The 286,333-nt window shown below is 48.5% G+C and overlaps 3 protein-coding genes, 1 long non-coding RNA gene and 2 other non-coding genes across 9 annotated transcripts; 3 read left to right on the forward strand and 3 right to left on the reverse strand.

Annotated features, from left to right (window-relative positions):
* Nucleotides 1–1,195: 1,195 nt before the first annotated feature.
* Nucleotides 1,196–38,155, reverse strand: FLT3 (fms related receptor tyrosine kinase 3). The gene is given in 34 exon segments (XM_029048530.2): nucleotides 1,196–1,228; nucleotides 1,396–1,452; nucleotides 1,455–1,502; nucleotides 2,190–2,287; nucleotides 2,385–2,457; nucleotides 2,459–2,496; nucleotides 3,362–3,377; nucleotides 3,379–3,432; nucleotides 3,434–3,469; nucleotides 3,471–3,488; nucleotides 4,224–4,250; nucleotides 4,252–4,340; nucleotides 6,417–6,535; nucleotides 7,988–8,141; nucleotides 10,508–10,618; nucleotides 11,548–11,560; nucleotides 11,562–11,612; nucleotides 11,614–11,655; nucleotides 12,899–12,940; nucleotides 12,942–13,031; nucleotides 13,104–13,178; nucleotides 13,180–13,229; nucleotides 14,481–14,662; nucleotides 15,843–15,951; nucleotides 16,379–16,482; nucleotides 23,197–23,365; nucleotides 24,567–24,720; nucleotides 24,816–24,955; nucleotides 26,139–26,266; nucleotides 28,283–28,400; nucleotides 29,316–29,431; nucleotides 31,671–31,882; nucleotides 32,330–32,454; nucleotides 38,016–38,155. Coding segments are annotated over 34 exon segments (2,940 nt in total). The 5' UTR covers nucleotides 38,065–38,155.
* A 14,475-nt stretch (nucleotides 38,156–52,630) lies between these two features.
* Nucleotides 52,631–126,612, forward strand: PAN3 (poly(A) specific ribonuclease subunit PAN3). Of its 3 annotated transcripts, none has more exons than XM_029048465.2 (19): nucleotides 52,631–53,289; nucleotides 61,466–61,587; nucleotides 64,037–64,103; nucleotides 65,344–65,414; nucleotides 75,564–75,725; nucleotides 84,837–84,987; nucleotides 99,928–100,175; nucleotides 101,815–101,919; nucleotides 103,042–103,099; nucleotides 104,800–104,961; nucleotides 105,257–105,373; nucleotides 105,468–105,569; nucleotides 111,269–111,434; nucleotides 111,773–111,860; nucleotides 114,526–114,665; nucleotides 115,820–115,949; nucleotides 118,048–118,145; nucleotides 118,802–118,866; nucleotides 120,834–120,919. In XM_029048465.2, the coding sequence occupies exons 1-18, from the start codon at nucleotides 53,043–53,045 to the stop codon at nucleotides 118,833–118,835; spliced, it is 2,268 nt and encodes a 755-aa protein (XP_028904298.1). In that variant the 5' UTR covers nucleotides 52,631–53,042; the 3' UTR covers nucleotides 118,836–118,866; nucleotides 120,834–120,919. The 3 variants fall into 3 exon arrangements, with proteins under 3 accessions (XP_028904298.1, XP_028904299.1, XP_028904297.1); XM_029048464.2 differs by lacking the exon at nucleotides 118,048–118,145 and adding an exon at nucleotides 123,343–126,612 and having other exon boundaries at nucleotides 52,635–53,289; nucleotides 120,834–120,972; XM_029048466.2 differs by lacking the exons at nucleotides 118,048–118,145; nucleotides 118,802–118,866; nucleotides 120,834–120,919 and adding an exon at nucleotides 116,868–118,041 and having other exon boundaries at nucleotides 52,632–53,289.
* On the forward strand, nucleotides 80,250–80,351 carry MIR1374 (microRNA mir-1374). The gene has a single exon (NR_034779.1). It is a non-coding gene; the product is annotated as a microRNA mir-1374 (primary transcript).
* A 1,853-nt stretch (nucleotides 126,613–128,465) lies between the features above and the next one.
* On the reverse strand, nucleotides 128,466–221,521 carry FLT1 (fms related receptor tyrosine kinase 1). Of its 2 annotated transcripts, XM_007664112.2 has the most exons (30): nucleotides 221,157–221,521; nucleotides 201,679–201,775; nucleotides 200,764–200,990; nucleotides 189,435–189,559; nucleotides 187,758–187,920; nucleotides 187,531–187,667; nucleotides 185,805–185,979; nucleotides 183,821–183,938; nucleotides 181,414–181,583; nucleotides 181,007–181,166; nucleotides 164,086–164,200; nucleotides 162,109–162,217; nucleotides 158,738–159,046; nucleotides 154,453–154,599; nucleotides 148,321–148,452; nucleotides 144,315–144,421; nucleotides 142,665–142,800; nucleotides 140,773–140,877; nucleotides 137,420–137,533; nucleotides 135,300–135,388; nucleotides 134,279–134,465; nucleotides 133,820–133,917; nucleotides 132,845–132,967; nucleotides 132,443–132,554; nucleotides 132,061–132,160; nucleotides 131,816–131,921; nucleotides 131,527–131,669; nucleotides 130,495–130,579; nucleotides 130,003–130,097; nucleotides 128,466–129,665 (listed from the first exon to the last, which is right to left on the reverse strand). In XM_007664112.2, the coding sequence occupies exons 1-30, from the start codon at nucleotides 221,218–221,220 to the stop codon at nucleotides 129,491–129,493; spliced, it is 4,023 nt and encodes a 1,340-aa protein (XP_007662302.2). In that variant the 5' UTR covers nucleotides 221,221–221,521; the 3' UTR covers nucleotides 128,466–129,490. The 2 variants fall into 2 exon arrangements, with proteins under 2 accessions (XP_007662302.2, XP_028903763.1); XM_029047930.1 differs by lacking the exons at nucleotides 128,466–129,665; nucleotides 130,003–130,097; nucleotides 130,495–130,579; ... (12 more) ...; nucleotides 148,321–148,452; nucleotides 154,453–154,599 and adding an exon at nucleotides 155,486–158,570.
* On the forward strand, nucleotides 162,213–174,027 carry LOC114805834. The gene is made up of 3 exons (XR_003753873.1): nucleotides 162,213–162,299; nucleotides 167,567–167,733; nucleotides 172,862–174,027. It is a non-coding gene; the product is annotated as an uncharacterized LOC114805834 (long non-coding RNA).
* LOC114805939 lies at nucleotides 205,507–205,644 on the reverse strand. The gene has a single exon (XR_003754071.1). It is a non-coding gene; the product is annotated as a small nucleolar RNA SNORA7 (small nucleolar RNA).
* Nucleotides 221,522–286,333: the final 64,812 nt, after the last annotated feature.

The raw sequence follows: 286,333 nt of genomic DNA on the forward strand, positions 1-286,333 counted from the left end.
AGTCGAAGTTCCGCGGGAATCAGCAGGAGCTTGCTGAGCAGACACGGCCGTCCGGAGAGAAGGAGACTCCTAGTCTGTGATTTCGGGCAACCCATCCGAGGACAAGCATTTTATTTGAAAGTACAATTAAAATTTACGATTTTCTCTCCCCTACCACCCAAAGTGCGCTCAGAGGATGGCTAAAACCCTGCCACAACCCAAAAAGGCAATTTACAGTAAAACATGGCTCAAAACCACGTTAGCTTCCAACTAAAGCGCCTGTGACTTTGAGTATTTACAAGCTGGAAAGTCTTTCTGGTGAGATTTCCCCCCTCATCTGTGTGAGAGAGATCTCCGGCTGCAGGTGCCCGTGGTGGGAGACTTCGTTCATTGACGTCGAACTCCAGGCTTGTGAGCAGTGGACAGTGAACTTACAAAGATTTCCTTCAACAGTTGGCGGAAATTCCCAATTAGGAGCAGCTGCAAATCTCTTCCCTTTTAGGGATGACATGGATGATTCTCTGGCACCAGCCTGGGCCATCCGTTTCGCTCTCTGTGAAGCTTCACCCCGAGGCTGGAGAGAGGCAGGGGCCAGATGGCCTGTTTTGGTAGCCACAAGTTTGTTTAGAAATGCAGCTGTCCATGTTTTGGTACACCTGCGTGTGGAGGCGGGAGAAGGAACAGCGATCATTTTAGCTTTGTCAATCCTGTACCATGAACTCCTGGGAGTCTGGCTCCCTTCCAGAACTGGAATGCCCCCCCATCCGTCCCCGGGGCCCTGGGGAAGCCTAAGGGGAGGAGTCACAACCATCTATGGTGGGTGCAAGGGTCTGGGACTCCTTGAGGCTCCGCCACACCAGTCTGTCAGAGGGCCTCACTCATAATTCCCTGGGACACTTGGTTCTGGTGAACGTTAAGGGGCCGGTCTGGTCCTCCTGTTGCCGATGGCAGCGGGTTCCCCCATTTCTGCTCTGAATGAGGAAATTTTCTGCATAGGCAGACCCAGCCTCAGATTTGTAGCAGCGAGTGCATCTGGGACTAGTTTGCAGCCTTTGGCCCAGTTCCCCGGCAAACAGGGCACGGGCCTGGGGAACCCTTTAGTAACCCTTATTTAATTGACCCCCAAGGATGGCTCCTCCCTGCCCATGAAACATCCCGATTCAGAGAGGTTAAGTGACTTGCCCAAAGTCATCCAGCAAACCAGGAGCCCTTGGCCCTAGACCTCGTAGCGGGGATACGCACAGAGTTTCTGAAAAGGGATGGGAATGCAGCTCAATATAGATTTATTGGCCGCCTCTCCCCATTTCCTAGCCTGAGTACTCCAAAAGGGGAGGGGGCTGCGGCACTGGCTTAGGCTGGGAAGGGGGATGGTGGGACAAGATGGGACCAGGGGACCATCTTCTGGCACAGACTTACCTCTGCTTCTGCATTTGCCAGCTGGCAGCCCCAGAAAGGAGGTCAGTTGGGAAAAGGCGTGGTCGCTTACTGGAGTCAGATGCCCAGCAGGCCTGCATGACAGGTACCTGAAGAAACGGGGGTCACAAGGTGGAGCGAGGTGAGTGAGGCTTAGGATGATTCTAGGTCTGTCTCCCTCAATAGAGGGACAAGCTTCTTTGGCCAGGATCGTGGTCTCATGCCCCTGTTTAAACTCTCCAAGCATTTGGTGCAGTGTACTGCTCAATAAACACCGCTTGTACTCCTAGTACCTACCAATAATGGAGTTAGTCACTTTCGAGGACTGGATCGGAGAAATGGCTGAGGCGAGGCAGGGAAGGGATTCATTTGTAATTTTTGTCTTTTGAAGGGAAATCACCTGGTATGCTGCATTATACTGGGGTGGCCCCCAAAACAAAGATGGAAATGATGATGGTGATGGCATTTAAGTGTTTACTATGTGCTAAGCACTGAACTAAGTGCTGGGCTAGATACAAGATAATCAGGTTTTACCCAGTCCCTGCCCCACATGGGGTTAACAGTCTAAGTGGGAGGGAGAACAGGCATTGCAGCCCTTTTTTCAGGGAGGAAACTGAGGCACCAAGAAGTTCAAGGCCATAGAGCAGGTAAGTGGTGGAGCCGGGATTAGAACCAAGGTCCTCTGACTCCCCAGGCCTATGCTCTATCCATTGGGCCACACTGCTTCCTCTTGGGATATTTGCTGAGACACCATGGGTCACAGAGCACTTACAAATCCTCCTTTTAATCACTCACACATCTCCTGTGGCATAGAAGGGTGGGTCCATCTGAAATCCCACTCTGAATGACCTGTAGAAGCTCGTATCCACTTGGATGCCGGGGTAGGGATTGACACCTGGAAAATATTTGGGGAGTCAGGAACGAGAGCAGCCCAGTAGGGAGCCCAGTGGAGCCCTGGAAATTCTTGGCCCAGGGGGTGGAGTCCGACATACCGAGAGAGAATATTTCCCACAGTAGTATTCCAAAAGACCAGACATCGCTCTTGATTGTGTAGATCCCTTCAAAACAGGCTTTCCGGGGCCATCCACTTCACCGTAAACGAGCCTGCGTGATGCCAAAGAGAAGAGTCCGAATGGTGACTTTCATCTGTAATATGGGGCCACTGATCTTAGTGATGGCATTATTAGGAGTTTACTCTGGAATAATAACTATAACTGGGGTATTTATTAAGTGCGTACCATGTGCCAAGCCATGGTTCTAAGCCCGGGGTAGACCTGAGATAATCAGGTCAGACACAGTCTCTGACCAGATGGGGCTCACAGTCAAAATAAGGAGGGAGAAGAGGAATGGAACCTCCATTTTACAGATGAGAAAACTGAGGCAGAGAGAAGTTAAGTGACTTGTCAAGGTCACACAGCAGGCAGGTGTGGCAGAGTCAGGATGAGAATCCTGGTCTTCTGACTTCTGGGCCCACGTCCTTTCCTCTTGGTGTATATCTTACATACTCTATTATAAAGCATTAACTCATATACTTAGTCCTTTTTCCTTCTTCTGCCTGTTTGTAAATTAATAATTGGAGCATTTGTTAACGTGCTTTTTTTGTGGCCAATCACTGAACTACTCTAGTACTGCCAATGTCTCTATCCCCTGCTGGACTACAAGCTCCCAGAGGGCAGGGGTTGTATCTACTAAACTCTATTTTACTGTCCCAAATGCATAGTATAGTGCTCTGGTACATAACAGGTGCTCGGAAATACCACTGATTCACTGGGCCAAATACCATCCAAGCCTGGGCAGTAAAAAAAGATAATGAGATTGGACAGTCCCCATCTCACATGGGGTTCAGAGGGAAGGATTACCCTTTTAGTTTACCCCCCATTTTACAGGTGAGGAAACTGAGGCCCACAGCTTGTAGAGTGCCCTGGCAGTAAACAAAGCTATAGACTTGTCCAAGAAGGGCCCGACTCACAATTGCCTCTGACCACAATAGTTGGAATCATTCAGGATGTCCCTGGCCAGGCCAAAGTCACATATCTTCACCAACTTTCCCATGTGTCACGAGGATGTTCCTGGCGGCAAAGGTCTCGGTGGACACACTGGAGAGAGAGAACGAATGTTATCCGGGGCACGATACATTGCCTCAGGGATTTGTCAGGGCTGATTGAGGTTAGGAACAATGAGAGATGAGAGAGGCCCATCAATCCTGTTGGTTTTTCTGATTTTAGCTTTAATAAAGCACATCTCCTCCAAGAGGCCTTCTTCGACTAAACCCTCATTTCCTCTTTTCCCATTCCCTTCTGCGTTGCTCTTGCACTTGGATTTGCACCCTTTATTCACCCCTTTCCTCAGTCCCACAGCACTTTCGTACATAACTTTAGTTTGTGTATTTACTTATTAATTTTTTTTACTTATATTGATGTCTCCACTCTAGACTGTAAAGCTTGTTGTGGGCAGGGTACGTTTCTACAAGTTCTGTTATACTGTACTCTCCCAAGCACTTAGTACTGTGCTCTGCACAAAGTAAATACAATTGACTGATTTTCTAGTTGTCCTAATGGTATTTATTGAGCACCCAGTGGATGCTCAATAAATATTGTTTTGACTACTACTGTTAAGGTCACTGTTCTAGACCGCTGAATGATAATAATGAGATGAAGATGGTTAATCTCAGATTAGGCATCTATGGTTAGGAACCAGAAGATTCAAGCAGTTTTCTGAATGATTGAGAGAGAAGAGATTAGATTTCGGGAGCTCCAGAAGTGTCAGAGCCAGTTTCTCTGTCAGAATCATTTTTCTCCTGGGTCGATTTCTCTCTCGCCGAGGGAACGTACCAACTTCAATTCGAGAAATTCCATTCCTCTTGGCAACTTGGTACGAGAAACAGAGAAGATCTTCATACGTAAGCACGTTGAAATCTTCCTCCCTCGTCCTGCTTTTTTCTGTTTTCACTAGTCAGGGATCTCCTGGAAAATACAAACAGCAGGCCGGGCCCATAACGTGGTCTGGAGGCGGGGGCAAGAGGGCGTGGGGGTCTGAGATCTCACTATATGTGTGGTGAGATGTTCCCTTTCCTCCTGCTGGGCCCTTCAACTTTTAGCAGTATCATCCCGCTCCTAGAGGCATTCAGCCCAAGTTTCCCCTGTCCTCTACACCCTCCTCACCTGCACTACTGCACCTTTTGGATATCAGGAAATAGTTATTGTGGTATTCATTAAGTGCTTACACTGTGTCGAGCACTATATTAAGCACTGGGCTAGATACACAATAAGCGGATAGAACGTTTAGGGAACATTAATTTGACAAGAAGTGACTGTCCAGGTGAAATGTGATTGTTACTTTAAGTGCTAACTCTTGTCCACCTTCCCTTTTCCTTCTTCCTCCTCTCTGTAACTTACTTCGGTGTCTGTCTCCCCTACTAGACTATAATAATACTAGTAGTACTTATTAAGCACATACTCTGTGCCAAGCACTGTTCTAAGCACTGGGTTAGATATAAATAAATCAGATTGTAAGCTGTACCTGTCCCAAATGAAGCTCAAAGTCTTAATCCCCATTTTATAGATGAGGCAAATGAGGCACAGAGAAGTGAAGTGACTTGCCCAAGGTCACACAGCAGACAACTGGTGGATCAGGATTAGAACCCAGGGTCCTTCTGACTCCAGGATCATGCTCTATCCACTAGACCACACTGACTTAGGGATCATGTCTTCAAACTCTGTTGTTCTCTTTCAAACGTTTAGTACAGTGCCCTGCAATTGGCAATTCAACTATCAATCGAAGGTATTTATTGAGGGCTTTCTGTGTGCAAAGCACTGTACTAAGCGCTTGGGAGAGTACAATATAACAACAAACACATTCCTGCCCACAGTGAGCTCACAGTCTAGATGGGGAGACAGACATTAATATAAATAGACAAATCAATTACAGGTATATACAGATATCTGTATATGTATATATATATGTGTGTGTGCTATAGCACTGGTTCTCCTCAGCGTAAGCCTTGTCAGGAATGTAACCTCCATGTATGTAGGCTAAGAATGGACTAGCCTTTGAATGTGGAGCAGATAACATGGGCAAGCTATTTTAGCTTGCGAAAATGAAGCATCTTGGTGTCCTTGAGGTAGTTACTTCCTAAACTGAATGAATGAACTGTGATAAGAAACTTTCCTACGCTCTTTCCAGGCCCTCGGTCTTCAAATCACCCTCAGAACCAGTGTGCTCTCGGGAACTTCAAGTCTGGTCCCTACCAGGATCCATGGGCTGCATTTACATGGGGCAGAATCAGTGTGGCTTTGCAAAGAATCCACGTACACTGCTCTCTCATACCGTGGGGGCTTGGGGAAGTACAGCCCACCGTGGCAATCTTTCAGGACCTCCCGGGGATTGAGAAGAATGCTGCTGGCTTCGCCCCCAGAGGAGGCGGGGACTTGAGACTGTGGGACCCACTCCCGGTGGGCCTCCCGACTGGCCTGACCACCTGTTACTCATGGCCTTCTTGGCCTCTGTCCTAGAGAGGCAACTGTTACTTCCTGTCATCCTCCCAGCATTAGGACTCCCTGTTCCATCTCAAGCCAGACTAGCTTGGGCCTAGGAAGTTGCTTGCAGGACAAAAGCAGCAGCTGGGGACGGGCTGAGGTGTGGACGTCATTCCACAGCCTACTGGAAAAAGCTCGGGCCTGGGAGTTAGAGGACCTCGGACCTGGGAGTTAGAGGACCTGAGTTTTAATTCCACCTCCAATACTTGCCTGCTGTATGACCTTGGGCAAGTCACTTAAGTCTCTGGGCCTCAGTTTCCTCATCTGTAAAATGGTAATTCAATAGCTGTTTTTCCTCCTCCTCAGACTTAGCTCTTTGCAGGACAGGGACAACATCCAATCCAATTACCTTGTATCTTCTTCAGTGCTTAGAATAGTGTTTGGCACAAAGTAAGCGCTGAGCAAATGCCACTGTGCAGTGGAGGCCAGCAGGACTACATGATTATAGCATTATGGGACACAGTTATAGTATTATTACGTATCACCTTCAATCCTCAACCGCTATTTGTGAGACACCCACAACTGCCCTTTTACCTTCAGAATAAAATGGAATCCCATCGATCAAATCAAAATTGCCATTCATCGGAACATCTTCAAAGTCATGGGTGCTGCGGAAAGAAACAGACTAGCATTAGCATCTAGTTTCCTCTTCCTTTTACCGGAGGGTTTTCTGAATCTCGATCACACGGGACTTGAGAGCTAATGACCTGCACTGGAGGTGGGTTGTGGGGCTGGAGGTTTGTCCTGTGCTCATAGGAGCTGCTGCTGATGAGGTGTGCTTTGTTCAATCATATTTATTGAGCACTTACTGTGTGCAGAGCTATGTACTAAGCGCTTGAGAGAGTACAATATAACAATAAGCAGACATCCTCCCTGCCCACAACAAGCTTAAAGTCTAAAGGTCTGTAAATTGGTACCTCTCCAATCCCAGCAAGAGACAGCCTGTCAAGGTCTTGGTTAAACTTAGACTGGGGAGAGTTTGCTTAAGGGTTTGAGAAGAAGATAGTCAAAAAGTCACAACTGCTCCAGTTCCAGAAAGAGTTCACTCATCATCCAAAGTTCTCATTACATCCAAGAAATTTGCTTCAACGCTTCATTCTCCTTACGTCATCCCTGGGAGTCGATAATGGAATCTCCCTTGTCAAGTTTCTGCATCACCTTTCATTTGGATTCCTCTATTCACCCCTCCCTCAGCTCCACAGCACTATGTACATATCTATAATTTATTTATTTACATTCATGTGCATCTCCCCCTCTAGACTATAAACTCGCTGTGGGCAGGGAACGTGTCTACCAACTCTGTTATATTGCATTTTCCCAAGCGCTTACTACAGTGCTCAGCTCAACGGTAAGCGCTCAGTAAATATGACTGATTGATGATTGGTAGGCAAGTCTCAGATCTGAAACTTCAGGCCTGAGAACCTGCGCAGAGAAGCAGTAATAGTTTTAAGAGTTTACTTTGCGCAAAGCACTGAGAAAGAAGCACATGGATAAAAGGAGATGATTTCAGCGGTAGAGGGTGGCACGGCGTCACTCAATCTGTGTTTCCTGCCCTTTGTGTTCTCGCTGGGGTCCAGAGTGCAACAAGCAAGTAGGTGGGCAGGGATCTTCGCCATCTTCGCCCATGTTAGCCAGTTCCGGTCAGAACTGGATCTAGAACCCAGGGCACTTAATTCCCAGAGCAGGGCTGCTCCCGGGAGACAGATAGGTGAAAGGTATCAAGCAACAGTTCTAATTGAGAGCCTTGCAGCGCGGAACACTGTACTAAGTGCTTGGGAGAGTGCTGTAGATGCACTAGGCAAGATGCCTGTCCTCAAGGAGGTTTACCCTCTAGGCAGGTGACTCCAATTTCACAGATGGACACATGGGCATGGGTGACCTTTTCAGGGAGCCTGGGGCAGACCCCGAGATTGAAACCAAGACTTTTTCTTTTCAGCCCAAGATTGTTTTTTCATTTAGGTGGGAGAAGGCTCCCCCAGAGTCCATGAAGGAAAGGCATTTTGTGGACAGAAGTAATCACTCATCCTTTGCGGGTTTGTGAAACATCTCCAGTGTTTTACCTGGTGTTTGAATGTAAGTGGAGGCGGGGGTAAAAACTGAAATTGTGTTGCTTGAAGATCTCTGTCCAGGTCCTGTGAAATTTTTCTCTTTTGCTTCTTAAGTAGTTTAGAAGATCACCATAGCAACAATATTCAAATATTAAGTAAATAGGTCCTGAAAAAAGTTACAGTTTTAGTTACAGAGGACATCATTTGCCCTAGGCATACTAAAAATGTGGACTACTGACAACATCCTGCAATAACAACAACGATGGTGGAATTTATTAAGCACCTAATAGGTGTCAGGCGTTGGATAGAAACAAGATAATCGGATTGGACACAGTCCTTGGTCCACAATCCAAGATAAAGGGAGAGCAGGGATCTTATCCCCATTTTACAGATGAGTAAACAGGGGCACAGAGAGGTTTGGTGACTAGGTCACCCAGCAGGCTAGTGGGAAAGCTGGGACCAGAACCTGGGTCTTCTATCAACCTCCTGTTCTGTCCCTTGGGCCCCGTTGCTTATGGAGAGCTAACTTCTCCCCAGGAGCTGTCCTTCCTGGGCCTGCCTAGATCGCAGCAAAACACACTGAGAAACAGAAGAGGAAAGCGAACCTCCTCTCCCCCATATCCTCTCCTTTCCATACCCTCTCCCTGCCATTCCCTCTCCTTCCCATCCTGCACTCCTTTTTTTTTTTAAAAAAAAATAGTATTTGATAAGCACTTACTATATGCCAGGCACTATACTAAGCACTGGGATAGATACACGCTAATCAGATTGTTCTGCATGGGGCTCAGAGTCTTAATCCCCATTTTACAGATGATGGAATTGAGGCACAGAGAAGTGAAATGATTTGCTCAAGATCGCACAGCAGACAGATGGCAGAATCGCGATTAGAACCCAGGTCTTTCTGACTCCCAGGCTCATGCTCTATCCACTAGGCTATGCTGCTTCTCCTCTCTCTTCCCTCCCAGGGTGTCTCTGCCTGATTAGGCCATAAGAAACTGTCTACCAACTCTGTTGTACTGTATTCTCCCAAGCGCTTAGTACAATGCTCTGCACCCAGTGAGCGCTCAATAAATACCACTGAAGATGGTAAGTGCTGGCCACCACTCTGGGAACTGTCTTGCCTAGCGACACCACCAGATGGGGTGGTGGGCCTTTAGGGGACGCCCACGGTGTCCAACCCTGCAGGGTACAACGAGACCCAAGTTCCCTTCTCCATGAATCCACAGGGGCATCTAGGGTGGCCACTGACAGCACTCAAGTGCAGCATTGTCTAAGGAAAGACCATGGACCTGGGACTCAAGAGACCGAGGTTCTAATATTGGTCCACCATTTGTCTATCGTGTGACTTCTCTGTGTTTCAGTTTCCTGGACTGTTGAAATGTGGACAAGATCCCTGTTTTCCTTCTTCCCTTAGAGTGTGAGCCCCATGTGGGAAAGGGGAGGCACCTGTACGTTTCTGCTCTAGCTAATGAAGTGCTTCCGTTTCATTTAATTACATTCTGTTAGTGTCCTTAAAGTGAAGATATTTCACATTGGTAACATCAAGGGATAATTATAGGAATAATCTGACTCCGCCTACTCCCTCTTAGAATTTACCTGAAGCATCACCTCTCTCTTTCCATTATGGCCTAAGGTGGATTTAGCCTTTTCAAATATTAAGTGGGCACAAGAACCTAAATAGCATCCTAGATTGAAGGCCAGTCCATCCTGCCCAGCATTCCACCTCTGATGGTTCCCCCAGGGAGATGGTGGCCAGTGCCCGTCATCTCCAGCTTCATGGGTAGCCACAGACTTACTTCCCTAACTTTTCCCCAAAAACAAGTCCTCCGGATGTTATACCTCACCCGGACCCTCTAAATTCCTCCTGAGCTCTCACCTTTCTCCCTGATAATCCATGACAGACCAGGAGTACCACCACCCCCATGGGACTGTCAGCAAGAGGACCCCCACAGCTCTTTGGACAAGGTGGGTTGCCTTCTCTACCCAGCTTATTGGCAAAACCCAAAATAATTTAGACTTAAGGGCTTCTGATTCTATATCAATGCCAGACAAGGGACAGACCAGCAGAAAATCTGATTGTCTGGCATAAAACTGGACAGATGGTCACTATAGTTATGGATCTATGGTTTGGAATTTAGAAGTCTTCTCGAATCCATTGCAATTTCGTGCAGGCACTACTTTTTGCTTCTCATCACTGGTGAAGCTGAGGCTCTTATGTTTGTCTTACTCTACCACCTCCAGCCTTCTGTGGCTCCCAGGATTTGGTCACCAACAATTCGGTGTCTGTTTTGGCTATTTGCTTCAGGATTCTGAGGTCTTCTCTAGGTCTCCTCTCAATCTTCGTCTCTGGGGACTGGAAACCCCTAATCCTCTTGCCTCTCCTTGTTGTAGCCCTTGGCTATCTGGGCGACCTGGCTCTGCCCCTTTCCTAGTGCCGCTACGTCCTTCCCGACCCATGGAAACTGGCATTTGGGTGGCATTTCTCCAGCTGATATTATCTAGAAGCATCCGTGCCGGGGGCTGCTTGATTACCTGAGAGGGTACAGGCCCCCAGGAGATTCACGATGTTCTCGTGGCTGCCAATGTGGGTCATCATTTTGAGCTCCGACATGAGAGCTTCTTTCTCTGAACTGTCTGGCTTTTCTGTGGATGAAAGAATGGCAAACACAGTGGGGGAATTTTAAAATCTCAATATGTATTGCGTGTATGAAATTGTATGTTCCTTGAGGGCAGGGATTGTGTCTTTTTCCCTAAGCATTTAGTACAATGCTCTGCACACAGTAAGGCTGCTATAAATATCATCCTCAGCACTTATGAACGTGGTGTTTTTATCAATTAGCTCTCTCATCCTGATACATTTGTGTATACTCTTATATCACAAGAGTGAGGCAGGATAGAACAAGAGAGGTGGTGGGGAGGAGTCCAATCAATTCATCTTCCTTGATGAGCCTGGCATCAGACCCAACTGGGGAGGAATCAAATAGCCCAGAGGTTATATGTTCAGACTCAGGACAATGGGGAGGGAAACTGGGAACGAGCTCCTTGGTTTCTGCTGGAGCAACTGACACAGGGAACCAGAGCCAGGCTTGAACCTGGAAAGCTTTTAGGGCAGGGGGCCACCTAAGAACCAGAAGACTAAGCAATATGGGAGAATCACCCAGACATTCAATCAGTCCATGGTATATACCTATTCTGGACAGAGGAGAGCAAATTATTAAAATGCTGGGAAGGGTACAACAGGAACAAGACAACAGGGAGTTTGGACTTCAAATCACTTACAGCTAGGAGCAAGAAGAGACTGGAAAAGATGTATTTGTGGAGAAGTGCTATAAATAGCAGGGTATGGAAGTGCTATAAGGGGCTTGTGAGTGCACAAGGGCTGTGGAAAAAGTTGGTAGCATTTAATCTAGAGAGAAGAAAAATTAATCGGGGAAGGCCTCGTGAAGTGGCAGGATTTCATAAGGGCTTACAAGCTGGGGAGGACAGTGGCCTGGATGGTTATTGAAGAGGGAAGGGGTTCCTGGGGGGGAAAGGGCAGAGAAAGCAACAACCATTGCTGGCTTTCCCCATACCTTTCAGCATTTTGGACGGCCACCTGGATCGAGACTCCCGTTTTGCTGATTCCATATGCTGTAGCGGTTTACCACTTTGCCAAAGGCGCCAGAGCCAAGCACTCGCCCTGGAAGGCAAACAATAGCAGGTGATCCTTCAGTTTTGTTAGAGCAGAAGCTTTCATGGGCAGCGGAATGGGTCTCCTACTTCTGCCGTTACTTTCCCAAACACTTAGTACAGTGCACCTCATTCAATGGGCACTCATAAGTACCATTACTATTGTTAGTCAGTGAGTCGGTCAGTCAATCGCATTTATTGAGCACTTACTGTGGGCAGAGCAATGTACTTGGTGCTTGGGAGAGTACAGTCTAACAATATAAAAGACGCGTTCCCTGCCGCCCATCGAGTTTAGAGTCAAGAGGGGGAGATAGACATTAACATAAATAAATAAATTACAAAGATAGAATAAATTACAATCATATAAATAAATTTACAGATAGAATATTACAGATTTACTAATTCTAGTGACTCCTACATCTTACTACGACTTCTGCTCCCTTACAACTAGTACATTTATTTCTACTCCTAATGCTGTTACTCTAACAGTTATTATTAATATAATAACGACGGCATCTGTTAAGTGCTTAACTATGTGCGAAGCACTGTTCTAAGTGCTGAGGGGGATACAAGGTGATCAGGTTGTCCACGTGGGTGGTCACAGTCTTAATCCCCATTTTACAGATGAGGAACTGAGGCACAGAGAAGTGAAGTGACTTGCCCAAAGTCACACAGCTGACAAGTGGCGGAGCCGGGATTAAAATGTAAACCCGTCAATGGGCAGGGATTGTCTCTATCTGTTTGCCGAATTGTACATTCCAAGCGCTTAGGTACAGTGCTCTGCACATAGTAAGCTCTCAGTAAATACTATTGAATGAATGAATTAGAACCCATTACTCTGACTCCTAAACCTGGGCTCTTTCCACTGAAGCCATTATTACTGCTGCAGCTACAGCTATTAAATATTAACTACTACCTTGCTTCTTTTTATGGCATTTTTTTAATTGCTTATTATGTGCCATACACTGTACTAAGCACTGGGGGAGATACAAGCTAATCAGGCTGGACAAAGTCCCTGCCCCCACGTGGGACTCACAGTCTTAATCCCATTTTTAAACTGAGGTATCTGAGGCACAGAGAAAGGTCACAGAGAAAGAGAAATGGCCGAGTCAGGATTACTATATATATCTTACTATTACTAAACTATTATATCTATATTACTATTATGCTGCTGCTATTTCTTATTACTGTTGCTAACAACTATTGTGGCCAGAGGATAATATAACTGATTGATTTACACCAGGTTTGTCTCACAAATTCCAAATTTTCTCTCGGGAATTCCCACTTGAGGTCATAATTCGAACTCCCTGAAGTCAATGTAGAAATATTCATTATCCTCAGGGCCCGTCATCTGAATCATCTGCAGTTGGCTCTCATATCTAAATTGCTTCAGAGACGGAAAGGTGAGTTAGTTCAAGAAGTTGAGGTTTTGTAAAACAGGGAAGGCAAGACCCAGCACGGACTTTGGTTTTTTACCTTTTTTGAATTTGTGAGAGATTACTAGCAGTAAAACAGCTATAAATGGAAGACAAAAATCCAATTGTTGCATAGAATGAGATATTGTCTTGGATGACAGAAATAGCTTCTGCAATAAAAAATGTATTACAAGGAATCAATCAGAACTTTGTTCAAATTAGCTATAACACCAGCATATTCAAGCTAACATCCCCGTTGTTTAGATTCCCACAAACATCCAAAGTGCAGTTATGTCCCCACTCCAAAACCAGGACAGTGTTTCTATAAGAGACAGACTTGAAGTCTTTTTTCCCCCCAACTATCTGAAAATGCACCCAGTTCTGCCAGAATGGGTGTCTCCTCTGCATTTGGATGGAAGATTCACCTGACAACGCGAGTCTATCTGAATTTAGTGTGCAGTGGGGTCGAGAGGAACAGTTATGAGCATACACGTGGGGTGAGTCTGTGTGTGGTATGCACATGCCCATGGTTTCGCTCATTTATTGTGCCGAGCTCACTGGGGACCTGTTGTCTGAGGTGTCAGGGGATTGGGGATTCTAAGATGGGTGGGTTGTGCTCTTAAAATGGTCCCATGAGGTAAAGGGGGTTCTTTTGCCTCTGAAACAGATGTGGGGTAGATGCGGGCCTGATTCCAGACAGGAAAGAGGAGGGAGTGAAGCAAGATTTAGCCTTCTCTCTTCTTTCCAGAGAACTTGTGTCACTGTGATCATTACTTCTCTCATCACTGGCCTTAGGTCTCCACCACTGAGCTCATGATAATAATTCCTTACATCCACACTGCATTTTTGTTTGCTTTTATAAAGTGCTTTCACTCAGTTAGTTCACTTTATCCTCACAGCATCCCTGAAAGGTAGGGAGAGGCCAGGTTTAGTATTATCATTCCATTTTCCTAATGAGTTGAGACCCAGAGGGATCGAATGACTTAGCTAAGGCCATACAGCAGGCCAGTGGCAAAGTGGGGATTACAGTCTGGTCTCCTGACTCGCAGGCCCATGACCTTTCTCTTGGACCACCAAGCTGTTCCCAGGGTTTCCTATGCAGCCCCCTGGGTCTCACAAGCAGCAGTATCTGGGCAGCCCAGAGGAAGTAGAGGACTGAGGATTGGTTCAGTTGACCTCTCCAGGAGGTTGTCTGATGATTAATTCAGGGACCTTTGGGCCTGAACTTTAGGGAACTTTTCGAGGAATTTTCACGACTAATTCAGGGGATTTTGGCCAAATTTCAGGGAGAATTTTGGGCCCAAATTATGCAAACCCAGTCCCTGATTTCTCCTGTCTTGGGCTCAAACGTGAGTCAGTGACCCAGCTTATCTGGGGACCAATTCGCAATGGCTCTTTGTCACAACTAGGCTAGGTGGTACCTGGGGAGTTGAGAAACCTTTGGCAGGATGAGCCGACAGAATTGTAGGCACAGCACTCGAACCAGAATCCTCTCTCCCGTTGGCTCATGTTCATCGTGCTGCCCGACGCCCAGGGTCCCAGTGCCGGACTGCCCCCTCTGGATCTCTCCTTCCAAACCCTGTCAGTGGTTTCTTCCGTGCAGCTGGAAAGCAATGACACATCAAAGACTGGACCAACCCGAGAGTCCCGGTGGATACAGTTGGGCCAAAGAGGTCAGCAAAAAGGCCAGTTCCAAAGCTCCAGGAGTAATCTCCGGTGGGGATTAGGGACTATGTGGACAAGACCTTGGGGTGACCGAAAGGTGCCTACTTGCCCAGCTTTATACTGTGGGGATGCTCCCGTTTTCAGCCGTTCTGTCCCCTGGCCAGAATCCCTGTCACCCGCCGCCTCGTCTCCTGTTTTATTATTCATATTAAAGTCTGTCTTGCCCTCTAGACTGTGTCTGTTATATTGTTGTATTGTACTCTCCCAAGTGATTAGTACAATGCTCTGCACACAGTAAGTGCTCAATAAAAACGATGGACTGACTAATGGTGGCTGGGAAATGGCACCTGGGTTAATGAGGCCCCCCCCATAGTAGGGACACTTAGCAGCTGTGGAGCGGGAGAGGGAGCAGTCTAGGGTCTCCCCTAGCGCAATGCTCTAGGTCTGGATCGACTTGGTCACAGTTGGGCAACACAAGTGCCTAAATCAGATTTCAGATTCTCGAAGTTTCTGGATTCAAATACTAGAATACAAAAGTAGGGCTGTGTTGGAAGATTCTTAAAGATTTATCACATACCTGGACACACATGCACTCACAGGGAGAGGGAAGAGAGAGGGGAGAACAGAAAGAGGGCAGAGAAAAAGGAGAGAGACCAGGGTGGTATGGGACCAAGAGGATTTATTCCCTTGAACTACCTATTTTTGGTCCCTCAGCCTGCACTAGCTACTGAAGGATATGGTTAACAATTCACTCCTACAATCCCGGTGACTTTAACGCTGTCTGTTTTAGGATAGAAAGCAGCCTCAATCTCAGGGAGCAAAGTCAAAGCTCAGTAGAGATCCCAGTTTGCCAAAGGAATAGAAGGAATGTGAGCTGGGATTGGTTTTCTCCATTTCCCCCACCCACAGGAGAAACATTTCCCCATCAGTGGCCTAGTCTTTGGAACCAGAAAGACCCTCATCTACTCAGTCACCTGAGGACGCGTCTATGAGACATTACAGGCTGATGTTAACCTTTCTGTTTCGTGAACCGTTAAGCCATTGGCCACTCAAACGCACGCTACCGTTAGAATCAGTTCCTTCGCCACAAGAGATGAAAACATCTTTACTGTATTTACTTGGGAGAGTCCTCTGAGCATTTCTTCCAGACCCAAGATGGTGATGGGTAGCCGCTGGAGAAGCAGGAGACCTGGGTGGCTGATACTTGCATTGTTACCTGTGGTTTTCCTGTACACACACACACAAGCTCATTAGTACAGGCATTATTAGGACAGCCGTGGTATTTTTCCGGGGTATATACTAGAGCCCAATTCGAGCATTTGCCTGCTTTGTGACCTTGGGCAACCCACTTCACTTCTCTGTGCCTCAGTTTCCTCTACTGTAAAATGGGGGTTAGGTCCTTTTTCTCCCTCCCCAACAGACTTGTGAGCCCCACGAAGGACAAGGATTGTGTCTGATCTGATTGCACTAAATTTACCCTAGCGCTTAGTGTTGTGTGTAGCCTGTGGTAAGTGCTTAACTATCACAATTATTATTATGATTATAAACTTGTTTATACCCCAAATCAGCACTCTTGCATATCTAGCTATTCAGTTGTACCTTGAATGGATGCTTAATTAATAATAATAGTACCAATGACACAATTTCAACTTACTTCTCACAGACAGCGTAAATATTTTCGTGAAATGTGCATCACCGTTTTCGGCACGGAATATGTACTCTCCTGGCTGATACTTATGATCGCAAAATCGAGATACGCTGTTGGGAAAAATGTGGGATTTTTTTAAGATTTAGATTGTTGTCACTGCTGCTTTCATCTCTGGCTTCCTGCTCTGGTCATTCAGCTTCCTTGACATTTAGTGTGTGTGACTTGTCATTCACTGGGAGGTTACAGATTTTGCCTTTTATGACTCTTTCCAGGCAGAAATAAAGAGACAGACAGGGTCAGCGTCAGATTTTTGGCTGTCCCAAGAACTTGCCTTTGTGGGCAGGTCAATCTGGTATATTGGACTCTCCCAAGCAGGTACACTGCCCCGATACTGAATTTTTCTGGCATTCTTCTACCAGAGCAACTGCATTGACTCCCCAGGTTCTCTAGCTCCATCCGGGGTTTTCACGTGGCTGTCCAGGAACTGGCTGGGGTTTTCAGAGCTTCAAAGTTTCCCTGGGTTTCTAAGTCTGGTATGCTGGTGGGCATGACACGGGTAGTTGGGAGGTTTGAGTTTAGGAAATGACACCTTGGTGACTAAGACAATGTATTCTTTCAACCACTCTCAAGAGGGTTCTGCTCTCTTCCCCCTCCCCAAAGCCCCCATTCCCGTTAAGAGGACAGGCTAGTTTCACTTTTCATTTGGTGATCAGAGTAGGGGTGGGCAGGTCAGGATCTCCCCAGAGGCTGTGTCACACAGGGAAGGCTCTGCAGAGAGGGAATTTTTCCGTAGAGAACCTTGCTTAGGACTAAACCTGCTCAAAGCCCTCTGGAAACCAAGCACCGAGCGAACGTCCCCACTGAGTCATGGCCAAGTTCTGGGCAGTGCGAGCCTGAGGTCCCGTCTCTGAGCTGGGCACGTGTCATCCGCTCATCCCCCTGATAGGAAATGTTTGGGGTTGTTTACCCTGACCCTGACTCTCCTCCTGAGGCCTCACTTGCTTCAGGACGGGAGCCCGAGTCGGGCAGGAAGGCAGTGGAGCCTGGCAGGGTCCTGATGCTGGGATGGATGGATGGTTGCTAGCAACAGGGAATCAGCATGGCCAACTGGATATATGGGCTTGGGAGTCAGGAGGACCTGCGTTCTAATCCCGCTCCGCCACTTGTCTGCTGTGTGACCTTGGGCAAGCAGCGTGGCTCAGTGGAAAGAGCACGGGCTTGGGAGTCAGAGGTCATGGGTTCGAATTCCTACTCAGTTGTGTGACTGTGGGCAAGCCACTTAACTTCTCTGTGCCTCAGTTACCTCATCTGTAAAATGGGGATGAAGACTGTGAGCCTCATGTGGGACAACCCGATTACCCTGTATCTACCCCAGCGCTTAGAACAGTGCTCTGCACATAGTAAGCGCTTAACAAATACCAACATTATTAATTTCTCTGAGCCTCAGTTACCTCATCTGTAAAATGGGGATTAAGACTGTGAGCCCCATGAGGGACAGGGACTGTGTCCAACTTGATTAGTTTGTATCTACCCTAGCACTTAGAATAGTAAGCACTTAATGAATACCATTATTATTATTAGTAGTAGTAGTACTAGTAGTAGTAAGAGCCCGGGCTTGAGAGTCAGAAGCCATGGGTTTGAATCCCAGCTCTGCCGCTTGTCAGCTGTGTGACTGTGGGCAAGTCACTTGACTTCTCTGTGCCTCAGTTACCTCATCTGTAAAATAGGGATTAACTGTGAGCCTCACGTGGGACAACCTGATTACCCTGTATCTACCCCAGTGCTTAGAACAGTGCTCTGCACATAGTAAGCGCTTAACAAATACCAACATTATTATTATTATTATTAATAGTAGCAATAATAACAACTCTGATATTTGTTAAATATTCACTAGGTGCCAAGCATTGTACTAAGCACTGGGGTATTTTTCCCTCATTTTTGCCTACTGTGTGACCCTGGGCAAGACACTTAACTTTTCTGTGCCCCTGTTTCCTCAACTGTAAAATGGGGATAAAATCCCTGCTTTCTTTTCTACCTGGACAGTCTGCCCTGTGTGGGATCTGATTATCTCATATCCAGCCCAGCACAAGGTACATAGTAAGCGCTTAATAACTACCGCTGTATTATTATTGCTATTATTATATTGAAGATGGATTAGGATTCCAGCACCAGTGAGTTAAGGTGCTTCCAGGAGCTGGCTCAGTCGGTGAGGCTTGCTGGCAGGCTGAATTAGATCTTTTCCCAACTCTCCTTTGGTCTAGGAGAAGTTTGGGATCTGAGGACTTTTTTTTTCTCTTCCTCTCTGTTGTAGTTTATCCACTTTGTAAGCAGGGCCTAGTTCTTTAATTTCATTTCACCAAAGAGGAAGGAGAAGTGGGGTCTGATACCCGGTTTCACCACTGAAAATGGAGGTTACCAAAGTCGACTGTCGTAGGTGAACTGAAATTCCCATATGCCAAGGGGCAGTGTTTCCTTGGGCCCACTGCTCTGTACCAACTTAGAAACATTTGGGGATTCCAAACATAAAAATGAGGTGACTCCTCACTGGGCGGCCTCTCTGGGATTCCACTAAGCATTTAGACACAGAATCACTGATCCCTCTAGACTGTAAGCTTGTTGTGGGCTGGGAACATGCCTACCAACTCTATTACACTGTACTCTCTCAAGCACTTAGTAGGGTGCTCTGCACACAGTGAATGCTCAGTATAAATTTGATTGATCTTCCCAGGCCAGCATCGGCTAAATCCAAAGCCGCTTAAATCCTAAAGTCAGACAGGACCAAGCTCATTCAGATCTCTCCTCCGGAGACCTATGTTCTGAGCGTTCAAGAGCTGACATTGGCTACAGTAAGTGGGGTGTGAGGAAAATGGGGAGAGACAGTCAGAGTAGAGTGTCTCCTTTAGAGAGACAGCATGGCCTAGGGGAAAGAAAGAGGAGATGGGAGTCAGAAGACGTGGGTTCGAGTCCTGGTTCTGCCAATGACCTACTGAGTGACTTGGGGAAAGTCACCTAGCCTTTCCGTGCCTCCGTTTACTTATCTGCAAAATGGGGAATTCAGCCCCTGTGCTTACTCCATCCCAGTAAGTACAGCAAATGTGCTTAATAAATACCTTAATTAATATCGTTATAGCTATTAGTCGACAGAAAATTTCCTGAGAGCCACTTGACAATGGAAACATGCTTTTCTGGGAATTCTCTAGGAAAGGTCTGCGTCATCATGACCAGATTTAGAGTTCAGTTCTGAGTTTTTGGGACGACTCTCAGGCTGAAAAGAAAGCGGGTGGGGAGATTATAACAATAATATAATATTCAAGTGGTCCTTCAGAGAAATAACTGATCTTTTCAAACATCACAAACATAAATATATCATTGTCTTGAAGCTTAGAGGAATTTAAATTAGAAAATTGCAAAAAAATCAGGAAAGACGTAGCATTTTGCCTTTATGGTTATTGACTCACTCATAATAAGGAAGTGAAAACTGAAGATGTTTTAGGTATTAAAGGTTGAGTTTTTTCATCAACAAAGAGCAGAAGACACGGGGTCTGAAAATGACTGATATAATGTTCTTTTTATAGAGGAACTATACTTTGGGTAGGTGTGGTGCAAAGACAGAGTAAATCGGATCAAAGACATCTATGCCTCAGCTTGCAGTAATCCCACTGAAGATGAAAGAATTAATCAAGCAATAGCTGAAACTCATTTAAGCAACTGCCTCCCCTGCTAGACTGTAAGCTCCTTGAGGGCAAGAATTGTGTCTTTTAACTTTTTTGCACTCTTGCAACTAAGAGAAGAGTAATTAGGAGTGGTGAACCCATTTCTTATTAACCTGAGCGCTGAACAGGCCTATCAATGGTAGGTTTAAAGTTTTGAACCTAAAGGTTCACTTTGAGGGGGCAAAATGGAAGATGGGAGGAGAGCAATCAAAAGACTATGGAAGATTGCGAAAATAAAGACCCAGAATGAAAGGTTAGAGGAGCTTCGAGAACAGAATGCTGAAGGGAAAGTCAATAACGATCTCCAAGCCTGCAAAGGGTGAACTGATGGCTCCCTTTATTTCTTAGAGGTCAACTAGACTCCATCTTGTCCGAGGTCAGAGTTGGGGAAGATAAGCTTAAAATACACTGTGAGGGACTTTGGCGAAGATGTAGGCAGGAATGTCTTCCTCACAGGATAAACCTTGAAGTGGTTATTAACGGAGGCTGCAGTTCCTGGCAGAGAGAAGGTGTCTTAAAATGGTTTTCCTCCTGTCTGCCGGGAGTTATGTGGGGTTCTTGCTGGAGATCTGAGCTCTTGAATGCTCAGAATATCGGTCTTCGGAGGAGAGATCTGAATGAGCTTGGTCTTGTCTGACTTTAGGATTTAAACAGCTTTTGATGGCCTGGGAGGATCATTTGGAACTGGAGATGGACTCTCTAGCTGCCTTTCAGATTATGATTCTATGTAAAGGAAAAACACCCATAAAAGTTTAAGAATTTTTGGAAGGTATCTGGACCAACAATAAGAATTTCTCAGGTATCTTAAAATGTAAAGTGCAATGAAAAATGTCTTTCAAGTCTCTGCATAAGGATTAAGGTTGAAGGTTAGAAAAAAGATTAATCCTGTGGAGAAGGAAAAAAAACGCAACTTGGAAAGAAGGTATAATTTCATCAAACTTAACTGAAGAGGCATATTGAAGGTCATATGTAGCAAAGCCCAAACAGCATATTTAGAGGAAGTAACTGACCAAATTGAAGAAGTGAATCTTGAACACAAGCCTGAGTAAAAGTTTTTATATACTCTATTTTCAGTAGTTTTGATGGTGACAGTGGTGGTTGTTCAGGACTCTGACCACAATAATGGATTTTTCACAGACTTTCCTCTTCTCTCACTCCCTTCTGCATCATCCTGACTTGCTCCCTTTATTCATCCTCCTAGCCCCACAGCATTTATGCACAATCTGTAATTTAGGCATTTATATTAATGTCTGTCTCCCCCTCTAGACGGGGAGCTAGTTGTGGGCAGGGAAGGTGTCTATTTATTGTTATATTGTACTCTCCAAGTGATCAGTATAGTGCTCTGCTCACGGTGAGCGCTCAGTAAATATAATTGACTGATTGACAGACTGAGGGATTCTCAGAGAACCATCCACAGACACAGACTATGAGATGGGATAATGCAGAAACAAAATCCCTGAAGCAGACAGGCTTCACTTCCTGGGATAAGGACAGTTTTAGGCAGTTCCAGCAAGTTGAGAAGCCACTAGGCTTGCTGATTTGGTGAGACTGCTTGAATGACGTTTGGCCGGCTGTTCAAAAGTGGGTTCGGGGTGCAATGAAGGGTTAAGGGAAAGTAGGACTTTTAAAATGCTATTCCAGTTTTGTCTTTTTTTTGGGAGGGGGGCTGGGGGCCGTAGTCATGTACTGCCTAGTACTTTATTCCTTTTTAAAGAAGAGGAAGGAAAAGTTGAGTTTGATGTAAAGTTTAACCACTGATAACTGTAGTAAATACACAGCGAGTTTTGAACTTGAACAAAGCCCCTTGAAGATTATGCACGTCAATTCCTGGAGCTGTTACCCAGTCTCCTGGGGAGGCGTTTTTCAAAGGCAATCTCAGAATTCAACTGAATAGAAGTTGGCTAGCAAAAGAATTAATAGTAGCAACAGCCAAAGGGATAATACTGTGGGGGACAGCAAATACAGAACTTTTCCAAGAGGCAGGTGAAGAGGAAATGAGTGAAGGATTAGAGTTTTTAAAAAGTGCCTTTTTATGCTTTTTCCTTGCTTTGGAAATTGTAGGAAGTCCATGCCTTTGACTTTTGAGTGGGAAAGCTAAATGGGCAATCACTCCTTAGATTCTTGACTCAGAAGAAATGGAATAACATCCAGGACATTTTGCCGGAAAAATATGGACCCTCATCTGCTAACTGATCAGAGGGAAATTCAATAATGATAAATGTGGTATTTGTTAAATGCTTTCTGTGCACCAAGCACTGAGGTATATATAATATGATCATGTTCCTATCCCATACGGCTCATAGTCAGTGGAGGGCAGAAAGGGAGAACAGGTATTTCATGCCTATTTTACTGAAGAGGAAACTGACGCACAGAGAAGTTGAGTGACTTGCCCAAGGAAACACAGCAGACAAGTGGAGGAGCCAGGATTAAAGCCAGGTCTCTGACTCCCAGACCTGTGCTCTTTCCACTATGCCATCTCAGGGCATCCACTGCATAAATATTGTTTTGATCCCGAGTACTAGATTTATTTTGGAGAGAGGGTCAAAAATAGACGTTTTCCCTGGAGAAATCCATCCTGAAATGTCCTTATCCCGTTAGACTTGGCCAGAGCCTTCCCTGATGACTAAGTTTCATTTAACTCATATTTTTTGTGGTACATATTATAGCATAGGTGTCTGCTCCAAGGGGGTAAGAGAGGGGCAGTGGTCCTCTCAGCTGTGTAACTGGACTCCTGGCAGCCTTGCTCACCCCAGGGCTCTGACAAGACCTGAAAGTTTCCAGTCAGCGTTGAAAAGACCCAAATGGTCGCTCTTTGGCCTGTTGGCGCTTTGAAGCTATCTCCTCCCTAGTCCCTTTTCCCCCTCTAAAATCCCTGCCCTCTCTCTTTCCCCCAACTCACATAAAACTTTGGCACCTGTGTGGGACAAGATCTGTGATTTGCCCATATAGCTATAGCTGATATTCGCACATCTTACGTGTAAGCACTTTTTATGCTTTAATTTCCAATTAATAATTAACTGATAAAAACTGAACTTGATGTTATAAATTCAAAGCCACCAAGGAAACAGCACTGTAACGGACATCATAACAGTAAGTTGTGCATTATCTTACCTGTATCCATCTTCAAGGTTACTGTTTTTGCAAGGCAGTGATATTTGAGAAAATGTCCATGTGCAGCTAATTTGTGGGTATGCTCTAAGTTTGACTGCAAAGCAAAATTCTTCATTCAGATCAATTTCATAGTCTTCTTTCGTATTGGATGCATTTATGAATCCTTTTTCTGTAAAGACATATTAAGGAATTTAGGGTAAAGCTGTATTCAATTATATTGCAAATTAGATCACTAAAAGATACTTGGCAAGTCAGATGTGTCATTCCAAAACGAAATTCTGTTTTCCCTTCGATGACCCATTATATATTTTTTTATCACTTCAGATTGCCTAGGGAAATAGTCACATTCCCTGACTTGTAAGATTCAGGCATTTTTACTGAGGTTGAAGGTTCATCTGATCTGAAATTCCCCAGGTGAAATCTGATCCTACTGGGACAAAACTGGGGCCCCAAATTTTGCCCTTTGAGTGTCAAGGTTGCGCTCCCAGGTATCTCTGTGGTTCCTTGTTGAAGTGCTCACTGGGAGAGATGGTCAAAAATGATTTACGCATAGTTCTAAATGGCTCCCAGGGCCTGCCTTCACCCCAAACTGCCAATACTCTAAAGCAGGCCACTAACCCCTTTCCATCTTTTGCTCCTAGCTGGCCCTTCCTGCCTCACCCTTCCTACCATATTTCTCCCTTTCCCCATTCCTTCCTGATCCCACTCCTCACTTCCCCCATTCCTCCCTGTCTCATTTCATCCTTCCTCATTCCCTCCTTTTTCCTTTTTGGCTCCCCATTCCCCAGCCTGAGTTCCAACTTCAATTTAGGTCTAATTGCCTCTCTCGTGAGATTGAAATCTCCTCCAACACCAGGACCACTTCTCTGGAATGGTCCCCAAGCTTCTGGCACAGTGCTCTGCACACGGTCCACACTCAATAAAAACTGTTGCTACAGCAGTGAGGCCCCCTTACACCCTAACGTGGGTTCTAATCCTGGCTCTGACGCATGACTGCTGTGTAACCTTGGGCAAGTGACTTCTCTGGGCCTCGGTTACCTCATTTGTAAAATGAGGATTACTACTGTGAGCTCCATGTGGAACAGGGACTGTGTCCAACCTGATTAACTTGTACCTACCCCAGTACTTAGAACTGCGCTTGGCACATAGTAAGCACTTAAGCACCATAATGATTACTATTGTTAACCCCTGCAGTAAAATGGTCCCACCTTAGACAGCACCATGTTTCTTGACAAATTTCTTCAGTTCCTGCCCATTTCACCACTTAGCCTAGCCCACCTGGAGACCTGACAGATTGGCAGTGTTCTCAGTGGCAGCACTCGTTTCTACATGCAAAAATTGCACTGAACTGTGTTGGCAACATGGATTACCCAAGACTGTAACCAAAGCTGTTTTGCTGGTATCCTCTGAGGAAGAACAAGTATAATGTCCAGCATCACTTCTTCCCACTGATGAGACAAAGGCGAACATAATCCGTGCCATATTTCTGTTGCTTTGATACCCACTAATCTCAAAGTAGCTGCCCTAAATTGAAACAAAACACAAATTTTGCATTTAGTGCATTTGAGTCATTCACTGCCAGCAGTTATTATGTCCCATAGACAGACACCTGGCATTACCTCTTGTAATTCTTTATTTTCCACCTTCCACGTGAGTCCAAACCGATGGTTTTTATGAACAGCTTTGCATCTTATCAGCAGCGGCTCCCCGATTTTAAGAAAGAATTGTGGTAGGGGTGCTTGTGGTGCTTTATTTAGATCTACAAAGTGAAGAAAGCCAACAATGAAAAAATATCCTCCTGATAAGTCAAAACCTGGAACACTCTAAAGAAGAGCAAATCTTGAGTGCCCTATCACAATGAATCCACAGCTTGCTTTTGGTTCCGAGACCATGGAAATCTTTTTTTAAAATAGAAAACTACATCCCGTAATTTGTACAGCAAATACTCTTGTAGCTATCTCTTGATTATCTGGGTACTAAGGTGCAAAAGCCTTCAGAATCTGGATATTTTCGGTCCACACTCTGAAATCCTCCCCCACTCCTAGAGCTCTGGACTTGGGGTGGGGGAATAGGTTATTTTTAGCCCTCTAGCAGCTAAAGCCCAGGGCTCCAGGGATGCCTTGGCTCCATCTGGATTTTTGGGATGAGGTCCAGGGATCCTGAATTAGAAATGAGAGTCAGGTATTCCCTTCCTTATTTATGGTATTTGTTAAATGTTTACTATGTGTTTTTCTTTTTGCAATTATTATTACTATTACATTTGATAAGTGCTTACTATGTGTTGAGAATTGTTCTAAGCACTGGGGTAGATACAATTTAAACAGGTTGGACAAAATACATTAAACACTATTCTAAGCACTGGGATAGGTACAAGTCAAATAGGTTATTCATAGTCCCCGTCCCACAAGGGGCTCACAGTCTAAGGAGGAGGGAGAACAGGTATCTCTATTTTACAGTTGAGGAAACTAGGGCATAGAGAAGTTAAGTGACTTGCCCAAGGTCACAAAGCAAGCAAATGGAAGATCCAGAATTAAAACCCGGGTCCTTCTGACTCCCAGCATTTCAACTCCCCCCAGGCCCATGTGCCTGAACACCCCTCCCCAAAAGTGGAGAATTAGGACTAGGAGTGTTTCTTAGCCAGAATTTTATGTTCCCTTTCCTCCAAATTGTAAGTGATAACAAATTCCCCTGCTCTGTGATCTTGGGTGAATCACTTTTCTGGGCCTCGGTTTTGTCATCTGAAAACTGGGAATTCAATGTCTGTTTCCCCTCCCCCTTAGACTGTGAGCTTCTTGTAGGACAGGGGCCATGTGTGGCCTGATTATCTTGTACATACCCCAGCACTTAGTACATAATAGTAAGAGCTTAATGAATACCACCATTATTAATTTTATTGTCATAAACCTGACCAGGAATAAAAAGGAATTTCAATTTACCGTTACCTAGTGTAAAGAGCTTGGTACACTCCCGGCCCAATTCATTCCTCGCACAACACCAGATGTCTGTTCCTAATAATTCATGCTGTACCTTTTCCTCTCTCTTCATGCTGGCGAGACTTGTCTTCCTGCAGCTACATTTGAAAAACAAAGCTCAGTGAATGTTCAAGAATAAAGAAATGGGAATTAAAGGCCTTAAAGCAATAATGTAAAGGAGTGGAGACTGTAGAACTAAGAACAAGTCAGTTGAAGAAGACAGACCCTAGAGAAGTCAGAAATGAAGCCTCAGTTGTATTTAGACATACTCTTTTTTATGATTGGAGTATCGTCTCTTTCAAATGACGGTCGTGGCAGTGGCAGGAGTGGGAGGTAGGAGGGTAGGAGGTCATGACCACTTGGCCTTGTGGAAAAAGCCCAGGGTTGGGACTCAGGAGACCTAGTTTCAATCCTGGCTCCACCTCTTGCCTGCTGGGTGAGCTGGAGCAAGTCACTGAATTTTTCTGTGTCTCGCTTTCCTCATCTGTAAAATGGGGATTCAACATCTCTTCTTCCTCCCCTTTGGACAGTGAGCACCATGTGGGGCAGAAACTGCATCTGATCTGGTTAAATACAATATAAGGCTTAGCCCAGTGTTTAGCACATTATAGAAGTTAAATAAATACCACAATTATTATTAAAATGACAACAGCAGGAGGAGTTGTGGCTGGCGGAGCAGGAAAAGCTGCTAGAGACAACCTTCCCAGAGGACTCAGAGAAGGAGGGAGGGTAGATGGGAGGGCAGACTGGCCCACAGGCCAGTGAAGGACAGTGAGAAGTCTGGCTATGTTGGTCTCTGTCAGAGGCCACTAGCCCCACTAGTCCCCAATTTCTTGGAAGGGGTAGGTGGCCAGGAGGGATGGATGCACATAGTGGATTGATTAATTGACTGATCGATCCTACTGGGTCACAGGTTCTATGTTGGGGGCTGGAACTCTGCTGAGCAATTGGGGAACATTCACCCAACGGGACGAGCCTGTCAGGATACAGCCCTATGTCGTGTTGGGAGAAATGGTCGTGTGCATGTGCGTGGAGGTGTTGGAAGGAATGGTTGTACAACATGTGCATGGGAGAAGCAGCATGGCTTCGTGAATAGAGCATGGGCCTGGGAGGCAGGAGGTTATGTGTTCTAAATCCCGGCTCTGTCACATATCTGCTGTGTGGCATATCTGCTGTGTGGCCTTGGGTAAGTTACTTAACTTCTCTGGGCCTCAGTTACCTCATCTGTAAAATGGGGATTAAGAGTTTGAACCCTATGTGGGAAAAGGACGGTGTCCAACCTAACTTGTATCTACCCCAGTGCTTAGAACAGTGCTCAGCACATAGGGCTTAACAGGTACCATTATTATCAGGTGAGTCCTACAGTTTGAACTTACCTTAGTGCAGAGTTTTGCAAGAAAGGTACGCCTTTGTTGTTGGAGAACTGGGTGTCTTTTGCATAAGCAGGGGAGGGAGAAGGGAGGAGGAGCATGCAGGCGAATTATGTGTTGTCTGCTGTTTACTAAGTCCAACTTTATTCTAAAATATGAGCTTTTGAAGGACGAGTGAAGTCAGGCAAGAGAACATGTGTGCCCAAAAGCAGAGAGAGCAAGAAAACTGAACAGCAATGAACCGCACATTACAACCCCTTTGCCCCATTCAATCCCTCCTGCGTGAACTTATATGACTTTTTCACCAATATGTAATGAGCCCTTACCAAATGAAAATGAAAGAATAACTCAGCACTGTAGAAACAAAGATACTGTCAATGTTCCAACCTGTTCAGTGTAAGCTCTTTGTGGGCAGGGATCTACCAACCTTTTTGTGTTGTCCTCTCCCTAGTGCTTAGTAAAGTGCTCTGCACACAGTAAGTGTTCAATAAATACCATTGATTGATTGATAGTAATATAGCGCAAAACTTGGCACGTAGTAAGTGCTGAATAACTGCTTTAATAAGAAAAAGGAAAAAGAGAGAAAGGAGACTCTCTGGAAAGCTATTTCATGACAAAGCTGGGCCTTCTTCAACTGAATTACCACTAAGTACCAAACTGACCCCCTTGGCCCAGAGGCCTGCACCCAGTTTGGAGACGGGACCCCATTGAGGCATGGGACGTGGGAAACGTGGGAGGCGGTACCTCTCGCTGAGGGTCCGGCAAAACAGCCATTCCATCACGGGCTCAGGGAAGCTATCAGACACACAATCCACTGAATCCTGGTCTTCGAGTTTCCTGAAGTAGGGCTTCCTTAAGGTTCCTATTTGAAGAAATCGAGAGATAGCAGTAATAGTAAGCGTATTTTTTAAGCATCTACTGTGTGCAGAGCCGTATACTAAGCACTGGGAAGGACCACCCGGGTGAGAACTAGACATCATCCGTGGCCTCCAAGTATAAGAATAAGATTGGGGAGGCAGTGGGGTCAGAGACACAAGACCGTCTTACTCTGAAACTGCAAAGGATTTGAATGAGCATACCCTAGTGGAAAGAGCACGGGCCTGGAAGTCAGAGGTTGTGGGTTCCAATCCCGACTCCGCCACATGTCTGCGTGTAACCTTGGGCATGTCACAACTTCCCTGGGCCTCAGTTACCACATCTGTAAAATGGGGATTAAGACTGTGAGGCGCATGTGAGACAGGGACTGTGTCTGACCTGATTACCTGGTATCTACCCCAGTGCTTAGAACATATTTGGCATACGGTAAGCACTTAACAAATACCACAGTTATTATTAAATACACAAGCCAAACACAAGCACTGGCCCACGTACAATAACTTCCGGGGGCTGGCCAAAGTCGTACTCACAGTTTATAGGGACAGCTTACTGTGGCATTTATGAAATGCTTACCAGACACCAAGCACTGTGCTAAATGCTAAAACAGATATTGAGACAATCAGACCTAACACAGTCCCTGTCCCCCACAGGACTTTAAGAGGAAGGATCCTCTCCCCATTGCTTGGAAGAGGGAGCTGAAGCCCAGAAGGATTTGGTGACCTGCCCAAGGTCATGCAGCAGGCCAGGGATGAAGCTGGGACTAGAACTCTTTCCACTGAGCCATGTTGCTAGGAGCTCAGAGGGCATCACCAATGCATCCCCACTGAAGAAAAATAAGCGACAATGGCAATATGGGTCCCGTCCACGTCACACGCTGATGCAGACGCCCCATTGGACTTACGTTTTACATTCACTGCAAACAGGACTGTGCAATTCATCGTTCCACTGTGAATTGAGAGGAGGTATTCTCCGGCTTGGGTTTCTGTCATTTTCGAAATGACCAGAGAAAGAACAGTCCTGTAAAACAGGAAACAAAACTTTTTATTTTGGCAACTACGAAACTGACAGAAGAGACCACCGCTCCACACAAAATCAGAGATCTGTTGGCCTCGTCTTGGTATTCACCTGTAACTGCTATGGCAGGGAGTCTGACCCTGCCCAGGTGATCCCACCCGAAGCTCCCGCTACCAGAGGGTTCCTTCTGGGAAGACACAATCTCAACCATGGGAAACCTGTGGCTGGGTCATAATAATAATTACAGTGTTTACGAGGCATTAGCCAGGTGCTAAGGCTAAGCAGATCGGGCCCAGCTCCTGTTCTACAAAAGGATCACCCATCTGAGAGGCAGAGAGAGCGGGGAGCTTCTCCTCATTTTCCAGATGAGGAAACTGAGGCCCAGAAAGATTAAGTAACTCGCTCCAAGTTTGCACAGCAGGACAGGGCAGAGTTGGAAGTAGTTCCTGAATCTCCTGATTCCAGTTCCATGAATCTTAGGTGCCTCCATATTCATGGGCTGCGGCCAGGGAAATCTCACTTTGGTTCAAATGAAAAAAGATCCCAGCTTATTTTATACTGAAGAATTGTGACAAAAGTCCATCATGTCATTTCCCCTCCCTCACAGAGGACCTAATGTTCACAGGGAGAGAGCACTGCAGTTCACAGTCTATGGTCACAGAAGGAGAGCACTGTGCAGATGAGTATCATCTTCAGAGTCACATGCCCAGCCCGCGTATTCCGTTCCTCTAGTGTCAGCTTACTCACCGTGCCCTGATCTTGACTATCTCACCACTGACCCCTTTCCCACGTCCTCCCCCTAGCCTGGAACTCCCTCTCCACTCCATATATGCCAGACCACCTCATGTCCCACCTCCAAAGCATTATTGAGGTCACATCTCCTCCAAGAGGCCTTCCCTGATTAAGCCCTCTTTTTCCTGGTTCACTCTCCCATTGGGATCTGCGTCCTTTGGACATTTGCTATTTGCCCCAACCCCACAGCACTTGTTTGTGTATCTTTAAATTATATATTTTAAATTATTTATTCATATTAACATCTGATTCCCCCTCTAGACTGTAACCTCATTATGGGCAGGGAATGGGTCTGCTTCTTTGTTGTATTGTACTCTCCCAAGTGCTTAGTACAATACTCTGCATAAAATAAGTGCTCAATATATATCATTGATTGATTGATGCCATGGGCCTTGCCCCAAAGTTTGCAGGACTGGGTTCTGGCTGAAAACATCGGTAGAGAGGTTGGGACAGGTAAATTATTGAGTGGTCCCCTGTAGATTTTAAGCTCCACGTGGGGGAGGGATAGCATTTACCAACTCTGTTATATTGTACTTTTCCAAGTGCTTAGTACATTGTTCTGCACACAGTAAGTGCTCAATAAATAACACTGACTGATTAGTCCATGGTGGGATAGAGGGAAAGGTAGGGATGTAGAGGGAAAGGCTAAGAATATTTGGAACACCAAGCCTTCTAAATAGCTAAGATGGACATACAGGAAGCCATCACTCCACCGTTCATCCAAATATCTTGTTTCCATGGAGATGCAGCACTGGATTGGATGGAGCATTGGTACGACCTCGTAAAGGCCTTGCTGATGGTTTTGTGTCCACTCTGGGTGCCTGATGGGCAGACAGCATTTTGGGTGAAGCCCGGGGGAATCTCACTACAGTCAAAAGAGTTCAGGAAACGCGTCCGCCACTCTAGCGCTTAATGCATACATTATTATAAAAGTTAATATCTGTAAAGTGTATGTTTGCCCAAATAGCTCTGTTCATCAGGTTGAGGTGCAAAGAAGAGAGCCAGAGTTCCTTACAGAAAGGACTAATGCAACTATCAATCAATCAATGGTATTTACTGAGGGCTTACTGTGTGTAAAGCATTGTTCTAAGCGTTTGGAAGAGTAAAATACCCCGGAATTGGTAGACATGTTTCCTGCCCACAAGAAGCTTGCGGTCTAGAAGGGGAATCGAAGGAAAAACACTTTCTAGTATTTAATCACAGCAAAATAATATTGAGGTTTAAAAGTAAAATATTCAATCTTCCCCATACAGTTTCGACAGTATTTTACCAGTTCATTCACTCCCGTATTTTTCCAGGAACTACATTCATTCATAGCGGTTTGTTTTCATCCCAGTTACAATAGCCAGTGCAGAAAGATGAGAAATTTGAAAATTTGAAATTTGAAAGGTAAGCTCTCTTTTCCTAGCAAGAAAGAGTTTTTTTCCTGAGAATTATTTTTCCTAGTTACCTGTTTTCGGAGTCAAAATCAGGTTGGCAGTCAATGGAATTGTGTCTCGAGATCCAACGGCATGAAACATTTCCCAGAAAGCTCAGTGTCACTTGCAGAGTTGCAGTGGCAAAAATACTAATTTCCACTGGTTTAATAGCTTGGTAGGCCACTGCTGAACCTCGGTGTTTCAGAGAGCAGCCAAGATCTTCCACCGACACTCCATCCGACACCTGCCCCGTAGCAAAAACATCAGAATAAAAAATATGGCTGACTTCTTTTGAGCAAATTACCCAGTTCTTTTCCTGCAAAACACAGCCCTATTTTGAAAGTGGAATATTTAAAGCAGCGGGGTCTAGCGAAAAGAACGCAGGACTTGAAGTCAGGGGACCCAGGTTCTAGCCCCGTCTTCGCCACTTGCCTGCTGTGTGACCCTGGGCAAGTCACTTAACTGCTCTGTGCCTCAGTTTCCTCATCTTTAAAATGGCGAAGACTGTGAAAGCAAGAGGAAGGGAACATGGATCCATAGGGAGTGGCATAAACACATGAGGTGAAATAACTGAATAGAAGATTCAGAGAAAATATGAAGGCACAGAGAGAAAGTACACTTAGTCTAGTTAGTTGATTTAAGATTATCAGAAACAATTTGTGTCCATAATTATGCTTTTGGCATCGTTTACCATAGGTGATGTTGACGATATCCATGTTGACGAATTGTTGATTTTGGAGGCAAGTAAAACACACCTAATTCCCAATGGATCTTGGTTTGTCATGGAACCAACAGTCACTGCTGAAATGACCACAGCTGTAAAACAAAATTCACAAAATCCTGTGTGTGGCTTCCTGAAGAAAGTACCCATTGACTTTTCATTGTAACACACTATAAAAAAACATGGAATACTTTCCAGGTGGTCAAACCCTTTAGCACAACTCCTTAGGAAAAATGTTATGATCCTAACATCTAGGGGCAAAAGGATACATTCACTGAGGTTGCACGAATCTATTTTACTGTAATAATAATAATGATAATGGTATTGGTTAAGTGCTTACTACGTGCCAGGCACTGAACTAAGCTTTGGGGTGGATACAAGTGAATCAGGTTGGAACCAGGCCCGTCCCACATGCAGTCTTAATCCCCATTTTACAGATGAGGGAAAGTGAGGCATAGAGCAGTTAAGTGACTTTGTTACTCTGAAATTACCCTCTCTGTTAGGAAATAGGAGATATTGGGGCTCTCCATGGTGTTGCTTCCTGAGTGCTTGAAGGACACTGGAAAACCATTTCAATTACTACCATTACTAAGGATAACTTTGATGCTTGCTCAGTGCTTATCATGTGCCAAGCACTGTGCTGAACACCAGATTAGATATAAGGTAATCAGATCAGACACCACCCCTATCCTACAAGGGTTTCACAAAGTAAGATGAAGAAAGAGCGGTTATCCCCACTGTACAGGTGAGGCACCTGAGGCCCAGAGAGGTGAAGTGATGAGCCTAAAGACACACAACAGGCCAGTGACCGAGTTGGGACTAGAACCTGGGTCTCCTGTCAATCAATGAATCAATCAGTCCTAATGACCCCCAATCCCACGCTGTTTCCACAAGACCAAACTGCCTCCCTCCACTGCTTGATAAAGATCTTATTATCTGTTTTACTAATGAGGAAACAGATGCCCGGATTAACTCAAATCAACTGGCAGAGTATTTGAAAAGTGTCAAACGGGTCTCTTACTATAGCCAAGAAATATAAACCCAAGTAGCTATATTAATCAGTCTAATCTAATCTAATTCATTCAATCATATTTACTGGGCGCTTACTGTGTGCAAAGCACTGTACAAGCACTTGGGAGAGTACAATACGACAACAATCAGACACATTCCTGCCCACAATGAGTTCACAGTCTAATCTAGTCTAATCTAGATTCTGGATTAGAGTCTGTAAACTCATTCTGGGCAGGGAACGTGTCGATCAACTCTGTTTTACTGAACTCTCCCAAGTGCTTGGTACAGTGCCTTGCACACAGTAAGCACTCAATAAATAGGACTGATTGATCGATCACTCGGTGGCATTTCCTGAGGGCCTAACTGCGGGCAGAGTGCTGAGCTACGTGGCTCAGTAGAAAGAGCCCGGGTTTGGGAGTCAGAGGTCATGGGTTCGAATGCGACTCTGCCACTTGTGAACTGTGTGACTGTGGGCAAGACACTTCACTTCTCTGTGCCTCAGTTACCTCATCTGTAAAATGGGGATGAAGACGGTGAGCCTCACGTGGGACAATCTGATTACCCTGTATCTACCCCAGCGCTTAGAACAGTGCTCTGCACATAGTAAGTGCTTAACAAATACCAACATTATTATTATAATTATTAACTAAATTATTGGGAGAAAACAATAGAGTTAGTAGAGATGCCTGTCCTCCAGTAATCTCCAATCTAGTGAAGGAGGAAGACAATGAAACGACTGAGAGTCAGGATGCAGAATAATAACTCTGTATTTGTTAAGTGCTTACTATGTGCCAAGCATTGGTAGAAAGGTACCCAAGGGAAGACAGAAATGGAAATATTTACGAGCAGAAGAAGACTAGGGCCCTCTGCTGGCAGGTGACGTGACTAAATCTCCACTTTTAGACGAGTTTGGCATTTTATGGAGGTTTTGTCTAGTGCAGTAATATCACTAATAATGTTGGTATTTGTTAAGCGTTTACTATCTGCGGAGCACTGTTCTAAGCGCTGGGGTAGATACAGGGTAATCAGGTTGTCCCACATGAGGCTCACGGTCTTATTCCCCATTTTACGGATGAGGGAACTGAGGCACGGAGAAGTTAAGTGACTTGCCCACAGTCACACAGCTGACAAGTGGCAGAGCTGGGATTCGAACCTATTACCTCTGACTCCCAAGCCCGGGCTCTTTTCACTGAGGCATGCTGTTGGTATTTGTTAAGCGTTTACTAAGTGCGGAGCACTGTTCTAAGCGCTGGGGTAGATACAGGGTAAGCAGGTTGTCCCACATGAGGCTCATGGTCAATTCCCAATTTACAGATGAGGTAACTGAAGTACAGAGAAGTTAAGTGACTTGCCCAAAGTCACACAGCTGACAAGTGGCTACTAGTAATATATTTCTGATATTTGTTAAGCACTTAATATGTCACCCAGCAGGCAACTGGTAGAAGGGGGATTAGAACCCAAGCCTCAGGCATAAAACTTTGTTAAAGAACGAGGATGCGAGAAATGCAGAATAAGAATGGATGGGCCTGTTCCTAGGCTATTTTCAATAGGTTCCTGCCAGGAATGGAATGATTTCATTTCACTGGAAGAGCTTTTTTAAAAGATATTTGTTAAGCGCTTACTATGTGGCAAACACTGTTCTAAGCCCTGGGGTAGATACATATTAATTTGGTTCTTCTTCTTCCTTCTCTATAGTATTTGTAAAGCACTCACTATGTGCGAGGTACTGTACTAAGCCCTGGGGTAGATACAAGGATAATTGGGTTGGACACAGTCCCTGTTCCTCATAGGGCTCACAGTCTTAATCCCCATTTTACAGATGAGGTAACTGAGGCACAGAGAAGTTAACTGACTTGCCCGAGGTCACATAGTAGATAAGCAGCAGAGCCAGGATTAGAACTCACAGGCTCATACGCTATCCACTAGGAAATGCTGCTTCTGTAAAGAAAGAAGATGATAGAGATGGGCTGCAGTGGAGTTCAGTGAGAGCTGCCTCTGACCCTGAAATGAACTAATTTTTAAATCTTGCTGACGGAGGGCCAGGGTGGAAAAATTACATTTCATTGGCCAGGGTCCCATCTGATTATCCTGAAGCTCCCACCAGTGCTTAGCCAACTGCTTGGCACATAGTGCTTAAGAAATATCATGATAAATTGACAATTTGTACTCCAAAAAATTTTTTTTGGCCTGGAAAATTCTAGAAATAATGAAGAGTTGTTGAAAGACTGTAAACTCCTCTAGTCTGTATATTCCTCGTGGGCAGGTATCACGTCCACCAACTGTGTTATAGTATACACTCCCAAGCTCTCAGTATAGTTCTCTGCGCACAGCAAGTACTCAGTGAATGCATTTGATTGATTGAAGTGGCTCTTTGAAAAAAAGTATATTCTTTGTTTAATCAGAATTCTTTCCTAACCCGAAATAACCCCATCGCCCCATTACCTGTGTTTTTTTAAATATCTGTTAAGTGCTTACTATGCATCAAGCACTGTTGTAGGCGCTAGTTAATAAATCCTTCCACCTATACAGCAATTCTGGGGGAAAGACATGGCATACTGGTGAAGATTCGCATTCAGTTTATGAAATTAAAATCACCGCTCCATCTCTCCAGAAAAAAATAAGGAGGCTCAAGACACACACACACAAATATCTATAACTATCTATCCTTGGAAATACCAGGGTAGCGGTTAGATGTCAGAACCAACTTGCAATTATTCCAGTAACATGGCTTGTTCCTCTCCCTTGGCTTTCTCCTTTAGTCAACTTTGATTTCCAAGTAAAGGGGGTGGGAGAGGAGGAAAGGGGGGCTGAAACGTGGTAGCAATGCGTGTAATTCCAGGGGGTCCCGATCTAAGAGCCCCCTACCAACATGCGGATGTCGCGATAAACTACCCATTGGGTTGGGAGATATTGTTCTTTCCAGGACATTTTCAGGTCTGCGCGCACATTCTGTCCTTGTCCGTTCAATGAAAGTGTTTTTATCGATCCCCCCTCTTAGAAAGCTTCTTTCTTTGCAGGGTTCAAGGCCAAGAGAAGGGGTGGGGGGTTGGGCACCTGTGTCTCCCTCCCCCCACCCCATAATTATGCGTGCTGGGAGACACAGGAGAGGAGTGGGGTGAACCCGTGCGGAATCGCATGTCCCCCTGAATAATAAATAAAAAAAGGCATTTTGAAGCGCTATTATAGCCAGGCACACAAGCGCACACAAGCAAATCGGGGCCACCAGTCCCTGCCCATGTGGGGCCCCAGACTCAATCCCCATTTCCAGAAAGGTGACAGGCCTTGAAAAGTGAAGACTTTCCAAGTCTCACAACAGACAGTGGCGGAGTCGGGATTAGAACCCATGACTCACTCCCAGGACGGGGCTCTAGGCCATGCTACTTCTCTGAAGACGATCCGGGGAGAAATTCCCGCAAGAGGGATTGGGGGGGGCAGGATTTTAAGGCCGGGGGTCTCAGAGGACTGGCTGGAGCGAGGGAGCTCACCGAGGGGCTCTCGCTTTTTCCTTTTTTTCCGTGGGAGGGGATCTCTAGGATGGGAAGGGGGGCGTCAGCAGGGTGGCATGGGGCGGGGAGTGGGTTCATGGATGAGGGCTTTAACGGGCCGGTCCAGGGGCTGGGGAGGGGGCTTTTCAGGGAAGGGTCTCAGGGGGCTGGCCGGGAAACTGGACGGAAATGGTCGCGGGAGGAACCGGGATGGGAAATCATTCCCAAGGGAGAGGCGCGCAGGAGAGAGAGAAAGAATGGAAAAGAGAAAGGAGGAGAAGGGAAGCGGACAAAAAGTGACTTGGAGAGGGGGAGGAAAAAGTGGGAGAGGGGCAAAGGGAAGTCGGGGAGACAAGGGGAGAGGTGAAAAGGGAGAGGGGAGAGGAGAAGGAGAGAGTGGAGAAAAAAGAGGAGTTAAAAGGGAGGGAGAGAGGGAAAAAGGAGTGGGGTGGGAAAAAAGAGGGAGTGGGGGGGGGAAAAAGAGGGAGTGGGTGGGGAAAAAGAGGGAGTTGGGGAGGAGAAAAGAGGGAGTGGAGAGGGGAAAAAGAGGGCGTGGGGGGAAGAGGGAGTGGGGGAGAGGAAAAGAAGGAGTGGGGTGGGGGGGAAAAAGAGGGAGTGGAGAGGGGAAAAAGAAGGAGAGGGGTGAGGAAAAAGAGGGAGTCGGGGAGGAGAAAAAGGGAGTGGGAGAGGGGAATAAAGGAGTGGGGTCGGGAAAGGAGAGTGGGGTGGGGAAAAAGAGTGGGGAGGGGAAAAAGAGGGATTGGAGAGGGATAAAGGAGTGGGGTTGGGAAAAGAGAGTGGGGTGGGGAAAAAGAGTGGGGAGGGGAAAAAGAGGGATTGGAGAGGGATAAAGGAGTGGGGGTTGGGAAAAGAGAGTGGGGCGGAAAAAGAGGGAGTGGAGGGAAAAGAGGGAGTGGAGAGAAGAAAAAGAGGGAGTGGAGGAGGAAAAAGAGGGAGTGGAGAGGGAAAAAGAGGGAGTGGAGAGAAGAACAAGAGGGACTGGAGAGGGGAAAAAGCAGGACTGGGAGGGGGAAAAGAGGGAGTGGGGAGGGAAAAAGAGGAGTGGAGAGGAGAGGAGAAAGGAAGGAGGTGGGAGGCAGGCGGGGCTGCGGAGGGAGGGCAGAGCTGAAGGGTGGGGGTCCGGGGGTCCCGGGCCTTACCGAGCAGCCGGTGGTGGGCGGCGGCGGGGGGCGGCCGGGACGCCCCCATGGGTGCGGGGCCGCGGGTGGCCCAGGCCTCTGGCCCGCAGCCCAGCGCAGTCCCCGCTCAGACTGGGCGCGGCCCGCGCTGCAGGTGGCTCTCTTAAGGCGCGCGTCACCGACCGCAAGACTCCAACGGGTGCGAGGAAATAAAAGAAGAAGGAGGCCAGAAAGAAAAAGAAGAAGAAGGAGGAGAAAAGAAAAAGAAGAAGAATCAACTCCCACCCACTGGGGGGGGGGGGGGGGGCGGCGCGGCCTCGTGCTCCAAGCCCCTGCCCGAAGTGAACATAATAATAATTACCATTATATGGTATGTATTATTTCTTAATGATTCGCATCGATCGTATTTATTGAGCGCTTGTGTGCAGAGCACTGTACAAATAATAATAATAGCATGTGTTCATCTCTTACTGTGTCTCAGTGAAACAGCCGGGTTTGGGGAGTCAGAGGTTATGGGTTCGATCCCGGCTCTGTGCTTGGCAGCTGTGTGATCATAATAATTCATTCAGTCGTATTTACTGAGCGCTTATTGTGTGCAGAACACTGTACTAATAATAACTGTGTGATTGTGGGCAAGTCACTTAACTTCTCTGTGCCTCGGTTACCTCATCTGTAAAATGGGGATGAAGACTGTGAGCCTCACGTGGGACACCTGATTCCCTGTGTCTACCCCAGCGCTTAGAACAGTGCTCTGCACATAGTAAGCGCTTAACAAATACCAACATATTATTATTATTGATAATAGCATTTGTTAATCTCTTACTGTGTGCAGAGCACTGAACTAATTAATAATAATGGGATTTGTTAAGCGCTTATTTTGCGCGCAAACTCTGTTAATGTTGGTATTTGTTAAGCGCTTATTATGTGCCAAGCACTGTTCTAAAGCGCTGGTGGAGATACAAGGTCATCAGGTTGTCCCACGTAGGGCTCCCAGTCTTCACCCCCATTTTACAGATGAGGGAACTGAGGCACAGAGAAGTAAGTGACTTGCCCACGGTCACCCAGCTGACAAGCGGCGGAGCCGGGATTAGAACCCAGGACCTCTGACTGCCAAGCCCGGGCTCTTTCCACTGAGCCACACTGCTTCTAAGCGCTGGGAAAGATACAAGGACTGGGAGTCGGAAGAACCTGGGTTCTGAGGTCGACTCTGCCTCTTGTAACAGTAATAATAGTTGTGGTATTTGTTCAGCGTTTACTGTGGGCCACGCACTGGTCTAAAACGCTGGGGTAGTTACAAGATAATAATAATAATGTTGGTATTTGTTAAGCGCTTACTAGGTGCAGAGCACTGTTCTAAGCGCTGGGGTGGATACAGGGTAATCAGGTTGTCCCCCATGGGGCTCCCAGTTAATCCCCATTTTACAGATGAGGGAACTGAGGCCCAGAGAAGTTAAGTGACTTGCCCACAGTCACCCAGCTGACAAGTGGGCGAGTGGGGATTCGAACCCATGACCTCTGACTCCCAAGCCAGGGCTCTTTCCACTGAGCCACGTCCCACGTAGGGCGCACAGTCTTCACCCTCATTTTACAGATGAGGAAACTGAGGCGCAGAGAGGTTAAGTGGCTTGCCCAAGGTCACAGAGCAGACACGCAGCGAAGCAAGCGCTTACTATGTGCCAAGCACTGTTCTATGCGCTGAGAGAACCTAATAATAATCCCTTTTATTACCAAAGCGCCTTATTTTTTACTCTGCGCAACACTCGCGCGGGTTGGGTTCAGGTTTCCCTTCAAATTTATAGCTGGGGAAATTGAGGCATGGGGAGGTGAAGTGACTTGCCCAAAGCCACGGAGGGAACAGCTGTCGGAGCAGAAGTGGGATTCGAACCCGGAACCTCCGGCGTTCAGGCCCGCGGTTCTTTCACCGCTGCTTCCCATCGGATCCGCATCCCCGAAGGCCGAGGGGGACAAACCTGAATCCGCGTCCCTGGAGAGAAGCAGCATGGCCTAATGGTTAGAGCACAGGCCTGGGAGTCAGAAGGTAATGTTGGTATTTGTTAAGCGCTTACTACGTGCAGAGCACTGTTCTAAGCGCTGAATACATTTTGGTATTTGTTAAGCGCTTACTATGTGCAAAGCACTGTTCTAAGCACTGGGGGGGGGGGGATGCCAGGTGATGAGGTTGCCCCATGTGGGGCTCACAGTCTTCATCCCCATTTGACAGATGAGGTAACTGAGGCTCAGAGAAGTTAAGTGACTTACCCAAAGTCACACAGCTGACAAGTGGCAGAGCAGGGATTAGAACCCATGACCTCTGACTCTCAAGGCCGAGCTCTTTCTACTGAGCCACGCTGCTTCTCAAGGTATTGGGTTCTAATCCCGACTCCGCCACTTGTCAGCTGGGTGATCTTGGCCAAGTCATTCACTTCTCTGGGCCTCAATTCCCTCACCTGTAAAATGGGAATTAAAACTGTGAGAAAATGGAGATTAAGACTGTGAGCCCCATGTGGGACAGGGACTGCATCCAACCCGATTATCATCTATCTTCTCCAGCGCTTAGAACAGTGCCTGGCACATAGTAAGCGCTTAGCAAATACCATAATTATTATTATTAATATCGGATCCGCAGCCAGGACCTCAGCGCTCGCTCGCTGCCTTCGGGGAGAGAGCAGAAGTGGATCTGGGGATAATAATAATTCAATCGTATTTACTGAGCGCTCACTGCGTGCAAAGCTCTGTACTAAGCGCTTGGGAGAGTACAATATACAACAAATAGACACATCCCTTGCCCAAAACGATCTCACAGTTTAGGGGTGAGACTGACATTAATATAAATAGCAGATATAGTCAATCGTATTTAATAATAATTATGGTGTTTAAGCCGCTTACTAGGTGCCCAAGCACTGTTCTAACCGCTGGGGTAGATACAAGGTAATCAAGTCATCCCACGTGGGGCTCAACAGTCTTAATCCCCATTTTACAGATGAGGTAGTTGAGGCACAGAGAAGTTAGGTTGGCTTGCCACAGCCCAGAGCAGACTGTGGTCGGCATTAGAACCACGTCCTCTGACTGCCAAGCCTGTGCTCTTTCCACTAAGCACGCTGCTTCTCACTGTGCTTCTCACGTCTATTTATTGAGCGCTAACTGTGTGCAAAGCACTTGGAGAGTATAACACAACAACCGACACATTCCCTGCCCATGAAGATAATAATAGTAATATTAAAGTGATTTATAAGCCAAGCACTGTGCTAAGAGCTGGGGTAAATACAATGCTCTTGAACACAGTCCCTGTCCACCGGCTCATTATCTAGGGTGGGGAAAGAGAAGAATGGGTATTTTATCCCCCATCTAAAAGAGGGGTGTCCTCATCCAGTGACACCTTCACCGTACTCTGTGGTACTCTCTCAAGAGCTTATTACGGAGCTCTGCAAAGAGTAGGGGTTCAATTAATTTTTTAATGGTATTTACTGAGCACTTACTGTGTGTAGCACACTGTACTAAGCGCTTGGAAGAGTAAAATGTAGTAGGATTGGTTGTCATGTTCCCTGTCCGCAAGGGTGCTTAAAGTTTGGAGCGAGAGATGGACATTAAAATAAATTGCAGATATGTTTGTAAAGTGTTTTTGGGTGACTATCAAGTGCTTAAAAGATACAGATTCAAGTGTACAGGTGATGGAGAGGGGAAAGTGAGTCAGGATTAGTTTGAGGAGACATCAATCGATCAATTATATTTACTGAGTGCTTTCTGTGTGCAGAATACTGTGCTAAGTGCTTGGGGAAGCATAACAGATGTTCTCTGCCAACAATGAGCTTCCAGTCTAGAGGGGGAATGATTTTAGTCGCGCTAAAATTAATTAATCATTGATTGCTTGCTTGCATTGCAGTATGATGCTGGTAACTAGGAGGCTGGGGTTTTGGTTTCAGCTCTGCCACTGGCCTGATCTTGGGTAAGTCACCTAACCTTTCTGGCCCTCAGTTTCCTCACCTGAAAATGGGGAGAATATGCCTCCTCAATCTCTTATGCGACCGGGACGGTGTCTGATCTGATTACCGTACATCTACCCTGGTGCTTAGGATAGTTCTTGGCATATAGTAAGTGTATAATTGATGATGGTGAAGAACCAAGGGATCACAGTCAGCAGAACATAGTTGTTAAATTTATGAGCATCCAAGTTTTCAGGAAGAGAAGCCCCGGAATGGTTTTCCAGAAGAAGCCAATGTGAAGGGATTTAAGAAGAGAGAAGCTGCTAAAGGACAAGAGAAGGAGTGCCGGATGGGAGGGAAGACAGCAGGAGAGGAGATGGTGGGAGACAGCAGGCCAATAATACTAATTTATAATAATGATATTAATTAAATATTTACTATATGCCCAGCACTGCACTAAGTGCAGGGTGGATACAAGATAATCAGGCTTGAGGACAGGTTCAGGGGAGACAATTCCATCAATCAATGGCATTCACTGAGAATTTACGGTGTACTCTTGGGAGAGTACAATAAAGCAGAATTGGTAGATATGTTCCCTTCCCAAACGATTTTAGTCTAGAGGAACTGTAAAGCAGAAGATAGGAGAGAAGACTGCTGCACTGTTTGCACTGGTACTGCTTTAATTGTCTAGAAAAACTTTATTTTTCTTATGGAATTTCTTAAGCACTTACTATGTGGCAGGCACTGTTCTAAGTGCTGGGGTAGGTAGAATGTGATCAGGTTGGACATAGGTCCATGTCCCACAAGGCACTCACAGTCTTACTCCCCATTTTACAGATGAGGTAACTGAGGCACAGTGACCTCCATCTTGGTTATTTGGTTATTGCCTTTTGTCCTGTGCACGAAACAGGCATCTGCACCGTGCTCTGCACCCAGGTGAGTGCTCAATAAAGATCACGGATTGACGGATTGATTGATCTGTTGACTTGAAGCACAGCTCAGAGCGACTGCAGAGTTGAATCGCTATATCTGTAAGAACACTTCTTCCCCCACAACTTCTCTCTCCCCCACTCCCCTTTGCTCCAGACCCTTTCCCCTACTTCCTTCCTTCCCGAACACCTTCTTCCTTCCCCTTCCTTTCCCCGACTTCCCTTTCTTCCCTCTTCCTCCTCTAGACTGTAATCTCAATGTGGGCAAGGAAAGTGTTTACCAACTCCATCATACTGTACTCTCAAATGTTTAGTGCTGTGCTCTGTACAGTGAGTGCTCAATAAATACAATCTATTGGTTGATTCCTTCACCTCCCTCTCACCTTATCTCTCCTCTCCAATAAATCCTGCTCACACACACCCAAATCCACACTGATTCATCCGTGCATCCGTGCATTCACTCGGTTGCTCAGGGAACACAGTAGACGGAGGTAAGCGTGACCGTGACTGCACGCCAGACCTTAGGATAACGCAAGTGGAAGACAGTGGGATGGGTGAATGTGGGAATGGGGAAGGAACTGGGGGAAATATCCTTCTTTCATCACGCTGCTCCTGACTTTCGTTTCCTCAGCCCATCTTGTGAGTAGAGCAGCTCCAAAAGGTGGTAGGGGAATGCTGCATTCCAACTGCAAAACATGATTTTTATATCATTGTATTTTATTTATATTAATGTCCGTCTCCCTCTCTAGACTGTAAGCTAGTTGTGAGTAGGGAATGTGTCTGCTTATTGTTAACAGACACATATAAGCATTCTAAAGGGTGCAAATCTAAGCGCAAGGGCGATACAGAAGAGGGTGGGAGAAGAAGAAATGAAAGCTTAGTCGGTGAAGGCCTCTTGGAGGAGACGTGCTTTTAATAAGACAAAAGAGAGAAGACCTGAACCCTGCCCACATGGAGCTTGATGGGGAAGGGTGAGTCAATCCATCAACATCGCCTGGACATCTGCCATGTTCAGGGAATGACGCACCCAGTTCTCCTAAAATGAGAAGCAGCGTGGCTCAGTGGAAGAGCACGGGCTTTGGAGTCAGGGCTCATGAGTTCGAATCCCAGCTCTGCCACTTGTCGGCTGTGTGACTGTGGGCAAGTCACTTAACTTCTCTGTGCCTCAGTTCCCTCATCTGTAAAATGGGGATTAAGACTGTGAGCCCCACGTGGGACAACCTGATTCCCCTATGTCTACCCCAGCGCTTAGAACAGTGCTCGGCACATAGTAAGCACTTAACAAATACCAACATTATTATTATTATTATTAAAATCCAGGGATTCATCGCATTTTCACAAAACCCTTCCTTAAGGAAAGCCCACGCCGTTGTCTTCAAGCTGATCCAAGTCACGAAGAGAAGTACACCGTGCCTTCCGACACCACATCAGGTTACATTCAGGCAGGTCAGGACTGCTGGATGAACCGCCCGTGATTCCTGACACCGAAATAGTAGAACTGAATGAGAGTGTAAGTGTCCCAGAAACCCTCGAGAGAGCAGAATTGTCAATGGTTACCGAAGCAGCGCCAAGCAGGGACTGGCTCCCGACCATTGCTGCCTATAAGGGGACTTCAAGAAACTGCACATCTGGGATCTCATCTATAATATTGTTTTGTAGAATTTAAGGAGACTGTGGAATTTATTAGATTATCCTTGTGATCTCAATGGTATTTATTGAGCGCTTACTACGTGAACAGCACTGTTCTAAGTGCTTGGGAGCGTACACTACCAGAGAATTAGCAAAAACATTCCCTGCCCATAATGAGTTTACAGTCTAGAGGGGGAGACAGAGATTAATATGAATAATTTGTAATAAATCACTTAAAGATATGTACGCAAGTGCTGTGGGGTTGGGGATGGGGTGAATATCAAACACCCAAAGTCACAGATCCAAGTGCATAGATGACGCAGAAGGGAGAGCGAGCTGGTGGAAAAGAGGGCTTACTCAGTGAAGGCCTCATGGAAAAGATGTGACCTTAATTGTGCTTTGACGGTGGAGAGAGTGGTGGTCTGGCATATATGTTCCGGGAGGGAATTCCAGGCTGGGGGAGGATGTGGGAAAGGGGTCGTTGGGGAGATAGATGAGATTGGGGCACAGTGAGTAAACTGGAGCCAGAAGAGTTGAGTGTGCGGGCTGGGTTGTAGTAGATTAGTGAGGTGAGGTAGGATGGGGTGAGGTGATTGAGTGCTTTAAGTAGGCTATCCAAGATGGAATATTTTCTGATGAGATTTTTTAAACTTTCTGAGTCATAAAAGAGTCCCACAAAATTCTCTGATGATATAGACTAAGTTGGATGTGTTTGCTGATATCTGGGAATTTAAAGTTCTCGAAGAGTTCCGCGCAGTGCGATTCAGAATCAACCATAAATTAACCCAGGGATTTCCTTAAAATCCCTTGACCTCGAGTCCTACTAAGTTTAGTAAAAAAGTGCCATGTCTTGCTTTCTTTTTCTTAGTAATACCAAAGCACTGCATTCTCATGGCCCTCAACATCATTGTCTAACTATACTCCTTTTCCAGTTGGGTTCATTCACTTTTGATTCTCTATTGTGTTGCCATGAGAAGCAGAATGGAAGGTGAAGTTTTAAATATGAACTTGGTTTTTCACTACAGAAGGCTGGGCATTGCAGGTAGGAAATTTTTTTTTCAGAAAATGGTAAACAAGAGCTATTTCTGGGCACCTGATGGTGATGTTCAGGAGGGAAGTACAAAATGTACATCTCATGAGTTACTTAAATTACTTGACAAAGCTACAGCTATTTCTGTCCTTGTGGTGTTGGGGGCAAGCAGGGAGGGAGGGCAAAAACAGAATTAGCTTTTTCGTAACTGATTACGATCAGTTCTTCATTGTTGGAGAGAAGCAGGGGTGGAGGCTCTTCTCTGCTTGTCTTTGATGGTGAAGGCCTTCAGGCGATTTATCTTGGAAATAGAGAGTTTGGGCGGTTGGAGAGAGGGAGGGAGCGACCGTTATTGGGGGGATTAAGGGTTGAGTGGGCGATGAGTTTCAGGAACAGCCTATTTTTCATTTATGGTTCTGATTTCAGGACCCTGAAACCCCGGCTACTCCCAAAGGGGGGAGTGTCGTCATCTTAGACCACGGCCCAAGCTCTGTGTCAGCCCTGCTCTCTGCCTCATTTCCAGCCTCTCTGCTGGCCCGGTCGATAGGACACGATTTTTTCCCTCCCTGCAAACTGCACTTTCACCAGATTTCGCTCTATTTATTTTGTAAACTGGAGCCCTTTACTTCTTAGCCTACCCAATCAATAGTAGCAACTGAGCACCTACTGTGTGTAGAGCACTGCTGTAAGCACTTGGGAGGATACGTTGGAGGCAAACGCCCAGTCCATTCGCTCAAGGAATTTACAATCTGAGTAGTTATAGCTCTTTGTGGGCAGGGAATGTGTCACCTCTTTACTGTGCATTTATTAAGTGCCTAGAACACTTCATGGGCCTGAGAGTCAGAAGGACCTGGGTTCTAATCCCGGCTCTGCCACATTTCTGCTCTGTGGCCTTGGGCAAGTCACTTTACTTCTCTGTGCCACAGTTTAAAAAAATAGGAATTAAGATTGTGAGCCCCATGTAGAACATGGACTGTGTCCAACCTGATTAGCTTGTATCTACCCCAGTGCTTAACATATACCTGGTACATAGTAGGTTAACAAATACCATTAAAAAATGGGTGCCCAATAAATACTGCTACTGCTAATAATAATAATAATGATAGCTGTGGCATTTGATAAGCACCTACTTTGGGCCACACATTGTTCTAAGTGCTAGGGAATAAACAATACAGTCAGAGCGGACACAGTCCCTGTGCCAAATGCGGTTCATTCATTCATTTATTCATTCAATCGTATTTTTTGACCTCTTACTGTGTGCAGAGCACTGTCCTAAGCGCTTGGAATGTACAATTCGGCACAATCTTAGGGATCCCAAAAGCTGGGGTTTTCATTTCGATTACTATAGCAGTTACTATTATCTACACTATTCTTCCTCCTGGGGAGACAAGACACAGAATTATTCACAGATAGGAGAAAAAGAGAACGTTAAGATGGATAAATGAATAAAAGTGTTCATTTATCCATGCTGCTTAAGCAGTGTGACCTAGTTGAAAGTGCCCAGGCTTGGGAGTCTGAGAACCTGGGTTCTATTCCTGGCTCCACCATTTGGCTGCTGTGTGACCTCAGGCAAGTCACATAACTTCTCCGTGCCTCCTTTACCTCATCTGTAAAATGGGGATTAAGACTGTAAGCCACACGAGAAACATGGACTGTATCCAACCTGATTAGCTTGTATCCATTCCAGCACTTAGTACAGTGTTTGGCATGTAGAAAGCACTTAATACCATTATTATTATCATTAACAGTGTATTTGCGGATTTCAAAAAGACTTTGAAGATGATAAAAAAAACCCCCAACAACCAAGACTTGGAAAATCCTGAAAGATCTGATGTATTGAGATTTCTCCTCCAGGGCTATAAAAATAGAGCTCCGGGGTTATAATGTATCGTTCATGTCTGTGTTCCATGCCTGCTATTTGGCTCGAGTCATTCTAATGACTCCAGTAAGTCATGTTTAAGCGTGTAACTGGACTAAACCAGTCAGGCCATGAAAGCCTCTTCATTTCACGTTGCTCCCTGTAAACTAGTCTTTGTGGTTTTTCTGTATGCAGGGTCCTAATGATACCTATGAAATCTCCGAGTTCATTCAATAAGGAATTAGCACCCAGGCAATTGTCGGCTTGTTACATTACCCATATGATTGGTCTGTAGTCTCTAGTGAGGTCTCAGTACGGAGTGGTTGAAGAGTTTTGCGCTAGTCTTCCCAAAGACCAAGGGCTCCAGCTTCTGAAGATTTACCAGCTTTCTGCCCAGGCTTCCCAACATAAGAGCATCCCAACCAAGCCCTTCTGCACCGCCAGGCCTGGCAAGCGAGCCACAGGATGGATTTGCGGTAAAAGGAGAGGCCAGAGGCAGGATAGAACTCATTTACCTCTCCCACAGTCCTTGTAATTTTCTGGTACTTATGACGCACTTGCTTAGAGCTCAGAAGATCATGAAGTCAGAGAGAGACCTGGTTCCACACAAAGCTCACAGCCTGAGAAAGGAAGGCAAGGATCTTATTGTACTTTCCCAAGTGCTTAGTACAGTGCTCTGCACCCAGTCAGTGCTCAATAAATACGACTGAATGAATGAACCTCCATTTTAAAGATGAGGAAACTGAGGCTCAGAGAGGTTTAAGTGACTTGCATTCATTCCACCTGGGAAGATTAGGCACTGAATTGTGTTGCCTTTGGAAGGATGAATCCTAGACTGTTAGACAATTTTTTCTGCTCCTCTTTTCCAATTTTATGCAGTCACAATCAATTAGCTATTTATCCTACTCAGGGTACTAATGGCTAACTAAACTAACTCTAACATGAGTAATTGTCCTACATCTGTTTTTAATTCCTTAGATCACCCTTTAAATGGCCAGGGCCCATTAGGCAGCGACTTCATGCTGGTTTTAAGAGTGATTCCACTTTGTCTAATTTCAATCTTGGGGATGACTCCAGATTCCTGAGCAACATACATTGGTATTGTTGGGCCATAGAACTTTTACACCTTTAGTTTAGAGACCTATACGCTTACCAGCAGAAAGAAGCAGCGTGGCCTACTCAATAGAGCGAAAGGGCTGGGAGTCAGAAGGACCTGGGTTCTAATCCCAGCTCCATCAGTTGTCTGGTCTGATGACCTTGGCCAAGTCATTTACCTTCTCTGGGCTTCAGTTACCTCATCTGTAAAATGAGGATTAAGACTGTGAGCCCCACGTGCTTGACACGTAGTAAACACTTAAGAAATACCATCATTATTATTATTATTATTACCAGTAACCCAACCTGACGGCTCAGAGAATGTGTGTTGGGATGTGGGTATGAGGCAGAGGCAGGCGGGGACTGTGTCTGTTTATTGTTGCACTGTACTCTCTCAAGCGCTCAGTACAATGCTGTGCACATAATAAGCCCTCAATAAATACTACTGAATGAATGAGTGAGTCTGCTGCCTTGAGTGAACGAGTAGCCAATAGCACCGCCTCTGCCAGGGTGGCTGGTCCTGTGCCTCGGCTCATCAGGAAGCCACAGCCTCTGCCCCCAGGGAGGCCAGTAGGTTGGGCAGTTGGCCTGTGTACTGAAGAAATGGGCGGGTGGTACCAGAAGCAGCTACCCTGGCGACCCTGCTGCAGAGATCTGTAATTATTGCAGTTTCCCCGACGCAAACCACAACTCAACGGTACCGAACCTGCAAAGAGAGTCTACTTATGGGGCCCAACCTGCCCCGCTGTAGGTGCAGGGACAGGGATGAGGGGATGGGATGCAGGGGCTCATTACACAACCCTTATAGGCCTCACACTCTTAACAGGGACCCGATATCTCATTATGGATGGAGCAAACGGAGCCTGAAAGAGTGACTTGATTAAGGCCTGGGAGTTTTTATTGTATGTGTCTCAGTTGCACAAAAACGGTATTTGCCTTTAACCTTTTTCATGAGGATATTTTAAGGATGATGGAGGTGATGTCTTTGAAACACTCTGATCACCTGCAAAGAAAGGGGATAAATTTAAGCGTAAGAACTATTAGTAGTGGGATCCAAAACTAATAATGAACTAGTACAGCCTAAAGAACAGGTGCTGTCATTGGAAGAGTTCAATCACTGCTGTTTTTGTCTTCTGATCAAAGCAAATAAATACATTTTAGAAAAGCTTTTAGCTCCCTTTCTAACGAAAGGGTTGAATGACTTCAGGCCAAACTGAAGCATTAGGTGCTGCAAATGGCAAACATCCCAGTAACAAAGGGAAGTGACTCCACTCTTTACTTCTATTGTATGTTCCCAAGTACTTAGCATGGTGCTCTACACACATTAGGAGCTCAATAAATGCTGTTGAAGATGCTGAGCTGTGTGGTAGATCTCAGTCACACATAAACATTTTCATCCCCACCTGCACACGAGGGTAAAAATGATCAATCGATAGTATTTACTGGGCATTTACCATGGCCAGAACACTGTACTAAGCGCTTGAGAGTACAACAGAGTTGGTAGACACATCCCCTGCCTGCAACGAGCTTAATGTCTATTGGGATCAACATCAAAGCCACCAAAGAGGGATCGAAATGATCTCAATACAAAGCGGGGTTACACCCATAAAGGCAAGCCCCTAAGAGTTACAAACAACCTTAATAATAGTATTTATTAAGTGCTTATTCTGTACTGTACTCAGCGCTGAACTTTGGACAACTGCCATTTCTTTCTGCAATGGGAAACCCGAGCTTTAAAATGTTAGATTCAAGGAACATCTCTAAGTTTTTCTAAAGTTGGAAATGAACACAAGACGATTTTCACTTTCTGGACTGAATAACCCTCCTCCTTCACCCACCCAAACCACCCTCCCAAATTCTTCTGAGCTGCCCGAATGAAGGGCTAATTATCTATTTCGACAACAAGGAGAGAACTAGGGATTAATTTTTTTTCGGCTGCCTTTCATAACTAAAGTCTTGCAGGGCTGCACGGCCATCGCAGAGATGCCAGTAGCCGGCACAGGTGTCCCCACGGTCAGACGTCCTCGGCTTGAGGTTTTGGGAATAATAATAATGAAGATGATGGTATTTGTTAAGCGCTTACTTACTTGCCAAGCCCTGTTTTAAGCGCTGGGGGAGATTCGATGTCATCAGGTTGCACCGGGTGGAACTCACAGTCTTACTCTCCGTTTTACAGATGAGGTCACTGAGGCACAGAGAAGTTAAGTGACTTGTCCAGAGTCACACAGCTGACAGCTGGAAGAGGTCCAGAAGTTGAGAGCACTCAGTCCCGTGACCCAGTTCCCTCTCATTCCTAGAGTTTTCTTCTCATTTTCATTTTCCTTTCCTTTCACATGGGAAGGAGGAGCCAGGACCAGTCAAACCAGGATTTCGGCCGGCTCAGTTTTTCCGGTACCCGCCCAGTGCGGTCGCAATGGGAAAATGAGATTTTAATTCATTGTCCTTTTACCTTCTAAACGACAAGGGGTTTGAGGGGGCACCGTCCCGGTGGACGGTGAAATCATCAATGAAGGGGGACCCCCTCCCGCCTCATCGCCACGGTGCAGCGTGGCTTAGTGGAAAGATCACGGGCCTGGGAGTCAGAGGTCATGGGTTCTAATCCCGATTCGGCCATTTATCAGCTCTGGGCAAGTCACTTAACTTCTCTGGGCCTCAGTTACTTCATCTGTAAAAGGGGTATCAAGGCTGTGAGCCCCAAGTGGGACAACCTGATAACCTTGTATCTACCCCAGTGCTTAGAACAGTGCTTGGCACATAGTAAGCGCTTAACAAATGCCATCATTATTATTATTATTCTCTGTGCCTCAGTTACCTCATCTAAAATGGGGATGAAGCCTGTGAGCCCTACGTGGGACAACCTGATGACCTTGTATCTACCCCAGCACTTAGAACCGTGCTGGGCACATAGTAAGTGCTTAACTAATACCATTATTATTATTATTATTATTATTATTATTATTATTCTCTGTGCCTCAGTTCCCTCATCTGTAAAATGGGGATGAAGCCTGTGAGCCCCCCGTGGGACAACCTGATGACCTTGGATCTCCCCCCGTGCTTAGAACAGAGCTGGGCACATAGTAAGCACATAACAAATACCATCATTATTATTATTATTGTCTGGGCCTCAGTGACCTCATCTGTAAAATGGGGATGAAGACTGTGAGGCCCCTGTGGGACAACCTGGTGACCTTGGATCTCCCCCAGCCCTTAGAACAGTCCTGGGCACATAGTAGGTGCTTAAGGAACACATAGTAAGGGCTTAACAAGTAAGCGCTTTAGAAACACATAGTAAGAGCTTAGGAGCAGCGTGGCTCAGTGGAAAGAGCCCAGGCTGGGGAGTCAGAGGTCATGGGTTCGAATGATTAGACTGTAAGCCCGTCAAACGGCAGGGACTGTCTCTATCTGTTGCCGACTTGTTCATCCCAAGCGCTTAGTACAGTGCTCTGCACATAGTAAGCGCTCAATAAATACTATTGAATGAATGAATGAATGAATCACTTGTCAGCTGTGTGACTGTGGGCAAGTCACTTCACTTCTCTGGGCCTCAGTTCCCTCATCTGTCAAATGGGGATGAAAACGGTGCGCCTCACGTGGGACAATCTGATGACCCTGTATCTCCCCCAGTGCTTAGAACGGGGCTCTGCACATAGGAAGCGCTTAACCAACTCCAACATTATTATTATCATTATTAAACCCCCTTAGAGAAGCAGCGTGGCTGAGTGGAAAAGAGCCCGGGCTTGGGAGTCACAGGTCATGGGTTCGACTCCCTTCTCTGCCACTTGCCAGCTGTGTGGCTGTGGGCAAGTCACTTCACTTCTCTGGGCCTCAGTTCCCTCCTCTGTCAAATGGGGATTAACGGTGACCCTCCTCTGTAAAATGGGGGGTGAAGAGTGAGCCTCACGAGGGAGAACCTGATGACCCTGTATCTCCCCCAGCGCTTAGAACGGGGCTCTGCACTGAGCAAGCGCTTAACCCATCATTATCACGATTAAACACCATTGAGAAATAAAGGCTTGACCAATATTAGTGTTATTATTGTTCTTTTTATTGGGGGGGGGGGTCGACATGGGGGCTGACAGGGCCTGAGGGAGGCGCGGGGAAACTCTTGCTCACCCCACCCCTCTTCCCAGAAGCCCGCGCGGCGCGCAGGCGCAGAGCCGAGCGGGCCGCCGAGGAAGGGGCCAAAATGGAATAAACAAGCCGGGCCGGGCTTGAGGCGTCAGGGGGAGGGGGGGGAAAGGGAGAATTTAAAAATAAACAACCCCGGCCGGCTCGAGGCAAGTCCCCCTCCCCGGCACCGTCCTCCCAACGCTCGCAAGGGGCCCTTTAAGGGCGGGCGAAGGAGGGAGGGAGGCTTCCCTCCCCCTGGCTTGGCCATCACCTCCTCCATTCTCACGCCAGGACCGGCCAGGACCGGCCAGGACCGGCCCCGCCCGCTCCCGACGCTTTCTTCTTCTTCTTCTTCTCTTTTTTTTCTTCTTCTTCTTCTTCTTCTTTCTCCCCTCCCGCCCCGTCCTCTCCCCTCCCTTCGTCTATGGTGTCGCCGTCGTCCGTTGCTCAGGCGGAAGACGAGGCCGCAGCGCTGCCATGAACAGCGGCGGCCTCCCGCCCCCCGCCTCGTCCTCGTCCTCCGGTGCGGCGGCCCTGAAGCTGAAGTTCTGCCGCTACTACGCCAAGGATAAGACCTGCTTCTACGGGGAGGAGTGTCAGTTCCTCCACGAAGACCCGGCGGCCGGGCCGGGGCTGGGCCTGGGCCTGCACGGCAGCGGGGCGGCGGCGGTGGCGGGGCCGCCGGGGTCCAAGAAGGCGGAGCTGGACGGGCTCCGGCTGACGAGTGAGTCGCGGGGAGGGGGCTGCACCGTTTGCCGGCCTGCGGGGCTGCGGGGAGGAGAAAGGGGCCCGGGGTCCTCTCCCCACAACCCCCAGCCTGGAGGCATGCACGGTTTGCAGGCGGGGCTGGGGGAGGGAGGAAGGGGCCTGGGGATTGCCCCCCCATGTCCCCCAGACCCCACCTTTGGACCGGGAGGGCTGCACGGTTTGCAGGCAGGGCTGGGGGAGGGAGGGAGGGACCTGGGGATTGCCCCCCATGCCCCCTAGACCCCACCTTTGGACCGGGAGGGATGCACGGTTTGCAGGCAGGGCTGGGGGAGGGAGGGAGGGATCTGGGGATTGCCCCCCATGCCCCCCAGACCCCACCTTTGGACTGGCAGGGATGCACGGTTTGCAGGCAGAGCTGGGGATTGCCCCCCATGCCCCCCAAACCCCACCTTTGGACCGGGAGGGATGCACGGTTTGCAGGCAGGGCTGGGGGAGGGAGGAAGGGACCTGGGGATTGCCCCCCCCCATGCCCCCCCAAACCCCATCTTTGGACCGGGAGGGATGCACGGTTTGCAGGCAGGCAAGGCTGGGGCATGAGGAAGAGGAAGAGGTCTGGGTGTTGCCCCCCCCCCACCCCCAAACCCCAGCCTTGGATCGGGAAGGATGCAGTGTTTGCAGACAGGCAAGGCTGGGGATGGTGGTGAGGGAGGGGCCTGGGGATTGCTCCCACCCCCACCCCGCCATGCCCCAAAACCCCAGTCTTGGATCAGGAGGGATGCAGGGTTTGTAGGCAGGCAAGGCTGGGGGGTGAGGAAGTGGCCTGCGAATTGCCCCCCATGCCCCAAACACCTAGTCTGGGGCTGAGAGGAATGCAGAGTTTGGAGTCAAGCAAGGCTGGGGGGTGAGGAAGTGGACTGGGGATTTCCCCTATGCCCCAAATCCCCAGACTTGGACCAGGAGGGATGTACGGTTTGCAGGCAGGCAAGACTTGGGGGTGAGGAAGTGGCCTGGGGATTCCCCCTATGCCCCAAATCCCCAGACTTAGACCAGGAGGGATGCACGGTTTGCAGGCAGGCAAGACTTGGGGGTGAGGAAGTGGCCTGGGGATTCCCCCTATGTCCCAAATTCCCAGACTTGGACCAGGAGGGTTGCACGGTTTGCAGGCAGGCAAGGCTGAGGGGTGAGGAAGTGGCCTGGGGATTCCCCCTATGCCCTAAATCCCCAGCCTTGGACTGGGGGGGATGCAGGGTTTGCAGGCAGTCAGGGCTGGGGGGGGTGAGGAAGAGGTCTGGGCATTGCCCCCCGCCCCCCCCCCCCATGCCCCCAAATCCCAGCCTTGGACCGGAAGGGTTGCAGGGTTTGCAGGCAGGCAAGGCTGGGGGTGGTGAGGAGAGGACCTGGGGAGTATCGCTCCCCAATTCGAAACCCCCAGCCTCGGGCTGCGAGGGATGCACGGTTTGCAGGCAGACAGGGCTGGGGGATGAGGAAGGGACCTGGGGATTCCCCGCACCACGCCCCCCAAACCCCCAACCTCGGGCCGTGAAGGAGGGTAGGGTTTGCAGGCCCGAGCGGCTGGGGGCGAGGAAGGGGTCTGGAGGTGATCCTGGACGAAGGGGCGGCCAGGAGGAGGGGGCTGGGATTTGGGGGTTGCCTTACCCCCCCCCCCCGGATTGGGACAGGAGGGGCCGAGCCGGGCTTCCTAGCACGTACGTGGGCGGCAGAGGCTTCTGTCACGTCGAGGAAGGCTTGGTTTCCTGTGTGAGGATGTGTTTGCACACGTGTGTGTTTGTGTGTGTGTGCCGCAGATAGCCCCCCCCCCCCCAGCTTCGCCTCTCATGTGGCGAGTCCAGCTGTCAGATCAGTGACATCAGAGGGGTCAAAAATACTTTTACTGGAACCTGTACAACGGGGGCACTTGTCATCGCCCCCCACCTCCCTGGATGCACTTTTCCGGAACCTGCAGTCTCTCTCGGTTTGGGTCCAGCAAGTGTCTTCTGGCTTGGATGTTGTGCTGTCAGCTCTGCGTCCGGCAGACACTGCAGTCGGAGGTAGCCTGCCTCTTCCTCCCTGGAAACTGCCCCGAGGGAAGAGTTGTCATTCTGAGGCCGTATTGCATCTCATAATTCGGACGTTGCCTATTCAGATGTCACGGCTTCTTGGGGTGCTTAAGTTTCGTGTACGTGAACTTGCACGCTAGGGCAGCTGCTTTCTTGTAAAAGAACGCTGTGTGCTTCAACATGCCCTGTCTCTTCTCTTCTGATAGCAAATGCTATCTCCCAAGAGATTTATTAAAGACAAAAAACAAAACTGGCAGTGTGTGCATAATGAAGAGGGCTCGGTGGGAGGTGTTTTAAGAAGTTGGCGTTTTGTAACTCACAAGCTACAACTTGTACTTCTTTTGCACAACTTCTCGTGAAGCCGAATCTCCAAAATCTCAATTCTGTGGCCTTTGGTTTGTCTTTGGGAAGCAAATATGCATCATCAAAATAAACTCTCAAAACGTGAGTGGCAAATACAAGGCGAAGACTATAGAGTAGCATTGAAAGAGGGCAGAACCACCGGCCGGTGAAGCCCATCGGTTTAGTTCTGCCGTCGGCGGCAAGCGAAACGCACAACTTTAGGACATCATTTATGCCAGGGTGACAGTTAAAAACTTTGTGATGAGGCGAGTGACGGTGGTAGGCATTATTGTCCACTTCAGGCTCACCAGCTGCACATGGCTTGCACAAGAGCCAATTTTTATCCCCCAAGGCGTTTCAAAATCTTACCTTCTTTTCTGTAGGGTTTAGAAATCGTCTTGGAATGTGTGGCAACTTAGAGATGTAGTTTAGGTTGTTAAAACGAGCATAAATTGTTGCCATCTTTAAAAAGGGAAGCATTCTTGAATATAGTAACGACAGGTCAGTAAACTTAGTATGGCTATCTAAGGAGATGCTAGAACAAATTACTAAATCCATGTGCCACCCCTTGGAAGAGTGAAAAACGTGCTGCAGGTAACCCACGTGACTTTGAGACAGGTTTCTTTAATGTTTCTGGGCGCAGATTGGGTAGCGGAGGGCAAACAAGGGGAAAGATCTATCCAGAGCCTTTTGATTTTTAGTTAGTAGTCTCAACAAGCAAAAGAAATGCCACTCCTGGGTGACACGTACCCAGCTAGCCCCAAATTTTGTTTTCTATAGCGGCAACAGGAGGCTTGAGAGAACAACATGATGCCTGCCCTCCTTGACATCCATCCTAATGGTTAGGTGTGTTTCACTTAAATCCCCTGACTTTCTCTGGACAGTCTGTCAGTGGTATTTCTTGTGCAGAGCGCTGTACTAAGCGTTGGGACAGATACAGTAGCGTGGCGCAGTGGAAAGAGCATGGGCTTTGGAGTCAGGGCTCATGAGTTCGAATCCCAGCTCTGCCACTTGTCAGCTGTGTGACTGTGGGCGAGTCACTTAACTTCTCTGTGCCTCAGTTCCCTCATCTGTAAAATGGGGATTAAGACTGTGAGCCCCACGTGGGACAACCTGATTCCCCTGTGTTTACCCCAGTGCTTAGAACAGTGCTCTGCACATAGTAAGCGCTTAACAAATACCAACATACAGTACAACAGAGTTGGAAGACACATTCTCTGTCCTCATTGAGCTGAAGGTCTAGGAGGGGAGATGGGCATTAATGTAAATAATAAATACTATCGTCAGCTTGTCCAAAAACTACAGCCAAATTGTCAGATACGTTTACCTGCATCTACTTAACATTTTCAGCCTGCACAACTTTTTGTAGTTACAGATTCCATAGAGAATCAATCAGTGGCATTTATTGAGTGCCCACTGGGTGCCAGGCAGTGTAGTAAGCACTGGGGAGAGGGCATCAGGAGCAAGACAAGTTGCCTGCCCTCAAGGAGTTTACAATCCTCACCTTCAGTGTAAAGTACTATTTTTTGTTTCCTTGGATCTTACCGTCTCTGAGTTACAGTGTCTTGCTGCTTTTTCCTGGTGGTGTGGGATATGGTGAATGCCCATCTGGTGTTTTCCCCTAACCGTGTCATCCTTTAACTCACGCCATCCCCTGGCCTTCATCTTTCCCGGCCGACGAGTACTAGCATGGCTCATTGGAAAGAGCACGGGCTTTGGAGTCAGAGGTCATGAGTTCGAATCCCAGCTCGGCCACGTGTCAGCTGTGTGACAGTGGGCAAGTCACTTCACTTCTCTGTGCCTCAGTTCCCTCATCTGTAAAGTGGGGATTAAGACTGTGAGCCCCACGTGGGACAACCTGATTCCCCTGTGTCTACCCCGGCGCTTAGAACAGTGCTCTGCACATAGTAAGCGCTTAACAAATACCAACATTATTATTATTATTACTAATGTCGGTCCAATCCCTCTATCACTTTGGCTGCCCTCCTTCATGTGTTTCTCCAGCTCTCCTCTGGCCTCCCTAGGATGAGAAGACCAGAACATTTGTTCAGGGCCGAACCCGTTTGTATCTTTTTGGCCTTACCATCCTGTGCTGTTCCTGACACCGGCTTGATTGGCTCACCCACGGGTAGCTGTCTGTGTGCCTGGTGACAGGGAGTGGCGGCCTGTACTCGATCGCCTCCAGGCAGGGGTGGTCACCATCATCTTGGTAGTCCTTGGGTACGGGAACAGTGCCCGGGATTTTATTTTGTTGGTTTAGGGAAAGGGGAAAAGGAAAAAAAAAATCTACAGTTGCTTAAGGATTTCCCCATGTATTTTTATTTTTAATTTTTGCCGTAGGGGAAATTACCCCCAAAACAACTGAAATTCTATTAAAAAAATGAAACAAGGAAAGCTGTGGCTCTTCTTCTGCCTCCTCACCATACTCTGTGGGGACGGTGGTGTTCAGGCAGCTCCTCCCCGGGAAAGGAAAGAGAATAAACCACTTCTCCTGGGCAGTGAATTTTCAGGGATTCTTTATCATTGGCTCAGATTCAAATTGAGAGCTGTTTTGAATGACATCACATCGCGTGGCCTAGTGGATAGAGCCCGGGCTTGGGAGGTAGGAGGACCTGGATTCCAGTCCTGGCTCTGCCGCTCGACTGCTGGTGACCTTGGGCAAGTCACTTGGCTTCACTTCAGTGTCCCCTAAAATGGGGATTAAGGCTGAGCCCCAAGTGGGAGAGGGACTAAGTCCAACCCAATTGTCTTGTATTCATTCATTTGACCGTATTTACTGAGCGCTTACTATGTGCAGAGCACTGTCCTAAGCGCTTGGAAAGTACAACTCGGCAACAAAGTAGAAACAATCCCTACCCAACAACAGGCTCACAGTCTTGTATCTTCCCCAGCATTTAGTACAGTGCTTGGCCAATAGTGCTTAGTAAATACCATCATTATTATTATTAGGAGCTCATGAGTCTAGAGGGGGAGATAGACATCTCCCCCAAGGATTGGCCAAGATTGGATCTCCTCGCTACCTTTCCTCACTACCTTTATTGTGTCTGGATAAAAGATTTCCTAGTGTGTGCTCATCACGTTTGCACTAGTTACTGAAGTGGACAGGGCTGCCAGCCCTTTAAAGGCAAGAGCAAAATCCAGAGTGATGGAGAGAATGGGGAAGAAGCGTGTGGGGGTTTTTTTTTGTTCCATACGAAGATATTTTCGAGGAGGGGCAAGTGGAAATTGCGACGTAAAGGGGTAAGAACAATCAACACGGTCCCAGAAGGAGAGATATTAGCTGGGCGTGGGAACAGCAGAAAAGTCTGGGGGTCAGAGTTGACCAGAAGCTGAGTGTGAGTCAGTAGGGTAGGGTTGTTATTAAGGGCTTGTGAAAACAGGAGTGTTACCCACAGGAGTCATCCAGGCCTAATCCTTTCCCTAGGATTTAACAATGTTTTTGGTCACCACACTTTAAAAAGGATATAGAGCGACTGGAGGGGGTTTAAAAAAGAGGCGTTAAAGGGTTGGAAAGTAGATCCTGTGAGGAAAGAATGAAGAAACTGGAGTTGGATGACCTAATAAATGTCTTCAGACGGGCTTGGGGTTTTTATGGAGGGGATGCTAATAATAATTATAATAACTATAATAATAGTACTTTACTATGTGCCAAGCATTGTTCTAAGCCCCGGGGTAGATACAAGTCATTCAGGCCAGACACAGTCCCTGTCCCACATGGGGCTCACGATCTAAGTAGGAGGAAGTAGGTTCGACTTCCCATGTTATGAGGTAACTGAGGCACAGTGAAGTGAAGCGACTTGCCCAAGGTCACACAGCAGACACATGGCCGATCTGAGATTAGAACCCGGGTCCTCTGACTCCCGGGCCCGTGCTCTTTCTACTGAACCCCGCTCCTTCTCTGCCGATTAGTTGGTCTCCATAGCCCCAGAGGGCCGACATAGGTTTAAATGAAAGCAGGGGAGATATCGGTTGGGCACAAAGAGGAACTTGACCATTAAGTGGTGAAACACTGAGATGGGTCACCAAAAGAGATTGTGGAATCTCTATCCCCTGAGAACTCGGAAGCCACTAGACAGTTTTGGGGAATGCTTATTAGAGGAGGTGATATTTTAAGGGGGTTTTGAAAGTGGGAAGGGTTGAATCAGCAGATGAGAACTGGGAGAGGGAGTTTCAGATAGGGAACAGCGTAAGCAAGGGGCTGGAGCTAAATCACGTTCTTGTCTAACGGGGCGGTCTGAGGAGTGTCTGAACCAGGGTGACAGAATTAGTCGTGGGGCTCTATCCAAGAAGATGACGGATGGTAGTCCCCATAGATGAGGGCCAAGAATGAACAAATAAAAATAAACCCCCCTCCAAAAAAAAAAGCCCCCAACATTTTTTTTTGGGGGGGGGGGTCTCTGACTAGTAGATTTCTGAAGTTTATGCCCTTGTTCTTTCTCTAATTGAACCTGTTCTGGTGTTTGCTTGTCTCCCCATTTAGATTGTAAGTTCCTCAAGGTCCAGGAGCCCTGCCTCTGTGGCTTTAGTTAATTTCTTCAGCCCTTAATTCCGTGCCGTACCCACAGAAGATGCTCAGTGGTGTTGGCCTCAACTAATAGTGTTAGCTGCTGAGCAGAAATCAGGGAACACAAAATTTGTGACCCAGTTTTCTCCCAACTCTGAAAAACCCACATCATGCTCTCCTTAGGTCAGGGATGGCAAATTGGATGGGCCAGCTCCTCCACTAAAGAGTGGATCAGAGGAGGTCAAACCACAGAAAACCAATTAGCCCAGTCCTAAGAAATTTTAGTAAAAATGAATATATGTGGAAGACAGTTTCACTCCACTACTTTGGTCAGATAAATGAGATGGGAAAGACAGGGACACTAACTGTGTATCTGTTCACTGGCCCTTCCAAAATAAATCCCTGGGCCAGCTGGAGACAACCCACGTTTGCTTCTTCAATTTTATTGGTAGTTGTTTACCTTGTGGGTTAACTAGGGCAAAATGGAAGTGCTGGAAATTCATGGTTGTTTTAAGTTCTAAAGCTTCGCTTTTAATTTAGTTAGCTAAAACAATGCTAAACCTCTTCCCAACGACCAGTTCATCTGTTCAAAGTCTGAATCTTCACATAGGCTTTTGAGAATGTTTTCCAAAAAATTTGGTTCCTTTTGAAGAATCCACGACAGTGAGGAGGCTGTTCTAAACCAGATTTGATGTATGCATACCAAACAACTTTATATCCTGAGATCGATTAGAAAAGAATTCTCAGCAAAGATGCCGTAAAATACACCCACTTCAGTATTTTATTCATAAATGAGGGAGCAGTTAATTTGGCCTTTTTTTCTGTAAAAGTTTGATTCTGTAATTTTGTATTGGTAATCTTTGAATTAACCTTGAATGTTCATGGATTTTCTTCTGGAGGAGATAGCCGAAGTGTCTTGATCCTGTTCCTTAGATGCCTCTTAAGCTCATTATGGGCAGGGAATGTCTACTAATTTCTCTTGTACTCTCCCAAGCTTTTAGAACAGCGTTCTGCACATAAGTAAGCACTCAGTAAATACTGTTGATTGATAAGCTGCTTGTACAAGACACAAAAATGTGTATAAGGTACCATTTCAATGCTGGATAACTGGCAACGTATCGAGACCGAACCGTCTCGAGCTGCAGGTTATTCACGTCTAGGTGTAGGTATGAATAATGCTCCCCATCAGTCGAAATGCCTCACGATCACTTATTGCGGTCTTGGGGAAGAAGCAGCAAGTTGTCAATAAGTACAAACATAAAACTAGAAATTAAATTTCCTTCTTCCAGTTCCTGGAGTAGACGGAGGTGCGTTAGCGGATAGCAGTCTCACCGATTCGTACTTCAGCACCAGCTTTATTGGAGTCAATGGATTTGGAAGTCCTGCAGAAGCCAAGTATCCCATGATGCAGGTAACATAATTCGTGTTTGGTCCAACCACCAAAGCTTATTGAGTACCCCCTGCCTGGAGCTTGAGAAAGTTGTAACCACAGAAATAATAACGATGATGGCATTTAAGTGCTTGCTATGTGTCAAGCACTGTTCTAAGTGCTGGGCTAGATAATCAGGGTGGACATAGTCTTCATCCCCATTTTCCAGATGAGGTAACTGAGGCAGAGAAAAGTGAAATGACTTGCCCAAGGTCACACAGCAGACAAGTGGCGGAGCTGGGATTAGAACCCAGCTCCTTCTGACTCCCAGGCCCGTGCTCTATTCACTAGGCCATATTGCAAAGTAGTCTTCCTGCAACATGTCTCATGTTTTCTTGGGTCCTCTTTTATTTCTACCCACCAATGTAATAATATGAGTTACCACACATTAGTCTAAGTTTAACAGTGCAAAGCATACAGTTGAGAGGCAACATGGTCTAGTGGAATGGGGAGTCAGAGGACTCAGGTTCTAATTCTACCCCTGCCACTGACCTGCTGGGTGACCTTGAGCAAGTCACTTAACTTCTTGGGACCTCAGTTTCTTCATTTGTAAAATAGGGATAAAATACCTGCTTTCACTTTTTCTCCAATTCTGAACCCTGATCTGATGATCACCTTGTAGCATAGGGCTTTGACGCAGAGAAAGCCCTTAAATGCCATTAAAACCCCCCAGAAAACTCAGTGTGTATAGGATATAGTCATCAAAATCGAGGATGTTGTTGGAATCTGGTGTGTATTAAGGCTTTTGTGTTAGTTAATAGAACTTCTCTCCTCTGGTGCTGTCAATACTTTGTGAAGCCTCCCCTGAATTAGTCTCTTTACCTAATGTTATATTAAATACGAGAAGCAGCATGGCCTAGTGGAAAGAACACAGGCCTGGGAATCAAAGGCCCTGGATTCTAATGCTGGCCCCGCCTCTTGTCTGTTGTGTGGTCTTGTGCAAGTCACTTCATTTCCCTGTGCCTCAGTTACCTCAGCTGTAAAATAGGGATTAAGAATATGAACCTCATGTGGGACATGGACTACGTCCATGTAAGTACCCCAGCACTTAGTATAGTGCCTGGCACATAGTAAGCGCTTATTTTAAAAAAAGGAGGAATTTTCAGAGGTGCACATATTCAGGGAGCAGCTATTGCAGAAGAGTAACCTGTGCGTATTAAGATGCACTGTCTTTTCTAACATCGATTTGAATAGCCATGCCTTGATCATCAACAGTCTCAGGCTTGTCTTGTAACCTCGCATGTTCTGTAGTGCAGTTGTCCCAAAAATGCTGATTTCATGTCTCCTACTTCTAAAGTTAGCAGATTGATTTCTGAGTTGAAGTAAAGGCTTCTCATTATTATTATTATTAGTAATAGTAGTAATACTAATTGTGGTCCTAAATGCTTGCCATGTGCTAAGCACTGTAGTAAGCTCCGGGGTGGAGATACAAGATAATCATTTTGGACACAGTCCCTGTCTTACATGGGGGTCACAGTCTAAATGGGAAAACAATTTTGAACCCTACAAAACTGAGGCACAGTTAAATGACTTGCCCAAGGGCATATAGCAAGCAAGTAGTGGAGCCGGGATTAGAATCCAAATTATTTTACTCCCAGGCTTGTGCTGTTTCCGGGAGGCCACAATGCCTCTCCTTCCACCTAAATAAATTTAATTTACGGGAACCCAATTGGGAAATATCCTGATTTTAAAAGAAGAAAACTGGCAGTCTGAGACTAGAAACAAAAGATGTTTAGGGGATATTTCAAATGCCATAATTTAAGGAATCTTCGGAAAAATCTTACGGCTTTATTCTCCCCCTCTTAAGTGACTGAGAAGAAATAGTATCCAACTCTTTAAAAAAAAAACAACCAGACAAAAAACAACACAGCAGTCTGATTTCAGTTTTTATGCCATGTTCTTGGAGATGGATGTCATGGCTTGTGATAAATAAAGAACCTTGGTGGTGTCCTTTGTGTTTTCTTGAATCATTACAGGAGTTTAAATTTTTTTTTTTTAAATGTGGGTAGTCTGAAGATATTTTAAAAACGTTCCATATTGCTAAGGTTGAAATCTGAAAGTTTATACTAAGGGAAGTATTTGATGCTTTCTTGGAGAGTTTCTACGAAGCAGTGTTTATTAGTGTTTTTCTCACTGTTGCAAAAGAATGTGCAACCACAGATGGGGCTGAGAATATACCGGGTTCTCTGGTAGTTAACATGCTTCAACGTGATGCTAAGCACAATATTCTTTGCACATGAATTATTTTATTCATGCAGAATAGTTTACAGCTGCAAATACACGAATAAGCATGCAAAAATCTCCAACTCCCACGGGACTTTTCGTTTTACTTGAATTGTGATATTCCTTTCTATCAGTCTCTTCAATCCTCATCTCCGAGTCCCTACTGTCTTTGCCTAACACATGCCCTCTTTATACTCTTGCTTTCTAGAGGATGACTAATAGCAGCAGTTCCCCAAGCCTTCTTAATGACAGTGCCAAGTCATATGCAAGCCATGGTAAGAGCCTCCCGCCCACATTCGAGTAATGTATATTTGATGGGAACTTAAACTTCTTTGAAAGGATGGTCATTGGTGAGTGAAATAATTTTAGGAGTGTCGTTAGTGAAGCAGACCTGTGTTAAAAGTTCATTTCAGTGGTGTTTGCTATAGAAAGTCAATGGTTCTTTCCAAATCCCTAAATCATAACAAACCTTACCATTTTTTTCCCAATACAAATTGGAGCGAACTCCAAATACTGAGTAAATTAAGTGAGAATAGCCTAATTAACTATGGGATATTTTATCAGATCCCAGGTACATGGCTTAAGTTTTACTTTTTGTTTCTTCCAAGAATTAGTGGTATCGAGATCTTGTGAAATCGAGTCATGTTTAAACTTTAAAAATATGTGCCTTTACTTGAAATGTAAACTCACAGTGCCTCTCATTTTCTCTCCTTTTTTTCCTTAGTCATGAGTGTTTTATTCTCTTTGTATTAATAATTTAACATTTCTAAAAGTAACTCTTAGTATGAGAAATGGAGATTAAGATTGCAGTTTTCTGAAACTTCTGTCCCCAGAAAAGTAGAAGTTTGCAACAGTCTAACGAATTCCTGTTTTCTGAGTTTTGTGGCATCCAATTTTTGGCCTTCCTGGGAATCCGATGGTTCGGACATTCTGGGCGAGCAGATCCCAGGGATTGGGAGCGAGCACGTATCATTCCCTGAAGTATTCTCTCCTGACCTTCTGGCAGAAATACCAAATTTTTGGTGGGCTCCAATAGGAGCTAAAGTAGATGCCTTCAGGAAAGGTATGGAGTTCTACATATTGAGGAGATGTGTGCAGAAATTGAGATGAATAAGATGTGTAATCATATGACACTCACTTTAATAGAAAGTATGTCCAACAACCTTACAGAGAAGCTGTCGTCTCCTTGCCTTCTCTTTCCATCAGCTCCCCTAGACCTTTACCATTACCTGTTCATTTGAACGGCTGTGATATCTGTTGGTAACACTTGAGTGTTCTACACAAACCATAAAACTAAAATGTGCTTGACATACCATATTTTCCCAAGTGTTTGCATACTTAGTTTTATGTTCTAAATTGGAGAAACTTTTAAATTTGTGGTGAGTGAACCCCAGGGAGACATTTTAAAGTACCGCTTTCCCAAATTGTCAAACCATACTTTATTGACCACTGGGGTGTATGTAAATGGCCCTGTAAAAACAGAAGAAAGATACCTTCCTATCCCTTGTTTTTCAGATCCTCTAAGTTCACCTGCTTCGTCCTTATTTAATGACTTTGGGGCCCTCAGCATCTCTCAGAGGAGGAAGGTAGGTGACTCTTAGCTCTCTGCCCAGATAAGTAGAATTGAAATCTTCCAGAGAAGTGGTGGATTTTGAAACTTGGTAGTCAAATCTGAAATGCCCTGAAGAGAAATGTACAGCGGCATTCATTCAAAGGGGGATGGGCTTTTTCGTGAACATCATTCTTCTTCTTGCCTCTCCTCTTTCTCTTTCTTCCACCACATAATCTATTCTGTGTGTTGAATTTCTTTTTTACATCTTTGTGAGGAACAGATAGAATTAGAATGTAGGACTGAGCATCGATTACTTTTTAGCTGCCATTTAGCCTATCTCTTACCTCTTCAAGTCCTTCAGGGTAATATTTAAATTTATATCATGAAGGATCGACTTTATGCAGAAGATGTGACCTAGTCTTAGTGCAGACATGAATGTATCTCTTCAGTGTTTTTGACGGGTAGTTTTGTCTGAGTTTCAGAGATCCTGCTCCAGTTCTTAAAAGTCCCAGGGTTCTGATACCAAAAGGTGATTCCTGAGTCTTAAGCTTTCATGGTAGCAAAGTAATCTGTGGGTCTTTTTTTTTTGTTTCCTTGAAAGAGAATCTTTTGAACAATCAATTTGATCACCTTAAACAACTTTTCTCATGAACTAAGAACATTCAATTTAATCTAAAATAGTTAAAGCAGCTGAAAATAGCATAAGGAACTTTATTGACTTCTTGCCACCTCTTTGAAGATTGATTTGAAATTCCCCAAAATTATTTTGTCCCTGTGAAATTATAAAGTTAGTTAGGAAAACACTAAGTACATTTCGGTGAACAAGAAACCACAGTTTTAGTTTATCTGGTTGTATTAAATTTTAGCTAAAACTAGTCTAATTGAAATCATACATCCTTTTTGATTTTTAACAAGGAAAGCTCCTTAAGTGTACCTTAAGGATCTGTGTAAACTTCCAAATCTTCATATAAGCTTATAATAAGCTTATTTTTGAAATCCCATTTCAGGCCCATTTGAATCCTAGCCTTGCAACTTGCATTATCCCTTTTCTTTAGCTCTTGGAGAATATCAGAGTCTGTGCTATCTTGGTACAGTGACCTACATTTTTCTCACTCTAGAAAAGAAACCTACAGCCAATAGCAAATGTAAAGAGATTTGCTAACTTGATGCTGGATCTTGCTGTTTGGCTCGAGATATCCAGGTGCAGCTTACTAGAATTTACTCCTCCATCTGCTCAGATCCCAGGCTTGGGGAAGGGTTTGGCGGAGAGAGGACTGGTGTGCGGTGGGTAGTAATCAGCGCTTGGGGTAGAACTGGATGCTAAGGGAGATGGGCAGGTGATTTTTTCGAGAATTAGGTCCTGGAGATTTTATTGCTGCTGGAGGGCTGATCCAGTAATATGTCTTCAAATTTAAATTTCCTCTCCTGGAGGTCTGCTGAGACTGTCAGGGGAAAGAGCCGTCCTAGCAACTTTCCGTGGAGGTGGGGCAGAGGAGGGAAGCTTACACTTGCTACAATAGATAGATACCTAGACTTTGTGGGTGTGTATATTTATTCTTCCTACTTGAAATGGCCACTGACTGGAAGACTGTGTATTTATTTGTGTATTTAGCTGAAAAGACCCCTCAGGACCCACACTTCCAAACCCACCCATCCCCACGCCAAGATTATCCTTTGCTCTCTGCCTTGTTTGTTTGCTTGAGGCCAGTTTTGCTCTCGGTTCTTTGCTCCGTGGTCGTCTTGAAGCTTCTGCTCAGATTCAGCTGCTGCTTTCTTTGTCGTCTCAGGTCGGACTGTCTAACCAAAGTTGTCTCCCAGTTTTCAGCTCAGATGCAGTATTGTCTGCTGAGGCTTTGTTTTACTGTATTTTTTCTGTCGCCCATGCTTTTGGTGACCAGTTTCGGGCCACTGCAGTGCAGCCATTTGAATATCCTCTGATCATCCATTCTCCTCTCCAGCCCTTTTGACTCTACTGAGACCAACGTAACTTCAGTGCCGGGAGATTGACTGTGGTTCTAAGGCCACAGTCTGTTACATGGTCTTGCAAAGGTGTGCTGGCTTTCTCAGTTTTATTTTTTTAACTTTCTCGTCCATGTCTATTTTGAGGTTGAGCTCCGCATGCAATGCCAACGCAGATCTTGGGGTACGTGTAGGTTGTCCCTGTGTTGCTTTCTTCACCTGCATGTCATTTAGGTTGTCCCTCTAGTCACCTGTATACTGCAGTTCTTGAATAGCCATCTCCAGTGTTTGGATGATGCTTGTAGTCTGCGGACTTAGAAGAATTTCCCAGAGGGACAGAAGCATAGTCTAATGCTGACGCCTAGGTTCTTTGTTTTGGCCCGTAGCGTGGCTTCCTAGAATAAGCTGAACAGAACCCCGCCCCCAACACATCCCTGCTTTTGCCCTGTGGACGACGGGGAGTAGATGAGACACACAGGCAGTGGTGTTGCGGTGATGGGCCCTCTCGGAGTTCAGAACACGTGAGGGCAGTCTGCAAAAGCTGTAGCGAGATCTTGGTGCAACTTTCTCTGCTCCTTCTGTACCCGATGAACAGTCACATCCGTCTGCCCCACAGTGTGGCCCAGAAGAGCGTGGTCCGTGATAGTCCCAGTAGCTGTAAGTCCCAATAGCAACTCCATAAGGACTTGGATTAAGATCTTGTCAGCAATGGAGTAGCCAGTAGCCTTGCTAGTTGCTGCAATCTGAAGTCTCACCTTTCTTCTTGAAGACAGTGATCAAGAAGATCTTGCGGCGCATCCTCTGTTCTGTTAAGGAAAAGCTTGTGTAAGTGTTTTGAGCAGTGTGTCCCTCCACGTCTCTCGGCCACCGTGGGGAAGCTATCGGGGCTTGATGTTTTTGTCGTTTTTCATGGCTTCTGACAGCCGGGATGACTTCCTCAGAGCTGGGACAAGTGCCAGATCTTTGCCTCTTGGTAGGTTTTCTATGTTTTTTGCCAGACCTTATTATCTTCAATAGTAGAGGTGGGTGGAGGAGAATTTTGAAAGGTTATTGCCACCTCTACAGGATTCCTTCTTCGTCAGTGATGAGGCTGGAGCCACTGTAATTTTTCAGAGGTGCCGTGGTAGTTTGTGGAGGCCCATGCAACCAAGTTGAACGATGTATAAAAGTTCTTGGTTTGGCGGATTGCATAACCTCGAGATTCTTTTCCTTTGGCAACCCACCTCCTGATGGTCATGTCCCCTCCCTTGAGTTGCACATCACTGTATAGTTTTCTGTAAACTGATGGCTGAACCGAGAAATCCTTCAAAGTGACATTGGGGCAGTGTGTTTGCTAGCATAAAGATAGATGGGCTTTTCATTTTGTTCCTTCTGGAATCTTCTCTTTTTGTCCGGGTCGGGTGCTGGAGGAATTCCTGTCGAACAACCAGGAACCCTGTTGACTCTTAGTGTCTCTTTTACGTTCCCTGCCAACAAGGAAAGAGTCTCCAAAGGATGGAAAACTTTTATAACTTTAGGTAATTCCAGATATATTAGTACAAGTCAAGCTTTGAAGGGAGATTTTTCAATTTAAGATAGAGGAAGTGAGAAGACTGCAAACTCGTTCTGTGGGAGAGCATGCTGTTCTTTAAAATGAGGTTTGCAAGTACCGTATTTATGCTACACGTCAGAGGGCACCAAGGAGTCTCCCCTGTGGAGTTGTCCTGGAGTTTTTACTGAAGTCTGGGGCTGTGTGTGGACTTGAAGGGAGCAGATTCTGCCAGGAAACATGAGCTAGGCCACAGTAGTTTGTGAGACCAGCTCTGTAGTGTTTTCACACCTGGAATATTAGTCCTGGAAGAGGAAGGCCAGGCTGGGCTATGCCTCCAAAGTCGCCTGGATGGGCAGTGTTTTCTCTTTTTATCTGCAGTGGTTTTCCATCCACTGGGAGCCGCAGGTGGTTGCCAACGGTGACCTGACTAGTGGCCAAAAAGTCACCTGTGCCTACCAAGCTGCAGTCGTTCATTTAAATAGTCACCATTTGGTAAGGTGAAGTACTACTATTAATTGTTATATTTAAGTGCACACCACGTGCCAAGAACTGTACTAAGCCCTGGGGTAGATATAAGATAATCAGCCTCTGCTTGGGTTCACAGTCTAAGCAGAAGTGAGAACAGGTATGGAGGCCTCATTTTGCAGGTGAGGGAACTGAGGTTCAGAGAAGTTAAGTGACTTGCCCAAGATTGCCCATTAGATAAAGTCAGTTAGATAAAGTCAGAATTAGAACCCAGGTCCTCTGACTCCCAGGCCCTTGCTCTCTCCTCTAGGCCTTACTGCTTCCATGAAATAGTGTTTTATATAGCTTTAGGACAAAGTTATAGGTAAAAATCTCCTTAAAAGATGAGCTTGACTAAAAACATTTAACATGACATGTTCTCTTAAAGTAGAAGCAAACACAGATCCCCAAGGAAATGTTAGGCTCATATAAAATATCAAAAGGTTTTAACATCTTTTGTAATGAAAAGCCCAGAGATGAGGGGTCAGTTTTGGGTTGTAGGCAGGCCAGGATTCAGGAACTTTGAGAATACTTTGTTCTTTAATGTGGAAGTTGTACTGTATGGAAACAATTGATAAAAGCTAGCAGGGTCCCACTCTAATGGTGAGAAGTGGCTTGAGTTGATTCGGGGTTGTCACAATTGCATTAAAAACGGGTCCTTTGCTTGAAGACAAAGCCCCGGCTATAATTTGTTTTCTAAAGTTATCATAATTCTCAAGTGTCTGTTTATTTTTCCGTATGGTATTTATGCACTTTGTGCCAGGCACAGACCTATTCCCTGGGATAGATACAGACTACTACAGTCCATGTCCCACATGGAGCTCATAGTCTTAATCCTCATTTTACAGATGAGGGAACGGAGGCCCAGAGAAGGGAAGTGACTTGCCCAAGCTCACACTGCAGACAAGTGGCGGAGCCGGGATTAGAATCCAGGCCCTTCTGACTCCCAGGCCCATGCTCTGTCCACTAGGCCTCGCTGCTTCTCTATATGAATTATAAAAGACCATTTTCTCCTAGATGGCATTTCATCTTCTAGTCTTGGTCTATCTTTCTCTGTCCTGCGAATTAGATTCGGGGTTGTCCCCAGGCGCGAATCACTTTCCATTTGCACCAACTAATTTCACGTCCCTTTCTCTGATGTGGAATTGCCCACAGAAATGTCTCAATTCCCCTGATTCCGTGGTATTCCCACCCATAAACTGGCTGCATTTACTTCCAGTACAAAACCACTCACGGAAAGTGGCGGTTGTGGTTCCTGTAGATAAGGAATAGAACTAGAGTCACCTTGTATCAGGTGTCTCCGTTTTAGTCCAGACGTGAGTTTTGCTTAGAGTAAAATGAAGTTTTTTAAAACTGTAATAATAATAATAATTGTGGTACTTGTTCATTAAGCTCTTACTATGTGCCAGGCACTATACTAAGCGCTGGGGCAGATCCAAGGTAATCAAATCTGTGACCCACACGGAGTTCAAAGTCTCAGTGGGGAGAGAGAGAGAGAAAACAAGTATTTAATCCTCCTTTTACAGATGAGGAAATAATAATAATAATAATGTTGGTATTTGTTAAGCGCTTACTATGTGCCGAGCACTGTTCTAAGCGCTGGGGTAGACACAAGGGAATCAGGTTGTCCCACGTGGGGCTCACAGTCTTAATCCCCATTTTACAGATGAGGGAACTGAGGCACCGAGAAGTTAAGTGACTTGCCTAAAGTCACACAGCTGACAAGTGGCAGAGCCGGGGTTCGAACCCATGACCTCTCACTCCAAAGCCCGTGCTGCAGCAGGCAGTATGTACGGCTAAGTTACCTCATTCATTATTATCAATCGTGCTTCAAAACACTGATTTGGAGGACTTGCGTTCTGATGTATCAGAAATTCATTGGTATTCACAGCACCTTGAAGATAAGAAGAGCGTAATTTCATGTCCAAGTCTAACTATGTGATTATATAGTTTTCTACTTTGCACGATGACTGCAACGTGACTTATTACTGTTGAGAACAGGGGAGGCTCTTTTAATTTCGTTACCCAAATGAAAGATGGTAGGGAAATAGAGATCTCATCTGCGTGAAGACGTCTGAGTTGGTTCTTTGCAAACATTTAGCTCTCCAACTGGTTTTGCTAAATATCTGAAAGCTTAAGAAGTAATATTAGACATTTAAATCCTTTTCTAATGATCAGCACTGGAGAAAAACTTCCTGGTATTTCAGAAAAGAATGCAGTTTTTTGAGATTATTTTTTCCTCCTTTTTTATCCTTAAAAATGAGATATGATGTGGTTCTTTTCTTTAATCAAGTAATAGTATTGAGCACGCAGAGTGTGCAGAGCACTGTACTCAGCTTTTGGGAAAATACAGTAGAATCATTAGACTGGATACCTGCCCTAAAGGATTTTACACTCTAGCCGAAGATTGTAAGACCCTAAAATTACATCAGAAAGGGATGAGAATGATGAGAGAGCAGATATGAAGGGAGAGGTTTTGGGAGTTCACACCTGATGGTTTTGATGTTTGTCAATAAATAAATTGTCAAAGGGGTGAGAAGGGAGAGGCATTGTAATCGGCATGGCCAATTTTGCTACTGATCTATCAAGTTTCTTTGAAAGCCAAATTTAAAAAATATAGTCTGTAAAGTGTGTATGTGTGTGTATATTTTATATATACGTGCATGTGTGTGTGAATATAATTTTGTGTATGTGTGTAAAGAAGCAGTCTGGCTTAATGGCAAGAGCTCGGGCTTGAGAGTCAGAGGTTGTGGGTTCTAATCCCGGCTCTGCCACTTATCAGCTGCGTGATTTTGAGCAAGTCACTTCACTTCTCCGTGCCTCAGTTACCTCATCTGTAAAATGAAGATTAAGACTGTGAACCCCACGTGGGACAACCTGATTACCTTGTATCTACCCCAGCGCTCAGAGCAGTCCTTGGCAAATAGTAAACGTTTAACAAATGCCATCAATATTATTATTACATATAAATATAATTGACTTTAAAGCAGAATATATTTGTCACATCTCCTCTGAGTCCTTCCCTGAATAAGCCCTCTTTTGCCCTACTCCCTCTCCCTTCCATGTTTCCTTTGCACTTAAATCTGCACCCTTTAAGCCTACGATATCTGCCCACAGCACTTATGAATTTATATATGTATATATATGCCTGTCTCCCCTGGTAGACTAAGCTCTTATGTATGGGGAACATGTCTACCACCTCTGTTGTATTGTACTCTCTCGAGCACTTAGTACAGTGCTCTGCACAGAGTAAACACTCAGTAAATATCATTGATTGGTTATTGTTTAACCAAAGTTGAAACATAGTTTGGCCTTGATGGGGGAGAAAAATGGTAATTTTTTTATTTAAAATTCCTCCACTGAGGTTTTTTTAGGGATTATTCAAATTTCCAGAAATACTCACAGTAAGGCTCATACTTTTTAACATCGCTTTGTTGTTAGAGTAATTGTTGGCGTACCTTGATTCTAAAGCGAGAACCTCTACTAAGTTTAGTGACGTAAAAAGTTAACTTAAAATATCATAATCAGTAAGTCCTCATGTTGTATGCTGATAATGTTGCACTAAGCTACGCTAATGGTGGCTGTTAGAGAAGCACCGTGGCTTAGTGGAAAGAGCACTGGTTTGGGAGTCAGAGATCATGAATTCTAATCCTGGCTCTGCCACTTGTCAGCTGTGTGTCTTTGGGCAAGTCACTTAATTTCCCTGTGTGTCAGTTACCTCATCTGTAAAATGGGGATTAAGTCTGTGAGCCCCACGTGGGACAGCCTGATCACCTTGTATCTATCCCAGCGCTTTGAACAGTGCTCGGCACATAGTAAGCACTTTAGAAATACCATCATTATTATTATTATTATTATTATTATGCTAAAATGTTCAGGCTGGGAGAGGCAACAGATGGCTTATTTATTTAGTTTTTCTCCACTTGTATTTAATCTAGCAGAACTGGATTCAGTTCCTAGCCTCTCCTTCCCTTAAGGAAGGACATAACCTTAGGGTCCTTTGCCAGCCACACTGGATTGGAACTTGGTTATGAGGAGGCTTGGTAGAAGGTGCTTGGTCAGCTACAGTAGAGTGGACGGGCCAGTGGTATCCAGTGGAACACAGTGACGGGTGGGTTACGGATAGGGCACAACTCCACATTACAACCATAAAAGCTCAATGCAAATGTGCCTTTTCCTCAGTGGGAGAATTGGGTTCCTTAATTAGCATTAGGTTAGGTTATCATTCCCAATCCCTTCTGTGCAGCTTGTACTGTGTCATGAGTTACAGATGCAGAGCTCTGTTGCCAGTAACTCCCAAGTTCCTACTTTGGAGTAAGGTCACTCCAAGCTACCTCTATCCCTTAGTATTTAAATGCTCACTATAGAGAGACCACTGACCTACGTCCTTGGGAGAATACAAAGAAAAAAAAAAGACATGGTCCCTGCCTTCAAGGAACTCAATTTTGTTGCCTTTCAGGATATAGAATCCACTTCGGATAGTCCCACTTCTTTCGCCTGCTTGGGATTCTGCATTTTCAGACCTTTGTTCATCTTGTTCTGAGCTGCTACAGAGCAGCATATTTTCTGGCTGTCGGCTCCAGTAGCCAAGAGGAGTTGGCCTAGACAGCACTTTTTCGGTACTTTTTCGGCCTTAAAGTAGAGTATTCTAGCAGACACTGCCTCAGTGAAAAAATCCTTTTTACTAGAATAGCACTCCTGAAGGCCTTTTCTCCCTTGTTCCAAGGTTGACGTGGTTAAATGAAACAAATTTGAAGCCAGTCATCTGAGTCTAGCCTTAAGCTGATTGTTTCTCTTGATGAGCGCCAAGACTATGACTTCCATTTTTGTTATAATCCATCCTTGAGGCTTTGTGTTAACAGGAAGTCCTTTAGTGCCAAGGTAGGGAGTCTTAAAGCCTCGCTCCTGTCTGAAAAGGCACTCGATGCAGGATCCGGTTGATACCACCAACTCTGATGAGGAGTTTCTTTTCTTGTTGTGTATTTTATGACTGAGAAGGTACTTCTGCTCTGGAACTAGGGAAATGAAGCCTTTGCAGAAAAGGCATCCTCATTATATAGATCCTGGCCTCAGATAAATTAGGGACAGTGAAAGAATAAGCATTTAATCCACGGTGAAAGCTTGGTGGCCTCACCCACACTAAGCAGGGTACGACCTGCCGAACTCCCCCCACCATACACACCCACCCTGCCGATATCACAACCTAAGAGAATGCAAACCCCTCTCACTTGCAATCAAGCAGGTGGCTGAACGCCTTCCCAAGCAGCTTTCCAGGAAAACCTTTCCCCAAAGTGCCACATTTACTGCTGTTGGTAAAAAAAAAATCACTATTCCAATTAAGAATATTTATAGATCTTGATGGTGGTAACCAATCATCCCAGGATTAAATATGCACAGGCTGAATTACCATCATTCTCCCCGAAGGGAGCGAGTAGCTTTAGTAATTTTTGCTCGAAAAATTTCCAAGTGGAACAGCGTGGAAGGTTTGGATTACTTTCTGTGTAATCTCTGAAATCCTTTTAATTTTCTTTAATTTTCTTTAAAATCATGCTCTTAAGGGCCTTCTTAAAAGGTGAGGTTCAGTTCTCTTTACCTTGTTGCTTGACTTAGAGAACCATATCACTGCCTGGCTCACCGTGGCCTTAAATTCATTTGGATCTGACTCTCTATCCAGAAGCCATGACCTCTTAATTATGTGACATTCCCTTCTCCCACACGAAGTGGTTGAAGGTATATAGGCCCGGGAGGGGTGGTGGAAGAGCTGGTAGGTTGGAAATTATTGCACTTTTACTTTGTACTTATTCCACCAGAACCATTTCTGCTTAATGGGTTGAGAAAAGGTAAATGTTAGGGGAGAAATTTTCACCCAGCATTTACCGTGCACACTGCCTCTCAGCGACCGAGTCGAAGTACAAAGTTGAGGTCTGACATTCATTTACAAAGTTTTCCTTAATATAGCTCAGATGCGCTTCACAGTGTGATTGTTCAGACCGTCGGTCAGGATCGGCAGATGGTGGGGCTGGGGCTGGGGGAGAGAAGCAAAAGGGGAGGAAATGGTTTCAAGGAATTTTACTTGCAAATTGTTTCCTATTCCACCAATCCAGATGTCCTCTAATGCTAGGTATTTTAGCTTAGCCGAAGACGGAGGGATGTTAGGAGTGGCCTGGTTTTTCTCCTTCTTTTTCGTAGCCAAGGAAGTATCGACTGGGGATGCTGGAGGAGAGGCTAGTTCCGGTGGGATCAAAGACACGAAAATCAAAGAACCCTATTGGCTCCCTGGCTGACAGGTGTAAATCAGGAGTACCCATCAATATGGTTTGGTGGAACAGAGTCACAGAAAACAATTTACAGGTAAAATTAATTTTTCTAGTTGCTTTTTGAAAAGTTATGATCTTGGCTGCCTCTTTTGTGTATATAGCTTCTGGAAATTGTTAGTTGACAAAGGAGGGTGGATTGGGGCCAAATTTTTCATCAATAAATAAAGCCTAGGGGAAAACTAGCCAAAATGGTTTGACAGTTTATTATTATTTGCTCTTTCTTTGTAGGTTATGCCTTTCTTCTGTGTCTGTTCCTGTTTTTTCTTGTTGGATTTTTGTTCAAGCCCAATTAGAATTATTTCTAATATGCTGAGTGAATAATATTTAACTAATAGAAAATCCTTAGATTTTTACCACTAACTTTTAACATTAATTGCAGCAACTGTATTAATAGAACATATTGCGTAGACAGCTGAAAATATCAGGATGTTTCTCAACATTGTACGAATGTTTATGCACCAACTGATATTTTGTTCATTCTGATAAGCTAGGAGGTCCACAAAGCTATGTATTTTAGATGATTGAATTACATTGGATTTTTTTTTGAGGATGTTAGAGTTGACGGTTTTATTGAGTTGTCTCTGGTTTTCCATGGTGTTTGAGAGAAGTGATGTAGCTGCATTTTGAAATGTTTTCTGTTTATTAAATATCCAATGAAGGACTTCTCAGTTGTCCTAAAAGGAAAAGGATACTAAGCATTGTTTTCTTTGAGCCAAAAATAAAACAAACAAAACCCAAGCTCTGCTGTCAGTGTCGACCCAGTGCTGACTCACTTTGCTCCCCCCCGAAACACCTGCCTGCTTAGAATAATTACCAACAACACTGCCTGTACTTGCAGGCTTTAAATATTGGATACAGTTGGCCCCTGATTCTACTTTGGAGATGTGAACATTTTCTAGAAAAAGTTTTGAGTGGTGCTATTTTCAGTGTATTTAAGGTTTGCACAAACACTGTTTCTCATCTGCCAAATGGAAGTCCAAGGGCTAGAATTATGGCAGCGTAGCTGAGTAATCCCCCAGAGGGGACAGCCATTGTATTTCTACCAAAGTGGTGGAAAATGACAGTGACTTCCTGGTGGTAGGTGCCTCAAAATTCTGCCTTCTCTATTCCCCCCTTCCCCCCTCGGACTTGAGTAGAATATCTATTTCATTACTTTTTTCTTAGAAAACATTGGCAGGGATTAGCATCTTGGACACTGTTGGGGCTGTTCTCTCAGTCGTCATCTTCAACTGCTCTGTGTATTGAGTACTTTTCTGGGCATGGTACCGAATTGGATATGTTATGGAGTGTGAAGAAAGTTTGGAGTCCAGGGCCTTTCACTCAGATGGCAACTCAGGGGTGCGCATTCTGAATTGGAGGAAGCCTCAATCATTTTTTTCCATCCTCCCACTGGAGGTTTCATATTATCCTGTGTTCCAGCTTCTCCTGCTGAATTGATATAAATGACTAAAGGCTAGTTGGAGTGTTAATTTTGCTGGCTTTGGCTTACCTAATTAAGATAAATAAAGGAGGTTTTTTTCCTTCTTTCGTGGATTTCTACTATGCTATCCTGAATTAGCTGACTGCTTTCTACTTCTAACCTGCCTGTAGAGTAAATTGCAATTCAATTAAATTCACATTGCGATTAAAATATTAAAATTTGTGTCACTGGGGTGCAACGGGCATTGGTCTCCATAAATGGTAGCAAGGGGCCCGGGGGAAGAAAGAGAGAGAGAACGAAACACAGAGCTCCAGAAAGAGCTGAAATTCAGTGGCTGCTGCCTCTGGCCCTGTCTTGCCCAACTGCCTTTGGTTCCTGCTGGTCTTCCCCAACCACAGGGCTGGGAAGAGGGAGAGTCGTGGGGAAGCCAGGGCCAGCTGTGAGGGCATCCAGTGGTCACTGGCCAATGAAATGGCACAACGTGCCTTTGGCCAGCCATCAGCCCATACAGGGGAGAAAAGAAAATGTAACGTTCAGATGTGAATAGAGAAGGACGATTCTTGGGGATTATAGAGCAGATTTTGCATGCAGTCCTTAATTTTAAGATGTTTCAAGGGACTATGAATGGCACTTGGGCTGTTACATTTGCACCCTGTTTCTGTTTGCAGCACGTTGGTTTTTTGACTTTACAACATCTTTTACAGCGCAGGCATCAGGGTGAGGACAATCGGGAAACTATCAGGGAAGCCACGGGGGGGCAGAGAAACCATCTGAAAAGCTGTGGGGTGTGGGAGGAGGAAAGTAGAGAGGGTGAGAAGGAAGAGAGTCACCACAGAGTTGACACATCCATTTTCCTTCCGACGGAATAGAACTTGGCCATTCTATTGTGAACCTCTGTGATTCATTTATAAATAAATGTAGCTGTTTTATCTGTAATTGCCCGAGAGCCCAGTTCTGGGTAGTTTTGGTTAAAATAGGAAATCTGACCTTGATTCAGGAACCAATCTGTCAGTTGACTGATAGCATTTCATAGATAGTTGCTGGCCTCCCGAATCATTCAGGAGCTCCACTGACTCCTTCTCCAATGCTGTTTTCATTCTGTTGAAATATTCCCCAGTGTAGTTTGAGGGGAAGAGAGAAAAATACAAGTGATCTAGATTCTCAGGTTTGGCTCGGTTCCATAAAGAATTTTTGTAATCTTCTATGGGGTTTGTGATAAAGGTCTCAAAAACAAATTTGGCTTCCACCACGTAATATGAATTGGGCCGTCCCCCCGCCTAGTTTTAGTTAGCAAGCAACCTAGAGGACCTACATTCTAGAGCATTTCTGTGGCCGTTATATTGGGCGATGCTGTGTGACCTTGGGCAAGTCATTTAATTTATCTATGCCTTAGTTTCCTCAACTGTAAAATGGGGATTAATACCTATTCTTCCTCCTACTTGGACTGGGAGCCCCATGCAGGACAGGATGGTGTCTGATCTAATTAACTTGTACCTACCCCAGCGCTTAGAATGAAGTTTGGCACAATAGCAAGCACTTAAGAAATACCATGAAAAATGGATAAACAAAATCTAGAGATAATTCCAAAGCCAATTTGGGACACTATTTTCAGTCATCACCTTCTCTTCCTCCACTGACTTTTTACCAGAGTGCTATTGAAGTCAAAATGGACAGGTTTGAGTTTCATTTCATTTCTCCTGTCGACCTTTTGTTCGAGATATGAAGTCACCCAGCATCTGAACAATCAAGAGGAGACTATTCTGACTAATTGACTTCACATGTACGTATTCCTCACTTAAGATAATTTTTTTTTCCATAAAATCGAACAGCTCCAAGTCAATTTTACGGAGCCTTAAGATATACTCTGTGGGACTAGTGAAGAGGTGATTGGCTGCCTTGGAGGAAAGCCTACAATTTTGCTTACCAATCAATGGTATTTATTGAGCGCTTAGTACTAAGCACCTGGTAGAGTATACTAAAGACGGTGGACAACAATCCTGTCCACAAGAGCTTACAGTCTGTTATTAAGGAGAGGAAAAACTTAAGTGGGTGAAATAATTCCTACTCCATCACAGTTGCCAGTGACTTCTGGCGATGAAGAAGTCACCCCTGTGACTGAACGGCAAAGCATTAGCTTCAACATCCTCCCGACTCTCCCTAGCTTCTTTGCTAGTCTTCCCTGTACCTTGAATCTGGAAAGGGGCAGGAGATGGGACAAAATGGTGGCTCCCCCATCTCTCCCTTCCAGCTGAATCTGTGGCCCAGGGACCAGTGGGGTTCCAGTGGCCAGGGAGACTACTCTTGGCTCTGGCACCCATGAGGATGAGCTTCCCGGAATCTTTGTGCATCTTCCCCACCTGGAGCTGCCACCTTGCCACTGTGGCTTGGGTAGGGAAGTTGGGCCACTCGGGGCTGTTCATCCTAAGGGGTGAAGTGGCAACTACTCAGCAGGGAGGCTAAGTTAATTCATTGAGTGCTTTCTGCGTTCAGAGCACTAGGCTAAGCGCTTAGGAAGTACAGTAAGAGTAAGCTGATCTTAAGTGACCTCTTACCTTCCCTCCCTCTCTTCCTTTTCTCCTCTCTCTCAGTTTCTTTTTTCTTTTATTTTCCTCTCCCTCTCTCATCTGCTTTCGTCCCTTGTTTTGCCCCCTCTCCTTCTCTCTCACCCTTTTTGTTCTACCCCAAATTCACTTCTATACATTCAAAATGACAAGTTGGTCCCAGCCATAGATCTGAAATCCTGTGATATCTCCATCAGTGTTAGCCTATGGTGGAGGGGTATGTAGTTCCTGGTTGAACTTCAGGCTCCAACTCTGTCAACTTCTCGTGGTAGAATTTAAGTTGAACTCCTAAAGTCTGAAGATTTCAAATCTGGTGTTTGCAGTTAAGGATTTCTTTTTTCTCCATTAATGGCTCCAACCTTTGGAATTTGAATTGTTTTAGTAGGAATTCTGAGTGAGAAAACTGTTCAGATTTCACTGTGTGTGTATTAAAGATGCAGCTTGCCTGCTCATATTTATAGGTGGATTGAACTGTTTTTGAGATTAATTGTTTCTTGTTTTGTTGAATGCAGTAAACCTTGCTTCTGCCATGGATTTGGGTGTAGTGTGGGACTGACTCTGACTCCTAAAGAGTTGGAGGTGCCTGAGTGGTCAGCCTGTTTCCTGGGGCTTCCCTGTTGCTGCTTCCAGTTTGGGTCACCATGGGAGTTCCAGGGATCGTGCTGCCCCCCTGGGTCCTGGTCTTGGGGTGCCACACGCCACGACGAGGCCAGAAGTAAACTGGAAGTGGGCACCATAGGTGTGCCAAAGACCCGCACTGCTTCCCCCTCCGCCTGTGCCTCTCCCATCATCTTAGGTGGCAGAGGAGAATGCTGGGGAGTGCTCAGGATGGTGGGCACACCCACGGTGGCACTAAAGGTTTACCTCTGGGTTGGCAGCCCTGCATCATCCCAGAGGCAAGCACCCGAGAAGGAGCAGGTAAGTGTCAGGAATTGTGGGGACCCATGCCATTTTCCTCTTGGGCTAGGGGTGCTGGTTGGAGCCCAAGACCAGAACCCAGAAGGCAGCAGGTAAGCACGACGTCACAGAGGTTCTCATAGGTTTCCAGTGAGGACAGAGGTCCACAAAGATTGCTTTCCCTCAAGCGGATGGTAGAGGTGAGAGACAAAATGGAATTATACCTCTCTCTGCACCAAGTGATCGTCTGACTGCCTACCCATCGTCCCTAGGCTTTTTGCAACCATCAGTTTATTTTTGTAGTCATCAGTACCAGCTAGTTTTAAAAAAAAAAATCCATTGTAGTTCAAGCCTACATTTCAGTTCTAAATTCTGGTCGAAGTAATTTTTTTTTTCCCTTGGGAGTTTGTGTTGAAACTCAAGTGTTTTCGGCCACCTCCTTACATTTTTTCAGGATTACTCTAACCCCCTTTCTATTTAAATTTACACAATCTCTACCGATGACTTTAAACTGTTTAACGTTCAATCGGAGGTGCTAGTAATGGACTCCAAGTTTTGGTCTTTATCTCATACCAGGTCCCCAACAGGACAACCTGCCTCTTAATTTTTCTTCAAGTATCTTTGAAAGTTAACTCTTTTTTTCCCCATAGGCAACATTCACATGTTTAATTGCCTAGAGTGAAGGCACCAGGGAAATTTTTATAAATCCATTGGTCTCCACTTGCCTCTCTAGAATACTCAGTACCCAGGCTATTCAAATGTCAAGGTACCTATACGTTGCCCTGCTTGTTCCAAACCCTTCTGGATAGAGTTCATTCCAATCACAAGGTCAGACTCCTACCTGCAGTCCAACTTTTTCAAGCCCCTGGCCATCCCTAGCCAGAGTCTGATTTGGGCCTCTGGACAATTCCTCAGGGAAACCAAGCACCTCTCCCCCTTCTCCCCTCCCTCCACTTTCATTTATCAATTCATTAATTGTTTCAAATACTGTCAAGCCGTCAAAGATTACTTGCTGCCCTGGGATCAATCATATTCATTGAACACTTACTATGTGCAGAGGACTATTTTAAGCACTTGGGAGAGCACAACAGAATTAGGAGACATATTCCCTGTCCACAATGGATTTACACTCTAGAAGGGGAGGCAGACAATGTGAAATAAAAATGTAATCTGCAAAAATCCTTCCACCTCCTTCTTGTCCTTTGTGCTCATTTCTCTGCCTTCTCCTGGCCTAGATTACTACTGTGGAGTGTAATGTGAAGTTAGGATTATAGGTGCCAACTCTGAAGGAGAAGTGAGAGGTAGTTAGTTCCCCTCCCCTTTAGGATTGGGGCTAAAGGACCAAAGTCATTAGCTTGCCCCGCACAGATCTGGGGGTCGAGCTGGCAGCCGTAGCTCACGTTCCTTGCCGGCTTGTTGGGGGAAGGGGTGGTGGCCCTCTGAAGGAGACCCTCCAGAATGGAGATTCCACTTCTAGTTCAGGCCTAGACACGACAAGCCTGGGAGCGCTTTCCTTCCCCAGCTGTGGCTGGAATGGAAGAGAGCCCAGTTGCAGAAGGGCAGGGCTCCTGGGCCCTTCCCTAGCCACAGGGAAAATAGGGCTTTCAGGGCTCCGCTGGGTGTGTCAGTTTCCCCACATCTCTGGCTGCTGTCCATCATCCTCATCATCATTGGCACCATCAGCAACATTTATTGGGATCCTGTTGGATGAAGAGAGCAGTCTCTTGGGGGTGGGGGGGTGGGGGCAAACAAAAGAACTCTTATGTGATACCCGCTCTTGAAGAGCACACTGATTAGGCCAGTGGTCTCCAGGGGTGCCTATTTGGATCTGGGAACAAATCTCTGCCTTTCCCCTGGAAGACCCATCCCAACTCCATCCCCACACTTAATAGTAAAAGTCTGCACCATTAATTGAGGTGATAAATTCCAGGTGTTTTCCTAATTGGGTTTGGTCAGGTGACCACACTATCCTGGTCAAAAATGACCAGGGAGCCTCTGAGAACAGCACGTAGTCCTTTGGTAGCTAGATCTCCTGTGGAATCTAATTCTCCACTTTTTGGACAAAGTGGACTGTAAAATTATTGTCAGAATCACTGCCGCCTCTGGAAACCATTCAGGTTATACCATTAAGGTCATTTTTTCTGAGCAAGGTGGCTATCCCTATCCAATGAGTAACATCAAATCACTCCACTTCTGGTTAAAAGAAATAACAGTCCCGAACTTTGGATATAGAAGAAGTATGGTTGGTGCCCTTTAGATATTCATAGTCTGGGTACAGGTAATTTTGTGGTATGTAGTTGATTTCAGGGTCCCTGTTCATTGGCCTGAACTGTTTTTGAACCAGTAAATTGATTTGTGTCTTTGCAATTGGGCATTTAAGAATGGTTTTGGTGTTGCCTGCTCTGGATATGGAGCCTACAGCGAGGCTTCCTTCTGGAACTCCTAGGTTATACTAACAGTATCCAGATTTGGGGTGCTTTTCATCTTATCTAACCTCCTTTAGTTTCACATCTTTATTTTTTGTCTAATTACTCAGTTAGAGACATGACTTGTGCTGTTAGAGGAAAAACTTTTTTGAGGGCCAAACTTACGGATTTCTTCGAATTGGACCCTTTTTGTTTTTGATTTGAGTTTGCTAACCTTCCCATTAGTTATTTTGCTGCCATCAACTTTTGAATGCAAAGTTTGTCCAAATGCAACATTCTGAAATATTCCCTGGTGGTTTTATTCTATTTTTAATGGTTTTCTTAACTAGTTGTTGCTTTTCATTAGCTAATTGCCTTTCTGGCAAAGCTTGGTTTGTTATAAGCTTAACTTGGTGTCCTTCGTACACAATTTTTGAAGAGATCGGTGATAATGAGGTCCTTTTCCTTCAGATTTTTAAATGTTTGAGCTCACGGAGTTCATTTCCATGTTTTTATTTTTGTTTTCTGGGCCTCATCTCCACCCCAGTGAAAAGCATTAATTTAGTCACAGGGTCTTGATATGCCTCATCCTTTGCCAGCTGAACAGATGGACCCTCTTCCAGTAGCTTGTAGTCCATTTTAGATGCAAACGTGGACATGGCGAAAGAAATATAATAATGGTGACATTGAAGCTCTTCCTGTTGGCCAAAAACTGTACTAAGTGCTGGGGTTGGGTACAGGCCCTGTCCCACATGGGGCTCATTGTCTAAGCCTAAGAAATGATTCAGATAGTAATAAAAAAACAAGCGATGGGCTTTATTGCCCGGGTGAATTCTTTTCTGTCCTAATCCAGTGTTTTGAACCCTTCCCTCTCCTTGGATTGGGGGGTGTTGGCTGGGGTGGGAGGGCTCCATTCTCTGTAAAACCTGGGTTAAAGCTCCCTCTAGAGAATGCCTGCAATCTGGCCGCCGATGCACACGCGTGTGCCGTGTACATTCCAGCAGATACTCATTGTCATATGGACAGTCCTTAAAGCCCCCCCAGCCCCGTAAGCATCCTGTCCAGAATGCTTAGTGAAAGCAGTTGACACGGCAAGACGGGGTGAACTTCCATTACCCCCGATTGCCCAGAGGCTCAGTGGCAATTCTCTATCACGTTTTAGCAGAGTTGTCTCAGGGCAGTATTTCTTCACAAAGCCTCACCATAGAGGTATAAATGTTATTTCCACAGTTCGCATTTTTTTAAAGTTATTTGAATGAGTGCTTTAAGCTGATTTTTTTCCCCGCTGTATCCACATTCGCCACCCATTGTTTCTTTTTTGAAAATAGTTTTTTCTCATTTCAATGCCACTTAACATGACTTCCTACTATTAGGAAAAGGACTTACTGGGTGAAGGTAAATCATTCAAGTTTATGAAAGCCGAGAACCAGAAAGGGAACAAGTAAGTAGCTTTGGAACAAAGGCAGACATGACCTTTAAATTTGAAACTTTTGTACTCAGTTTTGAGGTAGTTTCAAGCACCCTGTTCTCTAAAGTGTTTTAGTTTAGCAATGACTATTACTTAGCAAGTGGCTAAGTGACAAATGGCTCATAGTCTTGAGGTGCAAATTCTCCAAATGGAACACTTAAACTCTTACAAATTGAAGTGTAATTTGTACAGTTTTTTGAAAGGAGTCTTTTTTTTTGAAAGGAGTGTGGTAAATTTATTAATAAGCTAAGAAGCAGGGTTTTTTTCCAGCTATCAATGAAAAATAGAAAAATAAATCTTTAATACAACTGAAACATCTCTGGAATAATGCCTATGAAAGTATTCATCTCTTCAGACTTAAAGTGTTAACCTGTTATATTTGATTTTCAAATAGACACCAAATCCTACTGCAAGCGAGTTTATTCCTAAGGGAGGATCAACCTCCAGGCTGAGTAACGTGTCCCAATCCAATATGTCTGCCTTCTCTCAAGCCTTGTTCTCTCACCCATCCATGGGAGGCCCTGCTACTGCTGGATTAGCACCAGGTAAGTTAAGACTGATTATTTGCAGTGAGCTCCAGATGTGAAAATTGCAAGCGCTCTATACTTCCAACTCATCCGATCAAGAGTAAAATGGTGCAGTGTTTGAATATTCTTTGGATTTTCCTTTCTGAAGTTTGTATACTAGGAAAGTAAATACTTCAGAATGCAAAGGTGTCAAAATTTGGTTGACTTCCAAAATGTACATGCACCTTCCAGAAGGAAATAAATACCACTCTAGCACAGTGATTTGAGCTCGAAAGAAAAGTCTTAATTTACCTGTGTTTTAGTATTGTTATGTCATTTCGTCATAGCTTCAAGTTTGGTATTCATAGTAGACCAGTTGTTTTAGCCCATTTGTACTAAAGGAGGAAACAAAATGCTTGTCCATTGATTCCGGTCATTTAAAAATATTATTTTATGGTTAAGATAATTTACTGATTGTGTTTAATTAAAAAAAATGTAGAAAATAGAGATCTGGATGTAATATATTATTGTTTCTGGAGAGGATTGATTCATACCAAACAATAGGACCTTTAACTTTTGAAAATAACTACATTTTGAATAACAGGATGGGACCGAAGGAAAAAAATATTTTTATTCTAAATGCAGGAGCAACTTCAGCAATTTTACCAGAAAAATCTGTATTTAAAAGACTATTATGGATGTAAAAGATTCAACAATTATGAAAGGTTTTTGACTGAGAGAAATGATAAACGATACTTTAAAATTAGATTAGAAGCCCAGTGAACTTGTGTGTGGCTTTTAGGTTTGTCTCCCCACCATGTTTCCCTCTTCCCCCTTGTGGGGAAAGTGAATTAAAATGCTATTTTCAGTAGGGAGTTGAGATGGAGGACTTTTCCCCCTCTCCCATCCCCCTCTTCGCTTGGGAGAAAAGCATTGTCTGGTTGGGCAGCCCCTGAAGGAGGAAAGGTGAGGCAGGAACCAACGAGTGCTCCCTCCCCATTCTGCAACATCTGGCAGCGATGATTTGAAATGTTTTGCCATCTGCTTAACTGTCCCCGGGGAGTCAGGGGAAGGCACCGCAGGGTTCAGCGGGGGCAGGGATGATTTAAGCAGCGCAGTAGCCCGTCCACATCTGTGCTCTCTTCAGATCATCCCTGGAGGATGGCCGGAGGTGCTGGAAAGGGGCCTCCAGGCCTTGGGCCAATGGCACTTGGAGGGAACCTGCAACTTGGTGAGAGGAAACAGTGTCGTCCAAGGGAGAATTTCATACATAGGGAAAATAAATTGGGCGGTGGATGCTGTTTAGTTTACGCCTTCATTTTAAGGAACGACTGAAGGACTACCTTAGACACTTGGGAGCCATTTCCTTTGGCAGAAGCAAGGCTGTCTAGTGATAATCCACTGGCAACCATCGGGGATGATGGAAGGAAGTGGCCAGGTACCTGGATTATTGTAGCATGAGAGGCCCAGGACAGGCAGGAGAACTTTCCCAGGGGCTGGGCCTCTCTATGGCCTAAATCTCAGTGGGGCAAGAGGAGATGAATCTCCCCCTTAGGGAGGAGCAACCCCTAGTGGATTTCCTACCACAGGAGGAGCTGAAACCAGCCCTGTCAGGAAGAAATCATTCCTTAAAGAAGAGGAAGAAAACAATGGCTTGAAAACAAAATTAGGCCGAGGGTGGTGGGGAGCGGCGGCAGCAGAAAGGAGCCCCAGAGTCTTATAATGGAACTAAATACACCAGATGGGTTTGTGTTTTTCTGAATTTTATAGGTTCTCGGGTTCCCTAGTGCTTCATTCACTTGGCCTAGTGGAGGGAGCACTGGGAGTTGGAGTGCTAATCCCGACTCTACAACGTGTCTGCTGTGTGACCTTGGGCAAGTCACTTCACTTCTCTGTGCCTCAGTTACCTCATCTGTAAAAAGGGATTAAGACTGTGAGCCCTATGTGGGACAGGAACTGTGTCTAACTCGATTATCTTGTACCTTCATTAGCACCCAGTGTCTGGCACATAGTAAGTACTTAACAAATACCATTATTATTATTATTATTATTATTATTCAGTTAGTGGTATTTATTGAGCACGTACTGTACACAGAACACCAAAGCATTGGGGCAAGTGCAATTAAAGTTGGTAGACACAATCCCTGTCCACAAGGAGTTTATAGTCTACAGTCATGGATAGTCATCAGTCAGTCATTTATTGAGCATTTACTGCATGCAGAGCAGTGTACTAAGCACTTGGGAGAGTACAATTATAAGAGTAAAATAGTTGGTAGACACGTTCCCTGCCCTCAACGAGTAGAGGGGGTGGGTCTAGATCCCATGTGGGTCATGGACTGGAAATCTCATTAGGCTGTTCCAGCACCTACTGCTGTACTCAAACTCCATGTTGAAAAGTTTCATTGGATTGGTCTAGTTTTGTTGTTAAACCGTTGGTCTCCCTCACGTGCCTGGCTTCTTATTGGTAAACTTTTTCTGGGTTTCAGGTAGATGTGGCTTTTAAAGAAATTTTAAAATATTTGGATGAAGATGATTCCACAATATTGCTTTCACTGTAAATAATATGAGATTGATCCTAGGAAAATACAAGTCATTAAAACCTATGGGAAGGAATGATATTGGTAGAATGGAAAAAAAAGTGAGGAAAATGAACCCATAAAATTGTGATGGAAAAAAAAAATTAGAAAATGTGTGAGATTTTTATAGGGCTTCCTGATTAAAACATTGGTAGATTCTTTTTGTAGAGAAATAACTGAATGAAGGGTTTTACTGTCGGGTAGTACTAAAATTACTAACTTGATAGAATTCTACAAAAAATCCAAGTAGATTGTATTTTAAGAAGGAATTCTGCCAGAGAATTAAATTTGGAAAGTGTTTTATTTGGTTATTTTAATTTGAATGGAATCCAAGCCATAAATTTTCCTGTGTCAGTCAGTTGTATTTATTGAGTGCTGACTGTATGCAGAGGACTTACCTAATGTGGAATCAAAGGAAAGAAATGTTACAAAAATGGGTCAGTACAGTTATGTTTAGAGATGGCTAGAAAGAGTACACTGGATTGTGAGATGTTGCTTCCCCAGGCCAAAAGAAAAATGGGTTTGTTAATTTTTGAGTATTACATTTTGAAAAGTTAAATATCTTGCATAGTGTATTTATTACCATTGAACTTATTAATTGAATTTAATTGAGAGGTTCGAATATGCTGTTACTTTTTATTTTGTCCCTATTGCTTAAGATATAAATGTTTTGACCCTTAAAATGTACTTTCATATTAATAATTGTGATATTTAAATGCTTACTATGTACCATATAGTATGTAAAGGGCTGGGGTAAATGCAAGATATCACAAGGCATAATCTCTGCCATGCCTGGAACTCAACAGTCTGTGTAGGAACCAAACCCCCATTTTACAGATGAGGATACTGAGGCACAGGAGAATTAAGTGACTTGCCCAAGGACACACAATAGGTAAATAGTGGATTTGGGATTAGAACCCAGATCCACTGATATCCAAGCCCAAGCTCTTCCTACTAGACCAGTCTGTTCCTTATTAAATGTTTGCAGTGATGTCCTTAATACACTAAAATGGAGTTTTCACCCTAAATCAAGTCAATGTCAGCAAAATTGAAGTTTTTAAAAATAATTTAATTTTCAGAAACCACATTTGTTTAGAAATGAAGCATGTCAGTTTTTCATTCTTTTTTATCACTTCTCTTTTTACATGTACCTTGAAACTTGGACCATGAAAACTCTGTAAGAAGTGAAAGTTTAACTTTTAATGCTTGGTTATGAATTGATTGTATCTACTGTGAAAAGGAGTTTTACAGTTACAGGTGTGAACAAAATGCCCCATAAAGTAGCCAGCCTTTTCCATCCCTGTGAATTTTGTCCTAATTCATGCATTTTTTTAAATGCAGGAATTCTCAGCGTAGAGCTTGTTGAAATTTTCTGTACATTTTTGTGGGGGTTTTTTGGTTGTTTACAGGAAAAACTTGGCTTTTTAATATTGTCACTTCTACAGAAAGAACAGATACAGGTCAAGCAAAGTTTTTTGGTGGAAAATGTACCTGTTGACACTTCAATCTCAACATCTAGCCTCCTTTTTCCTCTAATATTTCTTGCCATAGGGAAATCAACATCTTTATTAGATCTCCAGAAAAGTGAATGTGGATTAAGTGGGGTTGAGCAGAAATGCATTATCTTTCAATACTGAAGTGGACCTAGTTGTGCAAAAGCACTATTGAGTATTGTTTTTTGAACCCAAGTTGCAGATATTTTTAATTGTTTTGACAATAAGCCTAGTTTTTTGTATGTTCTTAGGTTCAGCAAACAGTTGTGATGTAATAACTAAAATAATTTATGAGAAGTGGAAATAGGAACATACATTTAGGGTGGTGTTTCGAAACTTTACTGGATAATACTGAGAGAACCCTGCATTTCTATTTTAATGGAAATGTACCAGATCAGTAAAGTTCAGAACTTCCACCTTTTAGTACCTACTCCAACATGAGATATTTTAAAATAGAAATTTGTAGAGTCACCTACTACCTTATAGTCTGTAATTTGTATATACACTCACATGTAGTTCACCTCAGGCATCATAAAGTTCTTATAAGTATTCTCATTTATTCTTGTTGAATCCATATGAAACAGTTGGATAGCTGTCTTTTAGAGGGGGACTTCAGTGCAGAACTATTAAATGACATCATTTAAAATTGCATCTCTAATAGGTGAACCAGTGAAGTCAGGTCTTTGTCATTTCATTACTTTTAGACCACAGTAATAAGTGCCGTTGATAACGTCTGAAGACTCCGAGTGCCTTAGTTTCAAGAGCTGAGATAATGAAAATCGGATCGAATTAAATCTGAAACTATTTTGCCAGTTGTAACTACAGTTTAATTTAGGGGAAAATATTCTTTAGGGTGTATAGAAATTAAGATCTTGCTAGTATTTGTTTAATTTTTAAAAACAAACTTTCTATGAGTACCAGCAGATCATTTTACTGTGGGTTAAATGGTCTGCTTGGTAGGTGCAAAAATCACCATTGAATGGAATGGGCCATTTGATACCCTGGCTCTTAGCAGCTCAGATTCCTGCTTGGCCTGGGACCTATTGCCTCTTCCCCCGCCCCCCACCAAATCTAAGCAGTTTCTTGTGAGCTCAGATGTCTGCAAGCATTCTTTCTTCTTCCCTGCTCAGATTTCTGCTCGGGTTCAAGTCAGGGAGCTTCTTTACAGCCTCTCAGTAGCTCCTATGTCAGGGGAGTTTGTGCTGACCAGTGATCTCTCTGTCTGCTACTGGGGCTCTAGTTCTGCAAGGCTTAGCAGCTGACAGAGGGAGGGGGCGATACTGGGAATGTGAAACACAGTAGGTGTCCTTGGGAAGGAGGCCCGGACTTCGCTCTGGCATTAGTCCATCCCAGATGGTACTCCCTAATGTTATAGTCCTGGGATTCCAAGACCTGGTTTCTGTAGCACTGCCTGAGGCAGTACTAATGTTAGTTCCTGGGTTTTTCCCTCAAAAAACCTGCATCCTCTGGATTGTCTTGGGGCCTCTCGGTCATCGCAAGGAAGCAGTTCTAGACCACGGCTCACTTTCTGGGCTTTCATTTTGGCTAAAGCACAGGGAAGAACTTCTTGGACATTAGAGCGACTCTTCTCAATGGTCCCTTGGGACTCGGTCCAAACCTGAGCATCTCCCAGTGCGAAGTCCCCGCGAGTATCCCCATTGGGGCTCCGAGGAGGAGATTTTAGAGGATCCTTGTTTAGCCCAGACCACTCTAGACTGTCCCAAAGAAGTTCAGAGCTGATTTCATTGGTTCCCTTTCATCCTGGGTCCTCTCCTAAGGCAACTCAAGGGATGGTGAACTGGATTGCCAAGGCTTCTGAGTGACACTTCTGCTTCCTCAGCCTTTGCTCTTTGGTAGCACTCAAGTCTCTTTGGAGGCCCCTGGGTCTCAGAACATCACACACTGGAACCTTGCTCAGATTTTGGGGGAGATGCCAAAAGAGGGATGAGGGATTAAGGGAGAGGAGAGAAAAGAGAAATGGGGAGTGGGAAGGAAAGAGAGACACAGTTTGGGAGACTTGGCTCCATTTCCTTGTGCTGCTTATGTAGAGCGGCCTCGTCCAGGTCGTTACACCAGATTCTTTCCTCTCCTCTGTAAGGGCCCCAGAAAGATGATTCCAACTGCCGTTGTTACTGTTGCGGCAGAGGTGTCTTGCCCCGCCACCTTGGGCAGAAGCAGGACATGCGGTGTTGGGTCCAAACCCCCCAAAGCCATCTTATCTAAGGTGGGACCACCTGACCCCTTTACCCCCCAAATAGATCAATTACTGGAATGCTTATCACTTGGTTACTTCTGCTGATAAAGTGGAAAGGACTGCCTTAATCCTGGGGCAAAGAGAGAGCAAATTTTCATTTCAGCTTATTGTTTCTAGCTCTTCCCCTAGTAAATAGGAGTTTGGCCCAATCTGCCATCCCCTGTTCACCTTCTGTTGGCTTTAGCAGTGCCAAGACTGAAAGGCAAGAAGCAGGAGAAAAGGAAGGAAGCTCAAGCCCTTTGTTAAACCACAAACTGGAAGTGAGCTCTGGCATAAGGAGGAGTTCCCTTAGAAGTTGTACCAGAAGTCTGTTAATAGGGCACATTCACTTTGATAAAGTAACCTTTCAGTTTGAAGAAATCACTTTTCATTACCAAGAATCCTTTCGGTTATGGAATAGTTAGATCTGCAATTAATGAGGCTAAAAGGATCGATGTTCACGAAACCTAGAAATGTGTTGCCTGGTGTGATCACCTTTGTAATCATTAAGGTGGTGTAATGTTTTTTTTCTTTGAGTGTGAACTTAAAGCAGAAAAATTTCTTTCATTTTGATATCTTCAAAGTCAATGTCAGATTCTGTAGCTTTTGAACTCCTTTTGAAAATGTATGAATCAGGGGAGCGTTTTGGTAGCTCTTAAAATTTTATTGATCCAGGTGGCCCTTCTAGGAGCAAACTGAGTTCATGAGGTTTTGCATTTAATTGCAGCTGTTGTCAAAAGCAGATGGGTTGAGTCAGACCATAATGACAATTGGACTGGTGAGCTGCCTCTCTCTTACTTTCTAGAGGCATTTTGATGATGCTATTGTGATGGTTTTGTGGATTTGGTTTATTTTTGTTTATATATAGAGTTGGTTTCCTGTAAGATGTTCCTTAGAATGGACCAAGAGCTAGGGTAACTCCAGAAAACAAGATAGTTTCTGGCCCCCAGATTGGACTTCACCTAGAAGTAGGGAAACAGCTTCCGAATTTGGATAGCGTTAGGGATCCTTTGGGCCTCAGGTTTGCAGTTTCTGCCCTTGTTCCCCTTCCTTCCAGGCCAAGTGCGAAACAAAAATTTCTACTGAAGTGGGTTCCTAAATTAGTTCCCAAAGAGTTAGATTTTATTTTGTCCATTAACCATATATAAGGGAGAAATCCAAACTCCTGAAACTCATTGTTTAATTAACCCTCCTCTCCCTCCTCCCCACCACTAATGGTAGTCGTTAGTGCTTACGGTGTTCCAGACACTGTACTAAGCACTGGGGTAGGATAATCAGATAATCAAGTTGGACATAGGCCCTCCTACATGAAGGTCACAATCTTAATTCCCTTGTTTTGGTTAAAAAGTCAGTTGCTTCTTTCCAAATATAGAAGAATGCAAACTGTGTGAGTTTTCCTCACTTTACTGTCAGGAGCGATCTAACTATTGGTGGATTTTAAATTTGAGCATCTCAATTTCTTTGCAATAAAGTAACTAGAGTTCAGCATATTTTCATCATCACCCTCCTCAGCCTCACTACTTTATTGAGGACCCACCCGGCCCTGCCTTTTAAGAGCTTACATTGAAATATCTCTGATTTTCTTCATATTCTAAAAGGGAAGATTGGAATTTGGGGTTCATTTACAGCCCTCTAAAGTTTTCCTTTGGGTTTTAGGGACATCCATTTTAATAAATACTTGAAGAAAAATTTTGCCATTACAGAGAAATAGATGGGGGGTTGGGGGACACCTATATCTACAACCTCAGACCCCATTGGGGTTTGCTTCAGTAAATTTTCAGATATTCAGCCTTGCTCTAATCAATACTGTATTTAAACCAACAAGTCATGTAGCCTTTTCATTTTACTGTTTGCTATTTCTCTATTTCCCGTATTGCTATTTAAAGTAATTCCTTCCTTACTTTCAGTTTATGAATGCATATTTCTTGGTCTTTGATTATGCACACACCTGATTTTTGGTACACTATACACGTCCTCTTTCAAAGGAGAATTCTTGAGAGGGAACCTTATTATACCGTGTTCACTTTCTTGAAATAATTTTAGAATTAATTGTTGCAGTGGTTTTTCTGGCCTAAAATAATTGTCCCTAAAAGGGCAGATAACTTTGTAAAACAAAATATAAGGCATTATAAGTAGTACTCTTAGCCCCATTTTCACTGCTGTTATCCATTCTGTGGGATTTGGTTTCAGTAGATGAAGTTTCTTCATTCCAGGTGTTTCTGATCATTAAAATCTTAAATCACTGAAGCTTCCACTTCTTCCTGCCGAAGACAGAACCGAAGGTGCTTCTGAAAAGATCTCTGATGATGGATTGACCGACGTGGAGGCGGGGGCTGCTTACACACCCGTCGGGTGAATCCAATGGCTGTGAGGGCTGGAGAGTGCTTCAGAGGGGCAACCCGGGCCAATGGTCCTCAAAAACTTTCAGACCAGAGCATTTCCGGTGGATGATCTCTAGTGGGAAAAGAGTACCTTGGCGAGGCTGTTGCTCAAGACTGCCTCTCAAACTGGCTCCCCACTGCCTTCCTCAGAGTTCTGATTTAGAATAAGGATGCACGGAGTAGCCCTGTTGAAAATGAGGACACTTCAAGGGATCTACCTGTGGCAAATTGGCTTGGGCAAGAGTCTGGGAGCCAGGAATGTCAGGAGTGGATGGGGTTGTCACAAGAGGTGCAGAAGCTGGACATTTCCCTTCTGGATACGGAAGAAGTTGTGGAGCGGGGATCCATCTTCCCAATGGCTGTGAGGCTGCAGACCACCAGTGACGTTTGGATGCACTTGGAGGAAACGTTCATCCGGTCCGTCTTCTGTGATCCCAAACTGTATACCAATGTTAAGTCAGGAAAAGCATATGTTGAGGAACTGCCGGGGCAGAGCACTGTCCTAAACATTTAGGAACACACAGTAGGACCTATTGACTAGGTGTCAGAGAAGGAGGGCCTGGTTGTGTTTCCCTTTGTGAGGAATGCCGGACTTAGTGGGACATGGCTCGCGATGCGGTCAGTGAAATTTACACAGTAGATGTTTAAATGGCCACTTAAACTGGTCTTGGATTTAGGAAATGATGGATATGGTGTATCCGAAAGGTGTTTCAGGAGAGAAGGGAAACATCTGAATGAGGGAGATCGTATTGCAGAAAGAACGAATACAGTTTATTGGGGCTCTTCCCAATTCACCAAGGAAATGGGATATCTTGTTTCAGGCGTGGCAGTTTCATTCATCCGGATAGCAACTTCTGTAACATTTGGCAAGGCCGATGTGGCATTTCAAACTTCTGCAAAGAGCTGTCAGCAGTCCTTCCCGGAGAAGTTGTCCTTGCTAATTCTGGCTCTTCTAAGAACCGCATGTCTTTCCGGGCGGAATTTTACTCCTCAAGTGTGAAGCTAAAGACTTCCTGGGAGCCTGTGGAACGGGGAGCCTTCCAGTAGCCCTGTGCCATAGTCAGACATTTAAAATCAACTTGATGATTGACCATGAATGAGCTATCTGAGAACCATTTTCTGAAGTTGTTAATCATAGATGGCTTTGGAAACCAGCTGCCTGCCTTGGGGGTGTTGTGGAGGATATTTTCTGCCCCCCCTAGGGTTTTATGACTTCTTGCGTAAGTGTTTTCTTGGTGCTGTTTTTGTGCATAAGCATTTCTTTTGTGACTGGGTGTTTGATGAATGTTTGAAACTAATTTTTGGTCTGTGAGTGCCTTCGGTTAATATTCCTTCTGCTGGAACTATATCCACATGTTGTTTCTTCCTCAGCAACTGAAAGACAGTAGTTGAGTTTTCTGATGGATACCTTGCTTCTTAATAGTGAAGCTGTTTAGTAATTTTGATGTGTCTGAAAGTCAAGGTTTTTGAGCAAGTTTTGGCTTCTGCAGCAGTTATCTAAGATTGGCTGCTGACGTGGGGGGGGGGCGGCGGGGGGAATAAAGGAACAAGAGTCAGGTGTGCCTCGATCCTTTCCACTTGGGTGATGCAGCATCTCATTAACAGTAGGTATTTCTGATTTTTGTTGGTTGTTTTCTTTAGGAAACAAGCTACCCTCTGAGTCAGCACTGGACTTGAAGATAAATCCTCCAATTCATGAGGCTTGCTGATTGGACTAAAGGACCGATAGTTTGGGGCAGCGTTGGACAGCTCTATGAGGGGTCTGTGCTTAAACAAAGGGATTGCTGTGTGTCCAGCTACTTCAAGTCCCCTTTTTGCCCAAGGGATTGCTGTTGTGAAAACAGGGATTGTTTTGGAAAGAAAAATCAGCTATGGCAACCAAGATGGGCAGAAACGCAGTATCCGCTTTATCACTGGAGTTCACAGCTGTCTCTTGAATTTTGTAGTTTTTCTCTAATATGTCATTGCATGTGTGTACGTCTAGAGGTTGGAATAGGGATTTGCAGGCTTACTTAAGGAATTCAAGTTATCATTTCTTTATGAAGCACTGATAAACAGTCCTTCAGTCAAGAACGCTTAGTGTCTGATGCTAGCCTGTGACTAACTATGCATTTTTAGCTTAAAGCTGCATAGACCTGTTATGTTCCTAAGTCAGATGACAGAATCAAGCATTGTAGTGAGTGACAGTCTCAAAGTGTGCATGGTTAGACATGAAGCTAGTAGGAGTAATGTGTCCATTATGGCCACGTCGCTGTGGGAACTAGACTCCCAAACCTGCTCATCCCTGGTGGCTCTGTGGCCTCTCAGCTCCTTGAAGCCTGTCCTTTCACCCCTGACCCCAGATGAAAAGTTGGCACCTTTGTTTCAGCTGTTCTTCACCTCTTCTGAGGACAGAAGGAAGTGGGCAGAAGCGGTAACATGAGGGCCCTGGATTCTCTCTAAAGGGGGAATTTCCTGGCAGTGAGTGATACTTGGCCTAGTAGTCCCGCTTGCTGTCCTGTGGGATGTTGTGACTAAAACAAAGACTGTTTTGTGTTAGTCCCCCAGGTCCCTTCCAGTCTTAGGATGCTATGAGCAAAGGTCTCAAGGTTTATGAACATTTTTGAGCTCAGATTTAACCATTGAAAACTTGAAAAAGCGATTTTCAAATGAATAAAGTTTTACCCAGTTATATTGCAAATGTTTTTGCACCGAGCTATTGGGTATTGTCTAGGATTTAAGCTACCTAAATAAGAAGAGGCCCAAGCTTAGAGTCTGAAATGGTTTGTTTGGACAGGAGAAAATCAGACCGTGAACAAATATATCTTGGTTAACAAAGGAAACACTTAAGCCTGTGAGAGGTCCTGACATCGCACATGCCTTAGCAGGAAATGCCATGGCGTGATGACATCATTCGCCTACCATTTTGCCCAAGTCAGTCCAACTCTTTAGCTCTTGTCTGAGATACCCTGACCTTCCCAACTGCTCCAGAGCATTTGTGCACCCCTCCCAGGTCTGTATAAACGTGGGCACGAGTTCAAGCTGCTGCAGAGGGAGGCCGAATGCTGAACATTAAAATCACAGACATCCAAATGCCCAGTACCAGAGGCGAACTAAATAGGGGCAGACCAACTGAAAACAGGACTTCTGTTATATAAAACCTCACGTGGCATCCTGGTTCTGCCTATCCTCTATCTTTTGGTGTTTGCTGCCGTCCGATAGTCATCAAAGTGACCATCCAAATGATCACTTCAGCCCAATTAGAAACAGAAGGAGTTTTGGGGGAGGGGAAAGAGATTAGGTTGCCATTTTGGAAAAGGTTTATCTGCACAGCTGATTTAAAGACGTATCAAGAAACATTTCAGATACTGGAATAGGAGTGGTTAGCAGAATCTTTTTCTTCCTGTTAGATTTCAGTCTCTTGACTCCAACTTCTGGTCACTTGCTGGAGTAAGGATAGCATGTATACAGCCCTGTAAAAGCTGCCATTCACATTGATTCAGTGATTTTTTTTTCCTTTCATAGACAATGTCTAGTTTTTAGCAGAAACCCAGAGGAAGTACAACTGTAACTCTCCTTAAGGCCTTCCCCTCCTTGCCTCCCTTGCACCTCCCAGTGGTATTTAAGGGTTTACTGTGTGCCAGGCACTATACTAAGCGCTGTGTAGATACAAGATAATTAGGGGGGGATGTGGTTCTTCTCCCACATGGGACTCCAAGTCAGCTGAGCGTGCCATTTAGAAGCTGTGGTCATTGAAGGGAATGTTTTTCTCGGTTAAGGAATTTTGGAAAGAAGCACTTCGCAATTCTTGTACACGACATTCCTTTGTGTTTATGGCCATTTTCCAGCAGATACTTTTTTCTTGTTTTTGGAACTCTTCTTATTTTACGTTTTTCTTCATGAAGGTAGTTTTAGCTTCCCTCAGATCAGAGTGTAAGAATTTTTGAATACCGGCATATCATTTCACCACTCCAGGTAGAGTTCCTTGTATATAGTAAAATAAAGCTTTACTTAACTCATGAGGTATGAGAGGTTTTTTTACTGTGCTTTTTATAGAGTTTGTTAGGCACTTACTATGTGTCAAACAGTTTTAAGTTCTGGGATAGGTACATGGTTGGACACAGACTGTGAACCCCATATAGGCCAGGGACTAAGAAAGAGAGGGAACAGGTATCTCTATTCAACAGTTGAGGAAACTGAAGTTAAGTGGTCACATAGCAAGCAATTGACAGAGCTGGGATTAGAACCCAGGTCTTTTGACTCTCAGGCCCTTTCTCTCTCCACTAGGCCATGCTCCCTCTTGTCTGTTAGCAATCTGGCAACCCTATGGTTTGTTAGTTGGAGGCCCAGGTGTGGTGGTGGTTTTTAAACGGCCAATTTCTGTCAGTGGTGTGATTGTCCTGCAGGGCTCGGGGAGATGGTGGCCATACTGTCCTGGCAGCAAAGATCCTGGCATGGGAAAGGCAGGGAAAGTTGGCAGTGCTGCTTTGGAGGCTTGGGTTTGTGGTTGGGGCAGGGGGCCAGGCTCCAGCAAACTCCCTCCCGAAAGGAGGGACGGATCTGGGGTGTAGGAACGAGGAGAGGTGGGGTGCTGTCGAGGGGACCGTACCCCTCTGGGAAATGTGGATGCATATCTCTGACTTTCCTCAACAACTCTCCCCGATCCCTAGACCAAGAATTTGGATGTAAAACTTTGTGCAGGTACTTTGGCTGTAATTATTTGTGTGTTCACTTTGAGTTTCTTGGTGGGTTTTGTTATACCCACCTTTATCTTTTACCTTTCCCCACATTGTAAGCTCTTTGAGGGCAGGGACTGTGTCCTCATTTTGATCTCTTTACATGCCTAGTCTACTCCCCAACCCACCGTAGGGGCTCAGCAAATGTTCTCATTTATTCACTAGTGGGTATTCTGATTTAGTTTTTGTGGTCCTTGGTTGTTCTTTTTTTTCCTGTACTTTCAAATACTATTCAAGATCTTTATTTTTCAGAAGGAAAAAAAGGCAGTTTTACTTGTGTAGTAACATCAAATTGGGCACTTAAATGTTTAGACTTTGTTTACCAGTAGTCCTTTGACAGTCCTGCGCATGGAGAAAAAGCCTTTGTCCAGGAAACTCAGGATGCATTAAGCTGTCTAATCTTTCAGCCTGTCTTTGGAATATGAATATGTGATGACTGCTCTTCATCTTATAGGGGAGACTTAAGTGCTCCCCATGGGCCTAGTAGAGGCTTGGTAGGTTGTGAAGTTTGGAGTCGAATTTAGAGAGAGAGCATGATTCAGTATGCAGAGGACGAGGTTACGACACAAATTCTGATATCAACTTTCTGCTGATATAGGTGGCCACTCGAAAGTTATGTTTTTCAGTGTGAGAGATTTACTCTGTTAAAATGTGTCCAGGAGTCAGGGCAGAGGTTATTGAGATGCATTAAAAATAACATCAAGCCCATTTGAAAATGTGTAGGCGTTACAGGGATATTAAATGATGGATCAATAGAGTATTCACCCAGCCATAATTCTTGCTGTAGAAATGGAATCAATCTGCATGTTCTGAAATGTTAATCACAAAAATTCAACTGTTCCTTAGGTTTACAATTGCTTTCCTGGCTCTTTCCCTCATGGCAACCATGCTTAAATGAGAAATGCCATACCCAGTGAAACCCATGATCCATCCAGCCCAGGGCTCCGTCTCTGACAGTGGCGGTAGGAAATGCTTAGTCTTGTGGAAGCCTTGAATTTCAGGTATCAGTAGGGTAGCCGTAATCAGCTAAATTATTATTTTGTTGAAATAAGAAAACCTTCAATAAACACCTGGAATGTATTGAATTGAGAAGTTTAAGAATTTTGGTGAAATTTGGATGTTAATTGCTGGCACGATTAAATGCGTTTAGATGATTTCTTAACTCAAAATATAACATTAAAAACTGCAAATAATGCATATTTCTAATTCCTCCATAAATTAATTGGTGACATTGTTTCTGAAATTTGCTTGGAAGCATTAAACACAGACTTAATATGGAGGGGACTTTTACATTCAGTATCAACTAATTTCTTTGGTAATTGTTGGCCGTTTCAGGAGAAGGAGTTGGCTTTTAATCCAGAGGAAATTTTAAATCCATTTTTGCTGTATAAGACTTCTGCAGTTGATAAAATAATATGTAAATTCTATTTCAATCTGTCAATTTTCAGTGTAGCATATCAGGATTGCTGAAGAGATTGCTTTTGAAGTCATTTTGTGTTGGCTTTCGCTTGTCGGTTGACACCGCGTTTACGAAGTAGGCGATGACATTTAAAAGAAAATAATCTCTGTCATTTTCTTCAGGAATGTCACTGTCTGCCGGGTCTTCCCCCCTTCATTCGCCGAAAATTACCCCTCACACGTCTCCCGCACCTCGAAGGAGAAGTCATACTCCCAACCCAGCAAATTATCTGGTGCCTTCTAGTGCCTCTACGCCCGTGAATAACCCTGTCACGCAAGCCCCGTCTCCTGGCCAGGTGATCCAGAAGGAAACGGTGGGCGGAACGACGTACTTCTACACTGACACAACTCCGGCACCTGTCACAGGAATGGTGTGTGAATGTTGGGATGGGTTGCCGGTCACTGAGTCGTTTTTGCCTGTGCCTGGGAGCATCCCTTCCCTGTACCTCTTCCAAAAAAAAAAAGGCTCCAAGCCCTCATCACGGTCCCTTCCTTGTATCCCTTATTTTTATTTTGGGATACTCTGATGGACCTGGAGGGAAATGATCCAAGTTAATAAAGATCTATTTTTCACCAAGGATCCTTTTGAAATGAAATTTCCCGATTCACTTGGGACAAATGGAAAAGGCCCCAGTCCTTTTTTCCAAGTCATTAGGAAATGGTACTTCACTCCTTTTGGCATTCCTTACCCTCCCAGGTACTTCCATTTTTCATTGTCATACTTTCTTGAAGTTGGATCATGACCGATGAACACATCCTATTCTAGGATTTCACCTTTCCTATTTAGCCCGCTTCTCCCAGTTCTCCTGTAACATTCGCATTTTTGCGGTACTCCATGTTAAGGAAACTCATGTTAAGGAGATAGTCTCCTTATCTGACAGCGCATCTCCCTGTACCCAGACAGACTCACATCTCCATGTTTGATACTTGCTCCGTAGCTCTTGTGTACGTGTCCTTTATTCTGCTGCTTCTCGTATGTATATTTGATTTTAGTGCCTGCTTCCCCCACTAGACTGTAAGTTTCTCTAGGACAGGGGATCATGTCCACCAACTTTGATGTTCTGTGAACTCCCAAGCACTGAATACAGTGCTCTGCACCAGTAAGCACTCACTAAATACCACTGATTGACTGGAAGAACGTTCCCTGGGACTGTGGTTGTGTTCTAGCCAAAATGCACGGTAAAAACGCATATTTAAGCAGTCCTGACTGAACTGTATTATCCCTAGTTACGTCAACGTTGTAAGTTCCACAAGATTTTAATTTTTTAACATGAGAAAAACAGGTGGCAGTGGAGTAATACTCATGTTGCATTTCATTGGAATTTGGCTTTTATAGTGATGCTTTGATACTCAAAGATGTGTTGTCAGACATTACAAACAAAAATAGATCCCATTCTCAGATGGTTGTGATCTTTTTAATGACTGAAGTCAGTGTTATTTCTTATGGAGAATAATTAAAGGTAGTGAAGTTTTCAGGAAAGCTTTTTTTTTAATCATTAAGATCTCTTTAAAAGACTTAAATATTAACCCAAAACTAACAGAGGACAACCCAAACTTGCTACTGCTTTGTTGCCCCAATGTAAAAATCTCTTGTATTTTTTGAAACTGGCCACTTTGGATAAGTATTAGAATATTTGATGCACATCAGTGGTTTATCTTCCAATGAGCTTTGTGTAGCAGTTCTTCCACAGACTCATTGTTTTGGTCAGTTTTATTGAAACCTAAAAACTTCATGCCCATTTAAAAAAGCCAAACACGGGTTCACATCTTAGATTTTTGATATTTTGATGTTGATATTGTGGTTAAAGTGATCATTTACATATGAAAGCAAGTGATTATTTCTTCTAGGGATTTTAAATAATTTCCATTGTGGACCTAACAACATGCTTATCCAAAAATGACATTTAAGCATTTGATAACAAAGAACAGTGCCTGGCACATAGTAGAGCCTAACAAATACTATTATAACTGTAAGAGATTGATCATAACCTTTTTTTTCCTATCTCATAGGTATTTCCAAATTATCATATTTACCCCCCAACTGCACCTCATGTTGCCTACATGCAACCAAAAGCAAATGCACCTTCCTTCTTTATGGCTGATGAACTCAGACAGGTATGCCTTTATAATTGAATATATAAAACTGCTTTGTTTTTCTAAGAGAAACAGAACTGAAGAGCAGAAGCAGGTATTAGAAACAGTCACGTTCCTCTCTTTCGTCTCACAGAAATCAGTACCAGAGATTAAAACTTCTTGTAACAGGTCTTTTTGTGTGTGAACACTAGGGAGGTAAAGATGAAGCCATGGTGGTTTATATTGGGCTGTAGGTTGGAAATTCCTAGTTCTTGGTTTGTGCACAAAATAGACATTCAATAAGTGTGAGTGGCTTTGAAGGAGAATCTGTTACATTCTGTGTCCATGAAAATAGTCATTCCTTTGTCCTGACCTCTGCCAGTTAGCTGAGCATCCACCAATGGAGGAGGAGGAAAGGTGCGACTCAGAGTCAGTAGAACTTGTATTTGGATTGTTTTGGTATTAGTGATGATGCTTTGTGGAAAGAGCTCAGGCCTGGGAGCAGAGGACCTGGGTTCTAATCCCAGCTCTTCCACTTTTGTGCTGTGTGACCTTGGGCAAGTCACTCAGCTTTTCTGTGCCTCAGCTTCCTCATGTATAAAATGGGGATGAAATAGAAACAAAAACAAACCACCACACCCCCTTGCCTGGTGTATAAAACCTTGGGAAGCAGTACGGCCTAGTGGAAAGAGGCCAAGCCTGGGAGTCAGAGGACCTGGGTTCTAATCCTGGCTCTGCCACTTGTCTGCTGTGGGACCTTGGACAAGTCACTCAAATTCTCTATATTTCAGTTACCTCATCTGTAAAATGGGGATTGAGACTGTGAGCCCTATAAGGGACAGGAACCGTGACCAACCCAATTATTTTGTGTCTCTTGCAGTGCTTAGTAAAGGACTTGGCACATAGTAAGCACTTGACAAGTAACCATAAGAAACAAAAAGCCAAAAAAAAGGGCTGTGTGTTTTTGAATGAGGTTCATTCTCTAGGCTCTACCCTGAACTGGTCACTGGATGATAGATGGAAGAGATCCTAGCTCAGTGAAAAGTTAGTGGTTAGCATAATAACGAGAGACCATGAAGCTGAGACAAATATTTTTTCTCAAACCAACAGGTGGAAAAGTAGAAATTTGGTTCTGTTGTAAATGTGCCTGTTCCTTTTCCCTAGGAACTGATCAACAGGCATTTAATAACCATGGCTCAAATTGATCAAGCAGACATCCCAGGTAAGAATATGATTGAATCAGTTTTTTTTTCATGTACCAGATTTCTATAACTGTATAAGTTTTTTTTAAGTATTAATTAAAATCACTAAAGTCAGATTTGCTCCTTTTTGTCTTTATAGCAATTACTACAGTGAAATTCTGCTTTAACATTTTTCTGAGGCCTGGAATAAATGTAAATAGTGGAGCATGTAAGATATCAAGATAGTGCTTGTCCTAAAGAGAGAGAAGGATTCTGGCTTCTTTTTTAATTTTGTAAAAAACCTTGATTCTTTAGAAGTTGATGGAGCATACTCCGTATGGAGGCCTAAAAAAAAATTGGGCAAGGCTGGGGAGAGAGTTTGTCACAGCCCCGGAAAAAAAAAATTCCAAATTCGATAGGTTCTCTTTTGTATTGTGTTCTCCCAAGTGCTTAGTATGGTGCTCGACAGACAGTAAAGGACTCCAGTACACTCCACTGGTTGACTGATAGTCGCCCTTTTTAACAGCCTCATTTTTTGCACTCTGTCATTTGGGTACTGTATAAATTTTTGGGAAATGTTCAATCCATAATTTCTGCCTCCATAGAAGTGATTCCACAGAATAGGGCTATTCTAAAACAAGTTTTCAGTACTGAGAGACAATCCGGGTAGCCTGTTCTCTCCTGGTATGATGAATTTCATTGGCATTTCTTACATTTACATTTTAGAAATGCTGTTAGTACATGAAACTACGCTAAGGGATGCGGAATTTTAGCTTTATTACCAAGACAGCTGTTCATAATTCAGGGCGCCCGTAACTTATTGCCAAGTGTAAACTGAGGACAGAGATTTGAAGTCGAAACTCTCACATATATCTGGAAGCAGGAAAAAAAAATACTGCACCACCAGACAGTGTTGAGCTCTTTTATTTATTTTTTTTGTCAAGGGCTCTCCCCATCCAGTGTAGCAGGGTCTGTCCTTTGGACCAGAAGATGTCATTGATGGTGAAATTCACCCTTGGGTGTGGGGTGACTGAAAAGTCTAATGCAGACTGCCCTATATGTGCTCCCAGACTGTCCTAGCTCCAAGCTGAGGTCCAATAATAGGTCCAGGGTCTGAGTCTAGGGACACTGGTGAGCTAGCAGCCCAGGGAAGGACCTTCTGGTTGAGGACTGCCAAAGGTCTACGAGGTCTTATTATGTATAATAAAATGCCCTGAGTGCTTTTTCGAAGCACCAGGAAGGACTGCTTGCATCAGGCATCACCGGTTTCACTAGAGGTTATCTTTGGAAAGGTTTAAATAACACTATTCTTGTTAGACAGTCATGTCTGTCAAAATTGTTCCTTTTTCATACATAGATTTAAAAAGCCCGCTCTCAAGTATCTGGCTAGTTTTTGCGCCAATACTTTTGTGTCCGATTAATGCTAATTAGGGCTTTTTGCAGTGACTTATTTAAGAATGGGGAAGATTCAGTGGATGTGGCTTGTAATCACTGTGCCCTGCCTCTGAAGGATGTGGAGTTTGTTATTTTTCAACTTTGGCACCGTACGTGTGTTGTCGAGCAAATACGAACCGACACAGACGATGCAGATGTTTGTGGATCTTAATTCTGACCTAAACTGTACAGTCTGTTTGACAGTTCAGTGATATGTAGTTAAAATATTTCTCTTCTACTACTGCTGCACTGTTTTTGTGAATGCCATATGCCAACTCACTGTCTTTTTGTTTATAAATTGCTGTAGCCGTCCCTGCAGAAGTTGACAGCTATCACAGCCTTTTCCCTTTGGAACCACTGCCGCCACCCAACCGGATACAGAAATCAAGTAACTTTGGGTACATTACATCATGCTACAAAGCTGTAAATAGCAAAGATGATTTGCCATATTGCCTTCGGAGGATACATGGTACGGGAACTCAACTTTCCTCTTTTCCACCTTCCGTGAAATGTAATAATACTGAGAGCCTGAAGAACCATTTGAATTTTTCTAACTCAAAATCTGATTTTCATTTAAAACGAAGTGGAATAGTGGAGCAGAAATTCCTCACTGGGAAGTGAGTAAAGTAAGAGAATGAAGCTTGACTTTTATTTAGAGGTTGCAAGAAACCCGACCGAACCAACCCACACAATTCTATTAAACAAAGAGTTACTGCCACAGCAAAGAGCTTGCTTTTTTTTTTCCTTTTTTTTCCTTTTGACAGGTTTTCGGCTTGTTAACACAAAATGTATGGTGTTGGTTGATATGTGGAAAAAAATTCAGCACTCGAACATTGTAACATTGCGTGAGGTGTTTACCACTAAAGCATTTGGAGAACATTGTAAGTAATTCAGCATTAAACTCCGGGCGGTAATTTCACTGTGAGCTTTGAGCTAACTCTGTAACAGGTTGTATGTTTCTGTGCTCCTTTTAAGCTCTTGTGTTTGCCTACGATTTCCATGCTGGAGGAGAAACTATGATGAGCAGACACTTTAATGACCCCAGTGCTGATGCCTATTTCACCAAGAGGAAGTGGGGTAAGGAAAATATAAATCAATCAGTGGTATTTATTGAGCGCTTACTATGTGCAAAACACTGTGCTAAAGCTTGGAAGAATACACAGAGTAAGCAGCACACCCGTTCCCTGCTCTTATGGAGTTTACAGTCTAGAAGGGGAGACAAACATTAATATAAATAAACTGCAAATATGTATTTAAGTGCTGTGGGACTGAGGGTGAAAGCAACTCTATTCTAGAAATTTCTTGTTTTGGGTAGCTGTTGAGGGCATGTTTAACTGCAATCAAGGAAGCCTGCCCGGAAGTGATCCCATTTCATTTGTCTAGGAAGTAGCTAAAGAATATAGGATAGGGAGCAAAAAATTATAATAATTTTCCCCTGCTAGGATCCCACCTCAGTAGATATTCCAGGCTAGATGGGGAGCAGAAGATCTTCAAATATTTTCCAGCTTCCCTCCCTACCCCACCACACTTTTTTAGCCCCCCCCCCCACCTTTCCAGGACTTTTTATTCTTTCCCTCTTCCAGTCCCTACAGCAGATTGGGAGGATAGTCAGTGGAATTTACTGAGCACATATTGAGTGCTGGGCACTCTGTTAAGGCTGTGCTCCTCTTCACTGGACACTGTGGCAGGTCTGTTTAGAAGAGATTTTTCATAAGAATGGGCAGTTGAGGGTTCTAAAAAAACCTAAATCATATTTGTTCTTATGTTTTTCTAAACTTAATAAAGTTATTATCTTGAGAGCGGACGGGAAGTAGGAAAGTTGGATAAATTCTGAATGAGAGAACGAATAGTTGATGTGAAGCAAATTGAGCCTTTGATTCATATTTCTTGTCAGAAAATTGTTCCTGCCATAGAACTTCTTCTCCTGTGGTTGGGATTACCACTTTCCCTGAGGATAGAGCAACACAAAAACTCTTCAGGCTAGTTGGGCCGTGTCACTTTTAGTGGTGGGATCCATCAAAATAAGTAAGGCTCCTTGTTTAACCCAACCTCTTCAATTGTGGGATCTGTGCTGTTGTCCATTTTAGCTTGAGAGAACAGCAGAAAATTGGTGGTGGTGGGGGAAGGGGAGTGGGACAGGCTTGAATCCTATTTTAATAGGAACAAGGGTTATTTTGAGACCTTGCAAAATAGTTTGGCTTTTAAAGATTCTGGGCTCACATTAAATGATGCTGACCTTCTAGATTTTCTGGAGGCAACATGTAAGGGAGCTCCTATTTTTGACTCTTCGTTAGTTAATTTTTCTGGATTTTGGCAGTTGAAAAAAGAAAATTGTGGTTTCATGGCTGTTTCATATATTTTGGGTCACGCAGTGTGGTCACTAAATTTTTTTCCATTTTGCAGTGTCATCTGCAGACACTGCTCCAGAATTTTGTTGTAGGGGATGTGGTGTAAAGCTTTTCCTTGACAAATGAATGTAGTTGCAGTAACTCGAGTTATTTTGGTTTGGAACACCTGTGAAATGGCTGTCAACTTCCTTATTTTATAGAAGGCTGTTATCTTTATGAATTATCTGATTTCTGTTGATGCTAAGGACAAGCTGATGTGTGGAATAATTCCAGTCTTCACAGGATTCTTCTCTAGTCTGGTTTTGTAATTGAAAGCTTTAGCAGGAATCATTTTACTAGATTTAATCAAAACAGGAGCAGTTAAAATGGTCTAGCTCCTCCTTTGACACAACTGCTAATAAAAATTTGGCTTGAGTATTTTTAGAATCGGAAGAGTTTTGCTAGGTTATATGATAGTGGTATTTGCTAAGCTCTTACTATGTGCCAAGCACTGTCATACATGCCGGGATAGATACAAGATGATCAGGTTGGATACAATCCCCGTCCCACCTAGAGCTCACATTCTTAAATGAGAGGGAGAACAGGTGTTGAACTTCCATTTTACAGATGAGGAAACCGAGGCACAGAGAAGTTAAGGAGTTTGCACATAGGCAAGTGGCAGAGCCAGGAATGGTAATAATAATAATCATATATGTTGAGTACTTACTATGTGTCAAGCACTGTACTATGTGTCAAGTGCTGGAGTAGATACAAAATGATCAAGTCCCACATAGGGCTCACACTCTGAGAAGGAGGGAGAATAGGCATAGCATCACATTTTGCAGATGAGACAACTGAGGCACCGAGAAGTTAAAGCCCAAAGTCACATAGCAGGTATATGGCGTAGCCGGGATTAGAACCCAGGTCCTCCGACTCCCAGGCTCAGGCTCTTTCCACCAGGCCATGCTGCTTCTCCAATGATTCAAGATGGGCATGGATAAAATTTGTGTTGGGAGAATAGTGATCTGTAGTTAAATTGAAAATATTTTTCAGGGCTGTAATGTATAAGCAATGGGCATAAGTTCTCCCAGTGACCAGTCCTACAATGAAGTTATTTGAAGTCTGTCAACAAGTTTCTAATACTATATTAAGTTTCCTTTGGCAGGAAAGACTAATGCAGTTGAGAGAGAGAGAGACATTCCTCCACTCAAAAAGAAATGGCACAGTCCGGCTGAGTTGCTCTTTGGCTAGTAGGCCTTTCTGGGCGGCAGTGGTCCCAGCTGATAAGTGTGGAGGTGATCTGACAATAATAATAATAATGATGATGGTATTTCCTAAGCACTTACTATGTGCCAAGCACTGTTCTAAGCCTTGAGGTAATTACAAGATTATCAGGTTGTCCCACGTGAGGCGCACAGTCTTAATCCCCATTTTACAGATGAGGTAACTGAGGCACGGAGGAGTTAAGCGACTTGCCCCAAGTCACACAAGCTGATGAGTGGAGGAGCCGGGATTAGAACCCACAACCTCTGACTCCCAAGCCTGTGCTCTTGCCACTAAGCCACGCTGTAGTTGTAAGGGTTAAGACAAACTCCAGTTATACGGCCACTCCTGATGTGAAGATACCCTGAAAAACCCCTGATGGCTGGGGTGAGGCCATCGTGTCGTCACCACCGCTGCTGCTGAGGGCTAGGAGGGGCACAGGTATTCTAAGAGCTCTGGGGTTGGTGTCCGGGGGGCACGCCTGGAGGGGCAGGGTTTGAGATGTTTGGGGATGGGGAAGGGGGGAGGGTGAAATGACACATCCTCTCCCTGCCCTGTAAATTGAGAAGGCAGTTGCCCCCATGGAAGAGTGGCTCAGGCAGCACACCCCATCCCTTCACCTAAACACTCTGTCTTCCCCGTTTGGATGCCCCATTTTTACGGAGGAAGAGAACGGGGAGCCTGCCCAAGTTGTAAATCGTAAGTGGCAAGAGTCAGTGCAATCTTGAAGCAGGATGCAATATTTAGTCCTTTATTTTCTCTTCTCCCTAACAAGCTGGCATCTTCATTATTTAGCAGAAATTTTGGTGTTAGGTGACCTGGATTCTAGTATTTTTGTTTGTTGTCTTTAAATGGTATTTGTTAAGCGCGTACTATGTGCCAGGCACTGTATTATGTGCTGGGGTAAATACAAGCTAATCAGGTTGGACACAGCTCAAATCCCACATGGAGGTCTTAATTCCCATTTTACAAATGAGGGAATTGTAACTTCTTTGGGTCTCATGACTTGCCCAAGCCAGAATTAGAACCCAGATCCTCTGACTTCCAGGCTCGTGCCCTATCCAGTAGGCCAAGCTGCTATTCTGATTCTCTAGCAACCTGCTATTTTGGCGGTGTTTGAGCTGCAGGTCCCTGGGCCTGATTGCTTTTGAATCTTCTCTAGTTGCACCAGCAACAATAAATAACCAAGAGCAATGCCTCTCAATGTTTTTAAAGCTAAAGATAGAGTACTACTTTTTTTAAAACAAAATCCTCCTGTTTTTGACATTTGGTTTTCAGCTTGGGTCCACTTCCTCAATTTCTAAGTGATTTACACCCCTAGTGTGGGTTGTTGCCTGCTTTTCATTTTATTGTCTTCCTAGGTAGGTTTTAGGAGTCCACTGATTAAGAGTAGTATATCATCGCCAGTGGCAAAACTGGGGATCGTTTTTCATGGGGCTCTAGTGGGAAGATTACCCAGTCTGTCCACCAGTGGCAACCGCTGCTCTCCGTTGTCCCGGGCTAATAATGTTCCAACCCAAATGGGTCCCAAGGTAGTAGACAAATGATTGTAGAAGTGAATCGGAAGCCAGGTTGGTTCACCTGGATAACCCAACCCAATTGTATTTTGGGTTTTGCTGCCTTGGAAAGGCATGGTCACACCAGCTGAACACTCCTGTGAGCGACTGTGTAATTGCTGTTATTGCTTATCACTTCTATTTGGGATCTAGCTCTTTTACCCATTGGATGGATGGCATTTTGTGCCACTTGTGTGGGCTCTCGTCGGAGTCTCTCATTCGGGCATATATTGTCCAGTCATGTTTGGCCCCGCAAAACATCCAAGCCATGAGTTTGGCAGGTCAGGGGATGGACCCAATAAAGATCTTATTGAGTGGCCTAAACCTCCCTGTCATACATAGCTCTGAACTTGGCTCATTAGGAGCACCACTCTACTCCGTAGTTTTATTGCTGCAAGTGCGCGGTACAGGGCTCATCACAAAGCAGGCACTCAATAGATGATATGGTTTGACTGATTTCCATTCACTCCTAAGACCGTTGTTTTGCCGTCCCCACACTTTCCTCTTGCTGCTACTTCCCCAAGTGGGAGCTCTCTCAGTTTATTTTTGACTCTTCTTTATTCCTTTCCCTGTAGACCAGGGGTGGACCAGCTAGTTAATGTCAGACCACTTCTGGGGCTGGAAATGGCTGTGTGGCCAGATGCCTTAAGATTAAAAGACGTTCCACCGCTCTTCACTGACGTTCCACAGCGTGGCTTAGTGGAAGGAGCATGGGCTTGGGAGTCAGAGGACTTGGGATCTAAATCGGCTCCGCTACTTGTCTGCTGTGTGACCCTGGGCGAGCCACTTAACTTTTCGATGCCCCAGTTACCTCATCTGTAAAATGGGGATTAAGACCGTGAGCCATGTGGGACAACCTGATTACCTTGTATCTACCCCAGTGCTTAGAACAGTCGATAAGGATAAGAATAATAGCTGGTAGGATTGTCCAGATAGTCTCTACTTCTTGAGCATCTATAGTATTTGTAGGGGTTATTTTTGTAGTAAGTATTGTTGAGTGCTTGGCACATAGTAAGCACTTAAATACCATAATTATTATTATTATCCTTTGGACTATCCAGCCCCAACAGAATCACACCAAGTAGCAGCCGTTCTATATGACATTGTCCTCCCATTTTTGCCAGTCAGTGTCCAGTAAAATATCTTTAAATGGTAATGTCCTACTTTATAAGCTAAATCTTTCCATCCTCTCCTCTCTCTACCACCCTGAAAAAAAGAATCCCTTCAGGTGGGTTGTTAAAAGGTCTTCCTGCGAGTATGAAAGGAACCCAGCAGGGTAGTGAGTTCGGATGAGGAAACCGACACAGAGAAAAGTTAAGTGACTTGGCCAAGGTGACACAGGCAAACTGGGGAGCCAGACTAGAATCCACACCCCAATTAGAATACAAAGCCATACTACTTTTCACTTTTTGGATTAATTTGTTCCTAAATCTTTGTTCAATTCCTCATTATTTACAATTTTTTTTCTAGTTCCAAAAAGTAACTGTTCAGGAGTGAGATCTGTGACACAGGCATTGACTTTTAACGAGGAACTGCTACTGTATTCTAGCTGAAACTATAGGCATATCGTTAGCTTGAAAAAACATGTTTATGCATATATATATATATATGTATATTTTTTTCTTTTTAGGGCAGCATGACGGGCCGTTACCTCGACAGCACGCTGGTTTGTTGCCGGAGTCTCTCATTTGGGCGTATATTGTCCAGCTGAGTTCAGCCCTGCGAACCGTCCACACTGCAGGCTTGGCATGTCGGGTGATGGACCCAACGAAGATCTTGGTAACTGGCAAAACGAGGTAATGGTGCTCTTTGTGGCTTAGTTTATTCTGCCCTTCAGAACACCAGTCAGAATAAGTGGGGAATCAAATGATGCATAATCTACCCTATCAAGACGTAGAGTGGGTTTCCCAGCTGCTGCTGCTTCTAGCGTGCAGAAAAAGAAAATTGAATTTGATCTCGGCTAGATGATGTAGCTCATCATTCCTTAGTAGCTTTGTAAATAGTACTGCTTAGTTGCAGCCTATGAAAGTGATTCTAACCCAAGTAGACAACTCAGAAGAGAAAATGTGAAGTTTCTTGAGTTTTTGACAAAAGATTGATTATCTCCTTTCTCTAAATATGTTTCTCCCTGTAGGTTACGAGTAAACTGTGTTGGTGTTTTTGATGTTTTAACATTTGATAGCAGTCAGAATAATCCACTGGCACTAATGGCTCAATTTCAGGTAAGCATAATTAAGGGGATTTCATGCCATTTTATACGGTTTATTTTGGATTTTTTTCTGCAAAGAAGGTTCATGTTATTTAATACTCCAACTTTACTGAGTAATTCATCACCTATTTTAAGAGCTCACAAATTTAGGGCGGTTAACACCTTAACAGTTCTCCTCTACCCCTGCCTCCCCCAACCCAAAGCTCCCCGTATGTTCTCCTCAAAGATGTAAAATTAATCCCATTTCAGCTGGTTACATATGAAGACTTGTTTTGCTAAAAGTTGGTATGATGAGGGGGCAGTCTCTCAACTGGAGATCACGTGTCCATTCCTTGTAGTACAATCAAGCATCTGTCTCCAGTTTCTCTCTTTCTCTCTCAGTCAGTGTGAGAAAGGGAATGAAACAAAAAGGAGGGCAGAGGAAGAAAGTGATTTCTAACCTCAGACTAGCTGACGAGTTCACTTTCCTTCCTCATCCATTGATGCACAGGAAGTATAAGATGGCAGGAACAATCAGTCAGTGCTGATGATGCAAATTGCCCTAAAGTTGATTTCTTCAGCAGTCAAAGGTTTAGCAGTTTCAGAAGTGTTTGTGTGTGTGTGTGCGTGTGTGTGTATGTGATTGTGTGATTTTTTTGGATCCTCCAACTTCTAGAATAAGCAGGTAGGAAAAGATTATAGACGTCCTAGAAAGGGGGAGTGTGGTAGAGCAAGAGAGGATTCTTGAGAAAGGAATGCATTGTTTCTTGCAGTCTATTTTTCATAGTCTGTTTCAGACACGTGAATAGAGACTGACTTACAGTATAATGGACATAAGTAGAGCCATAGATAGAATCAGAAAAAGAAATCAAGAATTGAAAACCAGGAAGAAACTGAAAATGAGTTGGGGGGAATTCCTCCAGAATACAACAAATGGGGGGAAAAAAACAGACAGAGGTAAGAAGCAGAACAACAAATGAGACTCATCTAGCGTGAAAAGAAATGTTGCGCTATCCTAAATGTTAAGTATTTTCATTCAAAATAAAGGTAATGAAAAATAAGCAGAATTCACCTTTTTTAATAATAATAATAATGTTGGTATTTGTTAAGCGCTTACTATGTGCAGAGCACTGTTCTAAGTGCTGGGGTAAACACAGGGGAATCAGGTTGTCCCACGTGGGGCTCACAGTCTTAATCCCCATTTTTACAGATGAGGGAACTGAGGTACAGAGAAGTTAAGTGACTCGCCCACAGTCACACAGCTGACAAGTGGCAGAGCTGGGATTCGAACTCATGAGCCCCGACTCCAAAGCCCGTGCTCTTTCCACTGCGCCACACTGCTTCTCTGAAAAAGCCTTAGACCATTCCAAGGACACGGCTTTTTCTAAAATAATATTTCTCCTTTTTAGTCCTTTTCTAGGGACCAGGGGAGGAAGAATGTGTTTGTTATAAATGTGAACCATTTAAAAAATCCTCCCCTTCTTCACACTTTAGGTTCTCAGGCTGCCCGGAGCTGGGGAGTAATGGCTACAGCCAGGGGGGGTGGGAAAGGCTGAGGAAGGGGGCTGGGAGTTGGGGCGAGCTGGCACAGTAGCCGGTTTGGGAGGCCTGGCCCCTGCCCACCCGGGCGGCCACCCAGCCCCATTTGGGCTACGGGGTGGTCAGCACTCCCTGCTCGGGCCACTGAAGTGGAAGCTGTTGGGGATGACCCTTCTAAATTGTTTCTGTGTGGAACCGGATTTCACACTTCCATTAGTGGTCCCTATTTTCAAAGTTTCTCATTCCATAAAGTGAATTAACTCGTCGGTTTTAAGTGGTAACATTTAAACAGAATTAATTATGGAACATATTAGAATTTGACCTGTTTTTAAACTTGTAGTGCTGTACCACTGGGAGCATAGGGGTGTCCAGTTGTATTCTGAAAATTCCTTCAAGGACACTGTCCTTCAAGGAAGAGAAAGTAGAATTGCCTTTCTACCAGCATTCCACTCGGCCCACAGTTAGAAAAAGACATATTTTTCAAGAATGGCACCTCAACTTTGCATTTTCAAAACGAAATTCTATCTTTTTTCATTAATCTATTTAATAAGTGTCTTGCCTGAGAAGGTTTTAATACTAAAAAAAATGGTCAGAATTATGATGCCTCTTTGAAGCCCCGTTGACTTCATGAACTACTGTAAGCGCTAAACTCCAGAGTGATGGTTTTTTAAAAAAAAACAACAAAAAACCCCCCAACAACAACAACAAAAAACCCTTCACAAGGACTCAGATGTGTTGTTGAAAAGGGACCAAAATAAACTTGCCATTTAAAGACCGAGTCTTAAGGAATCGAACCAGAGGCCATTTTAATGAAGCCGCCAAAATTCATCCCCTTTTTATTTACAGACTCCCCAGAGACAAGGCAGCCTTAAAAAGTGTGCCAGTGACACCTTGGTCATGGTTCTTGATATATCAGTAAGTGGGGTTCATTAGCTGGGTAGATTGCAGTGTCCTGAGGTTGAGATTTTATGAAATACAGTCCCATTTTGGTACATCAGTAATTCCAGGGATTCACAGTGTTAAATGCTTAGAGGAAATGCTTTCTTAGCGCTCACTGTAAATGAATGATGCATTGTTATTTTCCTGTAATGAAAAGCCATGTCTATGTACTTTAAAACTGTATCTGGTAGAGATATATCATGTTCATTTTTTCATATCAGCAAGCAGATCTGATCTCGTTAGGAAAAGTTGTGTTGGCTTTGGCTTGCAACTCTTTGGCAGGAATTCAGCGAGAGAATTTACAGAAAGCTATGGAACTAGTGACAATCAACTATTCCTCTGATCTGAAGAATCTGATTTTGTAAGTTTTGATATATTATGACTTAAGAAAATTGTTTGAAATTCTTTGGAATTTGACCAAAATGAAGGTTTAAATATGAATCAAATTTATCTTTAAGATTGGTCTTCGACCGATAGGATGAGCTTTTTCTTTTACTCCTGCCCTGAAAAAAAACCAGAACAAAAGTTTTCACTGAACTTGTTCCCCATGTTGTAATTCAGTAGCGGTAGAGAAATTTTCAAATTTCCTGCTTCTGCTCCATTTAACCTGTCGCATACGACCCTCAAAATATGGGAGGAATTGAGGTTAATTTTTCCCAAACTCATTTCATTCTTTGATTTGCACGCTGTAATCCTCAGAGGCTGTTGTACAAAAGTAGCCCCGTCAACGGTGGACAGCCGAGTTTCTGTTAATGATTAGTCCTGCACAAACCCCACCTGGCCCTCCGGGAGCCCCATCTCAGACCCACTCTGACCCATTTGAATGCTGGAACTGTCCCCTAGTGTAAAGGCTGCCTCGTTCCCCCCTGCGGCTGGAGTCGACCCCGTGACTCCAAACGATCAGGTTGTCCGCTTGACAGGATTAAGGAGGAATGTGTTACAGCTCTGGCTCATGATCTGTGACAGTAGAGGATCTCAAACTCTTTTGGATTGGTTCCCAGAACTGTCATTCAAAAGGGGACCCAGAAAGGGATGGAGGCTTTCGTTTTCAATAAAGTGAAATTCAAGCTTTCTCACTGGGTGTGGACAGTTGAGCGGAAGGAAGAAGTTTGTCCCCCACTTCCTACCATCTTCATCTCCACCTGCCTTCACGTCATTTCCCTTTCTCATGTCATGAAAGGTGGCAGCAGGAACCCGACAGAGAAAGAATTGATATTTCTGTTCCTCCCCTGGTGCTTCTCAAGATCGCACCAGGGGAAATGTGTCGATGGAAGCCCATATTTCTGTTAGAGTAGGGTCATCCCTCTAGACTGTAAGCTCATTTTTGGCAGGGTGTGTGTCCGTTCATTGTTATATTTTACTCTCCCAAGCACTCAGTTCAGTGCTTTGCGCTCGATAAATATGACTGACCAACTGACTGACCCTGATTTTGACTAAGAAGGATTTTCTAAACGGTTCATCCCAGCTTGCTGGGCTGCACATTCACCTGTAATGCCGCCTGTTTGTTTTGGGTAGGTATTTGCTGACTGACCAAAACCGGCTCCGTAGTGTAAATGATATCATGCCAATGATCGGTGCTCGATTCTATACCCAGTTGGATGCTGCCCAAATGAGAAATGATGTTATAGAGGAAGATCTGGCCAAGGTAAATGAGGGGGGGCTGGGAAGTACACCTCAACTAGAAATAGATCGTGCAATAAAGTCCCAAACCGCACTGGGAGCTCCCCAAGGGCAAGGGTGTGGGCTGTTTCTCTTCCCCAAGACACTCGGTGGCGTTGGCTACTGAAAATCCACTCTTCTAGAACAGCCTGCTCATCCATCTGTGCTCCCCTCTGTCTTGCTGGCCCTGCAGTGGAACAAGTGACCACTGGCTTGTTGGGGCAGGATGGCGCTAAATCTTGCAATGTTCTGCCAGGGGCTCGGGCAGTGTTGCAATATTTAAACATCCCTAACATCCCAGAGAGGGAGGGCATGTTCGAGGGTCCAAGCAGAATCCCAGAATTTTGTTTCTGCCACACCACCACAATAAAAAAAATTTCTTGGCACCAACCCATTTTGTTCAAACAGGTTTTTACCCTGTATTGAATTCTATGGGTGGTAAATCCGCTCCTCCGAAAAGCATGCTGATGCAGAAAAATGCAGGCATTATTGGTCAAAGAGTCCTTCAAGACAGTCAAACGATCATGCTACCCTGCCTTCTCTGGTCTTTTGGTCTTCTGTGATTTTCCCGCTATTGTGTCTGCTAATCCAGCAATGCAAAATTGTAAAGTTGTAGCAGTTTACAAAGCAGTTATCAAGAGATGGGAGTGTTTGTTTGAATCCCCCCCCCACCCCTTCCCTCAAAATTTTGTTACCTAAGGGGTAGAATTTGTCACTTGTTGGTCGATTTAAAAAGAAGGTAGAGATTTGAATGAATGTGAATTTTAAACCGGGATGGATAGGAGGTGTTCATCCTTCTTGCTTTATAGATTAACACCCCTATTCCCGTTTATTTTGGCAGCTGCTGAAAATTTCATTCTCTGCCTACCCATCATCCCCCTTTTCATTTTTTATGTGCCCACAGCCACTATCTGGAGGCTGGGTGGGGGTAACATGAGCACTAGTGTGGAGTCCTTGGAGACCCTCACATAGGTGATGGGGGACCACCACAGCCCCCAGAACTCCACTTTGAGCTGATCACCAGTATTTCAGATCTACGTCATTCACCTCACTTCCCGTGCTGCTCATTCCCTTGGGAGATTCGGTAAAAGGTAGGCCCGGCGGCTGAAACCTCTTCTCAGGGTGAGAATTTCCACTCTTGAGCCCGAACTCCTGGCAAAAGGCTGAAAATAGGGCTGGGGCACCCTAGGAGAGGGCCGGGAGAAGTCGTCTGGCCTGAGCCCGGGCTTCACCCGTGAAGAAATGCTTCGTTGGCTTCGCTCTTGGGTCTAAGGCGATGACAGTCTTATTGTCTCCCGCTGCCTAGTTGAGTCCCCCGAGTCAGGGAGCGGACCTCTCATCGTAGCGGGGAAAAAGCAAATTGGAGGCATTAGATTTTGTCATTTCTTTGGCATTAAGGGTCCTTTAGATTCATTTACCCTGCCAAATTTTCCTCTTTAGGAACTTGATTTGCGGCCCCCCCTCCCCCCACGACTTTTTGTTTGCATTTATCGTTTGGGTTCATTCTTGAGTCTAATAGTACCGCAGCTCCATCGTATGGGTCACCTTGCTTCTCCCCCTCCTCCCTTTCCTCCCCAGGGTATGGAACGAGTGGATTTTATAGGGGTCTGGCTGCTCCTGTGAGAAACGTGGAGTAGGGAGAGGGGAAAGAGTCGCCTCTTTCCCATGCCTAGGCCTTGTCCTGCGCTACGCGGCCACACTTTATCCGGTCAGTTGCCGAGCCCGATGGCCCCGGGGGTATACGGGGGCGAGCGGTGAGGGAGTCCAGGGGCAGGGGAAGGCTGGATCCCCAGAACATTGCTGCTCCAGAGTGAGGCTTCTGAAGCGACTCTCCCGGAGTAGAGAAACCACACTCCTCTGGTCTGGACCCCAACGGGGACCATCTCTCCAGAGCCCTTCCGTCTCTCTAGCCAGAATGACCACGGCCATCTCATCTCCCAGCTGGAGCCGAGAAGGGCTCTAGCTGGGGAGAACTGCGTGCGCTGGGGGGGAAATGAACTGGTCGAATGTCTCAGGTGTAAGTTGATTTTCTGCGTTGGTCAACCCCCCTCCCCCCAACCCCTTGTTAATTTTTTTCTTTTGAGGATCGAAGAACGTTATTATTTCCGGCATGTCCTATAATAACCAGGGTAAGAGTGGTATGCCGAAGTAAGAGCCGAAGCACCACCTTCTTCCGTCAGAGGTATAGCTTTGAGGCTTTCAGAGCAATTACAATGCGTAGCATCCCCGCAGGCATTCTGTACTGACAGTACCGTAGCCAGCTCGGTGAGGTTTAAAAAGTTTTTGCCGCAGTTAAAAGCATTTACCACGGTGACTGTTTGAAACCCACACAGCGTGGCAGACTAAGTATTAGTTTGCTTTGCAGCGCTCTGCTGGTTAAAGCTCGAATTAACGCTTACTGGAACATTCCCCAGAGTGAGAGTTTGGATCTTGGGGCAGGAGGGGAAAAAAGGGGGATTTGAGTTGTTGAAGTGCTCGAAATCCCCCTCGATCTGGCCCTTCAAGGGCATTCAAATCTTTCCTCTTGGTTCCTGTTAAATGGGGTATTTGGAGTTCCTACAGTTGCCTCCTCCTATAACGCCATCCCAAGTGTGGAAACTCCCTCTCAGTGTGCAGAGTGCTCAAAGCACCTAACCTGGGGAATCCGAAAATTCAGGTAGACACTGTTGTTGATGTCTGCGGATAGGCTGAAATTCAGACTCTTCCCTGTCTCGGGATGTGCTTGGCTTATTTTATTTCTGTTCAGAGACTCAGATTTCTACTTTGTAACTCGTACAAGCATTCACGTTTGATATTGTCCCCAAATACTCACATTAATAACTCTCTTTTGTTTCATAGGAAGTTCAAAATGGAAGACTGTTTAGGCTTCTAGCAAAATTGGGAACAATCAATGAGAGGCCAGAGTAAGGATATATAGTACTTATTTCATAATATGTTTTTATTTGCTCAAGGGTGACGTCCTTGGAGGGGAAGCCACGGGCCAGGGTCCTGACATTTTTCACTAGAAAAGGCAGTAAGCGCTCAAGGGAACTAAACAGACGATGGTAGAAAACTATTCAATGAAGGAAATGGAAAACAGACTCACCTGGGGTGGGGGATGTGACTAGATAGGCACCCACACGCCCATATACACACACATACATATATATGCATGTATACGCACACTCTCTTTCCCTGTCCCTCCCTCTGTCTTTCCCTTTCTTGCTCTGTAGAGATTGAGGGAGTTGTGAGTGATTCAAGCAGACATATAAAGTTCACTAGTTTTTCTGTCCCTTCTGCCCCCTACCTCTCTTAGTCCCAATCAGATCATTTCTTCATTTCTCCACTGGCCAAAAAAAGTGCTGTTTTTACCCTGACCAGATCATTTCGTCATTTCCTCCCCATGGTCCTGAAAGATGCCCTACTGTAGAAGTATTTCCAAAGTAGCGGCTGTCCACAGTGCCTGCCCGGCCCAGGGCCCGCTTTCTGCTTTTGGCCAAATGAGTTGAATTTGCAGAGCATCGACGTCAGTCGCGTGGCAGGCCACTGGGCCTTTGTTTAGAAGAGGCAGGGCCTCTGCGTCGTGGAGTCAGTCGTCATTGTGTTGTTCCTTCACCGGGCAAAGAGACAGAGACCTCTCTCTCGGGAGTGCTGGCCTGAGAGCGTGCACCTGGTTGAGCAGGGCCAGGACTCGGTGAAAAAGAGCCCATGGCATTAAACAGAGACCATGGGCGGACACTTGTCTCACTTTCCCAGAGTCCAAGCTCTTCCGGAGCGCTGCCTGTATCCCGGGACTTAGCGGACGCTAGATTGGCAAAGCCGTTGGCTCTGTCTTCGAAACATCTGCAGGCTCTGATCTCAGGAAATCTCCCAATTCAAATTTGTATTTATTGTTTCCCAAAGGGAGGGAGGCAGTGTGTGTGTGCGTGGGCACTTGTGAGTCTCCCCCCTCCCCGGGTATGGGAGAGGGTTGGGAACAAGCAGGCTGAGCCATTATTTGACCTGGTGCCTCTTCCAGGCCCACAGGAGATTTCCAGCCCCACTTGTTCCTGCCCCTCAGGCATCGGCCCCTCCTGTCCCAAGTGTCTGACTTGTCAGTGTCTTTGACTCAGCTCCCTCTTCTCTCCATGGGCAAGGCTGAGCAGGGACAGTCCCCCCAATATTGGAGTGGGGAAAGGATTTGGAAAGACGTCGGCTGTCCGGCTGAACCACCAAAGTCTGTTTCCCTTTTAGTCTTTGCTCTTTGAGTCATGGGTTTTTTTGTTGTTGTTTGGAAAAGCAAATGAATTCAACCTGACAAAAATATGGTCTACACAGAGCCCCCTTGTTGGTTAATAATAACCTTGGGGAATTATAAAGAGGATACAAAAAATGTGATCCACACTATGTAAAACATTCAACATTGAAGTCCATTTCATTTTTCTTCCAAATTCTTGCCTTCTAAGACTCCAAGCTTGTTGTGGGTGGGGAGTGTGTCTGTTATATTGTTGTGTTGTAGTCTCCCAAGCGCTTAGAATAGTGCTCTGCACACAGAAAGCGCTAAATAAATCCGATTGATTCCAAAATTTGGAATTTTTTTTCAATTGCCAATAACCAGTATTTTGGAATTTCAAAAAGTTCCATTCTTTGAGATTAGTTAGAAAGCAGTTTATTTTAAGTATCGGTTACTATCAGAGCCTCCCTCTTGCCGGGAACCTCCCCGCACCTTCCTTCTCCCCCCGCCAAAAGCAACTGGCAGAAAGCTGATTTGTTTCCATCTGAGGAACCACACTGATCCATGAGAATAATAACCGGTGGCCATCTGTCAGAGAAAGCAATGTCCAAACTCAGAAGTTAAAGAATATTTCCTTCAGTTTGCATGGTATTCACTTGAAATATTTTCCCCCTTCAGGTTTCAGAAAGACCCGACCTGGTCAGAAACCGGAGACCGGTATTTGCTGAAACTCTTTAGGGATCACCTTTTCCACCAAGTGACTGAAGCGGGGACCCCCTGGATCGACCTCAGTCACATTATCTCCTGTCTCAACAAGGTAACCGCCCGGGTCTGACGTGGCCATGCTCCGTTCTCAGTTGCCCCGTCAGGTGGCACCCTGCCAGGGTTCGATTTCGCATGGAATCCCTCGAAGATTAGGCTTGTGCGTCCTTTTTGGAAGGGAGGGCACCTTCACCCAACGTAGCCCAGCGCAAGCGTAATCTGGGAAGAAACGGGGGACGGGCCGGAGATAAGAACCATCGTAGTGGAGAGGTTGGAAGAACTGGGGCCAGGTCTGCAAAGACTTCATAGAGAGAGTGAGACTCGAGCAGAGTTTGGGAAGAGGGGAAAGATGGAAGAAATCAGCCCTGGTGTTCTGGGTTATGAGCCGTACCCGTCCAGCCGAGGATTCTGCCTCCGACAGAGGCGGCGGAGGGAGTGTGACTGTGGCCCTCCATTCTGATGGAGAGGCTCCACGGTGAAGGGGTTGGGATGTGACATGTTTTGGAGGTGTGAGAGAGAGTGATGAATCGAGTGCAGAAGCAGCAAGTTCATGACGGGAGCCAGATGGAGTGGGAGAGGAATGCAGTTTCTAACGCTTCCAGTTTAGAGAAAGATATGATGATTTGTAAAACCTGCCTACCCACCCACTCACACACACCCTCTCCTCTCTTCCGTCCTCTCACCTCCCCCAGAGGCACTGTTCTACTCTTAGATTAGCATTTCTAGAAAATTCCAAGTGCCAACGATAGCCTTTTTGTTTTTCTTTTTGTCTTGGCAGAGCCCCAAATTTTCATATCTGTTTCGTAACGGAAGAATTCTTTTCCTTAAGAAAAGTCATGACTATGTATGAGGGAGCCTTTTTTTCAGATCTTTAAGTTTTTACATTGTTTGGTCTGTGGACACAACTTAAAAACTGACTTGACAGATCTTGAAGCACTGCCTGCCTATCATTTGAGCCACTTACCTTGTGTTGGCTATGCTGTGCTGGAAAAATGCAGATGGGAGAGGGCTTTCTACCTCTCGGCCTTGCCTGTGTTTTGTCCATTTTCCTTTGGTTTGAATACGCTGTGTTGCCATCCTTTTAAATTACTTCTGTCTTGGTTTTCTTAAAATTTCCTGACGATCTGATTTTAAGAAACCCAAGTTTATTAACTAAAGTACTGTAATGTCCATCTAGAGGGTAGGTCTGCCGTTGAGAAGGCCTTTTGGGCTAAGCTTTTCTTCTTTACTGCGCTTTCCTAAACTATTTGGCATTTGTTGCTTGCTTTTTCATCGTAGCTGACTGTATGATGGTGGCCCTCAGGGCTGATCTTTTGGAAGCAGCCTGGCCTAGTGGATTCAGCACAGGCCTGGGGGTCAGAGGACCTGGGTCCTAATTTTGGCTCCACCACTTGTCTGCTGAGTGATCCTGGGCAAGTTGCTAAATTTTTCTGCGCCTCAGTTTTCTTGTCGGAGGATTAAATCCTATGCCCTCTTATTTAAACTGTGAACCTCGTGGGACAGGGACTGGTTTCAACCGGATGAGCTTGTATCTGCCCCAGAGCTTAATACAGCACGTGGCACATAGTAAGTGCTCAAGTGCCATACTGATAATGATGATGATAATGATGTTCCGAGTCAGGGCAAGTCGCACCGTGAGCCTACCCTTTGTGGTACCCTATTCACCTTGCGCTTCCGTTATTTCATTCATTCAGTGAATTGTATTTATTTAGCATTTACTGTGTGCAAAGCACTGTCCTAAGCACTTATTTTCCCTTGGGTTTTTGCGTGCCGCATGGATCTCTCGGTCTCCAGGCCCGGGGTCCTGATGCGGACAAGGCACCGGAGCTACCCCAGCAGCCCCACGGGAGGAAGCCGGCTCCGGCCCGGGTTTGTGTGACCCTGCCAAGCTGTTCATCTAGACCACAAGCTCGTTGTGGGCAGGGAACGCGTCTGCTAACTCTGTGGAATTGAACTCTCCAAAATGCTCAGGACAGTGCTCCACTCATCGTAAGCACTCAGTCAATCTGTGGTATTTACTGACCGCTTTCTGTGTGTAGAATTTGGTGCGAAGTGCTAGGGAGAGGACTGGACAGCTGAATTAGCAGACGTGTTCCCTGCCCGTAAATCCCATTGTTTGATTGATTCCAGGAGTGATGCTTTCCCTGTGTGCCTCGTTCACGGGTGGATGCCTTTCTGGGGGCTGGACTGAATTCAAGACTTGGGTTTTTTTCATGTTACTGGCCAAAAACGGGGTCTCGCTAATGAGATAGGAACCCTCTTTCCTTTGAAATGGAGGGCCTGAATTATACAATCAAGTTGAGCGAGAGAGAAATCCACCTCTGCCCCACCCATCTCCTCCATCTGGGCCACGTCTCCCCCCCCCGCTTCCCCTCAGTTTTCTTTCCCACAGGGATGAGTTCCGTGTTTTCTGTTTCTGTTTCAGCTCGACGCTGGTGTTCCAGAGAAAATAAGCCTCATCTCCCGAGACGAAAAGAGCGTCCTCGTAGTGACTTACAGTGATTTAAAGCGTTGCTTTGAAAACACTTTCCAAGAACTCATCGCGGCCGCCAACGGCCAGTTGTAGTATTGGCAGGAAACATGCAGGACATGGCCCAGAAACTGACCCGAGAGCAAATTGCACTACGGCTGAGCCCCCGCCGCTGCCGCTGCCGCCGCGATCGTCGTCGTCGCTGCCGTGACCCTCCCGTTTGGCATCGGGGCCCCAGCCCGGAGGCGGGCGAGGCTGCTGCAGGTACACTGTTACTTGAAGGGGAGAACGTTTTACTCACCGAGAGCTACGGCTGCCGTCGGAGGCTTTGATCTGTGAAGAATTTTATTTTAGATCGAGGAACACCATTGGGTGTGTGATGTTCCTGCTTTTATTTTTTTTTCCACTTGTATATGCACTAATTTTAATTTTTTAAGACGTTTTCTGATCTCGGAAGTTTTGCCACACTGCGTCCTTTTAGAGGGGAGAGTATTTTCAGGGGCACCTCTGGGCCCCGTTTCTGTCACCGAGGATAACGGCAGATCCATTCATTCGATGCGTCTCTTGCCCGGCCTTGCGAAGAGGACCAGGTAAACAATCTCATAGCCACCGCATCCCATAAGTACAACTTCGTGCATAATCCTCGGGAAAGAGTGTCGTTTGCAAGCTCGGTATGCCGCCCACTGTTCGTTAAAGCAAACCGGACGACGAATATCAAACACACACACACACACACACAACACACACAGCCAACCAGAGAACAAAACAAAGAGTTGTGAATTGAGAGGTTTGAAATCCCCTGCCAGTTGATTTCAGTTTTGCTCGAGCAAAGTGTCAAAAAAAAGTATTCTGATTTGAGACAGTTGGACGGATATAGGAGCTATCAGGAGCGTCAGTCCTGGGCGACTCCAGATACAACCAGCGCCTTTTTATGGATTGGATGTATGTTTCCCTGCTAGTCAGGTGCATTTACATTTATGCAATTTTTTTAATAGAAAAATTTTTTTAAAGAAATTGTGTTCAAGGCCTGAAGTTTCAGGAGTGTATTATTTACAGTATCCTCTTTTTATATATATATATATATATACACGTATATATGTGTGTGTGTATGTATGTGCACATAGGTATAAGCACACACATATATGTATATATATGTATAGATATATATATATATATTTAAAATCTGTTCTTGGAACCACAGCTTTATTATGGTACTTTACACTGGATACAGATACAAAGACACTGTTTAGAAGATCAACCAAACACAGCAGTAGCCTGGCATCCAAGAGCTTTTTGAAGTTTTACAACCTGAATTTCGAGGGATAACTATCTGCTGTGCCTTTTGCAGTCACTGCTTAGCCCAAAGTAATGTTGCTTTTGATAATATTCCGAGACCCGTGGGATATCCCCTTGTAAGTCAGTCTCAAAAGTGGGACGTTGTCTCCCTCCTGCTCTTCGTCCTCCTTGTCCTCCTCCTCCTGCTCCTCGATTTCTTAACATTTGGACGCGCAGATGTCGCCAGACTTGGGTATTTGTGGGATTTCTTGTACAAGATCAAAACACCTCCACTTTGATACTGAAGACTGCCAAATCCATAGGAATTTTCTTTCATAAGAGCAGTAGTGAAGACTGTATCTCGCCTTCCCCAGCACTGAATGTTTTAATAGCACCGGGTGCTCACCACATGCAGAACAAGAAAAGGTGGAAACTCAGAAGGTCAGAACCGACTCCAAGCACTTGTAACCGATGCTACTGACTTCTATTTTAATAATTCTCAATGTTTGTAGTTTTCAGAGAAGTTTTTCCTTTTTCTCTGTCCACTTTTTATAAGCTTTAAAATGATTCTCCGCCTTGAGATTGGCTGTGAGAAAAAGCACCTCTCTTTACCCCGGGAGCTTTGAAGTCCAGGGAGCAGGCTTTACCCATTTTAGAGAACCGGCGGGGGCGGGAGGGGGGAGGAGAGGGAGGGGAGAACCCTCGTGTGATGGCATCAATTTTTGAGTTAAAACAAAAAAACAACAACAAAAAACCACTCCAAAGCCCAATTACTGTTGCATTGGACCTGGATGGCTTTTTTTTTAAAGGAAGGGGATGTTCAGTATTCGGAGGGTAATTGAAAATGGCCACCGTGATGTTTTCCCTTGCCGTTGAGAGGAACAAGAACCAGAAGAGAACCTGCAAAATAGCCTTTTATCATTGGCTTGTGTATTTGAGAGAGAGAGAGAGCAGCTGTCTTTTATATGTTTTTTGACAAATCATATTGTAATTCTTTTGTACAAAAAAGAAGTACTTGTATTCTAGGAGAAATATGAAATGCTTAATTTATAAGCGGGCTGAGATTTTTTCCAATATTGTTTTCTTTGAAAATGAACAAGGGGTGGGGGGGAGGGGTCATCGTCTGTTCAGTTCCAAGGTTTGGGAACCTTGAAAAACTTCATTTGGGGACCAATGTTTTGTGAAAGCAAAGGGCGGGAGGTCAAACAGGGCTTGACTTTCTCATCTTTCACAGACCAGCAAATTTCCCCTCGCGCGGGCAACGGCGATTGCCGGCCCAAACGTTTTTGCGTCATTGCTGCCACTCGGCTTCAGCCCCAGTAACCTCAGGACTTTGGTTTAGACTAAAAGATAGATGGCTGATCTGTTTCCTAAAGTAAATCTTGTCAGCCAGAACACTCCTCCACCTCCATCTTTGTAAGCTTTGTTTTATATTTATTTTTTATTTAGTCCATCCTTGGGAATGATTTTTCACAGGAGCCCCTTACCCGTTCTGCCTGGGTGTCGGCGGGAACCCACGCTACCCGTATCGTAAATTCCCTAGGGGAGGTTGTCCCTCGGTTCCAGCCTCTACCGTTCGTAGGAAGTTTACAGGGTCGCAAAAGAGTCCAGGAGTAAGATGTGACTTTGCCATTCCTTCCTGTTTTGACAGATCAAAAGCACAGAAAGGACAACCTTTGAAATCACGTGACGTTGGGCATTTTAATTTTTGTACCTGTTTTAAATTCTGTTCTGTATAATTGACTTTGTTGTAAATATTTTGGAGGGCACCTCTGTATCTTTGTTTTATCCTCGTCCCCGTGATGCGTGGCATCGCCCCTCCCGCCCCCCCGGCTCCAGACACCAGTCCGTTAAGTTCTAATGTCATGGTCCCAATGTGTTACTCATCTTTAATCCTATTTTCAGTCTCCTCGTGTACAGCAGTATTTTTAATAAAGAATTACAGGAATAGGTTTGCTTGACTCCCTCCCTACCAGGCCCTCCAAGTCAGCGTTGGGGTGCCGCATCCATTTCTGAAGCGTCTCCAGGTGGGAACCCCTGGGCCCCTGGTGCCCGTTGTCCCCGGTAAAAGGTGCGTAATAGCGCGTGCCCATTGGCTATCCCGCACGGCACAGGACCTGATCGTTCTTGGATTCCTCAGTCGGGGCAGGAGCCTCCCCAACCTGGCTTTTTTTTCCCCGCTCCTCGACTGGAGAGTCAGGCGGGGGAGCGGGATTCTCGTCGTCAGCCTCTGCGGAGTTCCGAGTTGTGTCTTAGGGTTTCTTTTCTGCTAGGGAAGGGTGCTCCGCTCAAGGGCTCCCGAGCCTGATGTGGCCTGTGTTTTTGGAACTTTGGGCTAGGGGGTCTTTGTCACCATCTAGACAGTCTTACCCACTCTGCGGACAGCACAGAAAAGGCTCTCTGCCTTCTTTCAATTTTTTTTTCTTTCAATCCAGCCTGTGTGATATTAGAAAGGTGATGCCAGCCCGACTGACAGGCCCTACTAGAGATGGGGCCTCTCCAGAAGGGCCCTGAGAAGGGGATGCAGAAGGGGCGGTTCCTGAATCCCACGGGGACAGCGGAGCCCAGGGCAGAAACGACAGCGGTAATCAGCGGAAGAGAACTTGCTGGAATCACCATCCGCCCCGATCGGACCTGAGACCGCCCGGCAGTCCGTCAAGTACAGGTGGCCCATCTTCACTCTGTCTCTTCTTTTCGATCTTGCACGTGGGAAGGGTCTCCTCACGGAAGGTGGCCTGTGGACCGAGAAAGCTATGGGGCCGAGGCAGGGGGCACGCCTTCGTGGACTGGTGTCTCTTCGGAGTGTAAGGCACGAGATGGGGCACAGTGTTGTCAACGACGTGAGCTAAAGACTCAGAGGATCGTCACAGTGGAAGGAAATCCCCCAAAGGATATCCTAACAGAACGCAGGAATGCTGCCCGACCTGAAAAAGCTACCGAGCTGCATCAACTCACCGAGGGTCAACACGACCTCTCCGATCAGGGGAACACGATCTCTTTTGGCTAAGTGCTGCCGCTGCCCTCAAGCTCAGGACGGCCCCCGGCGATGCTCACACAGCTCGTCGTCTTTGGACACAACAGGCTGAGGCGGTCTTCCCGGCACCTCATGCTTCTGGAAATTACATGCGGCCCTGTCCCGTCTTCCCTGTCCTCCTTTCCTTAGCTCGTTGGGAGGAAGGTAGGTGGCTTTGTGACAGGCGTGATTGGGTCCGGGCTGTCGGTTTTCCTTTCCTGGAGAGAAAATCTGCTGCAAAGCCAGGCGGGATCAGTTCTGGCCACTTCCTGCATCTCTTCTAAAGCTTGTGGGCGGGAGCCCGTTGACGTGGTACTGATTACTGTCATGAGAATTGTGGTCTGGGCCTCCCGGGGCTGAGGTATGTGGAGTTTTCATGTTTTTCCATTTGAATTGCAGTTGTCTCCCCTTCTCTCTCTTTTTTTTTTTTTAACGGTATTTGTTAAACCCTTACTGTGTGCCAGGGACTGGTCTATCCGCTGCGGTAGTTAGACGTTAAATCAGGTTGGACGCAGTCCCCGTTGCACATTTAGGGCTCACGCTCTTAACGTCTGTTTTACAGATGAGGTAACTGAGGCCTAGAGAAGTGAAGTGACTTGGTTAAGATCCCCGGCCTTCTCCCCCTTCCCCTCCGCCACCGGGGTGACCTACCCCTGCCCACTGGCAGTCCTGGGGGCAGCTGACGCTGCTTTGGTCTCCGTGGAGGTTCTGGTTAGTGACGTCTCTCAGGCAGCCCGTAAACTCGCTTTATCCTGAGCTCAGGGTCTCGTTTCTAAGGCAGCAGGCAGAATTAGTTCCAGGTAAAAGACCGTTTATTATACAAAGGTAGCAGTCAAAATACACTTAAAAACAGATTAGAAATGTAAGACATCGTTAAATCACTCATCCAGTGTACATTCTCAATTGGCACAAAACTCACACTAACCCTACCAGTTTCCTTCAATACTTAGGCACCAAAAACATCTTTTCCTCCAGACCGAGAGAGATCCTTCCATCCTCAGAGGCATCGAAGCGTGCTGGGCCAGGGCAGGCGGCGCCTGGGCCAGGGATCGGCTGAAACCAGGCCTTTCCCTCTGTCGGGCTGGGACACTCCTCCTACGCTCAGAGGCAAACCCCGCGGCAGGTACGGGCAAAATTTAAAGTGCTTTAGAGGTGGTTAGTCCTGCCGTGAGCCGGCAGGGAGGGAAGGAGGACAACAGCAATCGCTTCTAAGGGCGGCTGCCCTCCGGCGCTCCTGCCTGGTACCCGAGCAGAGTTTATGAGGTGAGTTCCTCCCCGCCTCTGGCCTCAACTAGGGCAGGATTCCTTTTGGGGTGGGGCCAGACGGAGTGAACGTCATCCCCTCGACCTTTTGAGCGTCACGATCCAAGAAGGCCGAGACACACTGACGGCCACTTCAGTTCCTGAAGACAAAGACCGTTGGAGGGCTGACGTTCACTGCGGCCCAGGGTGCGGGGGCGGTCCTGCCGGCTGGCAGGGTGTGGGCTGGGGAGAGACACAGCAGGGCTCTGGGCCAGCGAAAGCCCAAGGTCAAATTGGACCTGTCCCAGTTCTCTGGCCCCCCCCATGCCGGGAACATTAAATCCCTAACGCCTCCGGGTCGGGATGAGGAGCGGGCTCGCCCGTGGCCCGGGCCAGAGAGCTCACGCCTCACCGGCCTTCCTGGCTTTAAACCGGGATTTCGTTTACCTCTGAGGTGCTGGAAAGGCTCGTTCTTGTTGCAAAAGGTCAGAAAAAGCACTCTAAGTGGATAAATGGGTCGCGCCGGGCAAAGCGAGAGGTTACTGCAGCGTAGCCGGAGCCCTGCCCACCCGGTTAGGTGGGGGCGGGAAGGCCCCGGCCCAGCGGGGCAGGGCCCGCGGGCACACAGCACGCCATCCTGTCCAGCGCTGAGGTGTCGCACGTGAAGCGGCGCTGAGCACGGGCAACGGGGGCACGGGCACTGGGGGCCCCCAGGCCCGACTCCTTGCTCCAGCTGCTCACGTTCAGGCTGCAAGGGGATAGAGGAGCGGTGGCTACTGGGGCCTGCCGGGGCGGGCTGTTGCCCTCCCCTGCCCGGGTTGTGCAGCTGAAGCATTTGCCATGTCCATCGCCGTATCCAGGCAGGTATACGGTAGCGAAGTGAGCGCGTGTGTTCTGGCAGGCTGGAGCGCTCTCCCTCATCCCGTGGCTCCCCTAGGCCCCGGCACTGCCCCTGAGCCAGGCCTTAGCTTGACCCTCATCAGAGCACCCAGGGCGCTCGGCTGAGAGTAAAATGGGACTGTAGAGTGTGTCGTCGTCGTCGTCCCCCCGCCCCCCCCGCCCACCGCGAGGAGCAGGCATCTTACCCCAGGACGAAGGGTCCTTTGGCTTTGTTTCCGCTCCAGGGGCAGCGCTGAAGTTCCCCTGAGGCCAGGACCAGGCTGCTGCTGGCCCGGTAATCCTGGAGGACAGGAAGGTTATACACTGGATGGGTCTGGAGGAGGCTCAGAGAGGGAGGAAATACTTGGCCCCAACCTTCACGAATATATTCATTCAATAGTATTTATTGAGCGCTTACTATGTGCAGAGCACTGTACTAAGCGCTTGGGATGAACAAGTCGGCAGCAGATAGAGACAGTCCCTGCCGTTTGACGGGCTTACGGTCTAATCGGGGGAGACGGACGGACGAGAACGATGGCAATAAATAGAGTCGCTCCTCCGGCCCCACCCTCCCTCCACCCCGACTGTGCAAAAGGGAGAGACTTGGCACTTTTTGCGTTCTGGCTCGTCTTTGGGCCCCAGTGGTGGCTAAAGCAGTCCCCCTCCACCTCCCCACCCCCAGCGCCCCTCGTCCTTACCTCAAACATGGAGCGGCCCCGGGACGAGAGCTCTGCACAGGTCCTCAGCCGCTGGGATCGGCCAAATTCGAAAGCATTAACGTATCTGGAACCGGGCAGACAGACGGAGGGTCTTCCCGCTGGCCTGCAGGAGCCCTGGCTGCTCTCCAGTCCCGTTTTCCTCCCCTCCCCCTTGCCCCTTCCCCCCACAATCTCCCCTCCCAAATCGAGGGGAAACCCCTGGCGGTCAGGGTTCGGGTCACTCTCTGGCCTGTCCTGCCCGAGTGCTTAGGATGGTGCACTATTGCCACTCTTTTTTGAAAAAAAATGGTATTTGTTAAGCGCTTAGTATGTGTCAAACGTTTTCTAAGCTCTGAAGTAGGTACTAGTTCAGTAGGTCGGACACCCAGTCCTTGTCCCACGTGAGGCGGGAGCAAGACCTAGTGGAAAGAACACTGGCCCTGGAATTAGAAAAGGTGGATTAATCCTGGCCCTGCCCTTTGCCTGCTAGATAAACGTGGGTAAGTCACCTCTATTTCTCTGGACCTCAGTTTCCTCATCTGTAAAATGGGGCTAAAATACCCATTCTCCCTCCCTCTTAGACTGGGAGCCCCACGTAGCCCAGGGAATGGGTCCAACCTGATTACCTTGTATCTACTGCTTGGCACATAGAAAACGCTTAACGAATGCCACGACTATTATTATGGGGGCTGACCCCACCCCCACGTTCATCACCGACCCTTTCCAAGCTGGACATCCTCCCAAGTGCCCTGTTTCAAGTAGGGAAAGGGGGGGGGGGGGGTCAAGGTTGACGTCTGTCCTGCCCCCGGCCCCTGAGCGCAAGCCTGATTCCTTTGACCCATCTCCTCCACCCTCCACCCCCGCTGTGGGCCTTAACCTCTACCAGGAGGAGGTGGTGGAAGGAGTCCTGCCACCCGGTTTCCCGGAACTCTTTCCTAATTTCTTTCGGGGCCCGAGGGCTGGCGGTAGATGGGGAGAAGGGGACAAGGGGTCCGGCGCGGCTAGCCGCCAGGGTCCCGAAGGGTGTTTCACCTGATGCTGTCGATGCTCTTCGAGCTGGATCTGGGAGCTGAAACATCTTCTTGGAAATAGGGCTGACGCGGGGCCGGGGGCCGGGATGCCGACCCAGCGGGGGCAGGCAGTGCGGTGCTCAGGGGGATGTAATCCTTACCATCCTGCGACAGCCCCGCCAACGTCACAGGCCGGCTTTGGCCTCCACAGGCGTCTCTACCCCCAGCTGTCCCCGGGCTCTCGCTCCTGGGTTTGGGGGGAGCCCCGACCCGCCCCTTTGACCCCCCCCACCCTCCCCTTTGAGCAGTACCTGTTCCACACTGGCTTGCAGCAGGTCCCCGAGCTTTTCCACCAGCTCGTTAAAGCGGGGCCTCTCCTCAGGGTTGCGATGCCAGCAGTCCAGCATAGTCTGGTAACTGGGGGGGGGGGGGTGTGAAAGGAGCAGCCCCTTGGGAAGTGCACACGATTTACAGCTCTGGGCCCGTGGCGGGGGGGGGGGGTTGAAGGGTGGGGGGCATGGCACTGCCCGCAGCCATGCTGCACAGGGACACTCACATTTCAGCTGTGGCGAACTCTGGTGCCCGCATCCTGGTGCCTTCCTTTAGGCGGCTGCAGAAATCCTCATCGATCTGCACCCCTGGGTAGGGGGACGCCCCTGTGGACAACTGGCATCTGAGACATCTTTAGCCATGAGGCAAAAGGCCATCCCCTCCCTCTCTGCCCCTCCACACTGCCCTTGTGCCCAGCAGCCAGCCATGCTGGCACCCTGCCCCACCCATGTCCGGCGGGAAGTGGGGGGTGGGTCTCGGGCTCACGGTGATGGGGGCGAGATGGGTGACGGCATCGGGCGGGTCGGCCCCGAATGGGGAAATGGTTGGCTCTACCCTCGGCGGGCACCCGTGGATTAGGTTTCTTCCCAAAGCTGCCCACAAGTTACCCAAAGAGAAGATCTCCCAGAGCAGCACCCCATAGGACCACACGTCGCTCTGCGTACTGTAGACCTTGTCGAAGATGGACTCTGGGGCCATCCACTTGAGGGGGAGCCGGGCCTGCAAGAGGACAGAGCCAGTGCCGTCACGGGCCGTAAAATGGCGCCCGCCCGGAGGCCGGGGGGAGGGGGCGGTTCCCCCACGGCAGGACCGTTTGCTCCGAGCCATCCCAATACCCCGGGTTGGTGGCATGCTACAGTCCCCAAGCTGACCACGGGATCCTGCCCAAGTGGCCCACGATGGGATGAGAGGTGTATGGGGTAGCCCTGGGAACCTCTCTCCATTCTCCGTCTGTTCCCGAACCCGACCCCTCGGGGCATCGTGCCGCCCCCAGCTCCCACCCGACTCACGTCTCCTTTGCGCACGTAGTCGGGATTCTTGTAGATGTCCCTGGCGAGGCCGAAGTCACAGATCTTCACCACGTTGTTGTCCGACAGGAGGATGTTGCGGGCGGCCAGGTCGCGGTGGATGCACTGCAACCGAGTCGCCACCCTATCGCAACGGGCTTCCTCCGATGCCCCTCAGGCCGAGGCCCTGGACCTTTGGGGGTCCGTCCCGTCGGAGGCTGCTCTGCCGAGTGGGCGGGACTCCCTCCCGGCGCCCCCAGTTAGGCAGACGGGCTTCCCTTCCCCACCCCGAGTCCCTGGGGGACAGGAAGCCAGAGCCCTGCATCGGGGCCGCCCACCCGACATCCAGATAAACGCTCTGCACCCAGCTCGGTGCCCTACGTCCAGCGAGGGCCGATGCTGGAGTGGTTTGCTTGAGCACGAGGGTCACCCCGGCTAACGACCCGGAAACATTTCGGCCAAATCTTCCTGTGGGCGTTCTGGGGTGGGGTCCTCTGCAAAGCAGCCCCCCAGGTTACGGGGAGAGAGTCGCCGGATCCGGCTATGCCTGGGTTTGTTTTTTTAAATCCAATGGTATTTAAGCGCTTACTATGTGCCCGGCACTGTACTAAGCGCTGGGTTAGATATAAGCTAATTAGGTTGGACACAGTCCATGTCCTCCTTGGGGCTCACACGCTGAATCCCCATTTTACAGAGGAGGGAACTGAGGCCCGGGGAAGTGAAGTGACCTGCTCAAGTTCCCACAGCGGACATGGTGGAGCCGTGATTAGAACCCAGCTCCTTCTGACTCCCAGGTCCCTGCTGTATCCACCGGGCCCCACTGCTTCTCACGCTAGGGTCGGGAGGGGGTCGCTCGGCCTCCCCGCTCCTACCCACCCCCCTCACTGTACCCCTGCCCGCACGCCCCACCAGCCCCGGCCCCGTCGGAGCCGCGGGACTCCGCCGGGTGGGGAGGCGACCCCACGGAGCCAAACCCACCTTTTTGGATGACAAGAACTCCATGCCCCTGGCGACTTGGAAGCTGTATGAAATCAGGTCTTCCATGGTGATGGGCCGCTTGTAGAAGTCGTCATCCTCTGGAGAGGGCCAGAGCCGCCGTCAGGGCTCCGCTCCGGGCCTGGAAGCCGCAAGGCAGCCTCCGAGGCAGGAGGTTGAGCGGGGCTCCCGCCGGCCAACGCGAGGCGCCGCGCCGCATCCGACTCGCCGCCCCCCACCCTAAGGATGGCGGTCCCCAGGGCGAGCAGGCCAGAGGACGGACGACGGCATGTTTTACTGTCTCAGCGAGGAACGCGGCCTGTGACCCGGCTCGCGGACACGGCCTGGGGGGCGGCTCACACGTTCGGCCCTTAGACGGTAAACCGGAGAAGCCTCTCCGAGATGCCCAAAGGGCTTGCAGAGTCTCACGGGCAGTGGCCGTGGGGACACAAGAATACCTACCTTCATCCTCTTCTGCCTCCATCGCCCCCTCCTCCTCCTCCTCCTCGCCTTCACTCAGACTTCGCTCTTCCTGGAAGCCGGAGCTCGCCAAGCTCTCACTGCTGGCTGCCCTTCCCAACCCGGGCCGGAGGCCCGGCTCCGGCTCCTCCTTGGTTTTCCGGGGCTCGGCGGCCTGCAGGGCGGCATCCTGAGAAGAAATGAGGGAGGGAAGGTGAGTGGGGAAGGGAAGGAAGGGAGGAGGAAAAGGGGTCGAACGAGAGGTTCGGGAGACGGTGGGTGAGCCGGCCGGTGAGGGCAAGGGGCCAGTAGACTTCTATCTCAAACCGGAACCCCGCACGCGGGGAACGTGCCTGCGGCCCCGAGGTGCTGGGCTACCGAGAGCTCACCTCCTCCCAGAGGCCTTCCCAGACTGAGCTTCCCCTTTTCCCTCTGCTCCCTCTCTGCACCCCCTTCACCTCCCCTCAGCTAAATCCCCTTCCCCCCTTTCCCTCTGCTCCTCCCCCTCTCCCTTCCCCTCAGCACTGTGCTCATTTGTCTACATTTTTATTACCCTACTTATTTTGTTAATAATAATGCGGGTATTTAAGCGCTTAATATGTGCAGAGCACTGTTCTAAGCGCTGGGGTAGATACAGGGTCATCGGGTCGCGCCACGTGAGGCTCCCCGTTAATCCCCATTTTCCGGCTGAGGTAACTGAGGCTCAGAGAAGTGAAGTGACTTGCCCACAGTCACACAGCTGACTTTTATTACCCTATTTATTTTGTTAATGAGGCGTCCGTCCCCTTGATTCTATTTACTGTGATTAAGTCGTCTCGTTTCTGTCTGTCTCTTCCGATTAGACCGTGAGCCCGTCAGCGGGCAGGGAGGGTCTCCAGCTGTTGCCGAGTTGTCCGTCCCAAGCGCTTAGTACGGTGCTGTGCACAGAGTAAGCGCTCAGTAAATACGATGGAGCGAATGAATGCCTGAAGGGAGCCACGGGCAACCTGTGGACCAGGGAGGGCGTTGCCGGCCTTCTACCTACCTTGTTGAGGAAGAACAAGGCTCGTTTGCTCTTGAGGTAGTGGGACAAGTTTCCATATTTGCAGTACTCCACAATCACCATCAGGGGGCCTGCAGCCAACAGAGAATCATAATGTTGGTATTTGTTAAGCGCTTACTATGTGCTGAGCGCTGTTCTAAGCGCCGGGGGAGATACGGGGTCATCGGGCTGTCCCACGTGAGCCTCACGGTCTTCATCCCCATTTTCCAGATGAGGGAACTGGGGCACAGAGAAGCGACTCGCCCACGGTCCCGCAGCTGCCAAGGGGCAGAGCTGGGATTCGAACCCACGACCTCCGACTCCCAAGCCCGGGCTCTTTCCGCCGAGCCACGCCGCTTCGCTGAGAAAGGCGGTCAGCCCCCGACAGGGGCCATCCCACTGTCTCCGGCCACCTCGTGGGGGGCTTGGCTGGACGAGGGTCGCCCGTCAGACCTCCCGAGGGTTTCTAATCCATACCCCCCCAGAGCCCCGGGAACACAACTCCAAAACACGGGCAGCAAGAACAGAACAGTCTTCCTCAAGCACCCCGGCAGTAGCAACCACCATAAATAATAATAATGTTGGCATTTGTTAGGGGCTTACTATGGGCCAAGCACTGTTCTAAGCGCTGGGGTAGATACAGGGGAATCAGGTTGTCCCACGTAAGGCTCGCAGTCTTCATCCCCATTTTACAGGTGAGGGAACTGAGGCACCGAGAAGTTAAGTGACTTGTCCAAAGTCACGCAGCTGACAGGTGGCGGAGCCGGGATTAGAACCCGTGACCTCTGACTCCTAAGCCCGTGCTCTTTCCACTGAGCCATACTGCTTCTCTAGCAAGAACCCCCACCTTCTCTTCTTCCTCCTCCTCCCATATCAAATGCTTACTTAGCGTCTAGAGCCCCGTGCCATTTTAGCCCAGGGAAAAACATGGATTTATCAAGGTCTAGAGGAAAGAGCACCAGGATGGGAATCGAGAGACCTGAGTTTTATTCCCGGCTCTATCGCGAGCCTGCTTTGTGACCTCGCTTAATCTCTCTGGGCCTCAGTTCCCTCCCCTGTAAAATAGGGGTAATACCTCTTGCCTCTCTCTAATTCAAGAGGAGGATAATAATAATTACGAAGTAATAATAACGATTTTGGTATTTATTCCTATGGACTAAGCCCTGTTCCTAAATGCTGGGGTTGATACAGGACAATCAAATCCGACGTAGTCCATCCCACTTGAGGTCCACAGGGAGAAGAGGTTTAAGCCCCAGTTTACGGACGAGGAAACTGAGGCCCAGAAAAGTGAGGTGGCTTGCCAGATGTCAGCAGGAAAACGGTGGAGCTGGGGTCGGAACCGGGTTCTTCCGACTCCCAGGTCCGCACGTGGCTTGTGAGGTTAAAACAAGATTGCGGACGTGAAAGTGCTTTGGAATACAAAAACAAAAACAAAAAAATGCTCCCCAGAGGCCAGACATTATCTTGCCGTTTATACCGAGGAGGGGGTCGGTCCAGTTGCCTCAGGGTCCTGGAAAAGAGCAGCTGTGGGTTTGGAAGCCTCTTCCATGCGACCCAAGCCCAGACTCTCCTGGTGCCTCTTCCCGCTACACTGGAAGCCCCTTCAAGGTAGGAACCATGTCTACTGACTCCATGGTACCCCACCAAAGCGCTCGGCACCGTGCTTTGCACAGAGCGGGCGCTCAGTAAATACGATTGATAGATGACACTCAGCTGAACGTGACTTAGTGGAAAAAGCACAAGCTTGGGAGTCAAAGGTCGTGGGTTCTAATCCCAGCTCCACTACTTATCAGCTGTGTGACTTTGGGCAGGACACTTAACTTCTCTGTGCCTCGGTTACCTGCTCTGTAAAATGGGGATGAAGACTGTGAGCCCCACGTGGGACAACTTCATTACCTCGTATCTACCCCAGCACTTAGAACAGCGCTTGGCACATAGTAAGGGCTTAACGAATACCATCGTCATCATCAGTTCAGGAGCGGGCAACCAGAGGGAGGGGGCTGGGAGCCCCGGGGCCAGGGCAACCAGGCCGTGCCTCTCCAAAGCCCTGCCCCCACAGGAAAACACCCGTGACCGCGGATGTCGGGGCACGGGGGGCTCCCCCGGGTCAGGTCAGGTCGTACCTCCGTGTCTAGTACAGGCTCCCAGCAGGTTCACCACGTTCAGGTGGGGGCCGATGTGAGTCAGGATCTTCAGCTCTGTCATCAGGGCTTTGTACTCGCTGGCTGTTGCCCCCTCTGTGCAGGAAACCGGGCAAAATCAATTGTATTTATTGAGCACTTACTATGTGCAGAGCACTGTACTGAACGCTCAGGGAGAGTACAATATAACAGTGTAACAGACGTGCCCTGCCAGCAGTGAGGCCGGCTCCCCCCGGCTGATGAGTTCTGTGCCCTCCACCTTTGCCCTTCCCCCATGGTCTTGACGGGGCTCTGGTTTATTACCCGGAGACCCCCTGCCTTCCCAACCCCCGGGAGCCAGAGGGTGTGAGCAAGAGTGCACACACACCACATTTACACGTGAACACAAACATGCCCACGCACACTTGGACACGTATGTATGAACCCAAGCCCTAACCCGTCCCCCCCGTGCCACGCCGCCCCAACCCCTGGCCAGTCGCACTTCAGGCCCGACGACGAAAGCGATTCTTCCCGTTGGCACTTCAGGCCGGGGCCTGCACGCACATCTATCCCTAGTGAGGCAAAAGATCGCGCTTGGGGATGCCATCATCCGGATCTTTCAGGAAAAGGTGGGGGGGGGGGGCTGAACTATTTGGATAACTGAGGCTAAATTGTCCTTTTTGGACTCTACATGATCTGGATAATTTGTAGGCATAGATTGTGGTTTGGCCTGCTCTTGGACCTGGCCTGGAATCTCTACCCCTTTGCAGGGGAGGGAGGAAGAGGGGAAGAGAAGGGAGAAAGAGTGAGTGAGAGTGGACAAGCATACGGGATGGTGCAGCCACTCTTCAACCCCAAGGAACATCTAACATGCATCTTCTGGTCCCAGAGGAAGGAGTCTGCGAGTCCCTCCAGGAGCCACTTTACTGGGCTCCCCCAAACCCACACTGGCTCGGGTCCATATCTCTTGGGGGAGCCAAGGGCACCTTTCTGGGGAAAGCGAGTCCGGCCCTCAGCCCGGAAGGGAGCCGGAGAGGGAGGCGAGGTGAGCTCGGGACCTGGAAGGGGCCGCCCTCCGGAGAACATTTTGTCCGGCACTCAGCACACCATCACACTTCCTCTGGGCCCCGGGGGGGAGGGAGGGTAAGTCAAGGACACTGCCTCGGGAGCCTCCTGTGCCCCACGCTGCACACTCCGGGATGCCATGAGGGTAGGCCCACTTCAAGGACCGGGACCCTCATGCTCGGCAAACGCCCCCAGATCGATCCTTCCACAGGCGACTTAAAGCGGCCGGTCCCTTTCTCAACTCCATTAAGCCTCAATTTCGGCACTAGTAGCGAAGAGGCGGAGGAGCCGGGTGTGGGGAGGAGGCAGGGTGGGGCAGCATCCTGCTCCCTCTTCCCCAGAGACCACCCATTTCCCCCCAATTTTCCTGGAGCTGGAAGCCTGGGTCCTGAACGACTGTGACTCGGCTCAGCCTCACCCTCCCGGCGGCCAGGGCCTAGCAAAAGACTCGGGTTCCTGGACGGGGGCCGGTGGATGTTTTCTGCCTTCCCGCCCGCTTGTTGGCAGTTAATGTTGGATTTTGTTCTTAACGGCTTCTACAAAAGGTATTAATACTCCGCCAGGCTAGTAAGGGGAAGAAAACCCCTCCCTCCCCTCCAAACCCTTCATGCTTCCAGGAGCGGCGCTTAGTACAGAGCTTTGCACACAGTAGAGGCTCAATAAATATGACTGAATGAATCAATCTCCTAAAACCCAAAACCTTCCTCCTGACCCCATTCCCTGACCTCTCCCCTCTCTGGGTCGCCTCACCCACCAAACTCCTTGCATCCACACTTCCCTAACCCCATCTCCCTTAGCTTCTGAGATCCCTTTTCCCAGAGTTTTTGTTTTTGGAAGTCCCACAGAAAGAGCACGGGTCAGGTAAATCAGTCAATTGTCTTTATCGACCTCTTTCTGTATACAGAGCGCTGTACTAAGCACTTGGGAGAGTACGATATAGCAATAAACAGACACGTTCCCTGCCCACAACAAGCTGAGAGTCCAGAGGGGGACAGAGTGGTCGGAAGACTTTCGTTACACAGCGGGCGCCAAGGCTGATAAGAGGGTGGAATGGGCATGAGTCCCGGTTTGCATGTTTGAGAGGAGGAGTTTGGCTGGAGGTTTTGGGGGACATTCTGTAACAGTGGCCATGGAGAGAGGAACCGCTGGGGGCCCAGAACAAGCCGTGTCCGCGGCTCAACCAGGGGGAACCGCGTCGATAGCACGGGTAACTCCGCAGACGGATCTGTTCACCAATCGGCTTGATCGGCCAACATTCAACAGGCGGATATGCTCACCGTTTAGATGCTGCCCGGCGAACCAGTCTGAGGAGGGGGGTGGGAGGGGCCGACCTTAAAGCAACGTTCTAATGGGAGGAATCCGTAAAACCAAAGTTGCCCATAAGGCACCTCTGGCCCCAGCTCTGTTCAAGACGGCAGCTTTGGGACCTCGACTTTCCCCCCTGCTTTTCCCTTCCTCTTCCTCTCCCGCTCTCCTCTCCCCTGCTGGCACCAGGGGCCCCGTTCAATCTGTCAGGAAACAGTGCCACCGCCCCCGGGTTTCCTCAAGCAAAAATAGCTCCCAACACCAGAAGAGAGCCGCATCCTCTGGCCGTTTCCAGAAAGGGGAAATTGCTGGAATTTGGAGTCTGCCAGTGGAAGTCACTGTTCGCAGCCCTGGCTAATTCACCTTTTCCCCAGGCCTCCCACAGCTCCACTCTGGAGTTCAGCCAAACCAGGACGGAATCAAGCACCCAGGGGATGCTCATAATAGTACAGTTAATATCATTACTAATAAGAAGAAGAATGACAATAATAATGGCACTTATTAAACTCTTAGTATGTGTTGGACTTGAGAATCAATTCAAGATGGTTGAGATACATCTACTGTCCCATTCGGCTCAAAGTCAAAGAGGAAAGGAGTACGGGAATCTGATCCCCATTTTAATTGAGGAAACTGAGGCTCGGAGTGGATAAGCTGCAGAGCTGGGACTAGAACCCAGGCTTCTGGGCTCCCAGACGTGCGTTTTGCATGGCTACTGATTTTCCTTTACCACAGTGAGGTGGGCTCGTCCCAGTGATCCCCCCTTCAGCCAGCCAAGATCCTCAAGAGCCCAGGACTGTAGCTGAGAGATCCCGGGTGCTCGGGCAGAAGCCCCCTTGCCGGGATTCTGCTGGTTGGGACCCCAGAGGCCGCATCCTTGTCCTCAGTGAGGTGAGCAGGGAAGGATGCTTTGAAACCACCATAAGCCTGCCTGGGCTCTTACCAGCTGGGGACCCCGCCCTCCACGAGAAGACACACGCAACATTTACCTTTCAGCATTTTCACGGCCACCGTCCTACACGTGGGAGACTTCTTGATGCCGAAGGCAGCTGCTTGGACCACCTTCCCGAACGCCCCTCGGCCCAGAGACTTGCCTGTGGTAAAGGAAATGGTGGTAAGTCTGAGAGCTGGTCCAGCGGGCCTACTTGAAATGTTTCAGGAGCGAAGGGGTCACTCCTGGGGTTCCCCATGGCCCAACTGCCTTCTGGATTCATTTACTGTCATTAGTGTAGCGTGAATTAAGCACCTGCCTATGTGCCTAACTCTGTGCTAAGCTCTGGGGAGGATACAGGCTAATCGGATCAGACGCAGTTTATTTTTAAAAAGATAAAAATAGGGGTTTTTTTTGATGCTGACTAATTGGCTGGAGGTGATTTGTAAAAATCGGCCACCGAGCCTCCGGCCAGCCCTGACTCAGCCAGAAAACCCCCTTCAGGCGTCTCCTCGAGGACGGCTGCCGCGTCTCCGAGTGAGCCCGTTCTCACGGTAGTCAGGGCGAAAGCCGGTTCTCAGAAGGAGGAATGTCTGTTTTCCAGGACTCTTTCCTGTCCGGCGGGAAAACCGGATCAGGGTCCCGCCAGTGGGCTCCCTGGGCCTTGGTCGGAGCAACACCCAGAAAGTCGCAGCAGCCTTTTCGGGCTTGCTCTCCCTTGTCTGTGTGGCTGGGCTATCTTGGAGACCTTATCCTTCCCCTGGTGATCCGGGGGCTGGGCCCCCTCCTGCCCCATATTCACATGGCAGCGTCACAGTAAGCTTTGTTTAAATAAAAGTTCTGCCCCTCTCAGATCCTTGCTTTCCTCAGTCTCCAGCTTTCTCCAAACGGCCTCGATCGAGCAATCCGTCGATGGTGCCGATCGAGTGCCTGCTCTCCGCTAGGCGCTGGGGTAGGTGGACGATTATCAGGTCAAACACCATCCCTATCCTAGCAGCATGGCAGAGTAGATAGAACACGGTCCTGGCAAGCCAGAAGGTCATGGGTTCTAAATTCAGCTCTGCCATTTGTCTGCTGTGTGACCTTTGGCAAGTCACTTAGCTTCTCTGTGCCTCAGTTACCTCATCTGTAAAATGCGGATTAATACTGCGAGCCCCTTGTGGGATAGGGACTGGGTTCAACCTGATTTGCTTGTATCCACCCCAACGCCTAGTACAGTGTCTGGCGAACAGAAAGAGCTTAACAAATACCACAGTTATCATTATTATTATTACTATTTGGCTCATATGATGGGGAGGGAAAGCAAGGACCGCACCCCATTTTACAGATGAGGAAATGGAGGCCCTGGGAGGTTTATGATTTGCCCAAGGTCAACCAGCAGGCAGGGCACAGCTGAGACTACATCCTGAGAGTCTTGATTCCCGGGCCCGTGCTTTTTTTCTTATGGTACCTGTTAAGCGCTATGTGCCAGGCACAGTATTAAGCACTGGGGAAGATTCAACCTAATCAGGTTGGACACAGTCCATGTCCCACTTGGGATTCACAGTATTAATCCACATTTTACAGATGAGGTAACTGAGGCACAGAGAAGCTAAGTGACTTGCCGAAGGTCCCACAGCAGATGAGTGGCGGAGTTGGGATTAGAACCCAGGTCCTTCTGACTCGCAGGCCCGTGATCTACCCACTAGACCACACTGCTTCAAACGCTGGGTCCCTTAAGAAGGTTGATACTGCAGAAAGATGAACGACGGAGACCAAGTCCTCTAGAGAGGAGCGACTCTCCTAGGGACCCAGGGGATTTGGTCCACGCTCTGGGCACTGTAGAGGTATGAACACGAATTGGACCACCCAACACCTCTTCCCCACCCACAGATGCACAATGTGCCCATCGTTACCCTCGGAAAGCTCCTCGCCCACCCTCTCCTGCTCCCCCGGCAGACCCGCCATTACCCAGCTTGAGTCTTTCTCGGGCAAACTCCCATTTGCTGGCGTCGTAAGGGAGCCTGTCACACTGCTCATCCAGGGGCAGTTCCTCTGGGTCCACGATGAGAGACAGGTAGTCTGTCTTCACTGCCACAGAACCCGGCTGGAAAACAGAGAATCGTTACCTTCTGGACTGGAAGCTCAGTGGGAAACGTGATTATGTCTGTCAACTCTGTTGACTTGTTCTCTCCCACATGCTCGGCAAACGGTAAGCCCTCGGTAAATACCACCGACCGATTACCCCTCTCCACACCGCTGCACACAGAACCGTGTCCCGCCATCCCGGGCTCTCCCGGACAACCAAAAACCAGGCCGTGTCTCCTGGTTGGAGCTGCCGGGGTAACGGCAATCTCGGTACAGGGGCAACGGTAATGGCGGGGTTGATTCTTCCGCCACCTACTGCGTGCTGATCCTCTGCTCAGCCCTGGGCTGAACAATGGGGCACTAAAGCCGCCCAGATCCGACACTCGTAAACCAGTGCCATCTTGCTCCCACTGCAGCAGTCGATCCATCCCCAAGGGGTCCCTGGTGCTGCCCTGTGGGCAGAGGCGTTGCTCCCAGTTCCGCCAACGATACCCCCGCTTGCATGCTTCCTCATGAATAATTACCGCTTGAACAACAAAGGGAAAAATGAAAGGTATTTGGACCGAGCCACTGCTAAAAATAACTTTCCCTACTAGATCCCGGCTCCGCCACTTGTCAGCTGTGTGACTGTGGGCCAGTCACTTCACTGTGCCTCAGTTCCCTCATCTGTCAAATGGGGATTAACTGTGAGCCTCACGTGGGACAAGCTGATTACCCGTATCTCCCTCAGCGCTTAGAACAGTGCTCTGCACATAGTAAGCGCTTAACAAATACCAACATTATTAGATGAATCCCAAAGAGAACAGGCAGAACAGACTGGAGCCCCTCGGCAAGGGAGAGGTGAGGTCCAACGGGCCCACAGAACCAACTTTTTTCAGCCTCAAGTTCCAGGGGGACCCATTGGCAGGGACAGGGCCGAGGGTGTCCGTGAGTCCTGATTTCCTAGGAATCACTATTAGGATTTCCTAGGAATCACTAGGATCACCCGAATCCATCTTGAGTGAGAAATGGACACCAGCTTGGGTTTTAATCTCACCTCTGCCTCTTGCCTGCTTTGTGACCTTGGACAAGTCACTTCTCTGTGCTTCAGTTTCTTCATCTGTAAAACGGAGATTCAATACCTGTTCTCTTTAGACGGGAGGCCCGTGCAGGATAGGGACCGTTCCCAACCTATTGTCTTACATCTATCCCAACATTTTGTTTTTTAATGGGATTTTCTAAGTACTTTACTATGTTCTGTATTTACTGCTGGGGCAGATGCAAGCTAATCAGGTTGGACACAGTTTGACACCCGGGACACTGAGCAAGGGACAGAGAGTTGCAGCAGGAGAGGTTTGCCAAGGATGAAATACGCACCTGAAGGCACGCGGCGTTCCTATCACAAATGGCCCCTTTCCAGAGGGCTAAGACCGGAGGGAAACAGAAAGTCTGCAGCGGGTGTGGAAGACGAAGAGGGTGTGAAGGAAGGGGCCAGGAAATCGGACCAGGAAGGGAGGAGTTCACCGTGGTTCCCACCCTGGGGGCCGCTCTCACCCGTTTCAGCTTGCGGATGAAAAGCGTTAACAGGAGCCAGAAGAGCGTGGCGGCCACACAGGTGCAGGTCAGCGTGATGAGCTCCAGGCGGGTTTTGTCCGGGGTCCCTATGGAAACAGGACGACCGATGCTTTTAGCTGGGAGAGCTCACCCGAGCCCCCGGCCCAGGGATCCAAGACCGGCTTGCGCCGGCCTCGCCACACCAGGTCCTCCAGGGGCCAACTTGCCCGCTCTGGGGAGCGTCCTGACTGGTGGGGGGGGGGGGGGGGGTCTCTTCCCCCATGACATCGCCACTAAAGTTGAAAAAAGCCCCCTACCAATGGTGGCAGAAGAGGAGCTTACAAACTGGGGAAACCGATGCGAAAACCAGGGAACGAATTCAAAACAGAAAAATTTAGAGTAGGAAAAAAAAACCCCACTAAAATGTTAAATCTGGAAAAAATGACATCTCCCCGATGGGTCTGAGAGGAAATTCTAAATAAAAATTTTGGGGGGGGGAATCACTTAAAAGTACTCCTTTGAGGCTCACAAAACCCTTCAAAGCTGCCGATTTAAAAACAAGCAGCAAACAACCCCCCATCAGCCAATAACCAGGAACCGACAACCCCTAACACTACTTTTTTGGGGTAGCCAAGGTGACCATCCCTCTTCCCCCTCTGTCCTGCTCTCCACTTCTCCTTACTTTGGGCTGGTCTCCTAAGCACACTGGGGGCCGGTGAATCTGGGGTGAAGGGAGCTGGATCCTGCCTCATTTCCTAGAGGACTTACACACATCAAGACCAAATAACCCATCCCCACGAGACGTGGAAGGAAGACCCCAAAATGCTGTAGAGACAGGAGAATGGGGGGTTTTTCTAAGAAGCAGCTGGTGACGGTGTTCGTTCAGCCCCTACAGGGTGTAAGGCACTGTGCTAAGCATTTGGGAAAGCGTAACAGAAGCATGAGCCACATTCCCTGCCCATAAAGAGCTTCCGGTCATCCCGGGACATGACCGTATTTTGCCCAAGGACCCAGGCAGACAGTTCTTCAGCCAGTCTGACCCCTATCCAGTCCCTCAGAGAGAAACAGGGGTAACCCTAGGCCGGGACTCTGGTCCTTGACTTGGAGAGCGTGTTTCAGGTAACGGATTGCCCCGCGTGTAATTCTAGCGACATCGGTAACATGCCGAGGAGACTTTAAGCTCCGTCATGTCATACTGTCACGTTGGAAACCCGGAGGACACGGCAGTGACTCTGCTTCCACGGTGCTCGGTGCTGTCGACTGCTGCTTAATCGCCGTTTTAATAATTCTTTTAAATTGCTTTCAGAGGCAAGGTAAGAGCGGAACGGGCATTAGTCTGCGTCATCTTCTGTAAGGGAATGACTATAAAGTAAGTTTCCTTCTAGCACGGGATTAAACGCATCCCACATCTTCACTGACATCAGATCACCATCCTCAACCCGGTAAAGGCTGTTTTCGTTTCTTAAGTCATTATTTTGACTACTTGGGTAGTGGTTTTTTTTTTTTTTATGTGACAGCTTTTCCCCCTGCCCCTGGCCCGAGCCCTCCATGGGTTCTTTCCAAACTAAACAAGCCCTGTGATTATTTAAAGAAGGCACTTTGATTCCCACTTTCAGACACAAAAATAACACATTGTTTTATCTGTAAGTATAAGAACTCGTTTTTCAAAGGAAATGAAAAGAGCAGACTGTTTCCTTCCTGACGAACCCTCAAACAGCTCTCCAGATCTGGGCGACAGAACAGCAGAGCCCACTGGCCCGGGCCCCTCCCGGCTCCGTTTCCCCGTTCTCCGGGACGGGATAGGCCCAAGGTGGCCCCCGCTGACCCTCAGAGAAAGTCTCACCTCCGAGGATGCAGGAAGGATCTACTGTTGGACTGGGAAAGCTGAACGTAAAGGAGAGGCCGACAACCCCGTTTTCATTATAATGATTAATCAGGAAAACTGTGGTATTTGTTAAGCGCTTACTATGTGCCTCGGCACTGTACTAACAGCTAAGGTAGATACAAATTAATCGGGTCAGACAGTCCGCCGTCCCACACTGTTTAGTGCTTAGAGCAGTGGTTAACACACAATAGGTGCTTAACAGATACCATAAAACACAGACACACGGAGGGAGAACAGGTATTAAATCCTCATTTTATAGAGAAGGGAACTGAGGCACGGAGAAGTTAAGAGACTTGCCAAAGATCACACAGCAGGCACGGGGCAGAGCCGTGGCTGGAATCCAGGTCCCCCGACTCCCAGGCCCGGGCCCTTTCCTCTAGATCCCACTGCTTCTCACGAGGACAATGGAAAGACCTTATTGATCCTGTTCTGGACAGACAACGGTCAGTCCATCGGCAGAATGGATGGAGCACCTGTAAAGCACTGGACTGAGCACTTTGGAGAGCAGAGATCAAGGGTTGAATCATTCAGTTGAAAGGTCCCAGCCTCCCTTACACAGCCAGTTTCAGAGCCCTAGTGCAATCAGCCCAGATCTCCTCGGGGAAGTCTTCCCCAGATTACTCTCCCCAGCTGCCCCTTCAGCACAGCTGAACCAACTAAGGTTCCACACACCCACCTGGGCCACTGTAGCACTTGCATAGTCTACTTTTTAAGCGCTTACTCATCTAAATATCCACTCCTCTCTCCGTAATAATTTTGACACTCACTAGCGCTATTTTTCTAAGGTATTTGTTAAGCACTCACTATGTGCCAGGCACTGTATTTAGCACTGGGGTAGAACAAGTTAATCAGATTGGACGCAGTCTACGTCCCACATCAATCAATCAATATTTATTGAGTGCTTACTACGTACAGAGGTGTGTACTAGGTGCTTGGGAGAGTACAGTACAATAGAGTTGGTAGACACAGTCCCTACCCTCAGTGAGCTGGGCTTACAGTCTAAATCCCCATTTTACAGGTGCGGTAACTGAGAAATGACTTCCCCAAGGTCACACAGCAGGGCCAGGATTAGAAACTAGGTCTTTCTGACTTCCAGGCCCGTGCTGTATCCACTAGGCAACACTGCTTCTCGTAGTACTGCTTGCTAATCCCTCGGTGACCTGATTATAGGAACAGATGCCATCCCTGTCCCACGTGGATCTCACAATTTATCTTATCCCCATTTAACAGATGAGGAGACTGAGGCTCAGGGAGGTAAATGAGGTGACTTCCCCCTGGTCTGGGAACTGGAACCTGGGTCTCCTGGCTAATCATGTCTAGGAGTTCTATTGCATTCTCCCGCGTGCTCCGGACAGTAATCGGCACACAGTAGGGGCTCAATAAATATGATTGACTGCCTGTCTTCAGAACAGCCTGGGTCTCCTCCATATTGTTGGGACCAGAGTAATTTGTATTTTTCAGCCTCTCCCCTTACAGAGGGACGTCCTTCTCCGGGGGTGGGAGGGGAGGGAGACAGTGCTGCAAATGGCCCATCTTTGCGGGCGTGAGGCTGATTCTTGAGGCTGCTGAGGTCCACTTCTGGTCGGACACTTCCTGGGGCCGCCTCCTCGCCCAGTGGCCTCTGTCCACCTCTGGGAACGTAAGCTACCCCATCGGACTGGAAACTCCCTGCAGGAAGGGGCCGTGTCTACTAACGCTATGGTGTTTGCCCAAGTGCTTAGTACACAGTTGGCATTCAATAAATACTATGGGTAGGTTGATTGAAAGATGTGTTCAGCCTGAGTTGCCTGTGCACCCCAGCGCTTAGCACAGTGCCTGGCATACAGTAAAAGCCGAACAAACTCATAATTATTATGTTTCGAAGACCCAGCTGTCCCCACTCACCCATTCTCTAGGGTGGCAGAGACTCCGGGGGCTGATACACCGCAAGCCTCACTTGCCGCCAGTTTTCCGGCCTTCCAGAAAGCGGGGCAGGGGCAGGGGTGAGGTCAGCTTGTGGTCCCGGCTTGGGGCAGGGAGTTGGGGGGAAAGGAGAAGAGCAGAGAAGAATGAAGGCGGGAGGCAGGGGCGAGGGAAAGGCAAGAAAACGGAGGCCCGGCCAGTCTTGGGGGGCTGAGTTACCTCGGACGGTGATGTAGGCAGAGCCCCCCGCGGATCCCCGGCGGTTGGTCGCCGTGCAACGGTACAGCCCTTCGTCCTCCTCTGTCACCCGGTCGATCAGCAGCGTGCCGCTTCCTGGCCCCAGGACGATGCCTGCATGGGAAAGACGGAGGGGATGACTGAGACACGAGTGGGACACGGCCCCTCCCCTCCCACCTCTACTCAGCCCAGGAAGTCTGGTCCCGGTGGTGGGGGGATCTGATCCTTGGCCCCGTCTAGCCGCTACCCAGCCCTGCCTGGTATCCAACCTCACCTGTGTCAGGGTAGTCAATCGGTCAATTAATGGCATTTATTTATTTTAGTGGTGTCTGTTGAGCGCTTACTCTGTGCCAGCACTGGGGTAGATACAAGATCATCGGGTTGGACACAGTCCCTATCCCTCATAGGGCTCACAGTTTTAATGCCCATTTTACATATGAGGTAACTAAGGCACAGAGAAATGAACTGACTTGTTCCAAGTCACCTAGCAGACAAGTGGCAGAGCTGGGATTAGAACCCAGGTCCTTCAGACTCCCAGGCCATTGCTGTTTCCACTAGGCATGCTGCTTCTCATCTGTGGATATATATCTATATATCAACATATATCCATGTATATATAGATATAACTATATATATATATAGACATAACTGGATCTATATATATGCATATGTGTGTATGTATATATATATATATATATATATATATGTCTGTAGCTTAAAGCTCACACTTTTTTTCTCACAGACGCTGAATTCTCTGAGGGCGTGAAAGACCGAGAAACTCTTTTGAGTATCCAGTAGCAAGAAGGGAGCCTGCTCTGAGCTAGACCTGGGATGGAAACGGTGAGGTACAGGGGAGGCGAAGGGAAGAAAGGAGGAAGGAGAAGGAAATCTGGCAAAGGTCTCAAGGGGAATGTGGCTGTTCTAATAATTAGCAATAATTATGGGTGTCTATTAAGTTCTTCCTAGGTGAGTGCTAGTTTACATTCAAGACGAGCAGATTGGACATAGTTCCTCTCACCCAGGTGGCTCACCAACTAGGAGGAAGCTTTTCCTAGGGGGAAAACTGACCTTCCCACTAGAAGCAGTGTGTCTCAGTGGAAAGAGTACGGGCTTGGGAATCAGAGGATGTGGGTTCTAATCCCCGCTCCACCACTTGTCTGCTGTGTAACCTTGGGTGAACCACTTACCTTCTCCATGCCTTAGTACCCTCATCTGTAAAAGGGGGATTAAGACTGAGCCCCAAGTGGGACAACCTGATTACCTTATATCTACCCCAGTGCTTAGAACAGTGCTTGGCACATAGTAAGTGCTTAACAAATACCATAATTATTATTATCATGTTCATTCTTTATATTCACCCCACCCTCAGCTCCACAGCACTTTGGTGCATAACCATAATTTGATTTTTACTACTCCTTATCTCCCTCTCTAGGCTGCAGGGAATGTGTGGGCAGGGAACATGTCTGCCAACTCTGTTGTATTGCACTCTTCCAAGCGCTTAGCACGGTGCTCTGCACACAGCAAGCACTCTATAAATACCATTAATTGGGTGATTCAAAGAGCAGCGGGCTGGGAGGCGGGAGACCTGGGTTCTAATTCTAGATTTGCCACTGTTCTGCTGTGGCACCTTGGGCTCAATAAATACCATCGTTTGATCCCGTCTCTACCAGAATCCCTCACACTCACGGACATCGGCGGGGGGGGGGGGGGGGGCCTTTGAGTCGGAGGTCGCCTGTACTTCTGCTCCTGTCACCACCTCCTTCACCACACACACACAAAACACACTGGGTCTCTTACCTTCCTCTGCTCCTCAGCCTCTCTTTGGTTCTCTCTGATTGGGCTCATTGTCTCCACCTCCACCCCCAGCCTTACCTCCTTCCCTTATCTCAGGTGGCATCCATTCCCTTTTCCTCCCTCGCTCCATTTTCCATTTCCACTCCAAACCTCGTCACTTCCCTTCCACCTCTTTTTTAATGATATTTAAATGCTATGTGCCAGGCACCAAACTAAGCATTGGGGTAGATACAAGTTAATCAGGTTGGGAACAGTCCCTGTCCCACATGGGGCTCACAGTCTTAATTCCCATTCTACAAATGAGTTCACTGAGGCACAGTGAAGTTGAGTGACTTGCCTGAGGTCACCGATGGCAGGCAAGTGGTGGAGCAGGGATTAGAACCCAGGTCCTCTGACTCCCAGGGCTGTGCTCTTTTCACTAGATCATGCTGCTTCTCTTGCCTAGCAGTAGTTACTAATATGTATTGAACATTCACTATGTACTGTATTGGTATAAAATGCTTGGAAAGTACAGAATAAAAAAGCACCATGTTCCCTTCCCATGAGGAACTTAGATCCCCTTTACAGTCCTCCCAGGAAACCCCAGCCAGGGCTTGACAGGGGTTGGAAATTCTGAAAAAAGAAACTCATTTTTATTTCACTGAGGAGCTTGGCACATAGTAAGTGCTTAACAAATACCATCATTATTAATAATGATGAATAGGGGTTGATTTGAATGGTGCCTTCTTGGCTGCAGCTGTTCCAAATCACTTCACTTCTCTGTGCCTCAGTTCCCTCATCTGGAAAATGGGGATGAAGACTGTGAGCCCCACGTGGGACACCTGATTCCCCTGTGTCTACCCCAGCGCTTAGAACAGTGCTCTGCACATAGTAAGCGCTTAACAAATACCAACCTCAGCCTAAGAGCTCATGTGTTTGCTCCCAACCTGTGTCCACTCTTCCATTCCCAGCAGTCCCCTGCTGAATCCTTGCATGTGCTCTTGCTTTTTCCCCCTCCACCCCCTGTCCACCTGCCTCCCGCTGTTAGCTCATTATCCCTTATAGGGTGGGGACCGTCGCTTCTCATTTCCATTGCCTGCTTTTCTTAAACGCTTAGTACAGTGTGTTGCACCCAGCTGGTGCTCGAACCCCACTGTTGCTGCTGATGACAAAGTTGGGTGGAGTAGATATAATCTCTCAAAAGGTCCGAGTGCCCCAAGAGACAATTGCTCTCCCCATCTTCAAAGTATTATTGAAGGCGCATCTCCTCCAAGAAGCCTTCCCCGATTAAGCCCTCCTTTCCTCTTCTCCCACTCCCTTCCGCGTCACCCTGACTTGCTCCCTTTATTCATCCCCCTTCACAGCCCCACAACACGAACGCATCTGTAATTTTATTTTATATTAATGTCTGTCTCCCCCTCTAGACTGCAAGCTAGTTGTGAGCAGCGAATGTGTCTGTTGTATTGCTATACTGCACTCTCCCAAGCGCTTGGTATAGAGTTTTATACACAGTGAGTGCTCAATAAATACAATTGACTGACTGACCTTTTCTGGCTGGGGTTAGTGAGGACCCAGCTATTTCTGGAGCGGCCAATAAGGTCACTTGATGCTCTAGGGTCCCAGGTGTGAGGTGGGTTTGCCCTGCACAACCCTGCCGGTTCCTGGCCGGGGCCACAACGCAGGGCACCTACTTAGCCCTATTTAACTGCTAAAAAAGGGATGAATACATTCCTTCTTCTTGGTAGGACATTTTTGTCTACTTAACCCTACGTAACTGCTAAAAAAAAAAAAGTGATGACTACATTCCTTCTTCTTGATCGGACATTTTTGTCTCAAGAGAGATGATTTCCGCCTCAAGAGACCATCTGCTTCCCCCTCCATGTCTCCGACCTCCACCTTTCTGCCTGTCAGTGGGCAACTGAGCAGTCTGGGCTTGGCAACAATCCTAATAATGGTATCTATTAAGTGATTACCATGTGTAGAGCCCTGTACTAAGCACCAGGAAAGAATACACAGGTGGGAACTAGTGCTTTCTACAGTGCTCTGCATGAAGTGCTCAATAAATACAATTGAGTCAATGAATGAACTAGTAAAAAGAGCATGGGTTTGGGAGTCAGAGGACCTGGGTTTTAATTCCTGCTCTGCCGCTAATCTGCTGTGTGACCTAGGGCAAATTATTTCACTTCTCCCTGCTTTACTTCTCTCATCTGTAAAATGGGAATTAATTCCTCCTCCCTCTGACTTAGATGGAGATTCCCTATGTGGGACAGGAACTGTGTCCAACCTGATTATCTTGTAACTACCCCGAGGCTTAGAACAATGCTTGATGCCCAGGAAGTGCTTAACAAATACCATAAAACCAAAAATAGACATGGTCTCTGCCCCTCTGAGGGCATTTGAGCCCGGCTTCTTGGCAGAATCAGGAAGGGGCTAGCATCATGCCACACCACAGCCCTCCCCCTCTTCTGAAACCCCACCTCCTCCAGGCGGCCTTCCCCGATTCATTTTTCTTCTCCCCCTGGGTCACCTCCTCTCTAATATCAACTCAGCACTTTTGTTCTCACAACTCCCTGTTGCCCTGTTTTGTACACCATGACCTAGTGGAAAGAGCACGGACCTGGATTCTAACTTCTGCTTTAATACTTGCCTGCTGCATAATCTCAGGAAAGTCACTCAACTTCTCTGTGCCTCAGTTTCCTCACCTGTCAAATGGGGATGAAATGCCCGGTCTCCCTCCCACTTACATTCAGGCCGGTGCGGGACAGGGATTGTGTCACACCTGATGATCTTGTATCCATTACAGAACTTGGCACAGAGAAAGCACTTCACAAATGCCACAGTTATTTTTAATATCTTTATTATTACTGGAGCACTTGTTCCCCCTATTTGCAGATGATTGTAGTGTCTGCCTCTCTCTCTCGAACATAAGCCCCATGTGGGCAGGGATCATGCCTTCTCTTATTGCACTCTCCTAGGTGCTCAGTATGGTGCTCTGCACTCAGTAGATACCACCGACTGATCGATCAATTGATCAGATCTAGAGAATCTCTCTAGTTGGAATGACATCGGTCTAGAGAGAAACCTGCAGCTAGGCGCTTGACCCTTTTTTAAAACGATGGTACTGTGTGCTTTGCACAAAGCAAGCACTCAATAAATGTGACTGAATAAAGTCCTTACTATATGTCAGGCACTGAATTGAGCCCTGGAGTAGATACACACATCAATCACTGGTATTTGAGCGCTTACTATGTGCAGATCACTGAACTAAGCACTTGGGAGAGTACAACAGAGTTGGCAGACATGTTCCTTGCCCACAACGAGCTTGCAGTCCAGAGGGTGAGGCAGGCATTAATATAACTAATTTATAATATATAATTTAAAGATATGTACAAAGTGCTGTGGGGTGGAGGGTGGGGTGAATATCAAATGCCCAAAGGTCACAGATCCAACAAATAGGGGAAAGGGAGCTGGGGAAAAGAGGGCTTAACTGGGAAAGATCTCTTGGAGATGTGACCTTAATAATAAGGCCGGGAGGGGGTGGTCTGGTGTATATGGATGGGGAGGGAGTTCCAGCTTAGGGGGAGGACATGGGAAAGGGGTCAGCAGTGAAATAGACAACATCGGGGCACAGTGAGTAAGCTGCTGCTAAATAATAATAATAATGTTGGTATTTGTTAAGCGCTTACTATGTGCAGAGAACTGTTCTAAGCACTGGGGTAGATACAGGGTAATCAGGCTGTCCCACCTGAGGATCACAGTCTTAATCCCCATTTTTACAGACGAGGTAACTGAGGCACAGAGAAGTTAAGTGACTTGCCCACGGTCACACAGCTGACAAGTGGCACAGCCGGGATTCAAACCCATGACCTCTGACTCCCAAACCCGTGCTCTTTCCACTGAGCCACGCTGCTTCTCTAAAGGTGTGGAGTGTAGGGCCTGGGCTGAGGTAGATCAGTGAGGTGAGGTTGGATGGGGTAAGCTGACGGAGTGCTTTGAAGCCACCGGTAGGAAGTTTCTATTCGATTCCGTTTCCGTTCTGTTTGCGGATGGCCGCCACCGGAGGTTCCTGAGGAGCGGGGAGAGGTACGGCTCACAGTCTTAATCCCCATTTTACAGATGAGGTCACTGAGGCCCAGAAGAGTCAAGTGACTTGCCCAAGGCCACAGAGCCGACAAGAGGCGGCACTGGGATTAGAACCCAGGTCCCGACTCTCAGGCCCATGGTCTTTCCACTAGGCCACACTGCTTCTCTTGATCCCCAGACCATCTCAGGTAAGATAAGCGTACACCAGAAGGACCGAAGGAGTAGGGAGGAACGAGCGAGGGAGGAGTGTCTTCTTACCTGGCTCCAGCTGGATCTCGTGGTTGTCTTTAAACCAGGTTATTTGGGGCTCAGGGACCCCCCCGGCCCGGCAGTCTAAACTGGTGGAGTTGTTGATGGTCACGATCTGATCCACAAGGTCCCTCAGGAGGAATGGCGCTTCGAGCTCTAGCGGAGAGCGAGAAAGAGAGACAGCAGGAGAGAGACAGACAGGGAAAGGACATTTCCGTTAGCCATCGGTCGTATGCCTCTGGAATCCTCCCGCTTTCACAGTCACCATGTTGAGTAGGTTACATAATCACCGAGCACAGTTTGAGAACACGCCACTCCACTCTCGCTCCCATTCCCTGGCACCCTTTGATTTCCTTTCCTGACACCAAGAAAGTGACGGGCGTCGGTTGGAGCTGGTGGCAGTGAAGGGGCCGTCCCCGTCAGAGGCGATGCTGTTTTCACACACGGCGTCCAAGGATTTGAAATCACCCCCGGAGGCACCGCTTCCCACTCCTGTTTTAAGTCAGAGGAATCCCCGAAACCAAAGACTTGGTGGATTTGCGGAAGAGGGAGCGCTCGAAAGTCATCTGTTTATTACGCAAGCTAGTAAACGGGAGCCGATCCTGTCCCATTTCGTACACGGTTAGTTGAGGGCTCGGCCCACAGACAGTCCTCGAGAAATACTATTGCTTGACTGCCCGGCGGTCACACGTGCACGACGATGTGGGAGTGACTGGCATTCTCAATAACTCCTCGCTGCCAAGAGCCAGGCTTCGCTTCCCCAGCCGGTTACACCTAAAGACTCGAGAATAGAGGGAGCAAGATGCCGCCACCAAAAGTCATCCCCTCGGTCGGTTCGGGGGTTTTGCAACTCGGCCGCTCTCAAGGAGTCACGGCCCGGCTGAGCGCTTCCCCGACGCGGCGGGCCGGGTGCAAGACTCTCTTGGAAACTCGATCGATCGTTGTCAAATCGAAAAGGACTGACCTCTCCCCCCCAAGTCCTCCCTCCTCACCAGCCCCACTACTGTCCAAAAGGTACATTGAAGAGGCAGAGGCAAGGGTGTGTAGGTTTTGCACTATATAATAGTACAAATATTATATTTTATATTATCCATTTTTATCTCTTAGAACATACAAATATAATACAATTTATTTCAAAGCCCACCAATATAGTACAACAGAAGGAATTCTAATACAATGGGAGGAATACATTACAACATAAAAACTCCACACAGAGACCCAGGCTGGATACCGTTTTTCTGCTGAGGCAACACTGGGGGTGTGTCCTGCTGACTGGGCATACATTCTGAATAAGCTGCGAACAATTGACAGCCCCAATTCCAGTGAAAAAACCACCAAGACCTCCTGAGGTCTCTCACCCCTCTTCCGTCTCTCTCGACTGCCTCTTCTCAATGCTCTCCCATCCTACATCGGCGGTTTCGGATTCTTCGGACTATTTGCCAATCCCTCCATCCCTCATTCTAGAGGGACGGGTTTGGGAAGCTGGCCGGGCGGGTACACATTGCTGGGAGTGATGAGAACGTGGAAATTCCAGGATTGGGGATCCCTCTGGCTCTGGAAATCCTGCCCTTTCATTCCTTCAGGGGAACTCTGTCTCGGCATTCCTTATCACAAGAGAGCAGCCCTGGCATTTCTCTATTTTTTTTTTTTTAAATAAAAAAGGCTTTTTTTTTCCCCTCAAAGTGGTTTGGGAGCAGGAAGGGTATCTGCCTTTCCCTTTTGCCACACAAAGTCCAAATCCAAACCTTCTCCAGCTTCAAGCCTTGGAGACCAGGCCTCAGGTGCGAGCAAGCCTTACTGAAGTCTAAACGTCCTCCTCTCTAGCTCTCTGGGGCTCGGGATCCGAGATGCGGTTCTCACAGGCAGGACAAGGATGGCAGCTTTGGCAAAGTAAACTGCTTTTGGTGCGGTTCAAAAAAAAAAAAAAATACAAAATTCTCCTTGGGAAAAGTTGATTTCTAAGTTTGCTCGTGAAGCTGTAAGCTCCTGGAGGGTGGAGGCCTGCGTCTTTTGCCTGTGCTCTTCCGAGCACTTAGTATAGTGCTCCGCACCCTGTAGTCGCTCAGTAGATACCACTGATTGCAGAACCTTGTCCCCTCTGAGCCACCACCAATGCATTTCCTCATAGAGAGTCCTTCTGCCCCAGCCGGGAGCTGTAGCCCCCAGATGGAGGCGGGTGACAGTATCTGGGAGACGGAATGGGTCTGGCTTCTCTCCCGGGAGGTGGCGGAGGCTGCGGAAGTCCAATTTCACTTCATCTGGGTGCTGCCCACCCTCTCTGGGCATGTAGCCGGGGAGCGCCCTGCCCCGCGTTCTCGGCCAGAGCGGCCGAGGATCTGGGCCGTCCCACGGACCGTCAGCCCAAACTGTTTCAGAACAGAGTCCCTGCCCTCAGCTGGGGTGGAGGGAGGGAGGTCTGACTCCTGATTCCCCATCCCCCTCGCTTTGTAACTTCCCCTTTCTCCTCTCCCCCGGCTCCCTCGGCCAACGGAGAGTCCTCTCTCAAGACTCCCGTGAGCGAGTCTCGCTGAAGTCTCTGGGGGACAAGGGAATGGGGGAAGGCGGGGGGGTCCTCTCTTCAGGGCAGCTGGAGACGACGACCCCCCCGGGGGCCTGGCCCCGGAGGGTTGGGCATTTTGGGAGGGAATCGCGGCTCCAGCCGGGCGGATGGGCCCGATAGCTTCCTTCCGTCTTTCAGCCGATGGCCAGGGGAGGCCCCAGGGTCTGAGGTACAAAGGCACTGTTTCCTGGACGCTCGTTTACTGACTAATAATGGACCAGCAGCGGGGAGAGAAGGCATCAGGTACAGCTTTTCGAGATACAATTGATTATTCTTTCCTCTGTGTCGGCCACTTCCAGGTCCCTGATTGTTTTCCGAGCATATTCAGCCCCCTAGAAGGGGCATTCTGGGGAAACGCTATTGTTTACCCTTTCACACTCGACAAAAGCAATTCCCACGTGAAAGACCGGTTTAGCCGTGGGACAGAGCCCCGCTACCTTAAAGGAGGAAACGGTCAGCCGAGTTCCCAAGCACTTCAAGCTGTCACGCTGTCACCCCCCGACTGACCGTTCAGCCCCCGTCGGCCAAGGTTATTTCTGGTCCCTGCCGGGGCCCCCACAAGTCATACAGAATGATCGATCGTAAACGAAACCGACGTAACAATGCGGAGCCGAGCTCTAAAAAACACAGTCACCTCGCCCCGAGCCAGGAACCTCCCTGGCCGAAAAATAATCAAGGCTTCGAAAGCGTGCACTCTTGTGAGTGTGTCTGTGCGAGAGTGCTTCGAATGACCTCTGTGGCTACCTTCCGCAGTTTGGGCCACCACGCGATTCCCAGAGGCAATCCCGTTCTCTCTTCCGCTCCCGGTGGGCGGGACGGAGGCAGGGCCTCGCTCTCCGGCTCATTCCGATGGCCTCGGCCCGGCCCGGAGGCTGGAGGCCCGGGACCCTCCGGGGAGCCCATCCGTCCTCCAAGGAAGTGGGCCGGTGGCCGGCTGGATGAGGTATGAGAAACGCAGATGTCCCTGGTGGTCCCGGACGCTGGCCCCACTCAGTCTGAAGGCGGGGCCCGGGAGGGGCCCTTGGAGCGGTCAGTTCTCCGAGGGGGGCCGGGCGGGGTCGGCCTGGCGGGGTCACCTGGCCGGCGTCGGACGAGTCCAGGGCCACGCTGCCGTCTCCACTCCGGCGGGGGGACGGCGAGGGGGAGGGCTGCCAAAGGAGCTGCCGTCTATGGTCAGCGTGCCGGCTGCAGGAGAGCGTTTCCAATAAATAAGCATCGCGAGGCCGGTGGGGGCCGGAGGGGCGAGGTCATCAAGTCCATCTCGGGCAGAGGTCCGGGAATTGGGGGGGTGGGGCTCAAATTCCTCCGCCCACACCACGGCCCGGGTGTGTTTTTTCCAAGGAGGGAGGGGTGGCGGCGTGGCAGAGGGATCCAGCTGGTCCAGAGTTGCCACGTATCCCGGAGAGGAGAGAGCAAAGCATAAAGACAACCCATCGTTAAATAAGCGGCGAGTGGCCATCGGCCGTCGGAGGGTGGGAGAGTCGCCCACGAGGCCGGATTCCGCTGTCTCATTTCGACTCTGGTCTCCGAACCCCTCCGGGGGAAGGGGGGGAGCCCTCCCCAGAGCCTGCAAGGGAGAGCCACGGTAACAACAAATCAAGATGATCTGAGACAACTGCGACTTAGTTTAATGAGTCCTTTAATGTTTGACATTATTTCGTGTGGTACAATCACTCCTCGTGCTTTTAAATTTGGAGATCCGAGAGAAAACAGCCTTTTTGCTGCAGTGCTCACCTCTAATGGTCACTTCTTTCTTTTGCAGAATTTCCTCCCCCGTATATACGTTCCTGGCTCTGCAGGCATAGGTGCCAGAGTCTTCCCGAGAAACGTTCTTGATGGTGAGATTCAGGGTGACGGAGAACTCTCCGCTGACGGCCGCGTTTTGTTTGCTGATGCTGTGGTGCATCGTTCGGTTGCTCACGGTCCGCAACAGGATCCAGGTGATATCTCTGTAGAGGAACTTGTTGACTGTGCAGGACAACACTAGATCTTCCCCTTCGGTGGGCACTTTCGCCAAGTTAATGTGAAATCCGTTGGGGACGTCTGCGAGACAACAACAGAAACGATTCAGAGAAAACAGCGTCAAACGCCAAGCCAGGCGACACCCTTTGGCTTTGAGCTTCTCCGAGGATTGCCGGGCCTAGTGCTGCTCGATTTTTGACCTAGAGTTGGGGCGAGGCAGAGTGGGTGGGCGCTGCCCCCGTTCTCTGGGGAGAATTTAGGGAGCGGAAACAGAAGCCAACACTCCCACCACCTGCTCCCCCGCGTCTGACCGTGAGGCTCAAGTCCCTGACGGCCTTAAGTGGCCCTCTAGACCGCAAGCTCATCCTCTAGACCGTAAGCTTGTCCGCTAAACTCTAAGCAGGGTCTGGGAATGCCCTTGCTAATCACAACCATCGCAGCAATTAGAGGCTGAAGACACCTACTTACCGGTCTCTCTATTTCTCAGCCCCTCTCTCTCTCGCTGCAGGCCAACCTTATAATGTTCTGATTCTGCCCACTAAATTTGGGGGCCTATTACAAAATGCTTACTCTTTGGTGGGAAGAAAAGGATGATTTATCCCCACTGCCTTATGTGCTAGACTCTAAGTTTCCCAAGGGCTGGGATTGTGTCTTTTCAACTCTATTGGACTCTCCCAAGTGCCCAGTATAGTGCTCTGCACACAGGCTGTAAGCTTCTCGAGGGCGAGGGACCGTGCCTTTGACCTTATTGGACTCTCCCAAGTGCTTAGTCCAGGGCTCTGCACCCAGTAGGCGCTCACTACATACTATCAATGGATTGACGGGGTGCCTCAGAAGCTGTCTGAAAGAATTTCAATTCTAATTCACAACTTCACCACATGGCTTTCTTTTCAGTCTGTGGAAGCTCTCTTCGGGCAGGAAACACATCTGTGCTTCTGTGCTACCTCCAAGCACTTAATACAGCACACTGCTCTCAGGACGCGGTCAGTAAATGCCATTACTCCTCCCCTTGGAGAGGGCAGAAGAGCCATCTGGGAGTTTGCGGACTCCCCCGATTCACCCCCACCCCTACTGTGACATCGCCGCCCCGGCCCCAGTCACCACACCCCTCCACCCGGCCTCGAAATCTCTTTCTCTTGGACTTCCCAGTCTTGAACTGAAGGCTTCAGCTCTAGGCTTGGTTTTCCTGCTGGGAACCGTATTTGCACTTCCCGGGCGACGGGGTCGGGTTTAAGAGGTTTACTTAGCGACACTGGCCCTCACCTGATCAATCAATTGCATTTATTGAGTACTCTGCTGGGTGCTGAGCACTGTACTAAGCACCCGAGAGAGGACAGTACAGAGTCGCTAGACACGTTCCCTGCCCACAACGAGTTTACGGTCTGATGTGCTCTGAGCCCCGTCCGCTGCTTGTCACGGACTCGTTCGCCTGCCGACGGGCAGCCCGACGGCCGACCGTCGACAGCCAGACGCCCGCCCGTCCACGGAGGAGGAGGAGAGGAGAATTTGGCCCAGCATTTTGCCGAGGGCTTTGAAGATGAAAAGCTCTATGTGGTGCTATTATTATTATCATCTTCCTCACACAAAGCTCTAAAGAAGCCTTTAAACTTTAAAGGGACAATAGTCCAAAATTAGCTATCGCATCAAGTCTTTTCCTCCATCTCGGTTTGCTTGTTTTTCTGAGATTTTGGTGTTTTGGCTTTATTATAAAGCACCATGTCTGAAGGAATGCCAAAGTATTCCCCTGACCCTGGGCTGCCTGGGCCAGCGGAGGTTCCCAGAGTCAGAGGGTGCCCAGGGCGGGCGCTGAGCGAGTCAAACGTCACCTCCACCTCCGCCACCCTGGAAGTTTCCCCCGAGGAGCTGCGGGAAGCGGAGGCAGTGGGACGACCTTGGACACCGGCAAGGCAGCTGTAAGGGTGGGGACAGAGTCCACTCCCCTGCTGTGAGGGTCTCCACCCAGCGGGGCCACCGGCCAGATACTATCAGGAATCTTCCCCGCCCACCCCCGCCTCTTGTAACCCACACTGGAAGCTCCTCGAGGGCAGGGATCCTGTTTACCAACTCTTTGAGCTCTCTCCCAAGCTCTGGGTCCCGTGCTCTGCTCCAGAAAGCGCTCAGTACATACGACTGGTTGATTGACCCATCGGCTGACTCTGGCTGGGGGGAGGTTTGGGAAAGATGGAATCCAATCAAACCGTTTCTCAGAGGCCACAAGCCCCTCCTAGTGAACGCTGGCCCAGCAGAGCTCAGTAACCTCACGGGGCTTGCAGAAGAGCGTTTCTATTTACTTTAGTGATTTGAAACTTCCTGTGGCAATAGCCCCCAGGTTTCCTGGTGGAAGATTTTGTTTATCTTTGCCAAGCCAGGAATCTCAAAATAAAATGCATTTAGTGACACTAGGAAGCCAGGGAGATAAGGCACGGGTGTTCCTGTCGCACCCTCAGCGATTGCAAACACACCCATGGACACGCTGGGTGCCAGCAAAACGGCCCCCAAACTCTAGACAGACAGACAGGGTCGGGGGGCGGGTGTAGGCTGAGGGAGGGACGGAGAGAATGGGGCTGATTTGTTATGCGGTGGACGTTGCCTGTGAAATGGACCGGTTTAGGGTCATTTTAGGGGAGGCGGAAAGAGCAAGGAACTGGGAATCCAGAAGACGTGGGTTCCGGTTCCAGCCCTGCCCTCTCCTAAATGCTCAGTACAGTGGTCTGCACACAGTAAGGATGCTAAATAAATAGCACCGATCGATTGGCTTGCCACACAACCTTGAGCAAGCCCTTAACCTGCCTCGGTTTTTTTCACCTGTAAATTGGGGATAAGATACACTACTCTGCACTGCTCTGCAGAGCAGTGTACTAATCACTTGGGAGAGTACTATACAACGGAGTTGGTAGACATTCCCACACGGAGCACGGTGCTTGGCACCCGCTGAGCACTTAATAAATACAAAAATACTGATCCTAGCCCCAAGCAAAATCCCTTTTCTCCGATTTTGGAGAACCCCAAGCCCGGGAGGAAGAGGTTCTTGTCAAGCCAGGGCTGAGCCAAACCAGATCGGAGGCGGCGGGGAGGAGACACGACCCCGAGGCCCCATGACGCCCCCGAAGAGGCTACCGACGACGGGAGCTTCTGCAGCTTACCTGTGACGTAAAAGCTAATGTTTCTCTCCACCTGCCCGACTTTATTGGCCGCCACACAGCTGTAGACTCCAGATGATCGCGCCTCAGCTATCACCAGGGTGCTGGCCATCTGCAAAGAGAGACACAGGTGCTTCAGCAATCAGCAGGGGAAGGAACCGTTCCAAGCCTGCCGAGCGATCCCGAGGCAGAAGGTAATCCCCCCCCGCAAAGCCCTGGGAATCATAGGAAGAGGACCGGAAAGTGGATCCTTGGGGACACCCAAGCACCACCTTCAAATTGAATTCATTCAATTGTATTTATTGAGTGCTTACTGTGTGCAGAGCTCTGTACAGTGCTAAGCATACAGTTAAGTGCTCAGTAAATTCGACTCACTGATCGGGAGGCCAACGGGTGCCCAAGGACCCCCAGACTGAGTGAGAAAAGGCCCAATGTATGCTGGCAACTGTTTCTCTTGGTGCCTTCCAAGGAACGAAAAGGTTTCAAGTTAACTCGGCTGTTAGCATGATTAACTCGGTCTTAGTAAGCTTTCTGTTTCCAACCTCCGCCAACAAGCAAGCTCCAAATACATTCAATTCTCCCAGCAGGAGCTATCTGAGGAAGTCCAGGGCAGCTAGGAATCATGGAAACAAAACCTCCATTGATTGGGAACAACAGTAAAACTCGCCTCCTCCAAGGAGCCGTCTCCAATTAATTTTAATTCTCCCGGGGTCGTATCCCCCCATCATCTCTTGCACCAATTTCCCTTAGGGAAATTAAGCACTTCTGTACGTATCAATTTAGGATTAAGAATTTATCTTCCTATCCATTTTCCCTTTCTCTTCCACCTGCCAATTATTATTGGGTCTGTCTCCTCCACCAGTCAGGCAGTCAATCGTATTTATTGAAAGCTTACTATGTGCGGAGCACTGTACTAAGCACAGGGGAAAGTACGATGTAACAGTAAAACAGAAACATTCCCTGCCCACAAGAGTTTATAGTCTAGACTGAAATCAATCAATCAGTGGTATTTACTGAGTGCTGTGTACTAAGCGCTTGGGAGAGAGTACAATACAGTAGACTAGGTAGACCAGATCCCTGCCCTAACGAAGTTTACAGACTCTAGAGGAGGAGGCGGCCATTAAAACAAATTACAGATGACTATAAATTATGTATTTATATTAACGCCTGTCTCCCCCTCCAGACTATAAGCTTGCTGTTGGCAGGGAATGTGTCTGCCAACTCTGTTGTATTGTAGGGTCCCAAGTGCTCAGTACAGTGCTCTGCACCTAGAGCTCAATAAATATCACTGGTGATGATGATGCGTACCTAAGTGATGGGCCGGGGCTGGGTCTACTAATTTTACTGGACTCTCCCAAACACTTTATACAGTGCTTTGCCCCCAGTAGGCACACGATCAATGTCACTGACTGACTGATCGATCAGTTAAGGGCATTACCCGTCCTCCACGGTCCCTGAGGCAGTAACGGCCACAGGCGCCCACCACCCTCCGGGCGTCGGAAGATTTGAGACTTACCCAAGGTTGTGGGGTGACCCATGTCGCCCCTCTCCATATTTTGGGTGCGTTCATGAGCTTTAGCGCCCTGGTCTAGGAGTTGGGGAGAGTTCTACATTCACTCTTAATCAAAGCCACTCACTGCACACTGGGGACACCGACCCAATTCAGTTAGCTTCAGTCTCCTCCTCTGCTTAGCTCAGGCCCTGGCACGTAGTCGGCGCTCAACAAAACACCATCTCTATTCAACGTTCAGGCCAATCAAAACCTGAAAACGGTCAATACGTCCCCGTTCCAACCGGTGGGAAGTAAGGCGTCCCATCAGCATCCGAAGTGATTACACACGAAATAGTGCTTTCGACTGTTTCTGTCCCTGCCTACAGGGAACGTTCACATTTATTCAAATTCTCAATAGAGATCTAAGTAGGACCCGAGTCAAGCATTGATGCAGTAATTTCAGAACACACGAGGGACTGAAGTCCTACCTTGTTCTTCCCTTCTATGACGGCCATGCGCTGGGTAATGCTTTGGATCCTGTTCCCAATGTTGCTTTCAGCAGTCAGGATGAAGGGCCCCTCGGTGTTAGAGCAGGAATCCGACCTGTGGAGGAGAGGTGGAGGAGGAGGAGGAGGAATTACTCCGTGGCTCTTGATGATTGCGGCGTGTAACCTGACCCAAGGTGGTTTTAGTACAGAAATAGAGAGAGAAGCAGCGTGGCCTGGTGGATAGCGCGGGCCTGAAAATCAGAAGGATCTAGGTCCTCAACCCGGCTCTGACATTGGTCTAATGTGTGACTTTGGGCAAGTCACTTAACTTCTCTGTGCCTCACTTACCTTATCTGTAAAATGGGGATTAAGAATGTGAGCCCCATGTGGGACATGGACTGTGTCCAATCTGATTAGTTTGAATCTAACCCCAGTGCTCCTTAGCGTAGTACCTGGCTCATAGTAAGTGCTTAGCAAATACTGCAAAAAATTAAAAAAAGAAATGTCTGCTGTGTTGGATTAGAGGCAGGTCAAGAGAAATAAACACAGATCAGCCTGCATTGCTTCCAAATGACGAAGTCCACTCTTGGACTTTCCCTTAAAGTTCCACTCTCCTTACAGAAAGGGAGGTAGATTGGCCAGAGATAGAAAAATATCTTTCTACGGCAGATGGAAAAATAATTCATTCATTCAATTGTATTTATTGAGCATTTACTATGTGCAAGCACTGTACTAAGTGCTTGGAATGTATAATTTGGCAACAGACAGAGACAATCCCTGCCCAACAACGGGCTCGCAGTCTAAATGGGGGAGAAAAAAAAAAAAATTGGTATTTGTTAAGCACTTACTATGTGCCAAGCACTGTTCTAAGCACTGGGGTAGATACAAGTAATCAGGTTGTCCCACGAGGGGCTCACAGTCTTCATCCCCATTTTACAGATGTACTGAGGCACAGAGAAATTAAGTGACTTGCCCAAGGCCACACAGCTGACAAGCGGCAGAGCTGGGATTAGAACCCACGACCTCTGACTCCCAAGCCCACGCTCTTTCCTTAAGCCACGCTGCTTTTCATGGTACTTAAGTGCTTACTATGTTTTAAGCACCGTTCTAAGCGCTGGGGTAGATACGACGATTGAATGAATGAAGGTAATCAGGCTGCACACCGTCCCTGTCCCACATGGGACTCACAGTCTCAGTCCCCATTTTACAGATGAGGTAACTGAGGCACAGAAGTGAAGAAGTGATTTGCCCAAGGTCACACGGCAGACATGGGGTAGAGTCAGGACTAGAACCCAGGACCTTCTGACTCCCAGGCCCGTGCTTTATCCACTACGCCATGCTGTCTCTCAGCTTTTAGGAGGCTGAGCCCTCACGGGCAAATCAACAACCAACCTGAGGCCTCTCAATACACTTTGGCCTCGATTATCCGGTTCAAGAACTGCCCTTCTGAAAATCAGTGGTATTTATTGGGTGCTTACTGTGTGCAGAACATTGCACTAAGTGCTTGGGCAAGTATAATACAATAGAGCCGGTCGACACGCCCCTGTCCACAAGAAGTTTACATTCTAGAGGGGGGAGACAGACATTACCTGAGCCAATTCTTTTTGAATTTGTGGGTGCCCGCCCACTCTGCATTATCTAGACGTGTAAGAAGTTTAACGAAAAGTGGATAGGCAGTCAGCAAATGCCAACCTTTGGCTTCACTAAACCCCGAACGCGGCTCGCGTGAAAGCGGCCGAGGGACCAAAGTGCCGGCCGTCAACGGGAGCCTCGGGGAAAATGGTTTCCCCTCTTCAGCAGAGCGGTTTTAATCAATCAGTGGTATTTATTGAGCGCTCACTCTGTGGAGAGAACTGTACTAAGCGCCGGAGAAAATACAACAGAATTATCAGTCATTTTTCTTGCCCACAATGTGCTTACAATAAATTTGGTTGTGGCACTGATTAGCTTCTCAGAGGCTCAAGTGGAGCCTGTGGAAACAAATTCTCAGGAATGCTTGTTAAATTCAGGCATTTTGGGGTGAGTAGTGGCAGGGGTTAGGGAGAAGGCATCTTTCAAAAAAAGCACTTGAATAATCATCTTCTCAAAAACCCTCCTGACCGTCAGACTGTTCCTTTTCAGAACTGGAATCAGTTCAAAGACAACCAATTTAATTCTAGTTGACAAACCATTTTCACTTGAATTAGCAAAAATGAATTGAGGGCCCATGGGGTGTGTTGCTCTGTAAATGGGTCCTAAGTCAAATATAATTTAGCTGGGTGCCGTAATCATCCCAGCTTGGCAGAGTAACCTGGCGAAGAATTTGTCTTCCTTTTATTTATCCCAAAATGAGCTCTAATTGGTTCCGCTCTTTTCCGCCTCAGTGAAGTTTGAAAGGTTCATTGTGGCTGGGGCAGCTAATGACCCAAGAACAACTACTCCTCCGCAACGGATTGGAAATGAAGCAGCAGTGCCCAGCAGAAAGACAGGGGCCTGGAAGTCAGAGGATCTGGGTTCTAATCCCAGCTCTACCACGTGTCCGCTGTGCGACCTCGGGCAGGTCACTTCGCTTCTCTGGGCCTCAGTTGCCTCATCTGTAAAATGGGGATTAAATCCTCCTCCCTCCGACTTATGACTGCAGGCCCCATGTGTCCAACATGATTCCCTTGTATCTATCCCAGCACTTAGTACAGCGCCTGGCACATAGTAAGTGTTTAATAAGTACCGTTAAAAAAAAATGGATTAGCACATTCCTTCAATCCTATTTATTGAGAACTTATCGTGTGCAGAGCACTATACTAAGCACTCGATGGGTCGGTGGCCTCTATAAAAGAAGGTGTTTGCAGGGGTTTACCTCACCCTACCCTTCCTCCAGGTGCCTGGGGATTTTCTGAAGTTTAAGCAGGGTGGTACGATCAATTGATCAATGCTATTGAGCACTCACTCTGTGCAGCGCCCTGCGCTAAACACTTGGGAGAGTACAATACAACAGAATTAGCAGGTATGTTCCCTACCCATGACGATCAATGCCAAACATAGGACAAGTTGCCCAATTTCCACCACCCTCGTCTTGTGGCGGGTTCCCCAACTTCCCAGTGGGATTTGAGAATTCGGGGACTAGAATGAAAACAGGTAAACGGGGAGGACAGAAAACTTGTCCAACACCAACCTTATGACAAAGGAGGGGGAAGAGAACGTGCCTCAATCGATCGATCAGTGGTATTTATTGAGGGCTTACTGTGGGCCGAGCACCTTACTGAGTCCTGGGGAGAGCTCAGTATGAAGGAGTTGGTAGACACTTGTCTCGGGCTTCTCTGTCCTTCCCCAAGTTCTTGGTTCTGTCCACCGCAACCAGAGGATGCTTGGTAAGCATCATATCTATCACTGCTACGAGTTATGAACCCCGAATCCTACTGTTCAGTGACATTAGGACAAACACCAGATTCTGAAATCAAGGAGAATGTGACGATTGCCAAAAAACTGACTCAAATCATTTTGCCAGGGCCCGTCACACAGCCTCCCGGACTCAGACTCAAGAAGCCTCAACGATTCCTCTGAGTTCTCCAGAGCCTCCTGCAAGTTCTTGGGGGTCTTGGGAGGGCAACAGTCCGAGCTGAATGCCCACTCTATGCGAAGCGCTGAACCAAGAACTTGGGAGAGTTCAACAGGGTAAGCCGAAACAATCCCCGCCCTCGAGGGGCTGACAGTCCGGTGGAACGCCAGAATGTCAACTGGCCGGGGATTTGCAAGCCCCCGGAAACCTCGACTTGCCGTTTTATGGTTTCCACGCCTTTCCAGCGGCTGGGAGGTGGGGAGAGAAAGAGGGACTTCTTTATCCCTCTTGGTCCCTTTAGACTCTGAACCTTAAAAATAGAATGTCATTTGGGGCACTGACTGTGTAACAGCACTTGAAGAGGGCGGGGGTTGGGGCCGGGCCGGGGGGAGTCGTATTGGAGGGAGGGAGGCCAGCCCGGACCTTAAGAATACATCAAGCTCTTAAGGAAGTAGATTGTGCCATGTTTGAAGATGCAAAGATAATCGCAGTGCTGGGAACCGTCTTGTAGAGGGGAGGAAGCCAAACAACGAGAGGAAAGCGAGCCCCGCTCCTGATTTCGCACAGGAAGCTCCCAGCACCTCCTGCCAAAGTGAGATAAGAAAACTCCCATGGCCCTTTTCTGGACAAGGCCACTTTTATCGACCTCGGCTTTCCACCGTCCCCTCTCCGGATCGCCCGGCCCGCTCCGCCGGCCGATGAGTTCCCCAGCTCCGGCCACCATTTGCGAGCTGCCGGCCAAGGACAACAGCGGGGAGGGTATTTATAACTACCGGGCCGGGGGGAAATGTCCAGGGTGAGAGAGTACTCTGGGTCACTGGCGCAGGTCATCCTGGAACTGAGCACCAAACGAGGTGCCGATTAGAACCGGGATCGATTAGAGAATTAAAACGAGGGACTCCTGCTGGCCCCGGATAGTGACCGCTTTGTCAGATCACGAAGGCGTTTATTTGTCTCCCTCCTGCTAAGACTGTGAGTTCCGTGTAGGTCCTGATTATCTTGTATCTACCCCTGTGCTTGGCACCTAGTAAGCACTTAAATATTATTCCTATCATTCCTATTATTAGTGAGCTCTTTCTAGGGGCCTCACAGACACAAGGTTATGAGATCGGATACAGGCCCTGATCCATCTGCGGCTCGTAATCCTAGTCTCCTTGCACCGATGAGGAAACCGAGACTCAGAGAGGTTAAGTGATTGACCCAAGGTCACACAGCAGGCCGGTGGGGAACTGGGACTGGAAGCCGGGTCTTCTGACTCCCGGTCCCGGACTCTTTCCCCTTGGGGGAGAGAGGGTCAGATGCAGGGCTCTCAGACTTAGCCTGTCAGGCTCCAAACTGAGTCTTTTGGTGAGCCTAGCTTCCTCTCGTTCTCTCCTTCAATGATGCACACGTACATGCTTCCTCGGGACTCTTTTTTTTTCATGCATGAACACAAGGATTGGCATTCCCTTGCCTCTTAATGGGGGGAAGCAGAAAGCCTCTCCCCTCCCCCTTTCCCCGCCCAGTAGTTGCTTCAGTGAATTTCAACAGCAGGAAAGCCAACACCTAGGTGAGGAAAAGCTTAGTAGTAGCATCTATTGAGACCCCCGCTGGGTGCAACGCACTGGGCTGAGCAACATGGGGCATGGATTCAAAAGTATGCGAAGGCCCCATTTTGTTCAACCGTTTGGGTCTTCCGTGCTGCTGAAATGACGCTGAACCGAAGCAGCATAGTCTAGTGCTTAGAACACCGGCCTGGGAGTCAGAAGGACCTGGGTTCTAATCCTGGCTCTGCCACTTGTCTCCTGTGGGACCTCGGGCAAGTCATTCCACTTCTCTGTGCCTCAAGTTCCCCCCGTCTATAAAACGGGGATTAAGACCGAGAGTCCCATTTGGGATGTGGACTGCGTCCATCCTGGTTAGCTTCTTTCTACCCCAGCGCTTAGTACAATACAATGCGCATAGTAAGTACTTAAGAAATACCATAAAAAAGACTAAAGGAGATAAAGGGGAATCTGAACATTTAAACTGCGTGGAGTAGCACCTCAGCTCTCCACTTACTTCCTGTATAGACGCCGCCCGTGTGTTCGGTTTGTCCATCTCGACCCAGGTGCTCTGAACCCTATTTGAAACTCTCATTTTTCCGGGGGGAAACTTAGGGCCAGGGGAACACGGAGAGTTTTCCCACATAACTCGGTGAATTAGTGGCAGGGTCCCTTCCATTTCAACTTCCCCGGAAGGCTTCGGCTCTAAGGAGAAAGTATCAGGAAAAATTCCATCAGCAGCAACACTGCACTAAGCACTGGGGTAGATAAAAGCTCTTCAGGTTGGACACAGTCCGTGTCCCGTGTGGGACACGCAGTCTTAATCCCCGTTTTACAGGTGAGGGAATTGAGGCCCAGAGAAGTGAAGTGACTTGCCCAAAGTCACCCAGCAGACAAGTTGGCAGAGCCGGGATTAGAACCCAGGTCCCTCTGACTTCTGTGTCTGTGCTCTATCCACCAGACCACGCTGCTACGCCCACCATCACAAATCAACTCAAAGCCAAAATGAAAAATCACATTCTCAGTCTCTAAATCCTGCAACTTAACCTCTTCGGTTAAGGAGCTTTTTAGCTCCTCCTGTCCGTGAGGCCTTTTAAAAAAATTAGTACTTGTTCAGCGCTTACTACTACTATGTGCCGAGCACTGTACTAAGCGCTGGACTAGATATAAGGTAATCAGATTGGACACAGTCCCTGTCCCACGTGGAGCTCGCAGTCTAGGTCTTAGAGTCGGAGGAAGGCCAACCCAGCTCAAAGCCCTTTTTCTGCTGGCGGGGGCGTCTCCCCCACCACTCCAGCCTGGAAGTTCTAGGCAAAGGTCTGGAGTTAGATGCTTCTTGCCTGAGACAGGCAGACTGGGCCAAGATCCGACGAGCTTCAGTGGGTAACAGAGGTAGTCTCCTCACTGCAGCATAACCGAGCACTTCAGGGAGAGTACGAACAACTCAGTAGACATGATCCTTGCCTTCAGGGAATTTTCAATCTAGCCGGGGACACAGACACTAAAATAAATTACAGCTAGGGAGAAGCAGCAGAGGGTAAAGATGGGCATAAAAGCGGGGCAGGGTGGGGAAGGTGAGTACCCATGGGTTTAGGTGATACAGAAGTGCCGAAAGTGGCGGTAGGAGAGGAAATAGGGTGCAGAGCTTAATCGGGGAAGGCCTCCAGGAGGAGATGTGACCTCAGAAAGGCCCGAAAGACGGGGAGGGCAGCAGTCTGCGTGATGTGAAATGAGGAGAGAGCTCCTCACCGAAGGGAGACGTGAGCAAGAAGTCAGAAGCGAGAAGGGCGAGGTAGAGTGAGTAGGTTGGTTTTAGAGGAAAGGAGTGAGCTGGGGTGTAGCGGGATAGGGGTGAGGCTGGAGAGGGGCGAGGTAGGGGGGCAAGCCCCAACAGAGGGTCTTAAGGCCGGTTTTCAGGAGTCTCTGCGCACTCCTAGGACACGGGGGTCTGGGGCAGAGTGGGGCAGCTGAGATGTGGGTGCAGGCTACCAAGAGTCGCTCTTTCACCCTGGGTGGGCGGAGAAAAGGAGCGAGGGAGGGAGAACTCGAAACGTCTCCAGTGACGCAGGGCCCAGCTGCTCCGGTCCGGTCCAGTCCGGTCCTGAGACTCCCACACCGTAGCCCAAGGTGGGAAAGCCAACAAACCCGAAACGGTCTCCCAGACAGGCTCCAGCAGGAAGATGACACTCATCTCCTGAGATGGGGAAGGAGCGGGGGCAGAGGGAGACATTTTGCACTGCCTGCTTTGATGCCACAGCCACGGATCATCCTCGTGCCAGGCGCTTTGATGCTAAGGGCTGGCCCCCTTTACCCAGCACTGCCCAAGGAGCTTTTTTTGGGCCTTGGCAACACAACAGAAGAATCTTCCTTTTGTCTCCTTTTTCCCTGGTCCAGCACCCCTTGTGTCTCTGGACTACTTCCGTCGGGGTTGGGCAGAAATATCTTGGGGAGGAGAGGAGCTGCTTGATTCTCCTTCCAAAGGGCCTCTTCCGCCCGGCACCCGCCTTTAAAGAGGATCCAGGGGTCGTGTTCGCGTTCTCCCTCTGGGCACCGGAACCGGAGCGGCTGAGGCGCGAACCCGGCTTATCGCCTCAGTGGGGCGTTCCAGCACGCGCTGCTGGTGATTAGGATCAGTTGGGAAGAATACGGGATCATTCAGGGCTGGGAAACAAAGGGGCAGGAACGGTAGTATGGAGTAAATGGAGGCTATACAAGTCTTGGGAACAAAAAAAAAACAACCAAAAACAGAATAAAGAGTGAACGAGCAGCGGCGTGCTGGCTGGGATCCAGGAGGCCAGGCGGTGGTGGATGGGGGGGTGCGGGAGCGGGCTACCCCCGGAGACACTTCCTTGGCCTCCGCAGCATGATGCCAAAGCGTCGGCGCTCGTGTGCCCGAGCCACGGATTAATGGAAGCCGCGAATACTATCTTTCCCCCATCGCGTGCGCTTTACAAACAAATGGAACAATGAGTTCACGGGGCAGTGGGCCCTGGTTCCTTCGGCTCTGGGATGTGGGTCGGTCGGGAGGAAGCCGGGAGGGAGTTTGGGTCAAACTGGAGGTGGGAAGAACCGGGCCCGACACGTAGACCTGAGCTTGGGATGTTCGGCTGACCCGGAGGAAACGGTCCACCGCGTCACGGGCGAGGCGTCTTGGCTCTCACGTGGAGGAGGGTGAGGAAAGGGTGCCTGCCGGAGGGTCTGGAAGCTGAGGCTCCATTCGGGGACAATGGGAAAGAGGCGACTGTGGGTCCTGGGCCCCTCCGGTCAGTGCGGGCCTCTCCGTGTGCTTCTTGGCAGGCAGCGTTTCCTGCCTCGTAGGGGTCTGCGGCCCGTTCACTCAGAATGCGATTGTGTCTTCCCCAACCCTTCCTTCCTTCCTCCTCCTCTCTCTCCAGCCCGTTTGATTCAACGGTAATCTCCCAGCGCCCCCAGGGCCTGCCCCCTTCCCCTCACTTTCCCTCCCCTAGTCTGAGTCAGCACCAGAAGGGTTTCCTTCGCCGCCGCCGCCGGGCACTCCGGCGCCCTCGGAGAGGCCCCCGCCTCTCAACGCCACGGTTTCCTTTGTCATCGAGTAGAGGCTGATCCTCCCCGGGGGCCGGGGGGCCAGCGGGGATGGGAGAGAAAGTTTGGGAGAGGACCTGAAGTCTTCGAGCCTGGCAGCAGAACCTCTCCTTCACCCGCTCTTTTGTTGTCACGCTGTCTCTGTCTGGTTGATCTACAGAGGCTATCCAAGCTGCTTCTCCAACGAAATCTTCTATTCCCCCCGGAGCAGAAGACGGTAAATGACTTCGATGGTGGCGTAGCTGGGAAACAGCAGTCCCAAAGCTCCACGGGAGAAGCTGTCACCTTCTCACGTCACGGACTGAGGAACTGAGTCAACGGTCCCCCTTCCTGAAATGTGACGCGGCCTCGGACCAAATCGTTGCCAGAGCCGCCACACCCGGGGGCACGACGGATACGGGAAAGGCGAGAGCAACACCCAGACCTCGAAATGATCTTCATATACCTCCCCAAAGTATACCACGCCATTGACGGACCACCGGTCACTGCTGAGTCAAAGTCCGGCGAGACTCACCGACATCTTTGGGTTACCTCCGGTTGGAGCGGTTGGCGGAGACAGAGTTGAACAGAGTCGAATGAGCCCTGGCCGCCCCGGCGAATGGGGCCGGAGCCAGGATACACTTCCGATCCACCGGGAGACCCTTCCTTGACTCAAAGGCTCCCGGCGCCATCCAAGTCTTCGAGGAGGTGTAGACGAGCGTGTTCGAAGCCCGTGCAGAGGGAAATGGGCACATCGGATGGCTGATCACTTGGTAGATCTGGCCCGGAGCCCTGGATTAACACTAAATCTGGAGAAAACCAAAGCCATCTACCAGCCGGGAATCTGGACACACGACCCAAGATATTTCATCAGCAATACAGACGATAATGCTATCCCCGAATCCTAGGAGGTACCTTAGCCCGTGATGCACCGGAAAACAGAGAAGTCGCAAACCTTCTGTCTGCCTGATCTATGGCAGAGAGGCGGGCAGACCGAGATGACAACGGAGCTTCAGGTGGGAGTTCTGTGAAGCTGTTGTGGCAGCCCACCTCCTGTGCAGCTCAGAGATCTGAACCTACTACGAAGGACACAGCCTCCTTCTAGCTCCCAAAAAGCACCTCCTAGAGAGCACATCCAATATCCGGGGGCAGGACAAGCTTCCAACACAAAATTCCGGAGGCCAGCTCTATCACCGCCTCTGAAGGAATGCTCAGAGAAGGGCAGCTCTGCCAGGGCAGAGGGGAGATAGACCACGTAGGGGACACACTGAACGAGGGTAAACGCAAGCCGAGAGGGAAGAATAAGCTATTTAGAAATATGCTAAGCGCTTGGGAGAGTACAACAATAAGCAGACACAGTGTTATATTGTTCTATTCTGTCTGTTATATTGTTCTACTGTACTCTCCCAAGCTCTCAGTACAGTGATCTGCACAGAGTAAGCGCTCAATAAATACGATCGAGTGACGGGATCTTTGGCAGTCAGTTGTAGCATACTCTCCCCAAGCATTTAGTACGGTGCTCCGCACATAGTAAGCACTCAGGAAATACCACTGAATGATCGATTCGCGGCGAGATGACACACAGGAATCATGAGCCGCTTTGGCCAAGCCAACCGGACCTTTGGACCAAAACCATCCTAGCGAGGGCGGCGCCGAGATCCCTCTCCAATCCACAGCCAAATGGGCCCGCTGGCGATTCAGACCAGGAAGCTCGCATCAGATTTCCCGCCACGATCCGGCTGTCCAATCCCATGTAGTTGCGAAGGAGCAAACCAAATTAAGGAAGCCAGCCAGAAGTGCAATGAGCAGCGGATGACTCTGACTTCCTTTATGCCCCTGGAGCAGAACCTGCCCCTGGCACCGATCTCTTGAGTGGCTTCACCTTTTGCCCCCAGTGGTAAACGATCCGGCGGGGTCACCGGCCACCAGGCCTGCGGACCTTGAAGTGCTACTTATGACCACTCAACTTTTCCAGAAGGAGCACGGGTGGGCGACCGAGGTCAGGAGGGAATTGGGGTACCTGTCAGATGGTGGGACTTGACGAGGGTCTAGCACCCACAGTCACGCCCACTGAGGCGGAAGCCGACGTGGCAAGGAAAGGACAGGGGAGTATTACTGACCGGGGACTGCATTGGCCATTCTCTGTCCAGAAATCCCAGCTTGGCCCATCAGATGTAAATGCCCAGGTCTTCCCCTGAGAGGACAGTGAGGCTGTTCTACCTTGGCCGAGCGATGGAATAATTTGCCAAAATTATACAGAATGGCAGCACCATGAGTCACAAACAGAAATACCAGTAAAGTTAATCAATACCTCTGAGACACACCAATATTTCCCAAAACAAGTCACACTAGTGTTGAAAATTTTACCAATAATATGCTCTTTTTGGCCAGGGTGGATGTGATCGAAGCGTGATCTACCCGAACGTCTCCACCCCCCGACACCCTGTATGTCCCTTTTCATCTCCGACAGACGATTTACTCTCCCATCTTGAAGAAACACCTCCTCCAAGAGGCCCTCCCTGACCAAGCCCTCAATTCCTTTTCTCCCACTCCCTCCTGTGTCGCCCTGGCACTTTGATTTGCTCCCTTTGTTCACCCCTCCCTCAGCCCCGCAGCTGTTATGGCTATATCAGTCATTTATTTATTTCTATTAATGTCTGTCTCCCACTCTAGACTATAAGCTCGTTGTGGGCAGGGAACATGTCTACTAAATCTGTTACGGTGTACTTTCTCAAATGCTTAGTTTAGTGGTCTGCCTACAATAAGCACTCGGAAAAATATCATTGATTTGTGTTGCCCTTTAATCTTTCCTAAGCTCTCACATGTTAATTCATTTAATCCTCACCGTACTCCTGGGAGACAGATAATATACCCATTTTATGGATAAGGAAACTGAGGGCCAGAGAAGTTAGGGGAGTGGCTTACAGTCATACAGTGGGCTAGTGGCAGAGCTGGGACTAAGGACCCGTTCTCCTGCCTCACAACCCTATATGCTCGCCATACCGAGCCCTCAGGAAACTCTCCAGACTGCAGCAATCAGTTCCCCTATCCTTACCAATCTTGGCCCTCCTCCCCGAGTAATCAGCAAGTCCTAGAATGCAGCGAGTTCCCCATTAGCGAAGGGACACCAGCTTTTTGGCTGGCGATGAGAGCTTCCCGTCATCTCCAACGTGGCCCTCTGCTCAGCCCGGAGCTCTCCTGGTGGAGCGGCCTTCTTTAATGGCCTCGTCTGGGGCATCGGGGCCTGGTTGATTGGGAACTGAATTTCTGCTTGGTGGGCCTCTTCACGGCCACCTGGGCCCAGGTCTGCAATGGGCTCCTGGAGACAGGTCCGATGTTCGTGTCGGACAGGCGTTTCCTGCATTTCCTGCTTCTCCCAGGCGCCTGCCCTACTTTCATTTCAAGAGAGCGGTCCATTTCTTTCAGCTTTTACACCGCTAGGACCACCCACCCCTTGCAAATGGAAAAGAGAACAGGGAATAGAAAACCGTCCCAAAACCAAAATAACGGATGTCCCTGTGGGGAGACAATCGCGCTTGAGTTCCTCAGGACATTTCTAATTAACAACAATTAACAGTTGTTTTGTCTTTGGCTCGTTCATCTGACACAGCGCACTAATGCCTCTCTCCTCATGGTTCAGCCCAACACGTTCCTAATGATTCTGACCTTCCTTTCTTTGCGATTCTGCTGACGCAAACCATATAGCAATGCAATTAGTCCGCCTCTTACAGACTCCCAAAATGATCAGCCTTCCCTGTATTCTATCAGGAACAGCAAGACAAAGAGCCCAGTTAATCCTAAGAGGAGGAGCATCCATTCTCTCAGCGGCCCACAGAGCCCTAGCCCGCTAGTTTCCATCAAAGTCTGCTTCCGAGGCAGAGTTCATATTCCAAATAGAGTGGGATACGGACTGACCCTTCCCTCAGAGATTAGAGAGGAGACTAGTTTTGGAAAAAATCTACTTTGAATCCAAGCGAAGAAGCGACAACGTCCTCTGTCCACCTGCATCTTGTTCCAGTGGTGTAGGCGCTGGAATCGCCCTGGTCGTGGTCACCTCTGTCCCTCTGGGGTTTGGGGCTGGGGCAAACAGACAGGAAGCGCTTGCCCCACACTGGCCAGCGGCATCGAGGGCGGCTCCGAGGGCAAACTAGGACAACATCTGTGGAAAACCCCAGCGACCGCTGACGTGGTAGCCCGAGGCCCAGTCTTGCTGTCTGTCTGTGGCCTCAGAGACTGAGCCGGAATGTGAGGATAAAGACTGGCAACTCGACCCTGGCACCGTTCTGTCTTGGTGAGCTGAATTCTTAGCAAGTTTGACCCCAGATGCCGTGGGAATGGTTACGTTATTGCCATATGAGAAACCAAGGAAAAATGTGTTTACCAATTAGGAGAGAAAAACCACTGGAAAAAGAATTGCAACCCCCTCTCCACCCCACAGCACACGTGTATATATGTACATATCTATAATTCTATTTATTTATATTAATGTCCATTTACCTGCATTGATGTATATCTATAATTCTATTTATATTGACGTTATTGATGCCTGTTTACTTGTTTTGATGTCTGTCTCCCCCCTTCTAGACTGTAAGCCCATTGTTGGCAGGGATTGTCTCTATTGCTGAATTGTACTTTCCAAGGGCTTAATACAGTGTTCTGCACACAGTAAACGCTCAATAAATACGAGAGAATGAATGAATAGAGGCTAGACAAAAAGATCATCCTTTTCCTAGGTCAAAAATAAAGATGCACCAGCTTCTTTCTGTGTCCTGGACCGAAAGCTAGTCCTGCTATTTTGCAAAAGGGAAACTGAACAGCAGAAAGGTTGATCACTTGGGTCAAAATCACTCAGTAGGACAAGAGCAGCAACAAGGACAGAACCTAAGCTCCTGGCTCACCCTTGAGGCTCTTAACAGACCTCCACAAAGCCTGGCCAGGGTCCTCAGAACTCAGAGAAGCTCCGGAGAGTTAAGGAGAGTTAGAGGGAGGAAAAGGAAGAAGTTAGGAGGAAGCAGGAAGCAAGAACTGCAGGAGAGAAGAAACTGGTGGCACTGGCCCAAAACAAGGGTAGATCAGACAGTCTGATTTTTGTGCTAGAGTAGACGAGGTAGATAGGGTTTTCTGCAGGGGTTGTAGGTCAGGTAGCCAGGTTTTTTTGCCCACCTAGGGCACCCAGGCCTCCAGCTTTTGGCCTTTGATTACCCTGGCAACAAAGAGGGTGGAAGCGGATGCTCTCTACTGTTTATAGCAAGGGAGTCTACTAGAGTCAATCAGAGAGAAGTACCCCACCAGAAGGTCCCACCATCAGCTCTTGGGCAGCCAGTGGACTCTGCCCTCCCTTCAACTCCCCCTTTGGGTCCCGGACTTAGGTGACATCCCTAAAGGGGCTGGCAGGCAGTGAAAGGGAAGAGAAAGAAGGAAGGGGGAGAGAGAGAGCAGAGTGTGAGTTCCTTCCAGGCAGGGACTGGAGGTCTTCTTCAAGTGAACTCTCCCAAGTGCTTAGTGCAGTGCTCTGCCCCTAGCTGGGGTCAATCAATGCTATCGGTTGGCTGGCTGACTGTGAGGAAAGAGAGGTGGGTTGATGGTTCGAGAGCCAGCCAGGCATGGATGGGCCACAAGTTCTGGCTGTGAGGTCTCCCCTGACAGAGAAACTTCTATCCCCAGCCGCCCAGGAGGAGAAAGAAGAGCCATCCCGATCCAAACATGACTGCTGCGTCTGCCGGCTAATGTGAGACTTTCTTCTACGCGGGAATTTGCATTGTTCCCGGAGGCATACAAATCCAACAGTGTCTTTTCTGCCTCTGCTCTTAACTAGCTTCTGGATGACAATGGGGCCCAGCCAGCTGGTGGAGGACTCAGAGGGGCCAGGGGCCGGAGGCTTCCCTCCTCAAAGATGACCCGAGTCCAGGCACGGACTGAGGCAACCGAAAGACCGAACTGGAGAGCCACGTGGGGAGGCAGCAGGGCCGGCGGGGCCCCGATCCCGCTGCCGAAGCACCGGGGGGAATCTGCTGCATAGAATCCAAATCCTGGGAATTCTCCTGAGGGTAAATACAAGTTAATCCGGTTGGGGCTCACCGGCTTAATTCCCATTTTACAGATGAGGTAACTGAGGCACAGAAGCGCAGTGACTTGCCCACGTCTCAGCCATCCGAGGCAGATTGCCCAGTCCGCCCGCGGCAGACCACAACACAAAACTGATACCGAATGTGGTATTAGTTAAGCGCTTACTACATGTCAGGCACTGTTCTAAATGCCGGGGAAGATACGAGATACTCAGGTCAGAAGTAGTCCCTGTCCCGCACGGGGCTAAAAATCTAAGTAAAAGGGAGAACAGGTATTGAAACCCATCTTAAAGATGAGGTAACTGAGGCATAGAAGTTAAGTGACTTGCCCAAAGTCACACAGTAGACAGGTGGCAGAATCAGGATTAGAACCCAAGACTCCCAGGCCTGTGCTCTTTTCACTAGGCCGCACTGCTCCTAACGTCCAAGAGTCTTGGTGAGAACTCATCTCGGGCTGGGGTGGTCTCAGGCTGGCGGTGGCACTGCCCCCTCGCTCCCCCCGCGGAACAGGACAGTGTCCTAGACACCCCAGCTCGAGCCCAAGTCCCGCTAACATTTTTTCATCTCCATTTCTGGCTAGAAAGTGAATGGGACTTAAGCAAAACACTTCTAGTAGTGAAGCTGGTGGTGACAGCGGTATCTATTGAGTGCCCACTGTACTGAACACCTAGGAAAGGGCAGCAGAAGGGAAGCACTCTCCCCACCGGCAATGAGGACGCACGGATGGGTGGGCTGCTCTACATCTCAAATTTTCCACTAACTCTCTCTTCATTTTCTAGTTTCTAGCCTTCGGCCGGCACAAAGCTCGAGAAAAATGCCTACCGCTGACCTGGAAAATCATCCACCACCCAGAGATACAGTGGGGAGTCGGGAGATACTGGACCAGCCAAACCTCCCCGGACAGAGACAAAACCCCTTTTACTAATTTACTGGCAGGAAATCCTGACTGGAGGATGCCAAAGATTTGCACGGGAACCCCTTTTGGGGGCACCCGCCTTTGGGAAGCACAACGGAAAACCGCAGACCTTTTTCTGTCCCTGCAACTCATGAGTCGAACAAAAGGTAGAGGCGACTTTTTTTTCCACAGCTCGGAGAGTGGATTCCTTCCACTGACATACGGGAAAAGTCCCTCGTGGCAAGGTTACTACTAATAATGACAATCATGGCATTTAGTAAATCCTTACTATGTGCCCCATACCACGCTGGGGCAGATACAGATAATAATCAGACCGGACACAGTCTTCCCCTCACCCCCAGCTGGGACTTCCAGTCGAAGAAGAAGGTTTTCGCAATGTGGGAAAAAGCAGGCGACCCAGGAAACCACCGCTGCCGGTTCTCTCTGTTTAGATCACACACTGAGTAAAGCCTCAGTCCCCGGGGGAGGTAGAGCAAGTATCCACGGTCCCATCATACAGATGAGAAAACTGAGCCTCAGAGAGGTTAAGTGACCCTCCCGGGTGTTTCCGGAGCTTCCAATTCCATTTGGGAATGATTCTGTGATCCCTGAAATGCATTCTTGGAATCGGGGAACTCGTCAGCAAAAAACAGGTCTCTCTGGACAGAATCCCTACCGGTGACTTTCCTCCATTAGTTTCCCAAGCCCAGGCAAAGGGTTAATAATTCAGGAAATGAAGACGAGCCAAAACTGCAGGAAGAACTTCGGAAGCCAAATAATGGGCCCTTCCAAGTGTTTATGCTGGAAATAGGGTTTTTTTTTTCCTTTTTCTCCCCCCCTCCCCCATCCATCTTAAAGCAGCCTAAACAATTCATCTAAACCGAGCAAAGGAAAACAAAGGAAAAAAATCAGGCCAAAGTACTTTAAATCAAGTTTCAACGACGTCCCGGCGGTCCAAGCTCTGGCAACCTACCTCCTCCACCACCAAACATCTCACTGAGGCGGCTCGAATGTAGCCGGGTGGGGCCACCGACCGCCTCGCCTCTCCCCCGACCCCCGGCCCTGCCCTCTCACAGATGCATTCACGGCCACAGAATTGGCCAAATGGCCGGCAGGGAAGAAGAGCAGTAGGGGCAGGGAGCCTGGATAATCTACCAACCGCACCATCGGACCTTGGAGAGAAAGCCACTCACACCCCGGCTCATTTCCCACTTCTCCAGCCCCGACGGAGGATAAGAAAACCCTTGCTCGGGAGGCGAGGTCCCCCCCACCAGTGACCGCGGGAGTCCCTTCTGCTCAGGAGGAGAATTCCCCCCCAGGAGCTCAAGGGCTCTTTAAGGCCAAACGAGGGAACCAGCAGCCTTACCTTGCTTTGGAATGATTCTGGCTACAGGGATGCCAAATCCACCTAATTGTAGGCCGGGGCACGCCATAAACTGTGCAAGTCAGGACCTGCCTGCTGGCCAGCGGGTGGAGATTGGGATCTGGAAAGGACGACACGGCTTTCTCATAGATCTGTGGCTTCACTGCAAGGAGGACAAAAGTCAAGGGACAGGTATCAGCAGCTGCAGGGTCACCCCACGGATTTCTCCGCACCCGCGGCCCATCGGCTACTGGGGCGTGCGGGGAGGCGAGTGAGACTCATTCGTGACTGCTGGACCAGGTTGGGGGGATAGACCCCCGCAGCCACCTCGGGGAGGCTCCCCGATGTCCGTGACGGGGCCTCGTCCGATCCCAACCAGCCCGCAAGAGGTTGCCGTGCGGCCAACGTACCGTTCACGATCAGAGGGATGGTGAGATTCTTTTTTAAACTGGACTGCCGGATGCCCAGCGAGATCGTGTAATCCCCCGCGTCCTCTTCGGCCACATCTTTGATGAGGAGGGTGGAGCCTCGGGCCGCGTAGCGGGTGGACCTCTCGGACGCCGGGAGGCCGTCCTTCAGCCTGGGTTCGAGAGAGCAGGGTCAGTCAGCAACCCCTACTGGACCTGAGCGGCCTCGGTGCGATGACCAAGCAGGGCTCCACCTTGGTGGATTTGGACTCCGTAACAAACAGAATAATAACTACTATCATTACGGTATTTATTATGATGGGAAACAGCACGGCCTCGTGGAAGAAACACGGTGCCTGGGAGTCAGAAGACCGGGGTTTTAATCCCAGTTCCGCTGGTTGCTTGATAGGTGACCTTGGGCAAGTCACTTAACTTTGTGCCTCAAGTCCCCTCAAACATAAAGTAGGAATATCTTTTCTCCCTCCCACTTGGACTGTGAGTCCTATGTGGGACAGGGACTGTCTGCCCTAATTAACTTGGACCTACTCCAGCTCTTACAGCAGTGTTTAACGCATACTAAACGCTTAACAAATACTATGAAAAAGAAGAGAGAGCGCTTCTGGTGTGCTCAAGCACTGTGCTAAGTGCTGGATCCAGTGTAATCAAGTCGGGACACAGTCCTCATTCTACACGGGGCTCTGAATCTCATTTCATCCCCATTTCAATGATGGGGAAACTGAGACACAGAATGCTTGGTCGAGGTTCCCGGGCAGGCCAGTGGCAGAGCTGGGATTCGAATCCGGTCCCCTGCCTCCCACCCCTGAGCTCTTTCCACCGGGCTGCCTGCTCCTCTATTAACCTTCCACACTCCAGCTATCAACAGTCCTAGCATAGTTTCTCTCTCCTCCTCTGACTGTGAATGGCCTCTGGCTGTCAGGCTAGACTGCAAGCTCCCTGAAGGCAGGGTCCATGTCTCTTCCTCCTTTGCACTCTCCCAAGGGCTTAGTACAGTGCTCTGCATAGAGTAGGTGTTCAGTAAATCCCCCCCCGATAATTGGAAAACTAACAGCAAAGGCGCACAGACGTTCAAAGGGGTTCCGTGTCCGTCATTCTGCACCCGCCACTCGTGGCCAGAATGTAGTTTCTCCGAGTTGGGCTGTCGGGGGCTGAGTCAGAGCACAAACTAAACGATTTTGAACTTCGCTCTAGGAATTCTATGGACTAGAAACTTAAAACCACTCTTCTTATTTTGAGGATGATATTAAAAAGGGGGAAACATATGAAAGCCATTTACATTTCCCCCTCCTAATCCTCCAGTTGTTGCTGCAAATTTGGTTGCTTTTGAACATAACAACACTCCTTCAGCGTGAGGTTAGAAACGAAAATAAACTAGCTGAGAATAATCAGAACTTGGCCTATTTGTGTATGTATAGATTGTTTTCTTTTGGAGGACACACCCACTGTTCAAATTCGATATCTTTGGCTCAGTTTGTGGCATTCGAAAGTGATTTAACAAACCAACTTGGAGATTACGAATTGATAACATTGTTTTCTGTAAAGGTGCAGGGCTAATATAAAAACCTGCTCAGGGGATTTGTGAATATGCACCGCGTGAGCCAAAAACCGCTCAAACCCGCTGAAGTAGGTGCAACGGTCTGTTCAAAAAATGGAAATAGTTCCCATTAGCCCGTACCTCCTTGAGGATAGGAAATGCAGGTCTCTAGCCACATTTCATTTTAAAACTAAGACTAGAAACTTGAAACCCAGACACGACTATTAAAAAGAATGATTTTCAGTATCTTTATCCGATGTTAGAGCAAGATGCTTGGCCATTATTAAGTCACATAATAATAATATTAATGATGACAATAACACAACAACAACACTATTTGTGAAGTGTTCTCTATGTGCTAGGCACTGGGGGAGATACAACATAATCAGATCAAGGACAGTCTCTGCCCCATGTGGAACACCTGACCTATCTCTTTCCCATTTTGCAGCTGAGGAAACCGAGGCCCAGAGAGATTAAGCGACTTGTCCAAGATCACACCGCAGACCAGCGGCAGAGTTTCGATTAGATCCCACGTCTCCTATGCTCTTTCCACGAGGCCCTATTGCCTCCTACACGTCCGGGAAGGAGACGAACGTTATCGGAGATGGAGAGATTAGATCTCAGTGAACTTGCCCAGGGAGGGGATGGTAAATTTTTAGTGAGAATTTGGGAGGCGCGGAGAGAGGGAAAGAGCCCTTCCGCTCTTTCGTCTCCTCTTTCCTGCTACATAGGCTGCCCGGCACTGAGTTTACGGCTGCTATGTCCAGGTGACTCTGGATTATTTTTCCCTGGAGGCTGAAGGATTTCCCCCTCCTCTAGGAAGCTCTGGAATTGCAATGAGAAGAACCGTGGGCCTACCATATGATCTCCGGAGAGGGGAACGCCTTCACTTTCACAGAGAGCCGATAGGAGCGCTTGCCAGCTACGGTCTCAAGCACCTGCTGCTTTCGAGGTTTCACGGTGATGAACGGTTTTTCTTTGAAAGAAGGAGGGACAAATACTTTAGCCTTACAGAGATTAACAGGATCTATTCATCCCTGCCCTGGAGGTGGGCGAAAATGAGGGCCGGAGAGATGGGCCGATCTCTCCATCACCACAGACACTTCAACATGTTGGGTCAGTCCTGGGAATCGCCCCTTTCGGTCAGTCTTTGTCAACCGGGGACAGGCCTCCTCCTTGACTTTTGTCAAAGCGAATGACCGAAAATGCAGGAGTTGCGTGACCTCTTGGTTTTGCCACAGGACGCAGGTCAGCTGGACTGTTGTAAAGGATTTGGGGACTGTCTGCCCGAGGCCATGAGCCTGCCTGTTCCCCGTGTGCTGCAGGGACAGAGACCACAGTGGGCTTGGGTGTGTGTAGCAGCAGAGATGGCTGTGGGCGCGTGTGTGTGATGGCAGAGATGTCTGAGGTCACGTGTGTGGCAGAAGAGACGATGGTGGGCATGTGTGTGGTGGAAGAGATGGTTGTGGGCATTTGGGGGGTGGAAGAGATGATTGTGGGCATGTGTGTGGCAACAGAGAGGGTGAGGACCACAGAGCGAGTGTGAGGTGTGAGAACACCTCCCCTCCCCCAGCATGCCACCCCATCCCCACTGATGTTCCCAGAATGCCAAATGAGATTGGGATGGAAAAGAAGAGGCAGGACCAAACCAAATTAAACCCAGGAGGAGGAGGAAAGTAGGGAGAAAATTTCCTGGCCAAGGCAGTGAGGGCAGAGGGAATGACTGATCTGCTAACTATCAGGAGCTGGGAGAAGAAAGTCAGGGAATGGAGGAAGGAGGGTCAGGAGAAAGAGGAAGAAGCAGTAAGACCATACAACAGTTGGCTGTCCTCCTTCTTCTGCAGTCCTTCCTGCATAGCTGTGGGGAGCTGGGAGGGGGCCGCAGGACTGGAGAAGGACCCTGGAAGGGCCGGGGCTGGGGGGAGAGGAGGGAGGTTGGAGTGGGTCATGGGGAGGGAGCTGGAAAAGGTCATGGGGGTAGGGGCTGAAGTAGATTTAGGAGGGGCTTTCAGGAACTGTGGACATTTCTTTCAGAAACTCTAATTCCTTAAAGACTAGGCGGGCTTCCCTAAAATGTGAATGAACTTGCACAGCAGGAATTTCACAATAGCTCACACTATAGTGTTCAGCGTTCCGCTCTCATTTACAAATCAACTGCATGAGGGCAAATGTGCATAATCATCTCTAAATACACCAGTTGCAAAAAAATCTCTCAAATGACATAGGTTTGCCCAATAGGTAATAAGGGGAAAGGGGCAGAGCACGCACAACACACACAATTAAGAACTAGGCCCAGATACTTGGAGAGGTACAAACTGAGACAGAGTCAGAGGGAGAAAAGAAAGATGGAGAGTCACACTTTTAGGAAATCCAGGAAAAAGAATTGAACACACCCAGATCTTCTCATATTCGTACCAATAAATGTTTCTGGGCAAAAAAAAAAAAAAAGCAAACTCAATTTGACTTCCTGGACCCCTAAGTCTCTGAAAGTGTGAGAAGTAGATGTCTGAGAACAGCAAGTCTGGCTTCCAAGTTACAAAGAACATCGAGCAAAAATAAAAGCAAAGAAACTCCTCCAAGGCCAGGCAGGAAATGATGCCGGATAGAGTGAAATTCAGTGGAGGTTTAACGTGGATCTGCTTTCCAGACTGTGAGAGGCAAATTTATAATATCGTCTTTGGTGAGATACACAACCAAAGCTATATAGGACAGAATCTCTGATCGCTTCAAAGGTGTTTTAGGAAGGCTGATGGCTGCAGCCAGAACCTCGCTGGGGATATGGGGAGGGAGGAGGGGCCAAGCCCAGCAGGATACACGTCTGTCTCCACAGCGTGTTTCTTACCATAGACGTGCACTGTCTCGTTAACAGATCTGACGGACGGCCCGCTCTTCACTTGACACGTATAAAGGCCTTTGTCTCGGTGGTTCACTTTATCAATTACAAGAAAACTGTAGAATACATTGGTCCCATACTGACTTTGGTCGATGCGTTGTGTGATCGAGGCCCTGCTGTGTGCCTAGAGAGAAAACGGCCATTTAGTTGGAGCCAACTTTTAATCACTGTAATGATGATGAAGAGAGAATCCCAGCCAAACTACCAGGATTCAAATCAGTGTCTTTCCAGGACAAGATACAGTGATAACGAAAGCCTGCTAAAGGTTTAAGACAGGATGAAGACATTTAAAAATCCCTGTGAAAAGCCCAAGGAGTTGGTCTGCCTCATAATCAGGTCTCCCTGGATGGGAGTGAGTACCCTGGAGGGGCCGTTGGCCAGCAAAGCCAACAGAAAAAGTTAATAGGCCCCTCTTAGATTCCTGCCATTATCTCTGAGAAGTCTCTCCCCACCCAATCCCAAAAGACTGTAATCCATTAGAGGACAAACTCCTTGAAGGCAGGGAATATGGACCTTAAGTAGCACTCTCCCCAGCGCTGAGCACAGTGCTTTTCACTCAGATGTTCCAATACGATTCATTGATTGATTATCCGAGCAGACGGTGAGCCTGTCCCAAGGGCAGAGCCAGTGTTGACCCCCCCACCGCCTCCCTAATACCGGCTCCGCCTTGGCTTCCTGGTGCCCCCAGGGAGGAGTGGACGTGAAACAATGGGGACAGACGTGAAACTTTGGGCAGATTTCCCATCAAGGGACCATACCTAGGTGCCCTTTGCAAATGGCCGTCACGGACAGCTCAGCTCGGGTTTGGGAGTTACGGGTGGCACTGCTCAAGCTTGCTCCGATCCTTAGCCCAAGGAGAGACGCAAACGTCCCGCTGACACAAGACACGGGGGCAGTCCGTCACATAAACCAGGGTCTCTTTACTGAGATTTCCATCGGCCTACCTCCTAACTGGGTGTGCCCACAGAGACACCGCACGGTCCCTGTTTTTCGTTCCGAAGGACAGCTCCCGCTTGCTGGCCCCTACTGATAAATTTCTCTCATTGCCGGATCCCAGTGGAAAGTTCCCCTGGATGAAACCGGCCCATTTCCTCCCCCGCATCGGAGTCGGGCGGAAAATGCCAGGAGCACAGAGACGTCCGGAGATAATCGCCCCGGGGATGCCAATCTTGAAACAGAGAGGGAAACAGGAACCCCGGTTCCTCTCTCAGGCAGGTCAGCCACTGGGAGAAGAGTCGGCTGGCCCTCCCAAGAGGAAGGGTGTTCCGGTAATAATAATTATAATAATTGTGGTATTTGTTAGGCGCTTACTGTGTGCCAGGCACTGTACTAAGCGCCGAGGTAGAAACAAGATAATTGGGTTGGACCCAGTCCCTGTCCCACATAGAGCTCACAGTCTTAATTCCCATTTTACAGATGAGGGAACTGAAGCCCAGAGAAGTGAAGTGACTTGCCCAAGGTTACACAATAGATAAGCGACCGAGCCAGAATTAGAACCCGTGACCTTCTGACTCTCAGGCCCATGCTCTACCTACTAGGCTTCACTGCTTCTGGTCGTCACCAGAGCCCGGGTGACTCAACCGGATTTGCCAGCTTTGAGAAAGCCTCACCGAATTTTCCTAGAGGAGAAAAATCCTGAGCAGGGAGAGGAAAGGGGGTTAAATAGATCACTCACTTTGCCCGGGTAACTCCACGTCATCTGGACTCTGGTATTCAAGGCAGCCGTCACAGTACAGTTGAGGGACAGAGTGTGACCTCGCAGCAATTTGATTGGATTCGAGGGGTCCACCTGAACGTCGATAATCGTATTGGCTGCAAACACACCACAAGAGAGGAAAGTGAATCTCAGAGCCAGGCTCCGGACAGTCCTATCCCGTATCGCGGCTGCAGGACGTCACTCACTTGGTCGGTGGGTGAGATATTTTGTGCTATACAGAACCCCGTTGATCGTGGTTTCACAGCTCAGGAGTCCTATGAATTTATACGTCGCCTTGGATATTATAAAGCCTTTCCGGCTATCCCAGATTATGGTCTTCCCGTCTGGAATCAAGGTTTCTCGTGGAAACTGAAACAGGAGAGGATAAGAGTCAAACCAAGTTGTACCTGGCCCGATGGTGATCCTTTGTTCATTCCCAAGCAGCTTGGATATACCTGCTATTTTCATCTTCAACGGAAGAGTTATCCAGAGACAAAAATCACCACTTGGTCCCAGAAAACTTTTCCTTTTGAGCTGAAAATCCCCAGATTTACAGATAAGGTAACTGAGGCACAGAAGAGTTAAGTGACTTGCCCAGGGCCACAGAGCAGATGAGTGGAAGAGCTGGGATAGAACCCAGGATCCCTGCTTTCCATGCTCATGCTCTTTCCACTAGACCACATCAGTTCTCTGCTTCCAAAACTTTAGGGAAGTATTTCAAACCCATTGGGCCAAGATGCTCGTTGAGAGTCTGGACCTGGCCATTCCAGGAACTGCTCCTCATAGATGCCCGCCTCGGAGAAGAACCAGCTTGCAAAGAGATAGTGACCTGCTTTTCGGAATTAGCCGAACACCCCGCTCTGCTAATTTTGCGGAAGATGACCAAGGCACTGTGCCATTCTGCATTTTGAAAGACTTTACCACCAACCGAGGATCTCTAGCAATGACACAGAGCTGAATGCTTTTACTGAATTCTGCTACCTAGTCAGCACCCAACCCCATGACCCAAGGCGAGAGACAAAGGGAGTAATCCAAGACAAAGAGGTCAGCGTGACCTTTAGGAGACAGCAAAGAAGAGCCGGGGTAAAGCTTCAGGCCAACTCAAAATCCCCAGAGCTGTTGCTGTCCAACTATCTAGACATTGTTAGACCTAGATTTACTCCGGGGGCCTCATCCAACTTTCAGAAAAGTTCCAACAGTGTCACCTGGGTGCCACGCCTGATTTCAAATGAGCTCACGGGACCACAATGGGGATGCAATCCGTCCACCTGCATCAAAGTGATGCTTGTCACTTGCTTTTCTCACCGAGAGGAATGTGGGAGGGGAATGAAGGGTGGCAGGATCCCCAGAGAGCTGCTTCAGGGCCAACTGAAACGAAGGGGGCGGGGGGCCATGAACAAGGAAGACAGAAGAAATGATCGAAAGCCCCAGTGAAGTAAAATGTCAGATGAAGCGGCCGAACTGGAAGACAGCAGTGGAAGTGGGGCCGTCTGGCCATCGTCAACTAGTAGTGGAATGAGGCAGCGCAGAAATCTCTGCAAATACTGCAGGACCAGGGATGCGCCCTGGTGACAGATATTGTTATATACAGGTAGTCACTATCTGCGTCCCCGAAAAATGCATGCACAGATTCTGTCTTAATTTTCCACTTAATATCTGAAGTTGATTGATTTCTTAATATCCAGGAGAGTGGATGTTGGAATCATGGAAGACGACTGCGAGATACCCAAATTCCAGGCTAGTGAGAATCCTCTGAGCCCCTCCTCCTCCACCCCGCCCCGCACACCCAACCCCAGACGACCGCAGCCTCAACAGCTGCGGCTTTAATTCCCACGGCTGTGCTCCCAGTCTCACGTTCAGAGCCCCGCCCCGCTCCTACGTACCTTTCTTAACACCACGGGGATGTCCGGGGCGCTGACACGACAGGGGATGACCATCTCCTTCCCTTCAGCCATGTACACCACTTGGGGTATGGCACTGTTCAGCTCTATGAAAGGGCTGCCTGTATCTGCACGGGAAAACGAGAAAGACGGAGGTACGTCAGTGCCGGGAAAAGGGTGCCGTCACCTCCGGCTGGAGGAACTGTCGGGAGAGTAAGGAAGTTATTATTACCGTTATTTACTGTCTTTGTTAAGCACTTCCTATGTGTCAAGCACTGTGTTATGCACTGGGAAGATCCAAGTCAATCAGGTCCCCGTTCCTCCAAAATGGACTCACATCTAACTCTTTATCCACATGCAGGAATTCAGACTCACGACTCTTAAGCCTCCCTCATTCATTCTCTGCACGTAGCTCTCCCCCATTTCTACCCAAGCCCATTTTATTTTCAAGCCTACGGCCCCGACTCCGTACAGACACACCCGACCCCTCCCAGAAGCAACTCAGGCTCACCTTCTTGAAACTCTTCTCCCAACTTGGGCCCTTCTCTCTCCCCACCTACTATTTCAATCAAGCAGATGTATTTATTGAGCTCTTATTACGTGCAGAGCACTGTACTAAGCGCTTGGGAGAGTACACTACAACATAATGAATGGATTCGTTCCCTGCCCCAAACGAGCTCCTACAGGACACTGCGATTCACTGGAGCCTGAGCTCCTTGTGGACATGGGAATGTGTTTTGGGCTTATTCCTCCCGCAGTGCTCAGTACACTGCGCTGCACTCAGCAGGTGCTCAGGAAATGACATCGGGAGCAGGACCAGAAGAGGACGAGCTAATCACGTGCCTAGCTTTCCTATCACCGCCCATTCCCGGCCGGGAAGCAGGAATGGCGGCATCGTCCCAGTGCCATTCCCAGAGTTTCCCTCAACTTGAAGTTGGGTTGCTAGTCAGAGGGAAACCGGTGCGGGTACATGTATGTGTGGCCGTGAGCTTGCGTGTGTGTGCGTACACACCCAGCGTCAAATTATCGATCTGTGTGCAGTTAGCTGAGGGTGAGAAGGCCTCTAGGTCAGCCCCATGAGGACAAGAGAAGACAACAAAAAGAGAAGGAAAGAAAGAAAGAGAAGAGGAAAAAGATAGGGAAAAACCAAAGAGAGTGAGAGAGCCATAAAGAAAGAAAGAAACCCAAGCCCAAATCATTCATTCATTATGACATTTACTAAGCAATCTCCACCCTGCCCCATGAGCACTGGATAATTTTCTTTTAAATATCACAAAACTCAATGCCACACAAAGTATTAGCACTACAGCAGGGCGGTGTCAGGGCACTAGGGGCAGTAAGGAAAGCCATGGGGCTGGAATGCCATTCCCGGAATTCCCGGAATGGTCACAGCACCCGAGAGGTACAGCACCGGAGAGGTGGGGCGACCTCGGCTGAGACAGCGGGCCACCGTCGCCCCCACCCCGAGCTTGTTACCGTTCACCTTCGACCTCCCCTCTTGGTCTGCCCGATTTGGGATCCGGGGGCCAGGTCCACATGGAAGCACCTGGTCCCTGGGCCAGCTGAGCCCAAGGCAGTAATGGCTCCCCACCCCCCACCCTTTGGTCCACCTCCTCTCTCGGCAGTCTGGTTCTGGCCCAAGGGCTGGGAGGCCGCAGCGCTGAGCCCATCTTGATTCATTCATTCGTATTCATTGAGCCCTTACCGTGTGCAGAGTACTGTATTAAGCGCTTGGGAGAGTTCAGTACAACAATAAACAGACACATTCCCTGTCCACAATAAGCTTAATGCGTCCACACTGGCTGGACAGACAAGGCTCTCTGGCACATACCATAATCGTGGTATTTGTTAAGCGCTCACTATGAGCCAGGCACTGTACTAAGCGCTGAGCTAGATACAAGATAATTGAGTAGGCCCACAATGGGCTCACAGTCTTAATTCCCATTTTACAGATGAGGAAACGGACATAACGAAGCAAACTGACTTGCCTAAGGTCACCCAGCAGACAAAAGGCAGAGGTCCTCTTGACTCCCAGGCCCGTGCTCTTTCCACTAGGCCACACTGCTTCTCTGACACATATTACAGGGAGGAGGGCCAAAGGTCAGCAAGGATCTGGCCATGGCGAGTGGGGTGGCAGAGAGAGCGCCAACTTCTCTCTTCCTCTGCCTCGTCACGGGCATCCAGATCCCACTACCAGCCACCTGATCTCTGCTCTCTAGAACTGGAGCCCGACAGGAGCACAGAGGCTCAAGGAACAAGAGTTCCAGATATCTGTAATTAGCAGTGCGGCCTAGGGGATAGAGCACCAGCTGGAGTCAGAGGACTCGGGTTCTTATCCTGGCTCTGTGGGGCAGTCACTTCATCCCGTGAGCAGGGAACGTGTCTATTGTTACATTGTACTCTCCCAAGCGCTTAGTACAGTGCTCTGCACATAGTAAGTGCTCAATAAATATGACTGACTCACTGACTGCTCTGGATCACAGTTTCCTCATCTATAAATCTGGGATTCAATACCCATTCTCCCTCCTACTCGGGCTGAGAGCCCCAGATGGGGCAGGGATTGTGTCTGGCCTAATTATTTAGAATCTACCCCAGTACTTAGTACAGTGTTACGCACATAGTAAGCACTAACAAAAAGACTTCCGAACTTTCTAACTGCACCTTGCTTTCGGCTTTCCTCTGTAAGTCCCCTCATTTATCCCTCCCTCAGTCCCCTAGACCTCGGCTCTCCCCACCCTCAAAGCGCTCCTTCAATCGCCCCTCCATCCCCAGTAGTATAAACCTACCAGCCATCTCAAGCAGTTATGTTCATATTTATACCTATCATCAGTCCTTTTATAAATATATTTGTCCAACTGCATATTCAGTGATTTATTCTGATTACTCTATTTGTAAATATTTTTGTCTGTCTTCTATTAGAGTGTAAGCAAGGAGCACAACTTCTTCAATTCGTAGTTCCGAGCATTTAGTACAGTGCACTGCATCCAGTGGGCGCTCAGTAAATGCCACCTCCACCCCCGCTTTCACCCAGCAAAATTACAATTCCGTCCTCCTGGAAACGGTAGCCGAGAACCAGCCCAGGGCCGAGAGTTCTACAAAGAATGAGAAACCTTCTTCGACCAGTCACTCCAAACCATTATCGGGTTGGACTCCAATATCTCTCTCTCTCCCTCGTTTTCTGAGTAAGATCACTGGAGGCAAACCTCATAGCAGTAAATCTAAACAAGTTCTGAAGCTTTACCCCAGCCATGCTGAGGATTGGAATTCAACTACATAGTTCTTTAACTTAGTTTATTTTAGTCTTTTGTTATGTGCCAAGAAGATGCTAAACACACCGCAGTTAACGAAGTTTAAACGGTCAGCTTCACGGGCAGAGAGTGGGATGGGATTAGAGAGGCCAGTGGGGAAAAGGGACGGGGGAATAGAGGAAAGGGAGTGAAACAAACACATGAGAATGAAGTGGAATTCACTTATTAGCAATAAACTTCTCATCTAAACAGAGCTGCCTGGCAGCCAGGACGGAGGCAGGGGCCATCAGGGTTTAATCATTCCTTTCCTTCCTACCGCGACTCCATATTTTTGTCTCTTTTGTAAGTCCCAAGGTACCAGGAAATGGTTTATTCCATTTAACTAAACAGTAAAACCTTCACGGTATAATTGACTGTCTCCTTAAGGAATCGTCTGAAACAAAGGACACTGGCATGAAAAGTCCTACAGGAAACAGTAAACATTTTTTGCGGCCATTATCAAATGTAATGAATGCTTAAAAAGCACTGGCCGGGCGGCTTCCCCATTGCAATTGGCCACCACGTCACCTCGTTAAATTCATCTTTTCCTCTCCTTTATCGCTCCTGGGGCTCCCCTACGAAGGTACCTTACTGTACCACAGCCAAAGGGCCTCCTCTTTAAAAGCTGCAGCCCGAGCGAGCGTGGCGAAGGGGGAGAGAGAGGGGGCCGGGGGGCCTGGGTTTCAGACTTGGGGGGATGGAAAAGATGGGGAACAGCAGCAAGAGGACAGACAAAGGGCCACATTTGAAATCCAAAAGCGCAGTCATGGAGTCCCAGTAAAGGTTGGTGTCCAAGGTCTATTGTGTTGGAGAAAGAAAAGGTTTCTGAAGCTGTAACAAAAATACCCTGAGGACGTGTTAATGGTGCATTTCCTTTGCAGTTTGATTCAAGGAAAGAATAAGAATGAGCGGGCCTGCATTAGGATAATCCAAACATTTTTGTTTTGCAAGGACCGGGGATACGAGATCACCGGCAGAGCTACTTTACTGCTCCCCCGGGGTTATTCATCTTTGTCACGAAATTAAAAATGACTTCCAAAATCGAGCCAGGGCTGCTGCCGTGCAGTTTCCTGAATTTTCACGAGCGGTTTCCTGAATTTTCACGCCCGGATAGTCGTAACAAGCCTGAGGAAGAGCTCTGTCCACACAGACACGCTGTCCCCACGGCAGGCCAGAAAGGACTGGGGAAAAGGTGCCTGGGGAATCCGGGGACTGGAGGGCGGGAGCTGGGGATCATGCTGCCGGAGCCTCTGGACACCCGAGCTAAGAAACGGGAACAGAAAACTGACACAAAACACAACCCACCCGGGGGCCCAACACCACCACCCACGCCATGCAATGCTCCGCACACAGTAAACGCTCAATGAACACAATCGATTGCCCCTCACAGGTCAACTCCTGGAAGGCCTGGGCCAGGTCAGACAGCCGCTTGCCTTTGGACTCCTTGGGTTGGGAGGGTGGCTATTTAGGGTGATTTTCCTTCTCCCCTTCTGGAATCTCGGCGGCACGTTCAAAGATAATCATCGTAATGGTGGTGCTTGTTAAGCGCTTACTATATCCCAAGCATTGGACTAGGTGCTGAGGCAGATATAAGATAGTTTGGACAGAGTCTTGGTCCCATAGGGGAATCACAGCTAAGTAGGAAGGCGTAGAGGAATTTAATCCGCATTTTAAAGGTGAGGAGCCTGAGGCCCAGAGAAGTGAAGTTGATAAAAGATAAACAGGCTGGACAAAGCCTCGGTCCCATATGGCGATCGCAGTCTAAGCAAGAGGGAGAACGGAAATTGAATCCCCATTTTAAAGATGAGGAAACTAAGGCCCAGAGAAGCAAAGCGGCTTGCTCAAGGTCACCCAGCAGACACGTGGCGGAGCCGGAATTAGAACCCAGGTCCTTCTGACTCCCAGGCCCGGGTCTTCCCACTGGACCACGCCGCCTCAAGTGTTGGGATGAGCAGGGCCCCGGCCTGCCACCCTCCGCCAGCCCCAGTTCCCACTGACATCAACGGGGAGTTCCGCCTGGGGCGGTGGGTAGCTCGGGAGTGTTTCGGCTCCTTTCCTGGTTTTGATTAAAAGGGATCAAACAATAAACATCGCGTTTCCTAGCACATTTATGTTCTGGAGATTTGTGTCAGCCCTTTCCTGGTTCCCTTTGATTTCATTTTCCTTCCCTCTTGTGAGCGGCAGGAGGATTATTTTAAGGCTGGGGTGGGTGCCGGCTTCTTTCCGAGAGTCAGAGAGAGAGAGCGCAGACGTGGTCGACCAGCTGACGCACCTCAAGGAAGCGGTGGGGACGGTAGTGGAGTGTTCCCTCAAGTGAGAACATCCAGCCGTCGCTGACGGAACACGTAGACTCTCCGAGGAGCTGAACCGGAGGCCACCTGGCCTTGGTAGAGACCCTTCTCTTGACCCTCTCGCCACGTAAGTTTCCCCGGTGCTGAACGTTGAGTCCCCATCAGGAACTGAGCAAGCCAGAAGTTCACTCCATCAACTGATGCTTCGGTTGCCGCTTGGGGCCTCCCGGAGGAAGACGGGACAACAATTCGAGCTCCTCTGCCTTCAACTCCCAGATGATGGTGGACCCCCTCGGCGCCAGTGACAACGGTCCAGCCTCGCCCATCTCGGGACTGAGGACCGGCCGATGGAATCGGGGGATCGCGCAGGTAACTAGTGTGGCACTTTCTCGTCCCTGTCCGTTGAGCTCCCGCCGGGGCGAGGAGGACAAAGAACGAGAATCTCTCAGACACGCTTCCATCCTCAAAAGCATCTACCGAACACCTACTGTGTGTAGAGTACTGTGCCAAGTGGTTGGGAGAACACTTTAGAGCTGGGAGACATGATCCCTGCCCTCATTCATAGAGCTTACAATCTAAAAGATACCTCCTGGAGTGGCCAGCCATGGGTACCGCAGGGGTAATCATCTCCCCGAGTGGTCAGTGATATAGGCCTCCGTGCCATGAAACCTACAGCATCTTCCTGGAAGGCAACACCGTTGGTAATGAAGAACTGTAATATAATATGAAAACACACACACTCACATACACACACACACACAAGCTTTCACATCGCAGATGAGCATCTGGTGATATGGTATTGGTTTCATATTTCCATTGATTTTTTTTTTCTCCCCCTCAAAACAAATGTGCTTCTAGGATATTGACTCACAGAGCGTGTCAGCCAAGATGACTGCCAATATTATTGGATAAGGGCTATGCCAAATGGCAGAAAGATGGGAATTAGAGGAGCGATAAGGGGAACAGAAGCAGTGTGCCTACTGGATAGAGCACGGGCCTGAGAGTCAGGAGGAACTGGGTTCTAATCCCGGTTCTGCCACTTGTCTGCTATGTGACCTTGGACAAGTCGCTTACTTTCTCCACTCCTCAGTTACCTCATCTGTAAAATGAGGATTAAGTCCATGTGGGACAAGGACTGTGTCCAATCTGATTAGCTTGTATCTACCCCAGCACTTAGTATAGTGCCTGGCCTATATTAAGTGCTCAACAAATTCCATTAAAAAAAAAAAATTGTGGGAGTCAGCATGGTCCAATGGAGACAGTATTGGAATGGGAGCCGGAAGATTCGGATTCTAGTCCCAGGATTGTCACTGGCCTACTATGTGACCTTGGGCAAGTGGCTTGATCTCTTTATGCCTCCACTTCCTTATCTTTAAAATGGGACTAAGATCCCCGATCTCCCTCCCTATTAGACCGGAAGTTTCCGGTGAGGCCGGGGGATGGATCTGGTCTGACAACTTTGCATCTATTCCAGCTCTTAGCACCTACTTTTGTACACGGGGACTGCTTAATCAACATCATAATTATTAGAAGTGAAACTTTTTCAAATCAGCAGTCACTGAGAGGACTCTGCTTCAGTGTCACAGCGGGACGATGAAAAATGCCCTGGAAACCTTTAGAAAGTCTTTCTCAAATTAAAGCATTATTGCATTGACACCAAACCTCCCTGTCCATATTTTGTTTAAGTGAGATCCCTTGAAGTAGTTTCTGAACTGAGAGCTTTCAAACAACAAATGTTCACGTTTCCTGCCTGGCTCCATATCTGTGGGGGGAAATGAGTCCAGGGGCGGGCGTGGCTGGATTTGGAAGTCACCCTGGGAGCTGGAGAGACCGAATGGATCCCCCACCCCTCTTCTGTCCCCCCACCAGGGCCTACAACCCCTCCGGCACACGGCCCAGTCCGGCCAGGTCTCGCTGGTTGGCCCGGTGTTCCCAGAGCCCGGCTCCCTTGGGTCTGCCCCCTCCCCGGCTCCCAGAGCCATGCCCATCCTCTGGCCACGCCTGGGCCGGAGAGAGTTTCCTCAACCTAGCGGCCAGTGTTCCCCAGGGCCGGACCTGTGGTGGAGGCGATGGGAGAGTGCAGTGCCCAGAGGAATGAGCCCAGGTGAAGAGAGGCCGGGGTCAGGGCTGGGAGAGGACAGGACACGGCCTCCGCCGGACAACAGACAGGAGATATGGAACTGGTCCCATCCTCGGCCTGGAGTTCCTCCCTCGGGGCTCAGGGACAGAGACGGTCTGCTGGGACACACTCTGCATCCTGTAAGCTCGTTGTGGGCACAGAATGTGTCTGTTATATTGTAATAGTGCACTGTCCCAAGCGCTTAGTACAGTGCTTTTAGTAAGCGCTCAGTAAATATAGCTGACTGACTTGACGGTCAAACCGGGCCCTCGGACCAAATCTAACCAAGAATGAAAAGGAGGCCGCGCAGAAGCAGGGGCTCCCTGAGGACTGCCTCAAAACCAAGCAACGGACAGTGCCAGCTCGAGGGGATTATTCAGGGCCGCTCTACCAAGAAATTCAAAGGACTTTATCAGAATCGAAACTATCAATCATATTTATTGAGCACTTACTATGTGGAGCACTATACTATGAGCTTGGGAGAGTACAATATAACAGAGTTGATAGACAAGTTCCCTAGAATGTAAGCTCCTTGAGGACAGGGACCGATGTCTGCTAACTCTATATATCTACCCCATTCTTAACAGAGTCTTTGGAATAAAGGCAGAATTTCACAAATACCTCAATTTTTAAATCGTTACTATTAGCATTAGTCTCCTCTAGACTTTTAGCTCGCTTTGGACAGGGAATGTGTCTGTTAATTCCATTAATTAATTCCAAGCGCTCGATAAATACCACTAATTGATTATTACTACTATTAGTAAAGGGAATGCAGAGCAAGGGGCTCAGGTGATCCCAGAGCCTCGCGAGCCGGTTTCCAGAAGAAATGGCAGGGACAGGTAAGAGTTGGAGGCGCAGAGAGACCAAGGAAGGCGCATCCAGATGACACAAATAGTGCCAATGTCTAGAAGGAGCCTGGAAGACAGCCTGAGAGCTCCACCAGAGAAGTTGAGCTGGAGAAAGCCCGCCAGCCAGAGGCAACTGGGAGTCGGGGTGGCGGAGGGTGATTTCTTCATTTTTCCTTCCCACAGAACGTTAACTGTGTTAGCGTGTTTCTCAGTCTAAGGAATTTCCCATGGATAAAAACAATGTTTTTCTCTTCCAAGTGTCTCTTCAGAAAACAATGATGCTGGTGAGCACGTTTAGATGGCCTTTCAGTCATGTCCAGACCGCCAGCTCACTTGCATAAATGTCACCGCATAATTCAGCGTGTCTGATAGGGCAGAAAGGCCAGCCAGAACTTGAAAGCCTTTTTTTTTTTCCAGCCTCCTAGGACAACATTGCCACATCTTACGAATCCACATTCTTCTGTTTCATTCTTTTTCTAAATTGGACTGTGTTATTCCACTCACCATGAAAGAGTACCCACTTATACAGACTACTCTTGATTAGCCTGCCACTTTGATGGTGATGGTGTGATGGTGATTCTTCAGCAGTGCACTGCCCTGAGCACTGCCCTACTAAGCGCTGGGGGTAAATGCGAGACCGGATTGACCCGGTCCCCGTCCCACACAAGGTTGACGCTAAGAGGGAGGAAGAGCAGCTATCTTATCTCCACTTCACAGATGTGGAAACTGAGGCCCGTGACTCGCCTCCCAACCAACCATCGTAAAGTTTAACAAGTGCCACTTTGTGTTTCATTAACTGGTTGGTTCTGAGGAAAACCTGAAGTCTTTCCCTTTCAGGGTTTCATAAGAGAGCCCAGGTTAAAAGGAGAAGCAGCCTGGCCTAGAGAGAAGCAGTATGGCCTAGTGGATAGAGCCCAGGCCTGGGCATTAGAGAATCTGGGTTCTAATCCCAGCTCCACCACTTATCTGCTGGGGCACTTTCGGCAAGTTACTTCCCTTCTCTGGGCCTCAGTTACCTCATCTGTAAAATGCGAGACAGGGACTGTTTCCAACCTGATTAGCTAGTAGCAACTCCGGCGCTTAGGACAGTGCCCGGCATATAGTATTTAACAAAAACCATTAAAAAAAGAACGAATGGACTTGGACATTTTTTTTTAAACACAAATTCCCACACAAAGTATGCCCAACACGCACCTTTGCCATACATTGCCGGCAATCTGTCTCCAAATCCTGTTACTTTTATCTTCAAGGCATTTGTACAATCTGCACCTTTCTCTCCCTCTAACCTGTTACCACTCCGATCCAACCGCTTATCGGCTTGATTATTTTATCAGCTTCCTCTCCGACCCACCTGCCTCCAACTCTACCTCTCCAGTTCATATCTCGCTCTTGCTGCCCAGATTGTTTTTCTTAAAAAATCATCCTGGCACATCTCTGCGTTAAAAAGATGCCTTAACATAGGATTTCACCTATCAACCAATCACTGTTACTTATTGAGAATTTATGATGTGCAAAGCACTGTACTAAATGCTTGGGAACATACAGTAGAGCCTGATCCCTGCCCACAGGGTGCTAATAGTGCGACACACTCAACCAGCTCTCCCCCTCCTAGCTCACCTCACTGATCTACAACTCAGCCCACACACTGTGCTCATCTAGCACCAACCTGCTCACTGCTCCTCGATCTGTCGGTTTCATCACTGGCCCCCTGCCTACACCCTCCCTCTGTTCTGAAACTCCCCCTCTCCCCTCAGGGCGTCAGTTCCCTTTTCTGCAAAAGGGAGAATCCAAACCTGTTTTCCCTCCTATCTAGACTGTGAGCGCCATGTGGGACCTGATTATCAACCCCAGAGCTTAGTACAGTGCTTGATAGATACAAGCGCTTACCAAATGCCACAATTACCGGTACTGAAGACAGAATACACCTACAATCCGCCGGGAACTCTTCCAACCAGCAGACTCTGAGCATCGTCAAAGGTATTTGAGGCCACGGGCAATATGGAGGGGACGAGATGTGATTTTTAGGATGGTTTGGAAGTTGGGGAGAACGGTGGGCTGTCGGAGATGAAGGGGGAAATGTGGGCAAGGGGTCGATGGTGGGGTATGCAAGACTGAGATATAGAGAGTAGCCTGGTGTTAGAGAATCAGACAGTGCAGGTTGGGTTGTAGTTAAAGGAATAGATTTGAAATAAATGGATTGAAAACAATTGATATACAGATGACCATAACAAATGGCACAAGCAGCGTGGCCTAGTGGATAGAGCAGAGGCCTGGGAGTCAGAAGACCTGGTTTATCATCCCAGCTCTGCCACTTGTCAGCTATGTGACCTTGGGTTTGTCACTTTACTCTGTGCCTTGGTTACCTCATTTGTAAAATGGGGATTGACTGTGAGCCCCACGTTGGACTGTGTTGAGGGTTTAGTACAGTGCCTGGCACACAGTACGTGCTTAACAAATACCACTAAAAACAACAACAAATACCATTAAAAAAAAAATACATGCTATTCCTGGCTTGGGCCAGATGCCAGGGTAGGCCTGCCCAGGAAGGTTGGCACACTGAAGGCCAGGTTTTCGACCTAAAACTGAGAACCCTGGGGTAGAGTGAACCGGGTTCTTGGCCCCTTCAGCGCTTGACACCATGAGGAGACCAGTGGTTTGGGAATGTGACCCTCTCCTTCCCGATGCGGATTCTCCTTGCTCCATTCCAGCCCCCTTGTCAAGCCTGCTGATGGACTGGAGACCAACTGGGAAGCTCTGCCTCACCCGCTGCGAAGAGCCCCATCTTACCATTAATAAATATGTAGATTGTGGATTCGACTTTCTTCTTCTTGGACACTGGGCGGGATAAATACTTGCAGCCAAAGTAGCCCGTGTGACGCGCTTGTGCCCGGCTGAGTGTCAGGGTGCTGCAGAACTGCTTGCTGTTTCTTCCGCAGACGGATGTGGTCACGCTCAGCTTTTTACTCTCCTTGCTGACTGTTTCAGGCAAAGACCACGAATGCTCTGCTTCTCCCCTGCAGCGGTAGGCAAGAAGGAAAACAGTCGGACACTGAGGCCGCTGCAGGGGAAGCGACAGGACTTCCCGAGTGGCCAGGGAGGATTTCATCAGGGGACACCCACCCTTACAGAGAAGGGTCCCTTAGCGGCACGAAGGTCAGTCTGGTTTTCAGCTGGTCTGTCCCCACTTGGCCCAGACGTGGCACCATTCAAACAGTGGTATTTATTTAGCGCTTCATGTGCGCAGAGCACTGTACTAAGCACTTGGGAAAGTACAGTAGAACAATAAACACTTTCTCTGCCCACAATTGCATGCAGTAATTTTCTCTGTCGTCCCCTCAGCCTCACTTGGCCACCCCTCCTGGCCCAGAGGGCCGCGCCTCAGAAGTGGCACCTGAGCTCGTGGGGACTTATGAGGGGGACACGGCGGGGGACAAGGCGGGGTACCCCGGGAGAAAGATTGGGAGTTTGGGTGAGCTCAGCCCACTTCCATCCATGATGTGTGAGCCATCAGTAGGCAACGATGCTCGCCCCGGCCAGGTGGGCCCCGGGTCACACATTCCCGAGGTCCCAAATTCACCAGTGGCGACAGCATCTGCCGACTCAGTGGCCCGAAGAAGGAACATCCCTCGCCGGGCAGCCGTGACCTGGAGCGGGACACCGAGCATCTCCAGCCTGGAGGCCCCATCCGATCCCCTCCCTTACCTGCACTTGAGGTGGAGCGTCTGGCCTGCCTGCAGGACGTGTTGTGTGCCTTTCAAATTCAGTTCGGGACCTTTCAACTTTGACCCTGAACTAGATCCTGAAAAACAACAAGAAAACATTGCGATTGGTCGACTAATTGTGGTACTTGTTAAGCTCTTACTACGCGCCAGGCACTTTACTAGGAAGTGGGGGCTCACAGTCTCAATCCCCATTTTACAGATGAAGTAACTGAGGCTCAGAGGAAGTGAAATGACTTGCCCAAGGTCACACAGCAGAGAAGTGGCAGAGCCAGGATTAGAATCATGATCCTCTGACTCCCAGGCCTGTGCTATATCTACTATGCCTTGCTGCTTCTCATCTACCCCCTCCAGTTTTGCTTTTTGCCCCGAACTCACACCAGGGTGGGTGGGATATTTCCCACCTCTGTTCCCTCTAGAAGGACCTCTCCCTGAGGTCAGCCCAACAGGCTCAGCTGGGTCATTCAATGTTATCAGAGCCTTTTAGCCCAACTGACCAAAGCCATTGGAAACGGCTAGCAGGTTAAGAATGGAGCAATTGCTTACGCATGGCAGATTTAATTCAGCAAACCACTTGGAGATCTCTTTTATAAATTATGTCTCATCCTGACACATTCCTACCGCAACTGGCCTGCTCTGTGATCTTGGAGAGTCGTTTTTATCTCCCTGGACCTCATTTTCCTCATCTATTAAATGGGCAGAAGGCACTCGCTCTCCCTGGCTCTTAGACTGACCCCCCTGTGAGTCACAGCTGCGTCTGATCTGATTATTTGACACCTACCCCAACAATCAGAAAGTAGAAAGCTTTCACAAACGCCATCATTATTGTTCGAATGGAAACAGAGCATCTTCCCTAGTGGCTGGGGAAGACCTGTAGGTTTGAACTCCTGATAAAGGAAGGGAAGGGAACTGACTCCCAAGCAGGAGTCAGTTAGACTCCAGAACTTGTGACAGCAGAATCTTAGGACCCCAAAAGCTGCCTGGGAAATATCATCTCATCTGGTCTCCTCCACTTGACCGAGCTACCAAAAAACTTTTCCACACACAAGCTAAGCTCCTGGACAAATGGTACCAGCCTTTGGCCATTAAAATCTAGACCAAGAATAACCAATTTATAGCTAACTAAAGCTCAGTGAATGCTGCATTATAAACAAAGAAAAGAAAACAACAAAATTATCCCCTTATCTATTCTTTGCACCATAAGGTCTCTACCTTTTCTCATTTGGTACCCAATTTCCATTACTTTTTGGCCCTATCCAATCCCAAAACTGGGAAGTCTGGCATGGCAGCAGGAGAATTCCAGTCCCATGGCACTTTTGCAGATCATTAAGCCTGCCGTGATGTTAATTGAAAAAAAACATTCATTTGCCTATTTCCCAAACCCCTTGCTTTGAGCTCCAGAAAAAGCTGCTGAAAACCAAGATGATCGGATCTTTGGGGCCCTTCCAAGGCCCACCCTGGGAAGTGTCCCTCCCTCTTCAAACCTCAAGCCAGATTGCTTGGTGTTAGTCTGAGCCTCGCTCGGTTGGGGCACGCTGGAATCACAATAAATGCTCTTCCTCCTGCTAGTTCTGGGAATCAAACTCCCTTTTCGTTGTTAAAGCATGAGGCTCTGACTCATTCTGATTTTCGGTCTAAACCTAGGGGACCACTCTCCAGTGATGGTGGTCTCCTTGGCTGTGTGATCTGGGCTCCCAGCCTCACTCACCCCAGCTCTCTGACCAGACCATCGAGTTTCTAGTCAGGGCCACCAAGACCCCAAATGGCGACTTTCTGGCCCATTTGCTCTTTGAAGCTTGCCAGTCTTCCAATTTTCATTCCCCACCTATGCCTGCTCCATTTTCCTCCTTGCATTCCAAATGACAAGATTGCAACCTTTGCACCTAGGTAGGGTGACTTCTGACTCTCCAGCCACAAATGGAGAACTTGATGATGTAGAATAGCTAAGACTCGACTGATCGTGCGATAAAGTTTCCCAGGGACCACAAGAAGGGAGGTCAAGAAGAAGCAGAAGCAGCAGCATGGCCTAGTGGAGAGAGCAAGGGCCTGGGAGTCAGAAGGACCTGGGTTCTAATTCTGACTCTGCCACTAGTCTGCTGTGTCACCTTGGGCAAGTCACTTCACTCTATGCCTCCGTTACCTCTTCTGTAATGTGAGGGTGAAGACTGTGAGCCCTATGTGGGACAGGGACTGTGTCCAACCTGATTATTAGACAAGACCTCAACGCTTAGTAGCACAGTGCCTGGCACACTGTAAGCACTTAAATACCATAAACAAAAAGTACTCAGAAATTTAAGCTTTTGGCATCCACCAGGGCACTCGAAGTTTAACCTTCGTCAATCCTCAAGACACTCTTTTCTTCAAACATGCTTTCAACACTGATGTCACCACTCGGCATTGTTCCGGCAACATCGATCAATGATATAGATTAAGTGTGTACAGTGTCCACAGTGACATATGTGCTTGGGATTGCACACTGGACTTTAGTAGCCATGATCCCTGCCCACAAAGTACAATCTAGCGAGAGATATCTTTAACTTGTTGCTAGCTACAGTGAGTTTTTTTTCCTCCCCATTCTGGCTCAAAAATCATTCAATTTAATTCTCCCATTGGTAGATTAAGACCTAAGAAAAGTCACAACCGGTCTAGAATTGACCCACTAGAATTCAGAAGCAGCGACGGAGTTCTTTAAATATTTAATACCGCAATTAGGGGCACTTAAGCTCAGATATGCTTGCTTCGTGAACGCCACTGTAACTTGGTTCTTCTTGGAGAGCTTGAAACATACTTCATATTTTAGATCTCAATCAACAAAACCCAAACCCCCAATACAGAATCCGTAATAGCCTCTTCATCTCAGAGCGCAAACAGTCCCGCTTTCTTTTGCCACCGTTTGAAAGGAACTGGAACTGCTTTACATTCCACCTAACTATAGAGGTCATTGGTTTCACCCTTTTTTTCTTTGCCCCTTTTCAAAACTCTTTTGCAAGGAAAAATCCCGTAAGGTTCAAAATGTTTACCAGAGGCCAAAACAAGTCTAGCCGAGAAATTCCTTCTGTCAATATTTTCAAGGGTGTCCCATGCCTTCCTCCCCTTCTCCCGGCCTTCTCCTTAAAGGTCAGGTTTTACCAGAACCGTCCATTTCTCTCTGGGCCGGTCACCAAGCAACCGGTGGGTGTCTACTGGGCATCAACCCTGTGATCTACGCCAGGGGTGTCTTATTTTCAGTCTAACCCGAATGGTTACATCAATCAGTTGATTCAGTCCGAAGTATTTACTGAGCACCTACTGGGCCCTGCTTCTCTTCTTATCAGCGGGGGAGAGGGGGCGAACCCAAAAGGTTGGCAGTTTATAAAGCCTGACCTACCTCGGCTTCAGTGGGAGAGGATCAAGTGAAAAATTCACTCTTGGTGAAGCCCTCACAAGAGGGCATCTCCTCAGCCTCCCACTGTCCACTGGTGAAATGAGAGGGGAGTCACGGAGTACTGGTACTTTGGGTGTGAGAAGGTTGTGGGCAGGGAAAGTGTCTGTTATATTGTTACACTGTACTCTCCCAAATGCATATTACAGTGCTCCGCACAGTCTTGTCTCATGCCATCGAGTCGTTTCCGACCCATAGCGACGCCACAGACACGTCTCTCTCAGAACGCCCCATCTCCATCTTGCAATCGTTCCGGTAGCGTATCCATAGAGTTTTCTTGGTAAAAATACAGAAGCGGTTTACCATTTCCTCTTCCCGTGCAGTAAACCTGAGTCTCAGCTCTCAACTCTCTCCCGTGCTGCTGCTGCTGCCCAGCACAGGTGAGTTTTGACTTGTAGCAGACGGCCTTTCACTCGCTAGCCACTGCCCAAGCTAGGAATGGAATGGTTATGCCTCTGCTTGACTCTCCCTCCTGTGTACAAGCCTGACTGAGTACTGGGCACTCTCCAGGTGTGAATCTGAGAGGGGCTTCCTCCTAGATGTAGTTTATTTAGCACTCATCTCCTCCATTGGACTCTAAGCTCCATGAGGACAGGGATAATGTCTGCTGCTGAACTTTCCCAAACACTGACCAGAGCAGGAGCTCAGTAAATGGGGAAGCAGCCTGGCTCAGTGGAAAGAGCCTGGGCTTCGGAGTCAGAGGTCATGGGTTCGACTCCCAGCTCTGTGACTGTGTGCGAGTCACTTAACTTCTCTGTGCTTCAGTTACCTCATCTGTAAAATGGGGATTAACTGTGAGCCTCACGTGGGACATCCTGATTACCCCGAATCTACCCCAGCGCTTAGAAAGGTGCTCTGCACATAGTAAGCGCTTAATACCCACATTATTATTATTAAATACATTTGACAGGATTCACCGGTGTAACCATTCAGGTATTCTGGCCAATCCTCTACCCCACAATGAGTTCCCTAATAAAAGTGAGAGGTCAATAAAGAGTGTGGACAAGTGGGATACACTTGGAAGTCAATGTCGGAGATTTGGGGGGGCATCTATTGTCTAACTCACATGTGGTAACAAGTGAACTCAGTCAATGGTATTTATTGAACACTTACTATGTGCAGAGCACTGTTGTAAGCGCTTCGTAGAGTACAACAGATTTAGCAGATACTTTCCCTGCCCACAGTGAGCCTACAGTCTAGAAGGGGAGACGGAGTTTAGGACTCAATCCTAAACTATAAAGAAATGCTTTCATTGTTTGAGAGCAATAGAGTTCACCACTCTATTCTTAGAAGCACAGGTTTCCGTTCCTTGGAAGGAGACCCCACCCTACACCCTCTGAGATTCAGCTGTTTTCATTTTGAGCAGTTTGTAGGATGACGCTTGCCTGGATGATGTCTTTAACGCCAAGTTCTGTCTAATCTGCACACATGCTTCTGTAACACTGCCCGAAACGACTGGGTTTAAAGTCGAGTGTCCTTATTTCATTGTTCTGCGATGCCTCTTCAATCCCTCGTCTTTTTTGAGCGCTTATGGTGTGCAGAGCACTGTACTAAGCACTTGGGGGAGTGCAGTAAAACAGAGTTGGTGGAAAGTTGCCTGCCCAGGAGAGCACGACTCATCACAGGAGGGTCACTCTGTAGGAACATAATGCAAAGCCTGGACAATTTCCTTGGTTAGACGGCGATAATATCACGTGGTTAGGTGGACAGCTCTGCTTCGTAGAAACCCGAACGCTACACTGACCGTTTCTGCGGATCGACTGGACGACACCAAGAACGGGCTGTAAACCTTCCCGAAATGCTTCAAGTGGGTCTGCCTCGGTTCGCCCATCTAAAAGCGGGACAATAGCCACTATCCTAATCCAGCGTTTGAGTGGTGGACATCAGTCACTAGCGAGTCGTGTTTGAAGTGTGAAATTATGATTTTTAAAAATTTAAATGCTTATTAAGTCTAGCCTAAGCCCTGGGGTAGTTACGAGATAATTTGATCCGATGCAGGGCTCACGGTCTAAGAGGGAGGGAGAACAGGGACCTATCCCCCATTCTACAGATGGGGAAACTGAGGTCCAGGGAGGTTATAACGTACCCCAAATCCCCAAAAAGACAAGGGACAGACCGGGGAGGAGAAGCCAGGTCTCCGACTCCCAGGTCCGTGTCCTTTCCCCCAGGCTGCCTTCCTGTCTAGTTTGTACAAAGTCTTAGCTCAGCTTTAAAAAACTCATTTTATCCTCAATTTTGACATGTTAAAAACACTCTGACAGACTGTTTAGTAGTGGTCACGTGCGGTTTTTTTTTTTTCCTCTCCCTCCCCCCTCTCCCCAACAGGTTCTAAATAATCAGTCTGGGAATGTTTCCTCAAGCCAGGAGTGATAAATGGCTTTCCCTGTTTTTCCAAGTCATTATGTCCTTCTCTCTTTGATAGGGTTCCTGACGTCACAGGTACCTGGAAACGTTTTCACCCCTTCTCTCCCCCCTCAAGTCCCCCCACCAACTATAGGCGGGGCCCTTTCATTCATGTGTTAAGTAAGTTTGCCAAGGATCAGTTTGTCTTTGCAAAGAATAATGTATACAGAGCCTCTGACCTTTTGGATTTAAATTGCCAACCGGGTGCAATAAAGTTATCCATCACTGGGTAATCTTTCTGGTGAGCCTTCTCGCTTGCTTCCGTTTCCAGGCTTATGAGCAACTGCCTTGGCGTATTGAGCTTTCTGATTCCTCGTGCAAATCCCTGCCCGCAGATCCGGGGGAGTTGAGGGGAGGAAGAGGAGGAGAAGGAGGAGAAGGAGGAGAAGAAGGAGGAGGAGGAAGAGGAGACACCCACCACTTAGACCCTGGGAGGGAAAAATAACGGAACCATCTTTTTCCGACTTGAATTATTATTTTTGAATGGTATTTTTAAAGTGCTTTCTATGTGTCACGCACTGAACTAAGCACTGAGGTAAATACAAGATAATCAGGTGGGACACGGTCCCTGTTCCACAGTCTTAAACCCCATTTTATCTTAATACCCATTGTACTGATGAGGTAACGGAGGCACAGGGAAGTGGGAAGTGACTTGCCCAAGGTCACACGGCAGACACGTGCCAGAGGCAGGATTAGAACCCAAGCTGTCTCCACCAGGTTAAGCTGCTTCTCATTTCTAGGGGTGGCCTGTCTTCTCCCCAGACCATGAAATGGAACAAAATGCAATGCTTAAGGAGTGAAGATTTTGCATTGCACTGCCTCGCTAGGGCTACTAAACTCTCCTTTGGCCCTGAGAAGATAATAGGCACTATACTAATCACTGGAGTAGATACAAAATAATCAAGTCCCACATGGGTTTCCCATTTCATTCATTCACTCAATGCTATTTATTGAGCACTTACTGTGTGCAGGGTACTGTACTAAGCACTTGGTAGATCACAATACAACAATAAACAGACACATTCCCTCCCCACAATGAGTTTAAGGTCTAGAGGACTTTAGGTGGGAAGGTGCTAGGCACAGAGAAGTTGTTACTTGGCCAAGGTCACACAGCAGGTAAGTGGTAGAGTCAGGATTAGAACCCATGTCCTCCGACTCCCAGGTGCATACTGTTTCCACCAAGCCATGCTGCTTCCCAGTGTGAATGTGTTTGGCCCTGAGTGGACTCTGTTAAAATTGGGGGCATATATTTCCACCAAAACATTTTCTGAAGTTCAGAGTTGCATTTCTGAACCTGCGTGCTCTGGCAGGGAGGGGCAGGGGGTGCAGGATATGGGCTCTTCTCTCTTCTTAAAAGATATTCAAAGCCACAGCCGGTCATTTTGGCCACCACTTTTTCCCTGAACAGCTCTTCAAAGCTCAGCTTTCCTTCTCCGGTAAGGTTTGCCCACTGGCTTTGGTCTCAGTCAGTCGATCTTATTTGAGCACTTACTGGGTGTAGAGCACAGTATTAAGCCCGTGGGAGAGTACACTATAACAGAATTAGTAGACATGTTCCCTGCCCACAACAAGTTTACAGTCTAGAGGGGGAGACAGATATTAAAATAAATTATGGATATGTACCTAAGTGCTGTGGGGGTGTGGAAGGGGTGAAAAAAGGGAGCAAATCCAAGTGCAAAGGTGTTACAGAGGGAGTGGGAGAAGAGGAAATGAAGGCGTAGTCAGATCTGGGGAGACAGTTTCCAGAGGACACTGTGAAGGCAGCCTTATTTAAGTAGCCGATCCCTCTCTATAGCTATTCCCTCTCCTATTAGAGCCCCACCTGGACTCAGGAACTCAGGGTCCCGATTTGGGCTGCTAACACATAGGATTGAGCCCCTGTGGATCATTTATGAACCAAGCTTTGTCCCCCGTTCATCCTCTTGAGACCAGCCAGTGGTATTTGTTGAGTGCCGACTAATCTTCCCAACCTCTTCCCTTTAAGACTAGTTTCCCTTCTTAATAATAAAAATTGTAGTACTGTTTAAACACTTACTATGTGCTAAGCATTGTACTAAGTGCTGGGGTAGGAACAAGATAAATAAAAAAACTGTGGTATTTCTTAAGCACCTACTATGTACCAGTTACTGTATTAAGTACTAGGTAGATTTAAATTAAGACTGGACTCAGTCCCTGCCCCACACGGGGCTCAGTCTTAATCCTCGTTTTACAAATCAGGTCCCACATTAGGTCCCAGGCTAAGTAGGAAGGAGAACAGATACTGTATCTCCATTTCACAGATGAGAGAACTGAGGCACAGTGTTAAATGACTTGCCCAAGGTTATAGACTAGTTAAATGGCAGAGCCAGGATTAAAATCCAGGTCATTTGACTCCCAGGTCCATGCTCGGTCTACTGGGCCATGCTGCTTCAGCTCTGACTGTCTCATTTTCCCCTGTTCTCTCCAAGAAATCCCATTTCTCAAGCTCCTCTCTCACTCGTCCTCATCATCTTGCCTTTCCTGGACAGGCGTTAGCTGGCAGACTGGCATTAGCATCAGCAGTTTCCTGCACCGAGGACCTTGCCAGGAGGCCTCCCCGACTCCCCTGGCCTTGCACTTGGGAACAGTCATGCCTAGAAGTTGCTTCACATGGTGAGTGGAGCTTCTTTTGCGGGGCCTGGTAGCTGGCAGGGCAATGGGATGATCTGTTCCTGGGACGGAATCTCTCAGCTGAACATACCGGGGGGGTTCTGGAGGGTCAAAGAGAACTTTAGAACCCGAATCGGGAGGTTTACCAGAGAAGGGCAGGGTTGGGGCAGCAGCTCGTGCTACTCACACTTCCTTCCCCTCCCGTGGGTGTTGTCCCTGAGCCAATGGAGGTTGGGAGCCTCCGGGAAGCAGGGGGTGGGTGAGGGGGGTGGAAAGGTTGCCCTTGAGGACTGGTCAAATCAGCCCCAAGTCAGTCCCAACCCCCAGGGACTGCACAGTCCCTGCAAAAGACCCCTCCCCATGCTAAAACAGTTACCCTAAATGTTATTATCCTAAATATGGTAAAGCAGTAAATCCTAGTTACTTCTCCTTCCATCCCTCTCCCTGTCTCCCCCCTGCCGCCCCCCCACCCAGGAAAGGCCCACAGCTAGATCAAGAAGCTTTTCAATCAATTAATCAGCGATATCAAACCTTCCTTCTTCCCTGCTCTGCCCTAAGTGGGGGCTCCACTTAAATACCACTGACTGACTGATTGCTTAGAATCCCTCCGGACCTCACCTATCCCCATTAGAATGGAAGCTCCCTATGGGAAGGGGATACATCACTTTATTTTGTACTTCCTAATCACCTCATATAGTGCACCACACCAAGTGGGTGCTCAATAAATACCGCTACAATTGAGCCAACCCCAGATCCTCCCCTGTTTCTGGGCCTCTCTAACCAACAACCACAAAAGACTGCTGGCTCCTCGGGCTCTGGTACAAAATCGAGTCCGAGAGGACAAGAGTCCGGCCCCATATGCGGCCGTGGGTGGAGAACAGACCTGAGGAAGATCTCCCGAGCGGCAAACAAGCCAGACTCTCCCTGAGGAGCTGCTGCCTTGCAGGACAGATGACAGTTGGAGCCCTCCGTCTGTTCTATCGCCCTCCCTCCCCCTGTCGGGGCCGCATTCCTCGGAACGGCACCACCTCGTCAGGCTGGATAAAGGAAACAACTGTGAAAACCGTGCTGTGTCCCCCGCACCCCGCCCTCCATCCACACTCCCTACCTCTGGATGGGGATGGGTCAACGGGGTCACGGGTCTGGAGGGGAGAGACCTGTCCAAGTAAGCTGGGTCAGGCCCAGAGGGTCTCTCTGAAGCATCACAACCGTGAATTGACCCTAGCAGGGCCAGCCCTGATCCCCCGCCCGGCAGAGTCATGGAAACATGCGAGCTCGGTCCTAGAAATGACCCCCTTGGGTATATTAATTCATCACGAAGGCATTTTTTAAGCAGTCACTATGAGCCGAGCACCGGGTTCGACACGAGACAGTCAGATCGGACCTGGTCCCAGTCCCACACGGGGCTAAGAGTCTAAGAGTCGGGGGTGGTGGGGGAGGAGAGCGGGGATCTCGTCCCCATTTTACAGATGGGGAAACTGAGGCCTGGAGAACCGAAGCATTTCACCCGAGGTCACCCTCCAGGCCGGTGGTAGAGCAGGGACCGGGTCCCCTGGGTCCCAGACACGATCTTCTGCCATCAATCCGCCAGTGACACCAGAGTCTGTGGCCCTCCCGGGATGAAAAAAGGAGCCGCCCACGAGAAGCGGCTTTTCCCTCCCTGGCCACGGGAAGCGGCTCTTCCATAGGAAAGGGATACTTCTTATGCTAAGAATTCCAGGTCCCGTTTTATCTGAAAGAAGGGCAGTGTTCAAGCCTCCCCTCCTCCTCAGCTTTGCTTTCTTGAAATACGTTTCCTTTCCCATTACCTGCCTTCCTCCTCCCGGAGATGTGTTTCTCGTGACCTCGGGGGTCACGGGCTCAGCACCTGCCTTGGGGTCGGACGAGTCCCAGGACCCTTCCCTCCAGCGAGGAGCAGCTGCCGGGCACTGGGAGGCCGGGGCCGTGGGGGCCGTCCAGAGATCCCAAAGCTGGGACAGGGAGAGAGGAAACCGGAGCCTGGAAAGGAATCTCTGCCTCAGCGCGGCTGGAAAGACAGCAGCTGTGCTCTCCGCTTCTCAGCAGGCTGGCAAGCAGGGCTTCAGTCAATCAGTGGTATCGAATGAGCACTTACTATGTGCAGAGCACTGTACTAAGCACTCGGAAGGGTACATTACGACAAAATTAGCTGTCATGTTCCCTGCCAACAATGAGCACTGTCTAGAGGGGACGACATGATAATAATAATAATAATTGTAGTATTTGTTAAATATCTATTATATGTCGGGCACTGTAATAAGCACCGGGATGGGTACAAACAAATCATGTGGGGCACAGTCTCTATCCCACAAGGGGTTCGCAGTCTCAATCCCCATTTTACCAATGAGTTAACAGACACAGAAATGAAGTGACTTGTCCAAGATCACACAGCAGACAAGTGGCAGAGTCCTGCTGACTTCCAGGCCCTCGCTATATCCACTAGGCCTTGCTGCTTATAAGTAATTCATAATATATAATTTAAAGATATGTACATAAGTGCTGTGGGGTTGGGGCAAATATAAAATGCCCAACGGTCACCGATCCACGTGCAAAGGGCACGGGGCACCCAGATTCTAGTCCCAGCCAGCACCCCTCTAGCCTGTTGGGTGACCTTGGGCAAGTCCCTTCACCTCCCTAGGCCTCGGTTTCCTCTTTGGGATAATAATGCTTGCCTTTCCCTTCCTCCCAGGAGTGTAGCAAGGATAAAAATGGGAGATGTCACGTGAATGGGCTTTGGAAAATACAAAGCTCTCTATCAGAATCAAATTTGAGGTGGTACATGGATTACAAGTTCATAGGAAATGTAGTGAAATGCCGTTAGAGCAATGGCCCAGCCAGCCCAGTGTTCCAGGGCTGCAGGAAGCTTGTTCCTCATGGACATCCATCCTGGTGACTAAGAATGCAACATCCTGCATCCCAAACTTTCCCTTGGGCAACCCATTTTTGACCCGCCTCTCCCTGGATGTAGCCAAACTATCTTACTTTATTTTATAAAGTTGTAAAAACACACGGTGTCCTATTGGACACGGGGCAGTCAGGCCGAGGACGGAACTCAGACGCTCACTTTCAGTCGTATTTATTGAGCACTTACTGTATGCAGAGCACTGTACTAAGCAACATAATAAAGTTGGTAAACACCTTCCCCTGCCCACAACAAGCTTACAGTCTAGAGGGGGAGAGAGGCATTAAAAGAAATTACGGATATGTACGTGAGTTCTGTGGGGTTGAGGGCGAGGTGACTAAAGAGAATAAATCCAAGCGCAAGGATGATGTGGATGAGTGGAAGAAGAAGAAATGAGGATTTAGGGAAGACCTCTTCCAACATTGACTTACTTGAGCCAACTGTGGATCGTGTTCTGCAAGAACTCACTAGGGTTATAGGAAGAACCTCCCCTAATTCGTCCATCCTGTTACCTAGAGAAGCAGCGTGGCTCAGTGGAAAGAGCCCAGGCTTGGGAGTCAGAGGTCATGGGTTCGAATCCTGGCTCCGCCACTTGTCAGCTGTGTGACTGTGGGCAAGTCACTTCACTTCTCTGCGCCTCAGTTCCCTCATCTGTAAAATGGGGATTAATACTGTGAGCCTCACGTGGGACAACGTGATGGCCCTGTATCTACCCCAGTGCTTAGAACAGTGCTCGGCACATAGTAAGCGCTTAACAAATACCAACATTATTATTATCTAGATTGGGTTCTGGAAACGCGTGCTGTCGCAGAAACACCTGGATTTCTTGCCATTCACCACAACACCATTCTGATCCACCAGAGGGCACCCCCGGCCAGGGGGCAGCTCCAGGTTCTTCCAGATCCCAGCATCTTTCCGGGGCAGGGAGGCGGAGAGGGAAATTCCGGAGCGGAAATGTTTCCACAGATCAAGCTATACCTATGGAGTATCTCCCGTCTATCTTTCCCCGTAACCCTGGCTCCCAAGATGCTGCATGGCGCAGGGGATAGAGCATGGGCCTGTGAATCAGGAGGTCGTGGGTTCGCCACTTGTCTGCTGTGTGACCTTGGGTAAATCACTTTACTTTTCTGTGCCTCAGTTACCTCATTTGTAAAATGGGGATTGAGACCGTGAGCCCCACGTGGGACAGGCACTGTGTCCAACCCGGTAGGCTTGTATCCATCTCAGTGGATAGAGTACAGTGCTTGAGAAATACCATTAATTATTACTATTATTCCTCTTGGCTAAAAGCGTGTCGTCTTATCTTCAATCGTATTTATTGAGCCCATACTCTATGCAGAGCACCGTACTAAGCGCTTGGGAGAGTACAGTGCAAGAGAGTTGGTAGACTCCTCCCCTGCCCACAACGAGGTGACAGTCTAGAAGACTTTCAAGCCCTGTTTTCGGGGTCCACCAGTCACCTCCCCAGAGCTGAGTTCCGATGAAGCGACCCCTCCTGCAACTCCCAGCCGAAATCTCCCATCCACGAGTTCCACCCTTCCGACGGAGCAGCGGGGGACCTTTAGAGTAGAAGAACTGTATCTTGAGAGCCTGGAGCGGACACAGCCCATGTCCACAGGGGCACACCCCATGCCTCCTCTGAAGTGGACACACCTCGTTGTGTGTACTCTCCCAGGCGTTCAAGACAGTAAACACTCAATACATAAAATTGAATGAAGAAATAGGGGCGCACCCCTTGTCCGGAAGGAAAAGAAGCAGCGCGGCGAAGTGGATAGGGCCTGGGCCTGGGAGTAAGAAGGTCATGGGTTCTAATCCCGGCTCCGCCACTTGTCTGCTGTGTGATCTTGGGCAAGTCGCTTCATTTCTCTGTGCCTCAGTTACCTCATCTACAACTTGGGGATTGAGACTTTGAGCCCCAGGTGGGACAGGGACTATGTCCAACCTGATTTTCTTGTATCCAACCCGGTGCTTAGTACAGAGCCTGGCACACAGTAAATGCTAAACAAACACCTTAATTATAATAATGATTATTAAAACACCCCATGCCTCCCCCTGGGGCAGACACATTCTGTGTCCATGGGGACTTCATCTTCACCGCCTCCACTGCATATGCACGGTGAAGGCACATCACCTCCAAAAAACCTTCCCCTCTTCTCCCACTCCCTTCTGCATCACCCTGACTTGCTATCTTCATTCATCCCCCCTCCTCCCAGCCCCACAGCACTCATGTCCACATCTATTTATATTAATGTCTGTCTCCCTTTCTAGACTGTAAGCTCATTGTGTGCAGGGAATGTGTCCGTTTACTGTTGTACCGTATTCTCCCGAGCGCTTACTACAGTGCTCTGCACACAGAAAGCGGTCGTATGTGGCTGAATGGCAGCCAGTGGGAACACACTCCTTGTAGGGATTAAGTATGATCTGGGAGCATTAAGGTATGTGGGAGGAGAGGAGCAAGCCAGAAAAACTGAACTTTCTTTTCTATTTTTCTTCTTCATCAGCACAAAACTTGGACAGATTTCTGAGGCTTTGGAGGCAGCGGTGTTCCAGCCCCAGGTAACGGGGAGCAAGAAGGCACTAGTTTTTGATGGTTGGTGAGCTGTAACCTTTCTTCCCACCTAGAAAGGACCCTTCCCCTCCAGAAATCTGGCAGTGGTGCAGGGGTGGGGGAGGGAGGAGAGGGGAGAAGGGAGGGAGAAGAGGGGTGAGGGGAGGGAGGGAGAGAGGGGAGGGAGATAGAGGAGAGAAAGCCTCACCTCATTAAGGGCAGAGATCAAATCAGTAGTAACACCGGGCTCTCCCAAGTGCTCGGTGCAGGGCTCTGCATATACTAAATGTCCAGTCAGTACCTTTGATTGATTGATTGATTCATCATCCTTTACTTCCTGGCAGTAAAACTCCCCCGTGGCCTGGGCCAAAATACAGGATTTTGGTTCCAAGGTAGAAACTATGGAAGCAACAGATTTCCTCAGACCATCAGGGCCAAGCAGAGAGCCCGGCGGTGGTGAGAAGGCCCCCGACATTCCTGCAGGACCCCCACTTCCTGCTCCCAGGCTGAGAGGTAGGAAACACGGCCACTATCTTCGGCAAACTCAAAGAAACCATTTCCTCAGTGAGCGCCCCCCTTCCCCGTCCGCCCCGCCATCCCCAGGACCTGAGGCCTGGCCCTCTCCAACTCCTTCCTCCGTCCCCCCCTTCCCCTCTGATTTCCTCTCTGCCCCCCCAGCCTGGGGTGAAATCCGGCGTCCTGGCAGATCCCAAGTCACCCACAAGCAAGGTGTCCCAACAACTGCCCTGAAGGGGTACGGGCACGGCCCGCTGGCGGTTCGGTTCTGGTTATCCGTTAAGCGCTTACTGCGTGCCAGGCATTGTACTAAGCGCTGGATAATAATAATTGTGGCATTCGTTAGGCACTTCCTATGTCCAAGCACTGTACTAAGCGCTGGGGTGGAGAAAAGCAAACCGAGTCGGACACGGTCCTCTCCCAGTGTCCCTCTCTTGCCCCTGGTCCATTAAGCACTAATGCTTAATTAATTAAGCATTCGGGAAGCAGCGTGGCTCAGTGGAAAGAGCACGGGCTTAGGAGTCAGAGGTCATGGGTTCTAATCCCAGCTCCGCCGCTTGTCAGCTGTGTGACTTTGGGCAAGTCATTTAACTTCTCTGTGCCTCAGTTACCTCATCTGGGAAATGGGGATTAAGACTGTGAGCCCCACATGGGACCTGATTACCCTGTATCTACCCCAGCGCTTAGAACAGTACTCGGCACATAGGAGGCGCTTAACAAATACCAACATTATTAAGCCGAGCACTGATTTCCCAGTTCTCGGACACATCTAAGCAAGTAACCGATCATGCACAAATGAAAATTGTGGCCCTTCATATATATATATATATTGGTATTTGTTAAGCGCTTACTATGTGCAGAGCACTGTTCTAAGCGCTGGGGGAGATACAGGGTCATCAGGTTGTCCCACATGAGGCTCACAGTTAATCCCCATTTTACAGATGAGGTAACTGAGGCACCGAGAAGTTAAGTGACTTGCCCACAAAAGCGATCCTGGTTCCCTCTCTCATCTAATCCTCCTGGGGAAGGGGGGAAAATATATTGAAGATTTGGGGGCTCCCCAGGCGGAGACCCAGCATGAGTGTGTGCACACCCGCACACAAGCACACAATGTACCAAAAAAAAACCCACGCCTGAGGGGAAGCCTTCTCTTTGCTATTAATTATCCTAAGCCTGGAATTGGACTCAATTAGCGAGGTGCTACAATGGAGATTCATTCAATCGCATTTCAATCCTATTTATCGAGCGCTTACTGTGTGCCGAGCACTGTACTAAGCACTTGGCAGTAGATCGCAAGCTCCTGGAAGTCAGAGACCGTGACTACTGCTATTAGTGGACTCTCCCAAGTGCATCAAACAGTGCTCTGCACAAAGTAGAGGCTTAATAAATAATACTGATATCAAATAAGAGAAGCAGCACGGACTAGTGGATAGAGAATCAGAGGATCTGGGTTGTAATCTGAGCTCTCCCATTTGTCTGCTCTGTGACTTTGGGCAAGTCACCTAACTTCTCTGGGTCTCAGTTATCTGAAAAATGGGAATTAAGACAGTGAGCCTCCGTGAGGCAGGGACTGTGTCCAACCTGATTAGCTTCTATCTACCGCGGCGCTTAGAACGGTGCTTGATGCATAGTAAGCACTCAACCATCATAATACCACTATTATTATTAAGAAGAAGAAGAATAAAAAGGACATCCAGCATCCCCTGCCTGAACTAAGAGCTCAGCCGGGCAAAAAAAGAGTACTTTGGCAATAGACACATGAACCTTTGTAAAATCCTAAATGCCTGGCCAGCCGTACAGGTGGGCACTACGGGTACAAGGTGACTCTGCTCACCGTGCCAGGCTGAGAGCCAAGCCTGTTCAGAGGGATAGGGCTGTGGGTAAGGTGGCGATACCCGCTGCAACCAACCTCACGACAGACGTGCTCTCATACGTTAGTAATTGACTTGGTAAAGCCCGCTGGACAGTCTGTGCTACTAAAGGGTCACTCGCCGAAGGAACCAAGATCCCATGCCGGGCACCACCAGATCGCTAACTCCTCGCTGGACTGTAAACTCCTCGGGAGCAGGGATCATGGCAACCAGCTTCTAAGCTGTGAGCTTGTTTTTGGGTAGGAATTGTCTCTATCTGTTGCCGAATTGTACTTTCCAAGTGCTCTGCACACAGTAAGCGCTCAATTAATACGATTGAATGAATAAATGAACGAACCAGCTCTAACGTACTCTCCCAAACCCTTCAAACAGTGCTCTGCCTACAGCGGACTAAATTCCTTGAGGAGGGAGATGGTGTCTCCTATTCTACTGTATTCCTTCTAGCTCTCAGTACGGTGTTCCGCACACGGTAAATTATAAGAACAAGGATCCCATCTACTCTTTGCGTATCCTCCCAAGCATTCAGCACAGCGCACTAAAGGTTTCAAAAAAATACCGTTCACGGTCCCGCTCCGCGCTCTTTAAAGGAGGAGAAGATAAAAGAACATTTCATATTTGGCATATTCGATCCAGTTTCATCAACTGTATCTATCTCCAGCAAGTGAAGCCAGCTGATTCCCAACGGGACAGATTGTCCCACCTGAGGCAGGGGAGGAGGTGGAATCTCGCTGCCAGAATCTCAACTCCTGGCCCCGCTCGTGAGGCCCGCGCAGGACTGGGTCCAACAGAATTCACTTGCATCTACCCCAGCGCTTAGAGGAGTGTCTGACTCCTAGGAGCCGCTTAGCAAACATCACTGGATAGGAGACGAAGAATGAAGCGGTCTCCTGGGTCCGCTTTTCTCCAGCCCGCCCAGTGGCCAGAGGGGACCGGCTGAGGGGCGCGCACACAAGCGCTCTAAGAAACCGTTTCCTCGAAAGTCACCGTGGCTTCGTTTCATTGCGCCCATCTCGGAGCCACAACACGGTTGGACTCAGCTGGCTCCAACTGGGCTAGGTCTCCCCCGAGGGCAATCCTTTCCCCCCCAACCCACGGGTAACACTTGAGTTTTAATAATAATGATAATAATAATAGTCCTTGTTAAGCACTTACTATGTGCCAAGCACCATTCTAAGCGCTGGGGTGGATACAAGGTAATCAGATTGTCCCACATGGGGCTCACAGTTTTAATCTCCCTTTTACAGGTGAGGTAACGAGGCCCGGGGGGAGTGAAATGACTCACCCAAGGTCACTCAGCAGGCAAGCGAGATTAGAACCCACCTCCTCTGACTCCCAAGCCCGGGCTCCTGCCACTAGACTCCTCGCCTTAACGGTCAAAATCACCAGCCCAGCGCTTTTCATCGCACACGCACCGGCCAAGAAGGAAAACCCGCGAGCCGAACGGGGATCCAAATCCCGGGAAAAGCGCCTGGGTTACAGAGTCCCTCATCCTTGAGAACTGCGATATTTAAGCACTTACTAGGGGCCAAGCACTGTACTGAGCACCTGGGGTGGATGGAAGATGATGAGGTCCCAGAGTTTTAAGGAGGAGAGAGGAAGGGGGGTTACCAGGCGAGGCAGGGAGGTTTGGAGAAGCAGCCCCCTCCTCGTGGCCGGCATCGGGGGCGGTTTGGCCAGCAAGACAGTGGCCTTCCAGGCTCTGGAGCTCGCCCAAATTCGTCCAGCTCTGGATTCCAGCCACTTCTCCCCAAGGGGACTTCTCCGGGTCCCCCCTTCCCTTGTATTAGAAAGCAAGGCCAGGGGCGAGACCCCCTTCCCTTAATATTCTCTGTGGGATTTGTGAAGCGCTTACTATGCGCCAGGCCCTGTACTAAGCGCTGGGTAGATACAAGCAAATCGGGTGGGACACGGTCCCCGTCCCACCGGGGGCTCCCACTCTTAATCCCCATTTTACAGGGGAGGGAACTGAGGCACAGAGAAGTGAAATGACCTGCCCACAGTCTCCAGACAGGTGACGGAGGTGGGATTAGAACCCATGACCTTCTGACTCCCAGTCTGTGCCCTAGGCACTATACCAGCTGCTTCCCCTAACCCCCGGCTCCTCATCCCGGCTTCTCGTTAGCGTCGTTTAGCGGCTAGAGCCCGGGCCTGGGAGTCAGAAGGTCACGGGTTCTAATCCCCGCTCCGTCACCTGTCTGCTGGGTGGCCGTGGGCAAGCCACTTCACTTTTCTGGGCCTCAATTCCCTCATCTGTAAAATGGGGATTAAGATTGCGGGCCCCAGGTGGAACAACCTGATTACCTTATCCGGCGCTGAGAACAGTGCCTGGCACATAGTAAGTGCTTAACAAACACCGTAATTATTATTCACTCATTCGTATTTATTGAGCGCTTACTGTGTGCAGAGCACTGTCCTAAGCGTTTAATTATTACTAAGTCACTCAGCTTCTCTGGGCTTCAGTTCCCTCCTCCGTCAAATGAGGATTAAGAGGGTGAGCCCCATGTGGGACTGGGACTGCGTCTAACCTGATGACCTTGAATCTATCCCAGCGCTTAGAACAGTGCCTGGCACGGAGTGAGCGCTTAAACACCATAATGATTATGATTAAGTCACTTCTCTGGGCCTCAGTTCCCTCATCTGTAAAATGAGGATGAAGAGGGCGAGCTCCATGTGGGACAGGGACTGCCCGGCGCTTCGAAGACTCCACGGCGGATGGCGAGCGCTTAACAAGTACCATAATTATCATCATTTATTATCATCCCTCGCCCCAGCCCTGGCGTCCTGGCGCTTCGGGCGCCTCCGGCCTAGTGGTCAGAGCCGGGGCTTGGGAGCCGGAGGACGTGGGTTCTAATCCCGCCTCCGCCACTGGTCTGCTGGGTGACTTCGGGCAAGTCGCTTAACTGCTCTGGGCCTCAGTCACCTGGAAAATGGGGATGAAGACCGTCAACTCCCCCCCGGGGACACCGGGCTTACTCCGCATCTACCCCGGCGCTGAGAAGAGTCCTTTGGCACCTCGGGAGCGCTCGCCGATAACGATGGGATTGGCTAAGCGCTCCCTATGTGCCCAACACTGTTCTAAAGGCTGACAAACGGGATGATTATTTATCGTCCTTCCTCCTCCGGCCGCCCACCCCCCGACGGTCCCTTCCCTTACCTGTGAGGAGGAAGCAGGCCAGAAGGCGGCCCAGCACGGCCCCGGTGACCGTCCAGCTGAGCATGGTGGCCGGCGGCAAGGGGTGGCCGGCGGCAAGGGGTGGCCGGCGGCAAGGGGTGTCCGCCTCCCGACCCCCCCGGACTCCTGGGTCGGCGGGCCGAGCCCACCACCATCCACCGGTCCGATCCGGGCCGCCCGACCCCCGGCGCCGCCCTCGACCGGTCCTCGCGACGCTGGCCGGGGCCGGGTTGGGGGGGGGGAGGTCGGTCGGTCGGTCGGTCGGGACGGTCCGGAGCTGGCCTTGGCTGTCCGGGGCTGCCCAGTCCGGGGCTGCCCAGTCCGGAGCCGGCCTGCCGCTCCCACCGCCCCCGGGGGGTCCACGGGCATCACTTGGGCGTCGCGCCGCCGGAGCGGACCATTTATAACCTTTGCCCGATCCCACCTCCGGGCCTGGGCACGCCCTCTCCGTGACGACACCTTCCCCCCAACACTCGGGCCCACCCCCTCATCCCGTCCCCGGGACCTCCTCTCCCTCCCATCCCCTCCCTCCCATCCCCTCCCTCTCATCCCCTCCCTCACATTCCCTCCCTCACCTCCTCCTTCTCATCCCCTCCCTCTCATCCCCCAAATACCCTCCCTCTCACCCCCCATCCCCTCCCTCTCATCCCCTCCCTCTCATAAGCGCTCAATAAATACTATTGAATGAATGAATCCCCTCCCTCTCATCCCCTCCTTCTTATCGCCCCCCTCATCCCGTCCCTCTCATCCCCTCCTTCTCATCCCCTCCCTCTCATCCCCCAAATACCCTCCCTCTCACCCCCCATCCCCTCCCTCTCACCCTCCCATCCTCTCCCTCTCATCCCCTCCCTCTCATCCCCTCCCTCTCATAAGCGCTCAATAAATACTATTGAATGAATGAATCCCCTCCCTCTCATCCCCTCCTTCTCATCGCCCCCCCCATCCCCTCCTTCTCATCGCCCCCCCCATCCCCTCCTTCTCATCCCCTCCCTCTCATCCCCTCCCTCTCATCCCCCATCCCCTCCCTCTCATCCCCCCATCCCCTCCCTCTCATCCCCTCCCTCTCATAAGCGCTCAATAAATACTATTGAATGAATGAATCCCCTCCCTCTTATCCCCTCCTTCTCATCGCCCCCCTCATCCCCTCCTTCTCATCCCCTCCTTCTCATCCCCTCCCTCTCATCCCCTCCCTCGTCCTCCCCGTCCCCCCCCCCCCCCCAGGACCGGTCGAGGCCTTCCCGCTTCCCGCCTTTCCGACGGCCCCCCCAGCGGGGAGCCTGCTGCCCGAGCCCCCGGCGGGGGGTGGGTTCCCACGTGGGGACTCCCTCGAAGAGCCTTCGGCAGGTCCCACGGGACTCCTTATTAACGACCTATTCATTCAGTCGTAGTGATGGAGCGCTTCCTGGGGGCAGGGCACTGTACTGAGCGCTTGGAGAGGACAGATGAGAAGCAGCGTGGCTCAGTGGGAAGAGGGCGGGAGTCAGAGCTGGTGAGTTCATTCATTCCTTCGATCGTATTTATCGAGTGCTTAATCGTGGGTTCGTCCATTCCTTCGATCGTATTTATCGAGGGCTTACTCGTGGGTTCGTCCATTCCTTCGACCGTATTTATCGAGGGCTTACTCGTGGGTTCGTCCATTCCTTCGACCGTATTTATCGAGGGCTTAGTCGTGGGTTCGTCCATTCCTTCGATCGTATTTATCGAGGGCTTAGTCGTGGGTTCGTCCATTCCTTCGATCGTATTTATCGAGGGCTTAGTCGTGGATTCGTCCATTCCTTCGATCGTATTTATCGAGGGCTTAATCGTGGGTTCGTCCATTCCTTCGATCGTATTTATCGAGGGCTTAGTCGTGGGTTCGTCCATTCCTTCGATCGTATTTATCGAGGGCTTAATCGTGGGTTCGTTCATTCCTTCGATCGTATTTATTAGGTGCTTAATCGTGGTTCATCCATTCCTTCGATTGTATTTATTGAGTGCTTACTATGTGCAGGGACTGTAGTAAGCGCTTAGAATGTACAATTCGGCAACAGATAGAGACAGTCCCTGCCCCATAACGGGCTCACGGTCTAATCCCGGCTCCGCCGCTTGTCAGCTGTGTGACTTTGGGCAAGTCACTTCACTTCTCTGTGACTCAGTGACCTCATCTGTAAAATGGGGATGAAGACTGTGAGCCCCACGTGGGACAACCCCATTACCTCCTGCTTACTCTTATGGCTTATTCCCACTCCCATAAGGTGATCAGGTTGTCCCACGTGGGGCTCACAGTCTCAATCCCCATTTTCTAGATGAGGAAACTGAGGCACAGGGAAGTTAAGCGACTTGCCCAAGGCCCCTCAGCCCCACAAGGCACAACCTGATCACCTTGTATCCTCCCCAGTGCTTAGAACAGTGCTTGGCACTTAACAAATGCCAACATTATTATTATTATTATTAATTCGGTAACAGAGACAACCCCTACCCGACAAACGGGCTCACAGTCTAGAAGTGGGGATACAGTCTTATCTGTGAAGCGAGCCGACCTTCCTACTCGTCTGCTGTGTGACCCTGGGCAAGTCACTTTGCTTCTCTGGGCCTCATCTGTAAAATGGGTCTCGAAACTGGGAGCCCCACGTGGGACGGGGACTTTTTCCAACCTGATTTGCTTCTATCCACCCCAGCGCTTGGTATGATGCCTGGCACATAGTAAGCACATAACAAACCATAATAATAACCATAATAATGGTATTTGTTAAGCGCTTACTATGTGCCAAGCACTCTTCTAAGGGCTGGGGTAGAGACAAGGTAATCAGGTTTTCCCACGTGGGGCTCACAGTCTTCATCCCCATTTTACAGGTGAGGGAACTGAGGCCCAGAGAAGTTAAGTGACTCACACAGCTGACAAACGGCAGAGTAGGAATTAGCACCGTCGACCTCCGACTCCCCAGCCCGTGCTCTTGCCACTAAGCCATTATTATTATTATTATTATTATTACTGAGCACTGGGTTGGCTGCAAGTGAATTGGGTGGGACACGGTCTCTGTCCCACATGGGGCTCACGGACTTCATCCCCGTTTTACAGATGAGGTCACTGAGGCCCAGAGTAATAATAATAATAATGTTGGTATTTGTTAAGCGCTTACTATAATAATAATAATAATAATGTTGGTATTTGTTAAGCGCTTACTATGTGCACAGCACTGTTCTAAGCACTGGGGTAAACACAGGGAAATCAGGTTGTCCCACGTGGGGCGCACAGTCTTAATCCCCATTTTACAGATGAGGTAACTGAGGCACAGAGAAGTGAAGTGACTTACCCACAGTCACACAGCTGACAAGTGGCAGAGCCGGGATTCGAACCCAGGACTTTCTGACTCCCAGGTCCGGGCTCTACCCACTAGGCCTTGCTGCTTCCCCTAATCGATCATCCTAATGCTGCTTCTCTAAAGGTGATGTGACTTGGAAGTTAATCGGGGAAGGCTGACTGGAGGAGGTGGGATTTTTAGGAGGGGTTTAAAGGAAGGGAGAGCTGTGGTCTGTCGGAGATGAGAAAACGTTGAGGGGATTTGAGGAGAAGGAAGATCATGCAGGAAGATGATCCACGCTACGGATGGTGTACGTCAGAGAAGGGAGAGGCTGGAGGCAGGGAGGCCAGCGAGGAGGCTGCTAGGCTATGACTGACTGGCCGGATGGAGAAGAAAGGGCAGATGCGGGAAATGTTGGGTGGGATTAAGTAGTCGATTAAATGTGAGAGCTGAAAGATAGTTGAGGAGTCAGTGGTGACACCAAGGTGACGGATGGTTGGGGTCAGCATCAGAGATGGGAAAGTTGGGAGGAAGAAAGAGTCAAGGAGTCAACAAAAATGAGTTGTTCATTTTGGGATAGATTAAGCTGGAGGTCCTGGTGAGACTCCAGTTGGAGATGCCTTGAAGGCAAGAAGAGATATGGGATTGTAGATTAAATAATAATAATAGTGGTATTTAAGTGCTTACTATGTGCCAAGCGCTGTACTAAGCGTGGGGTAGATACAAAATAATCAGGTCCTCTATGGGGCTCCCAGTCTAAGTAGGAGGGAGAACAGGTCTTGAATCCCCATTCTGCACATGAGGGAACTGAGGCCCAGAGAGGTTAAGTAACTTGCCCAAGGTCACACAGCATGTAAGTGGCAGAGTTAGGATCAGAACTCAGGTCCTCTGACTCTTAGGCGGTGCTCTCTCCAATTAGGCCCCACTGCCTCTCTGAGAAGTGAGAGGCCAGGGCTGTAGAAGAGGCAGCAGAGAAGCAGCGTGGCTTAGTGGAAAGAGCACGGGCTTGGGAAAGTAATCCCCACTCTGCCGCTTATCAGCTATGTGACTTCGGGCAAGTCACTTAACTTCTCTGTGCCTCAGTTACCTTGTCTGTTAAATGGGGATCAAGACTGTGAGTCTCCCGTGGGACAACCTGATTACCCTGGATCTACCCCAGCGCTTAGAACAGTGCTGTGCACGTAGTAAGCGCTTGACGAATAACCATTATGATTATTATCAATAAGGAGATTTGAAGTTGTCCAAGTAGCTGATGCCTGGTGAGTGGATGAGCTCTCTGAGAGAGTGGGTATCCAAGCGCTTAGTACAGTGCTCTGCACATAGTAAGCGCCCAATAAATACTATTGAATGAATGAGAATAGGGGATCCAGAACAGTGTCTGTGGAACACCCACAGTTAGGGGATGTAACCTCAAAGAGGAGCCAAAAACTAAATTTAGAAGGCGCAGTCAGAGAAGAAGGATGGCAACCAAGTTAAAAGTAAGTCAGCAAAACCAAGATCTAGTAGCATTTCAGGGAAGAGGGCAGTGATCCTTGAGGTTAGAGGTGACTGAGAGGTCAAGGAGGATTAGAAAAGAATGGAGCCCATTGAACTTGGCTTTAAGGAGGTCACTGGGGACAGCTGAGTACAGTTTTAGTGGAATGAAGAATCAAAAACTGATTGATGTGGATTTAAAAAAGGGTTGGTGGAAAGGAAATTGAGGCAGCTAGTCCCTACAAGTCAATCAATCTATCAATCTCTGGTATCCATTGAGTGCTTACTGTGAGCCAGGGAAACGCTAAGTGCGTCGGAGAGAAAAACAGCTGCGGCAGACTGGTTCCGAGAGTTCGAACAGGAATGGGGGGTAGGGAGGGGAGGTGATAGCTGAAGGGGGCTCTGGGATGGAGAGGGACTATTTTATATGAGGGAGATTGAGCGTGTTTGAAGCCAGAAGGGAAGGAGCAGTGAGGAAGAAAGGTAGAGTCTGTGCTTTTAGGATAGGAGAGGGGAGGAAGTCGGAGGCAGATGTGAATTCAGAGAGCAGGCAGGAGACCTCCCCTTGAGGAACAGCAGAAAATCAGAAGAAAAATGGGCAAGGGGTAGGTGGAGAGGAGAGGATGGGACAATTTGGGGGACTTCAGGCCTGATTGTTTCAATCTCACCAACAAAGTAGTTGGCTAGAGAGGGAGGTGGGATGGGAGGAGCTGGACCTTCGGGTTGATCGACGGCGTCATTTAAAGTTTTGGTAGTCACCTCGTGTTCCAATCAATTAATCAATGCATTCTAGCGCGTAGTACTGTGCTCTGCACACAGTAAGTGCTCAGTTCATCAATTAATCGATGGTATTTATTGAGCACTTACTATGTACTGTATTGCACACCAGATTGTCAACCATGTTCTTTGACTTTGTAGCAAAATGTCAGCCAGCGGTCCCCGGAATTCTCATACGCCGCGTTCTGTGATGCTTGCGTTTTATACTAAAGGGATCTACATTACGAATAGTGTATTTCAACACCGCGACAGTTCCTAGGCCTTAGCCGTAGCGAATCATGAACGCAATTTCTGAAGTTCTTTTCGGTCAGGGTAATCCATGAACTGGAGAGGCTAATAGCTTCCTTGGGATTTGACTTCAAGGATTTCATCAGAGTTTAGGTTTATTTTGTAGGCGAATTTATGCTCAAAACATGATCCTCCCTAAGAATTCATTGCATTCTGTCCAGAGTCTTGTTCTGCAAGCCCTTAAAACAAAAAGGCATTTTACACATGCAATTTGAGTACAAGACTATGTCAAACTACTTTATGATGTGGGGAGACATGTCCCCAAGCATTACTCTCTACTTTTTAATGTTCTTAAATGCCACAGTGCCCTACTATAATGAGCCCATTTCATTTTTAATTAGTGGCATTTGTGGCTCTCACACGACCATGGCTCATTCCCTTCTGACTCAATCACCTCCCTAGTTCCCCAGTACAGAGAAGCAGCGAGGCCTAGGGGATGGAGCGCAGGACTGGGAGTCAGGTGACCTGGGTTCTAATCCAGACTCTGCCCCTTGCCTGATTTTGACCTTGGGGAAGTCATTTCACCTATCTGGGCTTCACGTTCTACATCTATAAAATGGAGATTTGGTATCTGCTCTCTCTGCCCCTTAGACCATCAGCCCTGCGTGGGACAGGGAATGCATCCAACCTGATTATCTTGTATCTACCGCAGCACTCAGCACAATGATTGGCCCAAAGTAAGCACTTAACCAATATTAGAAGCAGCCTGACCTAGTGGGAAGAGAGCACAGGCCTGGGAATCAGGGGACCTGCATGCGAATCTCTGCTCGGCCGGTTGTTTGCTGGGTGACCTTGGCAAGTCATTTCATTTCTCTGTGCCTCAGTTTTCTCAACGGTAAAATGGGGATTAAATACTGTTTCACCCTCCCACTTAGACCGGGCGCCCCATACGGAACAGGAACGTGTCCATCCTGATTAACTTGTAACTCAGCACTTGAAACAGTGCTTGGCACACAGCAAGTGCTTCACAGATACAATAATAATAGCCATGATTATTGCTATTATAAGGACTGATGGTGGGAAGAAGGTTAGGGGATTAGGGAGGGCAGTGGCTAGGTGTGGGAATGGAGCAGGGCAGAGATGGCTCACCCACCATCATCATCCCGGGGACACTGGGATTTCTCCCAGTCTTCCAATTGGATCCCGTTCTACAGGGAGAGGTGGGATAGGCAGCCCATAAAGCCTTTACTCCCCTCCTCCATAGTCCCAAATCCACAGGTCTACTGGACCCCGTCCCCCATGAAAGATTTCCTTTCTATGAAAAATGGAGACGATCAAGTCACCACTCTTCCCAGGATGTGTGAGGCTGTTGAAGACATGTGGACCTTCCTAACTTTCCCTCAGGGAACCACCAATGACCTCTCTTCCCTGAATTTTATCCAAACCCTTCTTGAACCTACCGGTAGTTTCTAATCCCCCGATTTCCTGTGGTAACAAATTCCATATGTTTTACAGGTGGGCGGTGTGAAAAAGCATTTCCTTCTCGCTGAAAAACTTCCTCCTTCAGGCTTCATCCTGGAGGTGAGGAGTTAGCCCTGTCCGGGGTCTTTCTGATTTTATCAACTTCAGTCATGTCCCCTATCAGACTTTGTCACTCCAGTCAGTCAGGGGTATTTACTGCGTGCCTACTATGTGTTAAGCACTGGACACGAAGCCCTGCCTTCGAGGATTTTATAATTTAGTGGGGAGAGACAGGAGACCTAAATCAGTGAATTGGCCAGAATTAATACTACTAATGATACTAATAATACTGATTTGTTGAGCATTTACCGCATGCTAAGTATTGTGTTAAACACCGGGTTGGATACAAGACGATCAGGTCGGACGTGATCCCCGTCCCCCGTGGGGCTCACAGTCTAAGCAGGTGGGACAACAGGTATTAAATCCCCATTTTACTGATGAGAAAGATTAAAAACGAGAAGGAACCCAAAACGAACTGATAGGCCACCTGTGTGTTGGGATAGCTGATGAGGTAGCAAGGCCAGGAACGAGGGAGAGAAGGGTTAATAAAGGAGAATCTCCCGGAGGAAGTGATTTTCAGGGGTGTTTGAAGAAGGGAAGGGAAGTGGCTTGGCAAAGTTAAAGGGAAAAAACAATCCGACCAGGGAGAACGTGTGAGCCGGAGGTCGTGGGAGGAGCGGGGTACGTAGGAGAAGAGAGCAGCCAGGTAAGAAGGACCAGCTGACGGAGAGTCCTGAAGCCAATGTTGTGGAGTTGTGGTTTAAATGAGAGCTCTTGGGGTCGTAGGAAGTGGGGGAGGACGGAGGTGCTCCGAGGAACACTCTGTCAAGATAATACGTGCAGCTGTACGTTAAACAGACCAAAGCCGAGAGACCCTGGAGATAGGGAGGGCGGTCAGGAGGTGGACCCGGGATACTGCCAGGAGGTGATGAGAGAGTAGACCGGGTGCCTGCTGAAAGAATGGAGAGGAAAGGGAAGACCAGTGAAACACGAGAGAGGACGAACCAGAGGGGTTTGGAAAAGGGCCGGGGGTGGGAGGTGAAAGAGGCAGAGAAGCCGGAGACGACGCCAAGTTTAGGGGCCGGGTCGGCTGGTCGCGGCGCCTGCCGGGTTGAGGAGTTTAAAGAGAGAGGGCTTGGGTTGATGGGCATCTTTTACCTGCTGCGGTGGGCGCCGCGGCCATGGTTCAACCTAAAGTTGCCACTTTGGGCTAAGTCTTTCTATTGATTGATTTCTCTTTAATCATGGCATTTATTCAGAGCTTGCCGTGTGCTAAACACTGGGGTAAATCCAAGCTTATCAGATCTCACACATTCCCCTTACCCACAGGGAGCTCAAATTCGGGCTTATTCCTATTTTACAGATGAGGGAGGAAACTGAGGCTCAGAGCACTTAAGTGACTTGTCCAAGGTCACCCAGCAGGCCAGTGGCAGCACAGGGACTGGAACCCAGATCTCCTGACTTCCAGACTCCTGTTTTCTCCCCCATCCCACCTCGTGCAGAGTGCGGTGCATTACACTAAACGGTGTCGGAGAATGCAACTGGGTGAGAAGCCCCGATCTCCTGCTCTCCCTTCGTCATTATGTATCTTCTGTATATATCTGTCATTTTAGGTACATATCTGTAATTTATTTGTTTATATTAATGTTTGTCTCCTCCTCTAGACTGTAAGTTCGGTGTGGCCATGGAATGTGTCTGTTTACTGTTGTATTGGACTCTCCCGAGGGCTAGTACAGTGCTTTGTACACAGTAAGAGCTCAATAAATACGATAGAATGAATGAATTAATGTGAAATCAAGGTTAAAGAGGCAAAAGGAGTGGCGAGTGGAGAGGAGGGGTGGGGAGGGGCCGGGAGGAGGAGGCAAATTTTGAAATATAAATAAACAAAAGGCTCACCCAGGACATGTAAGGCAGGGTCATGTGGGAGAAGCTTTGACTTTCCTGCGACAGCAAGGAAAAGACACCCCGCTGTCCCGGAACCTAGCTAGGAGGGAAGATCACTCACTCGGTCGCATTTATTGTGTGCCCGTGGAGTGCAGAGCACTGTATTGAACACTTAGGAGAGAACAGTAGAGGCAGAAGATACAAGTCCGGCCCACGAGGAGCCTAAGTGGGAGTTCAGTTTTGCTGGATTAGGTTTAACGGACTTTGTTCAAGTAGGGGGTTTTGCGCCATTTATCCCCATAATAATGATGACATTGACTAAGCTCTGGTGGCGATGAAGGTCATCAGATCAGACACCCAAGGGGCTCAGGGAGGGAGAGAAGGTACTCTATTCCCATTTTACAGGTGAATAATAATGTTAGTATTTGTTAAGCGCTTACTATGTGCAGAGCACAGTTCTAAGCGCTGGGGTAGATGCAGGGTGATCAGGTTGTCCCACGGGAGGCTCCCAGTTAATCCTCATTTTACAGATGAGGTCACTGAGGCACAGAGAAGTGAAGTGACTTGCCCACAGTCACACAGCTGGCAAGCGGCAGAGCCGGGATTCGAACTCATGGCCTCTGACTCCCAAGCCTGTGCTCTTTCCACTGAGCCACGCTGCTTCTCATCATCCTTAGGCTGTAAGTGTAAGCTTACTGGGGGCAGAGAATGTGTCTGTTAAATTGTTATGTCGTACTCTCCCAAGCTCTGCCTCTAATAAGAGCTCAGTAAGTGCAACTGATTGATGACTTTAGGCTTCTCAAAGCTACAGTGATGTACTGTACTGATCGCTTACCCTACCAATGGAATGGAAAAGTTAAGAGACTTCTCCAAGGTCACACAGGGGCAGGGGTAGAAGCAGGACTCAAAGCTGGGCCTCCCGAATCCCACCCAAAGCTTTCAAATAATAATAATAATGGTGGTATTTGTTAAGCGCTTACTATATGCAAAGCACGGTTCTAAGCGCTGGGGGGATACAAGGTGATCGGGTTGTCCCACGTGGGGCTCACAGTCTTCGTCCCCATTTTCCAGATGAGGTACCTGAGGCACCGAGAAGTGACTTGCCCAAAGTCACACAGCCGCCAGGCGGCAGAGCGGGATTCGAACCCTTGACCTCTGATTCCCAAGCCCGGGCTCTTCCCGCCGAGCCACGCTGCTTCAAGTGGGCCCTGCTGGTTGTGCTGGGATTGCAATGGTCTCCTCAGATTTAATGGTCTTGAAGTAGAACAGGCCATCCGAGTGGCTGCTTTCTTCACGAGGACCTTCGTGAACCTATTCGTTACCCGAATTATTACCCGAACGTTTATGGACACAGTTCACGAGAAGTGGTCAGGGAAATGCCCTTTAGAAATGTATTCTCAGAACTCAAAAGGCAACTATTATTAGAAATCTGAACGTGCTGGAGGATGTGAACTTTTTAAGGAAACTTTGGAATTTAAAAAAAAAAAAATCTTTTTTTGCGGTTTTAATTTCACTTATTCGAGGGTCCGTCCACTTGAGTTTTATTTTTAGTGGGACAAAGGTGGTCTAATTCTGACTCTTTCCTAATGTCCTAATTTCCGGGCAAGGTCTGAAGGCTGAATCTCCCTGGAATGGAAGAAGTTACAAAGTTTCCTCTTTGGTGAGGAAACTCCAGCGCGAAGCAAGTCACTCAAACGAAACGGAAATGGAAACTTTTCGAGCAAAAGCCTTGATTCTTCAGAAAATGAAGTGACTTGCCCAAGGTCAACCAGCAGTGAAGTGACCGAGCTGGGATTAGAACCCGTGCCCCCTGACTTCTAGTCCCGGGCTCCTTCCAGTAGGCCCCCGCCGCCTATCGGAAAGACCATGTGAAGGAGAGCCATAGAAGCAGCGGGGCTCAGCGGAAAGAGCCCGGGCTTTGGAGTCAGGGGTCATGGGTTCGAATCCCAGCTCTGCACTTGTCAGCTGGGTGACTGTGGGCAAGTCACTTCGCTTCCCTGGGCCTCGGTTACCTCATCTGTAAAACGGGGATGAAGACCGTGAGCCCCACGTGGGACGACCTGATTCCTCCGTGTCTACCCCAGCGCTTACAACAGTGCTCTGCACATAGTAAGCGCTTAACAAATACCAACAATATTATTATAAATCAAGCATTCTTATCCCAGTTTTATCACTGGCCTGCTGAGTGACATTGGGCAAGTCACTGACCCTCTGGGTGCCCCAATTCCCTCATCTGTAAAATGAGGATTACATTGTGATCTAGTGTTGTCTAGTGGATAGAGCACAGCCTGGGAGTCTGAAGGACTTGGGTTCAGTGTGGTTTATTGGAAAGGGAAGCAGCGTGGCTCAGTGGAAAGAGCCCGGGCTTGGGAGTCAGAGGTCACGGGTTCGAATCCCGGCTCCGCCACTTAGCTGTGTGACTGTGGGCAAGTCACTTCACTTCTCTGGGCCTCAGTTTCCTCATCTGTGAAATGGGGATAGAAAATGTGAGCCTCACGTGGGACAACCTGATTACCCTCTGTCTACCCCAGCGCTTAGAAAAGTGCTCTGCTCATAGTAAGTGCTTAACAAATACCAACATTATTATTACTATTATTACTATTATCGTTATTAAAGAGTGCGGGCTTGGGAGTCATAGGACGTGTGTTCTAATCCTGCCTCCACCGCTTATGAGCTATGTGATTTTGGGCAAGTCACTAACTTCTCCGTGCCTCAGTTCCCTCATCTGTAAAATGGGGATTAAGACTGTGAGCCCCAAGTGGGACAACCTGATTACTATGAACCTACCCCAGCGCTTAGAACAGTGTTTGGCACATAGTAAGCGCTTTACAAATACCATCGTTGTTATTATTATTATCCTGGCTCAGCCACTTCTCTGCTGTGTGACCTTGGGTGAGTGACTTCACTTCTCTGTGCCTCAGTTACCTCATCTGTAAAATGGGGATTAAGACTGTGAACTCCATATGGGACATGGACTGTGTCCAATCTGATTAACTTGTGTCTACCCCAGCGCTTAGTAAGGTGCCTGGCATATAGGAAGCGCTTAACAATTACTATGAAAAACAAACAACTCAAAAAAATTTGTATACTGCCTCGCACACAATAAGCTGTTAAAAAATACCATGAAAAATAAAAAACAAAAAAAACCCTTGTATATACCCTCGAGCTTAGTACAGTATCCAGGAGCCAGCAAGAAATAACATGCTTAACAGATAGAATGAAAAACAAAGAAACAAACCCCCCCAGAAAAACCTTTATCATTACCCCAGTGCTTAATACAGTGCTTAGCACACAGTAAGCACTTAACAAATACCATGAAAAAACACCACTCCCACAGCGTGGCTCAGTGGAAAGAGCCCGGGCTCGGGAGTCAGAGGTCATGGGTTCGAATCCAGGCTCCCCCACTTGTCCGCTGTGTGACCTTGGGCAAGTCGCTTCACTTCTCTGTGCCTCAGTGACCTCATCTGTAAAATGGGGATTAAGGCTGTGAGCCTCACGTGGGACAACCTGATGACCCTGTATCTACCCCAGCGCTTAGAACAGTGCTCGGCACATAGTAAGCGCTTAACGAATACCGACGTTATTATTATTATTACCCCTTAGATTGACAGTCTCGTGTGGGAGAAGGATCGTGACTGGTGTGATTATTTTCTGCCTGCCTTAGCACTTAGCACAGTGTTTTTGTTTTGGTTTGGGGTGGTTTGGGGGTAGGGGAGGTTTGGCCCACAGTAAGTGGTTAGCAGAAGGGAGGCTAACTAAATTTCAAATCAGCAGATCACTCCCTTTCTCACCTTAGGTCTATCATTCTCCCTCCCTCCTCGTTCTCTTTTACCTCATTTTCAGCCTCCAGGGGACCAGAACCAAGATTAGGTGTCAGAGTAGCTTTCAGATGGCCTTGGGATCCATTTCCTAGGCTTTAGGAGGTGTTGGGTAAAGCCATCCATTTTCTTTGCATCTCAATTTTCCGCCTACAGAATGGGAAGAGAAAGAAACGCTCTTTTCACCCAGCAGGTTGTAATCTAAGGAATCCGCTACCAGGAATGGTGCAGTTGGAAAATCTCTCTAGACGAGACCAAAGACCGGGCCCTGGATCCGGAAATACCCGAGTAGCGCAGAGACAATGCAGTGGCGATACTGAAATAAAGTTTTGGACATATTTCCCTGAAATGGGTCAGCGTAATTAATGATGGGAAACAACTCTGTAAACAGGCGAGAGACCGGAGCTGGAGCCCTAGATAGAGCTCCATTTTGGAACTCAGCACGCAATTCTTTTCCACGCCTCTTAACTCGAAGCCTGAAGGGAAAAGCTGCAGAAGAGTCAAGGGGGTGTGTATTTCTAGGTCAATCCGATGGTATTTATTGAGTGCTTACCGTGCGCAGAACATTGTATTAAGCATTTGGGAGAGCACAATGCAACAAAATTGGTAGATACAGTCTCTGTCCACAGTGAGCTTACAGTCTAGAAGACGGGTCCCATCCATTGGCGTGGGATGGGTAAAAGAATAAAGATTTTAATTTCCTCTTGGGTCTGACAACTTAGAACCCTACAAGTTTAGCCAGCCTGCCTGTGGTGCCTTACTTTTCTTCCAGCTGGGAAAAAAAAAATTAGCCAGAGTTGAAATGATAAAGAATCCGTTAAGTACTTGCTACGCGCCAGACACTCTACAAAGCCCTGGGGTATATACGAGTAAAATGGGTTGAACACAATCCCTGTCCCACTTGGGACTCACAGATTTAATCCCCCTTTTTATTTGTTAATTCTGCTGCACTCTCTCAAGCACTTTGAGCAGCGCTCTGCACATAATAAGTGCTCAGTATATACCGCTGATTGATTTTTATAGTCGAGGGAACTGAGACACAGAGAAATGAATTGCCCAAGGTCACACAGCAGACAGGTGGCCCAGCTGGGATTAGAACCCAGGTCCTTCTGACTCCCCCGCCCATGCTCTCTCCACCAAGCCACGCCGCTTCTCAAAAGATCTCAGAAGGGGATCCGAGCCCACGCCCCCAGAGGAGCCTGTAACCTGAACTCAGGGCCTTGGACCACTTGGCCATCCTGTCCGAATTAAGACAGCCCGACCAACTGTCCTTAACAGCCATCAGCTGGAAGGCTTTTGGAGCGGGCTGGAGCAGGTAGTAACTTGCAACTCCCAGCCCTGGGCAATAAAGTGTAATTTAGCTACTAGAGGTCGCCGGAATGGGTTTGGAATAATGCAGTGTGGAGGACTGCAGTGAGAGGGGAGTAATGTAATGTGGAATACTGCAGGAGGACCCATCTAAATCAGAGGATCATGCCGGAGGGGACAACAGAAAATTTTTCTTTACGCACTTCTCGCTCTCTCCCAATTCCCTTGGGCCTCCCGGGTTCTCTGGGCAGGGGATCGGTGTGGCCGGGGCCGGGAGAAGAGGCCTCCCTCCGCCCTGCCCTGATTTGCACCTTTTTTTCTTCCCCCCTCCCATCCCCACAACACTCATGTCCATAGCTGTAATTTATTTCTTAATGTCTGTCTCCTCTCTCTAGAGCAGGAAATGTGTCTGTTTATTGTTCAATTAATAATAATAATGATGTTGGTATTTGTTAAGCGCTCACTATGTGCAGAGCACTGTTCTAAGCGCTGGGGTAGATATAGGGTAATCAGGTTGTCCCACATGAGGCTCACAGTTGATCCCCATTTTACGGATGAGGTAACCGAGGCACAGAGAAGTGAAGTGACTCGCCCACAGTCCCACAGCTGACAAGTGGCAGAGCCGGGAGTCGAACCCACGACCTCTGCCTCCGCAGCCCAGGCCCTTTCCACTGAGCCACGCTGCTTCCCTAACTGTACTCTCCCAAGCACTTAGTACAGTGCTCTGCGTGCAGTAAGCGCTCAATAAATACAATTGTACGAATGAATGATTCGGGGTTTAGGGGAGGGAGCCAGCATGGTGTTGGGCGGGGAGGGAAAACACACGTTTAAAAGAGGATGAAGCGAGTGGGGAAGCAGGGATTTTTGAGAAATGGCGGGCGGTGCCGGCCACCGCGTCCCAACTATACCCAGCCCACATGGAAGCCAAAGATACCCAGCCCAAGAGAAACCAAGCCCGGACAGGAAGCTGGTTTACCCAGCACCATCTAGCTGGCAGTGGGGCTCAGTGGAAAGAGTCTGGGAGCCAAAAGGACCTGGGTTCTAATCCTGACTCCACCACGTCTACTGTGTGACCTCAGGCAAGTCACTTAACTTCTCCAGGCCTCGTCGGTAAAATGGGGATTGAAACTGTGAGCCCCCTGTCGGGCAGGGACCGGGTCCGACCAGTTGTATCTGCCCCAGCGCTTAGAACAGTTCTTGGTGCATAGTAAGCGCTTAACAAGTACCAGAATTGTACCAAAGAAGCAGCGTGGCTCAGTGGAAAGAACACGGGACTGGGAGTCAGAGGTCAAGGGTTCTAATCCCGGCTCCGCCACTTGTCAGCTGTGTGACTTTGGGCAAGTCACTTCACTTCTCTGAGCCCCAGTTCCCTCATCTGTAAAATGGGGATCAAGACTGTGAGCCCCCCGTGGGACAACCCCATCACCTTGTATCCCCCCAGCGCTTAGAACAGTGCTTTGCACATAGTAAGTGCTTAACAAATGCCATCATCATTATTATTATTATTAAGCTACAACATTCAGTCTTACTCCACCCCAGCTTCAGTTTACAAAACCCTTCTGATGAAGAGGCCAAAAGGAGAGTCAGTTTGGCCAGTGAGTTTTTTCTAGAGCTGGAAATCGTCAAAAGTCAACAGCCAGAGCAGATCTGAAAATCCCCAGGGCAGAGGTGTCAAATCCCTCGGGGCGATGAAGGCTTTCTCCTCCCCTGCTTGGGTTTCCAGCTGAGGGGGAACATCCACTGCTCTCTCCCCCACAGCTGGACCCCCCCCCCCCCCCCCGCACCCTCGTTCATCCCAGATCTCCAACGAGGCCCGGTGGCCGCCAAATGGGGACTTGCCCTCAAATGGATCCATCAACTCTCTGAAACCTGTCTGCCCCTCCCAGGTCCCAGCCCCCTTTCTCCCCACCAAAAGAAACCTCACCCCCTTTAGAGCCCTTCACTCAAAATGAAGGCTGAGTCCCTCTGACCCAGGGCACCTGGCTGGTCGTTGGGGGGTTGTTTCTTTACCATTTTCCCTCTTCTCTTCCCAGGGAGCCTCTGAGTGCCATGGGAACCATCAACATCCACCAATAGTATTCTTCCAGCTCCTATTCTAAACGTTTGGGAGAGATCAACAGACATAAAAGACACCATCCCTTGCCCTCGTGGAGTTTATAAGATAATGGGGAGATGGGCAGGAACATAATTGTTCACAAATTTCAGGAGCAGGAGAAAAAACACAGACACTTCTGAACTCTGCCCCACTCTTATCTTGCTCACCTTCCTCCCATGTTCAGGTTGTTCCCCAAGCCTGAAACTCCTTGCCCCTCCAAATCCGCCAGCCCTCACCTCTCCCCACCTTTAAAACCCTCCCCAAATCCCACCTTCCCCAGTGAATGCCCAGCACCCTCGAGTCGTAACAGCCTCCGAGCGCCCCGCTCACAGCATTTATTTATTTACAGTCATCTTCGGCCCTGGTCTATCGATATGTAATCAACTGTACTTGCGATCATTCCGATATCTATTCTGCCTCTACTCTTGGTAAATATTTTTTTCATCTGACTCCCCTGCTAGAGTGTAACAGGGAAAGTGTCTTGTGTAGTCTCTGTATTTTCCCAAGCACTTCGCACAGTGCATGGCACTCAGTAGATACCGTTAATCAATCGATCGATGGATCCGTCTTCCCTCTGGCCGCGAACTCCCTCCCCCTTCATAGCTTCATATCCAACCACTCTCCCCACTTTCAGATCCCTCCTAAAATCACAGTTCCTCCAGGGGTTGACTAAGCCCTCATTTCCTCTTCTCTCTCCCTTCTGAAATGCCTATGAACTTTGGATTTATCCCAATTAAACACTCCTCAGCACCTTCGTACTCATATACATATTCCTTATACCTGGCCATTTCCTCTCTCTCTAATTTATTTCAATGTCCCCCTCTAGATTATAAACTCCGGGGGGGCAGAGATTTGTGACTACCAACTCTACTGAACTGTACTCTGTATCGTATCCCTCCTTCGGCCCCATAGCGCTTATGTCCATACCCTTCATTTATCGATTTATATTATTGTCTATCTCCCCCGCGTAGACTCTAAACCCACTGTGGGCAGGGAACGTGTCTACCGACTTTATTTTATCGTACTCTCCCAAGCGCTTAGTTCAGGGCTCTGCTCCCGGAGAGTGCTCAATAAATCCGACCGATGGGTCGACGGACCCTTAAGTGCTGAAGTACAGGGGAACTAGGGTGGAGAGATGAAAGATTAATCCAGGCAGGCTTCCTGGGGGAGATGGGTTTAGAGGAGAACCTGGTCCTGTCTCCCATCCCGTGTCCCCCATCTCGCAGTGTGGGTGCTCTGGTCTGAATTACCAATCCCAATCCGGTCACTGCAGACTGGTGGTTCGGACCTGTTTCCCCCACGGGGCCGTCCGAGGGGCCAACCATGAGAAGCAGCATGGCGTAGTGGATAGCGTACCGGCCCGGGAGTCAGCAGGTCATGGGTTCTAATCCTGCCTCTGCAACTTGTCTGCTGTAAGACCTTGGGCAAGTCGCTTCACTTCTCTGTGCCTCAGTTCCCTCATCTGTAAAATGGGGATGAAGACTGTGAGCCCCACGTGGGACAACCTGGTTACCTTGCATCTACCCCAGCACTTAGAACAGTGTTTGGCACATAGTAAGTGCTTAACAAATACCATTTTTATTATTATCATTATTATTTTCCGTGCCTCAGTTGCCTCATCTGTAAAATGGGGACTAAGGGGGAACTCCCTGTAGGATAGGGACTGCGTCCAACCCAAATTGCTTGCATCCATCCCAGGGTTTAGTACAGTGCCTGACACACAGTACGCACTGGCGCATATATGTACATATCTATAACTCTCTATATATTAATGCCGTTTACTTGTTTTGATGTGCATATATACATATCTAATTCTATGTATTTATATTGATGCTATTGACACCTATTTACTTGTTTTGATGTCTGCCTCCCCCCTTCTAAACTGTGAGCTTGTTGTGAGCAGGGATTGTCTCTTTGTTGCCGAATTGTGTTTTCCAAGCGCTCAGTACGGTCCTCTGCACCCAGTAAGGGCTCAATAAACACGACCGAACGAACGAACGAACGAATGAATGAAAGCGCTGGGCGGGGATTATCCCTTTTCGTTGCTGAATTGTGTTTTCCAAGCGCTTAGTACGGCGCTCGGCCCACAGTAAGCGCTCGATAAACCCGAGGGAACGACTGAACGATTGAAAGCGCTTGACAGATACCACAGATCTGATTATTAGGGTTCTCCGGGGGGCTGCCTCCTCTTTAAGGTCCAAAGGCGTCAGAGGGGGAGGACGGGGAGGAGAGCGGAGAGGAGGTGGCCGGGGCCGCCTGGGACCAGTCAGGGGTGGCCCAGTGGACGGGTAGGCCGCAGTTGTCAAGGATGCGGCTTCCTCTCCCCGGGACTCGGTTTCCCCGGGGTGTGTGCGGATTCGCGGTAAAGAGGGGAAAAGCCCGATCCAAGTTAATTTTCCAGCCCCGAAAGGAAATGCTGCTTCCTGTATTGTACGAAACTGGTGCCAACGAGGCTGACACGGGAGCCCATTGTCCTCCCTGACAATGCTGGGGGAGGGGGTGCGGGCGCCGGAGAAAACAGGCCCGCCGGGGGCTTTTGATCTTTCCCAAAAGAGGACAGTGTGTGTGTGTCGTGTGTGTGTGTGTGTGTGTGCGTGTGCGAATGAGGGCATGCGTGTCACTGTGCGTGTGAATGAAGGTTCGAGTGTGTGCGTGTCATCGTGTGTGTCTCTGGGTGTGAATGAGTGTATAATAACCATAATTATGGTATTCGTCCATTCACTGAATCGCTTTTCTTGAGCGCTTACTGTGTGCAGAGCACTGTACTTAAATGTTTGGAAAGTACGATTCGGCCACAGACAGAGACAATCCGTACCCAACAACGGGCTCACAGACTAGAATAATAATGTTGGTATTTGTTAAGCGCTTACTACGTGCAGAGCACTGTTCTAAGCGCTGGGGTAGACGCAGGGGAATCGGGTTGGCCCACGTGAGGCTCACGGTTAATCCCCATTTTACAGATGAGGTAACTGAGGCCCAGCGAAGTGAAGTGACCTGCCCACAGTCCCACAGCTGACAGGTGGCGGAGCTGGGAGTCGAACCCATGACCTCCGACTCCGAAGCCCAGGCTCTTTCCACTGAGCCACACTGCTTCGGCGATAGACATCTAAACAAGTAAACAGGCATCGAAAGCATCAATATCAGTAAATAGAATTAAAAATATATGCACATCATTAATAAATAGGATAGTAAATATGTGCATATACAAGCAAGTGCTGTGGTGCGGGAAGGGGGTTAAGCGCTTAGTATGTGCCAAGCTCTGTTCTAAGCCCTGGGGTAGATACAAGGTAATCGGGTTGACCCATGCGGGGCTCACAGTCTTAATCCCCATTTTACAGATGAGAGAACCGAGGCACAGAGAGGCGAAGCGACTTGTCCAAGCTCACACAGCAGACGAGTGGCGGAGGCAGGATGCGTGTCATGGTGTGTGTGTAAAGGAAGCTATGAGTGTGGGCGTGTCGCTGTGGGTGAGTGAGTTGCATGTGTGTCTCGGTGTGTGTAAGTGAAGGTATGAGTGTGTGCGTGTCATTGTGTGCGTCTGTGTGCTTGAAAGAGTGTATATGTGTTGTGTGTGACCGAAGTTATGAGCGGGCATGTGTTGTGTGTGAATGACTGTGCGAATGTACGTATGCATGGCATGGTGTGCGTGAATGAAGGTGTGAGGGGGTGCGTCCCATTGCGTGTGTCTTGTGTGTGTGAATGAGTTGCATGAGGTGGGTGTGAATGGAAGGTATGTGTGTCATGGTGTGTTGCGAATGAAAGGGTGTATGTGTGTGTCATTGTATATGTACGTGTGTGTGGCACCCTGCACTCCGCCCCGACCTGCCCCGGGGTGGGGGGGCTGTCCCACTGCCCCTCTGCCCCCCTGCCCGCCCTGCTCCTCCCGTCCCGGCTTTGGAGTCCGAGGTCATGAGTTCGAATCCGGGCTCTGCCACTTGTCAGCTGTGTGACTGTGGGCAAGTCCCTTAACTTCTCTGGGCCTCAGTTCCCTCATCTGGAAAACGGGGATGAAGACTGGGAGCCCCACGTGGGACAACCTGAGTCCCCCGTGTCTACCCCGGCGCTTAGAACAGTGCTCTGCACATAGTAAGCGCTTAACAAATACCAACATTATTATTATTCTAATCGACTGCCGGATCCGGGCGCCGTCCTGGGGGCAGGGGGGTGTGGGGGACTCCAGGCCTGCCACCCTGGGGACCCCAGAGATCCCCCGGGCCCCCCCAGGGGAAGCGCTATATTCACCTCCCTCCCACCCCCCACTCTCCATCTCCCCCCAAAGAACTCCACAGTGCTCCTGTCCCTCCTTTACCTCCTCCTCCCCCCCGCCCCTCCTTGGTGTCCATCTGAGCTCTCCCACATCCTCAAGTGCCGTCGAGGACGCGCTAAACACTGTTGCGTGGGCCGGCTGCTAAATAATCTCCCAGGATGCACAAACCACTGAACCGACCCAGGTCTTTAGCAAGAAAAGATAAACAACCCGAGGAAGCGCAGTGGCTAAGGCTTCGCTTTCCGAACGGCGAAAAGGTGTCATTCATTCATTCATTCCATTGTATTTATTGAGCGCTTACTGTGGGCAGGGCAGTGTACTAAGCGCTTGGAGAGTACAATTCGGCCACCACCAGAGACAATCCCTACCCAACGTCGGGCTCACGGTCTAGTAGAGGGGAGACAGACAACAGAACAAAACAAGAAGACAGGCATCGACAACATCGATATAAATAGAATTATAGGCATATATGCATCGTTAATAAAATAAATAGAATAATAAATACGTACATATAGGCACAGGTGCCATGGGGTGGGGAGGGGGCAGAGGAGAGGGAGGGAGTCGGGGCGATGGGGAGGGGAGGAGGAGCAGAGGAAAAGGGGGCCTCGGTCTGGGAAGGCTTCCTGGAGGAGGTGAGCTTTCAATAGGGCTTTGAAGGGGGGGAGAGAAGCGGCGTGGCTCAGTGGAAAGAGCCCGGGTTTGGGAGTCGGAGGTCATGGGTTCTAATCCCGGCTCCCCCACCTGTGAGAAGCAGCGTGGCGCATTGGAAAGAGCACGGGCTTTGGAGTCAGGGCTCATGAGTTCAAATCCCAGCTCTGCCACTTGTCAGCTGTGTGACTGTGGGCGAGTCACTTCACTTCTCTGGGCCTCAGTTCCCTCATCTGTAAAATGGGGATTAAGACCGTGAGCCCCACGTGGGACGACCCGATTCCCCTGTGTCTACCCCAGCGCTTAGAACAGTGCTCTGCACATAGTAAGCGCTTAACAAATACCAACATTATTATTATTATTATTATTACCTGTCAGATGTGTGACTTTGGGCAAGTCACTTAACTCCTCGGTGCCTCACTTACCTCATCTGTAAAATGGGGATTAAGACTGCGAGCCTCACGTGGGACAACCCGCTTACCCTATATCTCCCCCAGCGTTCAGAACGGTGCTCGGCACATAGTAAGCGCTAAACAAATACCAACATTATTATTATTATTATTACTGAGCAGCGTGGGGTAGATACAAGATAATCGGGTTGGACTCAGTCCGTGTCCCACATGGAGCTCATAGTCTTAAATCCCATTTGACGGATGAGGGGACTGAGGTGCAGAAAAGTGAAATGGTTTGCCCAAGGTCACACAGCAGGCAGGTGGTGGAACCGGGTTGGAACCCAGGTCCTTCTGACTTCCGGGCTTTTGCCCTATCCATTAGACCACACTGCTTCCCTATTGCTTCTCTATTGCAGGGCTGGCTTCCCCTCTCCCTTCCTAAGGAGTTCAGTTGTCCTCCAAATTCCCTGCAGTTTCACCGTGAAGTGACCCCACTGTCCACCAACTGTCCCTCTGTCCCTCTGCCCCACCTAGGCCACTATAATAACTCGGACTCCCCCCCCCCCAGCAAAAAAAAAACAAAAAAGGAAAATAAAATGCTACCGAACTGGATGGGCCCAAATCTCTAGCCCCGGTTAACAGCTACGGGCCCATCCGAACACCTCAGCCCATGTATTAAATATCTGTCATTGTTATCGTTCACGGTGTCACAGAGCTACCAATAATAACGATTAGGGTGTGATTATAGGGGGATATTTGTCAGATTCTTTCCCAGGGCCCGGTCTTCAGGAGGGCTGCTTCGGGATGAAGTTCTGGCCCTTCCGCCCATGGAGGGAGAAACAAAAAGCACGCCAAGGGTGCTCAATAAATATCCACAGTCCGGTGAATCCCAGAGGCGCTCAGTAATTATTAATAGCCAAGCGCAAGAGGGTGTACTCTTAGATTGGGAGAAGATGAGAGGATAAAGCAGATTTTGGGGGTTTTGTAAAGAGCGGCCACCACCAAACAGCTGATCAGAGGCCGGCTGCCCCAGCCTCTAAGGGCATCATCAGTCAGTGGAAGGTATTTGCTGAGCACCTCCCCCGGGCAGAGCACTGTACTCAGCGCTTGGGAGAATACGAAATAGAATTAGTAGACCTGATGCCCGCCCTCGAGGTGTTTAAAACTTAGTGGCCGCTGAAGAATATTACCCAGCTTTTCCTCCCACTCCACCTCCCACCCATTTCTGCTCCTCGCCCCATCTCACGGGTCTACGAACGGGGGTCCCGGGGGCCGAGTGAGAACGCTGGGCTCGCCCCTCATTTTAAGAACTTATTCTTTATTCATCCCATAAACCCACAGGGAGGTTTGGCATCGTTTCCTCTTTTTCCAGGAAAAGAAACCGAAAGCAGCTTTGAATCCCTGGCAGTTTTGCACGCGCCCTTGCCCGTAGCCCGCCTGTCTGCCCGCCTGACCACCCACCAGCCCCAGTCCTCGTTCTGTGGTCGTGTGGGAGAGCAACCCCCGTGCCCGGAGGAATGAGCTTATCAACGAAGTGTGGGCTTTCCTTGGAAGTCTCATTACTCACACCCAGGAATTGGTACCTCACCCGGAGAGTTGTTGTCAGCCCAGCCGTTAACAAATACGCTGGGGGCAGGGAGGGGGAGGGAAGGAGGGCTACCTGGAGGAGAGAGGGCAGGAGTGGAGAGAGGGGGAGAGAAGGCTGCCTGGGCAGAAGAGAACCCATCTTCCCCAACGGTAAAGATGTCCCCCTCCCCTTGACTTCTGTATCTAATCTCATCTGTAAAATGGGGATGAAATTCCTCTTCTCCACCTCCCCCACCCTCAGACTGTGAGTTCTGTGTGGGAGTCTGCTCTGTGTCTACCTCAGCGCTTAGCACAGTGCTCGCCACACAGAAAGTGCTTAAAAGATACCATCGTTATTGTGATCATTGTGATATAATGATAATATGACGGAATCGGGGAGACCGGCTGGCAGTGGACGGGATTCAGGCCGAGTCTGAGTTGTAGGACACGGAGGCTTTAGAACGGAGGACAGGGAAGACTTTCCGATTCTGGGAAGGTCCCACACGGGGCAAGGAAAAAGAAGTGGGGGTGCAGAGCCCAGTGTGGGACAGGGACTGTGCCCGATCTGATTATCCAGTACCTCCCCAACACTTCCGGGGTGAGTATTTAATAAACGCCACCCTAGTTATTAGAATGATCATTTCCCCAAGGAGAAAATGTGAGGAAAGCGTGCTTCCGAGGGAAGGGCGGGGATGCAGTGGCTGGGTTTGGGGAGTGGTGGCCATCGAGGAGAGGGGCCTTTTTTGTGGGGGAAGGGGGCGTCTATCCAATCCCAAGGTTTCCTTGTTGACCAGTCACCGACGTGTAACCACACTGATCTGAGCCCACTACTCACTTATTCACTGGGACTATTTCATCATTCCCCAGCCTTGCTATTCCCAGATGTGTCCTGGTTTCCCTCCTGCTCCCGCTGCTTGGAATCCCACTGGGATGGTGGGATGGAGAGGAGGCGGTGGCATCCTGTCTCTGCCGGGCGATGTCAATCAGGAAGTGGGGATGGGGGAGGAGCGGTGCGAAGCGAGGCGAGGGAAGAACTGCCGCTCTTCAACGCCACATACATACACACTTAGATGTGTATCTACACAAACGCGTCCGCTGTGTGACTGTGGGCAAGTCGCTTAACTTCTCTGTGCCTCAGTTACCTCATCTGTAAAATGGGGATGAAGACTGGGAGCCCCATGTGGGACAACCTGATGACCCTGTATCTACCCCAGGGCTTAGAACAGTGCTCCGCACATAGTAAGCGCTTAACAGATACCAACATCATTATTATTAGATGCACACATACAAGGCCTCGCTCGGCTCCACCGACCTTTAGCCCACCCTACCCTCAGGTTTGGGGGGTTTTCCAAGCCAGCCCTATCTCCCAACCCCCTCCCAACTCCAAAAAACTGCCTCTGATTGGAGTTTGGGAAGCCCGGAATGGACTGGTTTGGCTGAGCCGACCTTAGCCCAAACTAATATAATGGCTTTCGTGAAGCATTTACTCTATGCCAAGCACTGGGGTCATGTACAGGTTGAACCGGTCGGCGGACACAGTTCCCCCTCCTCCTTTTTTTTATGCTATTTGTTAAGCGCTTACTATGTGCCAGGCACTGTTCTAAGTGCTGGGGTAGGTAGGAGATAATCAGGTTTAATCCCTGTCCTACATGGGGCTCATAATCAGGGAGAGGAGGGATCTCGTCCCTCTTTTACAGGACGGGAAATCTAAACATGGAGACATTAAGTGACTTGCCCAAGGTCAGTGGCAGAGCTGGCATTAGAACCGGGGCCCCCTGCCTTTTGGGCTCTTTCCATCAGGCCACACTGCCTCCTCCCGATACTCAAATCCGATGATTTATTCCTTTCCGGTTCCTCACTCGCATCTGTTCCTCTTCAGTTACGCAGCTTGTGCAAGCGCTAGTCATTTCTTGCCTTGGCTATCACATTCTTTTCTTGTTAGTCCTTGGATTACAAGTTCCTAAGGAACCCAAAGATCCTTGCGTCTTCCTTCCCCTTTTCCCTATCAGGGAACCTTCAGAGGCTGATGTCATTTCGGTGTGGAAACCGAACCGTCAAAATGTAGTTACTGTGCCAGCGTTCCCACCTTCACATTCCTCCTAAAATCCCACCTCCCCTTTCAAGCCTGCCCAGAATAATTTTCATCGACCCTTCAGGCATCTCTTGCCCTTAAGGATAATAATAACAGTAATTTCTATAATTTTGGTATTTGTTATGCACCTTCTGTATGCCAAGAACTGCATTAAGTGCTGGGGTAGGTACAAATTTATCAGGTTGGACGCAATCCCTGTCCCACACAGGGCTCTCTGAGGAGGAAGAGCAGGTCTTTTATCCCCATTTTCCAGGTGAGGTAACTGAGCTACAGGGAAGTTAGGTGACCTGCCCAGAGTCACACAGCAGAAAAGCGACCTAGCCAGGATTAATAATGTTGGTCTCTGTTGGTATTTGTTAAGCGCTTACTATGTGCAGAGCACCGTTCTAAGCGCTGGGGAAGATGCAGGGGAATCAGGTTGTCCCACACTAGGCTCACAGTTAATCCCCATTTTACAGATGGGGTGACTGAGGCACCGAGAAACTAAGTGACTTGCCCACAGTCACACAGCTGACAAGTGGCCGAGCCGGCATTCGAACCCATGACCTCTGACTTCAAAGCCCGGGCTCTTTCCACTAAGCGACGCTGCTTCTCAACTAGGCTCAATTAGAACTCAGGGAATCTATGCTCTTCACTCTCGGCCTTGCTGCTTCTCAATTATGGGTTATTTATGTCCATCCTCAGCACTGGTGTATATAGTGGAGAAGAATCAATGACTAATCTGTAAACAAATCCACTACGTCGTACCCTTGCTGTCTTTTCATCTTCCGAGTCTATGAGGCAAAGCACCTCTGCCATAATCACGTTTATTCAGAGCCCAAGAAAATAATAATAATCGCGGCAGTCGGCAAGCGTTTACTCTCCGCCGGGCGCTATACTCCGCGCCGGAGCAGAAGCAAGATAATCGGGTCGGACCGTGGCCCTGTCCCACACGGGGCATGAGTAAAAGGGAAAACAGGTTTTGAATCCCCATTTTATAGGTGGGGAAACTGAGGCACCAAGCAGAAGTGACTCGCCCGAGGTCACCCAGCAGACAAGTGGAAGAGCCAGCCAGTCATTCGGTCAGTCAGTCAACTGTATTTATTGAGCATTTACTGTACTAAGCGTTTGGGAGAGTACAATATAACAATAAACAGACATATTCCCTGCCCCAGTGAGTTCGCAGTTTGGAGGGGGAACTAATAATAATAATAATAGTAATAATGTTGATATTTGTTAAGCGCGTACTACGTGCAGAGCACTGTTCTAAGCGCTGGGGTAGACACAGGGGAATCAGGTGGTCCCACGTGGGGCTCGCGGTCTTCATCCCCATTTTACAGATGAGGGAACCGAGGCCCAGAGAAGTGAAGCGACTCGCCCGAAGTCACACAGCTGGCAAGCGGCCGAGCCGGGATTCGAACCCGTGAACTCCGACTCCCAAGCCCGGGCTCCTTCCCCCAAGCCACCCTGCTTCTCTGCTTCTAGAACCCGGGTCCTTCGATTGCCGGACCCGTACTCTTTCCGCCGGGCCGCGCTGCTTCTCTCTCTCTGACCCAGGTGACTGCTGCCGCAGCATTAACAGGGGGAAATTCAGACCTTTGCCGTTGACCCGTGGCGATGAAGAAATAATACTTGGTTTCACGACATGGGGTTTTCCATCCCTAGAACACTGCCTGAAGTAATAGGAGCAAATTACCTCTTGAGTCTCCGTGTTCAGAAGTGGGTGGAGATGGAGCAACAGTTCAGCTTTGAATTATGAGTCAGAAGTAGGATGGAGTGGGTACTATTTGGCAGTCCCACCAGCGAGATCTCGTGTTCCCTGGGCAGAGCGGCGGCGAATTCTCCGACTCCACTTGACGGCCACAGAATCTGCGTGTTCATAACGTCTCCGTTCCTCTAGCCCGCCTGCCTCGGGGCAGGGGTGAATCGACCTTCCCGTCGGGCGGTCATTCGTATCTATTGAGCGCTTACCATCTGCAGAGCACCGTACTGAGCGCCTGGGAGAGTGCAGTACAACGATATGAGAGATATAGCCCCTGCCCACAACGAGTTTACGGTTTAGAGGGGGAGGCGGACTTCCAGCTATTTACTATCAGTCGATCGGTCCATCGTATTTAGTGAGTGGGTGTGCGGAGGACCGTACTGAGCGCCTGGGAGAGTACAGTACAACGATATGAGAGATATATTCCCTGCCCACAACGAGTTTACGGTTTAGAGGGGGAGACGGACTTCCAGCTATTTACTATCAGTCGATCGGTCGATCGTATTTATTGAGTGGGTGTGCGGAGGACTGTACTGAGCGCTTGGGAGAGTACAATGAAGCCGAGCTGGTAGATACATTCCCTGCCCACAATGAGCTTATAGTCTAGAGAGGGAGACAGCATGGCTCAGTGGAAAGAGCCCGGGCTTCGGAGGCAGGGGTCATGGGTTCGAATGCCGGCTCAGCCACTTGTCAGCCGGGTGACTGTGGGCAAGTCACTTCACTTCTCAGCGCCTCGGTTACCTCATCTGTAAAAGGGGGATGAAGACTGTGAGCCTCACGTGGGACGACCCGATTACCCTGTATCTCCCTCAGCGCTTAGAACAGTGCCCTGCACATAGTAAGCGCTTAACAAATACCAACATTATTATTAATACAAATAAATTACGGCTCGGTACGTAAGTGCTGTGGGGCTGAGGGAGGGGTCTACAAAGGGAGTGAAGGGCGATGCGGAAGGGAGTGGAAAAAGAGGAAATGAGGGCTTAGTCAGGGAAGGCCTCTTGGAGAAGCTGTGCCTTCAATGAGACTTTGAAGGTGGGGAGAATAAATGTCCGTCGGATATGAAGAGGAAGGGCATTTCAAATCGTTATCCTTCTCCCACCATTTTCCAGCCCTTCCCGGCCCTGTCTTTTCCAGCTGGAAACAGCTAGAGGAATCAAAGATTTGAGCGTTTCATTTCCTTCAGCGGCTACTTCAGCGCCTTATGAAGAGGCTCGAACTCTGGCCTTGCTTCGGTCGGATCTGCCTGCTCGAGGAGAGCGGATTTTCTCAGTCTTCCCATCCTCAGTCATTCATGTGTTCGTACAGTCCATCGTCTGTATTGAGCACTTACCGTGTGCAGAGCACTGTACTAAGCGCGAGGGAGAGTACAATACAAGAGTACCTGGACACGTTCCCTGCCCACAACGAGTTTACGATCTCACGCTGGGTCAACCCTCCAGCTTTTTCAGAAATTGCAGACCGACCGCATAAACTGCATCACGTGGAGTAATCCCACCCCTCCCCCTTGCCGACACAATCCCCGCTTTGGAGGAGCTTCCAATCTAACGGGCTGCTGTCCCTTCCGTTGTTGCTGTTACCCTAAAGCAGAGTGGCCTAGTGGATAGAGCACAGGCCTGGGAGTTAGAAGGCCCTGGGTTCTAATCCCAACTCCGCCGTGCTGTGTGACTTTAGTCAAGTCACTTAACTTCCCTGTGCCTCGGTTATTTCACCTGGAAAATGGGGAATAAGATTGTTAGCCTCCTGAGGGACGGGGTTGTGTCCAATCCTGCGCAAGGCAGGAAAGAAGGAAGGGGTGGGAAGCATTCTGCAAGTGGTGGGCCTCTAACAGATAATAATTTGTACCGGGAAATGTCAGGCCCGTGGAATCTCCGAACCGTCTACCTCCTCTGAAACAAGGTCCACCGGAGGGAAATTTTTCCGGTAACCTGAAGTTCTTCAAGAACACAACTCCGGAGATGACTGTGCAGCCGCCTTTTCTGCCTCCTGGCCGCTCCATCGTGTTTCACCCAGCTTCCCCAGCTGGCTGTTCGGTGCCTCTTCCGCTGGCAGCCTCCTACTCCGGCGGATTCTCGCGCATCTCGGCCACACCTGAGGCGGTATTGCAGAAAGGGGCACTCGTCTTTGGGGGGGGCGAGTTAGATCGGAAAGGCGGGGGAGCAGATCTGGCGGTGCCCGGGGCCAAGAAGGAAGCGTCACGGCCTAGTGGGTAAAGCGTGGGCCTGGGAGTGAGAAGGACTTGAGTTCTAATCCTAGCTCTGTCACTTGTCTGCTGGGCGACCTGGGACAGATCACCTCACTTCTCTGTGCCTCAATTACCTCATCTGTAAAATGGAGATTAAGACTGTGGGACAGGGACTTTGTCCGACCTGATTAGCTTGTATCCGGTCCAGCGCTTAGAATGATACTTGACACGCAGTAAGGGCTTATTAAGAAGCGGCAGTGAAACGGCCCAGGCTTCAAGGGGGAAGGGCAAGCAAGAGGGCTGGTGGGGGGGAGAGTTTGGTGTTACAAATGCAGCTCTCCCTCTGTGACTCTGTTTCTCTTCCCGGGAGGCCAATTAGGTGCTTGATGAACAGCCCAAAGAAGGAGTAGCAATTCTGGGAATGATGTTCTTCTCCATAGTGAGGCTTTTTCAACAGCGGGCCGTCCAACCACCCTCTTCTCAGCAGGGGTATGAGATGGTCGGTCATTTACAGGTGAGAGGCCTCGAGTCCCTCTGGCAAAGGGTCATTTGGGTGAGAGCAGAAGGAGGGCCAGACCAGCACTTAGCAGCCTGCCTGACGATCTGTCGATCAGTGATGATGACGGTATTTGTTAAGCCCTTGCTACGTGGCTCAACACTGTTATAAGCTCTGGTAGAATCAAGATAATCAGGTTGGACACAGTCCCTGCCCCCCATGGGGCTCCCAATCGAAGAAAAAGGGGGACAGGTATCTTATCCCTATTTTACAGACTGTGAAACTGAGGCACAGAGAAGTTCCAGGATCGCAAGCCAGGCAAGCGGCAGAGCCGGGATTAGAACCCGGGTCCTCTGACTCCTGGGCCTGTGCTCTCTCCACTGAGCCACGCTGCTTCCAGTGGAATTGGCTGAGAGCTTACCGTGTACAGATCCCCGTATTAAGCACGTTGGAGGCTGAAATACCTTCAGTAATAAGCTCTATGTGCACAGGGAATGTGTCTGCCCACTCTGTTATATCGTACTCTCCCAAGTGCTCAGTACAGTGCTCTTCACACAGAGAACACTTACTAAATACAATCGACTGATTGATAGCTATGAGTTGGTAGTGAAGCTGGACCACCTACTCTCAGAGCTGCTGGATTTCTTCTCCAACCATTTTAAGTGATGTCAGAAAGTGGTCTTTGCGCGCACATTGGGCTGCTTAAAAGAAAAAGGAGTGAAAGCTGTCTAAACAACAAAGGAAATGGACATCCCGTTGAAGCCCCCTTTCAATCATTCAGGCATTTGAGCAACAGCTTCTTTTGACATTTCTTCATATCACTGCCATCTGAGCATCGCCCAAGGTCTCTTGCTTCAGCGCTGCTTCCTCCTCCTCCTCCTCCCCTGTGCCTCAGTTACCTCATCTCCCTCTTCCTCCTCCTCTTCCTCCTTCCTCCTGTTGTCTTCCGTTTCGATTCTGCGACTTTCTAGCTTCGATAACCAACTCGTGGGTTGAGTGGGAAAGATGAAAAGAATGAGTCAACGCTTTCGGCTTCTCGGCGGGTGGTTTTTTTTTTTTTTTTGCCATCTCCGTTGTTCCTCTTGCCATTCTCCAGGTCCGGGGCCACGGCAAAGGTCAGCAGAAGTGGTGGCTTCCATAGCCGAGTTGTCTGGAGGAACTGGGTCCTGGAGGGAGAAGCTTTAAAATGAATTCTTGGAAGGGAAGCCAGGTAGGACGGGGAGGAGTTTGTTGGTCGGAGGCAGGGAGGCTAATCAGTCAATCAATCCATGGCATTTTTTAAGCATTCACTTGTGCAGAGCGCTGTCCTGGATACTTGGGAGAGCATAGCAGAAAAAAGATCCACGTTCCCCGCCCTCACTGAATTTCAGCTCTAACTGGGGAGACGCCAGCTCAGGAATAAATTGACACATCCCTGTCCATTGCCCCGGACAATGGAAAGCTGGACATTCTCTCCAACAGTCATGAAAATAGACTGTAAGCTCACTGTGGCCAGACACAGACACATTCCTGTTTATTGTTACTACTGTACTCTCCCAAGTGCTTAGTGCAGTGTTCTGCAGACGATAAGCAGCACGGGCCTGGGAACCAAAGCACCTGGGTTCTAATCCCGGCTCCGCCACCGACCATAGCCTGTTTGGTCCCTCCCGTTGGTCCAGGCTCTTGGCGAACAGAGGCCAAGGCCATTCAACACAAATCACCAACACCGGGTGGAACAAACCTCCCAGAGAGCTTATTAACATGTGCCGACGGATCCCCCTGCCTGACTGCCCGGCCTAAAGTTGGCTTCGGGCTGATTCCCAAGGGTCTCGGAGTTGAACTTTTTTATTCTGAAGTTTAGGAGGGTTGCCGAGAGGCAGGACAGATAGGAGCTGGGAATTATTACCCGGGGTGGCTTGAGTCCAGGGCATCTCCCACCGTTAAACTCCAGGACACCGCAGACATTACCTAAGTCCCTTGAGGTTGCCATCTTTGTTTTCCCACCCTTGTCCGATATTGGCCCTTCAACTCTCCTGAGCCCATCACTCAAGTTAACCGTCAGATCCAACCCGGCTCACTGAAAATCTGATGGGAGCCACATCCAGCGTACCAATATTCCGAGTTTTCTCCATTATTTATTTCTTCATTATTTATATTAATGTCCGCCTCCCCCTTTAGACTGTAAGCTCACTGTGGTCTGGAAATGTGCCTGTTCACTATTGTATCGTACTCTCCCAAGTGCTCAGTTCAGTGCTCTGCACACAGTAAGCTCTCAGTAAATTCGACTGACTGACAAATACGATTGACTGACTGATCTGTGGTGGTATTTGTGGCATTTGATAAGCACTTGATATGCGCCAAGCCCTATTCTAAGCGCTGGGGTAGATACAAGGTAATCAGGCTGGACACAGTCCCTGTCCCAGGCATGCAAATATTCCTAACCAAGACAAGCAAGAAGGGGAATCAGCTTGGCTTAGTGGATGGAGCACCGGCCCGGAGTCAGAAGGACCCGGCTTCTAATCCCAGCTCTTCCATTTGTCTGCCGGGTGAAGTTGGATGGGTCACTTTACTCATCTCAGTAAATCATACTTATCGGTCAATTGAATTTATTGAGAGCTTTCATTGATTTATTGAGTAATCGCTTAAATACCATAAAAAATTTAAAAACTTAAAAACGGAATGATCGGCTGAATATGCATACATGCACGGATGCTGAAGATGGGTAACAGTAAATACCCGCGTGATTAGTGAGGTGGTAAGACAACATCCATGAGGGGGAGTGTCTTTGAGCAATCCTGAAATGGTTTTCTGCTGCGCAATGTTGGCAATTTCATCCATGATCAAAAATCTCTGGGTAGAAAGAGGCAAAGAGCCCATTAGAGAGCGTCATCAAACAGAATCCTGAAGACAACGGGCTCCCACGGGAAACCATTACAAATATTTCTGATATTTAAGGGAGATTTGAAAAGACCAAACTCTAAATTTGAAGAGCTGCCAGGATGAAGTTTGTCAGGAAGGGTTCTGTGGGTGACTAATCAGCCGTTTGTTCCCCTTGGACACAGTAGCTACTGGCAAAGACAATTATTTAATTCATGCGATTGTATTTATTGAGTACTTACTGTTTGCGAAGCACTGTACCAAGCACTTGGGAGAGTCCAAGATAACATCAGACACATTCCCTGCCCATAAGGAGCTCACAGTCTAGATTAGCAGGACGGTCTGGAAAAAAAACCCAGGTGATAATTCTGGCATTGAGCACTTACTACACACTACAGATAAATAGTTGGGTTTGGGGGGATTTTTTAATGGTCTGCGTTTACTATGTCAAACACTGTTCTAAGCACTGGGGGAGGTAAAGTTAATTAGGTCGGTCACAGTTCCTGTCCCAAATGGGGCTCACAGTCTAAGTAGGTGGGAGAACAGGTATTTAATCCCTATTTTACAATGGAGGAAACAGAGGCACAGAGAAGTGAAGTGACTTGCCCAAAATGACAATAAATACGACTGAATGAATGACCAGTCAGGTTGGACACAGTCCCTGTCCCGCCTGGGGCTCACGGTCTTAATCCCCATTTCCCAGATGTGGTGGCTGAGACCAGAGAAGTTAAGTGACTTGCCCGAGATCACACAGTAGACAAGTGGCAGAGTCAGGATCAGAACCCAGGACCCCTGACTCCCAAGTCCATGTTCTTTCCACTGAGCCATGCCGCTTCCAAATCATCTTGGTCGACAGGATAATGGACGCTACCGTGCCCTCCACGCGGCGTCGGCCTGTGCTTATGACCAGTGCGTGCCTGCTGTACTAATCATAGCCTGGGATCAGGGAAGGGGATCCCCTGGGACGGGACCCTTAGGGTCCCTAGAGCCCAGGTGCCTCGACATGGATCTGCCCAAATAAGGTTAGTAGAACTAATCTAGCCCAGAGAACCCAGAGCGGCCGAGTGGATAAAGCACAGGCCTGGGAGCCAAAGGACTTCGGGTCTAATTCCGGTTCCGCCTCTTTCCTACCGTAGGAGCTCGGGTGAGTCGCTTAACCTCTCTGAGCCTCAGTTTCCTCCACAGTAAAATGGGGGAATCTCCCTCCTACTTGACTGCGAGCCCCAAGTGGGACAGAGACTGTATCCGGCCTGATGATATTGTATCTGCTCTGGCGACTAGAACTGTGCTTGGCTCGTAGTAAGCGCTTCACAAAGACCATACGAAACAAATGAAGCCCGATCTGCTACGGAGATGGGGTGATGTAAAAGCTATTCTTGCCCCTGCCAAGCGCTCATTGGCCCGGAGAAAGCCGTTCACATTTCGGTGGCGCAGTTTCACTATTTGTCAAATAGGGATGTTAAGAGTCACGTCTGGTTTGTTACCGGAGGGGTTGGGATCCGGCCAATGTTTCACTGCGGTCCCAACCCCCACCTGCATTTTCTCGGGAACCGGGGCCGATCTAAGCCGATGTTATAAAAGTTCCGGGGTGGAGTTATGCTCTGATCTGATCGGTCTGATAGATCTCTGGGAACGTAACAGGGAAGCAGGATGGCCTGGTGGATAGAGCATGGGCCCGGGAGTCAGAAGGGCCTGGGTTCTAATCCCGGCTCTGCCACACAGGTGCTGCGTGAGCTTGGGAAAGTCTCTTCATTTCTCTGTGCCTCAGTTACCTCAACTGTAAAATGGAGATTAAGAGTGTGAGCCCCAGGTGGGACGGGGACTGTGTCCAACCTGACTGACTTGTATCTACCCCAGCGCTTAGAACAGTGCTTGGCAAATAGTAAGTGCTTAACAAATACCATAATGATAATTATTATTTTTGTCTTTGGTGGAAATGCTCTTAAATTGGTCAGAGGAGGCCTGGACAAGAGCAGGGGCAGGGGCAGAGACAGGGACATTCATGAATTCATTCAATCCTATTTATTGAGCGCTTACTGTGTGCAGAGAACTGTACTAAGCGCTTGGGAGAGTGCAATGCAGCAATAAACAGTCACCTTCCCTGCCCACAATGGGCTTACAGTCTAGAGGCAGGGAGTCAGACATCAATACAAACATATAAAATGACAGTTAGGTACAAAAGTGCTGTGAGACTGAGAGGGGGGAAGAGAAAAGAGAGCAATTTAGGGCGACGCAGAAGGGAGAGGGAGATGAGGAAAAGTGGGGCTTGATCTGGGACAGGAGCAGGAATAGGGAAAGGTACGGGGACCGGGCAAGGGTCACCCCACGCTGTCCTGGGCGATCACAGACTTTCGTTTAGCATCCGAGAGGAAAATTACGCAATAGAGGAAGGTGGGTGGGATGGTGGTTTGAACCACCAAACATGAAGACATCTGAATGTGAGTGAAAAAATAGAATTTCTCAGAAAAGAGGAGCTTCCTTAATCACAATGATAAGTCACCGATGGGAATTCAGCTACTCTTTGAGGCACTTGGGCCGATGCTCTACCCCACCTTGAACATCCTGAATTACACAGAGCCATTGTAAGACCAATTGCAAACAGTATAATAGCTTTCTGTAAGCCCGCCATGAAACCAAAAGGAATTTTACATTTAAGCATGCCTCTCGTGTCTTGGGGCGACAGTAAGATTTATCCAGGACAGTGCCTTCGAAACTTGAAAGGATAATTTCGTTTGGCAATCTCGAGGCCCTGAACGTTAGTTGAAACAAGGGGCGTGTTCACAGTTCATGTCAGCCATAGCAGATGGCTGAGATAATTACCAATAATTACAGAACTGATAAAGTGTTTACTGGAGGCTAAGCACTGTGCTAAGCGCTGGGCTAGATACCAGATAATCGGGCCCAGAGCTCACGGTCTAGAAGGGAGGAAGAGCAGGGATCTCATCCCCATTTTACAGAAGAGGAAGCCGAGGCCCACTGAGATTCAGTGACTTGGCCAAGGTCATCCAGCAGGCTAGTGGCCGAGGTGAGCCGAAACCCGGGTCTCTAAACTCCCGACCCCGGTCAGTTTCCTCTAGACCTTACTGCCTCCCCAGGTGTTTTCCTTCTTAAAATCCTTTAGGGCAGGGAGCGTGCCTATCAACTCTGATAGAGTGTACTCTCCCAAGCGTCTAGTACAGGGCTCTGTACACAGTAAGCGTGATCCCCGAGGAGATGGTCTCCCCTGGAATGGATCCTGGTTAGATGGCCCTGCTCTTCCCTGGGACTAGAGACCAGAGTTTTTGTCTATACCTCTGGACTGTGAACTCCAACCCCGTCGGACTGTAAACTCCTTGAGGGCTCAACGATATCCCGGATTAAACTGATTGTCAGGGATGTTGGGTGGGGTCACCGGTAAGCAAGTCCGTTCTCCACAGACCTTCCTCCCGACTTCTCTTTTCACCCCTGGGTCCCCCCGCTCCCGCAGACACACCCTCACTGCTCCCCTGAATCTCTCCAAGGAGCCACAGAGACTGGGTTGATCAATCAATCACTCTGTCAATCAATCCTTTTTATCGAGCACTTACTATGTGCAGAGTGCTGTACTAAGTGCTTGAGAGAGTACAACGCAACAGAATCAGCAGACACGTTCCCCGCCCCAAATGAGCTTCCACTGTAGAGGGGGAAACACATTAATATGAAAAAGTAGGCACCTGCTTCTATCAAGCTTCTAGTCTAGAGGGGGAGAGAGGCATTAATAGGAATAAATTTGTAAATTATCATATACAATTTAAAGACACTGGGCAAGTGCTGTGGGATTCGGGGTGGGCTGAATATCAGAAGTCCAAAGGTCACAGATTCAAGCGCGGCGACGCCACAGAAGGGAAAAGAGGGCTTAATTGAGAAGCAGCGTGGCTCAGTGTGGAAAGAGCCCGGGCTTGGGAGCCAGAGGTCATGGGTTCGAATCCCAGCTCTGCCACTCATCAGCTGTGTGACCGTGGGCAAGTCACTTCACTTCTCTGTGCCTCAGTTACCTCGTCTGTCAGATGGGGATTAACTGTGAGCCTCACGTGGGACAACCTGATTACCCTGTATCTACCCCAGCGCTTAGAACAGCGCTATACATATAGTAAGCGCTTAACAAATACCAACATTATCATTAATTGGGAAAGGCCTCTTGGACGAGATGTGAGCGCCGCAGAAGGGAAAAGTGGGCTAAATTGGGAAAGGCCTCTGGGATGAGATGTGACTTTAATAATGCTTCGAATGGGGACGAGAGTAATTGCTACTATTACTGCTTGCTTGAGTCACTTCTATCATTTCCTCCTAAACCTCAGCTCCATCCCTGGTCTGGCATATATGGAAGAAGAGGGAATTCCAGGCTAGGGGGAGAACATGGGAAAGGGGTTGGCGGCGCGATCGAAGAGATCGGGCCACAGTGAGTAAGCTGGCACCAGAGAAACGGAGTGTGTAGGCTGGGCTGTAACAGATCAGCGAGATGGGATAGGAGGGGGCGAGCCGATTGAGTACTTTTAAAGCCATCGCCTTTCTAAGGAGGGGCCGCGGAGGAGGATGGAGGGAGGGCCCCGAGTGACTGTTCCCCAGGCCGCCCCCCGCCGGGGCCCTGAACTTTCCAACAGGAAGAGGCCGTGTCAGGAGGTCGCCAGGACCGCCCTGCTGGAGCTGGAGACGTGCTTTCTGATTGTTCGGTTGAGCAGGATACCCGCGGGGGGCTCCCGGGGGCCCTGCTTTCTGCCGCCCTGTCCACCTCGCCGCGGGGGCATCGAGGGCGTGCCGACACGCTTCCAGAGGGGACCGTGGGGGGGGTCATGGGGACGTGCGATCCACAGCCTGTCTGTCAGGGAGCCAAATCCATCTGCGTCGGGGGCAAAAGATGCTCTGGGGATCCCTGGGGCCCACAGAGCAGGGGGTAGGGGCCTAGCGGGTCACCGCTAGGCCCACCGAAGGCGAACTTCGCCCAGTGAACCCACAGCTCACTGCTCCCCCTCCCAGGTGGACTAGCGGACACGTTCCCTGACATATTCCCTGCCCACAGCGAACTTCCAGGCTAGAGGGGAAAGCAGCTGTTAATGACAGAAAGAAATGACAGATATGGACAAAAGGGCCGTGGGGCTGGGAGGAGGGATCACTGAAGGATGAATAAATAAATCCTACCGAGGATTGAGTCCTGGTAGAATCAGGCCGGTGGTCCAGGGACAAGTCAAGGGCCGAAGGGGAAAGGGGGCAGGAAAGGGCCATCACCCACAAGGGAGGAAAGAGAGAGAGAGAGATAAAGAGAGAGACACCCACATAAGAAGCCAAACTGGTCCATGAGGCCAGATCCAAAAAGAAGACAGGCAACACCTCAGCTTTTGTGCTTCCTCCACCCCCACTCCAATCCTCCTTGCTCTTCCTGCTTCTTCTCCTCCTCCTCTTCCTCCTCTTCTCTTCCTCCTCCCAGCTCAGGATTCCTGTTTTGTGCTTGGAGGTGTTTTTTGTGGGGGGGGGGTGGGTTCCCACTGTGTTCTTTGGGTAGGCACTGGGCCTTTGGGCAGGGTAGGGCCAGAGAGGTCTTTTGGGGCTGCTGGGCAGGGTGAGCTGGGGAGTTGTAGGACTGTTTCTGGGCTGTGTCTCTGGAGGCTGTTCAGGGGAGACTGGTCCAGCGTTTTGGGGGGGCAGTCACCTACTCCAGGCCTCAACCCCACGCTGCACGCCAACAATTCCTCGCTCTTGTCCGCTGGCCTCTTTAAAGGGGGGGAGAAGCTAGGGTTTCCCACCCCTAGAGACCCAGACACGTCAGCACCCAGAGCTTCACTCCGCCAACTCTGGGCCTCGTCAGCTACCCGCCGAGCCCCTTGGCCTCCTGGGCGGTGCGGTTCAGTGGGCAGAGCCGTGGACTGCTGTAGTATGGGCTGAACTCCTATTGTGTGCGCAGCACCAACTGTGTACAACAGGACATCATACTGAGCTCCTACTGTGCTTAGAGCTCTGTACTCTCTGCCTACTGTGTGCGGAGCGTTACTCTGAGTGCTTTCTGTGTACAGTCTTAGAGTACCTCCTAAGCGCAGAGTGCTTGTACTAAGAGGAAAAAGACAAAAATCCCCCTAAGACCTTGGGGAAATACCTCAAAAGCGAGGTACCCATTCTCTGCCTTTAAGGAGCTCACAGTCTAATGGGGGAGACAGGCCCGCACAAACCATGTATAAATAGCGGATGCGGGAGGAAGAACAAGGATGAAGCGGGTAGCAATGCAAATAGACTATTAGCGTATCAGTTATCCTTCTTGGAACATGCTACCAGTCGGTCACGTAAGAGCCAGGAATCCTCTCTCCGTCCGGGAATTTAAACTAATATCAAAGCATCACCTCCGACCTCCCGCGTCGGATCTGTGGAACCTGTCTGTCTCCCTCTCTAGACTTCAAGTTCACTGTGAGCAGGGAATGTATCTGTTTATTGTTATACTGTACTCTCCCAAGCACCTAGTACAGTGTTTTGAACACGGTAAGCATTCAGTAAATACCACTTAATGAATAACCGAACGAATGAAGCTGTGCTTCAGTCTTATCCCGTTCACAAAGCTAGTGGGGCGGGGCTTTCACTTGGAGAGCTTCAGTCCCCTAAATATCCAGCCTCAATCAATCAATCATATTTACTGAGCACTTACTGTGTGCAGAGCACAGTACTAGACGCTCAGGAGAACACATCGTAGCAGTATAATAGAGTTGGTAGACACATTCCCTGCCCACAGCGGCCTTACAGAGGACAAGCTCAGTCTAGAAAGCAACAGAAGCCCTGTAGTTCCTGAGTTGAGGATCCAAATTAGGGGAGACAGGTCAGTTTGCTTCCTTTGCCTGGAAAAATGCCCCCAACTCCCCAGCTGAGTGAGGGAGACAATCAAATACCAAATATCCGTGCAGCTCAGAGATGGATTGTTGTGAGCTGTTCATGGGCAGGGAACGTGTCTACCAACTCCGTTATACTGTACGCTCCCAAGCGCCGCGTACAGTGCTCTGCGTAGAGTAAGTGCTTAATAAATGCCACTGATGGATGGATTGATGGAGTGGTTCCAGGTGGAAGGATAGAAACAGATTGACACCCAATAAAAGGGGACTGACTGGCTGGCGAAGAAATAAGAGGGGAAGGGCAAAAGGACAGAAAGAATGTGTACAAGTGATAATAACAAAGTTCATTCACCGCGAAATGAGCACTTGTGCTTGAGCAAATACCGATTTGGGAGCAAATAACTCCACCCTGTTAAAACTAATTAAAAGGTCTGACAAAGCAATAAAAGGAAGGGAAATTTAGCATAAATGCTTAAAACAATGGTTACTAATAGAATGCTGACAGACCTTTAATTATAGAGGGTCAGATCATAAGCCCAAATGGTACATCTTCACGGTTAATTCAACACGGTCATTTATTTATGTTTTGCATATAAATACTGAGGAAGACCATGGAAAATACTGAAGCTGGTAGGCTCGTATATAGTCCTCAGATGGATGGGTTTCACACCCCTAACTCTTTTCTTCCTACTGCGCATTGATTCAAGTTTTATGTTTACAGAGGACTTTATAGTTGCAATCATTTTCATTAAAGAAGCCGTGCCATCGACCTCTGACAAGCGTAGCTTCTGCCCTCAAGGAATTCCCAGTCTACAAATTGAGGCAATATAGGAATTCACGTCTAAAGCAGACGGGTGAGAATAAACAGAAGAAGCGTGTTTGGCTTCTGATGCGTCGGGCCACAGGCTATCGATCCGGATTGTGCCGTCAACTGATCGATCGAATGCCTCCCGGATGAAGAGGGATGTACTAAAGGCTTGGAGAAGTACTAGAGAAGAAGACAGTCTCTGCCTCGGGCAAGTCATTTCACTTCTCGGGGCTTCAGTTATCCCATCTGAAAAATGAGGATTAAATCTTCCTCCCTACTTAGACTGTGAGCCCTATTTAGGTCAGGAACTGTGACCAACCTGATTAACACATATCTGCCCGAGCGATCAGAACAGTGCTTGGCCCGCAATAAGCACATAACAAGAACCATAATTAATTATCTTTGTTTGACAGACTAAAATTTTAGCAGGATAGTTTTTAGGTTCGAGCTCAGAAAGAACTTCCCAACAGAAGTGTTAGGGGAGACTGGAATGCACTGTCAAGGGAGAGAATGCTGTTTCCTTCTCAAACATCTTTAAGAAAATTTCCTCCTGGAATCCTTTCCCCCTTCCAATTCTCCAGACCCCAGAAAGTTCTTCCCATCCTCAAAGTCTCTTAAAAAAAAAAAAATCCAACGTCCTCCAGGAAATCTTCTCTGCTTCGTTTTCTTCCCTCCGATCAAATCCTTCCAATTTTTTTCTTTTAATGGTATTTCTTAAGCTCTTACTCTATGTCAGGTATTGTACTAAGGATTGGGGAAGATACAAGCGAATCAGGTAATCCCTCTTTTACAGATGAGGTAAATGAGGCACAGAAAAATGAAGTGATTTGCCCCAGGTCACTGCCCTCTCCTCACCACCACCTGGACATTAAGGCTCTTAATGAAATGAAAGTGAGGGACAGGCTTCGAGTGGTCAACCGCACTGTGGCACCAGAAATGGAAATCCTAAAACTGGGGTTGGAGCACTCCTCTCCCTCCCCTCCTCCCCAGTCCAGCGGACTCCTAATTAATACTTGATAAATACCATCATCAAAGAAGCGTAACCAACGATTCGGATTCCTTTTTTTTTTTTTTTTGAATGGTATTTGTTGAGAGCTTCCTATGAGCCAGGCACAGTACTAAGGTAGGTTACGAGCTAATCAGGTTGAACACAGTCCACGTCTCCCTTGGGACTCACAAACCCCATTTCACAGATGAGGGAACTGAGGCACAGAGAAGTGAAATGACTTGTCCAAGATCACACAGCAGACAAGTGCGCGACTGACAGTCACTGAGACCATCCTCACAGGGGCAGGAAGAAGGTGGGGGAAAGCTGGCTAAGTCGCCCGGACTGGGGCTCTCACCGGCCCTCTGACCGCTCCTCCTCATCACGTTTCCCTGGGCTAGCAATGTCCCTCCATCGCTAGCACTCTGATCACCCTCCGCCGCCTCCCCTTCCCGCGCCTCGGTTTCCCGACTGGTTCCGGAGAAGGCCCCAGGAGGGGAACATCACCAGGGAACAAGGCCGTGAATCTCAGCCAGTCGTTGAGAAGGGGCAAGGGCAGATTTCCAGCTGTGTGGTGTCCGTGTGTCCAGACCGGTGGCGGTTCTAGGGCCGGGGCCCGGGTAGAGCAGGGAGACCGGTCACCCCAGGGCCAATAGAGGAATGGGGTCAGGAAGAGGTCCGGTATGTCCTTCCTCGGTGCCCGCCTCGGCCCCGCCTAGGGCTTGGGTCCCAGAGGCCCTCCCCTCTTCGGGTTTCTTCGTTCCATTGTGTTTCCAATACAGGGCATTGGCTTGTTTGTTTTATAAAGTATAATTGCATTTCAACCTGTACGGAGTTGCCTAATTCAGAAGAGGAGCATGAATAGGGTTTCTCGTTTATTTCCTCCATCGGGATTGCAGACATGCAAATTGCATGTGAAGAGTCAATGGTAAATTTTAAATGCACAATGGTGTGCTGTTCCTCCCTCCCGCCCTGCCTTCAATTTCCCCCGTCTTCATGCAAAACCTGTTACCTGCCTCAGAATCATCAATTTGCTTCAGTATACTGTGATGCAGGTTTCCAGTAAGAATCGGAGATATGTACGTTAACATCCAATAGGAAGCACTGGATCTGTAAAATGGGGATTAAGACTGTGAGCCCCACGTGGGACAACCTGATTCCCCTGTGTCTACCCCAGCGCTTAGAACAGTGCACGGCACCTAGTAAGCGCTTAACAAATACCAACATTATTATTATTGAATAATTGAATAATACAATCGAATAATAATATAATAATTATATAATATATAATATATTATATAATATATAATAATAATTGAATAATAATAATCACAGAATAATTGCTCATTCTGCGGTATTGTATTCTCCCAAGAGCTTAGTACAGTGCTCTGCCCATAGTAAGTGCTCAGTAAGTACCATGGATTGATTGATCGATTCATCGTCTTTTTGCAGAAGAGATTGGGAGGGCTCGAAAGTACTTATGTACATACCTTTACACTCTTTTGCTTCCCCTGTAACTTATTTTAATATCCATCTTCCCTGCTAGATTGAAAGCTCCTTAAGGATGGGGAATCATGTCTCCTAGCCCTGTTGCACTCCCCCAAGCACTCAGTACAGTGCTCTGTACACAGGAGGTGCTCAGTATGTACCTGGCACATATACCTGGCTCTCCTGGATCAACGCTAAGGAAAACTTGAGCTGTCACATTCACGTTGGGTAACACCGTGTGCCCGCATACAGCTATTTCTTTCGACGCTGTGGTGAGCCGGGTCCAGAGGTCAGACCAATCAACACTCCCTAATCCCGTTGCCACATCCTAGCCAAAACACCCAGGGAAGACCCGCTTTCTGGCAGAGCCGAACAAACTGGATATTAATCTCCGCACGCATTTGGGAGGTTTCTGCCAGATATAAATGAATGTACATATTTGAGGTTCTCGCTGGTAATCCGAGTCGCACGACGTGGGCAAATTATTGATACCGAGGAATGGGGATATGTTTCGCAACCCCTCGTAGATGAGGGGGAAAGTTGGGGTAGGTGGAAGGGAGAAGCTTAGGACCACGGGGGATTTAGATTCCTTACTGACTTCTCTAGGGCGATCCTCATGTTTGCGTTCTTTGGGAGGAAATGAGGACAAGCCTCAACTCCCCTGGAGAAAACAGCTCCTCATGGGTTTTAGCCTGACGATCTTTTGTAAAACAACCAACAAAAACCCCTCGTCTGTAACCTAGGGGCTGAAGTGAGATCCGGTCAATCAGGTAACCCAGTCTTCTGGCCCAGGTGTGAACTCAGAATGGGAACCGATGGGCTTTCATCTCTCGGACCACTTTTCAGCTTGCACCTGAAGACCCTTCACCTTCCGAAATGGAATTTGTAGATTCGGTCCGAGGAGTCGGCCAAGACCAATAATTTCTATTTATTTTAAAGTCTCAGGGTACAGTATGTTTTGAACTTGTTCTGAACAATTCAGGCATGCCCGGACCAGGTAAAGTCAAACTTTCTATCCAAAGAGAGAGAGAGAGAGGGAAGCTTATGAAACAAACCAGGGAAAATACCCAGGCTAAAAGTGTGGTGACTTGAGTAAATGAAAATGAAAGAAAGGACATGCTACTGTTCTGTTATACGTAACCAAATGCCTCCCCACTCCTAGAAAAGAGAGAATCAGTATCTTCTTATTCAACAGCGAGGTGTAGAGTTGTAAATTTGAATAATGTGGTTTTCTCATCTCAGCATTTGATTTCCCCGAGTATCATAATCGTCAGTCAATGGCATGGAGGTTGATTGGGCATTAAGAGGCATTTCTACAACGGTCCCAGGGGCCCGTACAGGAGATTTGATGCTGGCTGGGTGCCAGGTGCCCTAATAGGAGCCGGGAAGACGGGTGGGGGTGGGACCGCGGTCCAGGGTTGGGGTGGTCTGCGGGGACCCGTGTGATGTAGGTTCCGATCAATCAGTGATATTTAATGAGGGTTTACTGTGTGCGGAGCACTGTACTGAGCGCTTGAGAGAGGACGATCCAACAGAGTTGGTAGGTCGGTTGAGAAGGGAGAAGCGGAGGGTGAGGGGCTGGGAACAAGAGGCAGTATGGCCTAGTGGGAAGAGTCTGTGATCGGGATTCAGGAGACCCAGCTTTGACCCCAGTCCTGCCAGCCAGTCATTCAGTCTATTATATTTATTGTGTGCAGAGCACTGTACTGAGCGCTTGGAAGAGTATAATATAGCAATATAACAGGTGGTTCCCTGCCCACGACAACCTCACAGTCTAGAGGGGGAGGCAGACATTAATATAAATAAGTAAAATTAGAGATATGTACATACAGCTATTTCTTTCGACGCTGTGGTCCGGAGGTCAGACCAACAAACGCTCCCTAATCCTGTTGCCACATCCTAGCTGTGGGGCTGGGAGGGAGGATGGATAGAGGGAGCAAGTCAGAGCGACGCAAAAGGGAGTTGGAGAAAAGGAAAAGAGGGCTTAGTTAGGGAAGGCCTCTTGGAGGAGATGTGTCTTCAGTGAGGCTTTGAAGGGGGGAGAGACATTGTCGGATATGACGAGGGATGTGAGAGAGAGGCAGGATGTGAGAGAGAGGTTGGCGGGGAGATAGACGAGATCGAGATACAGTGAGGAGGTTGGCATTAGAGGAGCGAAATGTACGGGCATCACTGGCACGCAAGGCTGCAACCTGACCGGGCTGTTTGAGACCAGATTCGGCAGCCGCACAAACACCTCCGGCTGAGAGATGATGTCATTCACATTTATTGAGCGCTTACTCTGAGCCAAGCACTGAGTTATGTGCTGGGATAGATACAGGATAGACGAATCACGCTCCCTGCCCCAGAGGTAGAGAGAACAAGGATCTTATCTCCATTTTACAGGTGAGGAAGCAGAGGCCCAGCAGGGTTAAGTGACTTGCCCAAGGCGTCGTAGCATTTGGTCCTTTTCCCAGCTGGATTCCTGCCCTAATATCAATCCCCCTGGATTTTGTTGAATTTATTTATTTATTTATTCTTTCATTCATTCAATCTCATTTATTTAGCACTTACTATGTGCAGAGCACCGTACTAAGTGCTCCGGAGAGTACAATACAACAATAAACAGACACATTCCCTGCCCGCGAACGAGCTTACAGTCTACTGGTGCAAGGTCATCTGGTTCATGTGATTCATTGTGTTCCGAAAAATCGGTTTCCTGTTGTTTTGGGTTTATTTATTTCAATTTTGAAAAACTGCTTGATCCAACCTTTGGACTGAATTCGCCACTGCTCAGGTTCATCACGTGCCTCCTCTCCCCATCTCTACCCTCCCCTCAAGACCGTAAGCTCGTGGTGGGCAGAGAACGTGTCTACCAACTCTTTTATACTGTACTCTCCAGGTGCTTGGTACAGTGTTCTGCCTATAGTAAGCGCTCAGTAAATATCACTGATTAATTGATGAAATAAACCCTTTTGAAATCACATGATCTCCAGGAGCCCCTCTCCGTTCATTTCTAACCTTCCCTTCAGTCTTTCCAGCCCTTTTGGGCCACCTAAGTACTTAACTACTCACGATCTCCCACAGCGCATTACAACGTACCTTATTACACTTCATTCCTTGGTCACTCACTCATGTACATGTCCCCTTTCACTTATTCTCCTAGTCTCTAAATTATCTTAGACTGTACTCTGGACCGTAAACTCGCTGTGGGTGCGGAAAATGTTTCTACCAACTCTGTTACAGTGTTCCAAGCATTTAGTCAAGCGCTCTCTATGCACAGTAAGCACTCAAGAAATACTCCTCAGTTACCTCATCTTTAAAATGGGGATGAAAACTGTAAGCCCCATGGACTGTATCCAACCTGATTAGTTTGTGTCTATCCCAGGGCTTTGTACAGTGCCTACCACATAGTAAGTGTCAAGTTCGAGGTCAATTCCATCCCAGCCCGAAGCTCTGGGAGGAAATTCAGACACGGCTAATTCGTCAATTCCAAAACCAGCAGAAACTTCCCGCACGGTTCTGGGAGTCAGAAGACTCAGGTTCTAGGCCCACTGACTCACTGGGAGTCCTCAGGTGAACCCCTTGGCCTCTTTGGGCCCTATTTTTCCCAATCTGGAAAATGGGGATAAGATACCAACTCTCCTTACTCCAGGGACGTGGTGAGGAGCAAGCGAGATAACCGTCGTGAAAGCGCTTTGGGACCAGCGAAAGGCGCTCAACTCGAACAGTATCTCATCGATGAGGCTCTGCGGCTCCGGGAGGGAGGGACGGGTATCTGTTCTGGCTTGAAAGCCTCTGACCGTCTTATCAGGGAGCCGGCCCGGACCTTTTTCCAGTTGGGTATCTGGAGGGAAGTTAATGAGGTGGTTGGCCTCAGGGTCTGCTCTCCACATTTTTCTCCACAGATGGTGCCTGGTGGAGGGCCCTTGATCAAACGGGAACCAGCCCGCGGACGAGTCTCCCACGAAAGTTAAGGCCAATGCAATCTTCGGGAGAGCGGTTCAGCTCTCTTATCACGGGGAAATCGCTTCCTCCCAGATACTCCAGAGCAGGGGGACATGTCGGCCCAGCAGAGGATAAGGATCTCCTTCCTGTTCTAGTCTCTTTGATTTTTTTTGCGGCTGTTGAAGAAGCTCTCTATTTTTAGAGATTCTCACCAGGGAAGTAGATAGAGATGAAAATGGGAGTACCGCTGAGGGATTTGTGTGTGGTTTTGGGTTTTTTTTTGTTTTTAGTCACATAGATCTGCTCAGGGAACAATAGTAATAATAATAATGGTATTTGTTAAGTGCTTACTAAGTGCCAGGCCCTGTACTAAGCGCTGGGGTAGATGCAAGTTAATTAGGTTGGACACAGTCCTTCACAGTCTTAATCCCCATTTTACAGATGAGGGAACTGAGGCCCAGAGAAGTTAAGCGACGTACCCAAGGTCACACAGCAGACAAATGGTGGACAAGTGACTTAATCCTAATTCTGCCCAGCTGACAGAGCCGGCATCCGCCTCAATAATAATAGCTTGGATTTGTAGGACGCTGTTATCTTTCCCAATCGCCTTCACAATCATGATCTCATTTTATTCTCACAACATCTACGTCAGGTAGGAAGAGACAGGTATTATTATCATCACTTTACAGATGAGGAAGCTGAGGCACAGAGAGGTTAAGTGATTTGCCCAGGGTCACGGAGATCTCCCGAATGTCCCGGAGAGACAGGCAGGAGGATGGGCGCCGTAGCGTGGTTTTGTACGCTATGAATAGATAAGCACATTGGGCCCCAAGTCCGAGAAAGGGAAGGAGGCCAACAGGTAGAGTGTCCGATCAGAAAACCGGGTTGTCACCCCTGCTGAAACTCTGTTATGGAGGCGAAGCTTCCACTTAGAAGCAACATGGCGTAGCGGAGAGAGCACAGGCCTGGGAGTCGGAAGGTCATGGGTTCTAATCCTGACTCTGCCACTCGTCTGCTGTGTGACTTTGAGCAAGTCCCTTCACTTCTCTGTGGCTCAGTTACCACATTTGTAAAATGGGGATTGAGTTGGTGAGTCCTACGTAGGTCAGGGACTGCGTCCAACTAACTCATTTGCTTGTATCCACCCCAGCATTAAGCACAATGCCCGGCACATAGTAAGCACTTAATTAATACCATCAATATCATTACTTTGGTCAGGTTTCATGATGATGGGAAGCTCCCCAGATGCAGGCTGGAAAAACAGTACAGCAAGCCTCAGACTGTTAAATGTTTGGAATTCAGGACAATCAGTCATTTGATCGTATTTCTTTGAGGGCCTTTTCTATGCAGAGCTTTGTATTAAGTACTCTGGGGAGGACAAGACAATCAGTCGACTTGATCCTTGGCCTCAGTGTGCTTACAATCTCAGAGGGGAGACTTGACGGTAAAATACATGACATAGAGTACACTAGAAATGCTGATGATTTGGGGGATAGGGAGTGATTAAGCGTTCAGGAGGCGCAGAAGAGCTGAAGCGGAGGTTGAGGGGAAAATTTCCTAGGGCAGAATGTCGAAGGATCGCCTAGGACTAGAAAAACCCTCTCTGTTCGATCCTCAGGAAATAATTAGTTGGCAACTAAAGGTAGATGGGTAGCCTGAGATAGTTGAATACAAGATCCTAAAGGAAGGAATGATAATAATAAGAAGAAGAAGAAAAAGACGAGAAGCAGTGTTTCTAGTGATTAGAACACGGGTCTGGGAGTCAGAAGGACCTGGGTTCTAGCTCCAGCTGTGCCACTTGCCTGCTGTGTGACTTTGGGCAAGTCACTTAACTTCTCTGTTCCTCAATTACCTCATCTGTAAAACGGGGATTAAGACTGTGAGCCCCATGGGGGACAGGGACCCGTGTCCCACCTGATTACCTTCTATCTACCTAATGCTTAGAACAGTGCCTGGCACACAGTAAGCGCTTGACAAATGCCATAAAAAATAATATTAATATTTATCATTAGGCAATGGGGTAGATTCAAGGTGGGACACGGGGCTCACAGTCAGAGAGATTTACAGATGAGGAAACTGAGGCACAGGGAGGGAGAGACTCGTCTAAAGTGAGCAGGCAAGTGGCAGAGAAAATGGTTTCTTGACTCCTAGTTCTGTGCTCTTAAGAAAAACACATTTTAGGAAAGCAAATTAATCACTGTCGTCATCAGTGGTGTTTACTGAGTGCCTGTTGATTGTGGAGCACTGTAATGGGAGCTGCTAGGAGCAGTGGGTTTACACTCCAAAAGGAAGGAGTCTAGAGAAGGGGTCTTGGAATAGCCCAAATCAGGGTGACAAGGATACCTAGAGGGCAAGATGACTAAACTCAGAACTAGACAGAGAACCAAAGGGGAAACAAGAAAGCCCCCAAAAGGGGGAAGCAACGTGGTCTAATGGGTAGACCACGGGCCTGGGAGTAAGTAAGACCTGGGTTCTAATCCCGGCTCTGACATACGTCTGCTGGGTGAACTTGGATGGGTCACCTCACTTCTCTAGGCCTCAGCTACTTCATCTGAGTCCCATGTGGTGCAGGGACTGTGTCCAACCTAATTAAATTGTATCTACACCAGTGCTTGACACATAGTAAGTGCTTATCAACTATCTTATTATTATTATTATAAAGAGGAAATTAGGTCAGAGCAACATGAAGAAAGAGCAGTATTGGGAAGGAATTCGATCCCATCAGCTAAAACAACTAGCACTAGACTTGAAAGGTAATAACAAAACACATTAGTCACGAGAGGAAATGCTGCCCGATTTGACGGGCCAGAAGGGAAGAGATTACAGAAGCCCAAAAGGGTGAAAGCTTTTAATGTTTATCCCTTCGTCCTCTGGGAAGAAGATGGACTGCGAGCGGTTGACCGGCATAATCCCCACACCGGCTGGCAGGTCAAGTTGGTTTAGAATTGGAAACGAGCAGTTAAAGAAAATATTTTCTGAGGGGATGAATTCGAATCATCAGGACCCGATGACACGAACCCCCTTAGGGACCTGCAAGGTAAACCTGCACACCTACTAGTCGTTATTTTTGAAAAATCATGGAAGATAGGAGTGTCGGTCGATCGGTAGTATTGATTAGGAAGGCAGGATGGCCTACGGGAAAGGGCATAAGACAGAGAGTCGGGAAACCCCTGCTCTGTGACCTTGGACAAGTGGCTTAACCTTTCTGGGCCTCAAGCTCATCGGTACAAGGGGGAAAAGATAGATCGGGAGCTCCAGGTGGCCCAGGGATTGTCTCCGATCTGATTAACCTTGTCTCTATCCCAGAGGCTAGCACAGAGTAGCACTTAATAAATTATTTATCGAGAGTCTACCGCCTGCGGGACACTCTACTGTTCATCTGCTGTGTGCAGATTACCGATGTGTGCAGACATTCTACTGTATGTGGGGCCCTGTCCTGAACTCTTGGGAGAGTTCACATCTCCGCTTCCTGAGAACCTGACAGAAACCAACCAACATTTACATAAGAAGGGCAGACCAGCTAGGTTCGATCAGCTGGCTGAAGCCCACAGGCAGGAGTGGAGTCTTTCAGTCAGTCGGTCGTATTTATCGAGCACTTACTGGGAGCAGAGCACAGTCCTAAGTGCTTGGGAGAGTACAATATAACAATATAACAAACACAACAAGGTTTTTTGGAGGCTTCCACGAGCCCCTGAAATGGTGCTCTTCTCCAACAGGCGCCTAAACCCGGGAAGATTGATACTGAGGGTCAGAGGTGACCATAACCCTGATGAGTCAGAAGCGGGTATATCGCCTTGGAATGCAGTCACCAGAAAGTGACGCCAACCAGCCGGAGACAGTGTTAGGGTAGACCTGGGGTAGAGGCTGGTCACTCTATTTATAAGACTGCAGTGTGACCTTGGGCAAGTCACTTCGCTTCTCTGAGCCTCAGTTACCTCGTCTGTCAAACGGGGATTGAGACCGCGAGCCCCGTGTGGGAGTTCGGCACAACAGAGTTGGTTGACCCGTTCCCTGCCCACTGCAGTGACTTCCCTTTATCAAGTGGTTGGTAAATTTTTCTATCTCGCAGTCCCTTTCAGCAAGTTTTAAGGTGTTCTTCTCAATTTTAAGAAGGCTGGATGGAGAGGGACTAGGAACGTTTTGAGTTCACAGACTGTGAGCTCCTCGAGCGACAGAGTCCATGTCTGATTCCTACTTGTCTACTCTTTCCCAGCGCGTAGTAGAGCATTCTTCGCCTAGTAAGCGCTTAATAAATATCATTCCTACTACTACAGAGGAGTCTCCAAGCAGAGGAAGGGTTTCATTGGGATGATGCTGAGTGTCTGCTTGCAAACACGGTAGATCAGAGGTGGGAAAATGAGCTAAATGTTCAGGGGGAAGAATCTGACTGTTCTAACATTGGAAAAAGCAAGAGTGTACCTATTATTTTTAAATAATTTCTGCCTGCCTGTCACCCCCGCTTGGATTGCAAGTTTCTTGAGGACAGGGATGGGTCTTTTTCTCCTGGGCTACTCACCCTCAATTAATACCCCCTGAAGGCAGGGGGACGGACACAATGACCTCTCAGGGTCCCTTCTGGTCCTAGGAGTATAAGATTCTGGTTTCCCTGGAAGGTGCAGGACCCAAGGCACTAGGACTAATATTAATAATAATTGTGATATTTGTTAAGCACTTACTATTTGCCAAGCACTGCACTAAGCGCTGAGGTGAATACAAGTAAATCGGGGTGGACACGGTCCCTGTCCCACATGGGGATCACAGTCTTAATCCCCACTGTACCTATGAGGTAACTGAGAAAAATGAAGTGACTCGCCCAAGGTCACATAGACAAATGGCAGAGCTGCGATTAGAACCCAGGAACTCCTGACTCCCAGGCTTGTGCTCCATCCACTAGGCCAAGCCGCTTCACAAGGAAGGTCACGGGGAGGGGGGCAGGATGACGAGACGGCCTTGGAACAAAGACGTTTCTGTCCTGTCCCCGGTGACCTGGACAGATGAGTCAGTTGGCTCTCTGTCGCTTGTCCCACACGCTGGGTGGGAGTTCTCATCCTGCTTCACACCCTTGACTCACGTCGGAGCCGGGGCTGGTGGGAGCCCCACGAAAGCTGATATCATCCGCGTCTTCTGGGATGGAACATCGCGGGGTGTTCCCAGAGACGGCGTGGCCGCTTTCCCCGAAAAACCCCTGTCTGGGCAGCCCACCTGCTGCTGCTGCTGCTGATTATGGTATTTGGTAAGCGCCTACTATGTGGCAAGCACTGTTCTAAGCTCCGGGGTAGGTAAAGGTCAGTCGGTTCAGACAGTCTCTGTCCCACATGGGGCTCACAATTGTTGTATTGTGGTATTGTACTCTCCCAAACGCTTAGTAATAATAATTATGATATTTGTGGTATTTGTTAATCGCTTACTATGAGTCAGGTGCTGTACTAAGCACTGAGGTGGATATAAGCAAACCAGGTTGGACACAGTCCCCGTCCCACCTGGGGTTCGGAGTTACGGATGAGGGAACCGAGGCCCAGAGAAGTGAAGCGACTTGCCCGAGGCCACACGGCAGACAAGTGGTGGAGCCGGAATTAGAACCCACGTCCTTCTGACTCCCTGGCCCTTGCCCTGCCACGCTGATTCTCTACACTTCTCCCTGTACCGTACACAGGCGGATTCGGACTCGCCCCGTGAAAACACTAATGCCCGGGAACCCAGAGGAAGCCTCCCACCTGCCCCGGCACCGAGCCTAGATGAATTTAGCGCCGTGCTCTGCACACCGTGAACGTTCAATATATACGACTGACTGACCTGCCCCTTCATTTCCACCTCGGCACCACAGCCTCAGCCCCGGCTGGGGTCACGTCTGCACCTTAGACCCCTCCTCGTCTTCAGTGGACTATTGTGGCCAAAGTTTGGAGTTGTAGTAAGAATGAGAGTCGCAGTATTAACAAAGATGGGCAGGGTATATGTCTACCAACACTGCCGTACGCTGCTCTGCACGCAGTAAGCGCTTAATAAATACGATTGATAGTGGTACTAGCAAAAATATTGACTGAGTGCCCGGTGGGCGTTAATTCGTTGTCTATTAAGGGCTTGGTAGGTTCAAAATAAGCAAGAGATACATCCCCTAACCACAAGGAACTCACTCTCTTAATCGGGGCTCTTGGGGAAGTTCAGTAGAGATCAAAGTCACGTCCCTGGCCTCAAGGAGCTCCTGAACTAACGGGAAGACTGACAGACGCAAAATTATTTCCAATTAGAAGCCGGAGGAAATTGAGAGGCAGTTGGTAGTCGCCATAGTAAGGAAAGGCAAATAAATGGATAATGAAGTGATTAAAAAATAGAGTGCTATCTACATTCATTTATTGGGCGCTTACTGTGTGCAGAGCACTGTACTGAGCGACAATTCAGCAACAGATAGAGATAATCCCTGCCCACAACGGGTAAGTGCCAGGGATGGTTATCAGTAGATACTTGGTCAGTAAATGCCACCGATTGATGAATTCATCAGTGGTATTTATTGAGCACTTTATGTGCGGAGAACGTTGTGGTAAGCACTTGGCGGAGTGCGATAGAGTAAGTAGAGCTGTCATCTAAACGTCAGTGCTCAGAGCAGCTGATGGGAATGGCCGATCCGGGGAAAGTTTGATGAGAAGGGCTTCCTGGAGGGGGTGGCCTTTAACCTCCCCCTCACCCTCTTGGCTCTTCTTTTTTTTTAGATGGTATCTGTTAAGCTCTTACCTTGTGCCAGGCAATCAATCAATGGTATTTATTGAGCGCTTACTGTATGCAGAACACTGTACTAAGCGCTTGGGAGAATACAGTAGGGTAGAGTAGGTAGACAAGCCCCCTGCCCACAGATTAGCTTACAGGCTAGAGTGGAAGGCAGGCATTAAGATAAATTTCAGATAAATTACAAGTACAGCACGTAGTACAGGCCAGATACCGTACTAAGCACTGGGATAGGTACAAGACACAATCCCTTATCCCACATAGGATGCACAGTCTAATTAATAGTAATAACAATTATTATTATGTTTTTGTTAAGTGCTCACTATGTACCAAGCACTGTTTTAAGTGCTGGAGTAGCTACAAGGTAATGGGGTTGTCCCACGTGGGGCTCACAGTCTTAATCCCCATTTTCCAGATGAGGTAACTGAAGCCCAGGGAACTGAAGTGACTTGGCCAAAGTCACACAGCTGACAAGCGGCGGAGGCGGGACTAGAACTCACGACCTCCGAGTCCCAAGCCCGGGCTCTCTCCGCTAAGCCACGCTGCTTCTGTAAGTAGGAGGGAGTAGGATTTAGTCTCCATTTACGGATGAAGTGAGCCCTGGACTGTCTCTGACCTAATTCCCTTGTACCTACCCCATCGCTTTGGAAAGTGTCTGACACATAGTAAGCGCTTAACAAATACCATAAAAAAATAACTTGCCCAAGGTCACTTTCCCTCATCGGTAGAATAAGAATAATAATAATGATATTTGTTAAGCGCTTACTATGTGCAGAGCACTGTTCTAAGCGCTGGGGTAGATACAGGGTAAGCAGGTTGTCCCTTGTGAGGCTCACAGTTAATCCCCATTTTACAGCTGAGGGAACTGAGGCACAGAGAAGTTAAGTGACTTCCCCACAGTCACACAGCTGACAAACGGCAGGGGCGGGATTCAAACCCATGACCTCTGACTCCCAAGCCCGTGCTCTTTCCACTGAGCCACGCGATTACGACTGTGAGCCCCATGTGGGACATAGACTGGATCCAACCTGATTAGCTTGCATGTACCCCAGAGCTTAGAACAGTGCCTGGCACATAGTAAGCGCTTAACAAATATCATTTTAAAAAAACACCACCCAAAAAACAGATGAGGCAGAGTGAGGATTAGGACCCAGGTCCTCTGACTCTCAGGACTGGGCTGTATCCACCCTACCTTCTTTTAATTGGTTATTATTATTCTAATTATTATTATAATCATTTTGGGGTCGAGCACTTACTATGTGCCAGGCTCTATACTAAGTACTGGGTGGATACAAGCAATTCAGCATGGCTCAGTGGAAAGAGCCCGGGCTGGGGAGTCAGAGGTCATGGGTTCTAATCCCGACTCTGCCGCCTGTCAGCTGTGTGACTGTGGGCGAGTCACTTCACGTCTCTGTGCCTCAGTTACCTCACCTGTAAAATGGGGACGAAGACTGTGAGCCCCAGGTGGGACAACCCGATGACCCTGTATCTCCCCCAGCGCTTAGAACAGTGCACAGTACACAGTAAGCACTCACCAACAAATACCAACATTGACTCAGGTCGGACACAATCCCTGTCCCTCATGGGGCTCAGGGTCTCAATCCCCATTTTCCAGATGGGGTGAGTGGGATGCCGAGATCATGAGGAATGGGGGTCTTTATGAAGTGGCAGAGAAGTGAAGTGACTCGCTCAAGGTCACACAGCAGACAAGTGGCGGAGCCGGGATTAGAGCCCACAACCTTCCCAGGCCCAGCCTCTTGCCACTACTCCTTGCGGGGTCACCTCACTTCCCCTTGCCTCTCCCCTACGGCCCCCACCGTCTACTCCTACGGCCCTCCAGCCCCTTCCCTCCCCGGCCCACCCCCCCCAGGCCTCTCCGCCAGGCCATTTTACTCACTGTTCCCTCTGCCCCATCTTCCCTCGGCGGGCTTCAAGTCACCCCTCGGGCCACACCCAACGTCTGGAACATCGGCTCCAGGATCATCTCGCAACCCTTCCTCCTTCTCACCCGTCAGCCGGGAAGGTCCTGAAATCCACTTCCTTGCCGAAGTCTTTCTTAGAAGCCAGTTGGTGATTCCCCCCCAGCCCCTGGGTTCCACCCTCCCACTCCCAACGTTCATGACGAAATCCCCCTCCGCCCACCACCCGCTGCCCTGCGCCACTGACCTCACTCCGCTTACTAAATGCCTTTTGCGTCTCTTCCATATACGTGATTCACACCCAATTTGCACCGGAAAGGAGAAAAGCGAAGAAAATCAAATGACTCTTGAATTCACAGACGGACAGCTGATGACAATGCCCACCGGACATGAGTATTATAGGGTGTTTGGAAGACAGAAATTGGGAGTTTTCTTATTAACTACGCGTTTTTCCCCGTCCCGCTCGACTGGAGAAATGAGTGATTATTGTTTCTGACCCTCCGAGAGCTCTCTGAGGAAAAGGAGCAGCGTAGGCCGGTGGAAAGAGCCCGGGCCTGGAATCGGAGGACCAGAGTTCGGATCCTAGCTCTGGCGGTTGCTTGCTGTGTGACCTCGGGCAGGTCAACTGACTTCTCTGTGCCTCAATCTCCTCAACTGTAAAATGGGGGCTCAATACCTGTTCTCCCTTCTACTTAGACTCGGAGCCCCACGCGGGACAGGGACTGTGTCTGACCTAATTAACTTTGTACTTATCCCCGGCCTTTGGAACGGCGTTTGACCCACAGTAAGAACTTAACAAATGGCTCGGTGGAAAGAGCCCGGGCTTCGGAGTCAGAGGTCGTGGGTTCGACTCCCGGCTCTGCCCCTTGTCAGCCGTGTGGCTGTGGGCGAGTCACTTCGCTTCTCTGTGCCTCAGTTACCTCATCTGTAAAATGGGGATTAACTGCGATTAACCTGATGACCCTGTATCTCCCCCAGCGCTTAGAACAGTGCTCCGCACATAGTAAGCGCTTAACAAATACCAACATTATTATTAACAAATACCATGGTGATGATGAGAAGCGGTGTGGCCCAGCAGAGTGGCCTAGCGGAGAAAGGACGGGCCCGAGAGTCAGAGGAACTCAGTTCATTCAATAGTATTTATTGAGCGCTTACTATGTGCAGAGCACTGTACTAAGCACTTGGAACGTACAAATCGGTAGCAGATAGAGACAGTTCTAATCCCGGCTCAGCCACTTGTAACCTTCCCCTCTAGACTGTGAGTTCACTAGGGGCGGGGAATGCGGCCGCCAACTCTATTGTACTCTCCCAAGCGCTTAGTACAGTGCTCTGCACATAGTACTGTCAATAAATACCCCTGAGTGAGTGAACTTGCCTACTCTGTGACCTTGGACAAGTCACCTAACTTCGCTGAACCTCAGTTTCCTCATCTGCAAAATAGGGATTCGATACCTGTTCTCCGTCCCACTTCGAATGTGAGTCACGCGTGGGACGGGGACTGTGTCCAACCTGATTATCCCATATCTAAATTCGGTGCTTGACACATAATAAATGCTTAATAAATGCCATCAGCGTCCTAGAAAATTTCCTGTGTGTATATTAAGACTGTGAGCCTCATGAGGGACAACCTGATGACCCTGTATCTCCCCCCAGCGCTAATAATAATAATAATAATAATGATGGTATTTGCTAAGCGCTTACTATGTGCCGAGCACTGTTCTAAGCGCTGGGGTAGACACAGGGGAATCAGGTTGTCCCACGTGGGGCTCACAGACTTCATCCCCATTTTACAGATGAGGTAACTGAGGCACAGAGAAGTGAAGCGACTTGCCCACAGTCACACAGCTGGCAAGTGGCAGAGCCGGGATTTGAACTCATGACCTCTGACTCCAAAGCCCGGGCTCTTTCCACTGAGCCACGCTGCTTCTCGTGCTACGGTTACAGAACAGTGCTCTGCACATAGTAAGCGCTTAACAAATACCAACATTATCATATTGTCTTTCACATTCCAATGAGATATCGCTGGCGTTCAAAGTCCTGGGAAAAATGATTTTCTTGGTAATATCCCCGAATTCAGGACCTAGGGACCCCCCCCCCCTTAAAATGGTTCACCTCCCCACACCTAAGCTCTGTTAACTAATCATTTATTTCTACCCAAGGTCGGGGGGTTGGGGGGCTGGAGGGGGAGGAGGGAGAGGGAGGGAATCCCACCGACTTCATGGAGGAAGTCAGCTGTACCCAGAAGGAGGAGAAGGGCAAATGAATCTTTTCCCTACAGGAAACCGGGGCCGGGCTGCTTGTCTGAAGGAGCCGAACGGTGGTCTGACCGTGGAACACGTAGCTGGAGAAATGGACGTCCTGACCCCGCTAATTGACCTCGACTATTTGGTGAGGGTCTCGGGCAGGATGCTGGGATGGTCAGGATGGCGGGGGGTTGGGGGGGGTGCTCAGTTCAGTAGCACGTACTGGAGGGGGGTGGGGGGTGCTCAGTTCAGTAGCACGTACTGTCTGCTGCCCTACTCCCCAAGGAGGTTTCATTACAGTCTGTGAGAGAAAAGGGACGCACGCGGAACAGCTTTTTTTAAAAAAAAAGGTTTTCCAGGAATACGTCGCGGTCGCCAAGCGGGACAAATGACACGTGAAAATTGGATCGGAATACCTGCTCCTGATCATGAAGAATTTAAGTGGCAAGCATATGACCCAGTCGTTAGAGCCTGGGCCTGGGAGTCAGAAGAAATGGGTTCTGATTCCGGCTCCGCCACTTGTCTGCCGTGTGACCCGGGGTAAGTCACTTCACTTCTCTGGGCCTCGGCTCCCTCATCTGGAAAATGGGGATGAAGACTGAGAGCCCAGTGCGGGACAGGGACTGTGTCCAACCCGATTTATCTGCATCCAAGTAAAGCGCTTAGTACAGTGTTTTGCACGCAGTCAGCGCTCAATAAATGTGATTCACTGAATTTCCACCCCAGCACTTAATACAGTGTCTGGCACATAGTAACAAATACCTCAGTGATTATTCGAGGGGTAAATTACCAGGGAAGATTGGTCTCTCCCATAAACCACCTAATTGACTATCATTTTACAAAAGTAGAATATAATTAGGCACTGGTAGTAGTAGTCAATTAGACCGTGAGCCCGTCAAACGGCAGGGACCGTCTCTATCTGTTGCCGACTTGTTCATTCCAAGCGCTTAGTACAGTGCTCTGCACATAGTAAGCGCTCAATAAATACTATTGAATGAACGAACAGTCGCCACGGTATTTACTGAGCACCTACTGCATGAAAAGACACTGTACTGAGCACTCGGAAGGTACAACGTAGTGATTCTCCGACGTGATACTAGTCTAGCCTTTTCTTTTCTCCCCCTACGGCGGCTTGGTATCTTTTCCCGCTTCCTGGCGGAAGAGAAGAGAATTTGGCGTCTGAGCACCCACGTCGAAGATCACAGGAATCTCGGCAGAGACATGATCTCCGCATTCCCGTACTTAACGGAAAGGGACCGAGACAACGGGCCGTCGGGGGCCGGACACTCCGAGTTGGGGGGGTACCATGTGACTTCTTATCGATCACTCTCCGGGCAAAGCACGTACCCTTCCTCCTCCGATGGCCTCCCTCCTCCAGGATATTCCAGTCCAACGTCCCGTACCCCCCCTCCGACCGCGGGCTCCGCGTCGGGCCTCTCCCGGCCCCGCGGCGAGACCGAGGCGCAGCAAGTCATTTTCAGCTTCTCTCTCTTTGTCCTACATAGAGTCGGTTGCCAACTCCAGTCACTTCCTCCCCGGCAGAATCCTTCGCATCCGCCCATTCCTCTGTCCTGACGCCAAATCCCTTGTCCGGGTCCTGATTACCTCGCTATAACTTCCTTCTCGCTGCCTCCCGGCCTCCAAGCGGTGTCTAGTTCCAAGCCGGCCTGGGGTCTGGGATTAACAAGCCCTCTTCGCCTCCTTAGTGTCTCTCGCCCCACAAACCGGGGGGGCTCCTTCCCTCTCGGGGCCGAACCCCAACTTCTGACTGACCCCGAAGCTCTGAGCCCCTGACCCTGCCTCCCTGCCCTCCTCTCCCACCACACCCCGGCCCGCAACCTCTCCGAGAGCCAAGCTCGCTTTCGTGCCGTCCACCATCCTTGTGTTTCTCTGTTCTCAAATCCATGCGGTCTCTCCCCTCCCTTCCTTTTTTTCACCACAGTTCAAGGTCCACTTCCTCCAGAAGATTTTCCTAATTAATCCCAGCCTTTCTCCAACCTTCCAACAAAACCCCGACTCAGCTCTTTCCTTCCTCACCTACTTATAATTGCTGCATTTGGCTGGGTATATTCATGGGGTTGGTCTGTCTCACGGTGGCATCTGTTGGGTGCTTACTAAAGGCCGGGCACTCTGCGAAGCACTGGGCTAATATTCAATTATGATATTTTTTAAATGCTTACTATTTGCCAGGCACCGTACTAAGCGCCGGGCTGGATAGAAGCAAATCAGGTTGGACTCTTCCGTCGGGTCCTTGTGGGCAGGGAGACTATTTAAGATTAATCCTGAGGGAATATTACGGTGCCAAGCACCGTCTGGAGACTTCGAGCTTGTTGTGGGGCGGGAGTGTGTCCGTCTGCTGTACTGCAATCTCCCAAGCGCTTAGCAAAGTGCTCTGAACGCAGTAAGCGCTCAATAAATATGATGGAATGAAAGCTGAATGGAGGATCTGTGACTATTTCTGACTGGCAAGTCACGGCAGCAGCCCTCGAACTCACCGATTGTAACAGAGAACCAGCTCTCTCAGATTTCCACACAGAAGGGCTTTAGATGATCGCAGAATTTTCCAGAAGCAAGCGGAACCCAGGATGCCGTGCCCATCTGCAGGACGGTGGGCTTCGGGGCCCCCGCCCCTCCATATCATCAGATGGGGAGAAACGGGATCGCAGAGCCCCTAAATCTCTGCGTCAAGAACCCCCGCTCCGCTTCCCAGAGCAGACCAGCCGAGCCTCCTTCCTGGACACCCTCTTTTTTTATTCTTACGGTATTTATTTAAGTGCTTACTATGGTCAGACACTGTTCTAAGCACTGAGACGCTGTTTGAAACCCTGAGACACTGTACTAAGTGCTCGCTGTGGGCAGGGAACGTGTCTCAACTCTGTTATATTGTGTTCTCCCAAATGCTTAGTATGGTGCTCTGCACAGAGTAAGCGCTCCATAAATGTGACTGATTGATGGATTGGAGGGTGGCATGTTTAAAAAGCTGCAGATTACAAATAAATCATTTCTAAAAGGATGAGTGACTTAAATAACAATGACCGTGGCATTAATTAAATTAGGTACCCAGTAATCTGTAAAATGGGGATGAAGACTGGGAGCCCCACGTGGGACAACCTGATTCCCCTGCGTCTACCCCAGCGCTTAGAACAGTGCTCTGCACATAGTAAGCGCTTAACAAATACCAACATTATTATTATTAATCGGATTGGCCATAATCTTTGTCCCTTATAGGGATCCCAGTTCCACAGGGAGGGAAAAATAGACTGTAGATTGTAAACTCATTGTGGGCAGGGAATGTGTCTGTTTATTTTTGCATCGTCCTCTCCCAAGAGCTTAGTACAGTGCTCTGAACGCTCAGTAAATACGATCGAATGAATGAGAACAGATATTGTCCTTTTTTAAATGGCATTTGTTAAGCACTTACTATCTACCAGACACTTCTAAGCCCCGGTGTAGGGACAACATTATTCAGGTAGGACGCAGTCCGTGTCCCACATGGGGCTCACGGTTTTAATCTCCATTTTCCAGATGAAGTAACTGAGGCACAGAGAAGTTAGGTGACTTCATCCCCATTTTGCAGATGGGGGGGGGGGGAGCGTGCGGTGGCCCAGGAAGGTTAAATGGCTCGCCCAAGGTCAACCGGCAGGCCGGTGGCTGAGCTGGGATTAGAAGGCAGGTCTCCCCAGCCCTAAACTTACTCTTCTCCTCTCTGATCTGACACAAACACTGTAAACATTGGATTACGTGGAAGAGCTTGGGGAATTCTGCTCTATTTTAAGTCCGGAGGCTTAGGAATTAGCCGCGATGTTTCCTGACTGGGATGAAGCGCGAAATCTCTTGCAAGTTTGGGGGTGGCCTCTACCAGATTCCCATAAGAGAGCCATGATACGCTTTCTTTCCACATCCCATTGTAGGAAATCGACTCCGTCGACCCTCCCCCTTGCCCGCGGAGAGGAGGAAGGATTAGTAATCTGAAAGAGAGGTGATTGGGCTTCCTCCTCAAATTCCTTTTTCCCCTTGAATGGGAAGCATTTCCCTTTCCTGCCCTGCTGGGTACGTGCGGCTAATTGAGAGGGACCAAGGGCTCTGTGGCCACCCTTAACTCTGCCATCTGTAGGAAACTCGCATGGAGAGGACACTGGTTCCCCGAGCTGGAGGGTCCCGACTTTTGAGCCGCGGGCTAAAAAAAACCCCCCAAAGCAAAGAAGAGTAAATGAAAATCCGCTCCCACAGCCTCCTGGAGCGCCGTACTGGCTGTCGGACAATTGAAGTTACTCTCTCCCATTAAAAATACTTGGGCATGAAAAATGAGTCAGAATAAAGGAAGCTAAGATCACACTGCATGGCCCAGGGGAAAGCGGATGGGACTCGGAGCCAGGAGATGTGGAATCATGGTATTTGTCCACTAAAAGTGCTCCATATCGTCTCTGGGGCTCAGTTTCCTCATCTGTAAAATGGGCATGAGATAGATTTTTTTTTTTGAGCCCCATGTGAGACAAGGACTGTTCAGACGAGAGTTGCAATTCGACTCCGTCTATCTTTTTAGAGATACCGTGGATCCGACCCTAACTACGGTCTGATTTTCTCTCTCACGGACCGATGACTCCAAGGGCGGTGCAGTCCGTTCAACGAACTCAGCAATCCTAAACTTTCCACCCAACTTCCCACTCTCTCGGAGCCTTTTAAAACCCGCTTTCTGGGTGACATTGGCCACCTGACCTAATAAATTTCGGAATTTCATCTTTTTTAAACCCTTTGGAGTTAACGGGGCATCTTTCGCCCCTTCGCTATTCGAACATCGATTCGGCGTTTGAATATTTATTTAGCGGTTGCCGAAAAGCAGCATGGGCTACTGGAAAGAGCACGGGGCTGGGTGTCAGGGGGCCTGGGTTCTAATCCCGGCTCCGCCGCTTGTCTGCTACGTGACCTCGGGCAGGTCGCTTCACTTTTCGGTGCCTCCCTTTCCTTAAACGTAAAATGGAGATTAAATCCTCCTCCCTCTGATCTAGAATGGGAGCCCCGTGTGGAAGATGGACCGTAACCAACCTGATTATCTTGTATCTACCTCAGCGCTTAGAACAGTGCTTGGCCCACCGTAAGCGCTTAACAAATACCGTTACTCTATGGTCCTTCTAGACTGTAAACTCACTGTGGGCAGGGAATGCGTCTGTTTTCTGTTGTATTCTCCCAAGCGCTTAGTATAGCGCTCTGCACACGGCGCTCAATAATAATAATAATAAAAATAATCATGGTACTTGTTAAGCGCTCCTCTGGAAAATGGGGATGAAGACTGTGAGCCCCACGTGGGCCAACCTGATTACCTTGTCTCTCCCCCAGCGCTTAGAACAGTGCTTGGCATTATTTATTTACCAATAAATAATGGTATTTATTCAGTGCTTACTATGTGCCAAGCACTGTTCTTGGCACACAGTAAGCACTGAATAAATACCATTATTATTATTATGTGGCAGACACTGTTCTAAGCACTGGGATAGATACGATAATTGGGTTGGACATAGTCCCCGTCGTTCATTCAATCGTATTTTTTGAGCGCTTACCGTGTGCAGAGCACTCCGAGAAGCAGCGTGGCTCATCGCAAAGAGCCCCGGCTCGGGAGTCAGAGGTCGCGGGTTCTAATCCCGGCTCCGCCACTTGTCAGCTGTGGGACTGTGGGCGAGTCACTTCCCTTCTCTGTGCCTCAGGTACCTCATCTGGCAAATGGGGATGAAGACTGTGAGCCTCACAGGGGGACCACCTGATGACCCCGTCTCTCCCCCAGCGCTTAGAACAGCGCCCGGCACATAGTAAGCGCTTAACAAATACCAACATTATTATTATTCTAAGCGCTGGGGTCGATCTGCACATAGTAAGTGCTCAGTAAATACTATGAATAGTAAGCACTTAACAAATACCCCATTATTATTATCATCGCACAGATCGTGGGGGTTAAGAAATGTGTTTTTCCCGCTCTAAGGTGGCCGAGGTGGAGAGCGGAGAGTCCCAGCTAGAAGATGAAGGAGTCAGGAGAGGAAGGGGAGATTTGGAGATTCCCAGATTCCCAGATTCCCAGATTCCCAGATTCCCAGGCCTACCCTCCTCGCTGCAGTTTTCCGGGGCAAAAACTCGAGCCAAAGGGGTCGGACGCCACCTCCTGGTGGACCTCCTTCCTTCTTCCCCCTCCTCCCCCGCAGCTCCAGACGCAAAAGAAGATTTTCAAACTCGAAGGCCGAGAGAGGTCATTTCTTTTTTTAAAATCAAAAAAGAACAACCCCCAAAGAGAAAAGAAAGGACCAAACGCCAAATAAAAATGAAACGCCCACCGGCTGGCTGATCCTGAGAAGCAGCGAGGCTTGGAGTCGGAGGTGGTGGGTTCTAATCCCCCCTCCGCCACGTGACTCTGGGCAAGTCGCTTCCCTTCTCTGTGCCTCAGTTACTTCATCTGTCAAATGGGGGTGAAAACTGTGAGCCCCACCTGGGACACCCTTGTATCCCCCAGCGCTTAGAACAGTGCTTTGCACATAGTAAGCGCTTAACAAATACCGCAGTTTATTTTATTAGCTTGTATCTACCCTAGTGCTTAGTACAGTGCCTGGTACATAACTAAACAAATGCCACAATTATTATTTATTGAACACCTACTATGAGCAAGGGCACTGTACTAAGCAGCCTCCCGATAGAGTTGGCAGAGATGAACCCTGTTCTCAAGGAGCTGAAAGTCTAGAGAGCGTGGCTCAGTGGGAAGAGCCCGGGCTTGGGAGCCAGAGGTCATGGGTTCGAATTCCGGCCCTGCCCCTTGTCAGCTGGGTGACCGTGGGCAAGTCCCTTCACTTCTCTGGGCCTCAGTTCCCTCATCTGTAAAACGGAGATTAGGACTCATGTGGGACAACCTGATTACCCTGTCTCTCATCCGGCGCTTAGAACAGTGCTCCGCACATAGTTAGCGCTTAACAAATACCAACATTATTATTATTTATTATTATTATTATTCTTCCACCCAGATCTTGAACCAGTCCGGAGAGTCTCCAGTCCCTCTCTGCCCCCCCTTCACCTCCCCTCAGCTAAGCCCCCTTTCCCCCCTTTCCCTCTGCTCCTCTCCCTTCCCCTCAATACCTCAGCCCTGTGCTCATTTGTCTAGATTTTTATTCCCCTATTTATTTTATTAAGGAGGTGTCCGTCCCCTTGATTCTATTTATCGCGATTAGGTTGTCTTGTTTTTGTCCGTCTGTCTCCTCCGATTAATGCTGGTGTTTGTTAAGCGCTTACTATGTGCAGAGCACTGTTCTAAGCGCTGGGGTAAACACAGGGGAATCAGGTTGTCCCAAGGGAGGCTCACACTAAATCCCCATTTTACAGATGAGGGAACTGAGGCCCAGAGAAGTTAAGTGATTAGACTGTGAGCCCGTCACGGGGCAGGGATCGTCTCTATCTGTTGCCGAATTGTCCATTCCAAGCGCTTAGTACAGTGCTGTGCACCTAGTAAGCGCTCAATAAAGACTATTGAATGAACGAATGAACGAAATGACCCCAAATGGCGGCTTTGCGGCCAGTGGGCGCCTTCTGAAGTCCGTCAGTCAATCGGTCAGTGGCATTTTATGGGCAGCAGCGTGGCTCAGTGGAAAGAGCCCGGGC

Source organism: Ornithorhynchus anatinus, chromosome 20 (assembly GCF_004115215.2).
Source record: "Ornithorhynchus anatinus isolate Pmale09 chromosome 20, mOrnAna1.pri.v4, whole genome shotgun sequence".
In the NCBI taxonomy this organism is placed as follows: domain Eukaryota; kingdom Metazoa; phylum Chordata; class Mammalia; order Monotremata; family Ornithorhynchidae; genus Ornithorhynchus; species Ornithorhynchus anatinus.

Coding starts and splice junctions, on each gene's coding strand:
- FLT1 (XM_007664112.2), bottom strand. CDS start 221,220: ATGCTCAGCTGGACGGTCACCGGGGCCGTGCTGGGCCGCCTTCTGGCC. Junction 142,801..144,314: donor TCATCCGCAAGCTGAAACGG/GTGAGAGCGGCC, acceptor TCTGTTTTCCAG/CCGGGTTCTGTGGCAGTGAA. Junction 129,666..130,002: donor AAAGGACCCTTCGTCCTGGG/GTAAGATGCCTG, acceptor ATCCCCTTGCAG/CCTGAACGTGAGCAGCTGGA.
- PAN3 (XM_029048464.2), top strand. CDS start 53,043: ATGAACAGCGGCGGCCTCCCGCCCCCCGCCTCGTCCTCGTCCTCCGGT. Junction 100,176..101,814: donor CGGCACCTGTCACAGGAATG/GTGTGTGAATGT, acceptor CCTATCTCATAG/GTATTTCCAAATTATCATAT. Junction 103,100..104,799: donor TGATCAAGCAGACATCCCAG/GTAAGAATATGA, acceptor AAATTGCTGTAG/CCGTCCCTGCAGAAGTTGAC.